Below are 273,188 nucleotides of genomic sequence, written 5' to 3' on the forward strand. Positions count from 1 at the left end.
AGCGGACGAAAAAAGCGATAGTGCGCTACAAGGTAGAAAAAAAATTTAACGTAGAGACCTACCATGTTGTACTTGACAGTCTATGATCTGCTTTGCGAGTGCAAAAGGCTGCCAAAACTGAACTCTGCGAAAGGTTCGGATTCTTAAAATTGCTGACAGAAGTTGGGAGCGAGGCCTCTCTGGCACAGCAGGCTGATAAGTTTGTAGAAACTGTGGGGTCTGATGTGGGGATTCTCACACCGTACTCTTGGGACAAAGGAATGACAACACAGTAGTGCAAACAATCACAAGGGCATTTATTGCACCTTTCATACATCAATCCCTGCTAGCCGAGTTGCTATCCACAAAACATGCCGATGGGCGCGCGACAAATCTAGAAGTCCGACTCACCGCGTCCTCGCGAGCGAATATGTTCGCTCCATGTTGGATCCCAAAGCCTGGTCGTTCGCGTGTATAGTCACGCGAATCGTGGCGCGTTCGAAGGAGGCCACGCGAGGCGGTCTCGCCGAAGCATCCGGTCGGCGTGCATGCGGGAGACGTCCCCCGCCGTGCGCCGACCCGCCGGGAAAGAGGGCCGCTGCACGTGCGGCACGGCACGTCCGTTCCGCTGGCTGTCTCGAACCCAAGAGAGCAAGCGCCTTCCTTTCGGCGCCCAAGTAACCTCGCGGCGTTAGCAGCGCAGCACTCGCGCCATCTCTCGGACTGCGCCTGTACCATTCCGACCGCCGCATGTGCGGCGAAGCCGCACTACAGGAGACGCGCTATGCGGGAAAAACATCAGGGGAGGCGCGAGGGTCGCGCATCCCCACAAAACCTACAAAAATGATTTGGAGCCAGCATTTTCCGCTGAAATTACCCAGTTTGCGAACTTTCTGCACAACTATGCCTGCCAGGACATGAGTCTCCTGGGAATAATGAAGTTGCTGCACGAAAGAAACCTTATAGTTGTGTTTTCGAACCTTTCTATTGCTTTGCGAATGTACTTAAGCATAGCAGTGGCAAACTGTGAGACCGAACGATCGTTTTCCAAGTTATCGCTGATTAAAAATCGCCTTCGTTCGAGCCTCCTTGACGACAAGGTGATCTCGCGTGCTGTCATGTCCATTGAAAGTGACCTCCTCCGCGATCTATCCTTCGAACAGACTATATCTGATTTCGCCAAAGCAAAGGCGAGGAGGATGCCATTTTAAAAGAGGACTGTTTGCACTATACTTGAATAGTTCCAATAAGTTGGTTGTGTCGCCTCCCAGCCTCCACGTTGCCAATGAAACCCTGAGCAGTGTAATTCAAGATATGGAAATCTTCATTGTTCGTCTCTTGTTTGTTCTTCTTGTGATATTTAGCGTGCTTATAAAGAAGTGCATTGTTGTTTTTTGATAGTGACACGTTTGTTTGGTGTCGTCCTTGCTTGTCTTGCCTTTAACGAAAAATATTTTCAAATAATATTTTGTAATTACAGTTGGTAATTTTCATCTGTATTCTAGTGCATTTTATGGTGTTTGTATTGCCTTAAGTATTGTATATATCCATTGCATATCTATAGTGTAACGTGTAAAACGATTACTGCAGTTTGATGCTTGAATTTTAATAGAGAATGTTTTGGATACAACCATGCGTCTCCCCACGGGATTAAACTTAGTGATGCAAACAAAGCCCAGCTTCAGAAGGATCGACATCCCAGATTAGCCCACGTCGCGTTCAACGCGACGTGGGCTAATCCCCTTTAGGATATGACGAACACGATCAGATTCCGTCATGGTGGCGCCAACGCAGCGACCAATGGCGAGGACGTCCTCGATATAAGAGATGTACGTTTCCCCGGAAAGTTGCATGCGTCCATCAAGCTTTTTCTTGGCGACCTCAGAGCGGACGTTGGGGGCGCCAAAAATCTGCCGAAGCTGGTGTTTGAATGCCGCCAGCCAGTCAAGGTGCTCTCGTGGTTAAGAAACCAAGTCCTGGCAACGTCAGTGAGGTAGAATGCGACGCTGCGAAGCTTAATTGTGCATATCATCCCACCGGTTAGACTCACTCACGCGGTCATAATTCCCAGGTAGCACAAAAGAGATACGTAACGTTTTCGTTGCGTTTATCCAATACGATAAAAACGTGTTAAAGAAGACACGAATGAGAGAACTTCGGCGGGAAAACGTCGTATATCTCTGCTAATGTCCAGCTTAATTACTTTCTTGAGACGATCTAGAACAGGTCTGCAAGACGTATTCGAAGAGCTGGTCTAGAAATAGGATTGGGAAAGACAAGTAATCCCTTTGCCAAAACTATTCGTAACCAATTTCTAAACGTTTTTAGGACGTTATCAAAAGGCTGGTCTAGAAGCGGTCTTGACAGCTTTACGATCATCTGAAGCTAATTTTCGCGGGTGACGGGCGCGATCAGACATCGTTGTTCAAAACACGCGTTTAGTTTCGCCTCACGCGACTGGCCTATGCCGCGCAGACGTCGTCAGCCGCACCCGTTGGCACGGCCTAGGCCAATCGCGTGAGGTGAAACTGATCGGGCGTTTCAAACAACGATCTCCAATCGCGCCCCAGATGAGTGGAAGCGTCGGTGTTGACTGTAAGAGCCATGGCGCAGTGCCAAGCACTGTTCCCCGCATGGCCAGCGCATCCTCTACCAAGTCGCACGAAAATGAGCCTGTTAGGAATAATAAGTCCTTAATACCACCTTTAGTAAGCTACGATGCTTACAACCACAATGGGAATGACATCCTGCAAAGAACAAATGGCCACGTCTTGGCAGGTGGCCAGACCAAGCCCTTCATGCCAAGAGTGCATGAAATGAGAACATTGTGACAAAGCGAAAACACTTTATTAAAATGTAATGCTTATGCAAGGTTCGAACAAACTGTGTGAGAAATGCAAATAGAAGTAAAAGTACATCAACAATGACAAAAGTCGCAGAAAGTATTCGTAATGAACTCGAAAGTGAACATTCACTAGCACATAAACAAGATTGCAAGTACACATACAAAAATGAACAGAAAAACCTGGAGTGTACTAAAGTGCCTAATTTATCATAGTGAAGTGCACGTGCTATTAGATGGACTAGAGTTGTGCAGAAGTGACATCGGAGCGAATGGAAGAAGTAGACTGAAAAATACAAGAGTATGAATCGGATGGTAACTGCCTCCAAGCAATGTTACCAATCAGCTAGAAGTTTGAAAAGAGCACAAAAATAAATACCACCGCATACCATCATAAAACAATCCTGTGACAGAAATAAAAAAATGGGAACAATGCAAAATTGGAAATATTGGCTTTAGGATATATCAAAGAAGGTAATGGCGAGAAAAAATAACCATACAACAAGAAAGCAATAAAGTGAAATTAGTACAGAATACTTAAACGGGGGATTCAGTGTAACAAGTGAACACTACTGTAGTACAGCGAACGATGAGACAGTAATGCTGCATCTTGCCACTCCAGAACGTGAGAAATGAATATGCAAGCCTCATATTAGAAACTTACATAAACATGGAAATAAACTGGAATTCACTGGAAGCTGCATTTGTGTAACAAAGAAAGCAATGGTCATAATAAATAGTAAGTGTTTTGTCTAAAAAGCCCTTTACAAGAGGCAAAGTTGTACCTCTCTGGCAAAAACAAAGTTGCAACGAATAATTTGCAAACCAGCAAATACATTAATTAGCACACTGACATGTCACACTTTGCCACATCTCCAGTCTCCTAAAGTAAAAAAAAGCACTCTGAATGAGAAAAACGTTTAACACATGTAGCCCAGAGCAAATTCTTTGCCAGTTCACTCACACTTTCACATCCAAAAACATTTGCCACAAAGTCCAGGCAGAGTTCCACTGATGTTTACCAATTCACCCCCACTTTCACGTCCAAAAATATTTGGCACACAGTCCAGGCAGAGCTTCATAGATAAACAGCTTGAGAGCACCCTACTGATTATTGTGCAGTCCCGCTGCTGGAAATAGAACTGCCGCACATGCTGGTAGTGGTTTCAGTGTAGACACACTTGCTGCCCTGGACAGGTATTCTCAGATATCTCCACTGGTGCTCCATTTTGGCGAAGTAGACACATTGATGCACTACGCTGGTAATTGAAATGTTTTGAATGCACAAGTATTGGCTTCACCAGAAAGACTTGCCCACATACCACCACTGGCATATATGTATATGAACTTGCTCTTCACTCAGTAGCATTGAACTTAATGTGTTCCCTATGTGGGAGCCATGTGTAGAACCTGTGTCACACGACCACTCTCGATCGCGATCAAGCCCGAGCCGTATCGAAATTATCGCTGCGACTGGCTCACTCTCGTAGCTTGCGCAGAGGAACCAATCACTACCGAGAAATTCGATTTGTAACGGACTGGATAGCGGCTAAATTAGAGCCCCGTGTGAAACCGGTATCAAATAATGCACAGACGTACGCTAGAAAAATGTGTTGCACAAGGACAAAGAACTGCGACATGCCCTGCTGTGCGAAGCGCGCGAACAGAACACATGTGTGTGTGTATATATATATATATATATATATATATATATATATATATATATATATATATATATATATATATATATATATATATATATATATATAACGAGAAGAAAGGGGGTTAACCGAGGGGCCCGATATTTATTAGTCATATCATAAAAAGCCAACAAACACTGACAGCAAGTCAGTGTCAGTGTTTGTTGGCTTGTTATGATATGACTATATATGTATATATATATATACATATATATATATATATATATATATATATATATATATATTGTGAGACGAGGTTTAGGCAGCCAGTCTCTTCTTTATTCTCCCGAGACAGAGCCCCACCACCAGGCCCCAAAACGGTTATGATGAGTATGTACAGGTGAGTATAAGAAGCGTATGAATAATGCTCGCACTAATTTCCCCGCACGCGCAAGCGGCCAGCCAGGCCGCGACTTAGCCAGGAGGGGAACGCCGAACGAATCGTTTTAGGCGCGAAACGTGAACGATCTCCGAACCACGACAACGATGGTCGGAAGAAACGTCTACGGGAGTAACGCGATAGTTCACGGGGGATGTTTGTTCGTTAATAATATAGAGTCCAAGAAAGCGGGACTCAAACTTCTCGCACAAACCGGGTGCACGAATGGGCGTCCAAAGAAGCACTTCCTCTCCGGGACGAAAGGAGACGTCGCGACGAGAGATGTCGTAACGTTGCTTGCGATCTATAGCTGACTGACTTCTGTGTTGAAACGAGCACGTTGACGGCATTCCTCAAGTCTCGAGACGAACTGTTCGGGTGTACTGTCTGAGGTGTTAGTTGGAGCATTGAAGAAAGCGGCGCCGATGGTGAATGTCGGTGAACGGCCGAAAACTAGGTAGAAAGGTGAGTATCCCGTAGTTCGTTGGATAGCGGTGTTGTGAGCAAAAGTCACGAAAGGTAAAAGTTTGTCCCAATTGTCGTGGTTTGGCCCGATATACATCGATATCATATCTATTAGTGTGCGATGAAATCGCTCGGTTAAGCCATTTGTTTGTGGGTGATATGCGGATGTCGTCTTATGAACTGTGCCACAAGCTCCGAGTACTTCTGCGAGCATTGTTGACATGAAAGTCTTGCCGCGGTCGCTTAACAGTACACGAGGGGCACCATGGCGCAGCACAATGGCATCTAGAAAGAAGGTGGCGACGTCGGAGGCTGAACTAGAGCGTAGAGGAGCGGTCTCTGCGTAACGTGTGAGCTGGTCAACAGCTGTCACGACCCATCGATGACCCGCTGGCGTTATGGGCAGAGGGCCGACTAGGTCTATCCCAACGATGGCAAACGGTGTCTCGGGACATGGGATGGGCTGTAAAAGCCCAGCAGGAGGCGAAGTCGGTCGTTTCCGCCGTTGACACTGAACGCAAGAAGCGACGTACTTGGCCACAAAGGTAGACATGCCTGGCCAAAAGAAACGGCTCCTAACGCGGTGGTATGTTTTGTGGAATCCCAAATGGCCAGCAGATGGGTCGTCGTGCAAGGCTTCAAGGACTTGTGTGCGCATCGAGCGTGGAAGAATAGGTACCCAGCTGTGTCCGTCGGAGTTGTATATGTAGCGGTACAGCACATCGTTGTCAAGCTTAAATAGTCGCAGTTGTCGACGTAATCTGGCATTTGGTGCAGGTGTTGTTCCGCACAGGCGTTGGATGATGCTGTCGCAGTAGGGGTCAGAACGTTGACACGAGGCGAGGTGAGTGAGGCGATTGGGAAATAACGTGCCAGTAGCCGAGAGAGGTAATAACGGTAATAACGGGAGTGACGACTTAGTCTCATCATCAAGGGGCGAGCAATGGAGAGATGTACTCGAAGCTAATAATGGCAGCGGGCAGCGAGAGAGAGCGTCGGCATCTTGATGCTTTTTCCCAGACTTGTAGACAACGTCAAAGTCGTACTCTTGTAAGCGTACCACCCAGCGACCAAGTCGTCCGGACAAATTTTTGATTGACGACAACCAGCATAAGGCGTTGTGGTCGGTTAAGACCGTGAAATGGCGTCCGTAAAGATATGGTCGAAATTTTTGGATCGCCCAAACTACTGCGAGACATTCCTGTTCTGTGATCGAGTAATTCGTTTCGGCAGGTGTTAGTGGGCGACTGGCATAGGCAACAACTCTCTCTCGTGAGGTGGTATCACGCTGTAAAAGTACAGCACCGATCCCATGGCCACTAGCGTCGGTGTGCAAGCAAGTTGGTGCGTTTTCATCGAAGCGACAGAGGACAGGGTCGCTGGTTAATGCCTGCTTGAGAGCTTGGAAAGAAAGTTCGCATTCATCTGTCCAAGGGAAAGCAGTGCCCGACGTGAGCAACTTGTGTAGCGGCGACGCCATGGCTGCAAAATGAATGATGAAGCGGCGGAAGTAGGATGCCAGGCCTAAGAAACTTCTTAATTGCTTTTGATTTTCAGGGCGAGGGAAGCGATGCACGGCAGCAACCTTTTCGGGATCTGGTCGAACGCCATCTTTGCTGATAAGATGGCCCAATACTTTGATGTTCTTTCTGGCAAAATGGCATTTCTTTGTGTTGAGTTGGAGTCCAGCGTTGGAAATGCAAGTGAAAACTTCGTCCAAGCGCTCAAGGTGCTGACTAAAAGTTGTAGAAAAAATAACGATGTCATCTAAATAGCACAGACAGGTCTTCCACTTAAGACCACGTAAAACTGTGTCGATCATGCGTTCAAATGTTGCAGGGGCATTACATAAACCGAATGGCATGACGTTGAACTCGTAAAGTCCGTCTGGCGTTGCAAAGGCTGTCTTGTCCTTGTCCGCTTCGTGCATGGGGATTTGCCAGTATCCGGATCGGAGGTCTAGACTAGAGAAATATTCTGCACCCTGGAGGGAGTCAATGGCATCGTCAATTCTTGGCATCGGATATACGTCTTTGCGCGTGATCTTATTAAGGGCTCGATAATCGACGCAGAATCGTACGGAGCCGTCTTTCTTGCGAACCAGCACGACAGGAGACGACCAGGAACTGGAGGATGGCCGAATGATGTCTTTTTTGAGCATGTCATCAACGTTATCCCCAATGATTTTCCGTTCTGCGGAAGACACGCGATACGGGCGGTGGCGTACAACCGAACTGCCTTCGGTTTCGATGCGATGTACTGCGACGGAAGTGCGCCCCAGAAGCTTGGAGTGGACGTCAAATAAGGCTCTGTGTTTGTGCAGGAGTGCCAGAAGGTCTTCTTTCTGCGCAGTGGTCAAATCGGGATTTATCGCGGCCGTTAAAGCAGCGGCAGCAGTGTGATAATCAGTTGTGGTAGACAAAGGTGGTGATTCGGTGTGAAGCGGTACCAGCGAAAGAGGTTCGGTGTCAGTAAAACATGTCACAGTAGAGCCCTGGGAGAGCACAACTAGCGAAGAAGTAGGGTTATGAACAGCGACTGAGGCTCTACCGTCCTGAAACCGTACTAGGCTAGGAGTAAGGCTAAGCCCACCAGCAATGCAGTAACCACTCGGTGCAAGGAACACATCACTATTAATAATAGTGTCGGAAGTCAGCGTCAGAATATGCTCATTGCCCGCGGGAATGAAACAGTCGGTAGACGTGACAAAACGCAGGCTGTGATCAATGACAGAGGACGAAGATTCAGTGTCTGTCATATGAATAGTTCGCTGACGGCAAGAGATTAAAGCTGAGGCGGAGGACAGGAAGTCCCATCCCAAAATCATCGCGTAAGTGCACGAAGACAGCACGACGAACTGAATGTGGTGGAGGATGCCATCAATGAAAACGCGCGCAGTGCAAACACTGGAGGGCTGAACAAGAACTGCATTAGCACAGAAAAGGGGAGGGCCATTATACGGTGTCTTCACTTTTCGCAATCGAGAACACAAGTCAGCACTAATAACGGAAAGCGATGCACCTGTGTCAACCAAGGCTTCGATTCGGACACCTTCAACAAACACCAAAAGTACATTTGACGGGCGCTCCGGAGGCGTTTCACGTTGTCCAAAAGATGCAGCTTTCCCTCCTGAAGCTGCACCATTTAGTTTTCCGGGCGGTGATCGGAGGACGAAGTAGCCGGTCGTAGAGGGGAAGAAGAGCGCCGCATCGGTGATAGAGAGCGACGACGCGGGAAACGCGATGAACTGGCAGTGTTGAAGTCCTGTGGAGATGGGGAGCGTGGTGGATAATAAACGTAGTCAGAACGCCGACGTCGTGGTACAGGGCCAGAAAACTGATCCCTTTCAAAGCCGTCATAGCCACGTCTTTCATCTTGCTGACGGCGTCGGCAAAACCTGGAAATGTGGCCACGGATGCCGCAGTAGTAACAAACCGGTCGAGGTGGGCTCCATGCGTTATAAGACGGAACAGGCGATGGTCTTGCAGTGATAGGATTCAGGGACATGTGCGGTGCAGGTGCCTGTTGTTGTGGCTGCTGGGGGGGTGGCGCTATAGAGGCAACCTGAGCGTACGTTGGCGTACGGATAGGGTGCGGGCTCGTGATTTGCGGACAGGTCATGGCAGCTAGCTCTTCCCTCACGATATGGCGTAGGCCGCCACCAGGAGGCGTCAGATGGACCTCAGGAGGGTTTGACGAAGCTTGGGCGTGCAGTTCCTCACGGATGATGGAGCGAATCAAAGCACGTAGCTCGCTGTCGTTGGACGCCTTGAAAACAGATGTGTCAGGGTGTAAGCGGAGCATATGAAGGTCATCGAGACGCTGACACGTACTGATGATGTCGGCGACGGTAGTGGGATTCAGCACTACAAGAGCATTGAATGCCGCAGTCCCAATACCCTTGAGCAGGTGGCGTACGCGGTCACTCTCTGCCATCGAGGTGTTCACGCGGCGGCAGAGGGTGAGGACGTCCTCTATGTACGAAGTGTAGGACTCGTCTGAGTGCTGTACACGCTCAGCAAGCTTCTTCTTAGCGATATCGGAGCGGACAGACGAGTTCGCGAAAATCTGGCGTAGCTGGTGTTTAAAGATGCTCCAGTTGACCAAATCGAGCTCATGATTGTAAAACCATGTTTTCGCAACTCCGGTTAGGTAGAAGGCGACGTGAGCAAGTTTTGCTGATTTGTTCCAGTGGTTAAAGTCACTCACGCGCTCGTATAGCTCCAACCAGTCTTCAACGTCGTCACCTGGAAGCCCAGCAAATACCGGTATGACTCTCCAAGAAGGGGTTCCCGCAGGAGTCGGCAAGGTGGATGTCGTGGTACTGGTCTGCTGGTCTTGCGACATGGTCGAGTGCAGTTGGTAGAGGCGGCGACCCGAGCTGAGCTCCAGGGATGTAGCGTAGGTGAAGCTGGAGAGAGACCGGGAGCGAGAGGGCGAAGGGACCGGACAGCACACTCCACCACTTGTGAGACGAGGTTTAGGCAGCCAGTCTCTTCTTTATTCTCCCGAGACAGAGCCCCACCACCAGGCCCCAAAACGGTGATGATGAGTATGTACAGGTGAGAATATGAAGCATATGAATAATGCTCACAATATATATATATATATATATATATATATATATATATATGTACAACTGCGAGAGCGCTTCGCGAACTCCATGCGCACACATGGCACCCGCACGAACTCGGCAGGCCGCCGTAAAGCACGAAGGGCGCACAGCGTACATTCCGACACATGTCCCAAACTGCAAACAGTTTGGGACAATCGTACCACCTAAGGCACACAAGTTATTCTATACCAAGGGCATACTCGACTCACGCATGCAGTATCCACAAGCGTGTTATGCAGCGTACATGCTGTATCCATTCGCCAAATAGTAAAATTGATAACAAGCACAAAGCTACAAGGGACTCAATACATTACTACCATTTGAGGCATCAAATAAAATCGAATTTGGCCGTTTCATATATTGGACACAACATATGGACACGTGTGGTACCCGGTAATACCATGAAATACCCATCACGTGGGTAAAGGGGCGAAAACACAATCGAGAACCTGAAGCGCAAACGATAAAAGCACGGTATGGTGCACGCAAAATTCTGTCAGTGCGCTGTAGCGCGAAGGAAGAAAATAGAGCAAGCACTTGACCTCACCTTTTGAGATACCGCACTATAGTACTGAATAACTAAAAAAAAAAGGCTGTTTGAACCAGTTCCCTTGTCTGCAACACTCTTGCTAAACGGGAGACTAAAATCCCACGATGAAGGCTTTTTTGCGGAGATCGGCAAGGTGCGCACGGACAGAAATTTTGCCGCCTTTCTTCGCATTCTGCAAAATGCTTTCTTGTTAGGATCACGCATAGTGGCCGATCCCGACGCTAGGGACACACAGGCACGATTTCGTCCCTCTAACTTTCGTCCTTATACTGCCCTTAACGCCTTAATTACAGCGTCAGTGAAAAGGCGCCTCACATAACATGACAATGAACTTGAAGAGCTGATTAGTGCCCTCCCCTCCGCGCCCTCCCATTGAAAACACTACTGATTTCCAAATTAAACTACACAAACAGATCGCACAACCCAAACTCATCACAGAATGTCGTTTTCTTGACAGCAAAGCACTGCAACACTTACATGGCAAAGCGCAGCGGCAGCACATTCAGAACAGTCGCAAACAGACCATAGTGCCATGCGAGTGCGATAACGCAACTATGCCCGGCTTCACGAATAACGTGGCTGCCTTGGTCACATAACAATTGAAAACATTACTGATTTCCAAATTAAAACCACACAAACATATCGCACAACCCAAACTGATCACAGAATATCGTTTTCTTGACAGCAAAACACTGCAACACTTACATAGCAAAGGGCAGCAGCAGCACATTCAGAACAGCCGCAAACACACCACAGCGCAATGCGAGTGCGGGGACGCGACGACGCCATAACGACGCGACTATGCCCGGCTCGCCCGGCATCACGAATCACGTGGCCACCTTGGTCACATGATTTGACGACGGTATCGCCACCTTGCGCAAGGTTGGATCGCGTTGATGGGTTGTTGAATATTGTAGAAGCCGCTAAAGAGGCTGACGCGCCGTGGCGTGGCGGTGGGGCCTTGAGTCGTTTTCAAAACGTATTCACCCCTCGTTTTTAAGCTATCTTGTTTGGAGCGTCTTTGATGCGTCGATTTTGGTCAAAAATCCGTTTCAGACGTTGAATCGCTTAATACGACGTTTTCAAGACTTTGTGTGCTACTTGTGTTGTCCAGCCTAAAGCCCCTCCATACACGTTTCCGCCGACCAGGTTAAGTACCGTCAACCTGCCCTCCTCCTCCACGCTCCTCTCTCACTCACCCCCTTAGCTTCCGGCGTCAAGCGGAACTTACGTTGCTGCAGCTTCCTGTTCCGAGTGGAAGTAACGCTTTGTTTTTTAGCGTTGTTTACTTTCGCGCCGCTGGAGAGGCTTTAATTGCACGAGCTGCGGTTGAAACTGTGAATGCGATTCCATCCAAGAACCACCGCCTACTGTAACCAGCGACCTGCTCGTGTTCGCTGCTTAGCGTCAACCTGCGGGTTGTGGCACGAGCGACAACGTACAGTGGAATGTAGTGCCTGGGCGCTTGGAGACCACTGCCGTTTTTCGTGCATTTGGACAACAGCGACCGCGAACTACTACTTCAGCGGAATACAACAGCTTGTCTTCTTTGCATTCTTCTTATGGTGACTGCCACAGCTCTGCTAAGCACGCGCGGGCGTATCACTATCGTCTAACAGCAGTCAACGCGGAAATTTCCACAGCGCAACTCCAGGAAGCGGAAACGCCGGAACCGGAAATTTTTAAACCGGAAATGCCGGAACCGGAAATACCGGAACCGGATTTGATGTGAGGGGAAAAGGCGGCGCACAACAAAGGTTGTCGCTGCTTAAGAAAGCGGCGGTGGCGCGTGAATGCAGGGGCTTTAGTCCAGCCAGTCATCAACGTCACTCACATCAACGTCGTCACAGTTCATAACGCATGAACTGCCGATTGACGGAAGTATCCGATTTCTTGACATTAGGTTTTTATTTTTCACTGACCATGTACGCTGGAAGTACGAGCCTCGCGCGAACAAGCCACTGCTCCCATATCAGTCGGCGCACTCTAAGTTGGTTAAGAGGGTAATCGCAAAGACATGCTTGTCAAACGCATTATGTAAGTCATGCCCGGAGCTGATGACCGAAAGCATCAAGGATCAGATCCTCCGTCTTCGAATGGCAGGTTACCCTACACATGTACTTAGTAGCGTTGCTGATCTTCTCAAGTCAAAGCTATCAAATAATTCCACCAGCATGCCTTGTGTAGATAAGACGAACGTTGCTGTCATCCCATATATCCACGGCTTATCGCACCGTTTAAAGAAAATAGGCCAACGTGCGAATGTTAGGGTTGTGTTTTCAGCTGCTATAAAATTGCAATGCCTGTGCAGACTAACCAGACCAGGCCTCTCTGATAAGCGCACGTGCAAAAAGAAACACCAGGAACCGTTTGTTGAATGTGTGGAAGAAGTTGTTTACAACCTTCCTTTAAAGTGTGGGAAGAACTACGTCGGGCAAAGCGGAAGGTGCCTCAACGAGCGTTTAAAGGAACACCGGTATAATGTAGCAGAAAAGCGGGGCGGGTTCCTTGACGCCCACTGCAGGCATTGCAGCTACACTGTTGCCGGGGTGGATGATGGTGACCACTCGACGCGTGCTCCAGCATACAGAGACTGCTCCATTGTGGGAAAAGTCCGAGGCAGGATAACTCGCGAAATTACAGAACCAGAAATGATTGATAGGCTTGGCGATAACTGTGTCTAAACCATCAATTGCCCTTTCCCGCAAAGAGTTATCGTATCTGCGCAATAGTGTGTAAAGGTTTTTTTTTGTAAACAGCGCAAGTGTGATGTACGCGAAAAAGTTGTATATATGTATGGGTCCCTTGCTCGAAATAAAGGTTGTTGCAAGTTAGCGCCTGTATGTGTCACGTCTCACTTTCGTCCTTGTCTTTTTAACGCTCTATAAGCCTCACGATGTCTTACCAACAAGCCCAAATTACTGCTTTACTCCAGGGAAACTCGAAGGCGTAGAAGAGCAAGGGATAGAGAGCAGCCTCCACCACTTGCGAGTAGCTGTTAAGCTTCGACGGTTTATTTAGTTTAGCAGGTCGCGCGCTGAAGACGACGCCGCTGGCCATGATGATGAATATATACAAATGAAGATGAAGGGGTAATATAATGCTCACAACATTATATATATATATATATATATATATATATATATATATATATATATATATATATATATATATATATATATATATATATATATATATATTGGAATATAAATATAAATATTGGAAACCTTGCCATTGGAATCTGAACCTGGCAACGTTTAACGTTAGAACGTTATCTAGTGAGGCGAGTCTAGCAGTGTTATTGGAGGAATTAGAGGGTAGTAAATGGGATATAATAGGGCTCAGTGTGGTTAGGAGGACGAAAGAAGCATATACAGTGCTAAAAAGCGGGCACGTACTGTGCTACCGGGGCTTAGCTGAGAGACGAGAACTAGGAGTCGGATTCCTGATTAATAAGGAAATAGCTGGTAACATACAGGAATTCTATAGCATTAACGAGAGGGTAGCAGGTCTTGTTGTGAAGCTTAATAAGAGGTACAAATTGAAGGTGGTACAAGTCTATGCCCCTACATGCAGTCATGATGACCAGGAAGTCGAAAGCTTTTATGAAGACGTGGAATTGGCGATGGGTGAAGTCAAAACAAAATACACTATACTGATGGGCGACTTCAATGCCAGGGTAGGTAAGAAGCAGGCTGGAGACAAGTCAATGGGGGAATATGGCATAGGCTCTAGGAATAGCAGAGGAGAGTTATTAGTAGAGTTTGCAGAACAGAATAATATGCGGATAATGAATACCTTTTTCCGCAAGCGGGTTAGTCGAAAGTGGATGTGGAGGAGCCCGAATGGTGAGACTAGAAATGAAATCGACTTCATACTCTGCGCGAACCCTGGCATCATACAAGATGTAGACGTGCTCGGCAAGGTACGGTGCAGTGACCATAGGATGGTAAGAACTCGAATTAGCCTAGACTTGAGGAGGCAACGGAAGAAACTGGTACACAAGAAGCCAATCAATGAGTTAGCGGTAAGAGGAAAACTAGAGGAATTCCGCATCAAGCTACAGAACAGGTATTCGGCTTTAACTCAGGAAGAGGACCTTAGTGTTGAAGCAATGAACGACAATCTCGTAGGCATCATTAAGGAGTGCGCAATAGAAGTCGGTGGTAACGCCGTTAGACAGGAAACCAGTAAGCTATCGCAGGAGACAAAAGATCTGATCAAGAAACGCCAATGTGTGAAAGCCTCTAACCCTACAGCTAGAATAGAACTGGCAGAACTTTCTAAGTTAATCAACAAGCGTAAGACAGCGGACATCAGGAACTATAATATGGATAGAATTGAACAGGCTCTCAGGAACGGAGGAAGCCTAAAAACAGTGAAGAAGAAACTAGGAATAGGAAAAAATCAGATGTGTGCGTTGAGAGACAAAGCCGGCAATATCGTTACTAATATGGATGAGATAGTTCAAGTGGCTGAGGAGTTCTACAGAGATTTATATAGTACCAGTGGCACCCACGACGATCGTGGAAGCGAAAATAGCCTAGAGGAATTCGAAATCCCGCAGGTAACGCCAGAAGAAGTAAAGAAAGCCTTAGGAGCTATGCAAAGGTGGAAGGCAGCTGGGGAGCATCAGGTAACAGCAGATTTGTTGAAGGATGGTGGTCAGATTGTTCTAGAGAAACTGGCCACCCTGTATACGCAATGCCTCATAACCTCGAGCGTACCGGAATCTTGGAAGAACGCTAACATAATCCTAATCCATAAGAAAGGGGACGCCAAAGACTTGAAAAATTATAGACCGATCAGCTTACTGTGCGTCGCCTACAAAGTATTTACTAAGGTAATAGCAAATAGAATCAGGAACGCCTTAGACTTCTGTCAACCAAAGGACCAGGCAGGATTCCGTAAAGGCTACTCAACAATAGACCATATTCACACTATCAATCAGGTGATAGAAAAATGTTCAGAATATAACCAACCCTTATATATAGCTTTCATTGATTACGAGAAAGCGTTTGATTCAGTCGAAACCTCAGCAGTCATGGAGGCATTACGGAATCAGGGTGTAGATGAGCCATATGTAAAAATACTGGAAGATATCTATAGCGGCTCGACAGCCACCGTAGTCCTCCACAAAGAAAGCAACAAAATCCGAATAAAGAAAGGCGTCAGACAGGGAGATACGATCTCTCCAATGCTATTCACTGCATGTTTACAGGAGGTATTCAGAGACCTGGAGTGGGAAGAATGGGGGATAAAAGTTGATGGAGAATACCTTAGCAACTTGCGATTCGCTGATGATATTGCCTTGCTTAGTAACTCAGGAGACCAATTGCAATTCATGCTCACTGACCTGGAAAGGCAAAGCAGAAGGGTGGGTCTGAAAATTAATCTGCAGAAAACTAATGTTTAACAGTCTCGGAAGAGAACAGCAGTTTACGATAGGTAGCGAGGCACTGGAAGTGGTAAGGGAATACATCTACTTAGGGCAGGTATTGACCACGGATCCGGATCATGAGACTGAAATAACCAGAAGAATAAGAATGGGCTGGGGTGCGTTTTGCAGGCATTCTCAAATCATGAACAGCAGGTTGCCACTATCCCTCAAAAGGAAAGTGTATAACAGCTGTGTGTTACCAGTACTCACATATGGGGCAGAAACCTGGAGGCTTACGAAAAGGGTTCTGCTGAAATTGAGGACGACGCAACGAGCTATGGAAAGAAGAATGATCGGTGTAACGTTAAGGGATAAGAAAAGAGCACATTGGGTGAGGCAACAAACGCGGGTAAATGACATCTTAGTTGAAATAAAGAAAAAGAAATGGACATGGGCCGGACATGTAATGAGGAGGGGAGATAACCGATGGTCATTAAGGGTTACGGACTGGATTCCAAGGGAAGGGAAGCGTAGCAGAGGGCGGCAGAAAGTTAGGTGGGCGGATGACATTAAGACGTTTGCAGGGACAACATGGCCACAATTAGTACATGACCGGGGTAGTTGGAGAAGTATGGGAGAGGCCTTTGCCCTGCAGTGGGCGTAACTAGGCTGATGATATATATATATATATATATATATATATATATGAAGAGAGAGAGGGGTGACTTGCCCCCACCCACTCGAATATAGTTGGCACGCCACTGCGCGTATAATCTCTTTTGCCCCATCTCTGCACGCGTGAGGCGCGTGGCCGCGAGCTTTCGTGCGCCAGCACGCGTACCTGGTTTTGCCTTTAGAAGAACGCCAGCAACACCTCAGGCATGGCAAAACAGCGCGTCTCCTGTGCACTTGCACGCGACAGCGCCCAAGTCTCCCGTCTAATGCGAAGTCACGGCGCGGCTCCTAGCCATCAGGGGCGCGCGAAAGTGTGTTGGGTGTGGAGATGTCATTCACTGTTGAAGAGGCTCCAGTTAACTCCGCCTGCTAATTGTGTGAAAGTGCTTTAGTTCTTTTTTTTTTAATTTTCCGAGCGCAAATTCATTCCAATTAACTAGTTTGTTTTGTGTGCTTCGTTGAAGATTGCTACACTTCTGGTGGTACCTATGACTGGAAGTCTCCAGTGCGCAAGAGAGCAGGGACCCAACCCTCAGCAAATGGAACCCGGAGAACAGACTCAAGTACACAGGGTGTCTACCAAGTTGACATTTCCCAATACCCAGAGTTTTCCAGGTTTACCCTGAGCGCCTTTGCAAAATTCCCAGAATGACATAACGTTTTATGTCAGAACCGGCTCACAGGACAGGCTGATGTTGCCCGATGCTGTCACTCTAGTAAGCATGCTAAAAAAATTTTTTTAAGTACGACTTAATCCAGCTTGAATAGTGAGGAGTAGCATTTACTTTATTTAAAAAGAAATCTGAAGGGAGGGGTTATTAAAATGCACAGCGAATAAAATATCTTTGAAAAAAATCGCGAGACTTATTGCAAATAGAGTTGAACATTATTAAATACGAATAAAAAGAGATGTATAGAGAGCCAAATATTTTCGAATATTCCCTTCAATCACGAATTATGATCGACTGTCGATGCATGTGCAAAACATAGACGTTGCTTGAGACTCCACTGAAAGCAAAGGAATAACTCTGAGGATATTATCATGAGTCATTATAATTGCACAGTAACCAAATATTTGAATATTGCAAAGCCAGTCATGCTACATTTCTTCATAAGGATTATGTGCCCTGCTCGAATTACATGCGCAAGTTATTCATTGGCTTCAAGCATGTGGACGGTGTGACTGAAGGGGATGTTAGCTATTTCTATCAACTGATAGCCAGCTCATTGGTATGAGGCCCGAACTTTGTCAAGAGTGAGATTCTCTTGCAGCATCTGGTGGGTCAACTTCGACTGCCCTGACATATTCTCAGCCCGCGCACAACGCCTCAGTGTTGCGTTTCACTGCTTTAAAGAGTTTATCTTGGTTTGGATGAGGGACAACTGCATCTCAGCATCGGCCAACAATGTTTTTTGGTCATGCTCCTTGAAAGCGGCGGCGGCAGGCTTCCTTTCCCGTTAATTCCTCAATGCGTAGGTCCCTTCTGTTCTCGTCCTTCCACCGCGCGTTCGTCCCATGGACCACTTGAAGCATCCTCTTGGTCAGTTTTACAGTCAGCGTCCGATTTTTCGGACTAGGGGCCCTGAAAACATGTAACACAGCGGACCAAAGCAGGATGCATTTGCGACGATTCACTTCAGTGATATTATCGCCTCGGCCCTATGTTGAAAGCGATCTGTGACGGGGACAGTCCGCTGCCTGATAAGTTTTCGACGCTTATAGTTTGCTTTGGAGTGAGAGGCAGCTGCTGCCACGCTTCCTCACTCCCAACATTTTGACAGCGAATTTCCACGGTCATCAAATGAGATGTGTTCATGTTTGCTTCTGCATGTGACAACCATGTTTGTTAATTTAGTTAGTATTGAACGGTACGAGTGCGCACTAGAATCGAGTTAATATGGTATTTGTGTTTTGCGTGACTGTAGCTTCGACGTATGGTATCGGCATGCATAGCAGGGCATTTTGGTTTGTGGCCTTGCCCTTTACGGCTCCGGTGCCAGCCCTGTTTCAAATTGGAACTCCATTAGCTCAGTACTTTTGCTAGCTTTGGTCACGAATATAGGTCGATAGCAATTACGAGTAACATTTCTGAAAAAAAAAAAGGTTGACCTATATTTGAATAAGTACGGTAGTCAGCCCTTGGAAAGTGCACTTAGTATTGTATTATTATGTATGTATTGCCACCATTGAAACAAGTTATGTACGAGGCCTGCACTTACAGCGGGAGTCGACTTTCCTGCTTTCCTAAGAACACTCGGCACAACGTAGCGGTGCTGCTGCGAAGCCTGCGTGCAGCCTCTGAAATGCATGGCTTGCCAGTGCAAGTGAGCACCGAGAAAAGCACAATGAGGCAACCTGGCTCCTCTCACGCTTCTCTCGACATGCTGTGTCATCTAATGGCAAGTCCGCGAGTGGCCTCCAAGACACAGCGTGGCACGCCAATGCTTTGGAATGCTGAGAATTGCTCCCTTGCTTGCCATACACTCAGTGGCGCATACTCGGTGACCCTAGTCATCGAGAGGTTCATTGAAGAGCGGCACACACCCAGCGCATTCACAGTGCAGCTTACTAAAGTGGTGGTGTGAAAGATGTTCACTGAAAAGCAGCACAGACCCAATGCATTTGTGGCACAGCAGCCTGCAAGAACGTGGGATTGCTGCCCTTAAGGAAACCTTGTGACGTGGGTTCATTTGCACCCAGTATCAGGGAAATTTAAAGGATATCTTTCATCATTGCAGAACGGCACATTCGCAGTGGCACATACCTAGTCACCCAAGTTCACATGAAAGAGTGGCACACATCTGCTGGCACATAACCAGTGACCCAAGTGTGCGTCGGAGCTTCTCCGAACTGTGGTACCTAGTCCCGCGCCTACAATGACCCATGTCGGCATGAAAAAGCTTCATCGAAGAGCAGCACATCTGTACACATTGCCATGTACTCAGTGACCCAAGTTGGTCTTGCGGTAGGTTATGAACTCTGTTCCCTCGGCACAACAGCCTGATGCTCTCTGTACCCATTCGACCATGGACTACCCAGTGACCCAGGTAGGCTGGTAAATGGTTAGAGACAAACAAAGACATATAGTTAGCCCCTGGAAATTGTGTGAAGTACCCTAATAATGCCAACGCACTTAGAGTACATCAGGAATCGAACCCACACTTTCTGCATGGGAGGCAGAGATGGCACCATTACAAGAAAGTCCAACTCAAGATGGCAGCTTTCTGACGGACGTTTTGGCACACTGTAAAGCGCGTTCAAGTGCACCTACAACACTTCATTTCCGGATCTCGGCCAGCTAGGATATTTTTGTGTTATCACAGTGGGTAAATCACATACAAAACTCAATTTTCTCACAAATGCGGAACTTATGGTTACCACTAAAAGCACCTTTCTTTTCAAAACTGTGGGAGATCGCTATGTTGACCAAGGAGGTTAGCATTGACCCTGACGTGTAGCGCTCGCATCTTTAACAGGGCATGGTGACTCCCTGCACACACCTGTAGTGCAAGACGAGCTCAGTGCAGTGGCGGTACCATTTACGTTCCTGCCGCCAAAGGAGACACCGCTGCTTATGTGAGAAGCCCTCGGCGCCCCATCGGCTGTCAATGCCAGAGTTGTAGCAGACGATCCGCATTCTCAGGTGGAAGTGGGTGAATGGTTTCAAGAAATGTTGATTTATTGCATTTGTGCACTTAGATTTAAAGGTACGCAAATAACAATGCATATATGTGCTATTAAAAATAAGCTTCTATCAACCACTCCAGATGACTTAATGTTGGAAGCGAACCAGATCGCTTGCCTGAGTGACATCATTCACACCACGTAACCTAGGAATGGGCGGATGAAAATGCAGAGGAGCAGCACTGCTGCAATGGGCAGTGATGCACATTTTCAAAGCTTTGTAATAAATGACATGGTTTATGCAAAGTGCTTAAATCTGTCTCTTAGTGCTCAGAAAGACCTTCCCTACCAGCTCGGCACGTTTGTACACAATCGTCAAAATCATTCCAGGGTCCCTTTAATGTGAGCATAGTGTATTTACTAAGGCCTGAAGTTTTTCTTTGGCACAACAGCCACCACAGAAGAAAGATCACTACCCACTAAATCTGTGGACGATATCACAAACGATGTACAGAATCACAATGAAAACGCTTGCTGCACACTACACAAACACACACATACATTCGTAGAAGATTCAGATTTTTTTTTTGCTTCTACTCCCGAAGTTGCTCCCATCTTCACTGGAGCTTGCTTCATCTCTATCTTCAAAGATGGTCGTACTTGGAGCCATCAAAGCTATTAGATATTCCAGCAATCTTAAACGTTTAGCGACGGTGGAATTCTCTACAGAACACCCTTGGCCTGCTCACATCTCGTGTGACCAAGAATGCTCATTATCACAATGTTGTGGTCTTTAGTTCTAAAAAGTTACTATACAAGTTACGTTGACAGTGTCCTGTACTTCCGTATAAGATATGGGAAATGTAATTAAATGTCTTTAAATACCGCACAGCACAGAGATAAAAAAATACCATGTGAGAGTAAACGAGTGTGTGGCTCTGCTAACCTGCAGGGCTTGTTAAGAATGGCGAGCCGCTAAGCAAGATTGCCACCTTGCCACCCGATTACGACAAGGGGTGCAAGACGCGCACCTCTCCCTCTCCGTCGCTGCAGCTGGGAGGCGTTCAAAGAAGCGGCCTTTGCGTTGGAATCCGCCGCCTTCCTCCAGCCCCTTCGACATTGTGACGGAACTAGTTCGGTGCGTGAACAATGATTCCGGAGTTCCCCAACGCGGAGCTGATTTGACACGCATAGACAAGCTGCCGCGGGAACGACGTATTTTTGTGCTTCTCACGGTTCGGAGTGGCACGGAACAACGAGCGACCCTCGAGCGCAACGATAGTTCCCGGAACGGCACCCGCCAACGCCGTCGTCGGGCATCAGAGCGCGGTTGCCTTTGTGTACGTAAACTGTTCTGCAGAGCAGCGGCGCGTTGGTGATGAGTAAACGAACAGTCGCCGCGTCGTAGGACCGGCGGATCGAGTGTATAAAAACTGTGGTTGTGCGAATGCTGAGGACACTTCTCTCATGCAGTCCTGTTGGACTAATACTCTTTTTCTCAAGCAGTCATGTTAGACTGATTCAATTTCTGTAAATAAACCCTTTTCCTCGTTCTCGATGAGAAGCAGTTCTTCACTTCATCAACGATCTCAGCGTAAATAAGTTGGACGACGGCATGGGCCAGCTACCTCCGAATTCATGCCGTACTCCAATCTTGGCAAAGGACCACGGACGATGGGATTGAGCCCCCAATCCTGACAACTGGTGGCAGCGGTGGGATGGACTTTGCGACATGGTGCTGTATCTGCGGTGAGTGCTTGGTTTTTGCTTTGACTCTCTAGGCTTCATTTTGTGGTTGTTCTGTTTAGAACAGTAGGGAAGCTAGATTGTTGTGTGTTAGCTAGGTTGTGTTTTCCTAGCTAGATTTAGAGAGCAGAATCGAGGCAGTAAAGCAGCAGTCATGGAGTTAAGGACACTGCTGAGAGACGAGTTGTTGATTGTTGGTGAGGAACTGGGCCTAGATGTACGCAAGGAAATGCTCAAATCGGAATTATTGGAGCTAATTTCCAATCAGGCCAGTGAGCAAGATATTGAAATGGGATTGGAACTTCTCAAAAAGAGAGAGAAACGGGAAAAAGAAAGAGAAGAACGAGACAGAGAAAAACGAGAGAGAGAGGAACGGTATAGAGAGAGAGAGGAACGCGATAAAGATCGCGAGATAAGAAAAATGCAACTTGAACTTGAAAACAGACGTTTGGAGTTGTCTCAAGGAAGTGAAGGAGCTCTGGGTCGATCAAGTGAGGCAGAATCGTACCGCATGGACAGGCTATTAAAGCCATTTGAGGTCGGGACCGACATAGGCTTGTTCCTAAGCAATTTTGAAAGGACTTGCGAAAAGATGAACTTCGGTCCGAGTACATGGCCACAGCGGTTGCTGTCTATGTTGCCGTGTGAGGCGGCGGAAGTAATCGCCAGATTGAGTGTGCAGGATGCATATGATTGTGCGAAAGTTAAGGCTAGTCTCCTGAAGAAATACCGCCTTTCAGCCGAAGCTTTTCGGCAAAGGTTTAGGAGCACAGGCAAGAAAGATAGCGAGGGCTATCCGGAGTTTGCATATAGCTTAAAGGCCAACCTAGTCGAGTGGCTTAAAAGCGTGGAAGCGTACGACAGCAGAGACATGATCATTGAATGCATGTGTCTAGAGCAGTTTTACAAAACCATCCCCCAAGCTGTGAAACTGTGGGTGCAAGACAGAGGTAATGTAAACACTGTGGAAAGGGCGGCTGAATTAGCCGAAGAGTACGCAACCCGTAGAAAATTGAACGCCGAGGAGGGAAACTGGGACGGTCGAAATGGACCGCGGAAACCATTTCCGTTCAAAAAGGGTGCGCAAACTAGACGATCCGAGCCTGTAGACATGGCGGAAAAGCCCGCAGAAAAGAGCGAGGAGAAACTTAACGGAGAAACCGCACAAAAAGAACAGAAAAGAAAATTCGAATCTGTTAGACCAATTCGCTGTTACAAATGCCACAAACTGGGACATATAGCTGTAAACTGCGAGAAGTCTAGCGTAGTTTTTTCCTACGTGGAGGAAAAGGATGAGAATATGGAACTTTTAAGTCCATATCTCCACGACCTGCAAGTTAATGGAAAACCATGCCGAGTGCTAAGAGACAGTGCCGCCACGCTGGACATTGTCCATCCGTCTTACGTGATGGTAGATGACTTCACCGGAGAAGTAGCATGGATAAAGCAGGTTGTAGAAGAACACAGCGTGTGTCTGCCCATGGCCAAAGTCAAAATCAGTGGACCATTCGGGGAGCTAGAGACTGAGGCTGCAGTATCCCTACATCTTTTCGAATCGTTCGAATCAGTTACTGCGTGACAGAGGGCTCAAACTGGGAGAGGGCATAGTACAGGCATTGACCCGAGGCCAAGCTCGTAAGATCGCGGCGCTTTCGGCTGAAAATGCTCAAGCTCCTCCAGCGGAAGCAGAAAAGGGCATAACTTCAATACCCGAATCCGAGCTAGGCCCGAGGGACAAAAGAACAGTTGAGGAGAGCCTGCCAGCTGACCAGCTCAATGAGAGCGTAGCACTAGAGTGTCAGAGTTCTAGCCTGCAGGAAGAGCAAGCAGACGCGCTCACAAGCGAGACAGGGTCGTTATTATCACCGGCCTCAAAGAACTTTGATCAACTCTTACGCGTGGATAGAGAGTCACTGGCAGCTGAGCAAAAGAATGATGAGAGCTTAGCAAAATTACATGACACAGCTAAAGAAGGCATTGCTAGACGCAACGTAACGATACATGAGAGAGGAGGATTGTTGTATCGGCATTACAGAGATCGAAAGGGTAGGATTTTAGATCAGTTAGTCATACTTACTAAGTATAGGCAGGACCTTTTGAGTCTTTGTCATGGAAATGGGTGGTCCGGCCACCTAGACATAAACAAATCAAAGGAAAGATTGCTTATGGAATACTACTGGCCTGGCTGTTTCAAGGATGTAGAAAACTTTGTAAGATCATGCGACGCCTGCCAGCGTTCTGGTAAACCAGGAGAGACATGGAAAGCTCCACTGAAGGTAGTCCCCTTAATAACAGAGCCTTTCAGACGACTTGTAATAGACACGGTAGGGCCTCTTCCAAAAACAAAATCAGGCTACAGGTACTTGTTTACCATGCTGTGTCCGGCTACCAAGTTTCCAGAAGCAATCCCTTTGAAAGAGCTCAGCTCCACCGAAGTAGTAGACGCGCTTTTGACAGTGTTTGCACGAGTTGGGTTTCCAGCCGAAATTCAGGCAGATCAAGGGTCAGTATTCACGAGCGCACTGACTTCCACATTCTTGCAAAAGTGCGGGGTAAAGTTAATACACAGTTCTGTCTATCACCCTCAGTCAAACAGTGTAGAGAGGTGGCATTCGGTGCTTAAGCGAGTTTTGCGTGCGCTATGTTACGAGCACAAGGAGGACTGGGAGAACTGTCTGCTGGCAACTTTGTTTGCTTTGCGAACGGTTCCACATGAGGCGACAGGGTTCTCACCAGCAGAACTAGTGTATAAGAGGACACTCCGTTCTCCACTGAGAATGTTAAGAGAGATGTGGGAAGAAAGAGGGGAGATTCCGACAGTGGTTGAATACATGCTAAATTTACTGGAACGCCTAAGCGCAAGCCAAGAACTAGTCGGAAAGAACATGGCAATGGCTCAAAAGAACGCCAAAGTCTATTACGACAAGAATGCGAGGCTTCGTACGTTTGAAGCCGGCTTAACGATGAAAGCGGAAAAGTGTAGGTTTGGTTGTTCGCAGGTTACTTATCTGGGCCATGTTGTCGGTCAGGACATGAGACGGCCGGCTGAGCTGAAAATAGCTACGATTGGAGAATTTTCTCAGCCGCGCCCGAAAACGGACCTTCGTTCATTTTTGGGACTTGTGGGGTACTATCAACGGTACATTCCGAATTACTCGCAATTGGCAAGTCCATTAACAGACGCCCTCCGAAAGGGAGCACCGAGTAACGTACACTGGGATAAGGACAAGGAGAACGCTTTCCAAAGTTTGAAAACGCTATTGGTTTCTCGCCCTGTGCTTCGCGCGCCAGACTACACAAAGGAATTCATAGTTAAATGCGACGCAAGCGACAGAGGTATGGGCGTGGTACTTAGTCAGGTCGGCGACGATAACGAGGAGCATCCTATCCTCTACGCCAGCCGTAAACTAAATGTAAGAGAGGAAGCCTACAGCGCTTCAGAGAAGGAATGCGCTTGTTTGGTTTGGGCTGCCCAGAAGTTGTCGTGTTACTTGTACGGAGCGAAGTTCATCTTCGAGACCGACCACTGTCCTCTGATGTGGCTCAATCAAATGTCACACAAAAACGGCCGCTTGCTCCGATGGAGCCTCACTCTCCAAGAGTACAACTTCTCCGTTAGATATAAGAAGGGAAAGTTGCATAGCAATGCGGATGGTTTGAGCAGGCTAATTTGAATTCTGCGTTTGGGGGTCCCGCCTAAATTTTAGGGTTACTAGTGTTAATTTTATTAAGCGAAGAAGATCCCCTCTCATTTGGCAGGATTCCCTCCATGATTGCTGAATGTGTCAGCAGGAATTTGCTTCAGAAATTGGCATAGCGAAATGCAGCATTTTTTGTTTGCTTCTGCACTTATGTTGTTGTTTTTTTTTTTTTTGAAGCCTAGCGAGTCTAAAGTGATAGCCAATGCACGCCATCTCGGCGCAGAGCCGTGTTGTGGGGTTCATTTTGCAGTTGCCTGTCCTTGTTGGATGTTTTGGGGCGGTGACATCAATGCACAAGTGGTCGCTGCGAGCCAAGACATCAATCCCCCCCTGACCAGCAGCCGTTCTCTTCCTGCCTAGCGGTTGTCAGCGCTAGACAGTCGAGATTTTTCGGGCCATGGAGGCGCTGTTAAGAATGGCGAGCCGCTAAGCAAGATTGCCACCTTGCCACCCGATTACGACAAGGGGTGCAAGACGCGCACCTCTCCCTCTCCGTCACTGCAGCTGGGAGGCGTTCAAAGAAGCGGCCTTTGCGTTGGAATCCGCCGCCTTCCTCCAGCCCCTTCGACATTGTGACGGAACTAGTTCGGTGCGTGAACAATGATTCCGGAGTTCCCCAACGCGGAGCTGATTTGACACGCATGGACAAGCTGCCGCGGGAACGACGTATTTTTGTGCTTCTCATGGTTCGGAGTGGCACGGAACAACGAGCGACCCTCGAGCGGCAACGATAGTTCCCGGAACGGCACCCGCCAACGCCGTCGTCGGGCATCAGAGCGCGGTTGCCTTTGTGTACGTAAACTGTTCTGCAGAGCAGCGGCGCGTTGGTGATGAGTAAACGAACAGTCGCCGCGTCGTAGGACCGGCGGATCGAGTGTATAAAAACTGTGGTTGTGCGAATGCTGAGGACACTTCTCTCATGCAGTCCTGTTGGACTAATACTCTTTTTCTCAAGCAGTCATGTTAGACTGATTTAATTTCTGTAAATAAACCCTTTTCCTCGTTCTCGATGAGAAGCAGTTCTTCACTTCATCAACGATCTCAGCGTAAATAAGTTGGACGACGGCATGGGCCAGCTACCTCCGAATTCATGCCGTACTCCAATCTTGGCAAAGGACCACGGACGATGGGATTGAGCCCCCAATCCTGACAGGCTTCATGCTTTGACAGATTAGCATGTGGCCTAGCACCATCTAGCAACTACAGCCACACAAGTAAAATGTACTGTATGGCTTGGCACAGAACAACCACCATATGATGTCGCACGACCCAGGCAGGAGCAGCCTGTGACAGTATGCACAATAATATATACAATGCGTTTCAATGACGACTGTATATAAATGCACAATAATATATACAATGTGTTTCAATGACGACTGTATATAACCGTCTCGAGTTACTAACAGGATGAGATTGCAGTGAAACGATAATTATTTTTGCTGGCCTTAATGCAATGCATTGGAAGATGGCAGAAATTGTGTGACAACTGTCAATACACTATGTAAGTGATGGAAGTATGCAAATAACTTTTAATTAACAATTAACCCTGTAATGCCCCCACAGTTCCACATGAAGAAAAACTGGAATTGTTGGCATTTATTTCTGGCCATCGAGAGTAGACCATTTGTAGAAAAACAATCAAGAAATGTTTTCCAAGATACAACTTAATTACTGTACTAATCAATTAGCAAATGGTTTGTTACACTATTCGCAGCTGAAACTTCACTCCAGCACATTAATTAAAAAGGCAACTATGAGCCTTGGATTAGGTTTCCCACACTACCATCAGCATTTTCAGGCCTCAAACTCAGCGCAGCATATATGATATGTACTACATTAGGCATTACAGGGTAAAGCACTACATAACGTAATTGCAGAACTGAATCCAGCCGGTGCTCGAGACATACAAAATTGAAGTATATCTGTCTCTATAATCAGTGACAAAATAAGTTGGCATTCGAGGCAGCTCTGCGACACTATGCTCAAGGAAAGTTTTGTCATAAAATCATTACTAGAACAAAAATCCACATAGCGGCAAGCCTGAGGATGGTCATCACAGCGGCGCCACCACTGACGAACTGAGATTTGAAGCAATTTTTGGAGCAGCAAAATGTTAATCTTGGGGCAGTTTGGAGCACCCAAATACAGATTTCTGAGTGATTTGGAGAAAATAATTGCCAACTTCTGGACACATCCTAGGCAATTTAAAGCACTTAAAATTGACAAGCGTTATTCCAGAAAGTATATGCTTGCCGTAAAACAATGCTGCCCTGCCTCTAAATAAAAAGAAAAAAAAAAGGGCTTAGACTTGAGTATCTGCTTACTTAGAATAAAGACAGCAAACCTGTTGACAAAGTGTGCTGAAATTAGTTTAATTAAAATTGAGTGAAGCTGCAGAGACATTGCCTTTTTACACCTTCTGAATTTTTGGACAGCTGCCAGGCAGGCCATGTTTTCAGCAAGGCTAGAGCTAGCATCAGTGAAAAACACCTGGCCAGACTCAACGCCATCAATTTTGTCTGAGCCAAGCCAGCCTTGACAAGCCCCTCATGATGCTCACGCATTGCTTCAGACGACACCAGGCACTTTTCAATGGTCTGCTTTTAGTCATAAAGGTGAAGCCTCTGCTCGGCAACTGGCTGATTTACAACTTGCACCGACCGATTATTTTGACACCAGCTATTCAGACAAGCTTGATTACTCGAACTACTTTGAGGCACCATCACTGGCCTGTAAATGAAATGTACACGTATGACAGAAATTCAGGATGCCTTAAGGCACGACGTTCAGTAATTGGGACTCCGCCTGCGCGACTGCGTGCTACTATGACAGCCGAGTTGTCTGGTAACAGCAATATTTTGGCTTTGATGTATCACTGCAATCGCTGCTGCATGGTTGTCGGCCATCTTGCTGACATCTTCTCGAAACCAAAACTACCGGCACCAACTGCACCCAAACTGTAGGTTAAGCAAACTGCAGCGAACCATTTGTTTAGGCAGTGCCAACTCCACCCTTGATGCTTGCGCCGACATGGACAATGACTGTTGCTAAAGAAACCCGTTGTCGTTCAGCTATGACAGCGCAGTCAAAATCTGTGCCACAATTTTGTAGCGGTGCGTTCTGCCAGATTCCATAATTCTAGTGCACTTCGTTACAAAAATGTGTTTATCAGGATGGCACAGGAAATCTCACTTGCTGCAATTTGGCACATTTGAAGCATAATTCATCACTTGAGTAAAAACAGCACTATCCTCAGGATTCCTGCTTCGAGCTCCGACAGGTTTCAATTTTTCAATTCCAATATGTGCCTGAAAATAATTATTAATTAACTTAGTTAAATAACTGCATTATAGCCTGTTCACATTCCACCTTTGACGCCGGCCACTGTCGTACATCTTAGCCCTAATCCCTCCATTCTGTTTTAAATCCCTTCTGCTTGGCACTTCCGAGGCAGTTGCCACTGAAACAGCCGGTACACATACATTTTGACAAAAATGCCCCAAGTTGCTTGCACTCACTGTCCAAAAAGCAAAGCCAGTTATCTGCAAGTTTGGCTGCACGTCCTTTGCTGTTCACGCTCACACTTAGGCAACAAGTCAACATTTAAAAAAGAAGTGTTCACAAGAGGAGGAGCATCGGCGAACAGTGAAACTGCTACAGAGACTCATTCACAGTCCACAAACACCACTTCCACTGAAAACATATCATACAGGTACACACAGGTGTTTTCACAACAAGAAAGCTGCGAGAAAAAAAAAAGGAAAATCACACACAGCTTTGGCACTTGACACGGCTTGACAACATCACACACACAATAATGCGTTCCGCACTTCGGCTACAAAAATGCACAGGGTTCTGGTAGCTTCCATAGTAAAGAGCACCAGGGATCTCTGCCGGCTTCTACAGAGCCCTGCCAGGATATGTGCGCTTCTTATCCCGTCTTCTTGTGCCGGGACTCTTTCTTCGCGAAGCCATCACTTGCTCTTGCCTTGTCAACATCTTTGGTCACCAGCACGTCGCTGACCTTGAGGTAGGAGCAGATGTGCTCCAAGACTCGGCTGTTGAGTTGGTCGAGCTGCAGCCGGCGCCGAGCCGAGCCAGTCAGGTCGGGTGGCAACTCGTGGCACACTAGTTCCTCGCACACGATGCCAGCAAGCTGCCAGAACTGCACGTCCATGATAAGCACATTAACACCAACGTCAGCTAGGGCTGTCGCTACAGCAAATGTCTTGGAGAGGGCAGAAAAAAGAATAAAAACATTTCCTCTAACTGAGAACTCGGTGAATGATCGTTTCTACATGATACCGTGAGAGCCTGTCAGATAACGTGTTTAAGTGCTTCCTTAGTTGCACTAGCAGCTTCCGTGGCTATTTACCTTGCTGGCACTTCTTTCGAAAACCAGCCCAAGCACAAACCCTAGGTGGTTGCACTGAATATTTTGCAGCAGCTCTGGTACATTTCGCAGCTGCTTTACGGTTTTGGCGCAACAGGTTGGTGAACTGTTGGTGAACTGTTGGTGACTGTTGGAACTGTTGGTGAACTGTGAATCGCACTAAGAACTTCTGTCAAAGTGCCCGTACCTTGGCATGAACGCGCCTGGCAGCGCTCTTGATACGCTTCTCCGCATCGATTCGAGTCAGAGACCCCATGCGCTGGACTGCTCCCAGAAGCTGCGGGTGCCACGGTGCAACCAGTTCATAGCCCAGCGCACCACGCGTCAACTCTGAGCCGAGGGCAAATCCAGCCGCACACTGCACCAGACCTGCATTGCGCTGTACCTGCAACAGGTGATCACAGTTTGCATGCACAAGTTCACTTACAGCAGATGTACTGTATATAGCACCAATGGATGAGCACAGGGTTTCCTAAAGTACATTGACCAGAGGCCGGAGGCCATAAAAAAAACTGATCACAACATGAAAATAAAAAGAAAAGACTAACCATCACAAAGTTTCCTCATCATCATCATCCTGGTTACGCCCACTGCAGGGCAAAGGCCTGTCCCATGCTTGTCCAACTACCCCGGTCATGTAGTAATTATGGCCATGTCGCCCCTGCAAACTTCTTAATCTCATCCGCCCACCTAACTTTCTACCGCACCCTGCTACGCTTCCATTCCCTTAGAATCCAGTCCGTAACCCTTAATGACCATCGGTTATCTTCCCTCCTCATTACATGTCCTGCCATTCCCATTTCTTTTTCTTTATTTCAACTAAGATGTCATTAACTCACGTTTGTTCCCTCACCCAAACTGCTCTTTTCTTATCTCTTAACGTTACAACCATCATTCTTCTTTCCATAGCTCGTTGCGTTGTCCTCAATTTAAGTAGAACCCTTTTTGTAAGACTCCAGGTTTCTGTGCCGTAGGTGAGTACTGGTAAGACACAGCTATTATACACTTTTCTCTTGAGGGATAATGGCAACCTGCTGTTCATGATCTGAGAATGCCTGCCAAACGCACCCCAGCCCATTCTTAATCTTCTGATTATTTCCTTCTCACAAAGTTTACAGTAATATTCCTAGAAGAAAGTTGTGGTGCCACGATCTACGCGAGTTTCTTCAAATGCACTGCAAAACCATACGAATACAGCTGACTTCCATTAATACATTCCTGGCGGGACCGGAATAAAAAAAATGATCGAATTTTCCGGCAGGTTGAATTAAACAAGATACAGAAAAGATGAAAAAACACACCACTGATTCATTTGGCAGTATTTGCCCAATTCTAACCTGCGACCCAAATTTAAACACATGCCTCCTTTCTATATGTCTAAAGTAGAAATCTAACATAGTGATAACAAAAGTAGAGATTAAACATGTACCCGCTGTTATGGCATGTAAAATAGGCAAGTGTCTACTACACATTGCACTATGGCGGCCAGTTTCCTAAAGTCAGCTTCACCAAAATGGAGCCATGTTATACGGTAAAGCACAAAAGTGCTGGAAAGGCGATTCTGGTTTCGTATCCACTGCACCTCGAAATCAATTTTCGGTACAATTTTACAACTATACGGGCACTCCAGGCGAGTTTCTGTTGTTGCTGTCAGCGTGAGGTTCCGTATAAATTCCAAGTGCAATAAGATAGTGGCCGCTTCCCGTATGCTGTAGGTGCGAGGGAAAGCACGCGAGGCTGAGCTTGATGTGATGGCATCATCGCATGTTCTGCACAAGAGAGGAAGGTGGGTAAAGGGCATGTAGACTTTCTGCATGCGCAAAGGTGGGAGCGAAATGTGCACATGCCAGGAGGGGGGGGAGGGGGGCCGTAGCACATGTCTCAGCTTGTACTCCGGCTGAAACTTGTCCTATCTTGGAGAAAATCTGCGTTGGGTTCGAAGGCTGATGAGATAGCTGATGGCGTCGTGCACGCTGTATTCTTGCGCGCCTAGTTCGTGTTGAAGTGAGAGGCAGCACAAAGGGAAATCTGCTCGCCACTGCTGCCACTCTTCATGATGCTAGCATTCCAACAGTGAGTCTCCAAGATCATTAAGTGAGATGTGTTCATGTTTGCCTGTGCGTGCATGACACTGTACTTGTTAACTTAGTTAGTAAGCGAATGTTTGCAGCAGTCGATGCTTTCCTTCGTATAGCTGTCTAAAAATTTGTGATCGCAATGAATACTTTACCTTTCGGGTGACACTGCAATATTTTCTTTTAAAAAAATCGGTCTGCATTAAAATCGGGTAAACACTGTATGGCAGATTGTGCATTATGGTCACTGAAAAGCTTCCTGGGGCAGGACGAAAATAGGAGTTTTCGAAGGGAGATGACGCATGTTCAACACAATCACTGACCCCTAAGCTCCAATGAGACAGATACTGCCACTAAAGAGCTCCAACCAGCCGCAATGTCTCCACAATTCTTGCAAACAGTCAGCTTCATGCAAGGCCATAGTCGCTATCACCCCTCACTAGCTGCAGTGGTCCGCTGCATGTTTCACATCCCAAAACTCAGATGAGCGAGTTGAGGGACTCCAGGTTCACTATCCTGTAAGGAGTGGTATGTTCATCTGACACTGGCGTCGTCGCTGCACTGTTTGCCTCTGCAAAAGGCCCAACCTTCCATGCCGTTGCCGGTACCGACGAAGTACCGACGGTACCTCGCTTCGACGCAAACTCAGCGATGAGAACACAGTGCGGTGTGCCTAGATGCGTAGATTTTTGTCTCCCTTGCAGATCACTTTCAAGATAGGGGATGCGCAGCCGCGCCGTAGCAGCCGCCGGTGCAGAACGCCTCTACTGTTAGCGCGAGTACAAGCTTTGGGAACTCCGAACACTCAGGACGTGGCCCGATTTCCATCCGTCTCCGTACACGTGATCACTTTCCCTTTAATTCCGGCATCGTAATGAACTCGGCATGTCTTTGCAGTCGGCACTTTCATGCTGACAGAGCAAATGCAGAAAATGAAGACAGACGGAGTGCACTAACCTAAGCTATGCCTAAGCCAAAGGAAGCATTGCCTAAGCACACATACTATAGCAAATGGAGAAAGCTATGGCAGCTAGGCTCAAAACACGTACGAGATGGCAATTGTTGAAATGCTGATGGCGATATGGTAACGCAGATTTAGGGTCATACTCGATTCTAACGTGCACGCAATTCTTCGACCCGTTAAATCGAAAAAAAAAGTGCGCGTTAGATTCGAGTAAACACGGTATTGTGCCATCTCGACACACGATGTGGTTTCCCATTTTCTGTCATTGGAGAATGCTTCATGACGAAAAATTGAGCAAGCTGATATTGTTCAGTACCTTTTCTGCTCTTCAAGGTTCATAGGGAAAGTGAAGAGACATGCATGTACTATACCAATGATTCTGACTTCGGAACAGTGAACACTAATGCCACAATTCTACCTGGTAGCCCTCTCGCCCAAAACTGTGCCAACAGCAACGATCACCAACCAGACTCCTAACTCGTTGCCACGATGACTTGTTCTTCCCGCATTCGACGACTTTGAACCACGTCAGCGTGTAGCTCTCCTCCAGCGACTCGGCCAGTGTGTCCACCAGCAGTCCAGCAATCGCACTGGTGGACCAGAACTCCAGGCTGTGCACATTTTGGCTTTCAGCCAGCCAATCACACAATGTCTCCACATCTGCACTTGTGAATATGCCTGCACAAGCAGATGCATGGTTTAGAACGATGACACGCTGAACTCACAATTAAACACATATAAGAAAGCGTGATTTCAGAAACATTTTTATGCTGAATGAATATTAAAAAAAAAAGTGTTCCAGCAAGCTTGACGTGCTGGCTTTTCTACACAACAAGCAATCACTTTTATGTTTTCAAACAGGAGAAGCACTGAAAGCACAACTTTCATGCAACGGATTTAGGGTCTATTCCCTCTCCAGGCAAAAATCAATGGTGTTACAATTATTATAATGCAAATTTTTCCATGGGTTGACCCCTATGTCAAGCCTAAACAATTAGGGGAAATTAAAGTTTTTGCTTTCTGGTACAAAGTAGCTTTTTTTTTTCTTTTTCAAATGCAGTTTGAAGAATCATAGCAGGATGTTTGGTTCTGCCCTTTTGTGCATAATAGGGGTGGACCCAGGGCAGGCTCAGGGGTTAGCCTCATCAAAGGATACATAGTAAAAGGGGGAGGGAGGGGCCTGCCGCATGCTCTGAATATGCAAGCAGTGTTAAACTGAAACTGTTCTTACACACACTTGTTTGCTTGCAAGGTACTGAACGTTACCTTAGTCTTTTGGTAAGAGTCAATAAAAGAAGTTATAGAAGATAAAGGTAAAAGAAGAGAACAAAGAAGACAGTCTGGTAGAGTAGAGGAAGAAGAAAAGAGTATCCATGAGACGATGTTGCAAGAACAGTGGAAAAACAAGAAAATCCACCTCCATTCTGCCCTGTGAAAGTGGATGTACAGCAAAGCTGCTGTAGACGTTAGACAAGTAACACCACCCCACTGACATTAAGTGAAGCTACACAGGCACCACCACCACAAGCGACATATGTTATGCATGCACGCACGTGTATAGAAGTGCGGCATACATTTTCATTCTTCTAGACCATCCACCAAGCGCAGGTGCCTGATTGAACTAAAGTGACGTTTAAAATTAAATTGGATCAAAAAATGCATGAAGTATAATTTACACACAAGCTGCAGACATGATAGCTTCAGATTGTTATTCAAACATACAAGAAAACATAAATCTGTTATGCAGAAACAAAGTCAAAGCCCTTTTCCAGCTGCCATTTGAGGTCTGTCTGAGTGGCCATGGCAGCTAGTTGGCGGTACCGTTAGCACAGCATACATCCTCATTCTTGCAGGCCCTTCACCTAGTGCAAGTGCATTATTTAACTAATTAGAATTTCTCAAGATAAAATACATCAGAAATCTGTAAGGTACAACTTGAAGACAACCTACAGACATGATAGCACCAGTATATAATTTGTAATTTGAATAAATGAGAAAACATAATTCTGTTACATGGAAATTAAACACAAACCCCTTTTACAGTTGCCTTTTTTTTGGGTGAGCACACCACAAAAGATCCTAATGAACTAGAGGCTAACAGTTTCAATGTAAAAAGGCTGCCCAAGGTGAATACAACAAATAAACGGAAGACATGTTCAGGAATATGTACAGTTAAACCTGGATGCAACGAACCTCTACATAAGGAATTCCTGGATTTACTCAATTTTTTTCATTCCCCAACACCACCCCCATAAAAGCCCATGTATATGTGACCTCCATGTAATGAAGGTATTGTGATAACTGACCTTGTTGTAACGAATTTTCAATGCTAATCGTTTATTATTGTGAGCAGTAGCTCTACTGTACATTTCTGTAAATAATGCATAACTTTTGTGATTGATAAATAAGGCAAGCCGCTGATCACGAGAGGAACACATGCGATTTTGGCAAGCCAGAGCAATCAATCGAGTGTGCCGCAATGATGATGATGAAAGTCACCAGCTCCCTTAGCGCGACTTTGTGACAATCGAATCAGCCTCTACATTTTTCGTTTATGGATTGGGACACCGGGTGTCACTACCATGCTGGCCTGTTTTAGTTTTTTTTTTTAGGCTTATGCATGTTGGCGTGGCACAGTGGCATTTGTGCGAACGTGAGAGCTGAATCGATGGTAGTGTTAACTTCAGCAGTGTATCGCAAATTTCTCACAGTGTTTGCTTCAAAAATGAGTTTGGCAAGAAGTGCAAAGTTTTGTCTTTTGATTGTGAATGCAATTGTGAATGCAGTTGCCAAGGGCACGAAGGATGTCGCTGCCCGGTTCAACATCTCAGCCAGTACCCTGTCAACTATCCTAAATGCAAAAGAAAGCATTCGCAGCGCAGTGGAGTCGGATATAAGTTCGCAGAAAAGAAGATGAAGTTATTGACTTAAGCCGACGTGGACAAAGCCGTTTACATGGCTTTTGGACACACGGGCACCAAACATGCCCTTAAGTGGCACAATCTTGCAGCAGAAAGTGAAGAATTTTGCATGCATACTGGGCCACGACTTCAGAAATAGCAACGGCTGGTTGCAAGGATTTAAGAGGCGAAACAGAACCATCAGGATAATCATTAGCGGCAACTCTGCCTCTGCCGACAGCGATGCTTCTGCATCGTGGGTTGCCAAGAAGCTGCCTGGCATTTTTAGCCGCTACAAGGTGGCTGATATCTACAACACTGATGAGACGGCTCTGTTTTATCAGATGTTGCTAAATCGCACGCTGGCACTTAAAGGAAAAGACTGCCGCAGTGGCAAGCAAAGCAAACTCTGCACGAGTTTTGCTTTGCGCCAACAACAGCGATGGTGGTGACAAATGAATCCCGTTATCAGGAAAAGTGCCCAGCCCAGATGCTTCAAAGGAAACAAATAAGTGAATGCCAGTTAAATAAGTTGTCAATTCTAAAGTGTGGATGTTGTGGGCGATTTTTTCCAACTCGCTGAAAGAGTTCAGGCAAAACATCAAGTGACGAGGCTGCCAAATGTGCTTGCTGCTCAACAATTGCTCCGCGTACCACGTTGACGACCTTCAGCTGACAGACATCGAGTTCATATATTTTCCTCCCAATTGCACATCCCTGATACAGCCACTGGATAAAGGAATCATCAACATCTGCAAATGCTGCTACCACTGTCAGGTTATAGACAAGATCCTTCTCGACATCTGTTTTGAACGGTAGACGAAGACAAACATATTTAGAACATCATGATACATTCCCACCACGTACATTTTCTCAGCGCTAACGTTCGCAATCGAGAACACAAAAAATGACCCAATAGAGTTGGACTTATTTTTTACCAGTTCATATGTTCCCAGAACTCACGACCTTCTGGCACCAACGTTCAGTAAGTCGCCAAACTGCGATCGTATTATACATTTTCCAGCCGCTAGATCCCATGTAAACAAGAAAATGCGTGAGGCATGCACAATTGACAACAGTATATAGCTGCCTGCTATGGCAGTTTCACCGCAATACTCGCCCGTCCATCTCGCGTGAAAGCGCCAGCGCCCACCCAGTTTCTCATTTCGGTATCAGCAAATCTCCAGGGCCATTGCATGTGGCATTCACAGCTACCACCGCCAATCCTACTGCGACACGCATCTTCGCTTATCTGTTTCACAGTGCATGGTGCCGTTGGAAGCATAGCACACGCTTTCAATAGGCAATAACCGAAACATGACATTCCCTGCTGCAGACTGCGATCGTGTGTTTTCCAGCTGCTAGATCCCATGTGAACAAGGCACGAGGCGAGTGCGATCGAGAACAGTCTATAGCCGTACATCTCACGTGAAAATTACGGCGCGCAGTTTCTTATTTCGGTACCAGCAAATCTCCGGCTGGGTCATCACATGCCGCATTCACAGCTGTCGCTGTCAAACATATTGCAACAAGCGTCTTCACTTATCTGTTTTACAGTGCGTGGTACGCAGTCCGTTGTGCCATTGGTAGCATACTGCACGGTTTTAGTAGGGGATAATCCAAACGTGCTGCTGTTCCCTGCTGCAGGCAGCACAATAAGGGCATCGCATTTCACTTTGTTGGCATCTGGTGTCGCCCACCAGCTCGATTTCATTTCGATATCTCATTGGCCTCTTAAAACACCACGCAATAGAAACACAACGAAATGAATCCCTGGCTGCCAGAGCACCACCATCTCAATGCACATCGGCGTCTCATGTCGTAGCAATCCGCACGACGTTTTGCATTACATAGATTTGAACAATAGTTGAGTCTGTCAATTTTTTTTAGTTCGTTCGGATGGTAAGTCTTTCTGGTTATTACATGTTCTTTCTCACGGTTTTTTCCAAAACGTATGGACAAAGTTCTACTGTATATGAAGCGATCGAGATACTTGCTACGTGGTGGCAGGAAATTGGAACCTAGATGCTTTCAAGTTGCTTCACCAAGGCTCAAATAAAGGTAGTTCAAGCTGAAATCTGTGACGACGAAAAGGAGTCTGAAACCCCACCTGATGTCACCGAAGCATGGGATGCGCTGCGTGTGAATGGTGTTGTGCCCGATGACATCGAACTTGGCATATTTTTGTATGCTGATAATGGTGCCGTATGCACTGACATAATGTCAGATGTGGCGCTTGTTGAAATCATGCAAGATAGCGGTGACGAGGAAGGTACATAAGAGGCAGATCTGCTGTTTGCCGTACCTGCCACAAGAGAGGTGATGGAGACGGTGTATGTCTTGCATCATTCTGTTGGAGCGCAGGATGATGAAGCCGCATTGCATAATTTAGCTTCATTGGAGCGCCGCTTGACGTGATCAATCATGCAGAAGAAACAATCTAAAATCATGCAGTTTTTTTTCTCCTGAATAAAGTTTGAGAGGTGAGCTCACATGAAGCAATATTCATATCATTTTGTTTTTGCATGATACTGACCAGTTTTCATGTAAAATTACATGTAACGAAAACCTGTATTTATCAAATATTACATTACATCCAGGTTTAACTGTACTAAGAAATTGGTGCAATGACAGAAGAGAGAAGGAAGGAGCCCAGCAACACTTAAGACACTTACCGTATTTACTTACCGTATTTACACGATTGTAAGTCGACCCCTTTTTTTAAATTTGAAAGTCTGAAGTTGGGGGGTCGACTTACAATCGAAACCAAAACATGGTCCCGCCAAAAAAAGCGATACCAACAAGAGCTACAACGTAGTTACAATTTTATGTTTTCTCTATGGCCCTACCCCTATCTTTTTGCTATCCCGCGTGTTTGTTCGCTTTTCGGAACGGTTTTTCAACATTTTTGAGAGTCTTACAGTGCATGCAACACTCATGGGGGGGGAGGGAGTGTCGATAGTTGATGGAAGCGCCGCTGTTCCCATTTGCGGCGACACCCTCAGAACGGTGGCGCTTGCGGGGGGTATCGGTAGTTCATGGAAGAGCAGACGCCGCTCGCGGGTTTTTCTTTCTCTGTTTAAAGGCATTGGAATTGGTTTGACCAACTTTTTGAGGCGTTCCACTTGACTGCCGGCTACGTGCTGCTTCTATGCTTCCCCAGTCGTCATGAGTGCTGCAGGCCCACTAATCGTTCGGCACTCGTTAACAGCAGCGTTCAAGGGAGCTGCCATCCTTTACGCCGAAGAAACAAATCACTGCGCAGCGGGCCGCAATTTCGATGTTTCTAAATGGGTGGTGCGAGAGTGGCGACTGCAGCGAAGCGATATTTTCACCCTGTGACGGCAAGTGACAAATTTCCCACGTGCCGAAGTCTGGATGTTTTCCGGAGCTGTAGGCTAAGCTTGCGACGTGCGTCGCTGAAATGCGTGATCGGTCCCTGCCATTGAAGTGCGACGTGGTCATGAAACAAGCCCGGACCTTCGCCTTAATTTTAAGGTTCTGCTCCGCTGTGAGTATGAGTGGCTGGCGGCAGAAGACTGCGAAATCACGCCAACCGGACCTGTTAAAAGAGCCTCCGTTATGGCTGCGTGTGGTTGGGTGCATTTGGCGTGGGCGGCTGTTCTGCAAGATGTCCTGGTGCGGTCGTTTGCTAAATTTGAAATTTTGCTGGACCACGACGCGCTGTGCGACCGCAGCAACGATGACGATGGCAGCACTAGTGAAGACGAGTAGTCGAGTGACCATGTCAGCTACTAATAAATTTTCGTTATCGAATGCGCCCTCGGGTATGCTCTTATTTTTTTTTTTTCCGGTCAAGCGATATGGGGGGGTCGACTTACATTCGAGTCGACTTACAATCGTGTAAACACGGTAATTCTAACGTGCCCTCGCTTGTAACGCACCTTTTTTCCGTGACCTAAAAAGAAAGGGTCCTTCACAGTACCCCACACCTTATGCTTTCATACGGAAATGCAACTTTCTCTCATTTGGAAAGACAAAGATTTGCTCCCAATGCACTAAAGTTGCGATAAATTAAAAAGTTTGCAGTTTTGACTGAAACGCGAAACATAGATTGCGAGAGCAAATTAGTAGACAGCTCTTCGAAAAGTAAGGGTAGTAGTTTTATCGGTCGTATAAACTTTGAAACATTCACTTGCTAACTAAAGTAACAAGCATGGTGTCACGCACGCACAAGCAAACACAATCATGTCTCCCTCAATGACCGCGGAAACTATCTATCAAAATGTGGAGTGCAGACGCAGGAGTTAGTGAATTGACCTTTGTGTAGCCGCTCGCTTCAACACGAACGAACGACTAGAACACAGCGCGGTGCACCTCGATGCATAGACTCTTGTCTCCATTGCAGATCGCTTTTGAGATAGGCTGCACAACACACAGTAGCCGCTGAAGTAGAACGTCTGTCGTGTTTGCGCCAGTCACGCACACTAGTTTCAGGAACACCTAATGCCCGTGATACAGACTGATTTCCATCCATTTCCGCATACGTTGAACTCAGCGTGTCTTTGCAGGAGGCACTTCGGTGCCAATAGAGCAAACGCTGAAAACGGGAAGACCTACTACAGCACACGGAGGAAGCTACGGCAGCTAGGCTCGAAGCGCGTATGAGGCGGCCATTTTAGAATGCCGATGGCGATATGGTAACGCACATTTAAGGTCATGCTGAATTCTAACACGCATCCAATTTTCGGACCTGTTTTATTGGGAACAAAGTGCATTAGATTCAAGTAAATATGGTAGGCACAGCAGAACTCTAGCTCAGGCCACGGTGGTGCTACAGTTGATGCAGTCCTTGGTACGACTGTGGCTAAAATTCGTGGGCCTGTTCAGGGACACAGCTGTCATCAGGAGTGCTCACGACTTCCCTTCATCGGGCAGTGAAGACATTGCCGCAGAACATGGGTTCCTTCCGATGCCATCTCATGCAATCACAAGCTTTTATGCAGTCCGGAGTTTTGTCAGAGCACATGCCAACATCATCAGAATGGCCCACATGACAGAATGCAAAAGCTGCATCAAATCACTGCTTTCCGGCAAGTGCAAGTAAGCCAAATTACACTTTTGCAGTTAGAACTTACTCTATGTATCACTAAAACACGTTTTATGGTTATTAGTAAATTTCACGTCTAGAAGCTTGACACACTTCAAATTATTGCACGTTTTGTCTATTTAGGGCTGAAGGGTCTAGTATACACTATTTTAAAGAATGCTCAGTAATTTCCTTGGCTTGCCTGCAACATTTGCTCCTAAAGCCCTTAGTAGCCATAGCTTTGAGAAGCAAAGTGCTTTCCACTAAGCCGCCAAAAACCGACCCAACCACTACGTGGCTCCCCTAGGGATGTGGCCCAGCACCTTTGAGCTTCAGTTTTCGGATGCTGTTGTTCTGAGCAAGGCCGGCAGCAACCATGTGTGACCAGTGAGACAACTTGGGGAGCTTCAGGTCCAGCTCTTGCAGGCATTTGGTTGAGGCCAGGTAGGAGCCCAGCTCTTGCGCCGCCTCGGGTTCCACGCACAGCGTCGTGTTGTGCAGGTGGAGAGAGGTGACGTGCTGGCTCGAGTCGTTGGCCAGGGCCCAGCATGCGTCGTGCAGGGATTTGTTGTCCACGCAGTTGAGCCGAAGCTGTCTGACAGCTGGAGGTGCCTTTCCTGCACCAATCACCATTGGCGCTAGGTACTGGGCCGACGAAGTGCAGCTGCGCAAATGAGATTTCATGGTATACTGCCAGAAGTTCAAGCAGTGATTGCGACAGCTAGGGCAATATGGGAATGTGCATTGTGCACGAAAAAAAATATTTTGCACTTGAGACTGCTCTGTTCTCGCTCAAATTTTGCAGCGAGATGGATTTTACAGTTGCAATAATTACAGATGCTATACGGCATTGTTACTCTGTTCACGTCAAGAAAAATAAACTGTATTCGCCTTCATCTACGCCCCTCGGATGCACCGTTGCATTATTATTATAAGCCAATTTCGAAGGCCACGCTTTGCCGTGCTGCAAACGCTAACACTGACCAGACTTGTAAAGTTACAGAAAAAAAAGTTACTGATTACAATTACTTAGTTCAGAAGTGTAATTTACTGCAATTACTAGTTACTGCCCCACAAAAGTAACTGAGCAATTTCTAAAAAGTAGGAGTGCGCGAACACTCGAATATCACCTAATCGAATACGTAGTAAACGTCGTCTTTTACTGTTTCATTTACATAAGAACAGGCTCCTCGCCTGCTTTTTGCATTGTTGCACGAGTTTTACATGACGTTGCAGGAGGCTGTGTTGTCACAGCTGCTACAGCAAGCGAACAATGTTATGTAACTGTACAGTTAATTACCATTAAAAGCAAGGGTTAACACTTGTGTAGCAAGGATGCAAAGTCCACAATACATACAAGTTTTATTGGTTTCTGTGCAGAAAAAAGAACCAAAAAATTATCCATCAGAGAGAAGATACAACTTAACGTGCACCAAGTATTCAAAAATAAATTGACGACGCTGTTTATTCAAACCACGGAGCTAAATATGCTATTGCAGAAAATTCATTACGATTGACTGCACCTTTGGCATGTCAAATTTATTAAGAATGTGAGGTAAGATAACCTTTCAAGATGTATTGGGAAATTTACGCGTCACAGGAAAACTGACAGGAAAAGAACACAACTAAACAGTAGTGCGTTCAGTGCTATGTTGAAGCTTCAGGTACCTTGATGTATTATCATTTGCCTTTGCTGGGGTTGCAATTATGTAAACTCCTTCATACGCACAATTTTTGTATGCTACTAAATTATTTTAAAATTGTGATGACCCGAAAAGGCAATTTTGTCTCGTGGGGATTGAACATCTCATACTATTGGCAACTCACAAAGGTGTGTAGCAAGTACTAGACCTACAGCATATGAAGTAAACGTGAAAATGCACTTCATTTGATATTCAACGTGCATAGAAATGGCAGAATAGAATCTGCAGTACAAGCTTTCATTCTCCCTTTGTGTGTCGATACAACCATGAAGGAATAATTTTTGTATTTTGCTTCGCATGCTAGTTGGTTGCAGTGAAAAGGGGGGGGGGGGGGGGTAGAGTTGGCAGTGCGACTGCGATTTCCAATGCATGCAATGGAAAGTGCATTCCCGGAGCGTAAAAAATTGCACCATGTAAAACAAACTTTTGTGTGGAGGAGACGGCTGAAGCTGAAAATTTGAAACTGGAGAAATGCACTTTCAGACGAGACCAAGATAGTGGTACTTGGTTCTGCCATTGTGCAGATAAAGTGGCTTTAAAAATGTCATTTTTTTGCAATTTCCACAAAGCTCTTCATCACCATGGCTGATGCAACAAATTTTTTGAGCACTTCTACTTGGTTTTTTAAGACATTTCGGAATCGGACAGAAAAAGAATTAGAGAAACTGAAAATGTTATTTTCGAGAAATGCTCTTCTTTCTGGCCATTTTTCACAATGCAAAAGCCGCGTCCCCCCCTTTAGGGAAACTAAAGGCAAACATTTAGTCAAGCTGAAGTGACTGATTAATGCTCAAGGACGCTTAACGCACCAATATTATTGGGAACAAAGTTTTAGTAATAGAGAAATAGTGGTAAATGCAGGACGCAATTTGCAACTCACCAGGGACATTCAAGAACTAGCCCTATGACGAAGGCACTCCTTATTTTATTTGCTAGTACTCAACTTGTCGTAATAAAAAGATAATTCAGGGTGTCTACCAAGTTGACATTTTCAAATTCCCCGAGTTTTCCAGGTTTTCCCATGAGTGCCTTTGAAAAATTCCCTGAGTGACACAGAACTTTGTTTCATGTCAAGACAGGCTAACACCATGTCGCCCAATGCTGTCACTCCTTAGTAAGCATGTTAAAAAATCATTTTAAAAATTGATTTATTCCAGTCTGAATAGTAAGGAGTAGTGTTTATCTTATTCAAAATAGAAAACTGAAGGGAAGGGTTAGTAAAATACACAGTAAATAATATATCTCTGAAAAAAAAAGGGTAACAACCATTGCAAATCAAGTCAAACATCCTCAAATACGAATAAAAAGGAGATGCATTTAGAAGCAAACATTTTCGAAAATGAGCTATTTCTATCATATGATAGCAAGCTCATTGGTATTACACCCAAACCTTCTCACAAGTGAGACTCTCTCAGCAGCTGGAAAGTCAACCTCAACTGCCCTGACGTACTCTCAGCAAGCACACAATGTCTCAGTGTTGCATTTCACTGCTTTAAAGAGTTTGGTTTAAATGAGGGTCACCTGCATTTTGGCATCAGCCAACACTGCTTTTTGAGCTCAAGCTCCTTCAAAGAAAGGCGGCACAGTTCCTTTCCCAATCATTCCTCAATGCAACAGTCCTTTCTGTTCTTGTCCTCCTTCCACCATGCGTTCGTCCCACGGACCATTTGAAACTTCCTCTTGGTCAGTTTTACAGTCAACATCTGATTTTTCAGACTCTCTAGGGGCCCCGAAAACGTCCGAAAAACCATGTAGAAATGCTCTAAAAATGTTAGATCAGCCACAGTGGCAAAACATTTTCACGAAGTACAGGAAAGAACAGCGTTTTTCAAGCCACATATCTCCTGAACGGCACAAAGGAGCGCCACCATCTTGGTTTCACCGGAAAGTGCATTTCTCAATTTTCAAGTCTGCTGCTTCAGTGATATCCTCCATACAGAAACAAGTGCACAAAAGGCAAATGATTGAAGGTCGTTCTGGAGTCTTCGATTGTCTGCAACCGCCATAACTCCACTGCGGTTCGCCCTTGGTCCAGCGCTCACTCCATAGGCGCATCGTCTGCTCTCTGCACCTCGACCACTGTTATCTCAACAAGTGTCGAAATGGGCACAATGCAGACTTTGCCAAAGCGTGGCCGACCCCTCCGTTACTGGATGTCTCAAGCATACGGCTAATCATTCCGAGCATCGGCGACGCAGACTTCACGAACAAGTACTTCATGTATGGTATCATCGGACTTCGCTTCCAAGTTTACTTCCAAACACATCGTGCGAACAATCCTAGGACCCGTGGCTAAGCATTTCGTACATCGGCCTCTCGGACTCCGCCATCAAGCTCATCGGGCAACGATGTCAGGCATTTATCTCATTCATGTGTTACTTCTTTACTTATATTTATTGCTTGCGATATTTTGCCCTAGAGTGCAGGTTGGACGTTCATTTCTTTTTCTTGATTACTTTAATACATTCACACCTAAAGTGTGAGTCTGATGTGAAGGTGCTAAGAATTAAAAGTGAAAAATTATCGGGGGGTTGAAGAATGTCATTTAGCCATGCTCACAATATTTTAAAAAGACGAAATTAAATTATGGGGTTTAACATGTCAGAACCATGATCTCATGATGAGGCACGCCGTAGCGGGGGACTCCGGAATAATTTAGACCACCTGAGTTTGTTTAATGTGCACCTAAATCTACTTTACATGGGCACTTTCGTATTTCACCTCCATCGAAACGCGGCAATATGGTAACTGATCCAAACATTGTAATTGTACTCTATTTTAACGCCAGATGTTTTTCAAGCTTTTCGCCGCTTAAACTTGACCTACGCGTTACACTCCAATAATGGCAAAATTCACAATTTGAAAACAACTATCCTAAATTGCTCAGTTTACAGCGTTGCGTTCGCAACCTGTACCTTTGCGTCTTGATCTAATCCTTCCACAAGCGGACTGAAAAGACGAACTTGTTTTTATTGCGAAAGCAATTATACGGACACTCCAGGCACATTTAAGACTTCACCGTCACCACGAGGTTCCACATAAAACTCAAGGGCGATAAGACCGCCACAGCGCCACATGCTGTACGTGCGAGGGAAAGCGTGCACAAGTGAGCCGGCAATCACTGCTCAATCTTGCGCATGCAACAGAGAAAAGTAGAGAAGTGCACCGTCTCCTGTCGCGAGCAAGGTTCAGGTGCATTCTACACCGGGCGGACCGGGCAGGTGGGCGCTTGCAGCTGCTTGGATCACCTGGAGTACAGTCCACGCGCAGCGTCCGTGCGCAGGTCTGAGGATTGCAGACTACAGTCCTGGTGCATCTTGATAACTTGAAATCTAAGCTACAACATTGAAAGTCATTTTCTCAAAACTGTTTTTCTTGCCTCCTGCTCAGCTTGTTCCGCTGATTTTTTCACGACTGCTAGGTCCATTTCAATCTTTTTTTTTTTTACTATGTTCTTTGCGGTGCAGTTCAGGGCATGACATTCTTGCTTTTCCCATGAAACTTTTTCTGAATTAATGATTCAACTAGTTGTTCAGAGTTTAGATGCCTTGTACAGTTAACTCCACTGCAGTTGTCTAAACACCCCCCCACTCCCCCCCCCCCCCCAAATTTAAGTTGACCCACAACCAAATTTCAAGTTGGCCCAACCCCAAATTTCAAGTTGACCCAACCCTAAATATCAAGCAAGCCCTTCCCCGAATATTAAGCTGGCCCTCCCTCAAACTTCAAGTTGGCCCACCCCTAAATTTAAGGTGACCTACCTCTACTATAGACTTTCCTATGCATTTTCTATGGAGCCCTATGTATGCCTATAGGTATGCATGAATGTCATCAAATGGGTATTCTTTCTGATCATTTCTCTCTTTATATTGGTTTCAATTGTTGCTTATAGCTTATAAAGGGGCAAATCATCTGCATTTACACATTATAATAATTTAATGCATTAACTTTGCAAATTACGCATTTTTATGCAGATGCAAGGCGTCGCACTTTAATACTTGATGGATAGATTTTGCTGGGGTATTGGCCAAAGAATGCTTAGGTTGCCTCTTATTCTTTGCACTGGGGCCTTAAAACGTAAAGTAATCTTATTTAGATACATTTGTCTTTTTTTTTTTTGACATTCGATAGTTTGCACTCATTAACGTTCCCTGTGGAGTTCAAATTATTGGCTGTCGACTGTAGTGCAGTACCACTTACGGCGCGGATATCGACGACTCCGGCGAGTTCTGTTATAAGCAGTCTACACTGTAAATGGCACTAGCTGTCCGAAAGAGCTCGGAAAGTGGCGAAATACAAATCTGCAATCATCGATAGCCCGCTATCGATGAAATAAAATGCGGACAGGAAAGCCTAAAAAAGGAGACCATTCATGTCGCTGAAAATTGGAGGCAGTGGACACGTGGTACCACAAACTACTCAAAAGGACATCAGTCAGCCCAGTGTAGTGGTTGAAGGTCATGCAGTGACCGCGTTAGCAAGAGCTGCCAGGCTGGCCCATCCAATCGTGCACTTCTCATGGAAACGCAGGAGAACCCGCTCTCCCCTTTCGTCCCGTTGAGCAGTGAAAGGACTCGGCTTTTGGAAGCAATCGCAGTACTTTTGAACGCATCAGTGCTGCCGGGTACCACAACACTACCACAACAGTGCCACATCATGTTTTGGTGAGGTGAACAGTCTTTTCTTTTATGCTTGGAGATGCACTGCATCTGGCATAAGTTTTGAACATTAATTATTTGTTGCATTCTCAGGGAATAGAGGCTAAACAGTGCAATCAGGTATCCCACAAAGAAATAAAAATGGGAGAGAAGCTTTTCGTCAGTGCTCCTTTAACAAGGCAATGTTAACAAGGACAAGCAGGCTGGTTCATTCCTTGTTTCGTAGTGCATAGCAGATTCAGTAACACTTCTTGTTCTTTTTTGGTTGTTAGTTTTTTTGTGCTGAAACCATCGTGCAATCGAAGCCAAGCCGCTTACTGCAGGTAAGAGATCGAGGTCAGCAGCAACTTGTGCTCACCTCCTGACCTTCACCTTGTGGGACATGCCTGTCTCTTCAAGAGCCTGGCAGTACGGCTCTAGGTTGGTGACGCGCAGCGAGGCAATGTGCAGCTCCTTGAGTGACGCACAGTCGCGAGCTGCTTCTAGCAGCAGGCGGACCTCGCGCAGCGTCAGGTTGCAGTCGACGTCCAAGCAACGCAGCGACCTGGTGCGTTTGAGAGCGTCGACCAGGGCATCCACATGCCACGACATGCGCACCTTTTCTCCCTGGATGAACAAAGTTATCCTTATGTAGCACTGAACACTTCGGGTCTGACAGCTATGTCAGATGCTGCTGCCATGTGGCCAGGAATTGAGATCATCATCATCAGCCTATGTTGCGTCCACAGCAGGACGAAGCCCACTCCCAGCTATGACCAACTACCCCTGCCCTTCACCAGCCGACAGACTTTGAGCATGCCATATTGCTTGCCGTATGTTCTACATCTTCCTTCTATCGTCATCGTCACCCATCATGCACCTCTTTCTTCCCTCTTTCTTTCCCTCTTCCCCTTCCCCCAATGCCGAGTAGCTGGCTAGAGGAATATACCTCAGGCCAACCTCTCAGCATTTCGTATCATTAAACTTCTCTCTCTCCACCTTCACCCGCAAATTACCTAGTTTCATAAGACCTAATTCACCGCAGTCCTTACCTGCACTACACTCCCCTTGGCACCCAATGTATTACTATACACAAAACTAGAAGTTATATGCCCTATGCATTATGTGATTATGTGACCTTCCCTACTCAACCGGAATATCAGCTACCCATGTTTGCTGCCTAAACCTTAAAGGGACCCTGAAACGGTTTTGACGATTTTCTACAAACGTACGGAGTCGTTAGAGTAGGTCCTTCTGATCATTAATTGACACATCTAAGCGCTCCGTGTAAAGCATGTAATTTATTATAAGGTTTTAAAAATGCACATCGCTGCCGATTGCCGCACGCTGCTCGGCGGAATTTTAAGCCGCCCCTACCCATATGACGGCAATCACCCATATGACGTCAGTGGGGCGAGCTATCCGATTGGCTGACCAGGGCGCGTGATCGATAATTTTTCCAGCTTTATGGTAAACAAATGATCTTTGTAATAGTTGGAATGTTAGTTCATTTGTTTTTATAAAAAGAAAGTAACATAAAGAGAATGCACAAGAACAATTTTTCAGTACACTTAAGTACTTCCGGCGCACAGCAAGTGTCGTCTGCTTGTGTTGCACGTACTCCATTTTGACGAGAGCTCCGCGGTCAGAGTCGGTCTCAGTCTTTTCGCGAGCACTATGATTCGACTTTGTTGCCTTGTGGACTGCGAACCTAGCGACTGGCAATATGTCAAGCTGCGACATCGTGTCTCTCTGCAAGGCAGCATACGAGCGAACTGGCTGCTGCGCATCGGACTGCCGCTATCCGATCAGCGCCAGGATTTGTGCGTTTGTGGCCGTCACTTTACAGCGGAAGATTACTAACGCAATTGCGTCTCGCGAGTCCAGTATTAGGGCAAACACAAGCGCAAGGGGACAGGGTCTGGCCGCTTGACTGTGCGGGATGAGCCATGAGATGAGCACAAAGGCAAATGTGAATGGTCTGTGCGGTGCAGCCACCTGGTGGCACAGAGCTCAACCATACACAGTAGCAGCAACGAAGTGCATTCTTCTTTGCTGCTGGTGTGTATTTTTTGCAGGAGTGTAATCATCAACATGTTGTTCTTATATATGTTTAAAATGTTTTACACTTGGTTAGAGCAATATTAGCACTTTGTTTGACTGGTTAAGCGCTGTGCCAACAAGTGTCTGGACCGTGCAGACCGATCAGGCTGCTCACGTACGTCTACGCTGAAGTTCCTTCATCAGCTTGAGTTTATGCCTCCAGTCATTTGCCGAAATGACCAGCTTGCCTGTGGTTACCGGAATACCGGACACCTTCGGCGCTACGACAGAATGCTCGCAACGCACGCTGCTTCAATAGCTCTCGGTCGACGGCCAAGCGGCTAGCGGAGAGGTCTCGCGCGGGAGGAGGCGTGCTCCAAAACAACCGGAAGTGGACGATGTGACGTCGCATCGTGACGCAGGACCAGTGAAGGCGGAGCTTAGTGCCGCTCGCTCGGCGAGCGAGTTGAGAAGGAAAGGCATGGCTAGGGAGAAGGGCAACTTCTAATCGCTTGTAATTCCATTAATACGTAACGCTTCACTTAAATTGTGGTGCGAATGTTCTACTTAAGCTGTACCCTATGCGCCTCCAAAATTTGTCCGAACCGTTTCAGGGGCCCTTTAAAGGAGTACTGCCACAAAAATTTCCCATCTTGGTTTTTCCACTGCAATAAGTAGCTAATGGCCCAGCAATCACGACACGAAACATCATTTGCTCCATTCGGAGTCTTGTTTGTAGTGATCAGTCCAAGTTTCGGTTTCAGAGGGCAACGAGATGGCCAAAGAAGGAATGTAAACACAGCTGGGCACGTGATCGTACAAAACTGTGACATACGCATGCCAGCACGCTCGCTAGCGCGTGAGCTTCGTGTTGCTAGTTCGTCTGCTACGTCTGCACATGCTTTGCGATGCCCTCACCGTCATCATCGTCCTCGTCTTCATCCTCCAGCGGCGACTATTTCTCGCAGGCGGGAGTTGCCACCATATTAGACAGGACCAACCATATTTGATTGGATCCACCGCAAAGCAGCGACTCGGAAAATGCGGCCAGCAACAGCTATCAATATGCATACGCACTGCTACAAGTAGTACAAACCATTCACTGAGGGCACTTTGGGAATGAAGCATATTCCGGAGCAGGACGCAAGGTGGGTAAAAGTTGGCACAGCATCAGTCTTGGGGGTACGTAGTCTTGGTGGAAGATCATCGGACTGCTCTAAGCTCGGCGGGTTTTGTTCATACCAGGCAAGCTGAAAATGAGCAAAGCTGGCTGCTCTTCAACGGGGTCCATTCTAAGCGTCCAGCGGCGCGCACAAACTCGGACTACTTCTGCCACTCATCGACGCCAACGGTAGCGAACGAGCAAGCCAGGCAAGCTGGCGATCGCTAGGAAATGGCACAAGCCTAGCTCATTGGTCGTCGGGTCCGATGCCGACGGCACATCCGTTCCGTCCACAGCTCGTAATAAAGCACCTATATTCATCAACACAATCAATGTCTGCACATTTATGTCGCTTATAAATGACAATACAATTAGTTTTCCCGACGCCGTTGGTAGCGATGAGAACACATTAGCCAGGCGGGCCGCTTTGCAGAGACGATTGCTGCGGCGGCTGAGCTAGCCGCTTACGTGTCAAAATCACGCCAATGATTGACTATTTCGTGCAACGTTTTATGACATGCACACTTTTGAGGTCACTTTACACTGAGTTATTTCGTGTGAGAAACAAATTTCAGCCGATTTTAAGCGCTTCCGCCAGCGGCGAAAATAAGAGCATCCGGGCTATCGGAGCAGCAAGAAAATTGCTCGCAGGGTCCGCCCAGACGGCAGCGCAAACTCATGACGCAGTGTTTTCTCGCTTGTTTACATTCCTTCCTTAATGTCGATGTTGCAAGATGCCGCGTTTTACGGTTGGCTGTGCGCAAGCGCACTTTAAAATTGATTTTAAATATTCTCCAAGTTATATTCGCCGTTTACATTTTGCAGACGATGTGTGAGGATACCTGCCAACCTGGCAAGATCAAAAATCGGGAGACATTTTATTCACGCCAATAGGGTGGGGGGGGGGTGCATTTACTGTTTCGACTTCTGGTGGAACAGGGGGGGGGGGGGGGAAGTGTTCATGCAAACTTTCAGGAAGTGTTCGGCGAGTCTTTTTGCAGGGACCTTGCAGTAGCAGACTTTGCTCACTTCAAAATTTTGTCAGAGTAGCTTTGCTCAAAACATGGTCCAGACTGATGGCCCTTCACTAGCAGCAGGTGTTGGAGGGTTGTGGTGCACGTCGATTAGTGGAATTCAGTCCTAGTTTTTGGCGCCGTGCTAAATATACTCTCACACACTGCGTGGCTATGCGGTATGACGAGTAAATCCAGCATCACCTTTTCAACTCGGTGAAACATGTTTTCCATCAGTGTTTTTCATTTTTCCAACCATAGACCACTGCACATCCCACCTTTCTTCATTCAGAATGTGCTCTTGAAGGCTGTGCACCTTTAGAGTGGCAAACTCAGCTTCGAGAGCTTCTAAAGTGTCTTCAGGAGATTTATTGGAATCTCAGGGCAGCAGCTGAGGGAAACTGAATAAAGAAACAAAGACTCCAAAGCGATGCCTGTGAAATAAATTTCAAGTTGGTCACCTCCGCATTCTCCAGAGTCGCGTTTCAGAGTTGCGTCCACATCCATAACGCTTCGCCTCGGCGCATTTCGGAAACATTTTCCGAAGAAAAGGCCCAACGTGGTCGCTGACACTAAGGGGTAGGTTGTGTTCGGCGAGGAATCCTGTACACAGGCACTCCACACGTATGACATTGTCATCGCAGTTGTTCCAGAGAAAGTTCACTGTGTTGTCTTGCTGCTCAGGGGTACGAACATAGCTTTGATGCTTCGCCGTAGAAATGTGCAGTTTGAAGTTGCCTTTGCCACCGTGAGGCACGCTGACGTCGCATCCACACATACAAAATGCAGAAGGTTCTCCTTTTCCTGATGCCAAAAAGCACGGAAATTCAGAAGTATAAGATAGCAAAAAATTCTGCAAATACCTTTTCTTGGGCTCTGACAGCGCCATGGCATCAAGCACACGAAGATTGTAACTTTACACGGTGCACCTCATACACACGGCCTAGGCAACACTAATCATACACACAAGCAGCAATGCCTTGCAAGCAGCAGCAACAAGATGCACCATGGAGGAAGGCCCGCATGAAATGCAAGAGCTACATTGGCGCTGGCTTTGGTCGGCTTACTAGGCACCGTAGTCGGCTGCTTAGTGGATGATACCGATGGCGCTAGTTCAGCCATTGTTGGTGATGGTATTGATGGTTGGTATGGTGGGTATTGATGATGGTGATGGTTGGTATTGGCTGACAATTACGATGAGGCTGCAGATTCGGCGGTGCCGGTTTCACAAAATCCATTATTGCGTGAACAGAGACAACTTTTTGGGAGTTATAAGAGAGTTATCGTATGATCGGAAAGTTTAGTAAAAAATCGGGAGTCCCCCGGGCAAATCGGGAGGGTTGGCAGGTATGTGTGTGTGCCCACATAAATCGACCTTCGCACGTTAACTCGACTTCGAATTTTTGCGTCAGTACACCTTTAATGTTATGCATGTCACTTTAGTTCAATCACTTGTTCTGCAGACCTTGGCTTCATTTCAATTTTATTTGTTACCCTCCAAGTTCATGCTGAACAGACTAGTACAGGCAGAACTGAGATGCCAGTTTTGCAAATCCAATGCCCAGTGAGGTTTCATGTTGTAATCACAGCACCAGCTCAGAAAACTGAATGATCAATTATCCTGACACAACAATGCAAAAGCCCTTGACTTGCGTAAGGTAACCCTAGGTCTATGGTCCGAGGGTTACAATTTGTTCTCAATATTTCAGGGCGTGTCCATAAATTTCATCACAGAATTTCGAGTGCCGACTTGACAATACAGTCGAACCCACTCGTAACGATATTCAAGTGCCAAGAAAATTCCATTGTTATAACCGATAATTGTTATAAATGGGTTGCACAGAAAAATCAGAGAGGACAGACATCGCAACACTTAAATTAGACAGAAAGTAGTACTGTCCAACCCACTTGTAACATTACTGTTTTTAACCATACTACTTGGATGTGACAAGGTGCAGCCGTGGCATCATGAACATTTGTGAGTATTTTATGGTAAAATAAACTGCTTACTACATTGTCCCTATGCCGCGTAATTGATTATTACAATTGAATGTGCGACTACTGGATACCTGCACCGAAAGGAAAAGGAACACAATATCCTAGAAAAGAGAAAAAGAAAAGTCACAGGCCTGCGCAGTACACCCAGCACAGTCACAGCGTAAGCTGGAGGAGCACCTCCATAGAAGCGCCATTTTTGGCAGCACGCAGTTGAGGGTTCGTACCTTCCAAGAAGGAGCTATAACGTGTACCGAAGAGTAAACACAGGTATTGAGACTATGCGACGCACATGTCAGATCCCTTGACCCATGGCATGATATGATGCTGTTGATGATGATGATGACGATCTATTTGCATCCCCTTTGAAATGAGGCAGTCACAAATAGTAACCTAGACTGCTTGAGTTGACCAGGTCCAGCTATCCTCCTGAGACCCCGCTATGGGGATTTGTCCAATATATTGGACATTCAGATATGAGACATTACTCCTGTGACAAGGCTTTAATTCTCATAAAACCGCACTGTATAGCCTATTGGACACCTGCTTACGCCATCTATGCAGCATTGATGAAAATACATCGTTAAAATTCCCACCGAAATAGTTCCACAATGGCGGCATTAAGCGGCGCGGCGTTTTACGCCAGCTGCCGGGGAAGTAAGCACTGTTCCTCGTATTTCTACTTGCTTTTAGGGCATATCTTTGATTTTATATTAAAGTTAATACAACAGCGTACGCGCAGAATACAAAATTTTAACTGTTCGCGCACTTACTTTTTTTTACGGTTCCTTTGATTTCGCGTGTCCATTACGTTGGACGCTAGGACTCAACCCGGTTATTTTGACCGCGCTTTTGCGATGGCTTTGTTATGAACAGCACGCGAGTACTGTTGGCGTTTAGCGGCTTGTGGACAAAATCGTGTCTCTTTTTTTCTTCGGGGGACGGGCCTCGCGTGTCTGATGAATTAGGCCGATAACGTTTCTTTATTCAATCCATCGCTTGGACCCGCAAGACACCTACTGTCGCAGGTGGTCTCGTAAGGGAAAACATATCAATATCCCTCTACCAGATATTGTTCGCATGCACAACGTCAACATGGGCGGTGTTGACAAGGCAGACCGAATGATAAGTTACTACAGGATAACAGCAGGCGTCAACAAGTGGACAGTCAGAGCCATCTTTCACCTCTTCGACATTGCCCTCAACAACTCCTGGGTGCGAACACGCGGGACATACGCTCCCTAAAGAAACAGCGGAAAGAAATACTCAAATATATGCAGTTCCACCAATCTGTTGCTGAGACTCTCGTGGCTGAAGGGAAGCAGGATGAAACGGAGAGTGAGAACGAAGCCGCGTGCCATCCGCCATCAAAGCAGGCTCGACTGTCTCCTCGAGAACCCCAAGAAAAGAGCACTACCCACTACTCAATACTGGCAGACACTGCAAACGCTGCCCGTTGCAGACTACAGGAATGCGACATGAAAACAAAGTCCTTTTACACCAAATGTCGGCTCTTCTTCTGCATCACCAAGGACAAACAGGTGTTTTGAAATTGCCCATGGGAAGTTAACACAAGAGCAAAATTTTTTTTCAGCAGAGGAATGCTCTTTTTATATACTTTATTGACTACTTTGCCTTTTGAGTTATTAAAATATTTTTGCACACGAGTTTTGCGTAATATCTGTGGTACGTCATTACGTGCGTGCTGGGTGAAGAAAGACCGGGTAGCATCCCAGTGTCCAATATATTGGACATCGCGCTGAGCTGAAATTATCACGGCTATTGAAAAAACATTTAACACTTTTCACCTTCATAAACATACTGATTTATTATGAAAGTTTGGGAAAAATCTGTGCACCCAAATGCATCCCGGGTCTCAGGAGGCTATACATGCTACAAGCAACTGCTACATGTCGGGACACATGGGGGAATAAAACGCAACTGCAAAGCAAAATTTGCACGTATTGACACTACGCAGCGTGCATGTGAAGTTGTGACAAGTGTCACGATACAATGCTAATGATGATGATGATGATTTATTGGCATCCGCTTTGAAACGGCATGGTGACAAACAGTAACCTAGCCGGCTTGATTTGTTCAGGTACGCTATACATGTTTTTCATTCCAGCACTTTTGTATGTGTCTCCCTAACCTTCCTTATTTCCTCAAACCTTCTCTATCTACCTTGAACTCCTACCCAGCATTCTTGTATACGTCTCCTTAATCTTCTTTTTCTTCCTCAAACATTCTCTATCTACCCTGCTGCATGGCATGCCACTTGGCGTAATATGCAACAGCAATGCAAAGTGCACATACATTGACGCTACGCAGCGTGCATCTCGCATCTTGTGGCATGTGGCACAATTTTATGTTAATGATGATTATTTATTGGCATCCCTTTCAAAGGGGGTGCTGACACAGTCAGCAAGCCAGGTTGATTTAATAAGGTATACTGCACATGTTTTTCGCTCCAGCATTTTCGTATGCATCACCTTAATATTCTTTTGCTTCCTCAAACCTTCCCTGTCTACCTTGAACCGCTGCGTATAAACTGCCACGTGGCATACTACCTGGTGTTATAATTTGCAACTACAATGCAAAATGTGTACGTACCGACGCTATGCAGCATGCATTTCGCATCACGTAACAGCTGGCACAGTGTGATGCCAATACTGATAATAATGACGTTTTATTGGCATCCCCTTTGAAACGGGGTGGTGACGAACAGTTACTTAGCCTGCTTAATTTAACCAGGTATTCCATACATGTGTTTAATTCTAGTATTTTTTGTACATCTCCTTAATATTCTTTTTCTTCCCCAAGACGTCTCTATCTTGTACCACTACCTGTGCAGCTGCTAAATGGCGTGCCACCTGGTGTAATGTCATGCAACTGCAATGCGAAGCAGGCATGTATCGACGCTATGTGGCGCTCATCTCACATTGCATGTCTCCTTGCATGTTAGGCCACATGTGCAGGGCGTTTTTCTGCTACAAGCTAGCAAGCGCTGGCGTGGCTCAGTGGCAGAGCAGCTGACTCCCTCCCGTGAAGCGGGCAGGGTTCTATCCTGGCGGGAACCAGATATTTTTTTTTCGCATTGCCGGCGATAGCTGTAACGGACACCGGCGGCGGCAGACACCATCGCCAACCAAAATGGTTATTAGAATGAGCCCCTAACAGCTTACACTGTAAAACATTAAAGCCACCGCACCCATTTGTGTGCTGCACATCCACACCTCTGTCACACTACCAACCTCGTGCACCTCTCTCCTGTTCCTCTTCCATCTTTCCAAAGCACGAGTCCATAGCGCCAATGCGTGCTGGCAAAGGCTGCTGCCTGTGCTGTCAACTCGTGTTCCAGAGGGCTCGAACGGAGACGTGAGAGAGGCACGCGACCCTGGCAATGCAGCAAATGTGCACGGCATGTGCAGCACACAGATGGATGTAGCAACTTGACTTTTTTTTCTTTTCTCATGTTCTTTTTCCTTTCGGCACAGACACCCAGTAGGCACACATTCAATTGTTGCAGTCAATTACACCGCGTAGCAACACTGTGGTACAAGTGGTTTAGTTCATGAAGCGAAGGTGGTTTTTTGGTTTCCCATCCGAGTGCACTGCGCAGATAATTTTTGGCCATATTTTCTGGTTAAGGAGCGCTTCAGAATTAAGTAATCAGTCATTGTGAGCTACAGTTATTGCCTAAAAGCCTTCCCACGGCAGTCTGGAAATAGGCGTTTACAACGGGAAATGATATGTGCTCAACCCATTCACTGACCCTAAGCTCTGCCAAGACAGACACTGCCACTAAAGAGGTCATTATTGGAATCACTACAGGGATCAAGTGCATGTGCGCCGACTGGTCAAGCTTTATTTATCCAGTGAAGGCCACTTCTAGGACTGAAATAACTAAATTTTAGTCCCACAGAAATGTGTAGACGCCAGCCGGGACATTCACTCAAGAACGAATTAACCGAAACATTGAATTAACAGTAGTAAAATTATTAGAAATATACTGTAGCTTAAAAATAATAAGGAAGGTGCCTCAGAATGATTAAAACATCGAAGAAAATTCTTAGAATGTCGCCATCACTTGTGGCTCTTCGCATAAGATGGAACGTTTTGACCCAACAAATATGTCCAAGTCAGCAACACTGGGACTGATTTGTGTGACAGTTACCTGCTCATTACGTTCCCAGACGTCCCACATGCAGTCAGTGAAACAGACCCCTTTCAAGGTCTTGTTCCTAGCAAGCAACTTGACAAGGGACTCTCCATCAGGCTGGCTCATGCGGAAGCCTTCAAGGACAAGTTCCGTGATGCTGGAGTTGCCAGCCATCGTCCTGAAGACTGAGCTTGCGTCATGGATGCGCCTTGCACACAGCACGCTGAGCTCGCACAGGGACGTGGAATCAGCCAGCAGCTGCTTGAACGCTTCCTCATTCTCGTGCACGGTGAACCAGCTGTCTACGGCAAGGCTGCACACGCTCGTGTTGGCGGCCAGACCGTCCAGGATTACTGCAGCAATGCTGGCCGAGCCCCCTGCTGCACCTTCTCCCTGCAGGCACCAAAACTAATGCTAAAAGCACTTTGCTTTGTTTTCCTTAGCTTTGGCTACACATCCATCACTGAACTTCTGTTCGTTCTATCTAAGCCCGCTAACCCTCAGCCAGAGAAACCATGGCTCTAGTCTGAAGTTTCTGTGCAAGTCAACTGGAGAGCATTAAATAGTCAACATAACAAATATAATTAAATTTTAATCTGGCTATGGCACCCTGCAAAAACATCACTTTTCAATAACACCTGTTAGAGAGGGAATTATTTTAAAGGGGTGCTCACAGAAATTCCGACTCGAAATAACTGATAGATTACAATGCTTCGAGCTCATAGGTATCATCTGTAGAGTATCAATAACAATAATAATATATGGGATTTTACGTGCCAAAACCACTTTCTGATTATGAGGCACGCCGTAGTGGAGGACTCCGGAAATTTGGACCACCTGGGGTTCTTTAACGTGCACTTAAATCTAAGTACACGGGTGTTTTCGCATTTCGCCCCCATCGAAATGCGGCCGCCGTGGCCGGGATATCAATAACAAATGCAGCTTAAAGCATATTTTAATATTAAAGTTTGTGGGAGCGACGAATCGGAGAGTGCGGCCCCTACTGACGTAGTCATCAGCATAGATCATATTTGTAAAAAATGGCTGTGGCTTAGCTAAGGTTAAGCCCAGGATGCGAAGCATACAAGCCTTTATTTTAACGCGACAGCGTTAAGTAGCTCGTGTCGCAGTAAAGCCGGTGTCGTCGGCGTCGGCTCAGGCGTGCGGCGTTTGCTCAGGCGCACATTTCGTTGTCGCGCCGAACGCTGCGTTGCTCGACGCTCACCGCGTCCGATGCGGGGGGCGACGGCGCGAGTTGGAGCGCCGTTTCTCCGCTGTCGTGACGTCACGGTGTCACGTGGTACAGAAGGCGACACCGCCGCGCCTGAGGAGCTGGGTTGAGCTCTCGTAATATGCTTCGCATAAAAATTTGAAGTCACGAGTTCCAACAAATGATTTCGGTTAATAGCAATGTCATTGGCTAGTTTCCCCATTCTGAAGGCTTTTCAGCGCTGTTTGCACTGAGTGTCTTGCATTGACCACATCTGAAGCATCTAGCAAACCACTTCTTGTTTACGGATTACCAGGTTACTAGTGCCATGGCCTGACATACTCTCGGCACGCGCACAATGCCTCAGTGTTGCAATTCACTGCTTTAAATAGTTTATTTTCGTTTGGATGGAGGACACCTGCATCGCGGTGCAAGCTAACTCTTTGTTTTTTGAGCCTATGCTCCTTGAAAGACCCCAACGGCACCCAACGGCAAGAAGTTTAATAGCGAATATCGAAGCAGCTAGGCCTAGCGTTGCCGCACAGGTGGCTACAGCTGCCAGCGGATCTACGTACGAGAGCGCTGGCTCAAGGTGGCGAAGCAATCAAAATGGCCATGGTGGAGGCTTTGATTAATGCCGTTTTAGACCTGTGGTCAAGGAAAAAAGTCCGAAACATTGCACAGCGAAGGGTTCTTGCGTTCAAAATTTCAGACGTTCTTATACATGGACTCTAAGGGGTATGTACGTGGTGGTGCCACGAAGCTGTCTGAATTACCGGCCGTCCTGAAAGTCGGCCGTTGACTGTTCAGTAGCAACTCCTCCAGCCGACAATACAACGTCAAAGACCATTCGTTGAGATTCCTCCCTGTTGCTTGAGCCAGCATTAGCGCAACTTTCGTTCCATTTCAACAAAATTACAGCTAATTTTCCCTGATAGAAGCACAAATTCCCAGAATTTTTCTTGAGTGTTTCCACAATGAATATCCCTGGGAATTCTCAGTTTTCCCAGTAGGTAGACACCCTGCTCAGTGTAGCCAGAAGTCTATGTATATTTGCTTGTGAGCAAAAACATTATACTTGTTTCTATCACCATCAGGCAAGCTTTCCATCAGCACCACAACCTCAAAACACATTGCCGATGGTTTGTGGTTTAACCAGGGTGTCTACCAAGTTGACATTTCCAAATTCCCTGAGTTTTCCAGGTTTTCCCTGAGTGCTTTTGCAAAATTCCCTGAGTGATGCAGAACTATGTTTTATGTCAAGTCGCACTGAAATCATATCGCCCTATGCTGTCACTCTCTAGTAAGCATATGAAAAAAATTTTAAAGAAAACCGACTTAATCCAATTTGAATACTAAGGAGTAGTGTTTATGTTATTCAAAAAAAGAATATAAGGGAGGGGTTATTAAAATGCACAGCAAATAAAATGTCTTAGAAAAAATTTTCAAATCGAGTTGGACATTCTCTAGTACAAATAAAAAGGAGATGCATACAGAAGGGAATATTTTCGAATATGAGCTATTTCTATCAACTGATAGCATGCTCAGTGTCATGCAACTGTGCTGACATACTCTCAGCTCGTGCAAGACGCCTCAGTGTTGTGCTTCACTGCTTTAAAGAGTTTATTTTGGTTTGGATGAGGGACACCTGCATCTCAGCATCAGCAAACAATTTGTTTTTTGAGCGCAGGCTCCTTCAAAGAAGCGGTCGCATACTTAATTCCCCGTTAATTCCTCAGTGCGTCGATCCTCTCTGTTCTCGTCCTCCTTTCGCCGCGCGTTCGCCCCACGGACCATTTGAAGAATACTCTTGGTCAATTTACAGTCAACGTCCAATTTTTCGGACCCCCTAGGGGCCGCGAAAACTTCCGAAAAATCAGGCAGTCCGAAAAAATAAATTCATGTCTTTTACTGCCCTTAAGGGCTAAAATCGACACATGTACGTCTGGATAAGCTCTGAATGCCTGTCAGTGCGCTTATTAGGCATATCGGTGCTCCTACTGTGACAGGTGAGGGCGGGTGCACACGTGTAAAATTAAGGTCCCGCGACAATTGCCCCTTCCTACGCTTGTTACGCTTCACCGCGTTACACGACTGTAATGAGGCGAAGCAGAGTTTCGGGAAAGAGCATTATGCAATGCGCCGTGCTTTCCGAGCTTCGAAGACAAAATTATTGCTGTCAGCGGAGAAATGAAGAAACACGGCACCGAACGACAAGAAGCTTAACAGCGAACGTCGAAGCAGCTAGGCCTAGCGTTGCCGCAGTGGTGGCTACGGCTGCCAGCGGATCTGCGTGCGAGAGCACCGGTTCAAGGCGGCGAGGTAATCAAAATAGCAGCGGTGGTGGTTTTCATTAATGCCGTCTCGGACCTGCGATGACGCAAAACGTTTAGAAAATCGGACGGCGAAGAGTTCTTGCGTCTGAAATTTCAGACGTTACGATACATTGACTCTTTGGGGTACGTGGTGGTGCCGCGAAGCCGTCCGAGTTATCGGGAATCCGGAAAGTCGGTTGTCGACTGTACACTGGCGACTCCTCCAGCCGACGATGATTCGTCACGAGTCCTGTCTGTTTCTCGAGCCAGCATTCCCGCGACTTTTGACCCTCTAAAAAAATTACAGCTAATTTTCCCTGATAGAAGCACAAATTCCCTGAGTTTTCCCTGAGTTTTTCCAGACTACTCAAAATCCCTGAGAATTCCCGGTTTTCCCGGTTGGTAGACACCCTGTTAACGGGATGCTGTTTGCAAGGTTTCCTTCACAGATGCACAGACGCACAGAGCGTCGTGGAAGTCACAAATATGGCATCACAACCATGGAGGCAGTTTCTCACCGTTCCAGTGACGTGGATGTCGACGACCTTGAGCATCTTGAGTGTTCGAGTGGCGGCCAGTCCGTCCCTGAGGATCTCCAGTGATGGCCACACGTCGCCAATGAGCTGCAGGGAATCCAGCGTCAGCTCACGAAGCTGGCTTGCCAGCAGACGGCAGACGACAAAGATGGCGCAGGCTGTGATCCTGGTGCGCAGGTCACACTGGCTCAGCCGCAGGCACGTCAGCGACTCGTTTGAGCGCAAGGCTTCACAGAAGAGGAGCAGGAAGGTACTTTGGCGAGCTGTTGGAAGCACAAGCTGCAACAAAAAGGAATCAAGAGCTGGTAGCCCCTACGTAGCAATCCACCTATTGACAGCTATTAACAATGCTAATTAATGCAAAACTTCCGTTTATTCAACTTCAAGATACCGAGGGGGTGAGGTTGGCCACTGCGGTAGCTCAATTGGCAAAGGCACCACATGCTGCATTCATACACATTCATTTCCTTTGCCCTTACTATGCCTACTTTCAATTAAGGAAACAGTTAATTTTCCCTGTGGTTTCCTTGCCTTCACTGTCCGTTTTGTTTTTCAAATTATGGGTTTTTACGTGCCAAAACCACTTTCGCTGTCTGTTTCCTTGACCCACTTGTAGTTAAGAAAAATCAAGCATCTCGAATCCACTTTTCTCACCTGAACTTATCTAAAATGCACCACAGGCACTAATGTGACCATATAAGAAAAGAAAACATAGCAATAATAATGTTTTCGTGATACAAGCGCACAAGTTCTCACATTCAGCGGCAATACTGCTTAATGAAACAAGCTCTTACCATGTTATGCAGTGGTGTTAACTCTGACAGTTCCTTGCGACTACACAATACAAATCCACATTTGTCAAGCAGTATATTTAGTTTTGAATCATGTGCACAATTCAGGGAAATTATAAGATTGGGATCTGCTCACAAATAGGTAGATAAATGTTTCATGTTCTACTTGAATGTTCTGAACATCTTGGCAACTGATCACGTCTGTCATTTAACGTTCTTTTTTTTTGCTCTTTTTTGGGGAGAGTTGGCAGATACACTCTAATGAAATTCCTGAAAGGGAGTAAAAAACTAAATGTGGCCAAGAAAAAAAATTACCGCAGGCTTTCCGTGAAGAGTGCCCGCTTTACATTAATATGCTACTGTTAATTCGAAATTTTTTTTTTTCGTTGTGAACAGGCAACTAACATTTCAGTTTATGAGCTAACATTTACTACCTTACTTAATCAATGAGGTTCCAATGCAAAGGTTATGGAATATGACGAGAAATGACCGATAACAGCACATATAGCAACTTAGGTCTTGTGTGGTCCTTTTCTTCGACAAAAAAAAACCACATACACACACACAAGGAAAAACCTGCGAAATCATTTCTAAATATCTTTGTGAAAATGCATCCCCGCACCAGTAATAAAAGCAGTCTCAGATGGAAACATCGTCATCTTGTACATTGTATACATTACAAACATGTAAACCTGGGGCGCGGTCTTGCAACAGTTCGAGAAGGAACCGTTACAAAATCACGCTACCTCACGTTTGATAAGGACCGAAAATGCGCGCCAAAAAGTGCTAATGATTGAGAAGAAAGTGCGGATGCACGTTTCCAATGTTTGAAAAGCTTTGGATAAAGTTTTATGAAACAACCTTTGTGCACAGGCGTTATCATGGTCACACTGGGTTCTTTCTTTATTTCATTGATTTACCTTTTACACAGGCTTTCCTTTTCATTAAAATTAAGTCTTCAAGATTCTTAGGTAACTTTAAATGCTGTTATTCATTAGGTAAATTTATAAAGTTAGCTAATTAGACGTTTTCGTGCACACTGAATGGGAAATATTTGCAGCAGCCACCATAAACAGCACCCACCAAGGTACAGTGAACGCCGTTCGCCTAGTAACTTCTGGTAATTTTCAATTCTTAGCAACCTTCAGTTATGATGGCAGAATACTGCAGAATAAATGTGAAGTTACATACTGGTCATTGCATGTCGGCCAGTATTTTACATCGCTTGCAAAAAAAAAAAAAGCTCTAAAATACTTTTTCGAACAATAAAGGGATAAAAATGTTCACTGGCTTTCCGATCTGCTTCATAAACCTATATTCTGAATAAGCTAGATTATTTGAGCTCATGGAGAAAGGAAAAATTGGAGGAGAGGCTCTATCCCTTCCATGTGCTGGGACAAAAGTTTAGAGGAAGTCGCAGGGTACTTTTCAACTGTAGTGGCCGTGCTGTCTGGGCACAACGGCAGTTTCGTTATGGTGACGTTAAAGCCCCTGCATCTATGCGCCACCGCCGGCCGGGTTAAGTACCGCCAACCTACCCTCCTCCTCCACGCTCCTCTCCTTCTCACCCCCTTAACTTCCGGCGTCAAGCGGAACTTACGTAGCTTCAGCTTCCTGTTCCAAGTGGAAGTGACACTACGTTTTTTAGCGTTGTTTACTTTCGCATCGATAGAGAGCTGCGGTTGAAACTGTTAATGCGATTTCATCCAAGAACCACCGCCTATCGTAATCGGCGATCTGGTCGTGTTCGCTGCTTTGCGTCAACCTGCGACGGCTTGTGCCACGAGAGACAACGTACAGTGGAATGTAGTGCCTGGGTGCTTGGAGACCGCTTCCGTTTTTTGTGCATTTGGAAAGCAGCGACTGCAAACTACTACTTCAGCGGAATACAACAGCTTGTCCCCTTTGAATTCTTCTTGTTTTGAAGCATAAATCCCCTCCAGCCAGCACGTATGGCTGGAAGGGATTTTAGCGAAGGAGTTCACGACGCCCATTTGTACGGCAGACGCATAGAGTTTATGCTGTTGATTCTGAGTTTAAACTTGTCTCGTACGGCAGATCGAAGGTAACGAACGTCTCAAGTGCGTGCACTACGTCAAGAACTGCAATGACGTGAAGCTATGAAATACAACAAGTTCAAATTTGCATTGAGGGCATTCAGTGACATGGTGAAAACAAGTGTGCTTTTCTTGTGTGATATGAGCGGAGGTGTGCAGTGAATTGGTGCGTGCGCGCGTGTTGTAACGCGTGCAAAGGTGTACGGCGAATTGTGTGGATGACGCAAGCAGATGCGCACTGCGAATTGTGTTAGTGTGTTAGTGAAAGGCGAGTCATTCCAGGTCGTTATTGCCGAGAGGCGCCGGGGCGGGTGATTTCCAACATGCCGGACACATGTAGCAGCCGATGATGCAGCCCCAACCCATGGCTCTCCGCACTTTGTCAGCGAAAGAGGATGACACGCAAAGCGTGCGGGCGCAGCGCACTCAAACAAGCGTGTAGATGCACACGAATGACGCTTGGCGGAATGGCTAGTGCGAGCAACTCGGATTTGCATTGGTTGCTTATGGTGGATCCACACGACGGATGAAATCCGTCTTTTTCGCGACGGACGGCGCATCACGTGGCTACGCGTCACGGATTTGTGCCGTCCGCACATCGTCCGCCACCCCCACGGACGGAAAATGCTGAGCTATTTTTCGCATCCGGATTTTGGGGGTCGAATGCTGCGGATTTAGCCTAGCATGCTCTACAGTCTGGCAACAAGCGCGGCTTTGGTATATTTCTGAAACAGCTTCATCGCTGCTAACACCATTCGTGTTCATTTCGGACAAAACAACAGCCATTGCGGCCAACCGTCGTTTCCTTTCGATCTCCATTTTCATTCAAAGTGAAAAATACCTATGACAAAGTGTTTGTTACACCGATGGCGCCATCTAGAGTGAGTAGAAACAAGGAATCATGTTAACTTACGCCACTGAGATCCGCACGGGCCGCCGCAACATCTTCGAGGCCATGTTCAGCCAATACAGCCACTCTAAGCCTACACGCCGAGAATCTGAGTATCGCTTTCGGAAACGGTGCCCACTCATCACGAATATATTGCTGTCGAAGCTTCTGGACACAAATTTAAACCAAATACAATCCTCAGTTTGAAAGTTACAGGGCACACAGTGGACAACGACGACTTGACAGGTTCGAGGCGGACGGCAGCTGCTTTGGGCGTAGCCGCCATCTTTATTTTTCCGGTGCGGTCGCCTACTCAGTCCATCCGTCGTCTGGATGCGCTTCACAGCCGGACGGGCGGCGGAATAAGCGTCCGCGGCACAGATTTGCGCAGAGCCGTCCGTCGTGTGGATACACCATTAGCACGGGCATCTCACCATCGTCTGCAATCGGAGCGGAAATTCTCACAGCGCAACTCCAGGAAGCGGAAACGCCAGAACCAGAAATGCCGGAACTGGATTTGGTGTGAGGGGAAAAGGCGGCGCACAACAAAGGTTGTCGCTACTTAAGAAAGCGGCGGTGGTGCGTAGATGCAGGGCTTTAGGTGACGTGTGTCCTGCGTGTGCTGCCCCATAGGTCTCGTATTGTGGCAAAGGCACTGTGTGTGCAGGATAGCGTTTGTCTCCGTGTTTTGTTCCACTGTGTTATACAGACCGTGCCCTTCCCACTGTTGTTGTGGCCAGGTGTGACTGGAAGACGTAATAAGCGTGAAATGCGCACACAACTAATGCCTATACCATGTACCACGCCACGGATGTAGGACGATCTGAGAATACATTCCAGATTGCTGTTATACTGTTATAACAAGACAGAATTGTATACAACAACACATCTCCATGTCACCATAGTATATGCGACGTGCCGGCACACCTTGAAAGACCCGTCACCAGGTCTGGCAATTTTGAGCCTACAAGCACAGTGCATACAATGCGCACCAACGATCGTGTCTGCTAAGTATTACACCCCTACACGCCGCAGAAATAGCTCAAAGTTCAAAGCAAGCGCCGTTCATGCCCCGAGCGCCGCGCTCCCGGCTGGACAGCAGACATTGATTGCGCAAGTGCGCCTACATACATGCCAGTGCTGTGACGCCACTCTCAGTGACACATGACCTCGTGAATCATTCAAGGCAACATCAGTCATTTGTATAATCTGTTGCTTCAACAGACCCCTTAAAGTTTAGAGAAACAATAAAACGTACAAAGCGAATGTCAGTACATTTTTGTTTTGCTTTGTACAGTAGCAAGAGATGTACAGGGGTGGTCAGAAGTTCCTAGGACACCCCGCCCGACCGAGGAACGGCACCTCACCTCTAGCGTGGCGCCGCCATTGCAAAGCTGCCTTGGCATGTGCTGGCTTCGAGCACATGCCACGAGGGGGGTGCATCCCTCCCCCTTTCCTACTCTCCTTGATAACAAACCGAGAAAAAGGATAGTGCGGTATGTGCCCTCACTGTTCGCACTTCGAATTCCACGGCTGAGCAGCACGTGGCGTAGGAGGCGAAAGTGTTCCAGAAAGTGATGCGCCATGCTTGCGGCCATATTTAGTTAGTTAGTTAGTTAATTCGGGTTTAATGGCGCAAAGGCGACTAAGGCCATGCTGCGCCAATCACAGGACAGTATAAAATCTAATGTTAAGGTAGTTATAGCTGTATTATCTTAAAGTCGATGTAGATAATCGGTTTCACCTAAAAATTGGAACAGGTTAGTGAATGGCACTAGTGGGTCATCGCCCAATATTAAGGCAGGGTGCAGAGGTATATGTAAGTGATACAGATTTTTGAAATGTTTCTGTCTCTGTGTTTCAGTGTGTGGGCATGATATAATGATGTGTGTTACTGTGAGCGTTTCGTGACATTTCTCGCATGTTGGTGGACTTTCGTTTCGAAGTAAAAAGTTGTGTGTTAGATGCGTGTGTCCAATTCGAAGTCGACATAACATTACCTCATAGAATCGTTCTTGGTGAGTGGATGATTTCCACTCGCGAAGCAGGGGTTTAGTTATATGTAACTTGTTATTTATGCATGAGTTCCAGTCTTGCTGCCATTTTGATGCAAGGGCCTTACGAACCGCTCTGATGCTGTCTTTGTATGGAAGTGTTATGTGTGTGATGCTTTTGTGCGCTGCCATGGATGTGCTTCTATCTGCAGCTTCGCTCCCTGCTATCCCAACATGGCTTGGGACCCAGTAGAATCGTATGGTTCCTTCGTATTTCTTGTTAAATACTTTGTTTAAGATATCGCCAAGCAGGGGCTCAGACGCGGAGTTTAAGTTAAGGGCTCTTAGGGCACTTAACGAGTCAGTATAAATGATACCATTCTTCTGCTTGTCGGAAGTAATTTTCTTAACTGCCATCCATATCGCATAAACTTCGGCAGTAAAGACTGAAGAAAAATTATTTATGCGAATGCTATTTTCCCAATTTTTTGTTACGATCCCGACACCTACGTATTCGTGTGTTTTAGAGCCGTCAGTGTAAAATTCTGTGTAATTTTTGTATTTTTCTTGGATAGCTCGGAACTCTTGTATTATATGGTCTTGTGGAATGTCTTTTTTCTTTGTATGTGTTAACGTCCAGTCACACAGCTGTGTAAAATTGCACCACGGGGGCAATCTTGCTGGCTTTTCGGCAACCTGCAGGGCTTCAGGAGGAACATCATAGGTCTGACAATATTGTTCATGTCTTAAGATGAGTAGCCGAATCATGTTTGGTTTATTTGTGTAGTGTATTCGTGATTGGCACTGTGTTACGATGTTGTAGCATATATGTTGTGATGACCGAATTCTTAGTACATAGCAAAATGTAAGTTGTGCTCTGCGGTGCTGTAATGAAGGCTCATTAGCGTCAACGTATAAACTTTGTACAGGCGATGTCCTGTAGGCACCGCTCGCCAGTCATAGGCCAAGATTGTGAACAGGATCAAGTCGCTTAATGTAAGACTGCCTAGCTGCTCCATAAACTACACTACCGTAGTCGAGGATGCTACGTACAAGGGACCGGTATATACGTAATAGACATGTTCGGTCAGATCCCCAGTGTTTACGTGATAAGACCTTAAGGATACTTAGCGCTTTATTTGCTTTAATTTTAGTTGCGTTAATGTGGGACAGGAAGTTCAGTTTAGTGTCAAACGTTACGCCTAGAAATTTATAGTGTTCTTTGACGGGCAGCGTTGTACCATGTAAAGTGAGACCCGGAGTGCAGTGTAACCCTCGCTTCTGCGAAAAGAGAACTGTAACAGTTTTGTGTGTTGAGAACCGGAAACCATTTTTATCAGCCCATTGTATAAGATTATTTATTGTTATTTGTAGTTGTCGTTCGCAGGTGGGTAGGTTTGAGGCGCGGCAAGCTATTTGCAAATTGTCGACATATATTGAGTGCATAACTGATGGTGGGATGACTTTATTTACAGAGTTCATTTTGACTATGAAGAGCGTCGTGCTAAGAATGCAACCTTGTGGAACGCCATTTTCTTGTGTGAATGTACGCGAGAGTATTGTGCCAAGACGTGCTTGAAATGTTCGATTTGACATGAAATCGCATAGAGAATTTAGCATCCTTCCGCGAATTCCCATGTCAGCCAGGTCTCTCAGAATTCCATATCGCCATGTGGTATCATACGCCTTTTCAAAATCAAAGAAAACAGCAAGGCAGTATTGCTTGTGAAGAAACGCATCACGTATTTCATGCTCTAGTCGCACGAGATGGTCAGTGGTGGAGCAGCCCTTTTTGTATCCGCACTGGTGTTTGTCTATTAGGTTTCTTGTTTCTAGGATGAATGTGAGTCTTATGTTAATAATGCTCTCATAAGATTTGGCTAGACAACTTGTTAGTGCAATGGGTCTATAGCTGCTAGGGCATGTAGCGGGTTTACCAGGTTTTAGAAAAGGAACTACTACCGCTTCTTTCCAATCTGTGGGCATTACCCCAGACTCCCATATCTTATTGAAAAATTTAAGAAGTGCCCCTACCGATGCTTGGGATAGGTGTGCCAGCATCGTGTAGTGCACACGGTCAAGACCTGTTGCCGTTTTTTTACCAGCGGAGAGAACTCTGTTCAATTCATGTATTGTGAGGGGTTTATTGTACATTTCAACTGAAGCCCCATTGGTAGGCAGCCTCTCTTTCTCAGCCGATTCTTTATATTTTAAAAATGTACTTGAATAGTTTGCTGAGCTGGATATGTTATGAAAGTGTTCACCTAACAAGTTGGCCTGGTCCTGCAGTGTTGTTTGTGTGCCTGGACATGTAAGTAGTGGTATAGTGTATGATGAGTACTCTCCTCTAAATTTCCGCACCTGGTCCCACATTCGTTTTGATGTGACTGTACTATTGATTGAAGATATGTATTTTTGCCATGATAATTTTTCTGCACTTCTTCAAATATATCGCGCTTTGGCTTTGGCCTGTTTGAAATTTAGAAGATTGTTATAAGTGGGGTACCTTCGTAGGATTCCCCAGGCCTTATTTTGTTCTTTTTTGGCTTTAGTACATTCGCTTGTCCACCAAGGATTTAGCTTTTTGCGCACAATACCGGAAGACTGCGGTATCGCCTTTTCTGCCGCTGTGATTATGACTTCAGTGATTTTTTTATTAAGTTCATCAATACTGAGCTCTAACGAAAAGACATTTTCCAGTTTCGCGTTCTGCATAAATACCTGCCAGTCCGCGAGCTGTAATTTCCATCGGCGTGGTCTAGTTACTAGGGTTTGTGGTGATGATAGGTGTTTGATGAGTGCGGGTAAATGGTCGCTACCATATGATGTGTCGAGAGCTTCCCATTTAAAATCAGTGAAAAGAGAGGGTGAACAAAAAGCTAAATCTAAACAACTAAAAGTGCGGGAAGTCGGTGAGAAATAAGTTGGCGCACCTGAGTTAAGACAGATATCGTTTGACAGAATAAAATCTTCAACGAGTTGCCCTCTTTGGTCAGTTTTGACACTGCCCCAAAGAGTACAGTGAGCGTTAAAATCTCCTACCAAGACAAATGGCTCCGGTAACTGATCTGTTAGATTTTCTAAGTCTTCGATAGTAAAATGTGTGTGGGGTGGAATATATAGTGAGCAAATGGTGATTGTTTTGTAGGATAGAATGGTGACAGCTATGGCCTCTAAAGATGTATTTAATGGGACATTTCGGGTAAGAGTGCCGCCCTGCACGGCTATAGCCACTCCACCTGACAACCGGTGGGAACAATCGCGGTCCTTTCGGACAACGGTGAAGCCTTTAAGGAATTGAGTGTGTTTAGGGCCTAAGTTTGTTTTCTGTAGGCAAAATGCGACTGGCGAAAAGTTATGTTATGTCTTTTATGTCACCTAAATTGCGAATCAGTCCTCTACAATTCCAATGCACAATAAAAGCCATAGTGGCAGAAATGAGAATGGTAATTTACATATATGTGCTAAGTAACTGTAGGTGACATTTGTTAGTGGGAATATGCTATTGGAAGTACGGTAACCGTTCAGGTTACCGGTCCCTTTGTTCGCGTAGTTATTGTGAGTTTGTCTTTCTTAGTGCGCTCCAGGGAGCGCTGATGTTTTGGCGTCGATGACGCCGGAGTTTTGGTGTCGACATCCATAACCTTCTCCGAGGCGCTGGATGATCGAGAACCGGGCGCTGAGACGCGCGTCTCAGGCCTGGGAGTTCGATTTAGCCTGGGACCCTGTGGGACCGGGGTCTGCAGGCCCGTCTGTGATGATGATGATGGAGCAGCACTGGCTGCTGCCACCAAGGGGACGGATGGAGTTACTACTGGGCCACTGACTGCGGTCCCTGTAGACTCCTGTGACCACTGCGGTGCTGTCCCCTGCCGCACCGCACTGGCGTAGGTTGTTAGAGGTAGGTGTGCTAGTTTCTTTCTTGCTTTATAAAAGGAAATCTTCTCTTTCACTGTGATTGCAATTATCTCTTTCTTCCAGCAGGGGCAAGATCTTGAATATGCTGGATGCTCTCCTTTGCAGTTTGTACAGTGTGGAGCAGCATTGCAGTTCTCTGACTGATGGTTATTGGCGCTACACTTTGCACATGTTGATTTACCTCTGCATGACTGCGATGCACGTCCGAACCTCTGGCACTTGAAACACCGCCTCGGATTTGGGATATATGGTCTTACGTTGATCTTCAGATAGCCTGCTTCAAGTGTAGTAGGTACAATACTGGTACCAAAGGTAAGTATAACGTGTTTGGTCGGGATTTGCTCGTTATTTCTTCCGAGAGTTATTCTTTGAACCTTGATTACATTCTGTTCTTGGAAACCTTCCAGGAGTTCTTCATCACTCAGGTTTAAGAAATCTTCTTCTGATATTACGCCCCTGCTTGTGTTAAGCGAACGGTGTGCTGAGATTGTGACTTTGATGTCTCCCACACAGGTGAGATCAGCGAGCTTTTCAACTTGATCTTTGGTTTTGAGTTCAAGGAGGAGGTCCCCACTTGACATCTTTGAAGCTTTGTATTGTTTTCCGATTTTTTCTATTTATACGTTTCTGCGTTGGTTTTCAAAGTGAAATCGAAGATTGCTTCGGTGCGCCCTCTTTTGTAAGGACGATCTGCAAGGGAGGGGAATGCATTTGCCATGTATTCTTAGAATATTCAGCGGCGATGGTAGCCACCCACCACCGAGCCCAACAAGGGGACGTTACGAGGTTATGAACATACCTGTAGACGTCAGCTATACAACGCCGCTATAACCTAATATATGTACCCAAGGCTGGGTAGATACACACGGTTAACCCTTGCCGCCAGGAAATACGGAAGTAATTAGAAGTGAAGACAGGCAAGATGGAAAAGTGGGAGAGAAAGACGAAGATTGGAGAGGAGGACAGGAAAAGGCGACTGCCGATTTCCCCCGGGTGGGTCAGTCCGGGGGTGCCGTCTATGTGAAGCAGAGGCCAAAGGGGTGTGTTGCCTCCGCCAGGGGGCCTTAAAGGACCAGACACCCAGCATTGGCTCAACCCCTAGGATCCCCCTTTCCCCAGACACAGCTAAGCCGCGCACGGCTACACGCGGTGGGTCCAACCCTCGTGTGCTCGGGTCCGTGGTGTCGCAACCCACCAAACGCCTGCTGACGCAGACGCCCCTGCGGGGACATATTTAGTCAGACACCGTCTATACTTGTCCATAGTTTTTGGCTTCCTGGAGAGCAATATCGTGCATTTAACTTCCCATGGTCACTGCTGTGGTTCTCTCAGCCATCTGTGCAAGGAAATACGCTGGATACGAACATAGTAAGAGCCCGAAATGTGCTCATGTTGTCGAAGAGTTCTTGTTCGCTGCGATGTCGCCAGTGCGCTATCCGAAGCTGCGTGTTACTAAGTGCATTTACAGCCACTTAAAATGCAAGGCTAATAAAGACGCTCATAGGCTCGAGCAGCTAGCACTTATGGTACACTTTTGCAAACTGTTCGGTGCGCTCCTCTGCAGTACCTTCGATCTATCAATGCTATGTTTTCTGCGCTGATGGTCATCCGTCCGTGCTCACAAAACAGAGGACTCACGTGCTATAATGTTAGAAAATAAATGCCTTACATATATGCGTTTCACAAAGTGCCGTCAAATGTCCAATTAGTGTGTTGAGGCCTTGCACGATGGTCTTGAAACTGCATGTTACCTAGATTTTATTTTGCCCGCTGGTCATGTGACGCACAGATAGATTCACAATCTATCTGCGCCATTCTTCTATAATCCAACTTGCATGCTCCTGGCTGCACCCACTCAAGTGCCATTTGCACCAACTGCCCAAAAGTGTGGTATTATCTGCATTTTCACGGCAATGCAATGTTTTCAGTAGTACGGTTATGCAACTACAGTCAACGACCGATTTTTCGAATGTGCCCAATAATTCGGACGCCTTTGCAGCACCGCCACGGTACCCCATAGAGTCAATGTATAAAGAAGCCTGAAATTTCGGACACGAAAACCCTTTGCCGTCCGATTTTACTAACTTTTCAGGTCCGAAACGGCATTGATGGAAGCCACCACCATTTTGATATCTCGCCGCCTTGACCGGCGCTTTTGCAAGCAGGTCCGCTGGCAGCCGTAGGCACCACCGCAGCAACGCTAGGCCTACCTACTTCTACGTTTGCCACCAAGTTTCTTGCTGTTCAATGCGGCGTTTTTCACCAAAACAATTCGTCGCTGTTAGCAATAGCACCAACTCTGCCTTTGTAACCCTCGCCAATGGCTTCGAAGCTCGGAAAACATAACGCGTGGCATTATGCGGGTTCCCCGAAAGTCAGCTTCAATGTAGCCGTGTTAAGCGGTGAAGCACACGCACTGTGTTGCAGTGAAGCATACCAAGAGTGGGAAGAGGCAACTGTCACGGGACAGTACGTATTCCTTAATTATACATGCGTGCACCCGCCATATCCTGTCCCAGTATGAGCATCGATACGCCTAATAAATGTAACGGCCGGCTTTAACGGCTATTTCAGACTTGCCTGCGGCAATTTGAGCTAACGGGGCCAGTAAAAGGTAGTGCTTTGAAAAGTCGTTCGGGTATTGGCGACAAAAGTTATGGTTTTATGCCACAAAGGCCACACACACAAGGGAAGGCGACAAACTGCCTTGCAATGTAAGCGAGTGTATGGGATGGAAGAACGTTGTTCTCGACTGCCATCCCCCTCTTTAGGACACACTGTATGGAGGCATCTCGTCTCGCATTGCTATTAGGCATAATACACATTGTCTTCTGTAGCCAAGCATATCATAAGCACATCTGTTATTTGGAATGCATGTAAGACGTTCGCCATCATTTTTTGTCTTGTACCTGACGGTGCAAATTGTTCTAGCTCATTTGTACATTTATATCTATTTTGCACCCAGTTGCATATCTCTGTTTTTGCTGGGCTCCAAAATTTGATTTAATTGTTTAGAAAATTAAGTTTCTTGCCTACTCAAATAAACATGTCTGCAACATACCGTGCATGGTATACTGTCCATGGGAAGGGAAGATTAATTGGCCGTTGTTAGCACTGCGTCTTGCTTCACTCTTGAGCAGCACTTACTGATTACACATTAATAACAAGCTTTGCCAAATGACTACAGGTTACTGCTGTACTACTCCAAATGTTTCAAATACATCCATTTTTCTGCTATGAAACTGCTCCAAAGTGCTGGTGTGGCTGATCCTAAACCACTCTAGAACGACATTTTTACTGCTCCAAAAATTTCTCCAAATCCTAATATGGTTGGACCACCACTGTTCATGCTTTTTATTAGTGGCACGAGCATCGAGTGACAATCTTGTTTCTTGCGCAGCACTCGCAGTTCCCCTCCCGAGACGACCAGGGACAAGATTCAAGATACATTAGAAAAAGTATTACAGTACAAAATGCATGGGTTTTCTTATAGATATGACATCACAGCATAAGTTTAGCCACAAGTTGAGTTGCTGAAGTGTCTGGAGTAATTATAATTAATTAGAAATCACTGTTTACGACACACCAAACCACAGAACCGTAGACTTGAGACCTCCCACATGAGCATGACTTTGGCAAAATTCCTGGAAACCCAGAAGTAGAAAGCGGAAGAAAGCAGAAGCAATGACATCAGACACAAGAAGGTGGCATGATATTTAGCCAGCTTTATTAATGGAAAACATTTGACTGGCATGAACTGAACGTCTGCCTAGCAGAGCGGATGTGACGTCGCTCCCTCCTCGCGTCTCCCAACGCTCACCTGCTAGCTTGCTCACTCGGTTGCAACAGCTGCATGCGTGCACTCGTTACATGCTCGACATCAGCACCAAAGAGAGCACTGAAGGTGCGCTTCATGTGCTGCTCTTTAGGGGGCTATGCCCAAACAGGTGGCACGCACTGCGCTTCTCCCTCGCCCTCCCTCACTCTTTGCCCGCATATTGTGCCAGGGGAAAGACGTTCACTCACTTAACCTAAAGAACACCAACACTGAGGTGCGAGTGCCACTTAGAGATGCCCAAGTCGAAAATTAGGGTCGCCTCCCATTATCTTATATTTAACTAGTCGATCCTTTAAAATTTTTGTAAAAATATATTTAACATTCTGCTTCTACAGTTACAAGAATCTCAAATGCAACAAACTTAGTGCAATCGAATCTGTGAAAGGATTTGCGCATTTTACATGTACTTGAGTACGCAAATCTGTGTTGAAATCAAGCTACACTCACGGACAACTTTTCTTGGCTATGAAGCGAAGGCTACGGAAACTAAGCCCGCTTCTTTCACCGCTGCTGGAAGTAGTCCTGCAGTTTTGTTTGCGCTTTCTTACGTGAGAAATAGACAACAACATCCTTTTTGTTTTTTGTTTTGACAGCACCTAATTTGAAACGATACGTAATATTCACCAGTGAGCTATTGGTAGTTTATTTATTTTTAGTTTGCTCCTTCGAGTTTCCGCACACCCGAAACCGTCGCACGTTTTGCATGTTTACCAAATGGAAAATGGCGCCCATGTCTTCTGGTGAGTGTTTGCCACTTGTAGTACCGCCAATCAACTCCCTGAGAGGTCGTCGATCAACTTCAGCAACAAAAGAGTGTTGAAGCACACACACACATACATACACACAAAAAGTGTTTGCAGCGCCTGCGCGGAAGCCAAGCGAATCCATCCGGACATCGCAACCTTCGGCATGTACAAAGAAGTGAGCAAGCGAGCTGACTGCTGCACCAGCTCTACCAACGCCAGTGTCGATTGTGCGTCCAAGCCCCAACCGACGTCATATGGCTGCTTTGAAGCTCTTACGCAGGCTGCGAGGCTCGCTGTTCGGAACTTGGTACATATTGGATGTGAATAAACATTGATTCACGCCGAATTAACTGTATCTGCCTTCACTAAAGAGGTTGTGCGAGGTTTGCGAAACCGAAACCGGTGCCAAGCGCGCATGGACTACATTGCGTACGAATACAGTCATGTAGAGAAGCTCCGCCCCTGTAGCTTTCCAATTCATAGCCAAGAAAAGTTGTCCGCGGGTAAAGCTTCCTCTTAGCCGTACACTCTCACGATAACTCGCACCCACACTCGCACTGTCCCAAGCGCTCCCAAATGTACTCCTTTTGTGTTTTCAGTGCACTCCCTGCCCTTCCAGGTGCAACTCATGCAGTAGCTAACATGGTTTACCTGTTGTGCCATCCGTGGAGAGGTCATTCAGACACATAAATCTTGCAAAATAAATTTCTGACAGCAGGTGGAGCTAATCTCTCGGTACACTGTCATTTTTTCTCGGCAGAAAAGCCACAGCGAACTTCTGTGGTAGGTTTAAGTGCACTTTGTCAGACGAAGACATTTATTAACAGTCGAAGTCTGAATCCCAAGAAACTGACGAAAAGCAGAATAGTGTAAGAAATAAATGGGGCTGAGATGCAGCCATGAAAAAGAAACCCAGCAGTCAAAAAGTTCATGTGGCCATAGGAAAGTGCATGTCACGGCAACAAAAAAAAAATCCTGACTCCCAATTGTTACAGGCCACTGCCTCGGTACTCATGGCCATTCACTCCTAGTGAGGAAGCACACAGATGAAGACATGTACTATCGCAGACAAAAGTTTGTGGGCTACAGATGTAACAAAAAGTGAAAACCAACTATGGTTTCAATCTAACAGCAAAGTTGAGAAATCCAGGTTGTACTACCTCTTTTGAGCATCTCCGAGGGTGCAAGTACCCATTTTAGCCTACTGAAGTTATAAGGGGGCAATATTCAATTTTTATCAAAACTGTGGTTTGTAAACATTTTTTTCTGACAGAACAAATCCCCTGCAGGGCAGCAGCTGATCTGTAAGTGACATAATATTTGCTATAACATCATCATTGCTCAAATTGGTTATATTTGGTACACCTTACTAAAAAAAGCAGATTTACAGAGCATGTCTTTGAGCTTGTTTCTATGTCCTGTGTCGTGTTGTTAAAATCTGGCTTTTTCTACTCTGCTGGGATAATTTTTCTTGGTGATAGTAGAAGGATAAAAGAATCTGTACTGGTGAGGTCTGGCAGTTACAACCATAGGACTGAAGTTATAGGAGATACGAAGGCACTGAGGAAGCCCCCGGTCATAACATCTCTAAATAAGCTCTTTAGAGACAAGCAAAGAAACAGAAATAGTTTAACTGCTGCCCGCCATGCTCTACCCAAAGCAGCCAGTCAACTCATCCTTCCAATGCAGGTACTAAAACATAACATTATGGCTCGCACACTCTTCTATTCTCTAGCATTAAATATTATATAATTCAACATCGAACAAGATTTGTCAGCCAGAACATGGCTGTTGTGATTGAATGAGCTAGGAAGGAAATGGTGCTGCTTGTCACTGCTTAGCAAGTTGAATGCATCGAGGAGCAACACTCGCTGTCGCTAATCCAGCTGGTAATAACAAGGCCACTGAATTTCCCCTACCTCTACGCTCCTGACACAGCGGTGCTTAGCCAGAAGACAGTGCAACATGATGGCTCCGTATTCGATGGAATCCTTGTCACAGTTCTTGCTCGTAACTGTGGCATCCTCCAGGTGACCGATGGCAATTCTCCCCGGTGCAACCTCGGTGACTTCGAATCCGATGAACCAGAGCATCTCATTCACCACGTCCAGGTGCTCAAAGAGACAACAAGCCCTCGTCAGGGTCTCGGTGCATTGCAGCGGAAGCTGGAATCTGGTCCTGCTGAAGGGTGAGCGCAGCAGCAGCAGCTCTCGCTCGAGAGCGGCAGGATCCGGAAGGTTGGGCTCCATTCGCTTGACCCGCAGGACATAGCTCGAGAGCGGGGTTTCAACGGGACAGGACGCCATCCTGCGGCAAGAGAATTCACAACGAAGTTGCAAATACGAATGGCAGAATGGGCTCCACTAGCATGCCTTTCCTGTTAACCCTTTACGAGCCTAGGCCCCAGTGTGTGCGCACGACAGCTCATCAATCCATGCATCCTCATTCTCCTGTTTGTTGTGGTTGTTGCTCATCTTTACTGCCCTGTACCCTTGTCCTTTTTGTGCCCATATTTTGCTGTGTGAAAAATAAATCTCAAGTTGGAAGCCACCATTGTGTCTGTCTCTGTCTTGCCCCATTTTTAAGATCATGTACCAACTGGCCCTACAACAAACTCTCCTGAACCACGCAGCTGCTTATTTAAAAGGCTAACTGGGGTCAAAGAGTGGTGAAATGAAAAGGGATTTCAAACTACTGGGCATTTCGAAAGACGTCAAAATCGTAAGACGACAGATGAAGCCAAGGAAAGCCCAGTGATTTAAACTAGTTTTTCTTTCTGCTAAGCTGTAAAATTCTAGACAATTTGCAATAGACTTCATATTATGCATATAAACTTTATTATATTTACTACTTTCTTAACTGGGAGATCACCATGTATGTCAAACAGACATTCCGTGTTCAGCTCCCACTGGCAGCAACAGTTGCCTTCCCTGCTGCCTTAATTTTCCCTTTCTTCTGAGAATACTTAAGCTATCCCAAACTGATTAGTTACCTATTAAATGTGCAATTACATTTTCCCAGAAACGCAAATTCCCATTAGCCTTCCTTCGCTTCGTGTGGTAGTTAATAAGAATCAGGCCCTCTGTTTCTCAGATTCTTCTTGTGTGAAGATATCAGTGTTACAAATTAAAAGCCAAACAGTGTACCAAATCATATAGTATTCTAGTAGCTTAAGCAGGACATGGACACAAGAAGACAAACGCACTAGCCTTTTCTTGTGTCCATGTTCCTGCTTGTGAAACTAGAATACATCACGATCTCGTACCAGCAAGGTCCTACGGCGACCAGGGCATTGGAGCAAAATCTTTTTCATTCTGGTTTTAGTTTCGTTCCACTTAAAAAAGTTCCAGTTCTGCTTCGGAACAAAAAAAGAATGATCCGTAATGTTTCATAATAATTTTGGTTCACATGCAAAAATCTTTCAAACTAAAGTAACGATAAAAACATTGTATTTATTTTTCTCAATGAGTGAATTATGAGATCATGCTTAGTGCTTGAGTCAAGGCACGGAGTATTATCTCCGAAGCAGCACATCATCGAGTGTACTTGATGAAATGCGTGACTGCTGTTGCGATAAAATGAATTTCAATTAACAAAACAAAATGATAAAACTTTGGTAATAAATCTTCGTACCCTTGGATAACAAAACGATAAGCTCTTCAGGGTGCAAGCGCTGAGTTTTGCTGCGGTGCCAATCTGCTGGTGCACCATGCGGCAGGATTGGATAAGCGGAGTGCTCGACCAGCTATCGCTCACACTATCCCTGCTTGAGATACGCGCTTATGTGGACCCTTGAGATACGCACTAACACTGATGTTGCCTGACGTCAGCTGTTTTGGAGTGCAAGCTTTCGTCTTGAACCAAAAACCAATCAGAAATATTTCGGTTTTACTCCAATAGTAAATAATGTTTTGGTTGTATTTTTGTTCTGGTCAAAAATATCGTGTTTTTTTTTTTTTCATTCCGCTCTGACATACTGACAGTAACTCTCATCCACTTAAAGGCACCCTGAAACGCTTTTGACGATTTTCTAAAAACATATTGAGTCGTTAGAGTAGGTCCATCTGATCATTAATTGACACGTCTAAGTGCTCCGCGTAAAGCGTGTAATTTATTATAAGGTTTTAAATATGCACATTGCTGCCGATCGCAGCACACTGCTCGGCGGAATTTTAAGCCGCCCCTACCCATATGACCTAAATCACCCATACGACGTCAGTGGGGCGAGCTATCTGATTGGCTGACAAGGGCGCGATCACGCGCCCTTGTCATTGCAAGCTTGTCATTGCAAGTTTCTGGCGGAGTGCTAGGGGTCCAAATCCTAGAGACAATTTCATGTCAGTAATGCTGTGCCAAGGTGAGTACTGGGAAGTTATGAAGCAGGCTGCCCGGTTCTGAATGGCTTCGAGCGACTGAATCAAGTAAACCTGGTGAGGGTTCCATATGGCTGAGGCATACTCCATTTTAGCGTGGGTGTATGTTTCGTATGCTAGTTGCCTGATGGATGGAGGGGACATAACCAGCGATCTTCGGATGAAACCAAATGTTCTGGAAGTGTTAGCACAAAGTTTCATGATATGGTCCACCCAAGTTAACTTGTTCATCATTTCGACTCCCGGGTACCTGTATGAGTTTGTTACTGATAGTGCCGTAGAGTTCAGCAAGTACAGAAAAAGGGTAGTGGAACGTTTACGTGAGATGTGCATGCATTAAAATTTCGAAATATTGACCTGCGTAAGCCAGTCAGAACACCATTTCTGGATTTTGTTTAGGTCGTCTTGTGATGATTGCTGGTCGGTATTATTGGAGATGCGGCGATAAATGACACAATCGTCCGCAAAAAGACGGACGGATGACAAAATCCCAGATGGCAGGTCGTTGATGAAAATTAGGAAGAGAAACGGAGCAAGAACGGAACCCTAGGGAACTCCAGAGATAAGTTCAGTAGTTTCAGATGCATAACTGGCGATGACAGTGAACTGTGAGCGGTTAGTTAAAAAGCAGCGAATCCAGGATAAGATAAGAGGGTCAAGTGATAAGCATGCAAGTTTACACGATAGACATTGGTGGGGACCGCGGTCAAATGCTTTTGAAAAATCTTAGATGACGTCTGTTTGGAATGAAGAATCTAAATTAAGGTGAAGATCCGTTGTAAATTGAAAAAGTTGGGTTTCGCACAAGAAGCCTGCCCTGAAACCATGCTGTTTGGGAAAGAAGAAAGAATTGTGATCGAGGCGATTCGCAATATGGGAGTAGAGTATATGTTCGAAGAGCTTGCATGAAATGGGACGATAATTAGAGGGGTCAGCACGGTCGTCACTCTTAAAAATTGGCACAAACTTGCTTGATTTCCAGTCGTCCGGAATTTGACTGGTATTGAGGGACTGGACGAAGATGAGTTACAGGATTTGGTCTGTGAAATTTTTCATGCCTTTAAGTATTTTAGCAGGAATGTTATCACGATTGGGTGAAGTGGATGGCTTAAGGTTATCGATGTGCTTTGAAATTCCCTCAGATATGATGGTTACGGGTGGCATTGGAATAAAATTTAGGCTCGGTAAAGTAATGCTCTTATCCGCTTGCTCGTGGGTGAAAACTGAAGTGAAGTAGGAATTCATTGAATTCTGATTGCTCGTAAAGAGGGACGTCCGTGCCATCTTGTCTTTTTTAAGGCTATGTCAGAACTGTTCTTGTTGGGCATGAGCAAATTCCAAAATTTCTTGGGGTTAACACGTAATATTTCTAGAAGATTATGACTGTAGAATTTTCTTTTGGATAACCGCAATAATCTAGTGTACTCGCAAAGGATGCCGAAGTATTTTTCCCATTTTACAGGTGATCCGGAGTTCTTGGCATTACGGAAGGGGCGCTTCTTTTTTCGTGATAGCTTACGCAGTGAGTTAGAATACCATGGCTTTGTGGCATCCCCACGGATGCAGATGAGTGGGACGTAGACGTCTATGAGTGATAAGACATTGTGTTAGAAAGACACCAATTTTCGTTCACAGATCTCATAGCCATGGATGCACAAAAGGTGTTGAAGAAGTGTTCGAGGTCAGAGTTTATGCTTGCAAAGTCAGCTTTACTGTAATCACGGATGTGTTTAATGGATGGCTGACGGGGGGAGACTTCAATAATCAGGTTAAAGAACAAAAGATTGCAATCACTCAGCCCACTGTAACATGAAAAAGATTGAATTAGCTCAGGACTAGAAACAAGAATGAGGTCAAGAATATTTGAGCCTCATGTTTGCTTATTCACTGCTTTGAAAAGGTTTGAAGTGAGGACCATTTCAAAGAAATCTTTAGATTGGTGAGATGATGCAGCAAGAGCCTCCCAGTCGATGCCCAGGTAGTTAAAATCACCGCACAGTATCAGATTGGCATGAGGAAATCGGGATTGCAAGTCTTGAACTACAGAGTGAAGGCGTGTAATAAAAGAAAGATCTGTGTGAGGTGCTCGATAACATAAAATTAGTATATTGGTACAAGAGGGAAGGCGAATTTTCAGACATTATTTCACTGTGGCTGTTTATCTCAAGTCAAGCGGATGAAAAAGTTGAATTCACAAGAGCAAGAATGCCGCCTCCCCGGCGACCTACTCGATCTTGCCTGTAGATATGAAAGGACCGGTTGCTGTGGAGCAATTCTGAATCGTGAATATCAGGTGTTAGCCGAGATTCAGTAAATAAAGCGATGTCAGTGCTATGGTCTTCGAGGGCGGCCTCAACTATTTCTTTTTTGGCAGGTAGCTTCTTATATTTGTCAGTAGGAGAGAAATTTTGTTAGTTTTAGCTGTGCGCAGGCATTCTGACAGCCAGACCTGCGGCAGGGAAGTGTCGCACGGCACTTGCATTAACCGCTATGAATGCAGTTCTACAACGGAATCTGTTTCGGCGTTGTAGGTGAATAGTTTTCTGCCGATAACCTACTTGTCAAAGCGGATCTTAAATGAGGCGTTAGTTTGTTGCCTTTCAGTGTTGTCAGTGCTTTAACGTCTGAATCAAGCTGGGCCAAGTCGGTGTTTGTTTCGGATGCAGCTACTTTTTCTGGGTTTGTTTCGATAGTTTTTTCGAGTATTTCGACGCGCGCTGAAAGACGATGCACCGAGTCTTCAATGTTCGTTTGAGCGGACCGGATCAAGGCAAGCTCAGTAAGTACGGTGCTCTGAGCAGATTCAATACGAGATATGGCTTGGTAACTTGTTTCCCGAGACGGCGGAGCATCGTTTCCGTTTGGGCCTGGGTCTAAATTGTGTAGAATGCCACAAGCATTCCAGTGAATTATTTGTGTAGCCATTTTATTTAAGAAAGATGTTTTCTATGTTCGGAGTTGCACTTTGTAGGTAGCAGGACCACCTTTCGGCCCTGTTATGGGATTTTTGCTTTTCCTGGCATGCTCTAGAGAGCCACACCTTTCCCTTGGTATCAATGATACTGAGGTGCCTGAGCTAGCGTCGATCACCTTGTCTTGACGTGCTGGATATCCGCTGTTTCTGCAGATGTGTTGGGGGTCTGAGCGTCTGCCGCCTAGGCAAGAGCCATCAGGCCTGGCAACTCAGAGGCTTGCTGACCTGTCTTCATGGAGTGTAGGGCACCTTTTGCTACACATTACATCCACCATGAGGTGCAACTGCTGACACACTAGGCGTGGCATGGGCGGGCACGAAAAGCTTCTGCGGCACCGCCTACTGTCGTGCCAAATTGCTGTAACGTGTGAGTGGAAATTATGACCTACAATTGTATGCTTTCTGGAATTTCAAGTTTTTCATACTTCAATGGTTATTTCTTTTACTTTTTTTTCCACGTGGGACACGACCGAGAGCATGCCTGCCCTGTGGTTTCCTTCCCAGTTGAGACAGTGGAGTGTTTCTTCGCAATTGTCGAAAGCATTGTCTTTCCCAGCACATTTTGCACAATTCGGCCGACCTCGGAAACTGGGACCCACGTCCAAACTTTTGGCACTTAAAGCAGTGCCTCGGGTTTGGTATATGGCTCATACTCTGATCTCTACATATCCCATTTGAACTGTTTCTGGAAGTGCGCTGCTGCCGAAAGTGAGTATCAGATGTTCGGTGGGTATATCCTAGTCATTGCATTTGATCCTAATTCTTTGAACATCAATGACGTTTTCTTCTCTCCATCAGTCCAGGAGTTCAGAATCACTAATATTCATTAAGTGAACTTCTGAGACAACACATTTGGCAGTTTTCATGACACAGTGTGCAATGACTGTCACTAGGATGTCACCAAAACTCGCAAGACTGCTTAGTTTTTTCTGCTGGGCTTTGCTGCATACTTCTAGAAGTAAGTCTCCATTTGCCATCTCAGTACAGTAGCTTTGTAGCCTATGTCAGCGGTCTCTTTCAGGCATTTTGCAACAACAAAAGGAGTGATTAATCTGGCCTTAGCCTAACATATTTTGCAGAGGATGACATGTAGATAATAAGGCTGTTGTAGATTTTGTCAAAAAGTGACAGGTTTCATCAGTCCGGCCGCTTTTTAGAGGTCTATCTGAGGCAGGGGGAAGTGCCATTAGCCGCAAGAATGAACTACAGGGGCACTGTGGGTGCGTCTTGCATGATGTCAGGGCACGGGCTTGCACCTGTCGTCTGCTGCAGTTCGGGCGGTGCCCAGCCGCCTTTCTGCAGTTTGTTCGCTCTCATTCCCTCTGCTTGTATACTTGTGGCGGCCACCTCAAATATATTTTTTAGACTTGTATGTTTGCGAAAATTTATTCAAAGAGCTTATTTCTTAGATGGCAATACAGTTCTCATAGGCAACGCTACAGTGCCAGCTGAAGGAGCCCACTGCATGTTGTTCATGCAAAAATAGACAACTGCAAAAACATAGCATATAAGAATACAGTTATGCGGCCATACTTGCCGCAGTGCAACAAGTATGTCACAAACGCCGCCTATATATGACTTCTACAACAGCTACCTTGATCTTAATCCACTATAACAGGTTTGTCACAATGAGTTCATGGTGCAATATCGAATTTTTGCATTTCTTCACAGAAACGCTCACCAGTAACACGACAACTTAACACTGCAGTTTAGATTCTACTAGCACCACTTGCTTCTTTAAAGGGACACTAAAGGCAAATAATAAGTGGTGAGTAAAACCGTCGGTGAGTAAAACGGCACCCAACAGATGGCAGCACTGAGCCAAGAGGATTCATCGCTGCAGATGCTTTTTGGTCAAGTGGCGTAGACTGTTTGGGCATCCCGCGACATAACATGAAAGTTGAATTCTCTGCTACTTGCAGTTTGTGCGAGCCAGCAAAACTAGAGCAGCACTACACGATAACGAAACTGCTGAAAAACGAAAGCGTGGGTGGTGCAGAGTCGAGCAAACACAAAACCTTTCAACCACCCGCGTCATTGACAAGGGTAATTTTAATAAGTTCTTTGTTTCTAAAAATGAGATAGCACTGGAGAAGTAACATTTTCATTTGTCTTATAATACAATACAATGATTCTTTATGCCAAAAAGAAATGATGTTTCTTGCAATGCCCGGTTGTGTACTAGTGACATAATTTAACTGAAGAGTGCTTTCGTCATCAGGCAAGTGCTTGAATGTGCCGGGGAGTCTCTAATCACGTCCTCCATTTACCTCAGTTTCTTCATTATTAGCGCCCTGGTCGTGATGATATTGATGCCTTAGAGATTCTCAAGCACTGATCTATCAGTTTAGCTTGACTTAATATTTGCCTTTAGTGTACCTTTAACACACTTCTCAAAACTCAAGATTAGGCAGTTCCTAACATGTTTAAGTGGCAGTAATTAACAGCTGTTTACAGAATACGAAAAGGGATGTACCAATACATATATATGCCCTTTTTCATGCTACACGTTCAACTCACGTAAGAAATTTACTGGTGTTTGTTGCTTGAGAAATATACATGACGAATCTGTTTGGCGAACTGACACAGGCTGCTCGGTCTAAATTCTTTAAGTGAGATAAGCCTTTTGGATCATATGGCTGCAGCCAGAAAGAAACCAAAGTGTCATTCATTAGTAATATGGGACATATTGAAGATATCATTCGCTGGTGAAGGGTAAAAAATTAAGTCAAATATGTAAGGCTTGTGGTGTCTTCCTTATGAAGGTTTGCGAGGTTCTCTTTTATGTACTGACGAAGCGAATAGTTCTCGGTTTGTATAATTAAACAACACTGGATCGAGACATGGCGAGGCAGAAGGTGCTTGAATTTTTCTTTTCTAGGCACCCTAGCTGCACTGTAGTACCTCGAGTATACTTTAGGCACCACAATTGTCACTGTAAAAAACTGCTTCATGGTCTTAATTTGCAGTTGTAGTGAACTGATGGGTTTTGCAGACAATGCATGCCTCGCCATAATGACAGTCGATTGCTACCGTTGCGTGAGAGGTGTGCCATACTGTCAATAAAGGCTACTGAGGGCCACCATGAAACATTTCATCCCTTGCAATTCATTGGCTATTGATCTTATCAACAAAACTTTTCTTTCAGGTGATTGCTACTATGGTATTTGTGAATTAATTATGTAAATACTCTAGATGACGTGCCGTCGTTTTAGCAGCCAGGAGCAATTCGGTTTATGGGGGCCTGTTTCAGAGAGTGGTGAAAGTAGCAACAAACTTTTTCATACGAAATGCGCACCAAAATTTTTCTTTTATGCATTAATAAAGTGGCCATATTTGACTAGAACAACTAACCATAGTAATAAGAATCATGATAATAGCTTCACTGGGCAGTCGTTCTAAAGAATAACATGTTGACACCAAATACCAAGATTTTTCTTCCATGTAAAATGCAATGTCTCTCATAGCTAAGGAAATGTTTAGTGTTTAGCAAACCATCATACACAACTTCACGTGTTAAATTTGCAGACATTCTTTTTACACAAAATTTATGGACAGACACAGCGCATATATGCATTGCAAAACCAGTAGACCCCTTCAACGCTACATAGCTTGCAATATCCAAGCTGCAGATTTTCTCGACTCATGCGCTTTTGAAGAAGGAACTGTGGTTCAGGTATGACAGCAGAAATAAGCCGACATATCCTTCAGTAAGTATGGTTTGAGCCACCCATACCCCAAGCATACATGAAGGGAATGAGTGCGCACAGTAGCCGAGCAAGCCGGAGCGAGAAGCGTCCTGACCATGACGTCACTCGCGAGAGGGCGCCACTCCAAGTTCTTGTCGCTAATAGCAATAGCATGTCTTTATTCAGAAACACTGCCAACCAGCCACCGAGCTCAACGCGAGACATGACAGGAGTTTCTGCAACGGAAGCCCTGTCACGCCAGCTGTATATCGCTGCTATCCTAATACAGCATAACCAAGACTGCTTCACCACACATGGTTAACCCTTGCAACCCGGAAACTCAAGGTGATAAGAATTCAATAGAAGTGAAAGACGAAATAGTGAAGAGGGGGACAGGAAAAGGCTACTACCGATTTTCTCCAGGTGGGTCAGTCTGGAGGTGCCGTCTATGCGAAACAGAGGCAAATGAGGTGCATCTCCTCCCCAAAGACGCCTTAAAGGTACAAACACCCAGTATTGACTCAAACCCCAGGATCCCCTTTTCCCCAGACAAGGCTAAATGCGGGGAGGGTCCAACCACCATGTGCTCATGTCCATGATGTCATAACATACCAAACATCTGCTGATGCCCCTGTGGCACCTCACAGTTATTAAAGTGCAACCCACAAGAGAGTTTTGTACTCCCCTCTGGAATGAAATCACAGAATAGAGATAGGAAAGCCTGGAAATCAGACCACAATGGTAATAGATGCTGTGGCTATGGAAGAATGAAGAGCAATCAGTAAGCCTTCCATAGCCCTGTCGCATAAAGAGCTATCATTCTGGGGGTGTGTGGGGAGTAGTGCCCCCATCCACTTCGTTTTAGCAGTTTTTTGATCCCGTCAAACAAAGGCGTGACATTTAAGTGCACTTGGGTGATTGTGAAACCATGAAATTGCATGCGGCCTTACGTATATTTTTATGTGCTGCTATCAAAAAATAAAAATTGGGCGCAACTCAGTGCTTGTCTATGTTCCTAGTTTGTATTCTTCGCCTGGTTCTGTGCTGTGTAGCAAGAAAGAAACCACACGAACACAAATCCTGTGCAGTAGGCACAGCGACAACTCATACACATGGGCACTAAAGAATACATCAGATTGTCCCTCTAAATGTATGATGTGCCTGGTCACCACGCTCCCAGAAAATGGTTCCCTGATGGGTCCCACAGCCATAGAGAGGTGGTAAACCAGTGGCTTAATCAAAAGCAACAACAAATGGACCGTGGCTATGAACAGCATTCGGGGATATGTGAAAAGGAATCAGGAGGCAGATATCCGACTTTGCCTAGCATCCCGTCCATAGCTTGGCGCATACACGACCACCTCTGTCACATTTTCAATACGCAGTAGCTTCTGCATGTAATAGTTTGCTATGTGGGGCACCGATACACTCTTGACCTGCAAAGAACTATAGACAAGGATTCCTGTTCGGAAACGGCATGCACGACGCTTGTCAATATTTAAGCGCGAAGTAAACTGTGTTCGTCGTTTCTTCTTGCTCTCTGAAAACTCTTTACGTATAATGAAAGACGACAATAACGGCCACGACAACACATAAGAGCCAGAGGGTACTGATAATCTAGCCCATCATATTATCCGCATAGGGGAGCATATATACTAGCTTCATTTCTGGTCACTCCCGCAAGTAACTGTGCAGGGGCAATAAAAAGCAGCGCCAGAGAAACTTCTTACGAAAAATGTGGCAAATGCCACTTAATATTACCAGCATGTTTTGCGTCAGGTGGCCGTAAAGTTATACGCAAAATATGCGATTTCCAAAACTACTGCTCAGTAGATCGCACAGTGCTAAAACGCTCCTACTGGCGCAGTTGCGTGAAGTTACTCTATCTTACAGTTTTTTTCAAGAACTGTCACAAAAGAAATATGTTCGCAGCCGTCAATACATTGACAGCTAACACCGTGCTCGGCGAAGTTTTCCACAACAACGTGTTTTAAATAAGTGCGTGCCTCCGAACGCGACAAGTAGACATGACAGCACAAAATGTCATGAGCAATGACAAGACCGCGGAGGCATTTCATTCCGAAACAACTGAGGTTGTTCAGTGACGGTCTGTCTTATGTCTTTAAGCGAGAGTGCTACTAGCCCGCGCCTTCGGCTTACCTCTAGAGTTGCTGCTGTGGTCAGATGAAGTATATGCAGGATGGAAAGACCAACAAAGCTGCACTAAAACGCTCACGCAGCAGAAAAACACAAGCACGGCAACAAAGCGCGCAGTGCACCTCAAACATGCCGCTAAAAACGCTGCGAGTGCGACGACTCAAAAGACGTTCATTTGAGGGATCGCAAGCCGTTTGAGCGCAGGTGCGAGAACCGGCGCGAAAGTCTGGGGGTTTTTGACTCTGCCTAGGTACTACGGAGGAGGTTTGTTAGCGCGTGTTGTAGGCGTTTGTCCCTAGAGTTTGTTTACGCTCCGACGCTGGCTGCCGGCGTGGTGAGATAGGTGAAGCAGCGGCCACTGGCGCCCGATTTGGCGACCGCTGTGTCGTTGTTGTTGTTGTTGTAGCCTGTGGCACGTGTGGCTCCTACCCACGATGGGGGATTGGCCAAGAAATGGATGGATTATTCCAAAATAATTTATAGCATAAATTTCCTATTATCTATGGGAATAGCATTGAATAGGGTTGAATAACCGGCTAAAATAAAATCAGGAAGGTGCTGTTGAGTGAGAAATAATTAATTTAAAAGTAATAATAAAAATAGAATTTAGCAGGGCATTCGTTTAGATTCTGTAAGGAATGTTTGGACAGCGAAGCATGCATCCCTGTGGCTGAAACCCAAAGTGGACGCTCCGAACGAAAGAATTGCAGGTTCTGTCAAGTCCAGGCCAATTCTTCTAAATGGCATCTCCAACAATCTTTTTCTTAACGCAGCAAAGCGGCGACAAGATAGAAGATAGTGCTGTATCGTCTCCGCTGTGTCGGTCGCCAAATCGCGAAAAAAAAAAAGAAATGGGCATGGGCAGGTCATGTAATGAGGAGGGAAGATAACCGATGGTCATTAAGGGTTACGGACTGGATTCCAAGGGAAGGGAAGCGTAGCAGGGGGCGGCAGAAAGTTAGGTGGGCGGATGAGATTAAGAAGTTTGCAGGGACGGCATGGCCAGTACATGACCGGGGTTGTTGGAGAAATATGGGAGAGGCCTTTGCCCTGCAGTGGGCGTAACCAGGCTGATGATGATGATGATGTCGGACAGACTGTCTCGCACCTGCTGCGCTCATGCTGAGTCAGTCGTGGCGGATCATAGCTTTCTCGCGCGCCTTACGGCGATGTACCTACCTATGTTTCTGTGGGAACAGTAGCGACCGTAGTAGAGCCCGGGCCGCATAGATTGAAAACCTAGAATGCAGAGCGCCTTAGCAATAGCGGGGTGAACCCTGGGGCTCTATTCTGGACACGCATGGCGGCTGCACGGCCGCCATTAGCCGCCATGTTTACTCTCTGATTGGCTGTCGAAAGGTCACGTGTTTTGAAATTTGTGCCGGGAAGCGGAAGTATTGCAAAATGCAATTTTGCGTTTTCATCAAGATGACGAAACGTGACGTGGAGCTGCAAATGTTATGGACTAATACATTTTTTTGGTCCTTGGCAGATATATTGTGATGTTAGCGCTTCAAAAAGAATGTGAGCGGTAGCGTGCAGAAGCCAGTGCAATGCATCTGCAATTGCGCGAATATGTGGTGGCGATTCAAGATATGCGCCATGCCAGCTTGCTGATTGGCTGAAGGGATATCTCATGAGGAGCGTCACAGGAAGGGCTGTTTCGTAAACGTCATTTTGACGATGCGTGACGTTGCGCAGGGCCGCCATTGCTGAGATTTTCCGCCATAATTTTTGCTGCGACGAGCCGCGCGAATTATGCTAATGGGCAGCCATATGCAATGGCAGCCGAGAGGAATGCGTATCGCCACATTTTCCCCGTCGTTTGGCGCCACGAAAATATTTTGTTCATAACGCGTGCTCATAGTATTTGCATCGCTCTCGGGTGGTGTTGGCATTTGTGTTTGGGGCCATTGTTTTTTAAAAGAACGCGTTTATACGAAATAATATTGGTTGAATATAGCAAACTTTCAGCAATGTTGTCCACTTTTCACTGCTGCATTTCTATTGTAATCGAGATTAATGCCTTTTCGCACAATCAGACGTTATGACAACGGCCTCTTTCTAATTTATAAAAAGAAATGTACGCAAGGTGGCGCCTTGAAGTTTCCTCCCGCGGTGCGAGTAACTAGCGAAATGAACAAGAGATGGCAGCGCCGGCGCTTGCGTCGCGCTAGTGGTTATCTCTGGCGCCCGCAACGCTATCGGTGATATTCGGCCGTTTCTGAGCCAGCCGAGTCGGGCTGAGTCACTTGCGTTTCACGAAATAGCGATAACGTGGCCTAGAACGTGCGCGCATCACCACTGGTAGGTCGCGTATGTTGTCTCAAGCAAGGAAACAAGGGCATTGGCGCCAACATGCGATGACTCATTGCATTTTCCGGGGACACGCATCCTAGCTATTGAAGCAGACGACGGCTTGTACGCAGCAGACGACGGAAGCGCGAAGCGTTTTCGACGGAACAATCATACGCTTTGAGATAGCTGCTTTATTTTTACTGCGGAGGAAAACTGTTTTGCTTTACCGATAACGCTACATTCAGTGCCTTCATTTCAGTTTCTTAGGCGAAACGTCAAGTTGGCGTCACGCTACGTAAGCAAAACTGGGCCACCGGCGCCATTTTGTTTGCGTCGCGCCTACGTCACGCACCGAAGAAAATGGCGGAATGTCCAGAATAGCGCCCCAAGTGGCTAAAAGGCCGCCGGTGGCGATGACTGACTCGGTAGCAGCGCCACAGGTGCGAGAAAGTCTGTCTGACGTACCTTCAGAGACAAAGTTCTGACTGCATGATGTTGCAGAAGTCGCGGGGCGCGGTACTGCTGAACTTAGCGTCACAAGTTAACTGGCGGCTGAACGTAATTATATTTATCCAATCGTGTTTTTTTTTTTTACTAATTGTGATAACGTGTCATTATTTCGCATTATGGTGGCGCCTCTGCAGGACACCAAAGCGGCAACCGGTACACCAAAGCTGGAAGCAGAGCGGCCTGTGGGTTTGGGTCCGTGGAGGCCGAAGCGTGCCAGGGGGTGTTCGCATAAAAGATTGGCTCTCTGCGACAGCGGGCAGCCGATATTATGCAACCCTGGCACGCGCAGGCCTCGGCGAGCACCAACTCACGGACCAGTTCGGGTTGGCCTCCCACTCTCTCGATCATGGGTGACCACACTATCCCTGGAGATCCTGCGCCGCCTCCTTTATATAACAGGTGCTCTCCTGAACGACGCCTCCGTTTGTCGGTTACATGTGCCCTCCTGAAGCAGTGCTTGTAAAAAATCCAATCAATCGTCGCGACGAAGAAAACGACCCGCTACTTGTACAACACCAGTCAGAACCTTGCCCCTCCAGACACAGTGCATGATCACCATAAATTAATGGCTTCGAGCTCCACCACTGGAAAAGCTGGCGCCACCGTCGGCGTAACGTGCTATGAGGGATCACGTGGACATAGCGGCTGCTTCGGGAGCGCCGAAGCGAGCTGAAAACGAGAGTTGAAATTCCCTCGTACGTCGGGGTCCTCATTTAGTGGCGAGATTTTCGCGTTTGGAGTGTCTCCTTTACAACGCTTGAAAGTACTACAATAGGTAATGGCTGCCTTTGAAGGCGCACAACATGGTAGGCTACTGCTCGGTGCCGCAGTGGCGGACGTACGCAACGGAGCCCGGTGTCAGCCACGTAGCCGCCGGACAAGAAGCTACGTGAAGCTTGGCTCGCGAAACATAAAACTGGCAAACAGTCATCGGCTACAACTCGGGTACGCAGCCAGCACAGACGCGAGGAAGATTTCTGCTACGGCGCCGGGTCTGCGATATGTTCGGAAAACGCGCACTGATCGAGACGCTCGCCCGAGTCCGCTGCCCGGCTATGACGGTTTGGTCGGTTTGGTCTATGAATCTGTCGACGCCATAGATACTGGCAATTAAGTTCACTGGAGTGAAGAGGGAGCGGCAAGAAGCACATTAAAGTAAAGCATGGCATATGGTCATGTACGTTTGTGTTACGAATTAATGCACTGGATTACAAAAAAGAAGCAGCGGGAAATCGCATGATGAGAACACCGATAAACATACAGTGCGACGCAACTCGAGAAATAATATTGAAACGACCAAGAATTTAGAAGAAAATAATGGCTGTGGCTTAGGTAAGGTTAAGCCCAGGATGCGAAGCATACTAGCCTTTATTTTAGTTGTTGAACCACTGTTTAGCCTGGTGAACTGCTGTTGCTTGGCTATATTTGGTTCGGCTAGACGAAGAAACAACTCATGCATTACTTCTTCGCCTTCAAGAGTGGAACGCGACAGCGTTCCCGTCGACCCGCCAAGGGGTGCAAGACAATGGGCTACAGGGCAGCGACTACGCGCCCCGCATTGGACGCGGTGAGCGTCGAGCAAAGCAGCGTTCGGCGCGGCAACGAAATGTGCGCCTGAGCAAGAGACGCACGCCTTAGAAACAGCGCGTTTCTAAGGCAACACCGCATTCACTAGAGGCGCTTTTGTACCGCTTTGAAGCGTTGTACTCGTGGCTCAGTGGTAGCGTCTCCGTCCCACACTCCGGAAACCCTGGTTCGATTCCCACCCAGCCCGTCTTGCAAGAGTTGAGCCAAAGCCACTTCTCCTCTGTCGTGACGTCACGGTGTCACGTGATTTCATGGTCACCGCCGCGCCTGAGGAGCTGGGTTGAGCCCTCGTAATATGCTTCGCATAAAAAAAAGATTGAATCGTAGCGACGGCACATCACCGTCCCCTTAAGGCACATTCACACCGGCGACTTGAGGAGGTCGCGCGACCAAGTTGGTCGCTTTGCGACCAGTCGCAAATGGTCGCAAACGGTCGCCTTTCTCGAAAAGCGACCATTTTGGGCGAGTCGCTCTCTGCGCGAGTTTTCAGTCGCGCGACCGTGGTCGCAAAACTGATAAACCAATCAACGGCGCACCGGAAGTGATCTTTCGTGTGTCTACATCCGGCCTCCTCCGGCGTCGCATTCAAATTCCGCGTAGATTCCGAGAGTTCTCGCTGAGAACGATAATTTCCGGGATTGCGACTTGCGAGTCGCGCTCAGCCGGGCTTGCCGGTGTGAACATCAGTCGCCTTCAGTCGCTTTTTGATTGCGAGTCGCAAATGGTCGCGCGACCTCCTCAAGTCGCCGGTGTGAATGTGCCCTTAAAGTATCTACAATGAAACTATTTTTGAACAGTAGCGCCCACGCAACAATGGTTGCTTGTATACTGTCAAATGCTCATATTCTGCGTCCTAAAGCTCATGGCACGGAGCAAAAACGCGCACGCGGTGAAAGCGAAACAGTGCGCGGACAAGCATGCAGACGCGCAGTCGGTCGCTGCGAAGCTGTGCGATCGCTGCATTGAGGCTTCATTCTATTATGCTCCATTTAGTTATACAAACAGTATAAGAACATATTTCGCATGGTAATTGCTCTCAGCGTTTGCCTATCTTTCACGCAAGAATTAGCCGTTTCGGGAGACTCCATCGCGGCGACCGCGCGCAGTGGCGTTCACTGTACGTATTTGGTAAAGAGATAGCGTCTGTAAACGATTCTGTGCTAAAATTTTGGAGAAGGCATGATGGCGGCGCCGAGGTGGCGTGTTCGTTCTCCGGCTCGCACGGACCGCGCGTTGTTCAACGTTGCTTATGTGATTGTGCTTGTGTGTTGGTTGTAGGTTCTGTGTTACTTGGGGGAAAGCCGCGAGTAGTGGTGGTGCGGCAGTGCGGCTTTCGCCTCGGCGAGCTCTGGAAGTACAGGATCTGCGTTGTGTGACCCGTGCTTCCTTGACAATTGAAATATCGAAGTGGCCTAGCGCCTCGGCAACGAAGTTCTGCGAACCGCGATGTGGCGTCGCCGTGTCCGACTTTGCTTAACGGATATCGAGGGATGTGCTGCTTGTTACAAGCCATGTAAATGCGACTGCCCACTGTTCAGTGCTGAATGTGTGTTAGGTGTGCTGTGCTTGAAACGAGTGGTGCAGCCGTGCAGCGGGGGGGGGGGGGGGGGAGGGGGGGAGGGGGGAGGAGCAGAGTGGCTTAGGGTCTTAATTTGCACGTTCACAGATATGTGCTCTTGTTTTGGTCTCATTAGCGGCCGTCGCGGGATTGTGGTGTGCTCCTTGCCTAGTATGAAGTTTACGATGCTAACACACATCATGTGCACGTTTTTCCTTGCTACATGTCATTTGCCTGACGACCGAGTTGAAAACGAGACATGTGTCTGTGTTCTTTGCGTTTGTGTGTTGTATATTACTTTCTTTTTTGGAAGTTCTGGCAGTCTTATTACGCAAGGAGTACGAACGTAAACATATAAACATATTTCTGTGTGTCTGAAATTTTGAATTACCAATAATACCCTTTACGACTGATAAGTGGGATACACGGCCTGTGTGAATCAGCTACCGTTTGTTGCGACACTCTTCCGTGTGTTAGACTGATGTATGGTGCGCGTTTATTTCTGTACTGTTGTAAAAACCATTTCTTTATACTGCTTCTTCGCCGCAGTACATTTTAGTTACGCGGTGAAGGATGCTAAAAGTGGGAGGGGGCAGCCATCACCCAGCATACTATGTCCACTCAGGTGACCTGAGAGGCGGCGGTTGTCCGAGTGTATAATTAAAGAACTCTTTTTATGCCCAGTGACAGTGGACCCTTTCGACTTTAGTATACTTCACCGCAGTACATTGCTTAGGCTTCACCGCAGAACATAGGTGTATTGCAAAAAGGTAATAAAAAGCTCAATTACGCAACGTTTCTTTCGTAGGATGCTACGCCGCACTACAGGGGGGTAAATAAACATCGTGCAGAAAAGCATACTAAGAGTGGAAAGGGCACATAAGTTTACTCAGTATTTTCAATTGTGACATAATTTGCGAGTGCATCTGTGCTCTTGGTAAGCTTCATTGACGATTCTTTGTACAGTCTCGTCCACTCTTAGGGTGAACACGGCTCACCGTGGCCGCGTAGAGTTACTGTATATGCTACCTGCGGTAGCATATACAGTAACTCTATGGCCGCGCTCCGCGGGGCGCCAGTGCGTCCGGCGCGGCGGCGCATCGAAGCGAAGCGGCTCAGGCGCGCACAGACCCAGGGGGACGTGCTTCGCGTCGTCTGCTACAGCGCTGGAGCGCGCCGCATCTTGCTTTGCTGTAAAGTAAACTTCGCTAGACCCAGGTGACTGAGTGACCGAGGCGGCACTGCGGGAAGGCGTACTCCACTAACTAGAGCATTTTCCAGCTGGTTCCGTCTACAGCTTGTGAACAGCCTGTTTAATCAACATACATAAACAGAAACAAGCATCTCACCACATAAATCATTTAGCATGTTTTTATGCGAAGCATATTACGAGAGCTCAACCCAGCTCCTCAGGCGCGGCGGTGTCGCCATGAAACCACGTGACACCGTGACGTCACGACAGAGGAGAAGTGGCTTTGGCTCAACTCTTGCAAGACGGGCTGGGTGGGAATCGAACCAGGTTCTCCGGAGTGTGGGACGGAGACGCTACCACTGAGCCACGAGTACGATGCTTCAAAGCGGTACAAAAGCGCCTCTAGTGAATGCGGTGTTGCCTTAGAAACGAGCTGTTTCTAAGGCGTGCGTCTCTTGCTCAGGCGCACATTTCGTTGCCGCGCCGAACGCTGCTTTGCTCGACGCTCACCGCGTCCAATGCGGGGCGCGTAGTCGCTGCCCTGTAGCCCATTGTCTTACACCCCTTGGCGGGTCGACGGGAACGCTGTCGCGTTCCACTCTTGAAGGCGAAGCAGTAATGCATGAGTTGTTTCTTCGTCTAGCCGAACCAAATATAGCCAAGCAACAGCAGTTCACCAGGCTAAACAGTGGTTCAACAACTAAAATAAAGGCTAGTATGCTTCGCATCCTGGGCTTAACCTTACCTAAGCCACAGCCATTTTTTTATAAGTGATGAGGGTAAAAATACAGTCATTTTTTTTTTCGCGTTCTTAATTAGGCTGGAGCCTAGAGGCGACACTTGGTAGTCGTGTCAGGGACGTCACCCAGCCTGAGGCTGTTAATTTCTCGAACGGTGGAGGTCGGGTTTGCAGCAGCCGCCGCAACAATGGTCACTCTTTGCCGGGCTTTACGGGGAGCATCCGCAATTCTTCCATCCTTCTTGTAAGCCTGGACGATTCTATTTACAGTTTTCAGTGGCCGATATAACGCGTTGAGAATAGTCTTGTAGGCACAGATCTACAATGCGTCGTCTTTCTTTTTCCAGTACCCGCGACATGGGTAGTTTCCTAAGCGCACAGGGGAGATGAAATTATCCTGCACTTTTACAGCGTTTTTATCGCCGAAGTGCCATGGCAACCAGCAACTGAACAAAATGCAATTCATCATGCAAGTCGACGGAAATGCGTTTAATGAAAACAAGCGTCTTTCGATTTGGCGAGTCATCCCAGAATCTGTAACTCCTGAGTGGCCAGTCACCCAGTTGAGTAGTCGTTGGCTGCACCGCATCATCATATTAAGCTGGGATGGGGTAGCATGACCTACGCAAAAAAAAAATGGGGGGGGGGGGGGGGGCTCAGCGGTTGATCGGGCTGACGCCCATGGTCAGTTAAAAAGTAGACTGGCTTTAACACAGCAATCTCGCTTGGGCCGGGCTTAGCGTTTACAAACGGCGAGTCCGTTTGCCGACCACCGGCATGCTGTGGGCAGACGACACCATGCCGGCCTCATGACCGTCGGTTTAAATGTCGTGGCCGCCTACGTCCAACGCACGGCCCGGCCATTCCCCACGACGGCACAGCATCACTTGTCCATGGCAAGGGTTCCTGTGCCGTATTCATATTTGGGTTTTACCCACTCAGCCCAGCCCTCCCCCGCCTACCCCCCCCCCCCCCCCAAAAAAAAGAAGAAAGAAATAAATTCCTCCTGATCTCCAAATTTATTTGATGCCCACTTCTACGGCGTAACTCCATGTGTCGCTTCGGGACGTATACCGCACAATTAGCAAATTATTATATGCTAGTGAGAATATGCATATGGCCCATTCTGAGGAAGTACTGAAATGAAATAGAAGCGAACAACGACTTAATTACCCGGCAAGACGCAATTTAAACTAGAAAACAGACATGTAGATTATAGATTTTCCACTTTAATTACCTGTCCGAAACGGACGGAAACAGCATTCGCATGCGGCGTGCACTGATTCCAAGGAGAAAAAAAAACAACACAAAAAAACGTCGGCGCCATATGTTTTACTTCACCTAATCAATGTAATCAAATAATTGACCGACGATTCCTCAAGATGAGAATGCGACATCTCGCATCAGGTAGCCGTCAGAGGACCGGCACCGCTTCGGTGATTTTACACAAGCTGTGACAGCAAAAATTAATTTAGTTTTTTTTATAGGATGCAGAAAGATGAAAAGGGGGAGTAAAATCGCCGCCAAATCAGTTGCTATGCCGGGGAGAGCACTTTCTTACATCGCGTAAAGCACTCCATGCTATCCTACCAGCGGCATTTACGTCAATGAGAGAGTGCGAAGCAGCGGATATCACTTCTTAGTTGTTGTCGAAGGAATAGTATTGCCCTCCTTAATGGTAAAATCCATGGCAAAGATGATGATGCGTGATTGAACAATCGCTCTCTAACTTTCTGCGAAATTTATAGCGGGTTTCGGTCGTATTCTTAAGTCAATTAAGCACATCCGTTCTAGCATCAATACATGCGCGAAACGGCGCGCTAGGCTCATCACATGATGACTCCATCCAAGAGCGCGCCTAATAGGTTTCTCGGTATGCACTACACCAAGTGCTGTGATAGTCAAATAAGAGGGCCCCAGCCTAATAAAGAGCGCGAAAAAATTTTTACCCTCATCACATATGAAAAACATGCTAAGTGACTTATGTGGTGAGAAGCTTGCTTCTGTTTATATATATCGATTAAGCAGGCAGTTCACAAGCCGTAGGCGGAACCAGCTGGAAAATGCTAAAGTTAGTGAAGTGCGCCCTCCCGCAATGCCGCCTCGGGCACTCAGTCACCTGGGTCTAGCGAAGTGTACAGCAAAGCAAGCGGCGGTGCGCTCCAGCGCTGTAGCAGACGACGCGAGGCACCTCCCCTGGGTCCGTGTGCGCCTGCGCCGCTTCGCTTCGATGCGCCGCCGCTCCGGACGCACTGGCGCCCCGCGGAGCGCGGCCACGGTGAGCCGTGTTCACCCTGGACGAGCCTGTACATTACAAATTCATTTTGCAGGGAAGCTTACTAAGGCACATTTGCTATTTTGTAACGCATTATTCACCTTCAATGCAGGAGCACAATGCGGATTCATGCCTATGCTTCTGGCTGGACTGCACATGCTCTTTGAGAATTAATTCGATCGTTGTTCATAAGTGCACTAGTACTTTAAACTGGAGGGCTGAAGTTGATATGGAAGCACAATTTTTATTAAGGGGAGAAGATGTTGCCAAAATGGTTGCAGCACAGCTTTTTTTTGTTCCAGGCACCTTTTCTACTAGAAGCTTCCTTGCAGTGTTTCGAGCCAGCACAAAGTGTATATAAAACTCGGACACCGATTGGGAACATCACCTATGCTCTCTGCAGTAAGCTTGACAGGATAAGTTCATGCCTATCTATAGAAAAAAATGTAGCATGACCAGACAAAATAAAAGGGGGTGGGCTGCAGCAATACTAAGTGTTAAATGGTGCCTTATCCTTTCCGTTGAGTTTTCTGTTTTGTGCGTTTTATTATGGATCCTCCACAGTAACCACTCGAGTGCCGAACTTGAGCTTGTTGGTTTCAGGTCTCATAGTTGTTACTAACAGAACAGTGTGACAAACGAACAAGGGCTTCCAAAAGGACTTCTTGGGCAAGTTGGTGCTTAGATACTTTGTGGCGCAAAAAAAAATTTATTGAAAAGGGACAAAACTGTCTCCTTCCTTCTTTCCCGTTTCAAGAAATGTATTTTGCGTCACAAAGTATACCTAGAGAACAAGGGCTTGGAGGCATCCAGTCACCTTGCTTGTCTCATGGTGTCGCTTCGTGAGCACCATGAGCCTCCAGACCAACTAGGAAGGGAGGTTTGTTGCAATCGCTTCTGAACTGCATTGCCACCAAACCAAGAGTGCTCTCAATGACAACTTTTGGACAGTAGAATGCTTGCACCCAGCAAAGTCTAAGGAAGCATTCAGGATGTGCCAAGTGGGCCTTTTGAAGCTGGCAGCATTGCTGAAGGGGCTTTGCCTATCTGCCCTCTTTATGGATGCACAAGGATGATTTCCTATTTGAGAAGGATTGTTTCAGAGGTGTTAGATGGCAACAGTGTTGGGTGTTTAGTAGCAGAGAAGCTTGTTTTTGCCCACTGTCAATAATCTGTTCCTTCTCCAGTGCCCCTGTGAAGTGCCTACTTTTTGGACACAATGTGCTCGCCAGGCATGCATGCATTTTAGCTTGTAATGACATCTATTACCCCTTGCCTCAAGCTGGTGCTTGCTGATTTCAACCAAGAAGGCCGTGGGGAGTATGGCGATGCACACTCAAAGCACTGCTAATACCAGTGAAACCAGATTAATGGAGCTGCCGTTTTTTTTTTGTCTACTCCATCTTCATCAGTTACAATGAGCAGTTCTTTGTCCAAACAGAAGGCATATGTAGTTGGTCATGCGTAGCCTGCGCACTAAGACTTGTTGGCATGTTACAAGAGACCTGTCTGAGAACCTTAGCACAGTGTCTATGTGCAAAAGCCTTCTGATGTGTTGATGACTTCCTTCTCTTTATCACACTTTGCCTGACGAAGCCAGCAACTTGGTCCATTAGATGTTCAACAGGCTTCCCACTAGCTTTCCCAGCATCTCCTTTACCAGGGGTGCTGCTCATAGATATGTTTTCTTGACCTTGCATTTCACTTCAACCATGGCCACACCTGCTGAACCTATAGTATGCGATCAGAAAAGTGCTATACATCACGTTGCTCCAAACTCGTGACGTGCTAGAAGGCCTTGAGGAACACCCTCATTAATTTCTGCCCTCATCATACTATATGAAGCTTCGCATGACAAGTGCGACAATTAACACCCGCTGGTTTTTCAGTGCTATTCCTGTCCAGCTTGCTGAAAGCTATCCTGGGCGTTTCAAAAGCAAGACTGCTACCGGACAAGAAGTGTATAAAGCAAGGGTAGCTATAACCATATATGTCACACAAAACGAAGAAGGCCACCGAGTGTACAGGCGGTTTAATTAATATCCAACAAGCTTGGTTCTCTCTTTGCAATTGAGTAAACCCAACTTGCCCAAAAGACATGGCCGCTGACAAACTATGTGCCAGATGCTGTGTCCCCTGCAAAGCTGAAGATGTGTACAAGATCCTGACACCCGCAGTGGCTTCTACACTGGGCAAACAGGCTACTATAAGAACGACTGCCTCTACTAATATGCTAATAACATGAAAACGGGCAGAAATTTGGCTATTCATAGGGCCCAACTGCGGTTGAAAGCCGCTCTTCCACCAGATGTGTGTTGTTCACAGGAACTGGAGCTATACAAATGCAGATAAAAATGATGTTTGAAAGTAGTAGAGTTAACCTATACTCTGCAGAAACAGTGCTACTTGCAGCGCTGGTACCTTATAGCTACACTTCATAGCTGCCCCATCATGCAAAGGCAATATTCTTGAATTATTAACTTCTATTTATATTTATGGTGGCTATATATTGCAAGTACATATCATCCACATTGTGTGCAATATGGTTAAATGATGTCAACTATGATAGCCATTCCTAATCTGAGATGCAACAAAAGAACTAATATAGGCAACAAATTTTAATTCAAAAAGACAACCAGTGCACAGGATATGTGACAGACTTCCTTTTATTGAACAAAAGTCACGTGTCACATGTCACCAGCAGTGGGTCGCAAACTTCCAAGCTTGGGTGACAGAGGCAAAACTTAGCGAAATGCTACACTCATACTCAAATGTAAAACGGCCTATGACACAAAAAACGACATCATGTTGTACTGAATGAAAGGGCAAGACTCCATCCAAGAACACACTATGGCACCACATAATTAACATGGTGTAAAAGATGTTAACATGCCCTCTCATTAAAAAAAAAATAAACACTGAAAAAAGGCAATGTGCAGAGTCTGAAAGCAAGAAAAAACAACCCAAAAAGAGGTTTCGCTAAGTCTTTTAATGATTAAAATTGTCAAACTGTCTTGTGACTTAATGAATCTGCACAGCTGAAAAGGATGGAAAGAAAGCCCAATAGCAGGGCCACAGAAAATGTCATCAAATAAATAAACCTTGCTTACCAAGGATACCTCTGGTTTAGTTGTCTGACTCTGCACAATAATTGTGTATGAGCTTTTCTTGTTTAGAATGGTTTAGCAGATAGTGGAAAAAATGGCCATGAGAGCACCAGGTGTATGCATAGTCGATCCACAAAAAGCCACTGTTACTTTTTTTTTCTCTACTACTATTCACGTATATTTAAGTGCCTTAATAGCACTGCTAACATCCTACTGGAAAACACAAGATTGGGCAAGTTGTGGCATAAAGAAAATTGGAGTTTCACTCGTACTGCGAAAGTGATGCAATAGATGGTGAAATATGCGCAGGAGGCTTGCTTCATTCAGTGTTTGCTGAAGTGAACACTTGCCAATGCAAGTCAGTAATCTCCTCTAAAGAAGTAAAATAAGTACAAGTCGTATTTATTTGTGGGAGTTGTGCCTCCCAGTGTGGAAGTGGAAAGACTAGTTTTCTTCCTCCTCTTTCACATCCAGACTCGGTCACTGGTCTCCACCAAAATAACCCTTTAGCTTCTTACTGCTGAATTCATTTGGTTTTCTCAAATCTATATTTGAGCTACCCACTGCTAGGTCTCGCGCTCTGCCCCATCAACCAGCCCCATCCAGTAAATCTGAGAATCCAAGCACTAGGAGATTAATGAAGCAGATGCACCCAATCACTGTCATTACATGTAATAAGAAAATTTAACATAGGACTGCCTTCATAAGTGGGGAAAGTGATGAGAAAGAACTTGAAGGTGTGGACGCCAGCTCTATATACAGTACGCAGACACAGAACAGGTGTTAGCCAATCATGGCACCTGTTGGCTAGATTGAACTCTCCAGGATGAGTATTCGCCACGACTGTACCTTCAGCAGAGTGGCTGAAATGTAGAATTGTGAACTGCCAATCTTTTGATCATATGTTTGAATCCACACATCACAATGAGAACTTTATCTGCAATATTCTAGCAATAAATTCGGGAATTAGAGCGACAACACCAGTAGACATCAGAACCAGGGGAGTTGACCCATAGCAGCTATTGGTGTAAAAAAGACTGGCTTAAGAAGAATTGAGATGTGCACGCAACATGCCTTTGTTCCAGTAGTGGTCCACTACTTTGGTGCTACAGTTAATGATCTCAAGGAGCAAGAATTTAGCCCAGAAAGAATATTACGCTTAACAGCTGTATCTAGTTATATCATTTTGCCTATGCCGTTTCACATAACTCGGTCCACACTGCTAGCAAGGGAAGCGTAGCAGAGGGTGGCAGAAAGTTAGGGGGGCGGATGAGATTAAATTTGCAGGGACAGCATGGCCACAATTAGTACATGACCGGGGTAGTTGGAGAAGTATGGGAGAGGCCTTTGCCCAGCAGCGTAGCAACAGGGGGGGCCGGGGGCCCCGGGTGCAAGGGGCCAGTGGGGGGGGGGGGGGGGGGGGGGGAGGTGTCATATACGTCTGAAGACATCCCTCTTTCCGCCGGCTACACCCGGGGTGGGGAGGGGGGTGCCAGAAGACCTATGGGCCCCGGGTGCCAGACGACCTAGCTACGCCACTGCCTTTGCCCTGCAGTGGGCGTAACCAGACTGATGATGATGATGTCCACACTTGCCTAAAGCACATGAGTGGCATGCTGAAAAAATATTGAGCTTTTGATATTGCTTTGGAGAAAGTTAATCTGTTTCGGCCTAACAGTATGTATACATACTGCGCATACCTGCATTCGGTATGCCTTATCACCAACTGTTAAGTCACCTTCTTACCTCTCACCAGCGAATCACTCCTGCAACCAAGTGTGCTGGTCCGGGTTTTACCTGCATTTCCACCTGTGCAGTTGGTAAAAGTCTGGCTGTTTACTGTAACTTCATATTTAAACATTCGGTTGCAAAAGAGGCTTTCGCAACACTAATGCCTGGGCAGGCTTCACAAAAGGCCACCAGTACCTCCTCATTGCAGACTGTGCTCAACATCCTTCTTGGTTGGACTGTGACTAAGAACCCATATATCTTTCCTCCGAAGCGGCTGGCATTGATTGTTTGATGCAGAAAGAGGCTATTGTGGCACATGTCAACTTTAGGTCAGAAACCAATCTGGCACAGGTGGAAATCGTCTTGTCTTTCCCAGATGCTGGTTCAGCCTCGTGAGGCACAATCCTTCAGTCAATTTGCACACTGTCAATGTGAGTGAGACTAATCAAAGGTTGTCTATGGTGTCAGGTTTCTTGCCTGGTTTCGGTAGTGGCATCATGACCAAGTATTACAGTATTTGGTTCATCCTGTTATAGCCAAGAATGTGTTACGGCTTAATGAGACGCGCAGTGGTCCATCCACTGGTCCCTGGCAAGTTTCTTAGCATGACATCTTGCCTGCTCATTCTTGTGCAGAACATTGATCAGGGTTAGTTGCGTGCAGCTGCAATTTAATTATGCAGCTTGGCTTGCTCACCCCTAAGTTGCAGCAGGTGCTTGCCAGGGCTGGATGTTGCCCCAGTAAGCTCTAGTTCGCATGTCGCTCTTTGCAGTGTGTAAAGGATGCGTGTTGCTAGCGATTCTTCAACACCTTCACATTCTGCAGACTCAAGTGCATCACAGAAATGGTCCCAGCCTGAAACCGTGATTTTGTGAATGTGGCACGTTTTCACCCCTACATCAAGTATTATATCACATAATGGTCGCTGCCTCTTGGGGCAGAGTCGCAATGACACTCTGGATGAAGGCCCCAGTTGACCATGCTAGGTAAGTGTACTGCCCTTCTGGTTTGAATGGAGGGTATGGCAGTTGGGATAGTTGGTGTCATTTGTTAACTCGAGGTCTATGGTGTCTCTATGGTGAATAACCATATGGTCTATGGTGTCTCTATGGCGAATAACCAAGTTCGCAAGTACTCCGCTCTGACACAACAAGTCACGGAATACCTTTGGCAACATCAACTGAGGCAGCTCCGGATAGAAGCTTCTAAGGAGCGGCACATTCCATCGAACCGCACAAGCAGCAAGGTCCACATTCCCGAAGGAGTTGCCTTGCCAGAAGAGGTGCGTCAAGTCCTAGAACGAGGTCCTAAGTTCGCCATGGAAGCAAAGAGCACGAAACCGGAGCTACTTTCTCTCGTACGGCAGACCTCCAGATGTGCACCAGAAGACGAAGGCGTGAGGATGAACTCTGAAGGCGTGGACGTCCTGAACAAATGTAAGCTTCAAAGTTCCAAGTTACCAGTGAAACACGTTGTTACGTACCTAGTTAAAAATGCACTGTCTGTCCTACCTGCTGATAAAGAAGGAGGCTTTGTATTATTGTCACATGGTAGCTACAACGAAAAAGCTAATGAAGCACTAGCAGCCGTGTTCAATCAACACAAGGAAATTTCACTGGCGAAAGTCAAGAGCAGAGCTGTAGCGATGTGCCGGGACATGAACCTAGATAAACTATTGAAATCAATAAGAAAAAGCAAGAATGACAGTCTAGATGTGTTTTTTAGCGCGAAAACTCACAAAAAAGATGTCCCGTTCAGAGTAATAGTATCGGAGAAAGGCACATGGCAGAAATGTATTGCAGTCTATTTATTAGACAAGCTTAACCTGCTCGAGATTAAGGATCCGTTCATCACGAGAAATTCCGAGGAAGTGATAGCCTTTGTAGAGGCCAACTGTAACGCGGGACTAAAGGCCTTCTCAGCAGATGTTAAGGACCTGTATTATTCTTTGCCGCAGAATGAATTGTTAAGTTGTGTTCAATCATGTATAGATGAATTTGGGGCAGTAAGATTTAGCACGAAGGCGGGCACAACCGTTGAATATTTTTTAGAACTTTTAGACTTGTACATGAAGTCAACATTTGTGCAAAGAAATGACATTGCGTACCTTCAAAAACAAGGGATCTGTATAGGATCCTGCTTAGCGCCTGTTTTAAGCAACCTGTACTTAGCCAAGCTAGACAGAGACCTGTGGTCACGCATCAATGATACAAAAGTTGTTAAAATATTTCGATTTGTTGATGATTTTTTGGTGTTTGTGAATGTTCAGCAAGACAACTTTGACACAGAGTGTTCGGCTATTAGTGATATTATACGCGAGTGCCTTTGTCCTCTAGAAGTAACGTTCGAAGTGCCTATAGAACGAAAGATCAAATTTCTGGATATTAAATTTACCTTCGGTGATGAACTAACTTGCTGGTGTTACAGTCCCCGGACAAACAAACCGTTGTTGTCATATCATTCAGCCCATTCTAAACTGGTAAAAAGAGGAATTGCAAAAATGTGTTTCACTAACGCACTTACTAAATCATGCCATCATTGCACTGACGAAGCCTTCACACAACAAGCCATGCGGCTGCATGAAGCAGGTTATCCAAATCATGTACTGACATCAGTTGCAGAGGGAATACTTCGGCAAGTGCAGCAATCAGGGACTGCTGAACGAGCAGAAAGAGATAGGAACCGAGAGAAAAAAAAGACCAACAGTGATACCGTACATCCACTGGTTGTCGCACAACCTAAAGAAAATTGCTCGCCGAGGAAACACTGATGTGGTTTTTTCTGCACCCAACAAGCTAATCAGCCTGTGCAGGAAAACAAGACCAGAAAAGAAAGAAAGTGCCCCTAGCTGCCAAGTTAAACACAGGAAGAAGTTCAGAGAATGTAAGACTTCAATTGTATATCGCATACCCTTATCGTGTGGGAAGTATTACGTCGGACAGTCGGGCAGATGCATAAACGATAGACTGCGCGAACACAAAAATAAAGTCGACAAACTTGTATCAGATGGCTTTCTCTCCCTTCATTGTAAGCAACATAACTGCTCCCCTATCTTCGAATCAACAACCATTACCGGTAGAAACAAGTGCGAACTCACTAGAACTATAATAGAAGCCGAGCAGATTGATGCCCTAGGAGATACATGTATTAGCAAACCATCATTGGCTCTCTCTGAAAAAGAACTGAAATTTCTGCGCATGGCCTAACGTATCACAAAAATGTATCGCTATGATTGTTAATCTGTTCACGTGGATGTGACTCATGTTCTTTGAGTGTATAAGTACGACCTGGTTTTCGACAATAAACAGTGTTGGAAGTTAGCGCTGTGTGTGTCCCTTTGTGTCTTCTCTTGTCCCGTCTTTGAATCGCGCTACCATACTCCCCTTGAAAACTGTCAAAGCATTTGGCAACATTAATAAGCTTCACCTCACTATATATACAGTATTGCAGTAGGACCATTCAGCGTGTGAAAATAAAAATACCGGCAAATAGAGAGTTCGATCGGCACCTGAGATTACAGTAAAGCGGGCGGGGCTGTATATTCAGGGTAAGAAATGTGTTGCGGTGAAGTTATCTCAGACGTCGCACCGAACCCTGCGTTCCGTTGCCAAAACTAAAGACGCGAAAAACGGGCAGAGATGCAGCTGAACATCACAGGGCACAGTATTAAGCCCCACCTCACTGTGCTTACCGCGCCCTTAGTACCAATAATATTAAACATCTACTTTGCATTTCGTGGAATTCTGGCAGATCATGTGATGTTACTAAAGCTCCGTTATGTTTACAGCACTACGTGATAATTGTCGTAAAGCCCACGATAAAAGTAAATCACATGAAGTGACGGATAACGCACTAGCGCTGAACACGATTGAAAACGCACGCTGCCCTATTACAAGGACGCCTGAACAGTTGCGAGCAAACACCACCTTAAGCATTATATTACTTACGCAAGTTGTGGCGAAAAACATGTGCAATACCTCTGCCTACGAGTCCCTCAAGTAAAGGAGCATGTGCGATGTGATGACGCTGTCGAAAAGGGGCGAACACGGCGACGCTGCTGCACAGCGCCGGTTCGCAAATTGCATTGCCGAGGCGCTAAACCACTTGAATATTTCAATCGTCAGCACCACTGAATTCTTCAGAGATACGGATCTCACGCCACCGAGTTCACCGAGACTTAAAGCCGACACGCCACACCACTACTACTGCACGACTTTTAGCCAACAAATACTGAACCCACTGCAAGACACATGACCAGCGGTCGGCGTGGGCCGGAGATTCAACGCGCGCCACGGCATCGCGTTTCGCAGAACTTCGTTGCCGAGGCGCTAGAAGCACGGGTCACACAACGCAGATTCTGTACTGCCAGAGCTCACCGAGGCGAAAGTCGCACTGCCGCACCACCACCTCTGCGGCTTTCCGTTAAGTGACACAGAACCTACAACCAACACACAAGCAACGCAAGCACCGTTGAACAACGCGCGGTCCGCGCGGGCCGGAGAACGATCACACGAACACGCCACGGCGTCGCTCGGCGCCACCATCATGCCTCAGAAATCCCTAAACGATTTTGTCCCTAGGTACCTAGGATCAGGTCACGTGAGGGATATTTGTAAACGCACGCCGGCATTCTGCACGTTCTGTGGCTAAGCGCCACAAAATGCCACAAATGAGTAGTAAGTAAGCAAGAGCGTGTAGACGCTAGCAAATGCATCGTTCTGTATTCTATGGTGCAGCCACAATCGTCGAGCTGCTGGATGTCGGTGCGGAAGGAGACGGTTATTGAATGATTGAACAGCCAGTTGTGCCAGAGTAGGGCTTGTGCGAAAGCGCTATGGAGAGCGGTAGTGAACTGACGCTTACCGATGTTCTGCCGGACGATTTACGTCCTCTTGTCGTGGCCGAGGACTTCGCGTACGACGATGGCGGCTCTGATGACGAGGATGAAAACAGCGACTACGCGGAAGATGCCTGTAACGCCACTTCACCGGACCAATGCGGCCCTTCAGGCACTGCCGAAGAGGAGTCGCTTGTTGGTGCGTGAAAGCGTTGCAGACAGTGAGTTACGAGGAACGCCGTAGTGGAGGGCTCTGCATTAATTTTGGCCAACTCAGGCCAACGTATTTTTTTATTGATTGATTTCATTGCGCAATCTTATTTTTTTGTGTGTTTTCTCAGTGGCACGGCGCAGTCATCGGTGATATCCGGCGCGTGGCGTCCGATTAGCGTCGGAGCCGTTGAGAAACCGCTGAAGTAATAGATTATGAAATCGTCAGTTTCGCCCGGAGGTGAAGCATTGAGTTTTAACGTTTCGCTCGAGCTCTTCGCACAGTGTACGCTGGGGCTGCACGGAGCGACGCAGCACGCAATACAACTGTCAGCGTCACAATTACAATTAACATAGTGATGTCCTATGGTTATGTTATGCACATCCGCTGCCAGTACATAGATATCCTCGGCATGTGTCGGATACGTCCTGCGGACGGCCCTCACATGACCGTTGGCCGCATTTTCCGTGTCCTGCGGTCATCCCTTGCATGTCCGTGAGTGAAATCATGGGCACATACTGCGTACATTTTACGGACGTGTCAGGGCCTTTTGCACAGTGTTCGCCATTACGTCTATTTACGGTCGCAGGACACGCTGTGTGACAGATGCAGCTGGCAGAGCGCCCACGAATGAAGAGCACATACGGTCGAGCGTCTCTAAATGAACGCGTCTACAACGAAATAACCTCTGTAACGAAGGGAATAATGCTTCCCGGCCGTATTATGAGCGGTACGTTGCACGACCTTTATAATAAAGTGACCTGTATAGCGAACGATTTCGGAGGTCCCAGTCCCTTCGTTATCAAGGCGTTTGACTGTATATAAGGCAGCGAACTCGCCCTTCTTCTAGGCCTTCTGCAGAGTGCAAGTGACTTACTGAACAAACATAAGTTTTCCGAGTAAATTACTCCAGAAAATTGGCAAACTAGGATGTACACATGAGCTGCATACATGATAGCTTCGTATTGTAATTTGAACATGTGAGAAGACAATTCTCTTACAGGGAAACTCAGTCATTGCCTCTTGTAGGACAAATATTCAGCTGTATGCCAAAAAATTATGAAGATCCCACACGCTGTGGGAGTGATGTAAGCAAGGCTTTCTGTACTGTTTGCTTTCATTGACAATATTTGGCAGCGATTTTGACAGCAGACAATGGCCATGATGGGGTGTTAATTGTTACCTTGTGTGCACCGCTTGCATTTCTCTATGTGCTACACAGAGCACATAGTGAGACATGTTTGCTTGAGGCGCTGTGTGCCATTGTCCATAGCCTGTGAGAATGTTAGCACTGTCATTCCCTCGCATAGCTCGTCACACCATGGCTGAGAGAGAGAAATCTTTTTATTGAGCCTCAGAAAAAATAGCTGCCATGCCCCGTGCCCTGGCAGACCAGTGCCCACTGGCTACCAGGTCTTTCGTAATGCAGGATGGCCTCACAGTTTTGCAAGGTTGGACCATCGTGGCTGAAGTGTTGATTTGTTGGACCGCCACTTGGCATAATGTCGTCTTGATGCCACGGTGCTTTAATTCAATGCCCTGTGTTAGTTGTCGGCATGGGCAAACCTGCTCATTATTTTTCAGAAATAGCAGAACTCTGCCGTACTATAATTTGAATTATTATTATTATTATTATTCTTTTACTGTTTGTCCACTACTGTTGCCATGCCTAGTAGTAGCGTTTCTTTTATTGAAGAGATCCCAAATGAAGCATGCTTTCTGACAGGGCCTTTCTCTTCTCCTGTGATCCTCCCATCTATGCAAGCTGCCACAAGCAAAGCGCATTTACCTATTCACCCTTTCTGTCATGGCACTGGCTTTGTTATTCTCTTGTGTCCTCTTTCTACCACTCTATCTCCCCTCTGCGCTATTGTGCATAAGTACAAAGGTATGTGCTGCAGCTTCTGCAGTGCTTTTGCTGGGGTGTCACATGTAATTAAAGGCTTTCGGAGAGCATTGTGTTAATGGCCAGGGAATTCCAGAGGGTATTGTGGCAACGGCCAGGGAGCTCCAGAGGGCATTGTTGTGAGAACCTCGGAGTTTGCTGGAAAGGTCTGATTCACGCCTCTCCCATGCCCCTGCCATGTACATACATTACACACGTTTTCAACCACCCTCCAACACGGTGTGCAAGACAGCAATAGCAGCAGCAGCAGTGGAAACGTTGAAGGAAGAGGCAAAGAAAGCTTCGCTTCAGAAAAGTCCTTGTGCAATATCCTTAGGACATCCATAGTAGGATGTATGAAACATGTGCATGTGTGATAGTCTTTGGATTTAACTCTTTGGTCTGCTTTTACTAGTGTAAACGCCAGGGTGTGGTATGCATCCACTTGGCTTCATAACTGTTGCAGCAAAACACGCTGCGCATCTTGGGAGATCACCTAAAGCCTCTTTCAAAAGGTGCGAATTTGCTTGCATTTTCACAGTTGTGGTAAATTGGCCATGGGACCCTTCGTTCATGCGATTTTTCAATGTTTGGAGTGCTAAATTCTGCAAAAACGCACACTGGCAAGGACAGGGAACCAATCATAATGTGGATCTTGCAGACATGTCACTGCCTGCCTACTTCATTTTTGTTTTGATAAAGTAAGGCAGTCAAACATGAAAAAATGTTCACGAATACAGTTTTCAAGTTTTACTTTGTTTTCACTAAAGCCAACTGATGTCAAGAGTAATTCAGTCCTCTGCTAGGTGCTCGCATATGCAAAAATAGCAGCTGCTACACTTGGTGCATGTGAAACTGCAATGTGCATTTCGCATTTGCGAAAATCATTGCTTTGAGAAATGCAGTGTAATATCGCACCGTAATAAACAGTTCTTAGTAAATATTGTTTGCACATCACTTGAAACAAGGACGAGGAAATGACAGACATAAGTGCAAACTGTGAACTGGCCTTAATTGTAGGGAGTCGAGTAGTTTTATACCATAATTTCTGGTCTGTAAGTCGAATTTTTTTTTTCTGTATTTGTTGCCGGTGCGTCTTATACACCAGTGCGACTTATGCAAGTTTATTTTTTTTTTCGGAAAAAACTGCCATTAAACTCGGATTGGATGCTATGGTCATGTGAAGCACGCTGAGTTTACCTCTGGCAGTTGCTACGGGTTGTGTGCGTGCTGTAGAGGTGCCGGGTTCTCCTCATGTTCCAGTTGCCGAGCGCTGTGTGACAAGGACGATACAGTAACCCAAGTGACGGCAGGTCGACCGCGAGTCGACGGACTCCAAAGTCGTCGCATCTGCAGATGGCTTTCAAGATATGGCATGTGCCGATGGAAAAACTATGCAGTTGCTACCTTAATGCAAGCACCCGCCCCCCTTCCTCCCCTCAATCCCTCTCTGCCTTCCCACTTTCCTCCCTTGTGCACGATTTGGCTCACCGTTGCATGCTTTCACTCGCACATACCGCACACAGCATGCGGAGACAATGTTATCACCCTTGGACTTCATATGGAATATTGTGGCGACCACGACAGCAGAAATGTGCCTGGAGTGTCCATATCATTGCTTGCGTGTGACTCACGTTCACGAAGTGAAAAGTCACTTTATATTTTTAAATCGCGTACTGAATGAACAGGTGCGTCGTATACACCGGCACAACTTATATACATTTTCTTTCCGGAAAAACTGCCGTTTTGAGGGGGGTGTGACTTATACAAAGGTGCAAATATAAACTGCAAAATATGGTACATACAGAAGTGTGGCAAAAAGAAGTTCGACCATTAAAACCAGTTGAGAGTTCGCGCTTGTGTCTGTTGTTTCCTAGTCCTCATTTCAAGTGGTGTGCAAATGACATTTATCATTTCCTAGGTATACTGGATTGGGCGCGAAATAAGCACCAACTGCCTTCTTTACTCTATCCCTTTTCATGAGATGTATTTCGCGCCACAATCAAGTATACCTAGAAAAGCTAAGCACCAACTTGCCCAAAAAGTCCTTTTGGAACGTTTATCATAAATTCTTACCAGCTAGCCCAAACCAGTAGCCTTCTAAGATATGAAACAAGCTTAACCCTCCAAGCGCTGGTGACTGCTGTATATTTGCTATCACAATAAGATGCATCGCTAGACAATAATGCACATGTGGCAAGGATGCATGTTGAAGAACCCCTCAGGTTCTTTAATGTGCATACATATCACAGTAACCCGCCGTGGTTGCTTAGTGGCTCTGGTGTTGGGCTGCTAAGCACGAGGTTGCGGGACCGAATGCCGGCCACGGCGGCCGCATCTCGATGGGGGTGAAATGCAAAGATACCCGCATACTTAGATCTAGGTGCACAGTAAAGAACCCCAGGTACTCCAAATTTTCGGGGAGTCCTCTTTACAGCATGCCTCATATTGTGGTTTTGGCACAAAAAACCCCATAATTTTTAAAAATCACAGTACACAAACATGTTTGCACTATGCCCCCTATTGGGGTACAACTGTTGTGGCCTACAGAGGTTTTGAGTCATCCTTAGTGATAGAATAAGCACTAGTCAGCGCATCATTGTAACAATTCCTTGTAAATTGTAGCTTAGGTGCTTTGCTGACACAGTCATGGGTGCTTGAGTGCGGGAATGAGCAGTATGGTCGACACAAGAGGCAAGCAAGATAATGCTAGTGATGTTTTTTTGTGGAGACGCTGCTGGGACAGCTCTGCTTGTGTTCTTTACCAGCAGCCTACCTTTCTGCTTTTCCTAGGGTCGAGCCTTGCTGAGATGCCAATTGATCTGGAAAACTGCTTGGCCCTTAATCGTGCCTACCGGGCATTGCTGGAGAGTGCCATCGGCGAGTTGGCAGAAAGGCTTGAGAAGAACAGGTACAGTTTGGGCACCAGTCTGGTCATAGTGGAGAGCTGTATGCTTAGTTGTGTGTGTCAGCCACAACATAGTGCATAACGTCTTAATAGATGCTTTGCACCGACGCCATCGTATCCACTGTGTTTGGGCACTAGCATGAGGAAAATGTGTGTCTGTGACTGCATGTGAAACAGTCACTAAAGCTCTTCTGAGCCTCTATATGTTTCCGATATGTACATTGCATGGCTGAAGAAATTGAAAAAAAAAAGCCACTATATCATTGTTTGACAAAACTCCCTAAAGTATATTGGGCAGTGGCATACATATGGATAATTAACAAGTATATCGCAAACTGTACTTTCAGCCAATACGACTACATGAATTCCCAAAATAAGCATAAAATTAAAAAAAATACTAAACTTCTGGTGCTGTAAAAAAGGCATCACAAATTTTTTCCTGAAGGTTTTTAATAAAAGAGTTATAATAGAAGAATAGTTTAAACTATGATTATTTAGAGTTGAAGAAAGAGTGTATTTCAATACCCATAATTAGTGTGCAGCCGAGGGACATACCAGAATTCATGATGTGATATGTAGTTCGGTGGATTTCTATGGAATACCCTTGTCGCACAGCAAATGTACTGTCATTTACAATGAATTACATTCACTCATAATGCTATTGTTTTGCTGTCACATGGTAAAACGTAATGACATTAGTTGAACACAGCATTTCCAAGCTAATGAGTTCGCCCCATCTTAGAGCGTAATTACAGAAAGCTACTCTCAATCTAGTGACCAGGTGGCTGTCTTCTGCTGTGGCAGTCATGTTTGTTTACACTGGAGCATTGGTCACGCCACTTCAACTGATTAAACGTAAATACACAAGTGTAATTTGCTGTGGCATGCCCCGTCAATGTGGATATTAGGAGCCTACATGCACGCCAGAGCACTGATTACATGCAACTGCCGTTCTTGTTCGTTTTCAACAGAGGTAGCAGACGTGCCTGTTATAGTGCCTAGAATATACTTGCTAGTGTGGTGTAAGAGTTTGGAGGACAATCTTATCGCTGGCAATCAGTTGTAAGGTTTAGATGTTGTTGAAGGGAGGGACTTCACATTGCTGGCTACCAGTTGTACGGGTTGTAGTCTGGCATGAAATAAGTGTTAGCTGGCCCATGCCATCGTCCAACTCACTCACGCTTGTGACGTGGTTGTAGGGAGGAACTTGCTCTCATCGAGAACTAGGAGTACGGGATTTATTTACAATATTTGCATTAAAACATGACATACGTTTCAACAGCCTAGCGTGACTCCCAAATGGAGCATGCAAGACGAAGCACACAGCACACGAGCTCCAAGCACCAAGCACATCACTTGTCGAGCACACAGCTGCTTAAACACACTCTGTCCTCCCTAGATCGCTAGGTGAGGGAAAACTGCTGTCCAACCTTCGCCCAATCGGACCGTCCACAGTTGTTGGAGGCATAGTTGACCCGCCTTTGAGGGGAGGGCTCACACTCACGTATGCACTTTGGATTCCCAGAACCCACCGTGTTGAGCGGGTCCTCGTAGCCAGGTTGTCACGCTTGATCCCAGCTGGCGCCTCTTAATTCCAGAGCTGACTTCTCAGGTAGCCGTCACGAGTGTCAGCAGACTGTGACGAATCCAGGGGCCCGACGTGAACTGTACCGCAAAACACCTTTTTCCGAGAAGCTATCTTGCTGCAAATAGACCATGAAGGTGACAGCAAACCAGGTAACAATACACGGTCTGCCAAACGTGGCTTGACTTGCAGGCGCCGTCGACTCGACGAAGGAGGTGCATGGTTGATTAACTTTGCTGGGGTCTCCAGTTCTCCGATGCAAGTGCATGGTCGGTTAACGTCGCTGGCATCGCCAGTTCTCTGAAGGAGGTGCATGGTCAGTTAACCTAGCTGACGTTGCCGGTTCTCTGAAGGACGCCACCCTCGCAGAATGATCGAAACTACTGCAGCGAGCCGAGAAAGGTTCGCAGGTCAGTACTGCTGCAGGCCGATCGTAACACTGGCGAGCAGCGGGTTCTTCCAACAGGAGAAGGTAACCATGCTAGTGCTGCCTTCTAACTTTGGCCATCAGGGGCGCTTTGTGTTGTTGTGTGGTATACAGGGCATCGTGAATACAGGGCCTAAGTGTGAAGGGCAGATCACGTGGGAAGTGAGAAACTGGCAATTGACCATTGATAACTGTCTGATGACAGAAGGAATTCACGATAAGTTGAGAGAAATGGTCATTGACAAAGAAGGGTATAGCAGCATAGGGAGTGACCATAAACGCATCATTTTGAAGATGGGATATGTAGTTGGGAAAGAGAGAAAGGAGTGCAATATGGCCAGTCCAAATTTGAACTCTCAACAAATAACAAATATAGTTACAAGAGCCAAGGAAGAACTTTGCAAATGGCCTAGTAAAGAGTGAGAATATAGTGAGCTCCTAAGTGTAATAACTACGGAAATACGGAAAGATAAACAACATGTTCGTTGGAAAGGAAAAAAGAAACCGAAAAGCTGGTGGAACAGGGAGGTACGAGAAGCGATCGCCCAACAGCAAAAAGCATCCCAGGAGCACAGGCAGGCGGTGAAGTGGCCAGTAAATGGGAAATATACCGGGAGAAAAAGTTTACGGTTTAAATACTGGTGCAAGCAAAGATAAAAGGTGAAAGTGAACGTTGGTTGTCAGAAATACGTGAAAAAAAGTAGGCGGCACGTAGAATATTTTGGAAGCATGTAAAATTATTATGCAGGAAGTCAACAACAATATAACAACATATCCTAGACAAAGATGGAAACAAACTAGAAGGGGAAGCGGCATTAAATTACATCCGAAAAGTAACGGCCGTATCTTTCCAAGGCAACGACGTGGTTGTATTTGAAGAGAAAAAGAGTATGGACGAGAACCAGATGGAAAAGGAGCTGGTGCTGACAAATTTCAACTGGAAGAAAGCCGAAGAGAAAATTCCTAGGCACACCGCCACAGGGCTAGACGAGGTTCCCGTTAGGCTGGTTAATGAACTAGGACCAAAAAGTAAAGAAGCCCTGCTGAAAGCAGTGGAAAAAACCAGACATTTGGCGACAAAGTAGAATGAACTAAATTTATAAACGTAAGGGGGAGAAAGATAGAATTCTCTAGTATAGACCGTTGACCATTACATCGGTAATATACAGGCTAGCAATGCAGGCAACCAAATTAAAGCAGAAGCATGGGCAGAGAATAGTGGCATTGTTGGAGAACTTGAGAATGGCTTCAGAATAGGTAGGTGTTTGGATGATAACTTATTTGTGCTTACTCAGTGTATTGAAATATCCAGAGTAGAAAGGAGACCGTTATATCTGGCCTTATTAAACATTACAGGAGCGTATGACAATGTAGACCTCAACATCTTGTGGGATATTCTCGGAAGGGAAGTCTTGGGTGACGATTGTATACAGCTTTTGAGAGAGATTTACCTAGAAAATACCATTTGCGTTAAATGGAAAGAGAGGAGGAGCAAGGAGAAAGTTGATATCAACAAGGATCTGAGACAGGGGTGCCCTTTATCCCCACTGCTGTTTATGATGTACATGTTGAGGACAGAAATAGCGCTAGAGGAAAGTATCTCATACAAACAGACGGGTACATTAGTTCAGCAACAGCTTCCAGGTTTGTTTTATGCAGATGACATTGTGTTGCTAGCTAACAAGCAAAGTGATATACAACGTCTGGCTAATATCTGTGGACAGGAAGGCAAGAATTTAGGTAGGAAATTTAGCATTAAAAAAACCAAGTGTTACGGTAATCAGTAAAAACAGAGAACAGACGGTGTCAATTCAGCGCCGGGAAATACATTGGTATATGGATAAATGAAGGTAGTAGATATATGGAAACACGGGAAAAGATAACAGCAACGGGGAAGAGAAATCAAAGAGAAATCAACAAGAGAAAGGAGATCAACTTCCTCAGGGCTTAGATTCTGGGATATGTCTACTACGTTGCTGCAGTGCTCTGGATGCTTGACTCTAGGACTATCAGTGGAGCTATGTGCTGTAGGGGTTACATTAGTTTTCTTAGGTGGATCTGCAGCTACAATACCTCTTGCTGGTATTTGTCTAGTAATTTTTTTTTCCCGAGTTTTGATGAATTGTCCAAGTTCTCTTTGTTCCGGTTCAGATAAATTTATGCTGTTGAGTTGATTAGTAATTATCGTAAGTTCCTTGCAGTGTTCTTTGAGAATATCAATTAAAGAGGACAATGCATTTTCTAGGATCGCATTCCACTTCAATAATAACCTAGAGGGTGAGGAGCTTAGGGCACATCTAACCTTAACTCTGAGACCTTTTGGGATTTTCCTCTGTTTAATGCAGCTAGTATAAGCTTTTAGGTGAAATTTGTAATTTGTTTGTTGGCCGGCGAGTTTGCGGGACTGGAGGAAAGGGCGAGATTTGTTGTTGCGTGTGTTATCCGTAGTGCGTGGTAGTCATTTCTACCAGATGACCTGTTTTCAGAAAAAGTGATTTCAGCCATACAAAAGAATTTACAGCCAGTAAAACTCAAGCCTTCGGTAGTTAAGCAACGTGCGGTTGACCTCTTGTCAAGACATAATCTTGATAGGGTTGTCTGTAATGTCAAGAAAGCTAAATCCCTCACCTTAGAACTGTTTTTCTCGGTCAAGACCCATAAGCAAGAAATTCCTTTTCGTGCTATAGTGTCAGAGAAAGGGACGTGGCAGGTCTGTGTCACTACTTCCCTACAGAACTGCTTAGCTTCACTAGTTTTTTCAGACCCCTTTTGCTTACGTAATTCTCAGGCACTAGTTCAGTACTTGAGAGAGCAAAATCCTGGTGATTGTACAGCTTTTAGTATGGATATCGAAGACCTGTGTTATTCTTTGCTGCATGACGGGTTGCTGAATTCCGTAAATGAGTGCATTAAAGAACAAGTGCAAGAGTCGGCTTTTATTGACAGATGCAGTGTTTCCACAGGAGCTTTTCTAGAAATTCTTTTAATATACTTGAAGTCGACGCTGATTGGGTGGGGAGATGGCGTTTTTCTGCAGAAATCGGGCATTTGTATTGGCTCAGAGGTTGCCCCCTATTCTTAGCAATATTTACCTGAGTAAGGTTGACAACTGCTTAGAGAAAGCCTTAGGTGATAGCGTTATCAAGATATTTCGTTACGGTGATGATTACCTGATTTTCTGCAATAGGGAAGAATTAGATCCCGCTGCTACCTCAGTAAGTGAGCAATTTAAACTTTATGGAGGAGGATCAAAGTTTACCAAGGAATTTCCTCAGCAACACGTAATTCAGTTTCTTGACATTTCCTTGGTCTTCGAACAAAATCATGTTTGTTGGCAGTACTCCCCAAGATCTTCGAAGCCATTGCTAAACTTTCAATCCAAGCATTCCAAAGTAGTAAAAAACGGAATTGCCATGTCGTGCCTTAAGTCTTCCCTTACCAGATCCTGCATGCACAAAATGAGCGCCAGTTTTAATGCGCAGGTCTGGCCCCTATTAGTAGCAGGTTATCCTAGTGTAGCAGTGGCCACTGTGGCTGAGCGCTTAAAGGAGTCGGTTTCGAGAGGGACGGACGTGATTACAGAAAGCAGTAATAGCAAAAAAAGAGTAGTGGCTATTCCGTATATTCATTCAGTGTCGCACAGGCTTAAAACAGTTGCAAGTAGATATGATGTTAATGTTGCTTTCACTGCTCCCAATAAGCTAGGTAAGATATGCGCTGCTGTACAGGGGAAAAAAAAAGCGGGTAAAAGGCAAAAAACGAATTGATATTTGTTCAGTGAAACACAATAAGAACAACAGGTTTACTGACTGTCGTATGGGTGTGGTTTATGATATTCCTCTTAGCTGTGGCCAGTTCTACGTAGGGCAAACGGGACGGTGTATCAATCAGAGGCTAATGGAACATAAAAGATCGTTAACCGGTGGATCGCCTTCTAATCTTTCACTACATTGCCGAGATTGTAACTGCACGCCAGAGTTAGATGAATGCGCGATATTGTACAGGCATAATAATGAAGATACGCATCTTATGGTAGAGGCATGGCATATCTATAATGGTGGAAGTGCGTGCGTGAGTCAGCCTTCGATTACTTTACATAAGGAAGAGATTAAGTGCCTTAACAGTTATCTCTCACGTAGATTGGCACGTGTACCTGACTGACACGTGGTGTTACCATTCCTGAGCATGCGCAGATGAGTTTTGTGTCTTCTTTCTTTTTTCACCTCAGTGCTCCCTTCAGTTGATAGTCGATGTTGACCACTTCTCTACTCTTGTGTCCTGTCTGCACGCCTCACTTCTTTTTTTGCATAATGAATCCTTACCAACTAGCTCAGCTTTCTGTCATTCTATTCTGGAAAGATTTTTTTTTATCGTGTCAATGTGGGGTAACCAAGAAAGATGTTTGTGAAAATGGACTCTCAGAATATTATTGTTGTCGATTGCTGAATCTCACTGTCCTGGAAGTAAATTGGTCTGTATGGAATGTTTGTTAACCCTGTAGGTTTGAAAAGCAGGTACTTCGTTTGAGTGATGTTTCCCTGAAGTTTGTTTGTGTTTACCCACATATTTAAGTTACTCATCCACATGTTAGCTTATTTATACATTTCACATATGCTTGAACCTGAGAAAAATATGTTTGCGTCATCAGCATACAATATTATTTTCTTATGTCCCTCAGTATTTACAATATCATTAATGAACAGCAGGAATAAAACAGGTACGTATGTGCCACATTGCATACCATATTGTACTATGAGATATTTGTACCACGTTTTTCCCTAAATACACACCTACATCATGGCTGTCTAGTGCTTGTCGTCATCCTGTCAATAGACAAGCCAAGCCAACTCATTGAAAACAAAAACAGCGCCACTTTTCTATTTACAACAAATGAAGGCCATTTGCTTATTGTAAGTTGTAAAAATCTTATAACAGAAAAAAGTGTACTACATTTCAATTATAATAAAAAGGCCAGCAACCGCGTAGAATAATTGTTGTACTGACACAAATATTGCACGAAATTTCATTTGTTCTTACTTTAGGGCAAAACCAGCAAAATAAAAGACAAATACAATTGCTGAGTGACTTCAATATGGCCCAATTTTTTAGAGTGCAGTTCCTAGGCGCCCGCTCCTACGGCGAGTGTCGGCAACGAAACCAGGCGAATGAGCACAGTGAAAAATGAAAGAGTGAATGCGGAGCGGGAGATAAAAAATGCTAGCTGCAAACGGCGGAGACGAATGAAAGGGGCCCCTTCAGTGACATGCCTGCGGGAAACTGATGTCATGTGGACCTGTGCGACTGCTCATTGCACACTCATATGTCGTCTCAGCTGGTTTGCCCATTTCGTATTATCATCTGCTCATGCCAGCTGTCGCTCATACTTGTTTAGTCTTGTTCACGCTTGTTTCGATTGTCATGGTTTTCGATTGTTTTTTATTCTGATTGCATGTGCGACATGAATTGTGTAGTAGAAGCCACGTAGCACCAGCGCTTACACTTAAACCTTTGACGAGTCGCATAAAAGTCAACGCACTTGACCCACAGGTCAGATTTTCAATGATTGGCAACTCTGCTACATGTCTCTCTCAAATTATTTGCCTCAATTTATCGTGAAATGAAAACACGTATAGTATTGTGCTCAAATTTCGCATTATGGAGTATCGTAATCGTCGGGGAATTTTTGACGCATTGTTTATACAATCGAACCCAATTATAATTATATGTCGGCTATAACTATCTTAACAATATGTCAATTATAAAAATGAGAAGCTGCTGCACTGTCAACTTTTTTATGTTTTTCATGGTGAAATAACCTGCTTACTACAATACCCCGATGTCGCATTATCGTTTATAACGATGAGGTCTGGCTTCTGGGTGTCCGAGCCAAGAGGTAGTGAAATGCGAAATCCTGGAAAAGAAAAAAAAGTAGAAAAATGAAAAATTCGAGCTGCTGCACGATGGGCCGCTGCTTCAACAGCTGCCACACGTTCATTTTCCAGCCATCTCCACGCGCCGCTCTCCCGTCACCCTTCCACCCCTCCGAACACGAATGGGCTGTGCCCATAGCTTTAAGCTGCCCCACCCTCCGAAACACGAATGGACTGGGCCAACTGCGCTGCTCGCAGATTGCTTACATGTTGCTTGCTGGCTTTTCATTCAGCGCACTTCTGCTAACAGCTTATTCGCTTGCAATCATCTTTGTTGGTTGCGTTGAAATCGTTCCAGGCTACACGGTTTCTCAGCCTCATTTGACCAACAGTTGGTTTGACTCGCCGCCGAAGTGAGAGATGGCTGATGCGCCCGCTGATCATCGGCAATGAACGATGTTGCCTGTGAATAGAAAGCATACGGCTATAGATATCGAAGCTAAGTGCTTCTAACCAATGAGGCGATCGTCACAAACATGCTTGCACTGGATAGCAACAGCGACGATGGCAGGGATGACGCGGTAGGGCAAGCTGCCTCAACATTGTCCTCACAGGAAGCCCGGCAGATGATTCAGTTCCTCCGGGGTTTCCTTTTCACGAGAAACCCTCCGCTGCACTACGTGGAGCACTTAGATGCCTTGGAGAAGGATTTCGGCAAGCATTGCATAAAGCATGCAAAGCTGACGGACATAGAGTTTGCTCATGCAAGCCAATGAAAACTACGTGGCGAGATGCTTGTGGCAATCTTGCCTCAGTGTTTCTTCTGGATTTCTCATGCTGACAGGCTGCCGCAGCAGCCTTCTCACAATTTTGAAAAGTCCCTTTTAGGGTCACCAAAGCGATGCCTTGGCGGTGCTCGTATATTGCTTGCCACCCGTGACCCCTCTTTGCAGTTGTTATAGCAGTGCCATTCTTTAACGCTGACAGCCATGGCTTGTTACACGCAATCGGAGCGCCCAGGAAGCAGTTATATGAGTGAACACAATCAGCAGCTGGGCGGAGGAAAGTGGTGGAGAGGGGCACTGGCCTCCCTGCCTATATAGTTTCTCATATCAGGTCTGTCATCCCCCTATTTAGATTTTTTCATGCCAACCTGGTTATAAAGATTATCTGTTGTAACAATGGAATTTTCATGGAACTTGAATATTGTTATAAATGCATTCGACTGTATGGGTGTACAGTAGAACTCACTTATAACAATATTCAAGTGTCACGAAAATTCCATTGTTACAACTGATAATTGTTATAGCCAGGTTGCATGACAAAAAAGATCAAAATGGGGGATGGTGGAGCTGTTACGAGAAAACTATAATGGCGGGGAGGTCAGTTCTCCTCCCCACTACCTTCCTGCATCTGGCTTCTGATTATGTTGACTTGTCTAACTGTTTAACTCTGCTTCATGCACACTCCAATTGCATGTTGTTAACAAGCCACGGCTTTCGGCATTCAAGAATGGCACTGCTGTAACTGCAAAGAAGGGTCACGGTTGGCAAATGACATATGAGCTCTGCCAAGGCATTGCTTTGGTGGCCCCAAAAGGCGCCTTTTAAAAAATGCGGGAAGGTTGTCACAGCAGCATCTCAGCTTGAGAAATCCAGAAGAAACACTGGGACGAGATTGCCTCAAGCATCTCGCCACGTGCTTCTCACTGGCTTGCATGAGAAAACTGCATGTCTGTCAGCTTTGCATGCTTTACGCGAAGCTTGCCGCTATCCTTCTCCGAGGCATCCAGGTGCTCCACATAGTAAAGCGGAAGTTCCTTTGCAAAAACAAGCCCATGAGGGTCTGAATCTTCTCTCCGCCCTGCGGGTTTCCGCAGAACTACTACGTCAAACACTTGCCTTTGTTTCGTGTGTTGTCGACAAATTCGACTTCGCCCTGCCATCTGCTAGCCGCCTGGTTAGCTCAGATGGTAGAGCGGCTGCCCCGGAAAGGCGGTGGTCCCGGGTTCGAGTCCCGAACCAGGACGAATTTTTCTTCAACTCTGAGGCTTTTCTTTCGAGGAACCCATGTGGGTTTCCTTTGTAGCAATTGCTATGAATGGGTGGATGTCTGACTTTCCCTTAATTAATTAATTTCCACAGAACTACTACGTCAGCCAAATGTTCCTTGCGTCGTGTTTCACAACATGAACTGATAGAACGAATGTATAATGGAAACCGAGTCTTCAATAGACGTTACATGATTATTGCATTAATAAACTTCAAAAACGTTTCTGCTTGTCTGCAGCACAGATCATCGTTGCTGCGACTGTATAGAACAGAATGCCTTTTCACAGCATCCCTACAGAACAAAGTCTGCATATCATTAAGAAACAGCAAACACGTTGAAAAATCAGTAATTTTTAGTATTTTTCAACAAATGTTTTTTGCCTTACACTGCAGTGTTTTTTCGAATTCCAAGGTTAGCAAGTCTGGAAAAGTGTTATCAGTTGGGCACCCTAGTGGCATGTCTTCACGATGTGTTGCCTGATCTTGGATGCCAGGGTGTTATTATTTAGTGCAGTCGTATCGGTCAGTGCCACTGCCATGTGTGGATCGCTTTCTTTTATTCTATTGATGCAATATCTGGTTCTGATGTTTAAACTAAATTGGTCAATGGCCAAATGGCCACGGGTTAAATGCATGAAAAGTGGTGAAGGTTTTTCTTTCAAGAAAACTGGAGGGTCTTTGCTGGTTTGTCTGATAGTGCAGGAATAATGTTTGGCCCAGAGTTTCATGGTAGCATTGTCTAAGCAGTTTTGTTGAATTTGCTTGAAAAGTGTTATATGAACCTTTTAAAGATTGTATTGATATTATTTAGCTGTATGCATGTACATATACCAGTGTTAAGCAAATAAGTTTTGAGCTTGTCATCAGCACCAAGGTTGTCACTGAAATGCATGCTTGTGTGTAAAATGCAGGCAGCTGCAGAGGGAGCTTCCAGCACAGCTTTCTCAGCGTTCGCAGCGACCCCCAAAGCCACGAGTTCGTAAAAACTGGTACCACTCACTGGTGTTTCACCACCCATACTTCAGGGACATCAATGGCATGCGGGCTCCCATGAATGAGGACGAACGTGTTAAGCGGGCCAATAAGGAGATGGACCCGTACCTGGCCCCATCTATGCCTTGGACCACTGACGAGAATCGCATGCTGGTAGGTGCTCACTTGCAGTATCTGTGGAAGACTGGTTGTAAGTATGATATGGTGCTGCCTGAACTCACATCACAGTAATGGCATTAAGCATTTAATTCTTCTAGCAGGAATAGTGCTGAGGACGAAAATAAAAGTTAAAGGCACATCAAAAACAAGACAATACACTCTTTTAGCTGATTAGCGATTTACTTTTATGACAGGCAAACTTAACTTGCTTGAAAAATTTGCCAAACCCTTTTTTAAAAATGCACAGGGCGATTGGTTACACATCATTAGCTTGCACTACATTAAAAGTACTGTTTGATTTTCCAAGCTGTCAAATATCTCTCTGTGATTTACGGCTGTGTTGTGTTTGTGCAAACGCAGCGTTCCCTTCTCTACCTAAGTATTGACTCATGGGAGCGGTTGTCTTGATTACACTTGGTCTGAAGAGTGTTGCCTAATCCATTCAGCAATCATTGCCAGTTATCAGACTTTAATAAAGTTAATAGTATAACCTTTTTGTAATATAACTTTCAGTGAAGATTGACTGCTTCAGCTGCCAGGCCTTTCAATAGCGTTTATTTCCAGCATGCCTATGATCTTGAATCATGTGTAGTCTGCACTTATGGGTAGTCCACACTGTGTGAAATTTCAACTTCTGAACATGTACAGCCACAGGCTGTAGTCCAGAGTATACAGTCGAACCCACTTATAACAACATTCAAGTGTCATGAAAATTCCGTCATTTTAACCGATAATTGCTGTAACCGAATTGCATGAAAAAATCAAAATAGGGGGATGGCAGAGCTGATGTGAGAAAACTATAATGGCTGGGAGGCCATAGCCCCTCCCCACCACCTTTCTCCATCCGGCTACTGATTGTGTTCACTTGTCTAACTGCTTTCTGGCCGCTCCGATCGCGTGTAACAAGCCATGGCTGTTCGCGTTAAAGAATGGCACTGCTGTAACAACTGCAAAGAGGGGTCGCAGGCGGCAAGCAATATGCGAGCTCTGCCAAGGCATCACTCCAGTGGGTCCAACAGGGGCCTTTTAAAAAAATGCGAGATCTCCGCAGCAGCCTGTCGTCTTGAGAAATCCGGAAGAAACGCCGAGGCGAGACCGCCTCAAGCATGTCGCCACATTCTTCTCACTGGCTTGAACAAGAAAACCTGATGTCCGTTAACCTTGCATGCTTTACGTGAAGCTTGCCGACATCCACCTCCAGGGCATCCAGGTGCTCCACATAATGGAGCAGAAAGTTCCTTGCAGAAACGAAGCTCCGAGGGGCCTGAATCATATGCCAGACCTCGTGTAAAGACAACGTTGAGGCAGCCTGCCCTACCGCATCATCGCTGCCGTCATCTCCATCGTTGCCGATGCAAGCATATTCGCGACGATGGCCTCATCAGTTAGAAGCACTTTGTTTTCAAATCTGTAGCCGTGCGCTTTCTTTTCCCCGGCAACGTCATCCATTGCCACTGATAGTGGACAAATCAGCTATCTTCTGTTTCGGCGGCGAGTCAAACGAGGCTGAGGTACCATGTGGCCAGGAACGATTTCAACGCAACCAACAAAGACGAATGCAAGCAATTAAACTGTTTGCAGAACTGTGCTGGATGAGGAGCCAGTGAGCAATCTGGGTGCACCGCAGTTGGCATGGTCCATTCGTTTTTCGGAAGGTGGCACGACGTAGAGCTATGGGCGCAGCTTATTTATATTCGTAAGGGTGGAATGGTGACAGGAGAGAGGCACGTAGAGAAGGCTGTAAAATGAGTGTGTGGCGGCTGTTGGGGCATCAGGCCACCATGCAGTGGCTCGAATTTCTCGTTTTGTTTTCTTTTCTTTTCAATGATTTACCCGCCGTGGTTGCTCAGTGGCTATGGTGTTGGGCTGCTGAGCACGAGGTTGCGGGATCGAATCCCGGCCACGGCGGCCGCATTTCGATGGGGGCGAAATGCGAAAACACCCGTGTACTTATATTTAGGTGCACGTTAAAGAACCCCAGATGGTCGAAATTTCTGGAGTCCTCCACTACGGCGTGCCTCATAATCAGAAAGTGGTTTTGGCATGTAAAACCCTATAATTTAATTTTTTTTCAATGATTTTGCATTTCACTACCTTTCGGCATAAACAACCAGCAGTTAGACTTCATCATGATAACCGATAGTGTGGCGTCGGGGCATTCTAGTAAGCGTGCTATTTCGCCATGGAAAACATACAAAAGTTGACGGTGCAGCAGCTTCTCATTGTTTTAATCAATATATTTTGTTAAAACCGGTATCGTTATAAGTGGGTTCAACTGTATAGTTACGGCTCCAGTTGCTCTTTAGGTGTTGGGGGTATAGTATACTGCAGAAGAACTGACCACTGTAGGTTTGGGCTTCGAGCCAGAGGGCCGTGTCAGCCATTGCCTCGCCTAATCGAGCACGGTAAGAAAGTGTAGTATTGCCCTAAGTTAACAGAAACAGGAATATTTGTCTCTGGCGACACGCAACACTGCACAACATCCAGTGGGAAGCAGCAATGCTCCCATGCCAGGAGTCAAAATACCAAAAATTGACCGCCCTTACACTATTGTGAAGAGGAATGCAATCGAAGCTCGGAATCCATAGCTCTTCGTTGTAACACCTCGGCTTAGCGCTCCCTCAGAGTGAGGTCAGTACGTTGACGATGAGCCCTTTCTTGAACGAGTTCGTGACAGCGTTCATGAAACGCTGCCTGTTCTTGAGTCAGACACACTACACGCGGCCCACTCCGGCTGCTGTTCCTTCAACGCAGCTTGCTCTTCGACAGAACAAACCAAACGCTGTTTCCTCATTTGACTGCTTGGCCTAGACTGGCAGGAAATGGCGGGTGCAAGGTGAGCCCAGAGAAGGGAGGGGACGCCTGTGATTGGCTCGCGCCTTGCGTTGCGTCTGCTTCTTAATTAATATAAATCACCACTTTAAAGGGCGTGTGTGCATGATGAACCGACAGTGGCGAAATCGGTTGGCGTAGTGGTCTCACAACCTGGAGGTCGGTGGTTCGAATCCGCAGCCCAACAGGCACTTTTTATTTTCTCGTGGCTTGCGTTTTTTCATATAGCAACGCCGACACGAGTGAGGCAATACAAGCGTCACTTGAAAAAGGGGTGCTGCTAGCACGTCGCTGAGAGAGAATGGCTCTCCAGGGCTATGCTGCATACTTTCACAATGATCAATAGGCCTGCTTGTGAGGGCTAGGGCAATCTCCATCGGCATGGGCCTCTTATAAATGCGTCTCAGCGTAATACGACCATGCTCTAGCACTAGGCACAGCTCCTCAGCTTAGCTCTTGGAAAAAAGAAACACAAGGTATGCATTCACCGTAGGCATGAGATACCGCAGATCAATTGGGAGCTGGCAGATGAAAGGAAAAATGTGTATGTACTTTGTGCTTTGCCGTAGAGGTCTCCCCTGTGCTCGCTCTGCTGATCGCGTCGGTTGCGCCACTGCAACAAACCAGTCTGTGGAAAAGGCCACACCAGATGATTGTTGTAAGTGGAAAGGGAGACGTTGGAGGGGACAACAGAATACTAGGCAGATGCCATCCACCTTGCATCAACTAAATAGTTCAAAATTCTCTTTGGCTTGCGCCTAATTTTCATCATATTTGAGTCACTGGCAGTTGTCATGGCATAAAAGCAGTGATCACTCGCAGAATGTATAACCAGATTTTACTGTATGGCTAAAATGTTGTGGTATGGCTGAATGCAAAAGAGGGAGTACAAGACAGATTTTCCAGAGTTGAGTCTTTAACATTGGGGGGCCTTTTGCCCACCTCTGGCCAGGGTGGGGCAGCAGGGCTGCTCCTATTTTTTAACCTGGGGAAGCAACTGGCAGGCACCCTGCTGTGCCAGCAGTAGAATACAGGGTGCATGTCACATCTAGCCACTGAGGACAGCATTATTTGCATCAGTTACATCATTGCGTCATTTGTATCATATATGGTGCATAACTGACACCCCATATCCATTCTTCCCGACGGTTGTGCCTCCCCCAGGTTGATGCAGTGAAGACTAACCTGCTGCAGCAGAGCCTCGAGTCCCTGATGGACCGCAAGGAGGCCCTGGCCCAGAGGCTCCTGCTGACCGAGGACTCCGAGCAGAGTGCAGAGCTTACGGAGCGCATAGACCAGCTGGACAAGCAGGTGGGAACTAGAGCTTGTTTGTGGGAGCCATCACGAAAAGATGAGCTTTAAACATGAAGGCCACCACCCAGTATTTTGTTTGCACACGGTCAAGACATTGGACATGGTGTCAGTCAAAAGGGAGCAGATTGACTGGTGTAGGCAGAGATGTTGGCTGCACTCCTACAGCCATCTATTCTGCTTTGGAATAGAAGGGTGAAAACAAAATCGATATGCCTACATTAGACTTCCATAGCCTTCTCTCAGTGCCGCAGCAGCAGCTAGCTGGTTTTCCCAAAGTATTATCTGTTGTCTTCTTTTCATTGCCAATCGAAAGTAATCTTGTACCCTTGTTCTGAGAGTCCATTACAGCATGTCATATGATATCGTAATCTTCCATATCGTAATCTCCCCTGCATGAATGCAGGGGAGTTTGGCATCTCACAAGTCTACCAACCACCGCTAGTGACCCTCAGGGCAGTGTCCGTCGTCACCTCACGTGATCTAATGCACTGCTGTGCGCATGTTCAGGCTGCAAAAAATGGAGCACTGAGCACTGCACACACAAGAAAACACAGTATTACCCCCAAGTTAAAGAAAAAGTTCGCCTCCAGCAACACCCAGCACTGCACAACTGCCTGGTCCTATTGCAGCACAGGAATCAAAGGGGCTCCCGGGCCAACGGTGGGGGGAAGGCATCGCTAGCAAGTCGCTGTGGGAGGATGTCTCCCTGTGACGTGCAGCTAGGGAAAAGTGTTCCTGTGGCTATGCATCGTGCCCTCACGATAACCAATGAGCCCACTCACGAAAGCTAGGGTAACCTCCTTTGGCTTGGGTCTCCGATAAATGTGACTCAGTGTAGCATGTTTACGCGCTAGCACTACACACCATGCTTTGGCTTAGCGTACTGAAAAGGGGCAATGCAGTGTATGCGCTTTTTGTCGGGGCAAGACACTGCACATGAACTCAAGTCTGAACGATGCCCAAACAAAGGCGTCGGCGGACGAGAGGAAAAAATATGTGGATCCCACACACTGTGGGAATCGATGCAAGCAAAGATTTCTGTGCTGTTTGCTTTGATTGACGACAATTAGTGGTGGTGTTTGTTGCACATGCTGCCATCTAGTGAAAGCGGGGACACACAGTTCCCCGTGACTGCGCATGGTCGGTGATCTGGCAGTGCATGTTCTTCTTCTTGAGATAGAACATATCTGAGGGACCATTAAACGCGTGCGTATGTGACTCCTCGTCTGGCCCTCTTGCTCTTCCTTCCTGGCTACAATGTGGTGTCAAAAGAACAGGTTCTACCAGGGCACATCGGCTCCTAGTCCTCCTCCATAGAAAGGACGATGCCAGTAATAAAACGCTGGTGAGCTGCTCATTATACGCACATCTCGGTACTCAAGCAACGTGACCTCTTAACGTTCGAGGCCATGGCATCATTCGTAATTAAACCGCTGGATGCCTTCAACTTTTCGTCGCTGAGCGAGTGGCCAAGATTTGAACATTTCCGAACCTCTTCAGGGTTGTGCGTTGTGGGGAAGCACGACACTCATTTGTCCCCTGATAAGTTGTTTACCCGCATAGCTCCTGTCTCCTGTAATCGGGCTTCACCGCGTGGCTCAGTGCCAGCGGCAGTCCGACTGGTTGAAGCGCATTGCGAGAGATGGCGTGAGTGTGGCTCTGCTAAAGCCACCTAACGGCAGGGTTGGGCGTAAAAAGGAGAAGGCTTCTTCCTCTTTGGCTCGGCGTCGGCAAGCGGTGCAGACGTTCTGCGCGTGCACCGATCCATGCTTCTGCGAGACTGTCTCGTGAGGCCTACTCCGGAATAGATGAACACGATCATTCGAATGTGCCACCGTTCACATGACCGTTTGCGCGAACGACCAGGCGTTGGTGTCCAGCATGGGGTGAACATATTCGCTCATTATCCAGTCGCAGTGAGTCGGACTTCTGCGATTTGTCGTGCGTCCATCGGTATGTTTTGTGGATAGCAACTCGGCTAGCAAGCTTTGATCTATGAAAAGTGCAATAAATGCCCTTGTGATTGTTTGCCCTACTCTGTTGTCCTTCCTTTGTCCCAAGATCATGGGTGAGAACGCCACATCTGACGCCCATTGTGGGGCCTCTTGGGCCATCGGACGATATTTTAAAGTTTTGCTTTCTTCTAGACATTTGTTTGAACTGAAGCATAAGGCTAGCGTGGATTTTGATCGCTAGCGTCCGTGGCGTGGTTTCTTGAGCAAGGTGACGGTGACTGTAGTGTGTTTGAACTTTTCAACATGCTAAGCCTTTTCGCAAATGATTTTTTTAAATGACATTCGTCGGTACGAGAGCCACGTGGTCTACATCCTGGTAGAGCAAGGCTTAGCGCCCGCGAAGCTTGGGCAAGCCTGAAGCGAGTGAGCACGGAAGCCTCGTAGGTGGTCCGAATTTCCTTTGTAAATAGCTTCTTTTATCTCTTTGACTCTGATAAATTCGCGGCTCTGGGAGCCGGGTGGCTGCGGGCCATGGGTGCTGCTACGGGCTGACTGGTATTGCGGCCTGGCACCGAGCGCTCCGACATTGTCTGGGATGGTGGGCGCCGTCAACTCGGATGCTGTGTGCACCGAGCGAGATAGGACCACCTAACAGAGCTGACGTCTCCTCGCAGCTGCCTGTATTGCGCCCATTTCAGGTGTTGTTTTGTGGATGCCGGTTGTTGTCAGGGTAGCGATGCTTTAGGCTGCTTACGACAGGCAGCTTTACGAAGCTGCCTGTCGCACGTGAAGGGACACAATCTGGTGGACTGTGGCGTTGAGGTGTTGCGCTTTGCTTCCCTCATTCTAGTTAGCCTCGCACGAATTGAAATTACTCCTTCGACTCAAGGAAGGGAAGCTTCGTTCACGTGAACTTAGTGTCTGAATAGCCGCCCGATCTTTTGCTAGCCGAGTTGAACATCGTACCATGTGGGCGATGCGCATGCAGAATTCCTCTCCCTTGCTCTATAGTGTTTGCCGAGTGCGGTGAGTGTACACAGCGTGTGACATGTTTCGCCCTAATATGTAATAATTTAAGGTTGGAGGGATGTGGGGATGCGCGTCTCTCATGCGTGCCCTGATATGTTGTTTTCCCACATAACTCCTGTCTCCTGCAATTAGGCTTCGCCGCGTGGCTCGGTGCCAGCGGCAGTCCGTCTGGTTGAAGTGCATTGCGAGAGATGGCGCAAGTGTGGCTCTGCTAATGCCACCTAGTGGCGGGGTTACTTGGACGCAAAAAGGAGAAGGTTCTTCCTCTTTGGCTCGGGATCGGCAAGCGACGCGGACATTCTGCGCATGCTCCCATCCATGCTTCTGCAAGACCGTCTGATGAGGCCTACTCCGGAATGGACAAACACGATCGTGCGAACGCGCCACCATTCACGTGACCGTATGCGCAAACGACCAGGCGTTGGTGTCCAGCATGGGGCAAACATATTCGCTTGTTATCCGGTCATGGTGAGTTGGGCTTCTAGATTTGTCGCGCGCCCATCGGCATGTTTTGTGGATAGCAACTCGGCTAGCAGGCATTGATCTATGAAAGGTGCAATAAATACCCTTGTGATTGTTTGCAATACAGTGTTGTCGTTCCTTTGTCTCAAGAGCACGGAGGAGAATCCCACAAGTGCAATGTTGATTCCACATATTCGCCACAGGAGATGAGCTTCCGCTAGCCATGCTGCTCACCTTTTTATCGTAGAAGCTTCAACATACCTTTGCAATTCGCAGACATGCAATAACAGGGACCTGTATCTCCTCATTCCTCACTGCACAAACTGAAGGCTACAGATCACAGTTTCTTACCTCGCATGCTTTATTTGTTGCGTGCCATCTGCCACATGTACCAGATGACATGCGCTGCTGATAACTGTTGTACTAAGCCCAGTGCCACTTTTGCGTTGTGATGGGGACAAGGGGTGAACTACGCTCTAGGCGGGTTGGTGATGTATGTCTTTCTCTATGGATCGGTCGGCACATTTACTCCTCTAGCCACTGTAATCCTGTGGTTGCTTTTCGGATGCGTCTCATTAGGCCTACAGTCACCGAAATCGCAGAACGGTCTCACAAATTGGACACGCTGCGTGCTCATAACTAACGTTTCAGGTGAGTTTAGGGAAAACAAAACCCCATTCGAATCGTTCCTGGCAATCAGTGCAAGTGAGAAAGTAGCCATCTTGAGAATTCACGCTGAAGCGGGAGCCATGGGTGCCTCCATGTTGGACAACGCTATTACTTAGCGTGCATAAACATAACAAATCTGTGCTCACGTCTTGCTTCAATGTGTACGATCTGCTCTGCACCATCTGCACATGCGTGAGGCGCACGGGTGCGAGCTTTCGCCTCCTGGCACATGTATGTAAAGTTTGGCGTTAAGTATGATGAAGCTGAAGAAAAGCGACAATCGGTCATAAGTAAACATCCTGTAATGTATGTATCTGGATCACAGTTGCTGTTCTTTAAGTGGTGCAGCCGCTCATATTGACTCGTCTCAGAGTTGAACAACGTGGCTCATATGCGCAGATATGCATGATTTGAAATTATTTCATGTCAGCAATGCACCTTTTCCCTAATATTTGATATCTGTTGCTGTAGATGGGGTTGTAAACGAGTTGCACCCATTTGGTAATTCCGACGCAGAAAGCTGCGCTCGAAGACTTCTTGATTATGCGAAATGTCAAAATAATACAAAAAGCGAGGTCTAAGTGCAGAAATTGGTGACCACAAACTCTAAGCCAGCTGCGTTGGCAGACGGAACTTGGCATGACTTTGTCGGCCGCACTGATAGCAGAACAGTGCACTCAGGCCTGCTCACCCAATGGTCAGTGAGTGCTACCAGGAACAGCATGCTGTCGCAGAGAAGGCATTAATAATAGCATTCGTGATCCACTAAATGCACAACTGATGCGCACTCGACAATGGGCGCAGGTACACAAATCAACCGGCGAAAGCACCGGAACTCTTCCAAAATGTTTCCAGTGGCGTGCAGCATAGCGCGGCACAGGAAAATTAAACATATGGATTCCCATAGCTTTGCAGCACTCTGTGAAGACCTGGTTGGTGACGTAGATAGCGTTGTCCGTGACCACCTCTGCTGGGAAGGCAAAGCTGGTGAATGTTTGAAGAATGCACTCCAAGGCTGATTTGCCTCGTCCCAGAAAAGGCTGTTAGGGTAAGCCTGGACATCGACCTGTCAAGTGTCAGAAGCGTTCAAGCGGGCACCCCCATGTTGACATGATTGCCCTCGTCTCCGAAACAGTGTCACCCCTTTTATTCCCCAAGCTGACACAAAGGGATGGACGAAGAGAAGACAAACCGAAGGTCAGGAGCTCGGCGGCAGAACCTGACGAAAGCACTAATACTTTCACAGGCTCCCCAAGAAGACATCAATGACCACAAGACCGTGTGAGGGTACCAGGCTGATGCCAGGGGGCGTAGAGTCGCAGGCACGAGACGGTAGGCAACTGTGTAGAGTAGCAGGCACGGGATGGTAGGCAACGGTGTGTAGCAGGGAGGGAGAACATGGAAGGCATGTGTGCGCGGTTGGCATGCGCGGAGCTCGCAACAACGAACTGAGTGAGTGAAGTTATCAGCGGAGCAAGCCGCTTGCGGTGCAGTGGGACGGAACGCAGATGGCGTGTGTGTCTGTACACCAAGGATTTCCCAAAATAAAGAATGTACTTGACAAGTGGGGACTCGTCCGACCAGACCTAACATGGAGGACCAAGAATCGTCTAGCGCCACCCAGCCAGTTTCGCAGCCTCTCCTCGATCATCCAAGGACTGTTGGCTTCGACCTCCGGGACCACAATGGAAAGGGAGAGACTCGCGCTGATATAGCCCAAATTCTGTGCACCACGCCGCTCAACGACAAGGTTGGGCCTGACGAGACAACTGGCATGGCTAGGCCCGACGAGACAACGGACGTGGGGCCAAGGTTTCAGTGGCTACCAGGACTGACACTCGCAGCAAGAATTTCTGGAGAAGTACTCAGAGTACTGCGATGTTGCGGGGATCCCCCCTGACCCCATTTGTAGTTGCTTCCAGCAATGTTGGAGGAGTCAGCCAAACGACGGTGGTACTTCTCAGATGCGCACCCCAACTGGCAGTTCTTTGCATTTGAATTTCCTGCTGAGTTTACCACCATTGACTACAAGCTTAAACTAAAAGCAGAGCTAGATAGCACACTCAGCATCCAGCAGAAAACCTCAAGCAGTTTATTCACGTCATTGCCGAATACTATGACCATATAGCGGAACCTGTTTCAGATGCTGAAAAGATGGAACGCATGCGGATACAAGTGCATCCAACATTCTAAGACCTAACAGCCAGCATGAGCTTCGCAAACCTGCAAGAAATGGCGAAGGCAGCCGGCCCTATCATGGAACGCGGTTGGCATTGCCTGGGCCACGCACCACCGCCACCGCCGCGCATTGCACAAGCAGCAGCTGATTTGGCCTTCATCTATTCATCTCCGCACACCACTGCAACGCCCAACTATACCCTCCCTGCCCAACAACGAGAGTGACAGCTGTAGCCTGCGGCAGTTCCGGCTTCTGAGTGTCCGTGGTCAACGACGCTTCACCCTGAAGCACCGATCAATTTAAACAGGCATCGAATCGGCCATGTGCGTCAGATGCTGAACACTGATCCCTGTCAGTCTGTAAGACAGGGTTGCAATGCGAGAAGCAAGGCCAAGAGCTTGATAAATATGTGGCTACCTCTTTACAGGTACTTATTGCAGATGAACAGGATGTATGCCACAATACCATTGAGAGTGGCAAGTGTAGTCTAGAAAACCTTCGGGAGGAGCAGAAGCAGAAACCTAATAACATCTTTGCAGACCCATAACCATATATTAACCACTCTGCCAGGTTGTACGTCCCTTGTGGTTCACAAAATAGACACGGGCAGCCACCCACCAGTTAGATGCAAGCTGCGCCCGGTTAACAGCCAAAAAAGAGAAATTCTTTATGGGTGTATTCAAGATTTGCTGGACCAAGACCTCATTGAGCCCTGCTCCAGTTCCTAGGTCAGTGCCCCTGTATTCATCACCATCATCAGCCTGGTTATGCCCACTGCAGGGCAAAGGTCTCCCCCATACTTCTCCAACTACCCCGGTCATGTACTCATTGTGGCCATGTTGTCCCTGCAAACTTCTTAATCTCATCTGCCCACCTAACTTTGTGCCGCCCCCTGCTATGCTTCCCTTCTCTTGGAATCCAGTCCGTAACCCTTAATGACCATCTGTTATCTTCCCTTCTCATTACATGTCCTGCCCATGGCCATTTTTTTTTCTTGATTTCAACTAAGATGTCATTAACTCGCGTTTGTTCCCCCACCCAATCTGCTCTTTTCTTATCCCTTAACGTTACACGTATCATTCTTCTTTCCATAGCTCGTTGCATTGTCCTCAATTTAAGCAGAACCCTTTTTGTAAGCCTCCAGGTTTCTGCCCCGTACGTGAGTACTGGTAAGACACAGCTGTTATACACTTTTCCTTGAGGGATAATGGCAACCTGCTGTTCATGATCTGAGAATGCCTGCCAAACGCACTCCAGCCCATTATTCTTCTGATTGTTTCAGTCTCATGATCCGGATCCGTGGTCACTACCTGCCCTAAGTAGATGTATTCCCTTACCACTTCCAGTGCTTCGCTACCTATCGTAAACTGCTGTTCTCTTCCGAGACTGTTAAACAATACTTTAGTTTTCTGCAGATTAATTTTCAGACCTACCCTTCTGCTTTGCCTCTCCAAGTCAGTGAGCATGCATTGCAATTGGTCTCTTGAGTTACTAAGCAAGGCAACATCATCAGCGAATCGCACGTTGCTAAGGTATTCTCCATCAACTTTTATGCCCAATTCTTCCCACTCCAGGCCTCTGCATACCTCCTGTAAACATGCTGTGAATAGCATTGGAGAGATAGTATCTCCCTGTCTGACGCCTTTCTTTATAGGGATTTTGTTGCTTTCTTTGTGGAGGACTACGGTGGCTGTGGAGCTGCTATAGATATCTTTCAGTATTTTTACATATGGCTCGTTTACACCCTAATTCCGTAATGCCTCCATGACTGCTGAGGTTTCGACTGAATCAAACGCTTTCTCGTAATCAATGAAAGCTATAAATAAGGCTTGGTTATATTCCGCACATTTCTCTATCACCTTATTGATAATGTGAATATGGTCTATTGTTGAGTAGCCTTTACAGAATCCTACCTGGTCCTTTGGTTGACAGAAGTCTAAGGTGTTCCTGATTCTATTTGCAATTACCTTAGTAAATACTTTGTAGGCAACGGACAGTAAGCTGATTGGTCTATAATTTTTCAAGTCTTTGGCATCCCCTTTCTTATGGATTAGAGGATTATGTTAGTGTTCTTCCAGGATTCCAGTACGCTCGAAGTCATGAGGCATTGCGTATACAGGGTGGCCAGTTTTTCTAGAACAATCTGCCCACGAACCTTCAACAAATCTGCTGTTACCTGATCCTCCCCAGCTGCCTTCCCCCTTTGCATAGCTCCCAAGGCTTTCTTTACTTCTTTTGGCGTTACTTGTGGGATTTCAAATTCCTCTAGGCTATCCTCTCTTCCATTATCGTTGTGGGTGCCACTGGTACTGTATAAATCTATACAACTCCTCAGCCACTTGAACTATCTCATCCACATTAGTAATGATATTGCCGGCTTTGTCTCTTAACGCATTCATCTGATTCTTGCCAATTCCTAGTTTATTTTTCACTGCTTTTAGGCTTCCTCCGTTCCTGAGAGCATGTTTGATTCTATCCATATTATACTTCCTTATGTCACCTGTTTTATGCTTGTTAATTAACTTCGAAAGTTCTGCCAGTTCTGTTTTAGCTGTATGGTTAGAGGTTTTCATACATTGGCGTTTCTTGATCAGATCTTTCGTCTCCTGCGGCATCTTACTGGTATGCTGTCCAACGGAGTTACCAACAACTTCTATTGCACACTCCTTGATGATGCTCATAAGATTGTTGTTCATCGCTTCAGCACTAAGGTCCTCGTCCTGAGTTAAAGCCGAATACCTGTTATACCTGAATACCGAATATCTGTTCTGTAGCTGGATCCGGAATTCCTTTATTTTCCCTCTTACCGCTAACTCATTGATCGGCTTCTTATGTACTAGTTTCTTCCGTTCCCTCCTCAAGTCTAGGCTAATTCGAGTTCTCACTATCCTATGGTCACTGCAGGGCACCTTGCCGAGCACATCCACATCTTGTACGATTCCAGAATTAGCACAGAGTATAAAGTCTATTTCATTTCTAGTCTCACCGTTCGGGCTCCTCCACATCCACTTTCAGCTATCCCGCTTCCGGAAGAAGGTATTCATTATCCGCATATTATTCTGTTCTGCAAACGCTACTAATAACTCTCCCCTGCTATTCCTAGAGTATGCCATATTCCCCCACTGATTTGTCTCCAGCCTGCTTCTTGCCTATCCTGCTATTGAAGTCGCCTATCAGTATAGTGTATTTTGTTTTGACTTTACCCATCGCCGATTCCACGTCTTCATTGAAGCTTTCGACTTCGTGGTCATGATGACTGGATGTAGAGGGTGTAGACCTGTACGACCTTCAATTGGTACCTCTTATTAAGTTTCACAACAAGATCTGCCACCCTCTTGTTAATGCTATAGGATTCCTGTTTGTGACCAGCTATATTCTTATTTATCAGGAATCCAACTTCCAGTTCTCGTCTCTGCGCTAAGCCCCGGTAGCACAGGACGACCCCACTTTTCAGCACTGTATATGCTTCTTCCATCCTCCGAACTTCACTGAGCCCTATTATATCCCATTTACTGCCCTCTAATTCCTCCAGTAGCACTGCCAGACTCGCCTTACTAGATAACGTTCTAACGGTAAACGTTGCCAGGTTCAGATGCCAGGTTCAGCCCCTGTATTAGCAAAGAAGAAAACTGGAGGATATCACCTTGCGGTTGACTACAAACCCTTAAATGCAATCACAACTGTGCCGGTATATCCGATGCCCCACAGAGACTGGGTACTGGCTCAGCTAGGCCGCGCTAGATGGTTCACGAGCCTCGACCTTGCTCAGGGCTTCTTTCAAGTGTCAGTTGCTCCTGAAGATGTACCGTAGACTGCATTCCTGTGCCATAGAAGAGTGTTTCAATTTAAGAGAATGGCCATATGGGGTAGCTGGTGGGCCGTCAACATTTCAGTCTCTCATGGACAAAGTGTTAGAAGGCATAAAACACAACTACTGCATGGCATTTCTTGATGATGTGCTCATTTATTCAGAAACTTTTGAGGACCACCTACAACATATTGATGAGGTATTGCAAAGAATTGGCTCTGCAGGTCTGACAATCAGTCCCAGCAAAGTTACATGCTGTGAACAGGCATTAAAGTTCCTTGGACATGTAATCTCTCCAGGCAAATGTCAACCTGACCCGGACAAGGTGCTAGCAGTTCCAGAGTTCCCATGCCCTAAAACAGTCAAGGAGCTCCAAATGTTTTTGGGCCTTGTGGGATACTACAAAGATTTTATCCCCTTGGTTTTCTGACAAAGCCAGACCCCTGACAGCTCTCTTCAAAAAAGGACTCCATTGAGTTTGGAGTGTTTAGCAACAGACAGCATTCGTGACTCTGAGGCTAACACTGGCAGGAGAGGTGGCTGGAGTATTGCCTAACCTAAACAGGCCCTTTGTGATTGAAACAGATGCCAGTGGCACTGGCATATTGGCAGTGTTGTTTGCAGGAGGTCGAAGGTGAACTCAGGCTTGTGTCATTTATAAGCAGGGACGCTCAGCACTGCTGAAAAGAACTATACTGTCCAAGACTGGTAATGCCTCGCTGTGGTGGGGGCTGTCGATAGATTCCAACCGTATGCAGAATTCGCATCATTTGATGTGCATTGTGACCGTGCACCATTGGCTTGGATGTTTACAACTGAGCAGACATCGTGCAGAGTACGACATTGGGTGTTGAGATTACAAGGGTTCAAGTGTACCATAAGGCATCGTAAAGGACGGGCCAACATCCCAGTGGATGCACTAAGCAGGTGCCCCATCCCAGCTTCTGAATCTGCTCAGCTTTGTTTGGCGGAGGACTGCCTTCCAATCGAAGTGCAAGGGCCACAACAAAGCATTCGTTTTGAACTAGCAACCCCTATTGACGTGACTGATGTGTCCCCACTCGCTGACACTACAAAGTTCCAGTTGGAACAATGCAAGGATCCACTGATGCTACAACTGCTGCAATACATAAAGTCTGGCCTGCCACCTGGTGACACTAAAGAGTCCAAGAGGGTACAGGACCTAGCTGATGACAGCGAAATCTCGAAACAGTGGTATCCTTATGTACATGGTCGGTTAATGTAAAGTTGCCTGGCTACCCCAACACTTACGAGACATGGCACTGAAAATGGAGCATGACCACCCTCTAAGTGGGCATTTAGGCTTTTTCTAAATTTGGAAACGTGTGAAGAGCCGGTTCACATGGCTCGGTATCCGCTCCGATATCTCCTGTTACATCCGCAGCTGCGAGCAGTGCCAGGCTTTCAAACCTCACCGGCAAAAACCAAAAAGACTGATGGACAGTTCATGGGCCACCCACCCAATGCAGCAGCTAAGTGTGGACCTTATTGGGCCACTGCCCACAACCCCTCAGCCCCACAAGTACATCCTGGTGGGGCTGGACAAGTTCACGAAGTTTGTGGAGCTTTTCCCATTACGTGCGCCTACCTCTAAATTGATCATCGATAAAATGATCAATGTTTTTTGCTGGCATGGTGTGCCTAGCTCCCTCTCTAGCGACAATGCAGACCGTTCCTAAGCAAACTGTGCAAAGGCGTTCTCTAGCACTGGGAAATCAAGGAGAGCCACACAGTCCCATACAGACCAGCAGGACAGACTGTGGAACGCCATAACGCAACGGTTAAACAATGCCCAGTGGGCTACTGCACTTCCCACAGGGACTGGGACAAAAGGCTGCCCGAAGTGGCGTTTGCAATGCTCACGTCTTAAAGTGTAGTTACTGGCCTTACGCCTGCCTTCTTGTGCTATCGGTGGGAACTACGGAACCTGTGGAGCCATCACAATCGGGCAGCTGGCACCATGGTGCCCTCTTCTGCACCATATGCCCTAGCTGCTGAACTGGATATGTACCTTCGAGATGCCTGGGCCTTTGCACAGGACTACCAAACTTTGGCAAAAGCCAGCCAGGCAAAGTACTACAACAAAAGGCGCACTCCAGCTACCTTCCAGGTTGGAGACTTGGTTCTCTGGGATGCGCACCCACTAAGTAAGGCAGCCATTGGATTCACTACCAAGTTTGCCCATCGACGCACAGGGCCAGTTAGAATGAGTGCACACATTGGACGCAATACCTACAGACTCGTTTACCCGGCTACAGGAAAACAGAAAGGCCTCACTAATGCAAACCAGCTGAGCCCTTATCATGTGCCTTGGAAGCCCTCTTCACCGGATAAAGGGGGGGGGGGGATCTGTGAGGGTACTGGGCCGACATCAGGTGGTGTAGAGTCGCAGGCACGAGATGGTAGGCAACTATGTGAAGTAGCAGGCACGGGATGGCAGGAAACAGTGTATGGCGGGGAGGGAGAACATGGAAGGCATGTGTGCACGGTTACCATGAGGGGAGCGTGCGACAATGAACTGAGTGAGTGAAGTAATCGGCAGAGCAAACCGCATGCGGTGCGGCAGGACGGAACGCAGACTGCTTGTGTGTGCGTGCACCGAGGATTTCCCAAAATGAAGAACCTGCTTGACAACCGCAAGGGGTTATTTAAGGCCATGCTGGCGCCGTGTTAATCAGAACCGCTCGAGACTCAGATAAGTGTCACATCCATGTAACAATGAAGTGAATGCAATTTTTTCTATTTCTTTCCATCATCACGATGCCTGACTTCGTCGTCGTTTCCTGGTTCTTGCTGTGAAGACCTACCTCACCTGGTCAAGATCGTATCAAGGCTCATCAGGCATGGCCTCATTATGTCACAAGCACCAATCTGTCCTGGTGATGTACTCTGGATTAACTTCACGATGCCATGCAGAAGCCAGCCATGTGGCTTACTTATCTGGCAGACTGGACATGAAAGAGCATAGCGTCGTACATCTTGCAGACAAGCATATCTTGACTCTTGCGTGTCATCTGTTCATGTGGAGCCAGAAGAACTTGTAGAATAGCGCATTTAAATTTACATTTCTGGCAATTTTATTAGCTTAATCTTTAGCATTGTAGGTCCCCTCAATAGGTCTGGCCATTTTGAGCTGACAAGCGCAAAGCATACATTGCACGATAATGACCATGTCTGCAAAGTATTACATTGCTACGTGCTGCAGAAAGATCTGAAATTTCAAACCGAATGCCGTTTTTTCTTCTCCTCGCGGCCACGATGTTCCAGGCCGGATGATGATGTACACATGCTAGTGCGCCTACATACACGTTTGCACTGTGATGTCGCTTGTGCCGACATGTGACTTCAAGAATTATTCAAGGCAACATCTGTTATTTGTGTAATGTGTTGCTTGAATAGACAAATTAAAGCTTAGGGAAATAATAAAACACAAACTGAATGTCTGCATGTTTTTGTTTTACTTTGAACTACAGCAAGAAATTCCATTTTGTCTGCTTGTTCCCATGTCATGCAGTTGCACGTGCAGACACCGAAACTGTGTCATTTTCTACCATGTTCTAGTGTGGGATCATGGTCTGTGATCCGCTTGTGTCTGCCTCAGTATTCGTGTAGCAATGGCTTATACTGCTGGTCAGGTGTCCTCATGCACAGCACGCAAAATCGTGCGCTGTGTGAAACGAGACATTCACAGCAGCTTGCGTGCGATGCCCTCAGTGGAAGTGCGTTGTGCTGCAAAAAAGCGAAGAGAAAAAAAAGGAAAGCGAGGCCCGTGACGTGTGCGTCACGTGGTCCTCGAGGTCCGGTATGGGGGAGAACACAGTGAAGGAATTTCGCTTGCGGAGGCTAGACGGGGCAAGTAGAAAGAGTGTCTTGCTTGGCAGTGGTGCTCGCCTCCTGAAATCATGGGTTTGCAGCATTGAAATATTTCTATCTCGGCTATTAATGAGCCGATTTGAAAAATTTTGCGGCAGAACACTCCCCAGAGGACACATAACGTCCAGCATATGACCAACATTTGCTATGGGGTTTCGTGAAAGGCCCTTTAATATTGAAGATGAAGATGAAATGGATAGTGGTGCATACAAGACTAGTCACGTTTGTTTTCGCTGTACCGGTTGAACCTACTTATAACAACACTGGCTTTAAAGGGATGCTGTAAAATTGTGACTATTTCGTAAAAACATACCGAGTCGTTATGGTAGGTCCTTCTGATGCATTTAAGTGCATTTAAGTGCAGTTATGCATTTAAGCGCTCCACATAAAGCGTGTAATTTATTATAAATTCTTATATATTTGCATTGCTACTGATTGTGGGCCTCTTTTTCATGCCCCCCTTCATGCCATGCCCACTCACCTCTCTGTGCGTGTGCGCATTGCCTTAAAAAAATATTTTAAAAATACAGGTGCTGCTTTGACCACACCCTTCTTTGTGTATCTCTCGTCCTGCACTACAAGCCTTTGTCGCACCCCTCTCCAGTCTCTCTTCCACACCTTTCGCCAGCGCCCTAGGGTTGAAAAACCATAGAGAAGCGACTAAAGCGTGCCGCGTGGGGCGCATGACAAAGGTGGGAGTGGCAAAGTGGCATTTTTTGTTTCTTCCTTTTCCTGTATTTCGCATTTCTTTTCTTTGCGGTGCAGACACTCAGTAACCAGATTTATTTGTCATTGCCAATTATGTGGCATGGAAACATTTTAGTAAGCAGTTTATCTTACCAAAGAATGCACAGTAATGCTATAAGTGGTTTCTTTCAGTCTGTGCTTCTTTCTGTCAAAATAAAATGTTTGAACGTTTGTCCCCTCAGCTTTTTCCATGCATCCCAGTTATAGCAATGAAATTTTCTTGGCACTAGAATATTGTTATAAGTGTATTCGACTGTATACTGCTGTACAACTATTTCTCAAATGTAGTATGGGTGTTCTGATTGATATCTTACAGTGTAATGCACTAGGATAATAAACAAAATGGTGTAGCTTTTTTCTTTTTTGTTAACTTATCCATTCCCAGTAAGTTATTTAGTGGAAACCTGATACAATCAAATCTGCCACTAGCAAAGAATCTCTGTGCAGCTGGTGTCTTTAATATAACCGAGAACTGAACCATGCTGCGTTTAGGCTTAAGGGCCAATTGGCCAAGCCATGTACAGGCCAGGTTTGAAGTCACGGGGCCACGCTTGGGCAGGCCAGCGCGTGGAACTTGCAGGTTCTGGCCGAGCCCAGGCCAGACAATCATTTCCCACTGAGCACATCCTCACTGCTGGTAAAGTGTTACCTGGTCAGCTTTGCACAGTGGCCGTATGTACCCAAGTTATTGTGACAGCACTGGTTCATAAGTCGTTTGTCACCCTTTGATGTATCATTGTTAATAAAGCTTGCTGCGTTTTATTGCGATATTAATTATATGGACACTCCAGTTACATTTCTGCGGCCGGCGTCACTGTGCAGTTGGCATGGGTGATAAAATCGTCCCAGCATGCCGTATGCTGTGTGTGCAAGGGACAGCGTACGAGGGTGAGCCAGCGATCATGGCTCAATCTTGCGCATGCAACGGCAGAATGTGGGGAGGGCACCGCCTTCTGTTGTGTGCAAAGCTTCTGGGGGAGGGGAGGGAGGGGAGGTGCATTCTACTCTGGGCAGCTCGGGCACCCGCACACGCCGGGGCCGGGCCGTTGTATCTTGAAAGCCATCTGCAATGGGTAGGGAGTCCATGCTGTGCTGCATTTTCAAGGCGTAGTTCGCGTTCTTGCGAGTGGCTGCACAAAGGCCAATTCGCTTGCTTCTGCTGCCACATTTCCTCACTGTAGCATTTTGACAGCTGGTTTCTGTGGTCATTGAGTGAGATGTGTACATGTTGGCTTGTGCGCGCATGACACCCTGCTTGTTAATTTAGTTATACTCGCGGACAGCTTTCTTTGGCTGTGAAGGAAAAAGCTACGGAGGCAAAGCGCGCACAAGTGAGAGCGCTTCTGAAAATAGTACCGCATTTTCATCCACATTAGTTTAGGCTGGGTAAGAGAAAACATAGACATCTTGTTAGGAACAGTTAAATAAGACAGTACACACCGCTGAGTTAAAGGTTTACTTATTTTGCGGCTTTTCTGTTCCACATCTAGGGAAACGCAAAACCGTTGCAAGTGGAAGCTGCGTTGATTCAGCGTCTGTTCCGAGCAACCGAAAGCATTGTCAAATGCTGCCAAACTACTTGGCGGGCTAACACATGTGCAGCAGCTGCACGAGTTGTCTGCGAGTATAGTATGCCTATGTTTACAAGTACAGCTAATAAAACTACCATCCTTACTTCGTATAGCAGTCGTAATCGATGCTTTGCCTTTCAGGCAAAAGTGCAACTTTTTTTTTTGCCATTGTGATTCTGGAGCCTTCTTTGTGCTTTGTCAGAGAGCTGTCAAACTCTGCTACAGTGCATCTTACCATGGCAGTTGCTTGCTTAGTGTGCATTGTGCTAAGCCAATCTATTTAAAACTGAGTTATGACCTGGGACAGAGTGAAAGCAGGTGCCTTTTTCAGCCGTTGAACATCAAATAAAGATAGAATGAAGCTTGAATGCACTAAGAAAGAAAATGAAACTTTTTCTTTTTCCCAGTAAGAGCATAACTCAATGTGCTAGCTGTGGCTCATGCAACCCAGCCGACTTTGTCACTTGATGTTAATGGTGGTGCCGCACAGTCTGTTCGACTGCAGTGCAATATGCCTATACAGATATATTCTTGGATTGAATGTCCTTTGTCATTCCTGAGCTGCTGCTTCTCTAGCTCCCTCATATGCCCCACCATTCTTTTCACTTCACTGCAATATAAACACTGAGTCCTAGGTATAGAAGCAGCAACACCTCCAGAAGGCTTCCTCTAACACAAGCGGCAGAGACACAGGACATTCGACATTTCAGTTGACTCTCTTTTAAGGGAAAGGCCCTGGAAGCCTCTCTTATCAGAAGCTCGTCTTAGTAGGTGTGGACTGCTTCTGTGAGAAACTTTGCAGATTCCCAAAGTGTCCAGCTGCTCAGGAGATTAAATTTAATGGAATTAATGTCAAGGGGAAGCCACTCTGATATCATGGTCAGAATGACAAGCTTTCATTGTGCACAGAAAAGTAATGGCCAAAAGAGGCAGCCAAGTTAGCTTAATCTGCTGACTGCAGGTGGCTGAGACACGCAACCTGAGCCTGGAGGAGCTGCTGGAGCAGTCGTCACGGCCCATCGACTGGCTACGCATTGCAGCTGTGGACATGCGCTCACACCGGACGGCATTTGGTTGTGAGATGAGGTGGCGCCACCTGCTTGATGTGCGCCTAAACCAGGGCCCCTGGACCGACGCGGAAAACGAGCGCCTGCGAGCCCTGGCCACTAAGTGGGGAGAGCGCAATTGGGACCAGGTGAGTCTTCACATTTTGAAAGTATTGTTTCAATGCCAGAGCAATGATTGTGTCACCACTTGCAAGCATGTTGCTCTGATTTCCGGAATACTGGAAGCGCTGCCGCTGCAACCATCGAGTCACACTACATCGCTTTGCTGTGACATGGCATTGCCTCCTCTATTTTTTCAATACCAGCAGAATTGCTCGCTCCCCAATGGGAGTTATTGGTGCACCTTAGTTCATTGAGTTGCCGCGTTGCGATGCTACCCAAATTGTATGACTGCTTCTGTCATGTGTGCGCCTCAGCCCGCACCGCTGCCGCTCTGGTGGCGAAGCAGCAGATGCTCCGTCCCCGCATCTGTCAGTTTTCCTCCAATTTTCTCCCCCACGACTGTAAAGCAGGCGTTAACTCCAGCAGACGGGGGAGAGTATGAAAGGACCACACGAAAGGGTGGTGAATGGTTGGATCTGCTGCATCTGGCTGGCATTGAAAAAAATAGAGCCAATAAGTTTGTTCATGGTGCACGGTGAGAGCATGCGCGTTGATTTTATCCTACAATATAGCAAGTATTTTTTTCATTCGTAATACTGTATTTACTCAAATGTAGGCCATCCCTGATTCTAAGCCAACCCCCGAATGTCTGAAGTTGGGGGGGGGGGTTTCTGAGGACACTGTTCACAAATGAAAACAGCATTTATTAAATGTGGACATGCCGAGCTCACTCTGCTTATCATCATAGCTAGCCGTGTCGCTGTCTTTCTTATCGCTGTCATCTCCTCATTGCGGCACATACAAAAAGCATCTCCTGTTGCCCCCTCCAACAACGGATGTTTTTCTCATCGATGCTGAAGTCCCGTTCGGCTTGAATGTTTGACGATGCCTCTGCGGCTAGCACAACTTTTTGTTTGAAAAAGGCGCTACAGTTGAACCCACTTATAACAATATTAAAGTGCCACGAAAATTCCATTGTTTTAACCGATAATTGTTGGAACCGGGTTGCATGAAACAATCAAAATGGGGGATGGCAGAGCTGAAATGAGAAAGCTATATAGGCAGGGAGGCCAGTGCCACTCCCCACCACCTTCCTACGCACGGCTACTGATTGTGTTCACTCATTCAACTACTTCCTGAGTGCTTCGATCGCGTGTAAAAAGCCGCGGCTGTTGGTGTTAAAGAATGGCACTGCTATAACAATTGCAAAGTGGTGTCACAAGTGGCAAGCGATATGCGAGCACCGCTGAGGCGTCGCTTTGGTGACCCCAAAAGGGGCCTTTTAAAAATGTCAAGAACACTGCCGCGACAGCCTGTCAGCTTGAGAAATCCAGAAGAAACGCTGAGGAGAGATCGCCACAAGCATCTTGCCACGTACTTTATGTCTTGCACAAGAAAAGCCTATATCCCTCAGCCATGCATGTTTTATGCGAAGCTTGCCGACATCCTTCTCCAAGGCATCCAAGCACTCCACCAAGTGCAGCGGAAGGTTCCTCGTAAAAACGAGTCCCGGGAGGGACTGAATCATCTGCAGGGCCTCCTGTAAGGACAACGTACGGACAGCCCGCCCTTCCGCGTCATCGCTGCCGTCGTTGCCATTGCTATCCAAAGCAACCACATTCGTGACGATCATCTCATTGGTTAGAAGCACTGAATTTCCAAATCTATAGCCGTGCGCTTCCTTTTCACCAGCAACGGCGTGCCTTGCCGATGATCAGCGGGCGGATCAACCATCTTCCGTTTCGATGGTGAGTCAAGCGAAGTTGTGAAACGGGGGAAAGGGGGCAAGGAACAACTTCGACACAAGCAACAAAAACGAACATAAGAGCGATTAAGCCGATTGCAGAAGTGTGCTGAATGAGAAGCCAGTGCACAACATGCGAGCAATCTGCTTGCGGTGCGGTTGATGCGGTCCACTTGTGTTTCGGAGAGTGGGGCGGCGTAGAGCTATGGGGCACAGCCCATTTGTGTTTGCAGGGGTAGTAGGGCGATGGGAGAGAGCCGTGCGGAGATGGCTGGAAAATGAGTGCACGACGGCTGTTGGAGCAGCGGCCCATCGTGCAGCAACTCGAATTTCTTGTTTTGTTTTTTCTTTTCAAGGATTTCGCATTTCACTACCTTTCAGCTCGGACACCCAGCAGCCAGACTTCATAGTTATAAATGATAATGCGGCATCAGGGCATTGTAGTAAAGGGGCTATTTCACCATGGAAAACATACAAAAGCCAACGGTGCAGCAGCTTCTCATTGTTATAAGCGATATATTGTTAAAACTGGTATCGTTATAAGTGGGTTCGACTATATAGTGGCATTGTATGTTTGGTGCCATTGCGATAATGCCACACTGCACGGCAATACGACACAAGTCAAAATGGCAACGTCACTTGTGTACTTCAGTTGGCTACTGGTATGGCTAGTAACGGCTGTGAAACTGACTTTTCTAGATGGCGCTATCTATGCACCATATTGTTACTATGGGATGCGTTTATTTAAAGATGAATTGATGAGAAGGGGCCATGCCGACACCGACCCGCTGCAAAGACAAGCGCACTTCGTTCTCCTCTTCGTGCGTTCTTCCTGTAGCTTTAGCGTAACACTCTATTCACAGATGAAGCCCGCTGGGCAAGTAACTGTTACGTCCACTCGGAGTCACGAGGATGACAGCGTCTTCCTCATGACTCCGAAGTGCAACAAGGTGTGTCTTCTTAGACCGGTAGCCATTAGAAACGAGATGAGCAATCGAATAGGTCACATCACTTAGGCAATTGGTGATGACGAAAGGGCTAGTGTAACGAGCCATAAACGTCTGGCACAGGCCGTGCTTGTGAAGTGATGTCCAAAGCCATACTGTGTCCCCTTTGTCATACAACACATTCTTATAGTGTGAATCGTAGCTGATCTTGGAGCGGTCCTGGGATGCCAACATACTGAGCTGAGCTGTGGGGTGTGCTTCCTCAGCGTGGTAGAGAGTCTGGGCAATAGAAGAGCCCGCATGAAGAGTAAAAGGTAGAATGGTGTCAAGGAAGCTGCGGGCTGTTCTGACATAAAGAAGATAGAAAGGACAGTAGCCGGTAGTTTCATGCTTTGCAGTGTTGTAGGCATATGTGATAAAAGGCAAGATATTGTTACGCGAAGGACGAGCCAGTAAGATGAGCAACTATTTACAGGTTATATTTACAACAGCTGTTCCAGCTCTGACTGGTTGGATTCTTAGCACGAGCCCACTTCATTCCTCCTCCTCTTTTCTCGAGTGATGGCGCCCACAGACCTCGTTTAAACAATCAAATACCACACGCTTTTTGCATAATCCCCCGGCGGCAGAAGTGACGTCCCGGAGCATCTCAATGTCATCACTGGGAGGGTGATACTGCTTCAGTCGTGTAATATGCATAATAGCACAGGACTGGGAAGCACATGGGGCATCGGGGCAATCTCGTAGGTGACGGGAGTCATGGCACGAAGCGCTCGGTATGGGCCTGTGTAACGAGACAGCAGTTTCTCTGACAGGTTGACCTGACGCGACGAAGATCATAGAAGCACCAAAGAACCAGGCAGGAAGCGCATGTCTCATTGTTGCCGTTTGTACAAACACCTTTGACACTCTTGGAATTTCAGAAGGCGGTCACAGGCAATTTCCCTTGCTTGGGCACAGCGGGCAATGGCGTCAAGTGCATATTCACCGGTCGGTGCTGCGTGAACAGGGAGGGTTGTGTCGAGGGGCAGACAGAAGGCCAAACAGAAGGAAAAATGGGGAATAACTGGCTGTGTTGTGGCACGAGGAATTACCGCATTTTCGCGATTCTAAGCACCCCCCTCCATTTTCGCGAAAGAGTTTGGAAAAAAGTTTGCATGTGAATCTAAGCACTCCCCTATTTGTTAGGAAGAGCACGTAGCCAAGGCCGCCAAATGCGCTTTCTCACTCTGAAATCATTGCTCGGCGGACCTGCAGGCACGCGGTCGATGCTTCTGTTGGACGTGTTTCGCAGCTACAGTGGAAGATCGTGGCCATTTGACCCCGGAGGTAAAGACAAAACTTCGAAACATCAATAGCGACTTGGTTGTGATTCCGGGTGGCATGACACCAGTGCTGCAACCCCTCGACGTTTCAGTCAACAAGCCCTTCAAAGCCAATCTCCGACAGGAGTACGAAGAGTGGGTGCGAAACCGAACATAAGAAGGCACCGACGGGAAAGCTGCAGAAAGCGTCCCCATCAACCATTTCAAAGTGGATTTTGGACGCGTGGAAGAGGGTCCAAGTGGACGTTGTGGTCAAATCATTTAAGAAGTGCTCAATCAGTAACAACTTCGATGGAACAGAAGACGACCTGCTATGGGATACCGAGAGCAGCGGTTCAAGCAGTGCGACGAACTCTAGTGGCAGTGATAGTCACTGAGCATCCTACAAAAATGGTGCGTTCACTGTTCGTACCAATTTTTCTTTTGAATGTTTGCAAAATAAAATGTTATTTCTCGCAGTGATGTCGCAGCAAAAAGAGGGCGGGGGGGTCATTCTAGATTTTTCGAATCTGAGCACCCCCCTCACTTTGGGCATCGCGATCGTGAAAAAGAAGGGGGTGCTTAGAATCGAGTAAATACGGTATAAGCAAATGTGACAAATGGTAGAGCGAGGTCCCAGTCAGTGTGGTCTGAAGAGACATATTTCGCGAGCATGTCTGTGAGAGTGCGATTGAAATGCTCCTTGAGGCCGTTTGTTTGCTGATGGTATGACGTGGATAGCTTGTGCCTCGTGGCACAGGACTGGAGGATGCCCGCAATACTTTTTGACAAGGATGTCCGGCCATGGTCTGTGAGAAGTTGTCGTGGAGCTCCATGTAATAAAACCACGTTGCGTAGAAGAAAATCGGCGACATCTGGGGCGCAGCTTGTAGGCGACATCCGGGGCCACAGCCCAAAGGTAGAAAGAGGAAAAGGGCCAAGTAAGTCCAAACCAACCCGAAAGAATGGTTCCGCGGGAATGTCGAGTGGTTGAAGGTACACAACGGGAAGCGTCGATGGTGTCTTGCATCGCTGGCATTTCTCACACGCAGCTACGTATCTTCGAACGGAGCGAGTAACCCCTGGCCAAAAGAAGCGTTGGTAGATCCGGTCATAGGTATGTGACGCACCCAGGTGGACCAGCAGTGGGGAGGTCCTGAAGTTTATGGAAAACAGCCGAGCCAAGGTGTTTAGGGATCACAAGGAGTAGTGCAGGGCCGTCGGGCTGAATGTTGTGGCTGTAGAGTACGCCATCTTGAAGACGAGGGCTATGCGGGAAAAACATATCAGGGGACGCGCGAGATTGCATTGGCAAGCATGATGGTAAGGTTCCAGTGGTGGCTTTGGCTAACGTGCTCATACGTGCTGAGCCAGTCGTCGATGTCAACGTTATTTTGGGCGGAGAAAGTCTCAGGTTCACGGAGACTAGAAACCGTAACATACATTGGGGTTGACGCTGCAGGTCAACGCAGAATACTTTGGACACATAGAAAGCAGGTGCACAATTAATTTGGGGATGTGTTAAAATTGGGCATATACTGCCAAACGAATCAGCGGTGTGTTTTGCCCTTTTTTTGCATCTTGTTTAATTCGACCTCCCCCTCCCCCACCCTGAGATAATTTAATCAATTTTGTTAGTCTTGTCTGTGTCAAATTAACGGAAGTTAACTGTATTGAAGTTCATTATATTGAGCTTTGACTGTATCCCTATTTAATTTTATCTGCCATATTCCTAGAATTTAAGTCTTCACTTCAATTGGTAAACCAACTAGTTAGTCATTTGCTATGGTCTATTAGTGACGCCCTGTGTGTGCAGGTGGCACAGGAGCTGAAGACTGGCCGCAGTGCGTTTCAATGTGCAACACACTACTCGACCCGGCTCGTCACACGCCACAACATGGGCGCATTTTCAGAGGAAGAAAACCACCGACTGCAGCAGCTCATCGCCGTGTGCACTGAGGGAGACGACATCTCCTGGTCACAGGTGTGTCTCTTTGAATGCATGAGTGTGCCTTGGCCTAAAAATGCCCTGCAGCCTCTACAGATGTAGTTTCTAGGTCATGTATGCATTGTGGCTCAAGCAGCAAATTGGCAAAAGTTTCAAACCATGCCTTTTTAAAGTACATAATTCACAAGGCACTTAGGTCTAGTGGCATAGCTGGTGGGATGTCTCAAAGTTCGAACTATCTCTCCAAATTTTGTTAAATGCAGTGAGAAGGAGAAACGTTTTTCAAGCAGGCAGTAAACTTCCCCCTAAAATGAGGTCCTTACTAAGGTGTGGGACTTGGTTATAAACTCATTTCAGGTGGACTGCTCATGGGGTTTGGCAAGAGAGCAATTGCTGCTGTCACCGGAGAGCAAGTATATGACCCTGATACCTGAGAGGCAAATTTCCTGCTTTGAGCACTCTCCTATGGTTGCACTGTGGCCTGACTTTTATGAGAGGGTGCCTTTAGTCCCTTAAGTCCCTATAGGTCCTTACTGGACCTATACAAATCAATCAATTTGATACACAGTTTTCTACTTGTTAAACATATTCGTTGGAATTTTACTGCTATAAATGCAAAGCCACATCTGAATTGACAACTGAACTTGAACTATTGGTCAGCTTTGACAATTTTTGGCAGGTTGGCGAGTCTGGAAAAGTAAAGCTGTGACTGGTGGTATCATTGAAACTAGCCTCCAGTGCTCTTAACACTTCTCAGGAAAAAAGATATGCAAAATAGAGCTTTGGTCGACTCAGCAACACAGATTTTAAGTGATGGCAGCACTGAAGACACAGAAGTTTCTTTCGGGCTAGCTGATTTTCCTATCCAACGTCTAGGCTGTTTTAACAATGTCTCAAACAATGGTAGAGGCTCATGAGTGTTTGCTATTTTGATAATCATGTTTGTCTAATGTCAAATGCAACTTTATTTTTCCCACCGTGGGTTGGTTTTATTCATCAGCATTTCAACACCGTATGTACAATTTAGTATGAACAATTGTTCCTGTTGAGTAGGATTTTCACTCGCACAAGAGCATGCATTCAATTTCAGATGCTCCTTCATTCTAATATTTTACATTTTGAACAGCGGCTCTTCAAGTACCATTATTCATTACTGTAAAATAGTGCGCAACACTCCACATTACTGTACAGCACTGTACAGGAACTGAACAAAGCATGTGTATGACTCCAGCGCCACTTGAATGCACACTAGACTAGCTTGCCTGTACAGAAAAGCTGGTTCAGTGCAATAATAAAGTACTAGGATGCATGCTCCCTGATCTGATGACTATTGCTTTCGAGCTTAAAGTGTGCTGTAAAAAGTTCACCAGCTGCATACGGCAATCATTAAAAACAAATGCTTTCTGCACAATAGGAACTTACCTGTTTTCCATATTTGCGAAGCTACTGCTTTCTTGCATAGCATGTTCATTGCTGTGGATTGCATTGATGCCAACAAATTTGCATAATTTTTTTTCGTGGTTTGACTAAAATTTGGGAAGTATGAGTCAGGCGCATATTTTGTACATTTTGAGATATTTTTTTTTGCTCCGGGTACTTATATAAAAATAGCAAATTATTACTTTTATTCATGTTTTTTGAGGTGCTTTTTGAAGGTTAACATAAGAATTAGGGGTGTGCGAATAGTCTAAGTTTTCGTATATTACTCGAATATTACATTCCTAATATTTGTATTCGCTTTGAAAACTGTGTATTCAAATATTTTGGATATTCAAAAGGTTTTGAATATTATAAGGTATTTGATTATGCGATTATGTGAAACTTACTGGATAAGCCCACAATCTAATTTTTTTTTTTCCTGGACAGCGAACGACCTCAGCGACTGCACTTGAGTGTGCACACTGTACTTGCTTTCGTTGCTGTATGTTGGCCACCATGGTGTATGTGAGGCCTGCAGGATACACCTGTGTAGGGTGCAACAGAAAAGGGAAAGACCGCAGAGGAGGAGGCCTTGGGGCGCTAGTAAAGGGACAGGGCTGGGAAAGGGTAAGGGAGAGCTGCAGTAAGCACATGTGGCTCAGGGCTCCATAGGGAATGTAGAGACAGTGCTGGGACTGGTGTATCTGAAAACGGGGAATGAGTCGAAAGAGGAGAATGGAAAACATTTCAAATGTATGAGAGATGAAATGGCAGATAATCATCCTAGGGGACATAAATGCACATTTGGAATACTTTGACGGGGCGACAGATGCAACAGGGCAGATTTTAGTAGATTTTTGTGAGGCCTATGATTTTGTAATAGTTGTTAGATACGGGACCTTTTCCTGAGCCCCCTTCGAGTTCACCAGACCACATCGAATCGCGCCACAGCTAATTAAGGAGCGCAGAAGCACATCTACCCCGTTCCTGAGGCACGGCACATGCAAATGAGTTGGCGTCGTGCGCCGCAGATGGAGCTATTCACTGCTTGACTCTTCCCGAAAGTGTAGCGGGAGCCTGGCACGGTTCCAGGTAAGGCAGGTCCCGAGCAAAGCTGCTTTGCAGCACTGAAACGTCGCCCCCTTCCGACTATTGTGACGGCACTTGCAAGCCAGCAAGGCAATACCGCAGGGAGATGTAAGCCCTCGGACAATTGGGGCCCAAGGAGCGACCCTCTCCGCCGGGTGTGACACAATCGCATGGGCGCCTACCATTGGCCGAAAATGGCGACACCTGAGCGGGCTCGCCAATTGGCCGAAAATGGCGTCACCTGAGCGGGCTCGCCGATTGGCCAATTGTGACGTGACTTCGAGACACCGAAGGGCTTAAAAGCCAGAGACCGGGAGCAGCAAGAGAGGATTCCTTCATCTTTTTCGAGCTTCTTCTTGCCACGGGCCGCAGCGTCCGAGTAGCTGCGGGTCCATAATGACTCTATGACTGTTAATTTTTTGGTCCTTTCACTGCAAATAATGTAAATAAACCTCCAGTTTTCATCGCAAAGTCCTCCTCAAACTCTAACAACTGGTGGCAGCGCTAGGGGTGAACCATCGTCCAAGGAAGATCCAGCATAGTTAATACCGAAATTAAATGCGACGGGAAGATAACATGGGAAAGAAATAACTCCCTCTCGACAATCGACCACTGCCTAATGTCCCACAAGCTGTATGAACGGTTGGGAGGTATGGAAATTGATGAGGAAGGTACAAAAAGCCTGGGGAATGATCATAAACGAATCAAAATCGGTTTTGGGAGGACAGTACCACTGATAGAAACTGCAGAATGGAAAGGTATGAGTGAACTGAATGACAGGCAGCTACAAGAAGTGGCGAAAAACATTGAAAACATGGTATCCAAGTAACCACAAAGGGCATGGACATACGACTAGTTAATAGGTATATTTAAACGAGCGCTAGAGAAGGGACAGATTAGGAAACTAGGAAGTAAGCAGGGAAAACATAAACCGAAAAACTGGTGGGACCGAGAAGTTAAGGAGGCCACAGAGCAACGCAAAGATGCGTGCAGAAAACACAGAGCAGCAAAGAAAAGGGGAGCCCCACCAGAAGAGGTGGAGACAAAATGGGAGAATTACCTTGCAATGAAAAGAGAAGCATCGGCATTAATTCAAGCCAAGACAGCAAAAGTTGGGGTACAGTGGTTGTTAGAGACAAGAAAAAAAAAAGAGAGAAATGCCTCTAAGAAGTTTTGGGAACACATAAGGCAACAGAGTAAGACAGAGGTGGTTCAGCACTCACTGACTACACCAGAAGGAACAAAGGTAGAGGGAGAGGAAGCTCAGGAATATATTAGGTTAACAATAGAGGCAGCATTTGCAGAGCCACAGGGTAGCGAAATGGAGAACAGTGACAACAGCAGGACAGAATTAGAGGAGGAGAACAGAGGGATGACAAGTAAGGAATGGGACAGAATTGAACACTAGGTCCCCATGGGAACAGCGACAGGACATGATGACATACCTATGAAATTGCAAAGTCCTCCTCAAACTCCAACAACTGGCCAGAAAAGTAAATTCAAATTATGACAACTTATCGAACAAATAGTTGTAGGGGAAGATGTTCCACAGGACTGGAAATCAAGCAGAATGATATTAGTTTACAAAGGTAAGGGAAGCAAGGACAACATTAAATCCTACAGGCCAATAACTGTCACATCAGTCATATACAGAGTAGCAATGCAGATGGTGAAAATGAGAATGGAGGAATGGGCAGAATGTGAAGAGATCTTGGGAGAGCTGCAGAATGGATTTCGAAGGAACAGAAGGCTAGATGATAATTTATTTGTTATAACACAGTGCATAGAGATAGCGGCAGCCAGGCAGAAACCACTATGGATAGCTTTTTTAGACATTAGAGGAGCATATGATAATGTAAACCGAGAAAAGTTATGGAGCCAGTTGAACGAATATGATCTAGATAGAAAGTTGGTTGGATTCCTAAAACAAGTTTATACGGATAATGAGGTAGAGATAACATGGGAGGGGGAAACTACAAAGCCAGCTAAAATAAGAAGTGGTCTCAGGCAGGGCTGTCCATTGTTGCCCCTGCTTTTTATGATATACATGAGCCAAATGGAAAAGAGGCTTGAACAGAGCACAGTAGGAACCGACATAAGCTATATGCTGGAAGGCCAGAAGGTAACTCAAGTACTAGCCAGACTGATGTATGCAGATGATATTGTGCTGCTTGCTGACACCCGAGTAGGACTGCAGGAGCTAATGAGGATATGTGGAGAGGAGGGAGAAAAATTGGGACTGCAATTCAGTAGAGAGAAGTCTGGGATAATAGTATATAATGAAGAAAGGGGGGAACCATTGGAAATACAAGGCACTAAGATTGATCATGTTGAAACATACAAGTATTTGGGCATATGGCTAAACGAGGGCAAAAAATACTTGGATGAACATGAAAAAATTATGATTGAAAAAGTGAAAAGGAACTCAGCTGTAATGAAACACAAGGCACTGTGGAACTATAGTAGGTATGAGGTGGTTAGAGGGGTATGGAAAGGGGTTATGGTACCTGGCCTCACATTCGGAAATTCAGTAGTGTGCATGAAATTGGAAGTTCAGGCATGCATGGAAACAAGACAGAGAAGTGTAGGCAGGTTAACCTTAGGAGCTCACGGGAACGCCCCTAATGAGGGAGTGCAGGGGTACATGGGATGGACGTCATTCGAAGGTAGAGAGGCAATGAGTAATCTAAAATATGAACAGAGACTCGCAGCACTGGGGGAAGAAAGGTGGGCGGGAAAAGTGTACAAATATCTATACATGAAAAGTTTGAACACAAAGTGGACACTCAGAACTACAGCCGAGGGAGGGGGTCTAACGTAGTTCTAGTGTGGGAAAGGAGGTGAAGGAGACGGAAAGAAAAAGGTGGGAAGAAAGAATGCTCAGAAAGCCAACGCTAGCTATGTATAAGACACAAAAACAGGAGATAAAGAGAGTCGTGGGGCAGCTCACTATTATTCGAAGCTAGGACGGGGGTTTTGAGAACGAAAACATACAGGGCAAAATTTGAAGACGTGGACCTTTTACGCACAGCTTGCGGAGCCGAAACTGAGACCACAGAGCATATAGTGCTGAGATGCACAGACCTTTGCCCAACTCTGGCTGAGGGAACAGGGACAGATATGGAAGGGGCATTAGGTTTTCCCGGGGAACGAGGGCAAATAGGCGAGAAAAGAGTGGCAGTGATGAAGGGGAGGCTAGAGGATTAGTGGAGGAAGTCAAGGGAGAGATAATACCATAAATCGGGGAGCTAATGTTTTCTGTATTATTTTAAATATTTATTTTGGGGGGAGGAGCGGAGTGAAAACTAGTTTAAGGAGAAGGGGATATAAAAAAAAAAATAGGAGGGGGAGCAAAAGGCTAGGTGGCGCCAGCTGCCGCCCGTTACAAAGGGTGTAGCCGTCATCCATCCATCCATCCATCCATCCATCCATAGTAAGGCTCATCGACATTCGCATAGCTGCATGGTGGCGGCATAGGCTTCTTTGTGTGTTGCGTCCATAGAGTGTGGGGGTTCCACTCTGCGTGCGGCTAGGGCTGAAGGCGAGCTCCGGATCTAGCCCCACGCAGTCGCTCCGTGGTACTCCCAACCCGTAGCGCGGGAATCGTGGCTATGCCGGGTTCGGACGAATAAGGCAACCAGCGGTGTCAACGGTAACGTTTATTGCTATTTGCAATATCAAACACTCGCAGAGGGACGTCCTCTCAGTAAAAGTAGTAAAAGGCTTGCCTCGTTGTCTGGGTGGGTCAGACAAACGAGGTCACTCACGGGATGCGGCAGGTGCACTGCAGGCGGTCCAAGGCGTCGGCGTCCCAAGAGAGCGAGTCTCTCCCGGTAGCGCGCTTTTATGCCTTTTACCTTTTTGCGAGGGGAAGTCCTCCTCGCCCGCCGGATACGTTTCCCTTTCCCGTGAGCCGCGTAGTGGATGAGGGGTACGCGCGTCATCAGAGCGACGGAGAAGGGGGAGGGCGCGTAGTGCCTCTCTCCCGTCTACGCCGGCGCGACCCGTCGGCCACTTGCGAATGGGACGACGCGGGTACGCAGGAGGAAATGGAGGCGGGTGCTCCCCACAAGAGGAAGGAAAATATTTGGAGGGAGCGTCACGTGACAATTTTGAAGCCTAGTCATAAAAATTTAAAGGAAGGGGATGATGAGAAATAGACCATCACGTGATAGGTAAGCAGGAACTTTAGTCGGTTCACTTTGGTTGCGTCTGCTGCGGGGGCTTTGGAATACATGCACATCGTCGGTGTGGCAAACGCATGCAGAGGTTGAGTGAAGGAATTCAAGTGTGTGAAGCTGTCGAATCTGTGTTAAGAATGTACTTGACAAGGTAAAGCACCAAACCACCACGCAGGTGACTGCTTAAGCAAGCAGCAGACAGGTGCCAATGCAGTAGCGAACAAAGGTGTCAGCATTATGCCCAACAACCCGCAACGACCACCTCAAGGATGGCTGGTCGCATTTTGGGGTGGTTTCAAGTAAACGAGGAAACCTTTCGCTCTGCAAACGTGTGAAGGCAACCAAGCTGCTCTTCTGACAGCGATTCGGCACATTTGGGGGCACATTCTGGGAAACAATATGATAGCTTTTGCCCATGCAAACAGATGCAGGTGCCCAAGCGAGCGTCCGTGGTCTGCAGCGACTGCTTTTTCGTGTGAAAAAAAATTCATCCCATCTTGTGCCCAACAATGGACTGGTGAGCCAGGGACACCGACCATATTTGAGGCCGTGCCAGCTCACTTTTGGGGTAGACTGTACCAGTCTATGCTGTTGTTCTGCTCAATGCCTTCTGCCTCTCAACAGACTGGTGAGAACTCAATAGGCACACCTCAGCAGCGTAAAAATGTTGCACCACAAGATATTACAAAATAGTGCACGCAAATCTCAAGGAAAGGCGACGACTTCGACGTTTAGAGTGCAGGGTAATGCTATTTATTTATTTCACAATGAAAGATGCACAGCAGGACCTTTTACTAAGCAAACACACAACAAATAACCATCCTGCAGAAGATCTTGTCTCATGCTACATATGTGCTAGACAGCAGAACAAAAATTAGCCAGAAAATACGCACTGGAGTTTCATGTACACGACGGCTGATTTCACGAAACAATAGACCATGCTCGAACATACTCTGAACGGGTTTCAAGTGAGAGCACCAACTAACTGCGGTGGTAAGCGCAAGTGATGCTTTGAAAATTATGTCGCCATAGGTTTGGCTCCCCAGTCTTTCTCCATGTTTCAAGGCAACGCATTTGAAGCGAAGAACTATGCCCATGGTAGCAGATACCCACGCGTTGTACTTTCTATGTGCCTCCGTGCCTTTGATGGCAGACGCCACTAAGCCACTAATCGTTACCTTGACCAAACAAACATGAATGGTCTGGCAACAATGTGGGCCCATTCCTACCCAGAAGGCACTATGCACAAGGCCCCGGTGTGTGGAGGAGTGGCTTCAGAGGAGGTTGGTTTGCCGAGGCTAGCAGGATCACGTGATGCTTCCTCCTCATTTTTCCTTACTTCATGGCTGTGCCAAATGGGCGTGATCATATGACACGCGATCGTTTGACTTTCTTTGTGACTAGTCTATGATACGAAGACCTTATTTTTTGCACTTTTGCCGACGCATGCCATTGCAGAAGAAGGGGATTATGGCAAGCCATCCGCAAAACGGAGGAATAATCTGGAGACTACGCTGAAACGAAGAGAAAAAAAGTGATAATTTGGAAATACTTCATGAAGACACCATCAACGGCACAGTGCAAGACATGCAGCACAAATCTTCAAACACCAACAGGCACAACAACTACGCTTGCCAACCATCTGAAGCAGCATCCTGCCACTGTTAAAGAGTACCGGAAGATTGCTGCAGGTGCGCCTGGGAAAGATCAGTCAATGATAAATGACTGTGTGCCGCCCGCATTGAGCCAGTGTCAGAAAAGAAGACTCAAGCTCTACATAATAAGGTGGCTGCCATGGTAGCGCTTGATTTACAGCCTTACAATGTTGTTGAAGACTGCAAGTTCAAAGAACTTGCGGCTGAGGTTGTTTCGAACTATTGCTTACCGTAACGCACTGCACTTTCACGCACGCTTGTTCCGTGCTTGTATGACGACATACGGAAAAAGGTGAAGGCTGAGCTCAGCAGTGCTTTTGGAGGAGGAACAACAGTTGTTGCCTTTACAAGCGACATGTGGACATCACACGCCAACAAAAGCTATGGGAGCTTCACTTACCACCTTTTGACACCAATTTTTCAAATGAAACGATACACACTCAATGCTCGTCACATGGCTGCCAGTCACAGTACTGGGAACATAGCAGAATTTCTTGATGAGATGTGCACTGAATGAGAGATAACCAATGACTGCCAAAAGTACATCATGACAGACAATGGACATAACATCCATGCCGCAGTCAGGAGGCTTTGAGCGTTTGTGCCTCGCTCACACCCTGCAGCTTGCTATCAGTGACGCAATATCCCGTATTCCGTCTATTGATTATTTGTGCAAGAAGGCTAGGCACATTGTTTGGTCATTATAAGCGGAGTTCATTGGCACAAATGCGGCTAGAGGAATACCAAAAAAGAATACAAAAGAGTCTGCTTTGTCTGGTGCAAGATGTGGAAACCAGATAGAACAGCCAATACTTGATGCTGTCCTGCCTCTTAGACTTGAAGGAAGCAGTCACTGTTGAGCTAGCCATATCGAACAACAGCATTGAGCCACATCGAACAACAGCATTAAGCCATACCAAACAACAGCATTGATGGCCTAAGCGCACTAGAATGGAAGGAGGCTTCTGAATACGTCAAAGTACTGAAGCCATTCTATCATACTACTGTGACTGCTAATGCAGATACATGTGCGTCACTTTTGGCTCAACTTCAGTGGCATAACTGAATTCCCTAGAGAACAAGCTAGTTCCATCAAAGCAAGCAGAAGACAAGGAAGCATGCTTCGCCATTTTTCGGACCCATGTTTCAAATCCACAATATTCAAAACCAACAAACAGAAGATGATGTGTGTGATGTGTTAAAAGATCTGGTGCTTCAAGATCTGGCTTTATGTCCTACTGGGGATACGACTAACCCAGAAGCTATAAAGCAAGAACCAAAACAGTCTGCACAGCCCTCCTGTGATGTTTGGAATGCTTTTGATTATCTTGCAAGTAGCCAAGCGGGAAATAGAAAACTTTCTTCATTAGAATAGGAAATGGCTGCATATTCCGAGAAGGCATTACGAAGAAAAGACAGTGGCAGACTGTGGACTTCTTCAGGTACCCCAGTCTAGCTGAGCTTTGCCTTAAATACCTGGCAATACCAGCCACTTTGGTCCCAAGTGAAAGAGCGTTTTCTGTGGCAGGGGATGTTGTGTCTGCTGAAAGGGAGCACCTGCTTCCTAACCACTTAGAACAACTCATCTTTCTACATGACAACTTTTAATGTTTGTTGCCACTTGTACTAAACTGCAAAATTTTGTGTGCAACACTTTTGTGATTTGAGAAGCTAGTCTCGGTAGTCTGTCATAACAGTAACTGTTTTGCAGATATTGATATATTTGTGCAATCACACATTTTGTTCTAATAATAAATTGTTTTCAACATAAATATATGGTGAAACAATAGTTTATTAGTGAAAAAAGCTTTTGTCTTTGATAATTCGATATTCAATTCGATATTCGAAGTTTGATATTCGTATTTGATTCGTATTTTAAAAATTTGATATTTGCACACCTCTAATAAGAATTTTCAAAAGTGTTCTGAGGAATTGTTACTACTCGACATCCATTTAAAACACCACTGATTGGGCTATAATATTATGTATCATGGTACCCGTGGCGACTATTACATTGTGAAATAGAACGTTAGAACATGAAATCACTGAAAATGGGCATTTTGCTAACAGTTAGGCAAGAGTTAACTGCCATGACAAATTTCTAAAAAAAGTTTTAAAGTGCTGAATTGTTTTTAGACCTGCAAATATTGCACCAGTCTTTTCTAAAATATATGATACCAGGAATGCCTATTGTATTTTTACTGGTTGTTACGAATGATGACAGGCCGGCACGTTCATAGCAAACATTCCCTTCATTACTGCGCTCTGCGACTTTTCTTCATGCTGTCCGTGTGTTGTTCCACCACGTACACCGCTCACAACAGACACTGTGCGCCACCTGGTTCTTCCCCTGGAAGCTACAGTCAAACGCATGCGCGGCCTCCGAGCACCGCACCTGGCCTTACCTCACCTGGAGCTCTCGATCTGCTTTCGCCACCACTCTCTGCTCACATGGTCTTGTTGAAAAAAATAGCAAAAGTCATTTTGTATTATATATTTATCAAAATTATAAGAAACTGCACATGGTCACATGTTAAAAAACTGCAGAAAGTTCACGACAAGGTAACTCGTTATTCGCACCAAAAAACGCTCATTGTGATGATGCATTGCCTTCTCATTGGCAGATAAGGGGTTAAGAAAATACACGTGGCATTTGCACACGGCCTTTTAATAACCACTGTTTATATACAAGACACAAATGGTATTTTGCATTTGCATGTAGCGCACTACTTTTCAGATATAGTGTGACCACTTACTTTATTGTCAGCAATCGTGGCAGTGCCCATCCAAGGGGTTGCTCTCACAGTGAACCACACGCAGTGAGATTCCTAAGGAACTCGTAATGCTTGTAAGTCTTGAATGTGGATTTAGGCTACTGCTTTCTGTTATCCTGCATAAAGCACTAAAACTAAATGATAAATCTTGCTTTTGAGATTGTACATCAATTCTGAAAGCTGATAAGCCTGAAATTACAGTTTGCTTTGGAGTGAATGCAATTGGCCGTTCCTGCTTTGAAAGTACAGTAGGAGAGACGTGCATTAGAACAAGAGGTAATGTTGTTGCTCTGTGTGTTTTTGTAGCTTTGGCTTTTAGTTGCAGTAGCACTATAAGCACCAGCACAACTCTCTGTTCCAAAAGTATTGCTTCCCTGTTCTGGCATGCAGAAAGGTCGCTGAGATCCCAAACTTTCTGTTGTATGCCCACAAAGCCAAGTGCATGTCAGCAAACCTGCTTTGGGTAACGCACATGAAAACTTGTGTTCTTTCCATTGTTGCAATTTTCTGTATTGCATTACTCGCCATCCGCCACGTTTGATTATGTTCAACTGCTCTTGGGCCCAGCTTTGTCAGTGGCATCTTTTCTCTGTTGGGCAAACCTTCATCATGGATATTTCCCCACACATTTTTTTTCTTTTTTTTTTGCAGGTGTCGCACTTTATGGGCAGCCGGTCCAAGAAACAGGTGATGAACCGCTACAATCGGTCCCTGCACCCTAGCATGCAACATGGGCGCTGGACAGCACAGGAAGATGTCATGCTGCTCATTGCTGTGAAACTCTATGGAGATTGCAGCTGGACAAAGGCAAGTTACACTGGAACGGTAATGCTGCATCCTTTGCTGTGTGTCACCAGGGGTTTGCTGCAGCTTGGTATGCACTGTCTCTCAGTTGCACAGCAATGCTGTGCTCTCTAACTTCTTCCAGGTGGCTCCATGTGAAATTACCATTGCTCAGTGTTTGTCCTGCCAGAGATGCTATTTTACAGGTAAAGGTACAGAAGCAGAAAACTCGTTTCCTGCAGTAGGCAACACATTTTTTGGGCTTCAATTTTTTGGATTCAGTTGTTAGGACATTCCTGCATTCACTGCAAGGCCAGTGTGTTTTGAACAAGGTCTGCATGTGTCGTTCTGCAAATGTAGCTGTTTTAATGCGATAGCGTTATGATAGTCATGATGACCAGGAAGTCGAAAGCTACTATGAAGACGTGGCATCGGTGATGGGTAAAGTCAAAACAAAATACACTATACTGATGGGCGACTTCAATGCCAGGGTAGGCAAGAAGCAGGCTGGAGACAAGTCAGTGGGGGTATATGGCATAGGCTCTAGGAATAGCAGGGGAGAGTTATTAGTAGAGTTTACAGAGCAGAATAATATGCGGATAATGAATATCTTCTTCCGTAAGCAGGAAAGCCGAAAGTGGACGAGGAGGAGCCCGAATGGTGAGACTAGAAATGAAATAGACCTTGTACGGTGCGCTTAACCCTAGCGTCATACAAGATGTGGACGTGCTCGGCAAGGTGCGCATCAGTGACCATAGGATGGTAAGAACTCGAATTAGCCTAGACTTGAGGAGAGAACGGAAGAAACTGGTACATAAGAAGCCGATCAATGAGTTAGCGGTAATAGGGAAAATAAAGGAATTCCGGATCAAGCTACAGAACAGGTATTCGGCTTTAACTCAGGAAGAGGACCTTAGTGCTGAAGCAGTGAACGACAATCTTATGGGCATCATCAAGGAGCGTGCAATAGAAGTCGGTGGTAACTCCGTTAGACAGGATACCAGTACGCTATCGCAGGAGACGAAAGATCTGATCAAGAAACGCCAATGTATGAAAGCTTCTAACCCTACAGCTACAATAGAACTGGCAGAACTTTTGAAGTTAATCAACAAGCATAAGACAGCTGACATAATGAAGTATCATATGGATAGAATCGAAGATGCTCCCAGGAACGGAAGAAGCCTAAAAGCAGTGAAAAAGAAACTAGGAATAGCCAAAAATCAGATGTAAACATTAAGAGACAAAGCCAGCAATATCATTACCAATATGGATGAGATAGTTCAAATGGCTTAGGAGTCCTATAGAGATTTATACAGCACCAGTGGCACCAACGACGGTAATGGTAGAGAGAATAGTCTAGAGGAATTTGAAATCCCGCAAGTAACACCAGAAGAAGTACAGAAAGCCTTGGGAGCTATGCAAAGGGGGAAGGCAGCTGGGGAGGACCAGGTAACAGCAGATTTGTTGAAGGATGGTGGACAGATTGTTCTAGAGAAACTGGCCACCCTGTATACGCAATGCCTCATGACCTCGAGCGTACCAGAATCTTGGAAGAACACTAACATAATCCTAATCCGTAAGAAACGAGACGCCAAAGACTTGAAAAATTATAGACCGATCAGCTTACTGTCTGTTGCCTACAAAGTATTTAATGAGGTAATCGCAAATAGAATCAGGAACACCTTAGACTTCTGTCAACCAAAGGTCCAGGCAGGATTCCGTAAAGGCTGCTCAACAATAGACTATATTCACCTTATCAATCAGGTGATATAAAAATGTGCGGAACATAAGCAACCTTTATATATAGCTTTCATTGATTACGAGAAAGCATTTGATTTTGTCGAAACCTCGGCAGTCATGGAGACATTACGGAATCAAGGTGTAGACGAGCCGTATGTAAAAATACTGAAAGATATCTACAGCGGTTTTACAGCCACCGTAGTCTTCCATAAAGAAAGCAACAAAATCCCAATAAAGAAAGGCGTCAGGCAGGGAGATACGATCTCTCCAATGCTATTCACAGCGAGTTTACAGGAGGTATTCAGAAACGTGGATTGGGAAGGATTGGGGATAAAAGTTAATGGAGAAAACCTTAGTAACTTGCGATTCGCTGATGATATTGCCTTGCTTAGTAACTCTGGGGACCAATTGCAATGCATGCTCACTGACCTGGACAGGCAAAGCAGAAGGGTGGGTCTAGAAATTAACCTGCGGGAAACTATAGTAATGTTTAAAAGTCATGAAAGAGAACAGCAGTTTACAATAGGTAGTGAGGCACTGGAAGTGGTAAGGGAATACATCTACTTGGGGCAGGTAGTGACCGCGGATCCAGATCATGACACTGAAATAATCAAAAAAATAAGAATGGGCTGGGTTGCATTTGCAGGCATTCGCAGATCATGAATAGCAGGTTGCCCTTATCCCTCAAGAGAAAATTGTATGAGGTCTGTTAGAAAAGTATTCGACCCTTTTTTCTTTTCTTTTTTTGCGAACACCTGATAGATATGAAACAAGCACGCTTGCATCAGCCACCCTTGAACCTTCATGTGCATGCGTGAATTTTTTCTCGCCAGTCAATAGCGTCAGTCGCTGGGACGCAGCGTTTGAGTGAGTTAGTGTGCAGTGGTCTCGTCGGTTTTTAATGCAAGGAAAATGGTGGAGCGACTGGAGCAGTGCTAGTGCATCAAATTTTGCCAGAAACTTGGCGACAGCCAAGTGGAAACCATTCAGAAGATTCAGACGGTTTTCGGTGACGATGCTATGAGCAGCACCCAGATTAAGGAGTGGTACAACCGGTTTAAAGACGGCCGCACATCAGTGGAGAGCGAGCCACGCTCCGGTCAGCTATCAACATGCTGAAATGACCAGGTCATTGCTAAAGTGAACGCTGTGGTGATGTGGGACCATCGTGTGACTATCTGAGAAATTGTGGAAGAGGTGGGCATCAGCAGTTTTTCTGCACATTCCATTATGACCGAAGATTTGGCTATGAAGAGAGTTGCGGCAAAATTCCTGCCAAAGCTGCTCATGGTGGAGCAAAAGCAACTGCGTGCAGAAGTCTCACAGGACATGATGGATTCCACATACACTGACCCCGACTTCATGAACACCATAATCACTGGTGACGAGTCTTCGATGTACGGGTACGACCCGGAAACCAAATCCCAGTTGTCACAGTGGAAGCATTCCATGTTACCAAAACCAAAGAAGGCCCGCCAAGTGCGCAGCAACGTCAAAGTGATGCTGACTGCTTTCGTTGACTCCCACGGTGTGGTACACCATGAGTACATACCACAAGGTCAAACAATCACCAAAGAGCACTACAGGGATGTCCTCCATCGCCTATGTGATGCTGTGCAGCGCAAGAGACTGAAGTTGTGATCAACAGGAAATTGACACATCCATCACGACAATGCACCTGCACATTCCTCGCACTTCATTCAGACTTTTTTGGTGAAGAACCAGACTCCTGTAGTTCAACAGGCTCCTTACTGCCTTGATATGGCCCCCTGCGACATCTGGCTTTTTCCCAAAATCAAGAGGCCATTGTAAGGAAAGTGATTTCAGCCAAGAGAAGACATTAAGGCTGCAACGACAGCAGAGCTAAACTCCATTCTGAAAAAGGCCTTCTTGTAATGCTTGTGCGGTGACCAATGTTGCCCACTGAGCCTGGTGGGCCAATCAAGATTATGCCCGAGGGGGCGTGTTTTCATTTCACATCCATGTTTTCATTTCCCATTTCATGATTTGTGCATTCACAGATGAGCCTTAGCGAAAGCCCACAGTATTGTTTAGGGAATTTATATACAAGAATAATTGTAGAAACTATGCAAAGTTCTTCCTAAAGAGTAAGCGCAACCTTAGGAGCTTCTATTACAACATGTTGGAATGGAGAAATGGTTTGGTCCGGCATCCATTGAATCACTTCTGAAGTTTGTTGCATTTAAAAGACTAAGCTTAAATATGCAATCCAACAGGATATGGTTTTTCATATAGGTCATCACTTATTTTCTTTTTCAAGAATAGTCAGGAAATTAAAATATTACATGGAAAATGAAGTGTCACGTTTGCAATATAGCAGTAAAAAACAATGTCATAATTCTGGAAACTGAAATTAAATCAACAAAATTGATTCCTTATACAGGCAAACACTTCTAGCACGGAGTGACCATTGTAGTGAAGGCATAATTCTCTCCCGGTTCCTTTGTGAGTGGTGCAGTGCGCGCAATCTTTACAACGAAGTGACTTGTACAGAGAATAATTTTTGGGCCCCACACACTTTGTTATAAAGGTGGTCAACTGTACACTATCTTTAATTGTACCAATAACTTGTGAATTGGACTTTTCTAAAAGTTACTTGAACAATGTAATGATTTTAGGTGAGCTGTAAACAAATAGTATTGTATTTCTCTGCTTTGGACTAAATTTAACAGGTGTAGATTTTCAGACTTGCAAGATATATCCATTTTTTGTGCATGGTTCAGGAGTTGTACAGATTGTGCTCAAAATTTATTTATTTTTTTACCACATCTGGGCAGTTGTATTTGAATGTATTTGTGTGTATGTGAATTTGCATGTATTTGAACACGAATATGTATTTGAATTTGAACATGCATTTGAATGGTGCTGATTTGACAACTGTAACAGCGCTAACACATGCAACCACAAAGGAACAAGGACGAGACACAAGTGCTGTGACACGCGTTGTGTGAGCTTGTCATCAGCAGTCTGTCTTCTGCTGCAACCTGCTGTGGCACTAGTTTGTTTTGATGGCAGAAAGGAAAGCTGCCTGCCCGCAAAAAAGTAATGAATAAGACACAGCACTTGTGTCTCATCTTTGTTCCTTTATGGTTGCATGTGTTCGCGCTGTTACATTTGTCAAATCAAGTATGCACCAACTCGCCGAGTAGGAAGGTTTATTGAATGGTGTTGTAAAGCTCGATGTTTGAGTGTACTTTCCCAGTGGCTGACCAGCATGGCCATGCCTGCAGGTGGCAAGCATGCTGCCTGGCCGCACAGGTGGCCAGTGCAGGGATCGCTACAAGGATAATTTTGCCCAAAGATTTGTCTCGGGGCCCTATACTCCGGACGAGGACTACAGCCTGTTGGAGCTGGTGCAGAAGCATGGACCTGGCCACTGGTCCAAGGTGAGCAGGCTAGGGAGTACAGCAGGAATGGCAAACGATTACCCCTGACTTCACTACACCTTCATGTCCATTTCTTGTCATCAGCAGTCTGTCTTTGGCTGCAACCTTCTGTGGCACTAGTTCGTTTTGATTGCAGAAAGGAAAGCTGCCTACCCACAAGAAAGTACCTACTAACTCAGGTACAAACTCCTGTGTTAAGCATCTGCAGCTGCTGCTTTAGTGTGCTGTGCTGAAGTGGTTTCAAGTCAATGATGACTGCCACATGCTGTGTGGATCAACAGGTAGCCTGCAGCACTTTTTAGAAGAAATAGTTTCTTTTTTAAAGTAAATGCAAGCGGCGTAACTAAATTCTAATTGCCTTTAAAGCATGACAGCTGAAAGAAAAAGTTTCGAAATGAATACAATAATAAAAAAAGAGGAGCGCATGCTTCAATACACAAATAGTCATATGCACTAGAAGAACCTCTATATATTTCATGCAGAAAGCACGCTATGTGCACTAAACTGTTGCCCTGCCCTGGTTGCTCTACATAGCAAAGGCAGTTGACTTCTTGAGGTAAACAGCTGAATTCGTGGCTTGTTCTTAACTTATTTCCTGGCCTGTCCTTTTTTTCTAAATGGTGCAGGTTGATTGTAGGCAATGTGCAAGGTGTATATATTTCAGTTTTCAGACACTGCTTATGTCCACTTTGAATGGTTTGCAGTGTAGTTGGGCACAACGTGCTTTGTTTGGCTTGCGGTAGCTTCTTCTTCACTGGGCATCTTCGATTTTCGGAGCTCTGGCAGCCAGCTAGTTCTGCCCTGATAGGAAGTCATGTGGGTTGTGATTCCAAGACAATCCAAAGGTGCCCAACGTTTGCAAAATCGAAAACCAGTACTGCTGGCCACAACTGCAAGGCTATCCATAAATCTGCATTGTCGAAGTGGTCTGAGACTGAGCAAAGTCCGTTGACACAGTCATTTGTTATGAACGAAGTGAATTCTACAAAAGCAATGCCAAATTCAATGTGAACTGGGTGGCTGGGACTGCCATCATATTTTACTTAAATTATGGAACCAACTAAATGACAGTAATGTTATGGATCATTTAGCATTCTGTGCATGCACATTTAAATTCTGTTATTATGCTAAACACACATAACTAAAGCTGTTTAGTGGTGCTAACAGTAAAACAACGTTATCAGCAGACTGATCTCCACACCGTCCTACCATTACAGCATCAAAACTTGCCAGATGCCAAAAAGAACAGTTCACTTTAATATTGCATGAAAGCGAGGCAATGGGTGGCAACCCATTTTTCATGACTGCCATGTTTGTTGTAAATTTGGTACATTGTGTGCATGTGTCATGCCTGAGAAATCAAGCAAAATCCACTGTCGGGATTGAAATTTCGCTGGCTGTTATGCTTTGTTTATATTATTAGTTCTCTGAATAAAAAAGTCACAGATGCACCCAAAATGCAAATAATTTTTATTGATAGTACTGTTGGACAATTAACTAAGTTTCATATTTTTATCGACCGTATAAGTTACTGTAAACATTTGCTTACTAATTATACAAACTACCATGGTGGCACGTGCATTCAGGCAAACATGAACAGACCTCACTGGATCGTCGTGAGCACTTGCTACCAGAATGCCGGTGTGATGAAGAGCGCAGGCCGAGGGGCGTGGACGTACCGTCTGCCTCTCGTTTCAGCATATCTCTGAACTTTGACATTACGCAACCTCCAGTACTAAATATGTTAGAAGACATTGCATTACCTTCACAATACGACGCGCAGTCTGCACCAGCTCAAAGATTTCATTGAGACAAACACTAAAAATTTTAAAAAAAGAAGCCTGGCATTTGAAGTGTTTTCTCTCCAAAGTTTCGTTTGAACTAGTTCCTAGAGTATGTGCTCTAGAGAAGAGGAACCCCATTGGCAGCTGAAACAAATCGAATAGTCGCCATTCGAAAATGGCGATATTTTTTCTGACTTTTTATTGTGATAGCAATTATATAGACACTCCAAGCAAATTTTTGCTGTCGTCATCGCTATGAGCAGGTTTCGTATATATTTAGGTACATGTATGCTATATATGCCACGCCTTGCTATGTGACATGCAGTATATGCAAGTCATATTGCTCCATTTGAAAAATATTTGGTATTCGACTTGCTTCTGGTACTCTCTGATTTGTATTCAATTTGGTCTTAAAAGAGAGAGAGAGAGATTGAAGGAAAGACAGAGAGTTTAGTTGGTCTCGAGAACTGCTACTAACTCACCCTTATTGGTGGCCGCCATCCTTTGTTTCATTGCTTCTCTACAGAGTGCATGGCTCTTTCACAGGTGGCGCAGGAGATGCCTTGGCGGACAGCCAACTCAGCACTGATGCGTTACCGACGGCTGACTGAGATCCTCGGCAACAAGCAACCAACCGTGGCTGATCTGATGGAGCGCTTCCTGCCAGCACCTGCAGCTCCCGTGAACGCAGCGCGACGCGCCCGCCTCACGGGCCTTGACAAGCGCCTGGACCTGTACCGGCGCGTCTGCCGCCAGCTCACCACCCAAAGGCTGAAGCGTGCTGCCCTGCTGCTGGTCAAGGTAACCACAGCACTTTTGACCATTGCCACACATAGACTGACCAAGATGGAGCATTCTTGCGACTGTCTGAAAGGAGCTGTTTGTGATCACTTACTGATAAAATACTGCTCACAGTGTCCTTGGGGTCTTAAAATGCAAGCCAGAAACCACATATAGTACTGTTGACCACCTGCTCCAGTTTCCTCAGCTTCCAGTTGCTGGCATCACAGTGCTGCTGTCACTGCTTCTGAAGCCACTAGTCACAACTGGCTACAACTGGCTGGCAGTTTTAGCCAAGGGTTTTGTCTGGCTATGTATAAGAGGACAAAAAAACATGCCATTCGCATCTCCATAAAGGCCTGCAGAGGCTAGGTATGAGTGAAAGCATCAAGGGGACAGCGTGGAGCAATATTTTGCTGTTTTTAGTGTCTGCAGTCTACTCAGGAAAATGTGCCCTCTGGCCAGTGGGTGAGCAGGGAATGCAGTAGAACCTCATTCATACGTTTAGGGAAAAAATGCAAGAAAGAACACACTAACCAGGAAAACTTATGATCCAAAATGACTAAACAATTTGAGACCCAAATGTACTGGACATCTACATAATGGAAAGTGTTGTGCAAATCATTGCAGCACGAGACACCAACATGTGCTAAGCTGGTGGAGCCCAAACAGCCCAAAACATGCATTGTTGTTTTTGAGATTTCTGCAAGCTTACGTTTGCACCCCTCGAATTCGACCTTGGTCGGCAGCTTCTTCGAGCTGGGCATCTTGGCAGAAAGTTTTGGCATGCCCACTCGCTGGAATCATTGCAGCATTAGTCAAGCTGGTGGAGTCCAAGCGACCCGAGACACATTTTGTTATTTTCTTATTGCGTAGTGTTTTAAGATAGCCGCATGAAACTGAAACAAAATTGAGCTGGTTGGTGACACTGAAATACAATGCCACCAAAGCGAAACGTGGAGCTCATTTCGTGCCGCCTGCAGCAGGAAATAATGGTGCATTTGGGTTATCGCGTATTAACAGCTTGCAGTACACTTCCAACACCACTACGCCACACGCATGGTGAGACAGATAAGTGAAGATGCATATCTAGATTTGCTGGTACCGGAATAGGAAACTGAGTGCCCGTCGGCGTTTTCACACGAGATGGGCAGGTGAGCATTGCGGGAAATGCTGCTGTGGCGGGCGACTACTGTTCTCGTTGCAAGGCTGGCGCCCTATTCTTGTTTACATGGGATATAACGGCTGGAAAAGTTATCATCTGATCGCACTTTTGTGATATTATGTACGTTGGTGTCGAAAGATTGTGTTTTCTAGGAACATATGAACCGGTAACTAAAAGCAGAAGAACCCATTTCACAATGACTATCAATGGTAATGCATTAGCGTTGAATCAGTATTGCCACACCGTGCATTGCCACCACCAAAATTAGTTATGTACGAGATGTCTACTGCAGCGAGACTCGTCTTTCGTGCTTCCATAAGAGAACTCAGAGCCATCTAGTACCACCGTCATAAAGCCTAGGGTGGCATCCAAAATACATGGCACACCGGTGCATTCGAATGCTGAGAAACGCATCTTGCAGCTTTCGAGCTTCTCTCTCGCGCTTCTTTCTGGACATGCTGCACCATCTAGTGCCTCTGCCAAGAAATTCACATGGGGCCTCCAACGTGAGAAGCGTCGCGCACCAGTTCCTATGAATGTTGATAATTGGTTCCCTGCTTGCCACACACTCAGTGGCACATAATCAGTGGTCCAAGTTGGCAAGACTTTCGTTCATAGGCCAGCTCGGTAAAGTTTTCGCAAAAAAAGCATTTGTAATGGTGCGACTATCGCCTTGAGAGCCGGTGGAGAAGTTGGCTCACATGCATGTAGTGTGAGATTAGAACACGCTGGCGCTCTCAACCTGAGTGGCTATGGTAGCAGCCTCTCCAGAGATCTGGTGGCACCATTGCTGGCTGACCTAAATAAACAGTGGCTACAGCAGCTACCTCTTCAAGCTGCCTCCGACACATCTACTGAAAAGCAGCACCTACCTTGTGCATTTGTGGCACAGCCTGCTAATGCTTCAGGTTGCTGTCGTTGATGAACCTTTGTGTCTTTAGTTCACTTCCTCTCAACATCGAAGAAATTCAGGGAGCTTTTTCGTCTTTGTAGAGCAGCACATTCTGGAGATGCACATGCCTGGTTACTTAATTTGCATCAAAGGCGTTCATTGAAGAGTAGTAGCACACACCTCCTGGCGCAAACTCGGTGAGCCAAGTTAGCATCAAAGAGTTTCTTCGAACAGCACTGTCCCGCATCTACTGTAACCCATGTGAGCGTGAAAGAGCTTTGTAGAAAAAGGGGTGTCACAGTAGTGCCCAACCAAGACACCCTGCCTGTGCGTCAAGCACGTGCCGGCCAACTTTATTTTCATCGTCTTTCACAGCGAGCACCAAAGCGCAGGCCAAGAGCGCCAGCCTTAGCATCCCAATGTTGCAGTGTCGCTGTGTGCTACAGGGCCTCTCCGCCCAGACAGAACGGCAAAATGGCGAATTAGTATGAATGTGTTACAAAAGTGTCCATGGTCAGTCTATGTCAGTGTGAAGGGCATAGAGCCATTGCTACAGAGCTCAGCCGGGCGGCACTGGGCGTTAAGTAATGAGTGAGGGACTCGAGGGACAGACGCTGTTGGGAGAAATGTACCAACTTGACAAGATGATGGTTGGCACATGTGTCTTGAGGACAGAGAAACTGCAAACCTTGTGAGGCGTATGATGTGTCGCCGGTGCTTCTGCGAGCATTGTCGGTGGTGCATCACTTACCGCATCCTTGCATGGCATTCAGGGTATGCACATGAGCAATTCAGTTAAACCGCTTAATGTGCCACAACACGTGCATAGCAGGTGAACATGGCGCATCCTGTTCGGAGGCGAAAACCATAGAGTTTCACACTATAACACCTAGAGGGAAATCTGGCACCACCGTCTATGGGAGTTTCTTAAGGGGTGCCGTGCCATCATAGGAATGACGGTATATGTGTCTGTGAGGCTTGTGTTGGCTGGTATTGTAGGCGGCTTCGTCTAAGACGTGGATATGGCTATGCAAATAACGTGTTATTCAAATAAAATCTTCATAAAATGTTTTTATTCACGCATATTACATCTTCCAGTGATGTTTACTCACCTACAATGCATGATGAAGAAAAGAAAAGCAAGAACAGACGACAAACTGTTCCAGTGCGAGCACGAATCTTGTCGTCTGTCCTCCAACTTTAGCAGCCCGCTGATACTTTTTACGTTTCATATTATTGTACATGCAATAACAAGCTCATAGTTCACACAAGTTTTTGTGTAATAATGAAGCTAAAACAGCTTTTTACATGCTGTTTTAGTGGAAAATTAATCATTATGACAGACGGAACGTTGCTTGCCTGGCCCTCCGAGAACGATGCCAATCCGAAGTCACAATATACCAGCATTCCCGTGCATACCACAGTGCAGCAGCGCCAGATTTCTCTCTAGGTAATGTAGTGAGAAACTATGGCGAAAACAATCCAGCACAGCTGGCAACAGGGTGCATCATGAGTGAGCTGTGGGCTGGCCAGGCAGAGTGGGGCTAGGGATCGTAGGAATGTCTAGTCATTCGATGACGATTGACGCAGGATGCAGCGTAGCTCACACTCTGGAGATATGGCTTATTTGATGTCGGGAGTCAAGAAGAATGTGGCTTGTGTATGCGGTGACAACAGCTGGCATGGTCAGTGACAGCGGAGTCGGCCAGGAGCGGAGCTAGGGCACCGACTCAGTGACCGGCTCAGCAGACAGCTGGCAGACAGCGTCGACGCCTTCGATGGAGGGTTGGTCGGGGGCCGAGTGGCAGGTGCTATGTTGTTAGAGACAGGCCCGATGGCGTGCGGTGCGGGAGCCGGCATTGGGTCAGCAATGTCACCACTGTTACGTGCCATCATTGGTAGCGAGAAAAAGTGATGATGTAACCGGTATCAATGTTGTGCCAATGCCTTTGACGCGAACATTGTGCTGCATACTTGCATGAAAGATACCTTTAGTGAAATCTTGAGGCCAGGGGCTGTGCAGAAACGCACTTGTTGGTCGACGAGACGGTATCGTGGCAGGTCGAGGGAAGAAGGTTGTGCTGATGACGATGGCATACAGGCGCAGTAAGAGACGCACTTTGTGCTGGCCATGAGGGGGTTGGCATTGATGAGTCCCGTACCGTGCAGTCAACCTGTGGAAGAGGGCAGTACAGAGGGCCATAGAAGTTTAGGACAAACTGTCGCTTGTCATAGGAGCACAGCCCAAGCGTTGGAACGCTGAGGCAGATTTGGAGATCAAGTGGCAAGACGTCGAGGAGTACCTCGTACTTGAACTCCTGGATCATTATGTTGTTCACCTTCAGAGCCGCCTCATACTGCATGAACAATGTCCCGATCTAGCGGGACCAGAACAGCAGTAGTCGTGGGCTGAACTGGGGTTCCAGCCACTTAGCCATGGTAGCATGTCACTCTGTGAAAGGCACATTCTTCAGGGTCATCACTGTAGGGAGTCATGACGGCGGCCCAAGAGCTGTGCCATCATCCCTTCATTTCTTTCAGTAGAAGGGTGAAGGTGTCGACCGATGCGTTGGCTGCGGCGATCAAGACAACTAGCGTAGCAGGCTTCTAGAACAACCCTGTGTGTGCCATGTTTGCGCATCAAGCACACGCCGCAACTATATTTTCATCTTTCGCAGCCAGCACCAAGACACCGGCCAAGAGCGCCAACCTTAGCATCTCCCCACGTTGCGGCACCAGTGGTCCAATGGTTGATTTTGAACCCTGTTACCTCAGCACAGCTCCTGTGCACTAATCATTTGACCACGGGCTGCCTAGTGACCCAGGTAGGTGGGAAAATGGTTAGATACAAACACAGATAGATATAGATGGACAGATGGAAGGATGGACAGACTTCGCTGGCCCCTGAAATTTGCTTGAAGTAGGGGCATGAACTGAGATTTTAGAATCTTCAACAGATAGCAAATCACGCCGAAGCTGCCAATAGAAAGCTTTGGCATGTCCGGTATTCGGCTAAAGGCAAGCTGACCTGGCGTTTTACCGGATGAGTGGAGGCACAAACATGAATGACCTGCGCAGTGCAACCACCTGGTGGCGCAGAGCTCAATCAGACAAACCGAGATCTAATATTGCAGTAACCATGTGTATTCTACGTCGATACGTACTGGCATAAATTTTTGGCACTGGCGTAATTGTATTGCTGCCGAAAATTTACACCAGCAGTAAAGTAAAATATTGGTTGCTGTCTGTCTATCAATCTATGTTTCTAGCTGTTCTCTTGCCGACTTGGGTCACTGGGTAGTCCAGTCTTGTCGGCACATGAGAGAGTGACAATGAGGCGTTATTCCAGCACCGGAGCTCAAACTCGACTGATCTTTTACTTCTTCGGTTCCCTGCCAATTCAGCTCCTGCGCCGCTCGTGGCATTGCCTGACCTCGTCTTCTTTCTTGGGGCGATGGCGTCAGTGTCGCTGGCTCTACAGTCTAATGGGTAGAATATCGGGTTCCTCTAATGAGCTCAAAACCACCTGCCAAACCAACTTCAGGCACTGGGTATGTGTGACTGGTGTGTGTGCCCCTCTTCAGTGAGCCTCTTTCATGCCAACTTTGGTCTATGGGTATGTGCCATTTAGTTTGTTCCACTGGTATGGGTCGGTCTTCAGTGGACCTTTTGCACCAGCTATGGTTGCTGCTTATGTGCCACTGGGTATGTGCTGCTCATCAATGAACCTCTTTGACGGAAACTTGGGTCACTGGGTATGTGGGGTGCTTCATCGACAAAAAAATCCTTTAAAACTTATCTGGTGCTGGGCGGAACCGAATCTAGGTCATATATGCGTAGACAATCTTGTTTTAATATATATTCACGCACACGCCAGGTCCGGACTTTGCGGATGCTTTGCTAGATGGCTCAGCGTGTCCAGAGCGAGGAGCCAGGCGGCATACACGCCTGATGCGAGATATGTTTCAGCGGTGGCAATACAGTGTGTCACTGCATTGCTTCAATGCTAATCACATTAATGTTGATAATCATTGTGAGATGGATGGTGCACAATTATGTTTTTCTTTACAGCGAAGTTTGCAGCCTCTAGCTCGTCGCTTGTGTCCGTTGCTCAGGCTTTCTCGTTGCTTGCTCACCCAAAAAAGCGACGGCTAGAAAAGGGGTTTGTGTTTGAGTTTCCGGGTAACAGAATTATGTTTTCTCGTATTTTCTAATTACAATCTGATGCTATCATGCCAGCAGGTTGTGTGTAAGTTGTACTTTATGAATTTTCTGATGCATTTTACCTTGAAAAATTCAATTATAGTCGAACCCGGCTATATCGAACTCGCAAAAAAATGCCTATCAGTTCGATATAGAGCATAATTCGATATAAGCCTGCTAAATAATTTGATGTCATAAAAGCACATACCATTTATTAAATCACTTTATTGGTGAAACTAGCTTAGTTTCGCACGAAGTCGTCCTGAATTTTCTTCTGCTTGGCCAATTTCGCTGCCTGCGACGCACACACTTTTCCACATTGTCTAAAGGGTCGGAGCAGCTGAGGCCGTAACCTTCCGCATTCGCGCAGAAGCACCGACTAGTGCGAGCACACCAATAACTTCGGAGGATGTGGGCCAAGGACCGTCGTTGCTTTCCTCATTGTGCCAACTGTCACTTGTGCTCGGTATGATGTCGGCAATGTAGTCTTCGTTTTCAGGCTCTCCTGTGGTCGCGACACCATCATTTGCGCTGACAAACTCGTCTACCGTTGATTTGTCAACAGCTTCCGGAAATTCTGACAGCTCGCTCTGAACTTGGGCAACATCGGCAATGGCTTCATCGCATTAATCAGAATTTAGTCGTCACTGCGCACGGGAATGTCGGCACAGCTGAAGCAATTTCAGATGAACCACTCGCACATGGCCGTGTGTACGCGTCGGGCGCCACGGACACCGGGTCGCGCGTTGGGCCGCTTTAGCCGTAATTTCCCCCTTCAAGATCGCGCTGAGAGTGCTCCTCAGAATCTTGCATGCTGCAGAGACATCCTACTTGTCACCGCATTCGACCCGATTTATGATTTCAAGCTTCACGACGAAAGGTGAATTCTGCCGCTTCATCACGGCAACACTGCGGGAAAAGGCCCACAAGGCGCACACGCAATGAACCAGAAAAGCAGCGAGACAACTCGCACTTCCGCCATCTTGTATGACGAGCGCACAAGAGCCTCTGATTGGCTGTCTGAGCAAGCGCTGCGGGTGGGCCAGGATCATTTTTTGCAAAGGGTGTCGACGGCTCGTCCGAGGCAGGGCAGTCATGGTAGGGAGAGCGGTTGGATGGAGCCGCGCCGCTGGGTTTTCCCGCCACCGCGAGGTAAAGCCAACTTCTGGAGGCACTTTCTGCCGCTTTACGTTCGATATATCGGGAGTCGCTGCTTTTTTTGTTCGATGTAAGCATAATTTTTGTTATGTATACTCATTGTAACTATACCGTGTCCAGAAATTGTTCGATATATAGAATAATTTGATGTAAACGGGTTCGATATAGTCGGGTTTGACTGTAGTTCAATAACACACTTGTGCTAGGTGGAGTGCCTACAGGAATGAGGATGTATGCTGTGCTAACGGTACTGCTCTTAGCGGCCACAGCCACTCAGACAGACCTCTTAATGGCAGCCGGAAATGGGATTTGCCTTTCGGTTTCCATGTAGCAGATTTTTTTTCTCGTATATTCGAATTGCAATATATTTGCTATCACATGTGCAGTTGGGTCTAAGTCGTACTTTACACATTTTCTGATGCAATTTATTTTTGAACATTAGTTCAAAAAGGCACTTGCGCTTTGCGGACGGCTTTGAAAAATGAGGATTATGCTGTGCTTGCGCACACGTGCGTGCGTGACGTACGTCGCTTTTGGCGGCGGTGCTTGTGTAACATTGTCCAACATCAGTTGGGGTGGTGGTACTTGTTTAACATCTGCACCAGCTTCGCCGTACATTCAATTTCACGGGGTGGAATGGAGGTGGATTTTTTTAGTTGCGGAGTGCATACTGCCATTTCTGCCCCCTACCTCCCCCCAAGGAGGTAGGGGGGGAGGTAGGGGACAGCAAGCTGCCCCCTCCCTCCCCCCCCCCCCCCCTGGTGAAAGGTAATCCAAGAAAGTTTGCAGGAGGGCTTTTGCTCGGTCGTGAAATAAATTTCAAGGGCTGTTGGCACCGAATTCGGCGGCCAGCAAGCTAGGCCTATTCACCCTTTTCGCTGCGATTCCATAGGCACTGCCATCTTTGATCACGTAATGACGTGTCCATTGCTTGCCTCAACTGCCTCTGTTGCCTCTGTGTTTACAATGGGTGTGTATGATACCGATGCAGCTTGGAAAACCTCTGTTTTGGCAGATATCGTAGACAGTGACTAGATGGATGACATGAAGCTTTGGCCACAGCTTCAAAGAACATGCAAAAGCGCTTTTGGAGCTGATTAATGTTGAATTCCAATGGCGGAGTCGGAGCAGCCGACGGACTCCGCGAGCGAGCACTCAACTCTGGCGTAGAGCAACGCCTCCATATCCGCCAGTGGAACACAACCTGCGCCGCCGGAGCAAGGCGGAAGTGGAAGTTCTATCACCGAGTTACCCAGGATACCTTGCGTGTTGTCATTTCCTTCCGCTGTTTGCTCCCAGCACTGCCGCACTGGTCACTTGTCTCTTCAGCACCGTTTACCTGTTGTTTTTTTAAAAGTGAGCAATGGATATCTCGCCAAACGTGCAGCAGCTTTTGCTTCCTCGCGAGTCATGACCGGTGGCGCCTCCTAGCAGACAAACGTGGTAAAGGAAATATGTCACGCAGAGTTCCGGTCCACTCCGCCGATTTTGGCAGAGCATCTTTTTCTGCTCCACGGACTGACTCCCGCTCTGAATCCACTCCGACTCTCTCATTGGAACACCTTACACCTGCCCTCACTCTGCCATTGGAACAAACTTGCTCCGAAACGAGCAGAAAAACTTGCTCCGACTCCACCATTGGAATTCAACATAAGCTACGTCCAAATGGCGCAAGCAGTGCATGTGGTGCTTGTTCTAAAAGCAGGGCTAAATATATATTCTAAGGTATTCGAACTTTCCGTTTGTGGATTGAATCAGGATTAGTGTGTTTTGCTCTTCGTTTTTTAGTTGGCAAATATTTTGAAGCTGCGGCTTGTCACATTTCTGACTCAGTAAATTTCCTTGGTGCGGTTGCTTCCTGATTATTTTCTGCCTAATCGCCCGCGGGTGTACTCAGTTCTGATAGATTTGTTCTTGCTGCACACAAGGCTTGAAACGTAGCTGTTTTGTGCGTTGTAATACCTTGTAGCGAAGATTAGGAGAGTGCGAATATTGAAAGTTTTGAATACGAATCGAATGCGAATAAGGCAAAAAACCGTCTTCAAATATTGAAACGAATATAGAATATTTGTGTAGTATTAAAAAGTGGCAAAACGAGGTAACAATACCTTTATTACCTTTTTGAAAATAGTATTGCACTTTACAAGGCTGCTTCAGGTTAAAGAGGCACTCATTGTAGGGAATGCACTCACGTAATGTCAGGTAACGCTCTTAGTCAGGTAATGCACTTGTTACAGATTAACGTGATGGAAAATTAACTGCTCAACATGTTCAAAAAGTAAGTGCTCTCTATGCTCTGTGACAACATTTCCACTGGCAGAGAAGACTCTTTCACTAGGAACTGAGGTGGCGGGGATGGCCAAGTACTTCTGGGTGAGTGCACTTAAAAGTGGGTACTTGAAGCTGCCAATGGATGGCCACCACTCACAAGGATCCTTGCCCCTTTCAAAAAGAGGCTTTTCCGCATAGTCTGTAACTTCCCTCTCAGGGGCAGATGCCAAATGTGTCTTCTCCTTTTTCATCACTAGATCGTCAAAAGCATTCCATACATTGGATATCAGATCCCTACATGAAGTCGACGTTGGCACGGCAGTGTCACCTCTGGGTTCCACGTCAGCTGCTTGGAGCTCCCTTGTCACAAGGTCTTTCAGCCAGATCATCTGACTAGATGCCTGATGAACTGCGGCCTTAAAGCGCGGATCAAGAAACATGGCCAGGCTTGCACATGGCCAATTTGGCCATGTTGAACATGGCCAAATTTGCACTCCGCAAAAAGAGTCTTGATACATTTTGCAATATTGTTAGCAAACCCTGAGTTGCCTTTGCAACCTTCGAGGCAATGCAGCATTCCAAAAATAATTGGAATTTAACATGACAAAGAGGGGTACTTTTCAGCACTTAATATCACAGTTGCGTCAGATAAAAGCTTCAGTGCCTCGACAAACTCCACTGCATTTCTCCACTCTGCAGAGTTAAACGTATCTATGATCATGTTCGGAGTGGTAAGCTCAAGTGTGATGGACTCTTTAAGCTCAAGGAGCCTCGAGAGCATGAGGTACTGACTGTTCCATCTTGTGTCAACATCCTGCACAACATGGAGCACCTCTTTGTTCAACTGCCTCTGCAGATTGTTCAGTCTTTTCTGTGCACTGGGGCTATGCTTGTAGTGCCATGCGCAAAGCAGGCTCGCTGGAGCCTTGGCAGTCTCCTGGCAGCCGCTCAGATATTGCGGCCGTTGTCCATCACGATGTACTTCACGCAGTCGATTGGTATCTCCCAGTTGGTGCATAGCTGCTCCAATGAGGCAGCTATGTTCACAGCCGTATGACTCTCCAGCATATGTCGCTTGTTCAAAATGAACTTTTTCATCTCGAACTTCACCGTAAGAAAATGACACGTGAGGCTTAGAAAGCCTTTGTTGGCGCGTGACGTACAGATATCGTTTGTAAAAGCGAGAGTGCTTGTTCCTTCTTCAAGTGCTTTTCGCAGCTCGTCTCGTACCTTTGTTCTTGTGTCGTCGTACAGGCGCAGGAGGAGCACACGCGACAGTTTTGTTCGAGATGGCAGACTGTAGCATGGTGCAGCTGCTTTCATCAGTGCTTTGAACCCCTGGTTTTCAACAAAGCTGTAAGGGAGAAGATTTAAGGCGACCATTTCTGCCACTTTCTGGTTAAGTGCGTTTTCTTTCTTCTGAGACAATGGCTGCTGTCTCTGCTGTAAAATATCATCCAGCATTGGTCGATTCTTCAACAGCGTGTTTGCAGCGGCATCTTTTTTGTACTCTTCCATCAACATAGGGTGCAGTTTCATGTGATATTGAAGAGTAGTAGTCATTCCTGCCGGCGTTTGAAAAATGCGTTCGCATGACTTGCACTGACCTGTCGACGGTGAGTCTTGTGTAGTACCACCAAAGAAGACTTCTTCTGGCTTTCTTTTCTTGCTAGCTCGGTGGCTCATCAGCTGCAGTTGATGCCATTCTTGGAGAAAACACTTGAGCGAGCGCTGTATCAGCGCAGAAATAGTTGCAAATAGTATAGCGACGAATTTAGCGTGGTTTGCGTTTGCCTCCCAGAGCAGCAGCGCAGCACGTAGCAAAGAGCTGGCAACCACCTTCGAAAAGCGGGAACATAAGGCGGGAGTTGTCGATGGTGATGCAATGTTCTCCTCGGACATATATAGAAGTACCTCACATGGAGCTCCGGCTTTTTCCACTCACAGCGACCGTCAGCCTATAGATTTCGTGGAAGTAACCATCGCCACTACTGCGGGAAGTCATCAGGACCACGAAGAGATCAACATCTCGGCAAGTGCTTCCACATCCATCCATAAAACGCCACATTTCGTGCCCGGTTCGCCGACCGCCGCGTTAACCCTAACGCCGGTTCGGCAGCCCGGCATCTCTACCAACTCATCAGGCAACTATGGAAATAGAAGTGGAGGGGACTGAAATCGCCCCGGAAGAACTAAACGAGGCAGGATGGCTCGCCGCCCATAAGACCCTACAGCGAAGCAAACCAAGCCTTAACGAGTCCAAAGCCATACCACGTACAAGAACTAATTCGGTAGCGCAGACGCCGTCGTCCCGTCCGCGTCGGCAAGTGCCGAAGCCCCCACCGCTGCCGGAAGAGGACTTCAAAGTGGTTCTCCGACCGCGTGACGGATTCAATACAGCCGGCTGGAGCTCCGCGCTCATCACCGACAACATCATGAGAACGGCCGCTCTGGAAGCGGCAGCGCAACTAGAAGACACGATCCGAATCAACACCAGCCAAAATATCATTATTGTCAGCACACCAAGAGAAGACAACGCCGTCAAGTACAGCCAAATCAAGGAGCTCAAATTACAAGAGAAGAGATTCAGCATGACTACTTACATTACGGCGCCTGAAAACTCGGCCAAAGGAATCATCCATGGGATTCCGGACTACGACACACAAGAAGACATTATTAGAAGTTTGGCGCGTAATACCCCCCGGGTCCTGCACGCCAGGCGCATGGGCAAGACGTCCTCAGTTATCATCGTTTTTCAAGGTGAAGAAGTACCACACTACGTCAACTACCGAAATACTACGTACCGGTGCCTTCTGTACAAGAAGAAGATCGAAGTGTGCGGAATCTGCCGAAAAGTCGGCCACCGGGACGATGTGTGCCCCACCCCGAACGAAAAATGTTGTATCCGGTGCGGCAAGCAAAACCCGCCAACGGACCATGACTGCGAACTAGTGTGCGCTATCTGCAACGGCAACCATCTCTCCGGCTCAAAGCAATGCAGGAAACGTTTCCAAATCCCCTACATCATCCGACAACGACAGTGGCAGAAACTATCGGTGGAAGAACAGAACATCCCTAACGAGCGCAGGCAAAGTAGATCGCGAGAACGCCGATCGACGCAGAACAGCCAAGAAACCAGTGCAAGCTTTTTTCCCGGAGGATCGAGCAGCAGGAGCCGATCTCGGTCTTACCCGAGACTAAGCTCAACTCCAAGTGCCACCGACTCCGACGGGACGTCGCGGAACCGGTCGAGTTCCGGGAGACGAACGACCCCGACTAACAGCGGTCCACAGGTGAGCTGGGCTAACACGGTCTCTTCTCCCAATGCTCAGTATCCTAAGATGCAGGCTCTCGAGGCAGAACTCCAACAAATGAGGCAGTTAATAGAACAACAGAGAACCGAAATCACTAAGCAGCGTGCAGAAATCACCCGATTACAACAAAAACAACAGGAGCGCAGTCAGACGCCGCGCCCTACCCCACCAACTAATCCCTCACTCAACACCACAGCACCACCACATAAACGTAAGGCAGAAGATCATACAGACAACTCTTCAGACATATCACCAAGATTCGAGAAACTAGAACATATGATTACTGAACTTGCCAACCAGATGCTTCAGCAACATCAGGAGAATGGTGCCCACTTGCAACAAATAAGCGCACGTCTAGACGCTCTGGAAACCAGAAGCACCAACCTAGAGTCTCGGGTAGCCGCGACCGAAGCCAAAGTACTTCGCTGGGAGTCGAGATTTACATCCACGGCCTCCGGCTCCCTTAAGGGCGTGGCATCCAAACCCTATGACCGTCCACCCCTATCCGAAATCTCTAAACCGATCGCTGAACCCCCTCCACCTCAAAATGGCTCACACTCCTAACTACAAGATCTGGCAGTGGAACTGCCGTGGGTTTCGCCGCAAACGGGGAAACCTTCAGCAGTTCCTTCGGGGTAAGGCGGCCCCTGATATCATTGCCCTTCAGGAGACGGGAGGCCACGCAAAATTGGCAGGGTACAAATCCTATAATGCTTCTGGGTCGGATTCCACCACCGCTATTCTAGTTCACAGAAATCTAACAGTCATTAAACATGATATTGAAGAAGTCGACATAGACCACGTCTTTATTGAACTCATTCCTAAACGTAAGGAGGATGAAAGCATATTCATTCTTAATGTCTATAGTAGCCCAAAGTGCCGACGTCACAAGTTCGGAACTCTATTCAGGAAGGTTCTCAGAATCTCCCAACAAAAGGCCATATTATTATTAGGTGACTTTAACGCTCCCCACACTGCATGGGGATACCGCACAGAGGTAGTCAAAGGTCGTAATCTTTGGCTAGAAGCCCAACAACAGGGACTGACTCTGATCACAGACCCCCAGACACCCACCCGTATCGGGAATAGTGTCAGTGTTGACACCACTCCCGACCTAACTTTCATCAAAAACATAGGCAACTATGATTGGACTAATACCGGGGAAAGCCTCGGTAGCGATCATTATATCATAGAAATCCACATTCAGGCGGGTCCACCCCGCAAGAAAGGCAAACGAGTTTCGCTCACGGAATGGGACCGCTTCCGCCAGATTCGGGAGACAACCGCCACCGAGCATATAAACGATCTCGAGGCCTGGATCGGGGATCTCAGAGATTGCGTGAAACGCGCCACGAGGGAAATCCCTGAAGACGATGGTCTGGTCGAGGTGGATAGCCGCCTCCTACACTTGTGGGAAGCCAAAAATAGCATGCAAACCCGCTGGAAAAAGAATAAACTAAATCGTACACTCCGCTTGCGCATCGCGCAAATTAACATAGAAATCGAGGAATACGCTAACCAATTAACCAAAAACCAATGGGAAAAGGTATGCGACAGCATGCAGGGACAACTCGGTCTAGCCAAAACGTGGAATCTCCTCCGATACCTTATGGACCCGGATAAGAGTAAATCCGAGCAGAGGAAATGCCTCAATAAGATCACTCACCAATACCAGGGCACGAACGACGAGCTCCTCACAGAGCTCAAAACCCGGTACATAGGCACAAATGCACAAATCCCCCAGAAGCCATACACTGGTCCGGAGAATCTTAACCTAGACGCACCCATCCTAGAGGCTGAAGTACGAGCCGTCTTGCTGAAACTCCGAACTAAATCTGCACCAGGCCCCGATGGAATAACAAATAAGACCCTCCGAAATCTAGACGACGTATCTATCACTGCCCTAACAGAGTACTTCAACCGCTGTTGGGAAACAGGTTCTATCCCCTCGCAGTGGAAGCATGCACAAATAATATTCATACCTAAACATGGTAAGCGACTACAGCTCGAGAACTTGCGCCCCATCTCTCTGACCTCATGCGTAGGAAAACTCATGGAGCACGTTATACTTAACCGCCTCCACAATTTTGCGGAGGACAACAACTTATTCCCGAACTCCATAATTGGCTTTCGTCCAAAACTTTCCACGCAAGACATCATGCTTCAGCTTAAACATCAAGTTCTGGACCACATACCCAAGAATGGTACCCGGGCTGTCCTGGGCCTTGATCTTATAAAGGCCTTTGACAACGTAGCGCATCAGGCTATACTAGAGAATCTGCAGCACCTAGGTGTGGGCCAGAAGACATACAACTACATCAAAGACTTCCTCAACCACCGCACAGCGGAACTAAGAATAGGAGAACTACAATCGGACAAGATCCCTCTTGGAAGTCGTGGCACCCCGCAGGGATCAGTTTTATCCCCGTTCCTCTTTAATTTAGCGATGATCAGATTACCGGAACAACTTAATCAGATTCCAGGTCTACACCACAGTCTGTATGCAGACGACATTACCCTGTGGGTGGTTAAAGGTAGCGATGGAGATGTAGAAACCACGCTGCAACAAGCTGTAGACACGGTCGAAAAGTACGTTACCGACAAAGGCCTCGCCTGCTCCCCACAAAAATCAGAACTCTTCCTACTCAGAGCCCCTACAAACCGCAAATCCGACACTGCGCCATCCCCGGAAATCACTGTGCGAGCCGGAGGAGGCGCGATCCCGGTGGTGACCACCATCCGTGTACTAGGCCTCTTCATGCAAGCTCACGGGCGCAACGGCAACACAATTCACAAACTGGAAGCATGCGTTCAGCAAACGATGCGACTCATTTCAAGAATTGCCAACCGACACTCTGGCATGAAAGAAGCCAACCTCATAAGGTTGGTACAAGCCTTCGTTCTCAGCCGCATCACCTACATCACCCCGTACCTCTGCCTCAAAGCGGCTGAGAGAGAGAAAATAGAGGGGATTATCCGGAGAGCCTATAAACAGGCTCTTGGGCTACCTATAAGAACGGCCAACGCTAAATTGCTAGCCCTAGGTGTGCACAACACCCTCGATGAACTAGTAGAAGCGCACCTTATATCTCAATACGAAAGGCTAGCTCAGAGTGCCGCCGGGCGAAACATCCTCCAGAATCTCGGCATCAACTACGAGTCGATGCAAAGCATTAAAGTAGACATTTCTCACGATCAGAGGCGCCATCTCAAAATTAATCCACTCCCTAAAAACATGCACCCCGAATTCCACAAGGAAAGGAGGGCCGAGCGGTCCAAAGCCCTACATCAGAAATTCCACGCCTTCAAAGACGTAGTCTATGTCGACGCAGCAGAATACATAGAACGCAACTGTATGTCCCTTGCAGTGGTGGACTCCTCAGGTCAAATACGCGCTGGTGGTTCAATTCGCACCAGAAGCTCCGAAACAGCGGAAGAGGCGGCTATCGCTCTGGCAATAGCCTCCACACATTGTCATTACATTATTAGCGATTCCAGAGCAGCAGTACGCAATTTTGCGAAAGGTCGGGTCTCGGCTCCCGTAAAACACATAATAGACACAAACCAACACCCACGACCAATCCACATCATTTGGGCACCAGCACACTCCTCCCTACCCGGCAACGATGCCGCCCACACCACCGCTCGAGGACTCGCCAACCGAGCACCCGGACGGCTCACGCTAGGATCAGGGAGGGATCGCATGGTCAGTTACCAGGAAATAACTCAGCACTACAGGTTAGCCAGGACAGTGTACCCGTCAGCACACAAATCGCTTAACAAGCGACAAGAAGTAGCTTGGAGACGACTTCAGACGAACACCTACCCCAACCCCGTAGCCTATCACTACTACTACCCGGACCAATACCCTAATACATGTAAGCATTGTCAGCAAAAAGCGGATCTATTCCATATTATGTGGTCGTGCCCAGCCGAAAATCATACAAATCACGAAATAAGTAATACTGAGCAGTGGGAGGCCGTGTTGCTCAGCTCCGACCCTGACCTGCAGGCCAAGGTCATCGAGAGAGCTGAAGAAGCCGCCCGGGCCCAGGGGCTCGTGGCTGCCTAACAACAAGGTCATCCGTCAATACCTTGTTTTCAAATAAAGTCTTTACTCACTCACTCCCCTTTTCTTTTTAATTTCCAAACATCTAAAAATTGTCCAGGTAACATTTCCGAGAGACATATGTTATTGCGTATACATACTAAGTCCGAAAGTACATTATATATCGATATGAAAGAGCCCTGGAATAAAGCTTGGTGAAAAAGAAACCGAAACTGATCATGTCTCACAGGCGGGATGCAGATAGACTGAAACAGAGCATACAGATAATGAGCGGATCATGCGAAGTTCTCAGTGAGTAAACATGCTCTTAGGAGGATGCGGAGCAAGCATATAATTTCTTAATTGCTCAATTATGCGCAGTCTGTCCGAATATTGGCCGTTTCTACCGTTATTCGGTCGTCCTAGAATATTCTGGAATTTCTGAATATGCATTTCTCGAATCGAATATGCTTTGAATAAGGAAAATATTCGATTCGTATTTGAAATTTCGAATATTCGCACTCCTCTAGCAAAGATGTATTATCTCTAGTAACTCGCTTACTCTTGTGGACCATCACCAAACATTCAGCTTCAACCATTCGTGCACTATCAGTGTAGTCCGTCACCCATTGTGCGTATATGGTGCACATATATTCAAGTGTGTACCCGTTCACTCATTGAAACGTTGGCGATAGAGTAGGTGTAAGTTTTGTGCCAGTTGGGGTAGATATATGTTGATAATGTTCGCGAAACTGACTATGACAGGATACGGAGCTGCTCCCTTTGTCATTGTTTAATGAGTAGTACTCACTCGTGCCGATGTTCAGGTGCTGAAGCACTTTCTTTGAAGGTTAGCGATGTAACTCTAGCAGATGAGCAAATTTCTGTATCCTCGAGGAAAGCCGTACATCTTGAAGTGCCAGTAACACGTATGGACAGTTGCAGCAGTGGTCCGCAAACTTGGCCACACAGATTCATTCCATTCCTTAACATGCCAGTCACTATATTTGCAACCAACTAGTGCACACTTCTTCAATCCACATGAGTCATTCCAGCATGATTGAAGTACTAAGAATGATGGCAAACTCATGTTTTGTTTCTTTACGTTCCATCCGTTTTATTAGTCTGCACTGGGCTGCTCGTCGTCCGCACAACAGCACGCTCGTGTTCTCGTTAATGGCGTGCGCAATGAAGGGGTTGATAAACGCGTCGATTTTGCTGCAGAACTGAAGGACTCTACACTCTGCTAGAAGATTCACGATTTATCTATCACCTGCACAGTACAGGTCCGATGCTTTTGTGCTGAAAACATCAAAAGGAGGCACGCGCTTGCGCGGCCTTGGAACCGCCAGATTCTTTGTCCTTTTTTCCCACGAGAGCTTTGACAGGAGTTTAGAACACAGGCTCTTTCCTTAAGTGTGTCACCCCTGAAGAAAGCAGAATACAGTGAAACCTCATTAAACCGTAGTCGGCCGGAGCTCAGAAAAAGTACGTACTGAACGGTAGTACTGTTTGAGCGAAATAGCATAAGATCGTCCACTTATCTGTCAAAAACGGAACTCGGAGAGAGTGCGATGAAAGGGGAAAAAACACGCAGTATTTATTCACTTGGCGCGACGTAAGTGTTATTTTCGTTTGATGCCGCGGCGGCCTAGTACGACGACAGCGGCCTCAAACTTACTGAAGCTGCATGCCAGCTTCTCAGCCAGCCCCCCTCCTCTCGGCAAACACTTGCACAGCAGATTCCTCTTTGGCGTTACGTATTCTCTGTGCACGTGCGCAGTAGTGCTGCATAAATCCCGGGGCACCTTTTTCATTGCCGGGTGCCGGAGTTCCGAAAACTTTTCGTTTGGAATAGTTACGTTATCGCGCCCCTGTCTCGTTGCGACGATTGCATTCACAAGGCTTACGTAACGCGCAGCTTCTGCCACTGTTGGGCATGAATAGCCCGTGCTGTCGCTTTTCGTGTCGCCCTCATCACTGTCGCTAGTCGACACTTCGGCTACAACAGGCAACAATTGTGAAAAGTCGAACATCGTAGCCGACATCTCTTCGCGGTCGCAGCAGGGCTGCTGAGCAACTTCGCATTCAAAATGCCACACACTGTAGTCAACAGCAGATCCATGTGGCGGGCCAGCGCCGACTTCTTCGTGTCACGTTCGATAGCACGGACGATGTCTAATTTTTCTTCTATGCTGCGCACCTGGCGTCTTTTTTATCCGAGCTTCGTCATGACGCGAGTCCTTGCTTGCACGACGCCGCAACGCTCTCTGGCACGGCGTCGAAATGATGTTGATGCGACTTCACGTGCAAACGCACAGGGCGCTTGGAGGCCGTTGTACCGATCTCTGAGGCTTGTTGTTCTGCCGGGCTACCTGATGGAGACGACGCACCGCCGTGTTTGCGCGACGAAAAGTGCAAACGCTACGTTTTAACCGATGCGTACGCAATAAGCTGGTGTGGTTTATACGGATACGAAATACATTATGTTCAATGGCCGCTGAGTCGGGGAATTGACTTTACTTCTTTTGGACCGAAACTACTGTCTAAGCGGGTGCGGTTTAACGAGGTTTTACTGTACCAAGGTCAGCGTACGCCTTTGCCCATATGAACCAGTGGGTGCCCAGTAGCTGTCGGAATCGAATTTACAACCTCCTGTATTTAAGGCAGGCGCTCTACAAATAGGCTTCCACTGCCGTTGACGTCGGGGAGCACATAATGGAGAAGCGCTCGCAGAAACAGTCTGTGATGACCTGTCTGTGGAGCGCTCCTTTTGCACCGGAAACATCAAAGTGAAGCACTCGCTTGCGCAGCATCGAGCATGAGGCTCGGCTGCCTGAGACGTTGCATGGGTTTCTACACCGAACAATTAAAAAAAAATCATATAGCGGATAGAATCAAATTTTTTGAGTGTTCACTATATGGTTCGGTGATATTCGAGCATTCACACATCCCTACAAAACCTTGTTGGAATGCCTAGTGCTTGTACAGCGGAGCTCTGTGATGTAGTATTTTGTGAGGCTTGATTAGATGTTGGAACAAATGTGGCAGTTTGAAATGCATTGGGCTGGCACAGTTGAACCTCAGTATAACGAATATGGATAGAATGAAAGAACAGGTTCAACGAAGTAGTAAATTTAAGATGTATCTTCCAATGTCAGCATGTAACCTAAATTTGCTTTTAACTAAGGTATATCTGTGTTGAATGCAACTTCATTATAACAAGGTTCGACTGCAGTTTTAATAGTAATATTCAGTGAGGGCATCACAGATGCACTCCAACAACAGAATCATCCATTAGGCAGGGTTTGGGTATGGGCTAGTAGGTATTCCATTGTTTCAAACGTCATTTATAGCACGTAAATATACAGGGATGCTCGTGCGTTGATGACACGCGGATGCTGATGCGCTGAAGTAATGATGCGGACCATCAGCGCTTGTCTTCATCGTTCTTTTGGTCCCTGTCTATGTACGCGCTGTAAATGATGTTTGAAACATCCTTTAAGAACAGGTCTTTTGTGCCAGGTGCTTCAGAGCATGAAAGAAAGGTCTTTGTGGCATCATCTGCAAATGCTAGTGTATTTGGATGGGGTTCTGTCTGTCGATCCCTCATGCGAACATTGATCCCTCATGCTAGTGTATGCTTGTGTAATTTGTGAGACAGCAGTATGCTCTTGGCAGGGTCGGGACGAGAGCCTGGATCGAGAGACGTGCCTGAAGCTGTACCAGAAGATGCTGCGGCAGCACCAGACAGGCCGCACACAGAGCAACCCGCTGGTGCAGTGCCATGCACTGAACAAGGCCATTGCCCAGTACGCACAGCCTCTGCATCGACCCATGCTGCCCAGCCTGGCTGCATACGAGCACCAGGAGTGGCAAGCTGTGGCCAATGGTATGCATATACCTTATCTACTCGTGTAATGAACCCAACCCCCACTTTTGTCATTGTCAACTTTGTTTTGTTTTTTCTTTCTTCCTTTCTTTCTTTCCTTCTTTTTCTTTTTCTTCCCCCTGGCCTTCCTTCTCTTGCCTTTCTTGCTCGATCTTCGAGGCCAGTGCTCATCATGTTTGCTTTGTCTTGGCTCATTTCACCGGCACCGTCTACTATCACAAGTTCTTCACATTGTGCCATGATACAGCAAACACAATTTGAAGCGAACAATATTAAGCACCAGCAATAGGAACATGGGTGACGTGGGGACACAATTTGTTGACCGCATGCTTTGATTGATGCTGATACATGCTGCTTTGTTACCACAAACACTCTTGCTTATAGTACCATGCAAGCACAGCACCAGCAGAATAAAATGCACTTGGTCATCACTGTCACTTGGCATTTTGTTAAGACTTTTTGTTGTTGTTGTTGTTGATTGGGTACTGCGTCATGTGATTGCCCCTCATGCTAATTACACGGTCGGTTTCAAATGGATCGTCGTAGAGCATGCCATAGAGCATGGGAACTGTGCTGTTGGATAGCATTTCAGCGTCGACCCAGTGCATGTGCAGTACTGGAGAAAACAAGGGAACAAGGTTAGAGTTACAACGAAGAATCACCATGCATTTCAAGGACCAAAGCAAGGCAAGTTTCATCGTGTGAAGGAAGAAGTTGTCAGCTATGTGAAGAGGTTCCACAGTGAAGGCTGTGCAGTGTCCCCTGAGCTGATTCAGAACCATGCATAGGCCACTGCAAGAAATCACAGCATGCCCTCAAGTGATTTTAAGGCCAGTATCAGTTGCACAACCTGGTTCATGCACCAGAACAGGCTGTGTCTCAGAAGGTGCACGACATTATGCCAACAATTACTGGCCGACTGTGAGGAAAAAATCTGTGATTTTAATTGCATTCTCATTCAGATCTGAGAAGACAAGGTCCTGCTTTCGCAAATTGGCAGCACAGAAAAAGCTTATCTGAGCTTTGACATGTGAAGAAGCCACTCTGTGGAGATGTGCACATTGTGTTGGCGAACAGCAGATGCACATGGTGTTGGCGATAACAGCGGATGGCAGGAAGCGGCCACCATTCGTCGTATTCAAGGGCACTCTTCCCGTTGTTATCCACACTCATGCCCATGAGAAAGGGTAGATGTCGGTGGAACCAATGGCCGACTTGCTCAAGACAGTCTGGAGACAGTGACTGGGGACTCTTCTGCTATCACTGCTCGTTGTAGACAGTTTCTGCAGCCATCTCGAGGAGGGCATCCATCTCCAAATGAACGCGACGTGTGCAGACCTTGCCGCAATTCCAGCTGACCTGGTGCCAGTGCCACAGTCCCTTGATGTGTCAATCAACAAGCCCTTCAAGGACAGTGCAGCGGCTCTCCACATTGTGGTTGGCAGAGGGGAACCAAAACGTGACTCTGGCAGGCAGGATAGAGAGGCCGACCATCGACATGCCTTGCCTGTGGATTCTGGAAGCCTAGAGCACTATTCCATGGTGACACGGTTGTCTGCAGATTCAAGAAGATGGACATCTTGGATGGCCTGGACGGCACTGAAGACAATGCATTGTGGGCCAACGACAACCAAGAAGTGGCCAGCAACATCAATGACAGAGCTTGAAAAACGACAGCACCCAGTTTTCAAAGACGTGTACACGAGGAGAGAAATTGCATAACCACACATGCTGGGAGTGTGTACGGTTGTGCAATACATACTTGTTTATGTATGGCGCATGCGTGCTTTGGTTTCCTTTTGACCCACGTGTTTAATCATTGAACTCTGTTCTAAGTCTCAGTGTTATGCAGTTTCTCTCCACCTGTGTCAGCGTATTCTAAGGCTGGGTTTTGTCATTCTTCGAGCTATGTGCCAACAGGCCCAGAATTATGGTATCTTCGACTGGTCACCTGTATGCCCCGAAGCAGAGTCGGGTAGATCGGTCGTTTCCCGAGCTCAGAGGAAGGGGACAAGCGCGCAAGCTGAACGTGCAACTCGCTCTCCGAGGAGGAAATTGCTGATGCGAAACCACGTGACTACTGCCAACGTCCGATGTTTCGCCTATCCAAAGCTCCCGGTGCCGCCCGAAAAACCGGCGGACGTGCCGGCGGGACGAACGTTCGTCGAGACGCCAAGATCGCAAGTCAGCCTGTAGAGTCTGTGGAGGAGTACGTTTACCTAGGTCAACTAATCACAGGGAACCATGACCATAAGAAGGAAATTCACAGAAGAATAAAAATGGGTTGGATCGCATACGGCAGACATCGTGAGCTCCTGACTGGGAGCTTACCATTATCATTGAAAAGGTAAGTATACAATCAGTGCATTTTACTAGTGCTGACATACAGCGCTAAGACTTGGAGGCTGACAAAGAATCTTGAGAACAAGTTAAGGACCACGCAAAGAGTGATGGAACGAAGTATGCTAGGCATAACTTTAAGAGACAGAAAGAGAGCGGTTTGGATCACAGAGCAAATGGGTATACAGTGGAATCTCGATGATACGATCACGGCTGATACGAATTTCTGGATGATACGAATTTTTTTGTGGTCCCGGCCGAGCCCCATTACTTTGCAACGTGTTAGAGAACGGTTGTTATGAATCAATTTTCGACCCGCGTCGGTTGATACGAAAATTACTGAAGACTGGAAATTTGAAAGTGTGCTTGGCGAGAGCCAGACGCTGCTGCCATCTGCGCTCCAATTCATTCGCTTTGGTGTTCGGCGATATCGCCTGTCGCTGCTGCCGCTTTCGTTCTGCTTCCCTGCCTTTGGTACCCGGCGATCTAATCAGTCGCTGTTGGCGTTTCTTTTCTGCCTCCCTTGCTTTCGCATCTGGTGACATGTTCATTCGTGGCATGCGCATTCGCTCCTTGTTCTTCTGGCGTTTGGTGTTGGGGGAATCCGGCGTCCGCTGGCACTTCCCCGAACCGCATGGCGTGCAACACGGGCCTCACACTCGACTGCAGCTAAACGGCTGGTGAAGGAGCGGCGGTGCCACCGCCGACGCGCGCGCGCCCGTTCTACCGCTACTGTGTGACGTCACGGTTGCTATGCGCAGCTGCGCCCCTGACCGGCGCGCCGGTTGCTAAGGAGGGGAGGAGGTTACGGCGCTGCGCGGAGGAGAGACCACAGTTGGCACGATTCCAGCGCACGGATGGACGCGACCGCGAGCATGAGCCCCACCGATGGCAGTGAAAGAGAACAGCGCGCAGTTACGCGATTTCTCCCTCTCTCTTTTGGTGCGGAGGCGCGGACGCGGCGCCGGACAGCGCGGAGGCCGCGACTGGGCGCGAAGAGTTTGAAGCGGTGGCACTTGTGTTGCTTTTGTGCTTTTCTTCATTTTCCGCGTGCCATTGGACGGAGTGGCTGCTGTGCTTCGGGCCACGTTCTTTGTGTTAGACGTGGGCGACGGCGAAGGACCCACCACCGGCGGCTGAAACGCTGCATGCGCGCTAAGTTCTGAGGCGTGCGCGAACGAAATCAGCAACGACACGTGCACGCGTTTTTATGGATTTTAACAAAGTCTGCTAATTGACCTGACAAAGAAAACGAGGCAGAGGACATTAGAGAATTTTCTACAAGAAATAAATCCTTTTTACGTACGTGTGTCTGAGGGAGTTCACCTCTGACTCTTTGATTTAGCTAGTTTTAATTGATTCGATGATACGAATTTCGGCTAATACGAATATTTTTCGTGACCCCGTGAGATTCGTATCATCGAGATTCCACTGTAGATGATATTCTAATAGACATTAAGAGAAAAAAATGGCGCTGGGCAGGTCATTTAATGCGCAGACTAGATAACCGTTGGACCATTAGGGTGACAGAATAGATACCAAGAGAAGGGAAGTGCAGTAGAGGGCGGCAGAAGACTAGATGGTGCGATAAAATTAGGAAATTTGTGTGTGCTAGTTGGAATCGGTTGGTGCAGGACAGGGATAATTGGAGATCGCAGGGAGAGGCCTTTGTCCTGCAGTGTACACGAATAGGCTGATGATGGAGAGGATGAAATTTGCCGCGCCAGCTGCCTCCTCCATTCAGAAGCAAACGCACAAAAAGCAAATGATTCAAGGCTGTTCCAAGGCCTCCGATTGGCCATGCCCATCACATGGTTGATTGGAGCTCCTCCATTGATCTCATTGGCGGTGCGCGTCTTCTGCTACCATGCCGCCGCGCAGGCCATGCCTCTCGGTGCGCTATGTTCGTTTGTATGTGCGGTGTATATTTAGTGTATAGTATAGTGGATAAAGGCTATGATGATTGGAAAGCATCACACGTCTGCCAAAAAAACACAGATGTGAACTCTGGCAGAATGGAGGTTGAAGCAGCATTGACTCTACTCAGGAGGTCCCTTAGCAAACATGGTTTGCGATATACAAACATTGTTTGTGATCATGACAGTAGAACCTTTGTAGCACTCTGTCAGGACAAGACATGGATTTATTCCATTTACAAAGAAGGACTGCATTAATCATGTCAAGAAAAGGATGGGGACGGCTTTGCGTGCTCTGATCACAAAAGGCAAGAAAGGGCAACCTCTTGGAGGGAAAGGTGGCCTCACTCGAGATTTAATAAAGAAACTGACAAATTACTACGGCATGGCTCTGCGTCACAACGACAATGTTCAAGACATGCAAAAGGCCGTGATGGCAACATATTATCATATAACATCTACTGCTGAAGACCCTTATCGTGACCTTTGTCTGCAGGGGCCCCAAAATTGGTGCCAACATCAGGCTGCAGAAGCAGAGGCGAAGCCTCAACCTCCTCGCAAGTACCGGCTTGGAAAGCGTGTTGCCGATGCATTGCTGGCCGTGTACCAATGCCTTTCTGACATGCAGCTCCTCAACTGTTGCCTAGGGGAAAAAAAAAAATGCTGCTGAAAGCCTTCATTCGGTCATATGGTCTCTGCTGCCAAAAGATAAAAATGCATCATTGGTTGCGACAGAGACAGCTATTCATGAAGCAGTCTGTAAATACAATGCTGGGGCCCGCCGTGCGTATGCTGAGTATTGTGCAACACTTGGACTGCAACCGGGACAACATGCTCTTCGCAGAGCAGCGGAAAAGGATCTCCTGTGGAAAAAAAAGTCAAGCAAGGCACATGAAACCAAAGGCAGGGCACTCAAGAGGCCGCGCACTGAAAAAGACACAAAAAACTACAACCCCGGTGCCCTTTGATAATGTAAAATCTAAGGTACAACTTTGAAAGCCTTTTTCTCAATATGACTTTTCTTGCTTTCTGCTTAGCTTGTACCACTGATTTCTTCGTGACCACTAGGTCTATTTTAGTTCCATTTTTTTCCCTGTATTCCTGGATGTACTGTCCAGGGCATGACACTTTTGCTTTTGCAGTTTGACTTTACTACAATTAACAATTTGACTACTTGCTCACAGCCTAAACGCCTGTGCTACAGTCACCTCATAAAAAATGAGAACTAAAAAAAATTGCATTGCAAGTGAAACAATCTAAGAATGTCACAACCTCAACCATTAATCTTAGAATCGTTGAGGTCATATTTCATATTCATTAGAATGGTTGGTCATATTTTTAAGTGATTCAGGCTTGGAACAAGGCCAGAAGGAGAAAAATATTAATACATAAAAAAGTTTTAAAGATATCTTTATGAAATTAATACAGTAATATCACAGAAACGTTGCTGATAAGTCTGCCAATTTTCTTAAAAATCCACGAAGAAATAAGAAAGTTGTTATTGAACGCCACATCCCCCCCTAATTAACTGGCTTCAACGTCACAGGCATTTTTGCGAAGAGAAGAAAATAAATTTATTACTTTGGCCTGTGTGGCCATCTCGGCAGGTCTGTAGTGACTTTAAGCAGATACTGAGAGTCTACCCTCCTTCTAAAGTTGTGGGGCACGCATTGTAGCCTCAACACTGTAGACAATTTACCTGCCGGACTTTCTGTGGATGATGGCAATGACTGGGAAGACTGAATGCAATCAGGCTGTAGTCGTCTGTTAGCTATATCTATTGCGGTGAAGTTCCGAGGAATTCCTGCGAAAGTCAAGAGACTTAAGTTGCTGCACTTGACTGTAGTTTAAAACACAGTTTTATTCAACAAACCTTACCGTCAAAGCATGTTTCTTGCGTAATATGGCTGCTTGCTGGGACGGAGACAAAGAACAGGCTCTTACCACTAACGATGCAAGATGAATAAAACAATAAAATTTACATGTGTGCTCAACATTTATAAAGAAACATGTAAAGGCGCGAGACCTTATCTGTTCTTGTACACAAGCATTTTGGTGCTGGCAGAAAGAAACTGCCTATCTTCTGTTAAGAAGACACACCATGGCGGACATACGACTTGTGTATGCCACAATCCATTCGAGCTTGAGGCAGAGCATTGCAGATTGATACGAACTAGGGGCTAGAAAGCCTCACAGGACTCTGCACAGTTGTTGCTGCCAGTAAATTATGTAAAGATGATTGGTTAATAAAAGTTTGTAGTCTTCATGAGCTTCCCACCTCACAATTTTATTGTGTTTTTTATTCTAGCGCGATGCGGAGTGTGTGAAGGTGGCATGTCCAGGCATGCGGCGCCGAATCCGCTGGCTGCAAGTGGCCGGGTGACGCAAGATTGCACAAAACTCTTTTAGCCAGCATATCTAACAACAGGCATGCCTAAAGGCCAACCTGTTGGTTGGCCTTTAGGCATGCGACTAATGCGCTGGTCAAGCTGTTGACGTATTCGTGACACAATTAGCGTGTGTATATGCATGGTGCTTCACAGAGCACACGATGCTCATATATGTGTAGTATGCATTCACAATCATGAAAGAGCGCGAATAAAATAAAAGGAGGAAGATAATCGTTGTGGCATTACAATTTTTTTACAGTAATTGAGCTTGCTCATTGCAGGGGAGGTTTGACCAAGCATACGGTCGTTTCAACGCCATAGTCTGGTGCTAGATACTGCGCCAAGCAAACTACAGGGTCCATTATAAAAGTAATGCTCGTGATTTTATTATGGCGCAACTATCCATGGCAGCGCGGTAAAACCGGTCAGGAAATGTGGCAAGGGTTCTGCCCTGCCAATGCAGCCGGTCGCCAGTTCACTCCGAGCAGTGTTAGCGGATAACACGGTGCAATGGAGCGTTCGCTCAAACAGTGATACACTATCAAGTTTTGCGTAAAGCTTGGAAAGAATGCAACCAGAACATTCCAGATACTTCAAGAGGCCTTCAAGGACGACTGAATTTCAAGTTCACAGTCCGGGAGGGGGCACAAGGGGTTCAAGGAGGGCTGGGGGGAGGTCGCCAATGAACCCCATTCTGGATGCCCAACAATGACCAGAACCGATGAAAACGTGAATCGTGCACGTGAAGTTTTGCGTTCCGACCATCGATTGAGCATCGAGCAAATTGCTGACATCCTACACATGTCCACATTTGCGGTACATGGGATAGTGACTGAGAATCTGCAAATGCACAAGGTCTGCATGAAGCTTGTGGCGAAAGTGTTGTCGAAAGATCAGAAAGAACTTCGAGTTTTGCGTTGCCAAGAATTGTTGGATTTGATTCAAAATTAGCCGGACTTTCTTGTCGTAACCGGAGACGAATTCTGGATGTTCAAGTACGACGCAGAATCGAAAAGGCAGAGCAGCGAGTGGCACACAAAAGCATCTCACCGCTTCAAGAAAGTGCGAATGAGCAAGTCTCTCAACAAAACGATGCTCATTGTCTTCTTTGACGTTCGAGGAATCTTCCATATTGAGTTTGTACCGCAGGGAGGAACTGTCAACTCAGTCTTTTACCTGGAGATGCTCACGAGATTGAAATGCTGGGTCGCGCGCTTGAGGGCTGACATCAAAGACACGGTCAAGCTCCACCATGACAATGCCCCTAGCCATACGTCCTTCCCATTACCAACATCCTGGCTTGGAGCAACACCCCGGTGTTCCCCCGTCCCCCTTACGTTCCCGTCTTGGCCTTGTGCGGCTTTTTTTTGTTTCCCCGACTGAAGAGAGCGCTGAAAGGAAAGCATTGGGAGACTGTGGAATACATTCAAAAGCATGTAAAGCGTTCCTGAGAGACATTCCCGTCGAGGACTTTCAGGGTGCTTTCCAGGCGTGGCAGAGATGTCTCTGCAAGTTTATTGATGCAGGGGGAAAGTATTTTCCAGAATTTTAGCCATTTGTACAGGTCCGGTCAATAAATCTATTTTTCCTAGAAAATGCGCATTACTTTTATAATGGACCCTGTACTTTCATTCTACATGTCTACTTTAGTTATTTGCACACATTGTCGGTGGTGCATGCCAAATGCGGGCCTCAAGACACTTTGCATGCCAGTATTATACTCAAGTGAATTTTGCAGAGTTGGGTGCGGTGGTTGCACAATACTCGGCTCATTATTTGTTTGCATCTCAATTTAGCGCTACCATGCAACCGTGTCGCACATGTTCTCGGCAACCCAGACACAGTGAGAAGAAAGTTGTTTGAAGAAAAATTTAAGGAACTGACAGGTGCTGCTCACTGAAAACTTAGGCTTCAAGTTGGACAGCTCCACATGTGGGATCCTGGACAAATTTTGGATCAAACACCATTTTTTACCCATTTGACCCACCGGCATCATCAGAGAGATGGGGCAAATAACTCGAGAGATATGGGGAGAGATTCGTTGATGGCCAACTTTTTGTTTGTTTGGCACACCGGCAACAAGCAGTAGGTGGGACCATGACAGGCAAGAGGGAGGAGAGATGAAAGATGGAGGGAGTAGGGGCCTCTAAGCATCGTAATGGAAAACTTTGGGGGGCAACAGGGGGCTCGAGCCCCCCCTGCCACTCCGGTCCAGAGTCCCTGCACAAGTGGCTCTTTTTTCATCTGTATGTCCCATTATATGTCATGTTAAAACACTGACGCTAGCACTTCTTGAAAATGATTTCATTTAATAGATATTTAACTGAATGCACTATTAAAACATGCTCTTTTAGAAAACTGGAATTATCTCTCCGTGAAGTCATATTTGACACTACTAGCACATGCTGTGGCTCTTCCTTCCTGGCAGTGCTACATGATCTGCATGGCTTACCGAGGCCATCTGTGGATCCTGACATTGAGGAAGTGGGCACCCTGCCCACCTTTGAAGAGTTCTTCTGCAAGGAGGTGCTTGGCGTGCCAGACGGATTCCAGCCCAACAAAGAAAGCCTCGTGCTGCCCCTGCTGCCCCCCAATGAGGTACGGTTGTTGAGCCCTCGTTGCTTGCTTGAAATGATAGGTAGCAGAAGAAAGACTGAATGAGAAGAAATGCTTTTTGAATTTACACGTCAAGGAACAAGCCACTAGGTTTTGTTGCCCATGATTATCAATTGAGCTGCAGTTAGTCTGGCAATAACTTCCCAAACTTCCTGTGCAAGAACAAATGTTGGATTATATGTTCATGACTGCACTGCATGACTGCAGGCTGTTTAGAAAATATCACTTGGCTCCTTTACTGTCTCCTTTTAGGTTGTGCGGTTAGCATTTTCAAGACACAAATCAAGACAAGATTTGCAATGTCTAGGTTTGGACACACAGAGAAAGCTATCACTTTGTCCAATAATTTTGAAGAGAATAGATGGTAGGGTGTGCAGAGAAGCAGAACACAGTGAAGCTTGTTGATCTTTAAAAAAGAGCAAAAATAAGACAGAACCCTCACATTTAAAGGTGCTTCCCTCTCGTATAGCTTCTTATTTGCAAGTTTTTGCCAGTATTGAATGGCAGGCAAATATTCCCACATGCTAAACCTCCACTAAAACGAAGTGATTTTGGCAGCAAGTGGACCTTGTTGTGAGTGGTATTTTGTGAAAAGTTAGGAGATGTTAAAGGAATCGTAATTTATGACGTGCACTCCAACACTACAAAGCTTGCGAAACTTAACACAGTAGACTTCTATTAATTTGACACCAATTAATTCTGTGTTTTGGTTAACCCAATCCTGACCGAAGGTCCTGGCCAAAATTAGCCTTTGCCAAATAATTCAAACTTGGCTGGTCATCATGATTGTGCCCGACTGCAATGGTGATTCCAATAGTGGCAGCATCCCTAATGGTGAAATTTGGGGTACAGTCAATGCATCAAACACACGTCCTCTTCTGTCGAAAATGTTTAGTTTCGGCTTACCCAAAGATGTTAGAGTGAAAATGGTAATTAACAATTCATTATTACAGTAATTATTTGTTTTAACACACACCTTCCTTTCCAAGAAAATTCATCCGCAAATCGCTTGAGTGTTGCAGTCCGATATGAATCCAAAACTACATTTTCAACAGCCTACCATCAGAACCAGTCTAGCTAATGTTACCTCTTTTGCCATCGTAAGATAGCGACCATGGATGGTGGCACAACCGATGTAGACCACATGCCATTTGCGATTGTTGCAGAGTTGTTTGATAAATGCTTAATATCAAATAACCATAGTTGACCAGAGCTTGGAAAAAGTACGTACTGAACGGTAGTACCGCTTAACCAAAATAGCATGAGATCGGCCACTTACCTGTCAAAAACGAAACTCGGAGAGAGCGCAATGAAAGGGGAAAAAATGCAGTATTTATTCACTTCGCGTGACAAAAGTGTTATTATCATTTGATGCCGCGGCGACCTAGCAGCGACGACAGCTGCCTCAAACTTACTGAAACTGTGAGCCAGCTTTACAGCCAGCCCCTCGGCAAACACTCGCATGGCAGATTCCTTGTTGGCGTTATGTATTCTCCGTACACGCATGCAGTAGTGCTGCAGAAGTAGCGGGGCGCCTTTTCCATTGCTGGGTACTGTTCTCGTCGCAACGATTGCATTGATGAGGCTGGTGTAATGCGCAGCTTCTGCCACTGTCAGGCCTGAATAACCTGTGCTGTCGCTTTCTGTGTTGTCCTCATCACTGTTGCTAGTCGACACTTCGGCAACGACAGAGGCAACGATCACGAAAAGTCGAACCTCGTAGCCGACATCTTTTCACGGTCGCAGCAGCGCTGCCAAGCAACTTCTTCGCATTTCTAACGCCACACATCATAGTCAACAGCAGATCCCTGTCGCGTGCCAGCGTCGACTTCTTCGTGTCACATTCGATAGCACGAACGATGTCTAATTTTTCTGCTATGCTGACCACCCGGCGTCTTTTTTATCCAAGCTTCGGTATGACGCGAATCCTTGGTTGTACAACGCCACAACGCTCTTTGGCACGGCACTGAAATGATGTTGATGTTGATGTGGCTTCATGCGCGAACGCACAGGGCTCTTGGAGGCTGTTGTTGCTATCTCTGAGGTTTGTTGTTCTGCCGGGCCGACGTGTTTGCGTGACGACACACTGCTGTGTTTGCGCGGCGAAAAGTGGAAACACTACGTGTTAACCGATACATACGCAATAAGCTGGTACTGTTTATGTGGATTCAAAACACATTACGTTCAATGGCAGCCGAGTCGGGGATTTGTCTTTACTACTTTTAAAACGAAACTACTGTTTAAGCGGGTACGATTTAACGAGGTGTTACTGTATTGACCGTACGAAGGACAATATGTTGTGTGTCTTCTTAGAATGCAATAAACTGCTGTCTGAGAGTGATGACAATGGACATTAAGTACAGTCGAACCTCAGTGTAATGAACATGGATATACGAATTGTCTGATGCAAAGTAAATTAAATATTTGGTTCGCCATGCTTTATTTCAATGAAACCGAAAGTACAAGATCCTGTGCAATACAGTACAACCTTGTCGATGCAATCCCATTTCGTATAATTTCCCAGCGCCAACATTCATGACCGCGAACATAAAAATTGGCCCAATACAGTTACGCTTCCTTTTTTTGCAGGTTAATGTGTTCTCGTAAAAAAAGCAATCTTTTGGCAGCAACTTTCAGTACATCTCCAAACTGCAGTTCTTTGATACATTTATGCAGCTGCTATATACCATATGAACGAAAAAAAGTGCCAGCAGTGGTGGAGCAGCTGCACCAATTGTGCCAAAATGTGCCGAGAGGGAAACCTGTGCACCATCCTGCGCTAAAACAGCATTCTAGCGGAAAATTGTGCTGAGCCTGTGCTAAATCATGCATAAAAGCAAAGCCCTGCTTCCGTTAATGCTTCGCAGCTAGCAAAACTGAAATGAAAACCAATAATGCACTGTCATCATCATCATCATAGAAGGAAGCAGAGGCCCATCCATGGAGAAACTCTACGGGCCCGTCGGAGTCATCCGCTTCATCATTCGCACATTTTTTTTCTGACGGACACATAATGTTGTACTACTGTACCGCCTTGCTGGCACTTTACTTCAGTGTTCATCGAACCCACTTGGTAACATGGAGTCTGCCAAAGGAGGATGTCACATTCTAGGATTAAAGATATACATAAGCCTTTTCAATGTTTTCTCGGTGGTAACGGGACTTTGCAAAAGAGCTGCTGCGATCAGAATAGCACATGGCGCATAGTTAAGAATGGTAGTAGCAAACGAGGGCAAACCTAGTACACGGCGAGAGCCATCACTTCGATGAGTGTCACCATGTTCGTTGCCGCAAAATTTTCACACTGAGTTTAGGTCGCAGTGCCGCCGATGCAAGCACAAAACCCTATTTGCATCACGCATGTGCACAGTGGTGCTGACACAATTTTTTTTTCTATACCCGCAAAGCCTTTGCGGCCCTTATTTGAAAACTCCCTAATGTGCATGGCATGAAATCGATGTAGATTCCTCGTTGGCGTTGCTTAGTTCTTGCACGGTCGAGGTAGCACTGCACCACAAGTTTGTGTCTGGGCGTGATTATATTTTTTTAATAGTTTTTGTTTACTAGTTGTAACAATGTGTCATTATTTAGTATTACGGGTGGTGCCTCCAGAACACCAAAGCTAGAACCCAAGCTGGTGCTTGGGCAGGGGCTCGCCGACGCCAAAGCGTGCCGGGGGGGGGGGGGGGGGTGTAAAGATAGGCTATTCGCGATAGCCCTGGCACGCTCTGGCAGCCCCAGTCCACAAACTGCCTTACTTCCAGCTTTGACCCTCCACTGCCCCTTGGGGGCCGTAGAAATCCTGCGCCGCCTGCTTTATTATAATCTCAGGTGCTCTCCTGGAGCAACTGAGATAAGTGCTGGTTACACGTGCCCTCCTGGAGCAGTACTGGTAAAATAATTTGGAGGACCCTTAAGCTTCGCCTTTCAGAGTGGAATGCGATAGCATTCAAAGATCCCTAACTGCTTCTCACACTTCCTGGCAACTTCGGCTTATGTAAGCGTAATGTTTACCTGGAAACGCTGTCAGTGAATGCTATGCATGAAGGCGACCTTTCTGGTAGAAATGTGGCCTCCTGCGTGGGCTGTGATGCGGTGGAGGCAAGTGCCATGTGAAGGTGTTGCGAAGAACCTGGCACACCGTTTTATGGCTTTTGAGATTTGCACGCAACGGCGCATGCTCTATGAATGGTAGAAACGTTAGAAAAGGGGTTTATGTTTTGAGTTTCTGCGTAACAGAATTATGTTTTCTCATAGAGAGAAATCTTGATATAACGATCTTCAGGGGACCGCTGTTCGTTATTCCAAAAGATTGTTGTTATAGTTAATGCCCCAAAATTAACCATTCTGCCCATCAACTCATCATTACATAAGTTGTCACATATGAGCTATCCACAAAATCGTCGCTGTTTGCTCTCGGCACGTACTGTTGCTATTTTCCATAGATTCTACCGCCACGCACCACCAAAGAACCGTATAATAAGTGACGCACGCTATACAGATGCTGACGCCGAGAAAATTACCACTGAAAGCATAACTCCATGTGACCTCCAAAGCGCAGTGTTTCTTGCTTTTTGCTTGTTTTTCACATTTCTTGCCGTAGACACAGCAACTGTCTCCGGAATATGTAAGAAGCGTAAGAGCGTAAATGACACCACATGGAAAGTGCAAAGTGTGACCATGTGGTATCCCCGCAAGTACTCGGGTTACATTTTACCTCACACGTAGCTAGTACGGCTGCAGAAAGAAGTGCAAAAGAAAGGGGCATGCACAGAAAGAAGGAAATGGCTTGCCTTCATTGCTAGGCAACACTTTTCTGGGTGGAACATGTGCTTCCAAAGCCTGATGCATTGTCACTTCCGCTCGCCTGCATTTTTTTTCTCGGATGTGTGGGGTTCTCACCCGTGCTCTTGGGACAAAGCAACAACAACACAGTAGTGCAAACAATCACAAGGGCATCTATTGCACCTTTCATAGATCAGTGCCTGCTAGCCGAGTGGCTATCCACAAAATATGCCGATGGGCGCGCGACAAATATAGGAAGTCCGACTCATCGCGACCGGATAACGAGCGAATATGTTCGCCCCATGCTGGACCGCAACGCCTGGTCGTTCGCGCTTACGGTCACGCGAACGGTGGCGAGTTCAAAGGAGGCCACGCGAGACGGTCTCGCAGAAGCATGGGTCGGTGCATGTGCGGGACGTCCGCGGCGTTCGCCGACGCGCCGCCAAAGAGGAAGCGCGTTCTCTCCTGCGCCCCCAAGTAACCCTGCGGTGAGGCGGCGTTAGCAGCGCAACACTCGCACCATCTCTCGTACTGCGCTTCAACCACATCGACCGCCGCGGGCACCAGGCCATGCGGCGAAGCCGCACTGCAGGAGACGAAAGCTGTGCGGGAAAACAACATATCAGGGGACGCATGAGAGTCGCGCATCCCCACATCCCTCAAACCTTAAATCACTACATATTCCAGCGAAACATATACCACGGTCTAACATCAACGCATGCTTCGCGAACAAGGTAGTACATGCAACAGTGGCCGCGCCGAGGAAATGTCCACACGCTGTCCATAGCATGTGAGCCAATATTGTCCTTGTGTACACTGCTGGTCACAGCAGCAGCTTTGTAGACTCGACGGCACGATTCCAGGCCAGTACTCCGGAAACGGCGACGCCGTAGTTGGCACGAGCAAGTGTCGCTCGCACCCTGCTGGCAAGAGCCGTCGTAGCTGTCGGTGACCGCCGGCTCTTTTCTCCACCGCTGAGGGTTGTGAGCTGGATACAGGAGGCCGCCGAAGTCGCTGCGCCGTACCAGCCACAGCATCAACCAGGGGTGACTGCAATCACGCTGCGTAAACTCAACACACTCGGCAAACACTAAAGTAGTGCAAGGGAGAGGAATTCTGCATGCGGATTGCCCAGGTGGTACGACGTTCAGCTCGGCTAGCAAAAGATCGGGCAGCTACTCAGATGCTAAGTTCATGTGAACGAAGCTCGCTTTCTTGAGTCGAACGAGTAATCTCAATTCGTGCGAGGCTAACCAGAATGAGGGAAGCAAAGTGCAACACTCAACGCCACGGTCCGCTAGGTTGTGTCCCTCCTGGTACAGGTGGCGCAAAGCAAGTGTCCTATTTCGCCCTTGCGGCATCGTATTCCAGCGTCCCTCACCTGTTCGATTTCATTTCGGTCTCCCATCGCTGTTTTAAAACACTAGCCAAAGATTCTTGCTTAGCTGGAATGTTAAATCTTCCCGCCAACATAAGCCATCCGAAGAGGCTGCTGACCCAGGCCGACTTTGAGGAGCGCACATGTAAGCTTGCATACGCTGGAAAAACAATAGTGCGTATCTCGGGGCCCCACCGGCTCTACACATGTTGGCATTTCGTGCTGTGTGCTCTTTGGAGAACTTTAGGACACTTAGACAGCAGGCCTTTCACAGAGGAGAATATATTTGGGCTCGTGCGCCTGCTACGAAATCATCAGCATCATGAGCCTATTTTATGTCCACTGCAGGACAAAGGCCTCTCCCTCTAATCTCCAATTACCCCTGTGCTGCGCCAACCGATTGCAACCTTCACCTGCGAATTTAATTTCATCACCCCACCTAGTCTCTTACCGTCCTCGACTGTGTTTCCCTTCTCTTGGCACCCATTCTGTAACCCTAATGGTCCACCGGTTATCTTACCTACACATTACATGACCTGCTCAGCTCCATTTCTTTCTCTTAGTGTCAATTAGAATATTGGCTACACTCGTTTGCTATCTGATCCACACCACTTTCTTCCTGTCATTTAATGTTATGCCTATCATTCTTCGTTCAATCACTCTTTGTGCGGTCCTTATCTTCTTTTCGAGCTTCTTTTTCAGTCCTCAAGTTTTTGCCTCATATGTTAGCATCGGTAGAATGCTCTGATTGTACACCTTTCATTTTAGTGATAATCGTAAGGTTCCAGTCAGGAGCTGACAATGTCTGCTGTATGTGCTCCAACCCAATTTTATTCGTCTGTAAATTTCCTTCTCACAATCAGGGTCCCCTGTGAGTAATTGACCTAGGTAAACATACTCCTTCGCAGACTCTAGAGGCTGACTGGCGATTCTGAACTCTTGTTCCCTTGCCCGGCTATTCATCATTATCTTTGTCTTCTGCTTACTAATCTTTAACCCCACTCTTATACTCTCTCTGTTAAAGTACTCCATTATTTGTTGTAACTCGTCCCCAGTGTTGCTCAACAGGACAGTGTCATCTACGAAGCGAAGGTTGCTGAGATATTCACCGTTGATCCTTGCTCCTAAGCCTTCCCAGTTTAATAGCTTGAATACTTCTTCCAAGCACGCAGTGAATAGCATTGGAGAGATTGTGCCTCCCTGTCTGACCCCTTTCTTTATAGGTATCTTCCTGCTTGTGTAGAATTAAGGTAGCTGTGGAACCTCTGCAGATATTTTCCAAGGTATTTACGTAAACGTTCTGTACTCCTTGATTAAGTAATGCCTCTATGACTGCTGGAATATCTACTGAATCAAATGCTTTTTCGTAATCTATGAATACTATATAGAGAGGCTTATTCTACTCTGCGGATTTTTCGATAACCTGATGAATGACATGGATGTGATCCATTGTACAGTATCCCTTCCTGAAGCCAGCCTGTACTCTTGGTTGAGTAAAGCCCAGTGTTGCTTTTATTCTCTTGGAGATTATTTTGGTAAATATTTTATATAATACTGGGAGTAAGCTAATCGGCCTATAATTTTTCAGTTCTTTAACATCTCCTTTTTTGTGGATTAGTATAATGTTTGCATTTTTCCAGTTTTCTGGGACCCTTGCAGTCGATAGACATTTCGAATAAAGAGCCGCCAGTTTTTCAAGCATGATGTCTCCTACACTTTTGATTAAATTGACGGTTATGCCATCTTCTTCGACCGCATTTCCCCGTTTCATGTCTTGCAAGGCCCTTCTAACTTCATTGCTAGTTATAGAAGTATCTGTAAACTGTTCATTACTACTCCGAATGGAGGTATTTTGGCTGCTCTGGGTATTGTACAGGTCAGTATATAATTATTCCGTTGCTTTTAATATCTCTTAGAAATTGCTGATGATATTACCCTGCTTATCTTTCAGTTCATACATCTTGGCTTGTCCTATGCCAAGTTTTCTTCTCACTGATTTCATGCTGTGTCCATTTATTATTGCTTCCTCAGTCTCTTACGTTATAATTTCGAATATCCTTTACCTTCTTTTTATTGATCAGTTTTGACAATTCTGCAAGTTCTATCTGATCTCTTGAGTTGGACTGTTTCATTGTTTGTCGTTTTTTTGTTAGGTCCTTCGTTGCTTGGGAGAGCTTACCTACTGGCTGCCTTGGTGTGTTGCCTCCCACTTCAATTGCTGCTTCTGAAGCCAGCCTAGTTACAAGAAACCACTCAAAGACGCTTACGTAGTACCTTACTACAGCTGATAATTGTTTCGTCTTACTTAGGTCCTTGGTTTCATCGACAATAAGTGCAAAGCATTTGGAGCTTTTCATCTCTTCCTTTATACTTGTTAATGTGATGTGGCTGAGAATTTCGAGGATCTTGTCTTATATCGAATGATGAACGTACTTCGCATTCGCCGCTCCACCATTCAGTTTCTTGCCGACAGTATTGTCATATTTGCCGAACAAATTCAAGAGCTCAATAGAGTTTCCCTTGTTTTCACTTGTGGCACTTTCATCGTGGCCCCTCTGAGTGATTCCCTGAATGGAAATAAATTGCAAAATATCTGCCACTTTTGCTATATAGAGGCAACTTTTCTGCACCTCCCTGGAGTATGTGTTGCTGAAATGTGTTGCAACTGACTTGCTCTGTCCACCCAACTTTTTTTTTTCTAGGACTTTTTTCTAGTTACTGTATCCACTGTTGGCAAATGCAGATTTCTCATGGGCACTATTGGAAAACATTTTGCAAGGGTAACAGAAAGCTGCATCAGCCTGTGCATTGCACTCCATCCAAGGAAATGTGCGGTACCAGTCTGAGTGGAAGCTTCTGTGCAATTTGCTGTACTTCTTAGATGGAAATGGGTTCGGTATTGGCTGTGTGAGTGACTCTGTCTTAAGTTTCCAAATGTCCAACTGGCCTGCATGGTCGACATCCACATCTGAGGCGTTGAATTCAGTCGCTGAATCAGGTTAATGCCTTGCTGCACACGATGCAGAAAGCTCGTCACACTCACTGTTCATTTGCACTGATGAGGACGGACGAGCATCATCAGAGGTGATGTTGTACACAGTCTCTTCAAGCGGAATCAAAACAGAGCGCTCAGAAAGATATTCTTGTTCATGGAGCGTCTCAGAATCTCCCATTGTTGAAGCAGAAAGCTCGGTGGGGATGCATTTTTGCTTGGCCCCTTTGCTTGCAGTCGAAAAAAAGTTGGCAATGGACCTTTTCTGTGACATCCTGAGGCAACCCAAAGGGTCTGTGGCAGCAAGACAGGCTGGCGTTTCCTCCCACGACACGAACACTGCTTGCAAGCAAACAAACTGGCTGAAGTGGTTGGTGCCACCACTACCGGGAACTAGGCAGCTATAAGGGGTCAGTGCAATGAGCGGAACGGCTGCGCCGCGTCGCGAATGGTGCGCCCATGGGCGATCCTGTGGCACTGTCATCGCTCACTACTGAAGCTCCCGTTACGTCTCAATACGGCGAAGAGCATTTCTTAGAAGTTTACAGGAGGCAAGAAAAAAACCCTCTAGCTGAAAATGACAAGCTGAACTAATGGATGAAAGGGGCAGGCGGAAATTTGGGATGGGGGCACCCCCTTTCCTCTGGCGGCGCCCCAGTATCTGTCCTTGATGCGTGGGCACCCTACCCGTTGGATCTGTCGTACCGCATATGCTGTGACCATAATTGACATTATGGCAAGCACTGGCCAACAACAGTACTGCCACGGCAGCTGGAAAAGGGGTTTATATTTGAGTTTTTGTGTAACAGAATTGTGTTCTCTTGTAAATTCAGATTACAATCCGAAGCTATCATGTCTACAGCTTGTGTGTAAGTTGTACTTTATGCATTTTCTGATGCAATTTACTTTTGAACAACAATTTGGTTCAATAAAACACTTGCGCTTGGCGGACGGCCTAGAAGGATAAAGATGTATGCTGCACTTCCACACACATGCATACGTGCATGACGTATATCGCTGGTGGTGGTACTTGTCTGACGTACGTACCAGCTTTGCTGTACATCCACTTTTGCAGGGTGGAATAGAGGCAGTTGTTTTTTTTTCTTTTATTCAAATTTCATCTCAAGCGCAGCCATGTAGGATTTCCATGGGCCGCAAGGCCATCTTCTTATTTCCATGTTTACAAATGTGCACCCCATTGACAATAAATTGCAGTAAATGGCAATAATAGATATAACGGAGTAATTGCAGCTCCCCCTTCAGTTTGTTATAACGAGGTTCGAGTGTAAATTTTCTACCTAAAATATTGTGATAGTCATGTCCACCGAGACTCTTTGCATTTGCCTATCGCTGGCCCATCAGGCAGCCTGATGTGCTTCGTGCATTGTTCAAAGAATCAAAGCAGATGCAAAAGATAGGATCAGCGACGCGCATAGTGGAATAGGACTGATACTCTGGCTAGTTAGGTGAGATACACTTTTTTACGCACAAGCATAACTGGCCAGCTCTAGAAATCTCCATTGTTTGTCAGAAGCCACGAACCAAGCAAACGAAAAAGGTGCCTGGAGGTGAAGAAAATTGTGCGCCGGGGACAGTACAAAGAAGCGCTCTCAGCGCGCAGCAAGGTACCGCCACCTAAAGGAATGTGTAGGTGACATTGAGTGAAGTGGAGGAGGAAGGTAGGCAGATGTGCGCTAGGTTGACTTCGTCTGGTAGTTACTACTGGTTCTCTTTGCGATGCAGTAGTGGGTTCTCGCGCGCTGTATGCTGTGTGTACATGTGAAAGTGCGCGACGGTGAACTGACGATGGTGGCTAAATCTCGCATGCACAAGGGGAGGAAGCACACTGTATTCCCTTGCGGGCATTGCACCATGGCATCAGTTGCTATTTCATCTATTCCTGCGAAGACAAAAAATAATAATAGTAAAGTTTCAATTTTTCGAATATATCTCGATTAGCACTGCTTAGTAGTTCTTTTGATCAGCTACCAACTCAGTTAGCAATTTCAGTTGTACTGTATAGTGTTCATATAGTGCAGCTGCCCACTTCTTTAATAATATCATGCAAGCGCCAACCAGAGAATGCATCAACGCCTTGCAGCAGCGCAGACATGTCGCTGTGAATAGAACAGCCTAACAGACCATGTGCTGTGATTGCTTGCATGCATTTTTTTAAAAATTCGAGTCCCACTGCATTTTTCTTGCTAAAAAATCCAGTGCACATTCAATTTCTACTTTGTTCAGGAGCTCTAACATGATTTCCACATTAGTTTTCTACTTTGAATCCAGAAAAAGAGGGTGGCCATTCGATTCAGGCATGTTTTAGGATCGAGGCATCACTCTTGCCTCTTGTTTAATTTGACTTTTATATATATTTATTTTTATTATATATTTATTTATAACGTTTATATATTTCTATGTATATTTAGATAGGAGCTCACTAAGTAATGCATCCTCATAACACAGAAACTTGTTGTGTGCAAATGCCAGTATAAAATTATGTTAACAGTTGGCTCAGCTTGGCATCTCTATGTTCAACTTAGCTAGAATTTTAAGAATAATTCTGTTTGGAGTTGTAAGTGATTGGCTTGAATTTTAGTCTCATATCCATATTGAAGATTTGCAAAGTAATACTAACTCTATTTTGCTGTAGAAAGCTAATTTGTGGGAAAGCTATTCTTGTGGGACTTTCGTCCAACCTTTGAAGTAATGTGAAATGGTTCATTTCTGCATGAGATTATCTGGCTGAGCCAGGTATGCCTATTGCAGGTGCAAAGAAGCATTGAGAAAGCTGTTGTCCACCTTCCTTTTGTTGCAGACCACAGTGGCTACCTTTGGGCGACTTTCAGATCGCTTTGCCAATGGCGACCTCGCTGATTCCTTGCCAATGCTGCAGGATAGTGCCTCGTTTCCTGAGCTCTCGGCAGCTCTTGATGCAGACAGCATTGAGGACATCCGTTGCACTGAGTGCACGTCCAGGAGCCTTCTGGAAGATGACCTCTCGTCTGTCGGCAGCAGGGCTTTGCAGCAGTCATGCCGTCGGTGTGAGGAGCTGCAAGCCACCCGAAGGAACTATGAGGTGCTACAGGCACGCTTCATTTCATACTTTTTCTGGCCTGCGCTGATGGACACTTTGAATGTTCCCGACACAGTGGAGCTCCCGTCAGACAAGCCCAAGAAACGTAGCAAGGGCTACCGCAAGAAGGGCAAGCTGAAAAAGCCATGGGTGAAGGAGAAGTGGAAGGAGCGCAAGCAACTGGCTGCAGCAGCAGCTTTATCTAGCGCCATGTCGGAGCATAATGATGGCACTGCAGATGCTCCAAGGGAGGGTAGCACTGTGTCGTCCTCTTGTGCACCCCACTCTGCCATGGATGCATAAGCTCACTGGCATGCACCTGGTGCTCCAGCCTGTTTCATGCCCACAGTTCGGGCCTCTTTGTATTTCAGGCACAGAAATGTTGCCATGCGATTTCAAGTAATAAATTGCGATTGTAGTATTACAGACTTTCATGAAACCTGCCGTGGTTGCTTAGTGGCTGTGGTGTTGGGCTGCTAAGTGCAAGGTCACGGTATCGAATCCCGGCCACAGCAGCCGCATTCCAATTGGGGTGAAATGTGAAAACACCTGTGTACATAGATTTAGGTGCGCGTTAAAGAACCCCAGGTGCTGCAAATTTCCGAAGTCCCCCAATACGGTGTGCCCCATATTCAGATCGTGGTTTTGGCACGTAAAACCCCATAACGTAATTTTTTAATTTATACTTTCATGAATCTAGGTGGACCAACCTCTGTATCAGCAGTGTTGTCTCTCCTTTCTCTTTCCTTTTGGAGTCTGTGCAGCGTTGAATTTTATGATGAAAAAATTTTAAATCTTTATTCTTTTAATCATGGCACTCAAAACTCGTAAATTATTTATTCGTTTTCAATATTGCTACTCTAGCACGGGAATATGGCAGTTGAGAACACAGTATATCTTCATATATATCAGTGCAAAGCAATGCAGTAAAAAAAAAAAACCTGCCAAGTACATGATTTGCTTATTAACAAACATTTGCAAATTAGCAAAGTAACTGGAAGCCAATGTATTTTGTCCCCAATTTCGGCAATAGTGCAAAAGTCTTCCTGAAAATTTGCCTTAAGTGGGTACCTCTTGTGAACTTAGCGGCTACAATTCTTAAATTGCAATACATGCCGTGAATTAAAGAATGACAAAATATGTGTTAGTTTTTGTTAATTAGTTGATTGTGCATTTAGATTTATCGTGCAAGTAATGTTAGCCTCTGAGTAATACAGCTCTGTGACTGAAGTTAGGTTATCTGCCACAAGCGATCTTTAAAGGGAAGCTGAAGAGTCTGTCGAATTCAATAAGACGTTCATATACGGATGCGGGAACCTTATAAACCATGTAGGTCAAATTTGGTTTCTTTTTTTTCAAATAGGAGCGACGTAATCGTCGGTTGAAATTGCGCTGTAGCTCCGCCCCCCGTCGAATGCCGCGCGCTGCTGCTGACGCTGACGATGCGAGCGGAGACCGGAAACCGCGGTGTTGTGACGTCAACTTTAGTGTTTTGCTCCTTCGCAGCCTGCGAAGGGGCAGGGGCTTTAGCGCGACCGTGCCTGATCGTGCTTGTTTCTGCGTGCGTGTCGTCATAATCTGCTTCGATCGACCCTGCATTTCTTTGTTGGTGCATCTGTGTGTATGTAGAGTGGTGGTCAACGTGCGCAGCATCAACTGATGTGGTGGGCCGATCATGCCGTCTTTCTGTGCAGCCTACGGTTGCACGAACACCAGCGGCCGCGACGATGTTGTCTTCCATTGCTTCCCACAAGACAAGACGCTTTTAAGGAAGTGGGAGGCTGCTGTAAAGCGAAAGAATTTCAAGCCCTCAAGAACAACACTGCTGTGCTCCAACCACTTCCGTGACGACGATTATCACCATTAATTTCCACTAGCAGGCTTTCTAAACGCAGCGCGAAAAGATCGGAGCAACGAAAACAAAGACGGCACGAGTGCGGACTGACTGATGATAACTGGTGTTGGAAGGCCTTATGAATGCACGAACTCGCCCAAACCTGGATTTTGATTTACTGCGAGCTCCTTCATGTTAGCACGCTGAACGGAAGGTGCATGTTTATTTCCCGCCCTCGACGCAGATTTCGTCGCAAAGCGCCGCGAATTTTCTATTTGCACGTGTGTTGTAAAACAGCCTGCACGCAGCTACCATAACGCAGTGCAAATGTAGAGTTTGCATGTGCTGGAAAGCCGGCGCACGCCAGGACGCTACGCTCCCCCCGTCTCTCGCGCACAGCGAGAAACCGACCGTCTCACGTAGCCGACGGAATTCGCCGCCTTTACGACTTTGGTTACGAGTAGTGTGCGGATGGCACACAAATGAAGGTCACTACACGTACTGCATGAACCGGGAAGCTTTTCACGTGTTTGAACCGTCTTGGTAGGTTGCCGACAACTTTGGACAGCGCACAAATGCCGACGATCGCATCCCCGCTTACGTTCCACGAGGAGGCATGCAGGAACACAACACTGCAGTTGCTTGACCGGACACGAGCTCACTAGATAGGCGAAAGATCGGCGAGATCACTAGATCGCTTTGCAAAAAACATACTCACCAAAGAGCATTTCCAACACGAGGAGATCCCAAGACTTTCGTTCGCTTTCGCTTTCGTTCTCGTCGAAAGCACTGCTCGCACCAGCATCGTTTGCTTCTTCGAGAGGCCGGCTCTTTGCAATCGGCTCGTACATGTAGGGAGCAACGCCGAACTCTTCAGAAAAATGTAGTCTCTCTAAATTTTCTATTACTTCTTAATTTTCCATTACGGCACCAAACTACCTGGCACCGCGCTTCATGTGGAGCGGCAGCGGTCGGTCGCTAAAGTTGACGTCACGGGTCGCCCGACCAATCACAGGCGGAAACAAGACGCGCGAGCTGGGCGTGTCCGCTGCTGCACTTTTCGTCGAAATAAAATATATTTGCGCTTTCTTTCACTCAATTTCGATACGATATTCGAATTCGGAGGGTCGAAAACCATTATGTACACATGTTCACTCATTTTTTTCTGGAAAACCTTTCAGCTTCCCTTTAAGTATTCTGAGTGATATAGAAAAAAAAAACTGCCTGTATTACAGCCACCAAGGTGAATCATAATGTTTACTGTGCTTTTTAAAAAGAACGGCATAATCCAGATGGCAGGGAAAAAATACCTAGTTGAGCAATTAAAAGTAAGAAGGACAGGTACAGCAATCATCCCAGAACTAAAATTAATAGAACCATTCAAACATGTAGTTAGAAACAACAAAACGTGGCATATTTATTTATTTATTTAAGAATGTCCTTACAGGCCTCGTATTAGGCATAGGGTAAGGGGGGCGTTACAGTAGGACTAAACGAGTATATAGGGCTTATAACAAAACATAATAGACATACATTATTAATAGATAGTGGATTATTGTATACACATCTTATACAAGCATTAAAGCATTGTACAAAATGACAGGATCCGGAATGTACATATTAGAAAAAGACAAACAATACAGTTCCTTCAATAAACAATGAAAAAAAGAGTACATGACTGGAAAAAGAAGAAAAAGCATCATGCACTTTATTGAAGTTAGGAGGTAGAATATGAATTGATGAGCTGGCAGAATTTATCGGGATTAGGTTTGGAGACGAAATCAGGAAGAGTGTCCCACAATAGAATGGCACAAGGAAGCGCCGACCAGTTGAATGCATGTGTGTTCCCGTAGATGCGTGTGAAGCTGAGGTGATTGTATAATCTGCACGATGTGAAAGGTGCGACTTCAAGCCGTAAAGATTTCCTATCCGCATCAACGTGCTTGTGAATTAATGATATGAGTGCAAAATCACGTCGAGTACTTAGTGGCTGAAGTGAAATATCAAGTTTTATTTGTGAGATGCTTGAATTGTAGGTGTAGTTACGCGCGATAAACCTGGCGACACTATTTTGAATTGATTCTAATAAGCTGATTAGGTTGTTATGATGGGGTGACCAGATTGGAGAGGCAAATTCGAGCTGGGGGCGAACAAACGTCTGATAAGCTAGCTTACGGATGGTAGAGGGCGAATTATGTAGATTTCGGCGTAAGTACCCCAATGATTTTGAAGCATTAGCACATATAGTAGTAATGTGATGGGCCCAGGAAAGGTTTGGTGCGAGATTAATGCCTAAGTATTTGTAAGAAGTAGCTGTAGAAATTGGCTTATTATTTATGTTATATTGGAAAGAAGCGATTGAGTGTTTACGAGTGAAAGACATTACTTTGCATTTAGGGGAATTAAGAGTCATTAACGAAGTGTTACACCAATCCAATATGAGATGAAGGTCGTTTTCAATAATGAGGTGGTCATCGGGGCTGGTTATAGGGCGGTAGATAATGCAGTCATGTGCGAATATTCGCACTCGGGATGTTAACCCTTTACTGCGCAATTTTTTGTTTCCTCAAAATATTATTCATGGAGTTGTAGGGAAGCATAATAGTACCTGTGCTCCCATGGAAACTTACATCAGCGAATGTCTGTGGTTTCAATTTGCAGAATAAGGGTATGTTGCATATCTGCAACAATGTGCAAATAAAGAAGAAGTTGAAAGTAAATAATAGATTTAGCGCGATTCATACTCAGATGCTTATTTGCATGAGACAATCATTGGTGTACCTATGATTTAGTGTGCAACAAAAAGAAGCACTTGTACATGCTTGTGGAACACAGGTGGTTCCCACACTTCGTGCAGTACGTCATGCAGATTCCCGTCCAGCCAGGAAACAATGCAGTGTTTTCGGGTTATTGTCAAAATGTAGAAAATCGAAGCACAGACGTAAAGCTGTGCCCGTGACGACGTGACACGGCAACGTGCGGAGGCACAGCGTACTTTTGAAAAGAAAAAAGGAAATTTGACCAGAGAACATCTTGTCCACATATTGAATCGAAACGCACTTACACTCGTGGCTGTCGTGACTAATTGAATAGTCACTGCCTTCACTATAAGGAGGAATTGCTGGGCCATACCAGCGTTTCGGAGCCATTTCACTATTCCGAAGAAAATAAACCATGTACACGTTGTTGCATTTGTGCAACATAGCAACGCTTTGTCGCCAGGAACAAACTATTCCGAAATTACAATGTCTTTTTGAACCTACAGAGTTAGAAGGATGTGGAGCATAGCGTAACAATACTTTTTCGAGCTTTGTCTTATGGAGAAATACATATACAATTTGTAAAACTTACCTATATCACTGCTCGTGGGCGCGCGCAGCCTCCGCCACGTTTGTTTTGGTAAAAGATGCAAAGAATTAGCACAGATTGCAGCACAAGGTGCCGCGTTTTACAGACCAATGTCACGGATGTGCAACAACGTGTACAGGAAGCTCCAAACTGACTTTGCTTCGGTTTTTATCGCCGTTCATCAGAATGTTGCGTAAATGCAACAAGGTGCAGTAAAGGGTTAAGTTATTAGGAAGATCGTTAATGTATATTAAGAATAGTAACGGCGCAAGAACGCTACCTTGTGACACGCCAGAAGTGACATAGGAAAGGGGCGAAGAAAGATTGTTAACGATTGTAAATTGTCGGCGATTAGAAAGAAAGTTCCGGAGCCAAGTTAGTGTCATTGAGTCCAATCTTAGTGCGTTTAACTTTGAAATTAGGCGGCAATGGGCTACGCGATCCAGTGCCTTGGAAAAGTCAAGGAATATGCTATCAATCTGTACATTATGGTCTATGTCTAAATGCAGGTCAGTCGTGAATTCTAAAACCTGTGTTTCACATGACAAACCCTTCCTGAACCCGTGCTGATTAGTGAAAAAAAAGTAGTTAGATTCCAGATGGTTGTATATATGAGAAGCAATTATATGCTCGAGCATTTTACATCATATACACGTGAACGAAATTGGCCAGTAGTTATCTGGTGAGTATCTGTCACCGTCTTTGAATATGGGAACTACTTTCGCAGTCTTCCAATCTGACGGGAGCGCTCCTGAAGTTAGCGACTGTTTGAGAATGTGATATACTAGTATTTTGCTAGAAGTCGTAACGGTGTTCTTTAGTATTTTGGAAATAATCTCATCGATGCCATAAGAATTAGATAACTTAAGATTGCTGGTAAGAGATACATAAGAGATATATAAGAGGTTGATATAAGAGATATGTTCACATAACAGGAACTAAGGTATCAAATCAAGAATTGGATGGAAACCCGTCTGGTCGGGAACATTGACAACGATTAAAAACGAACACCGACCACGAAAGTTTATAAAAGTAAGATGTTTCGAAACCGAAATGCATTTTGAAACATCTTACTTCTGTAAACTTTCGTGGTCGGTGTCCGTCTTTAGTTGTTGTCACCTGAACTAAGGTATTAAAAAAAATAAGCATGAAACAATCTACGGAACACCCTGGCTGTGATTCTTGCGATCATATATGCTATCTATTTATTTGTGCTATTTGTGAGTCTGTGCTCTTATTTCGAGTTCATATACGTTAATTATGAATGCAGAATTTGGTCTCTACTTTGGAGCTTATTATAACTACGTATTATTGGCGTGCTGTGTAGCTTCGCAATGCACAAAACTTCATAATATTCATACTGCAATGCGAAAGAATGAATTTGAAACGCTCAACATTTCAGAGTGTTTGCAGACTGTAACAAAGATGTTCAAACAATTGCTGCTCTATATAACACAATATTATGCTTCACCAGTCACTTAAGAGGATTTTATTCATATCCCAATGCTCTGACCCAAAACAAGCAAGAAGTTTGTGAAGAGGCACATCAATAGCCATGAACAATAAATGCAAGATATTACGGAGTTTTAGAACAGGGACAACCAAGCTGAAGTTGCACCAAACAGTGACCACATTGTGTTTCTGGTTTACCAAGAACTAAACCCATTCAGACCGAACTCCTTGTTTCAGAATTGTGTCAGTGTTGAACACTTGCAATGCCTTATGGTTTCTGCAATAACTTTTAAAAGCAGTGCTTGATAAATAAAATCATTAATAATTACAATTTACTATGTGCACTTGCTACAGGTTTAGCACTAAAGGCGAAAGGTGAGAACTTGTTGATTCATATTTAATGCAGTGATGGTAACATTAACCTGATAGACTCAGGAAAAGTGATAGGACAAACGGTGATAGCATTAGTCCTAACACAGCCTTGTGTTCATCCTGTCACCTTCAGGCAGATCAAGGGTCAATTCAGGCAGATCAAGGGTCAGTATTCACGAGCGCACTGACTTCCACATTCTTGCAAAAGTGCGGGGTAAAGTTAATACACAGTTCTGTCTATCACCCTCAGTCAAACAGTGTAGAGAGGTGGCATTTGGTGCTTAAGCGAGTTTTGCGTGCGCTCTGTTACGAACATAAGGAGGACTGGGAGAACTGTCTGCCGGCAACTTTGTTTGCTTTGCGAACGGTTCCACATGAAGCGACAGGGTTCTCACCAGCAGAACTAGTGTATGGGAGGACACTCCGTTCTCCACTAAGAATGTTAAGAGAGATGTGGGAGGAAAGAGGAGAGAGTCCAACAGTGGTTGAATACGTGCTAAATTTACTGGAATGGCTAAGCGCAACCCAAGAACTAGTCGGAAAGAACATGGCAATAGCTCAAAAGAACGCCAAAATTCTATTATGACAAGAATGCGAGGCTTCGTACGTTTAATGCCGGAGACCAGGTAATGATCCTCAAACCTTCAAGAAAGAACAAGCTTGAAGTTCACTGGGACGGGCCCGTTAAAGTGTTGCACAAACTTTCAGATACTAACTATGCTCTGAAAATGCCCGGTCGCAGGAAGGAGGTGAGGATATATCACTGCAATTTGATGAAGCCGTATATAGAGTGGAGCGGAGTCGTTAACTATACCATCAAAGAGCAGGATGGCACTAGTACCAAGTTTAAAGAGTATAGGGCGACCTCCAACTCTGAAATCGGCCTAGAAGAAGTAGTAGAACACTTGGTAAGCTAGCACGCTCTAAGACCCGAGCAGCTAGATGAGCTAAAAGAGGTGTTAGGGGAATATCTCGACAGATTCAGCGATCGGCCGGGTAGAACCGAGCTAACAACGCATGAAATAGAGCTGACATCAACCGAACCAGTAAGATCAAAGCCTTACAGGGTGTCTCCAAGACAGAGAGATTATGGAGGCAGAGATACAACGCATGCTAGAGTTGGGAGTTATTGAGTCCGCTGAGAGTGACTACACGTCACCGCTAATACTGGTAGAAACCCCTAACAAGGACCCTCGTCCGTGTGTTGACTACAGGAAGTTAAATGCCATCACTAGGGATCAGCTGTACCCAATAACCAACATTGAGGATCGAATTGAAAGAGTTAGCACTGCTGAATACATTTCAACTATAGATCTCGTGCAGGGGTACTGGCAAGTTCCCCTTTCAGAAAGTGCCAGCCGCTATGCCGCATTCATCTCACCTGTAGGCACTTTTTGCCCTCTCGCACTCAGCTTCGGGCTGAAGAACGCGCCGTTTAGCTTCTCTAAGTTAATAGATATTGTCCTAAAAGACTTGCAGGAGTTCGCCTTGCCCTATCTTGATGATGTAGCAATTTTTTCGGATGGCTGGGAACAACACGTATCGCACCTCAAACAGGTGTTCTCACGGTTGAGGGAAGCCGGCTTAACGATGAAAGCGGAAAAGTGTAGGTTTGGTTGTTCACAGGTTACTTATATAGGCCATGTTGTCGGCCAGGGCATGAGACGGCCGGCCGAGCTGAAAATAGCTACGATTGGAGAATTTTCTCAGCCGCGCACGAAAACAGACCTTCGTTCATTTTTGGGACTTGTGGGGTAATATCAACAGCACATTCCGAATTACTCGCAAATGGCAAGTCCATTAACGGACGCCCTCCGAAAGGGAGCACCGAGTAACGTACACTGGGATAAGGACAAAGAGAATGCTTTCCAAAGTTTGAAAACGCTATTGGTTTCTCGCCCTGTGCTTCACGCGCCAGACTACACAAAGTAATTCATAGTTCAATGCGACGCAAGCGACAGAGGTATGGGCGTGGTACTTAGCCAGGTCGGCGACGATAACGAGGAGCATCCTATCCTCTATGCCAGCCATAAACTAAATGTAAGAGAGGAAGCCTATAGCGCTTCAGAGAAGGAATGTGCTTGTTTAGTTTGGGCCGCCCAGAAGTTATCGTGTTACTTGTACGGAGCGAAGTTCATCTTCGAGACCGACCACTGTCCTTTGACGTGGCTCAATCAAATATCACACAAAAATGGTCGCTTGCTCCGATGGAGCCTCACTCTCCAAGAGTACAACTTCTCCGTTAGGTATAAGAAGGGAAAGTGCATAGCAATGTGAATGGATTGAGCAGGCTAATTTGAATGCTGCGTTTGCGGGTCCTGCCTAAATTTTAGGGTTACTAGTGTTAATTTTATTAAGCGAAGAAGATCCCCTCTCATTTAGCAGGATTCCCTCCATGATTGCTGAATTTGTCAGCAGGAATTTGCTTCAGAAATTGGCATAGCGAAATGCATCATTCTTTTTTTTGTTTCTGCACTTATGCACTTTTTTTTAAGCCTAGCGGGTCTAAAGTGAGGGCCAATGCACGTCATCTCGGCGCAGAGCCGTGTTGTGGGGTTCATTTTGCAGTTGCCTGTCCTTGTTGGATGTTTTGTGGCGGTGACATCAATACACAAGTGGTCGCTGCGCGCCAAGACATCAACCCCTCCCTGACCACCAGCCGTTCTCTTCCTGCCTAGCGGTTGTCAGCGCTAGACAGCCGAGATTTTTCGGGCCATGGAGGCGCTGTTAATGGCGAGCTGCAATGCAGGATTGCCACCCAATTACGACTGGGGAACAAGACGCGCATCCCCCACTCTCCGTCGCTTCAGCTAGGATGCGTTCGATAAAGCGGGCTTTGTGCTGAAACCGCCGCCATCTTCTAGCCCCATCGCCGTTGTAAGGGAATGAGTTGGCGGGCGAACTATTAGAGAGTTTTAGTGTTGGGGACGCAAGCGGCTTGCGTACGCAGGAACTAGGGGCGATGGTACTGCGCATGCGCAGAGTCAGACGTAGGTGTCTGCGCATGCGCAGTAGCGTGGCCCCTAGCTCTTGCGTACGCAAGCCGCTTGCGTCCCCTACACTAAAACTCTCTATTGTGCCCCAAACTCCCCAGCGCGGACCTGATCTGCTACGCGTGCGCGAGCTGCCGCGGGAAAGCCGTTTTTTGTTGCTTCCCACGCGCCGACCGGGACGCAGGACAACGAGCTACGCAGAATGGCTCCGAGCTACCCGGAACGGCTCCCCTCTGACGTCGGTTCCGGACATTCGCCTGTGGGTGCCTTTGTGTGTGTAAACGGTCCTGCGGGGCGGGGGCGAGTTTACAATGAGTAAACGAACGTTCGCGTCACCTTGTATTGCGGGAGGACCGAGTGTTTAAAAACTGCTGTGGTGTGAATGCTCGAGACACTTTTCTTAAAGGGATACGGACACAAAAATTGGTGGGTGGTTTTCTGTGTCAGAACAAAAGTTGAACTGTTAAAAATGACAAATACAAGCTGCTTAAAAAAAAAGAACGAGAAACACCTTTCTTTTGCGATTTTCTGTTGCGCCTTGCCTCCAAGCGGCCGCCGGGAGAAGCTGAAACTTGACGTCATGATACCCCCGCGTGCCCGCGCGCGCGCGGCCAAGGTCATCCACAGCCGGCGCAGTCTTTCCGGAGTGTCAGTGCTTTGCAGTGTTTGTTTATCGCCGTCGGCTATGTTCGCACGTGGTCTGTCTGAAACATTATCCCCGTCAGCGCTCCATGCAGGTGGTGCATCTTACAAGCGTGTTCGCACGGTAGTCGATCGGTATTGAAGCATTCATCGTGACGGAAGAAAATGCCCAGACATTACTGCACCCACGGCTTTTATAACAGCATTATCGGTCGTGACACGCCGTCGCGCACATTTCCCAGAGACAAGAAGGAGCGTGAACTTTGCATACGTGCCTGTCAGCCACCACACCCAGCATGGAGACTTCTAAAAAATGGCTTCATTTGCGCGGACCACTTCGTCGACGATACTTATGCGACCAGTCCGGCTGTGCTCAAAAGCCTTGGCATGCCGCTCAAAAGGCTCTTGTTGCGGCAGACAATTCAAAGAGCGGGTGCTTAGTGATGCATTCGTAACTGTTAGCTGTGTTCGCCAACTTTTGTTGTTCTGGCAACAGACCCTCTCTCTTCCTGTATGCATGTAGCCGCAGCGGTGACAGCAGGAGTGCCTGATGAAAGAAGGGAAATTACCCTTTCATTGGCTGTGCAAGAACAGATATTCTCGGCTTGTGACAGAAATTGTTTACCCTGCGGATGCATGTGTTTATCACAAAACAATATAGTCATGTTGTGTACACTCTCGCTGCGTCTAATATTGAACGACAGCATACGAGCGCTCTTTTAATTGATCAAATATACAAAACACAGCCAGTGAATGAACGCCGGACAACAGCATACATGTGTAGTAATCTAAAATGCGCAGCACATTTATCTACATTGCCGTTTCACACGTTGCTTTTCAACCTCAAGCAAAAAATTACGGATTTCCATAGGTCTCTGCATAATCATGCGTCGGGTTTCATGACTTGGTTGTTCGCGCAGCATTTCCCTATTAAATGTCACAGCAAAAGACTTTCCTTTGTCTATGGCCACAGAATCGATGTAGCTAAGTGATCTGGTCGACGGGTCCCTAGCGCAGCCGCCCATTTCAACGAGTTCAACCAGTAAACGGCTTCTAATGGCGTGAATGTGAATGTAGCAGTAAACACAGGGCTATGAAACGGCTGGAGAATTCTACACATGCCGTGCCTCGTCGCGTAAAAACGAAGTGTGCAGCGATCGAAAGCCGACAGCGTAGGTAAGCACAAAGCGACGAGCTACGCAACCTACGATTCAACCGTAATAGCTCCCTTTCTGCCTCAACGCGGGTCATGAAACTAGGCATTTTGCATCCTACATAACATAACTTTACAAACTGCTGCTGCAGCACTTCAAGTTCACTAGAAAAAGCAATTACCATGTTGCTGGCCCGGACTGCCTGACCGGCACGTTCAAGGCCGCCTGCTCTTCGCCGCTTGACGCGGAAGGCTCGCAACCGTAAGCGGTTATATTTCTTGTTAAGTAGGAACGGTCCTCGTCTGCAGACGTGTACTCATCACTGGTAGAGACACCAGAACCCTAACCCATGCTCGCGATTGCGGCGGCGGCGCGCCTCGAATGACCATGGTCGGCCGGCTGGCTATCCGACGGGGGTTTCGTGACGTCACGCCTTCCGACTCGCTTGGGCCGGGCGGCGTTGCGCGCGCTCACAAAAACGCCAAAAATAAGGCCATCCGCTGAAAATTGAGCGAAGTGACTACTTGTTTTCGGTGTACTGGCACACCGAGGACTCATTTTCTGTATTATCGTAAAATGTTCAGATTTTGTGTCCGTATCCCTTTAAGCAGTCATGTTGGACTGACACTCTTTTTCTTAAGCAGTCATGTTCGACTGACACTCTTTTTCTTAAGCAGTCATGTTAGACTGAAGCACTTTTCTCAAGCAGTCATGTTAGACTGATATAAATATTGTAAATAAACCCATATTCCTCGTTCTCGATGAGAAGCAGTTCTTCCCTTCATCAACGTCCTCAGCGTGGATAAGTTGGACTACGGCATGGGCCAGCTACATTCGAATTCATGCCGGACTCCTATCTTGATCCTATCCTATCTTGACAACGGATCACGAGCGATGAGATTGAGCCCCCAATCCTGACAACTGGCTGACAGCGGTGAGATGGACTTTGTGACATGGTGCTGTATCTGCGGTGAGTGCTTGGTTCTTGCTTTGACTCTCTAGGCTTCATTTTGTGGTTGTTCTGTTTAGAACTGTAGGGAAGCTAGATTGTTGAGTGTTAGCTAGGTTGTGTTTTCCTAGCTAGATTTAGAGAGCAGAATCAAGGCAGTAAAGCAGCAATCATGGAGTTAAGGACACTGCTGAGAGACGAGTTGTTGATTGTTGGTGAGGAACTGGGCCTAGATGTACGCAAGGAAATGCTAAAATCGGAATTATTGCATATAATTTCCGAACAGGCCAGTGAAGAAGAAATCGAACTGGGGTTTGAACTTCTGAAAAAGAGAGAAGAACGAGAGAGAAAAGAAAGGGAGGAACGCGATAAAGATCGCGAGTTAAGAAGAATGCAACTTGAACTTGAAAGCAAACGTTTGGAGTTGTCTCAAGGAAGTGAAGGCGCTCTGGGACGATCAAGTGAGGCAGAATCGTACCGCATGGACAGGCTATTAAAGCCATTTGAGGTCGGGACCGACATAGGCTTGTTCCTAAGCAATTTTGAAAGGACTTGCGAGAAGATTAACTTCGGCCCGAGTACATGGCCACAGCGGTTGCTGTCTATGTTGCCGTGTGAGGCGGCGGAAGTAATCGCCAGACGGAGTGCACAGGATGCATATGATTATGCAAAAGTTAAGGCTAGTCTCTTGAAGAAATACCGCCTTTCAGCCGAATCTTTTCGGCAAAGGTTTAGGAGCACAGGCAAGAAAGAAAGCGAGGGATATCCGGAGTTTGCATATGGCTTAAAGGCCAACCTAGTCGAGTGGCTTAAAAGCGCAGAAGCGTACGGCAGCAGAGACATGATCATTGAATGCATGTGTCTAGAGCAGTTTTACAAAACCATCCCCCAAGCTGTGAAACTATGGGTGCAAGACAGAGGGAATGTAAACACTGTGGAAAGGGCGGCTGAATTAGCCGAAGAGTACGCAACCCGTAGAAAGTTGAACGCCGAGGAAGGAAACTGGGACGGTCGAAATGGACCGCGGAAACCATTTCCGTTCAAAAAGGGTGCGCAGACTAGACGATCGGAGCCTGTAGATATGGCGGAAAAGCCCGCAGAAAAACGGAGGGAAGGCTTACACATGCTTTGCCGCTTTTATGAATGGTTAAAGGGCCCCTGAAACGGTTCGGACAAATTTTGTAGACGCGTAGGGTACAGCTTAAGTAGAACATTCGCACCACAATTTAAGTGAAGCGTTACGTATTAATGGAGCTACAAGCGATTAGAAGTTACCCTCCTCCCCAGCCATGCTTTTCCTCCTCAACTCGTTCGCCGAGCGAGCGGAGCTAAGCTCCGCCTTCACTGGTCCTGCGTCACGATGCGACGTCACATCGTCCACTTCCGGTTTTGGAGCCCGTCCCCGCCCGCGCGACACCTCTCCGCTAGCCGCTTGGCTGTCGACCCCAAGCGAGAGCTATCGAAGCAGCGTGCGTTGCGAGCGTTCTGTCGTAGCGCCGAACGTGTCTGGTATCCCGTTAACCACAGGCAAGCTGGTCATTTCGGCAAATGACTGGAGGCATAAGCTCAAGCTGATGAAGGAACTTTGGCGTAGACGTACATGAGCGGCCTGATTGGTCTGCACGGTCCAGACACTTGTTGGCGCAGCGCTTAACCAGCCAAACAAAGCGCTAATATTGACTATAAATGACTATAATATAATAATATTGACTATAAATGACTATAAATGATAATGGTAATGCGATACACAAACACTGCCGTAAGGGAGTTGTTAGAAAGCGCTCGTCCGTGTCTCTTCTTCCTGTGTCGTCTGTTTGGCGCTGTAGTACTTCAGCATATGGGTAGGGGCGGCTTAAAATTCCGCCGAGCAGTGCGCTGCGGTCGGCAGCGATGTGCATTTTTAAAACGTTATAATAAATTACACGCTTTACGCAGAGCACTTAGACGTGCCAATTAATGATCAGAAGGACCCACTCTAACGACTCAGTACGTTTGTAGAAAATCGTCAAAAGCGTTTCAGGGTCCCTTTAAAGCTTTGGAAATAAGATGTGCACGGTCATTGCGATATTTTGACAAATAGGTCACATCTGTAAAAGATGGATTGCAGCCACATTCATTGCAGTGCAGTGATAATTGACTCTCTCTAGCTCGTTTTTGAACTTTGTTCGAGTGTTTGCGCATGCAGTCATTGATGCACCGTCCCGTTTGACCGATATAGAAACGCTTGCATGAAAGAGGAATCTGATAAACCACACAGTCACAACAGCCAACAACAAACTTCTGCCTGTGCTGCTTTTTACAACTTCTTTTGTTTTTCTCGGTCACCCGATTGACTTGATGGCACAGGCTCCCTAACTTATTTCTGGCAGTTAACAGCAACCTAACGCCTGCCCTGCTGCCAACCTTTTTGAGATTATGCGCAACCATGTGCACATGTGGGATAATCACAACCATTTGCCGTGAGTGATTGTCATTTGCCCTGAGCGATTCTCAGGTTGAGCAGCTGCCGATTGCATTCTTTTAAGGCTTGTTGCGAGGCTTTTAGCAATGCTAGTTAAAGAGACCCTGAAACGCTTTTGACGGTTTTCTACAAACGTACTGAGTCGTTAGAGTAGGTCCTTCTTACCATTAATTGACACGTCTAAGTGCTCTGCGTAAAGCGTGTAATTTATCATAACGTTTTAAAAATGCACATCACTGCCGATCGCAGCGCACTGCTCGGCGGAATTTTAAGCCGCTCCTACCCATATGACCGAAATTACCGATATGACGTCAGTGGGGCGAGCTATCAGATTGGCTGACCAGGGCGCGTGATCGATAATTTTTCCAACTTTATGGTAAACAAATGATCTTCGTAATAGTTGGAATGTTAGTCAATTTGTTTTTATAAAAAGAAATTAGCATAAAGAGAATGCACAAGAACAATGTTTCAGTGCACTTAAGCACTTCCGGCACACAGCAAGTGTCGTCTGCTTGTGTTACAACGTACTCCATTTTGACGAGAGCTCCGCGGTCAGAGTTGGTCTCAGTCTTTTCGCGAGCACTATGATTCGACTTTGTTGCCTTGTGGACTGCAAACGTAGCGACTGGCAATATGTCAAGCTGCGACATCGTGTCCCTCTGCAAGGCAGCGTACGAGCGAACTGGCTGCGGCGCATCGGACTGCCGCTATATCCGATCCGCGCCAGGATTTGCGCGTTTGTGGCCGTCACTTTACACCGGAAGATTACTAACGCAATAGCGTTTCGCGAGTCCCGTATTAGGGCAAACGCAAACGCAAGGGGACAGGGTCTGGCCGCTTGACTGTGCCGTAACGGGATGAGCCGAGATGAGCAGAAGGGCAAATGTGAATGGTCTGCACGGTGCAGCCACCTGGTGGCATAGAGCTCAACCATACAGAGTAGCAGCAACGAAGCGTATTCTTTGCTGCTGGTGTGTATTTTTCGCAGGAGTGTAATCATCAACACGTTGTTTTTATAAATGTTTAAAATGTTTTACACTTGGTTAGAGCAATATTAGCGCTTTGTTTGGCTGGTTAAGCGCTGCGCCAACAAGTGTCTGGACCGTGCAGACCAGGCTGCTCATGTACGTCTACGCCAAAGTTCCTTCATCAGCTTGAGCTTATGCCTCCAGTCATTTGCCGAAATGACCAGCTTGCCTGTGGTTAACGGGATACCAGACACGTTCGGCGCTACGACAGAACGCTCGCAACGCACGCTGCTTCGATAGCTCTCGCTTGGGGTCGACAGCCAAGCGGCTAGCGGAGAGGTGTCGCGCGGGCGGGGACGGGCTCCAAAACCGGAAGTGGACGATGTGACGTCGCATCGTGACGCAGGACCAGTGAAGGCGGAGCTTAGCTCCGCTCGCTCGGCGAACGAGTTAAGGAGGAAAAGCATGGCTGGGGAGGAGGGTAACTTCTAATCGCTTGTAGCTCCATTAATACGTAACGCTTCACTTAAATTGTGGTGCGAATGTTCTACTTAAGCTGTACCCTACCCGTCTACAAAATTTGTCCGAACCGTTTCAGGGGCCCTTTAAAAGCGGTAACAGGAAACCTGCAAGCTTCAGCCTGGCTACTTGCAATTCGAAGCTTGCATCTGCTTGGTGGTCACTAGACCTGGTGAGGGCCGCCTTCATTCAAGACATTGAAATACTGCACTTAACTATCTGACTGTGCGGAGGAAAAGGGAGGAAGGCTCTTATGAGACCAAGGAGCATAACCCCAACATAATTGCTTGAGAACGATAGCTCCAAGTCTAAGAAATGCAGCTTGTTGTCTGACGGATGCTCCGTGGTCAATTAAAAAAAAATCTTAAACTATGTGGAACACGTCAAATATTATAGCAGCAGCAGGCTGCGTGCAGGAGTATTAGTATTGTAAAAAATTAAAAAGTCGTCAACATATCGCATTACTTTTACAGTGCTCGTCTGGCTGAGCTTAGTTCTAAGATTGCGGTCATAGCTGGCCAATAAAATGTCGCTAAGAACTGGGGCTGTACATAAACCAATGCACACACCTTTGTTTTGTATAAAAATCTTATCTTTCATGGAGATGAAAGTGGAAAGCATGTGAAACCTTAAGAGCTCTAAAAACCTGTCAACATTAATACCACATGCATTCTGAAACTTAAGTACACTGTATTTTTCAATACAATGGCCAACTTCAATGCATACATCTTCTTGAGGCAAAGAGTGATATAAGTTCTTGATGTCCAAAAAAAAAAAGGCTCAGACAGCCTTTGGACATTCCTCAAGGAGAAATGTGAAGACAATATCTGGCATCTTAACACGTGACCTATCTGTCAAAATACCGCGATGACCGCACGTCTTATTTCCAAAGCTTTCCACATTCATAATAGCGGCGAAACATTTCTCTTCTTCTGAAGGAGATTGCCTTCCTATCGCATTGATTGCAATTTATTGCCCCTGCGCCTGCTGAATTCTGTTGATTCTGTGCTTTGAGATAGGGGTAGAGTATATATACGCTGACTGAAAGAATAAAGACAGTTGGTTATTAGTCAGCGCTGTGGTCTGTGTCCCTCTCTTCGTCCTGTTGTTTCGCGCTGTTTACTGTTCTTAATCATGAACCAACCAGCCCAAATGCATACTCTTCTGTGGTATGGGCTATTAAACCCACTGTAACATGCCACCTCCTTGTGAAATTGCCAGCAGTTTAGCTGGAAGAGTCTTGCATGTGTGGCGATTTTATTCATGCAACACTAAGAGCGTGAGCAAGTTTTGTCGGGTGTGGCTGTTAGCATCCACTCCCACATGGTGTTCCTATAACCAACTCTAGAAGAAAAGCTCCCCAAATTGTCCATGCATTGAAACAGGTAGCCGCGTGGGCACTTCCATGATAAAATGATGTTTGAATTAAAAATTGGGAGAGCTGATTGTATAGAGGTGAGACAATACAGATTCATCGTATTTAACAAAGCCGTGTTTATCACTTATAGTATGGGTAAAGTTGAGTTCTTAGTATGAGAACAGCAAACGGAGACACGACGAGGTGTGATTCAGGCGTAACACACGGTTGGACATGATCCAGAGAGAGAGGAGAGAGAATAAAACATTTATTGAGTCTTTTAATGCGAAGGTCGGCGAGTTGGATCCTTAGTCCGGGATCCCGTTGGCATGGGCCATGGTCCTTGCCTGTTTCACGAGGGCCTCTTGGGTCTTCGGATCCGAGCTGGACGGAGCTGCCACCCTCCCTTCTCGGTTGCATTGTGTCCTGTGTCCTGTGTTGTCCTGTGTGTCCGGCTGTCCTGTGTTGTTTGGATGGATTGTGTTGACATTCCCATACCATGCGATACAGGGTGGTTGTTTGATTGTCGCAAAACCTGCACTGTGGTGTGTGTGTGTGTGTGTGTGTGTGTGTGTGTGTGTGTGTGTGTGTGTGTGTGTGTGTGTGTGTGTGTGTGTGTGTGTGTGTGTGTGTGTGTGTGTGTGTGTGTGTGTGTGTGTGTGTGTTTTGCCGAGTTTGGGTCCCGGGGACAGAAGTTTGCATCTTTTGAGTATTTGGTGTTGAAGAATTTTGGTGTATGTGAGAAGTGGGTCCATATGCATAGCAGAGGGAGGGTGCGATATGACGGTGTTGGAGGTCCGGAAATGTAATTCTCGGGCCGAGGCGTGAGCAAGCTCTTTCCCTCTAACTCCGTTGTGGCCGGGTATCCATATCAGTTCTTTCCACTGTCCCTCTGAGCGTTGGGAGAGTAGCTGTGTGAAAATTCTGTGCGCAATGGGGTCAATCTGGCCTTTACAGAAGTTGCAGAAGGCTGCTTGTGAGTCTGCAAGGACGAAAGTAGATCTGGGGTTTCATAGGGTGTGATAGCGCCGACAGGCGTCGTTCAGTGTTTGTTATCAGGAGCTAATAAGCAACCGCCAGCGTGCATAAGAAGCATGCGCTGTTCCGAATAAACCATTCTCTTTTCCGGAGCCCGCTGGTCTTCTTGCTCATCACGCTGCGCGCCTGGGCGCGTCCCCGCCCGCACGTAGTACACAACACATGGCGACGAGGATGGGATCGACGCAAGTGGCTTCCCGGGACCGTGGCGGATGCTGACAACAAGCGCGGCAGGCAACCAGGCCAGGGCGGCGGAACCTCGAGGAAACGGCAACATCGAAGAATCGATTGCTTTGACGAGAAGGCCGAAAGTTTTGACTCGTACGTGAAACGGTTCGAGTTGTATGTGGAAGCAAATGAGGTAGCCGACAGCAAGAAATTAGCCGTATTCTTGACGGTCGTGGGACCGTCAAGAATACGGGGGTTTACGGGGTGACGCCGGGGTTTTGACCTTTGAAGGGGCTTGCAAAATTGCTCTGAACCGCGAAATGGCATCGAAGCAGTCGCAACAAATTAAGTCTGAGGAAGCAGCTCGTCAGACGGACCTGACAGTGGAAAGCAGGCAAATAGGCAAGCTCTCAGGCCAACAACGCCCCGTCAGAGAGAACCGCAGGCTAGGAATCGCGACAGAACCAATAGAATGTTTCCGATGCGGAAACAACCACTCGGAAAGAACATGTCGATACCGCAGGTACAAGTGCCACAACTGTGGCACGCAAGGTCATCTCAGGACGATGTGCAGGCGGGGAACCGAACCACGCAAAGAACTAAATTGGATGGATGACTCCACGGAAGAATCGGATAATGATTTGCAGATTTGTAGTATCACCAGCAACAAGTCCGCGTATTATGTTACCGTTGAGGTAGAGGGCCACAACGTGACCATGCAAATAGACACGGGCGCCTGCAGTGACGGTGATGCCAAAGGCAATCTATCAGCAGAACTGGGCGCACCTGCCCATGGAGGCGGTGGCTGATCCGTTAAGAACGTACACCGGCGAGCTTGTCCCAGTCCTTGGTTCGGTCGACGTGCAAGCAAAATACAACAAGCAGACTTGCGTCCTTTCCCTGATAATAGTCGATGATGCAGGAAAGCAGTGGTCATGCCTATTGGGAAGAAACTGGCTGAGTCGGCTAAAGGTAAATTGGAACGAAGTCGCTGCCATAAGGTCAGTAGACATTGTCACTGAGCTGAAACAGAAATTTGCGCCTGTTTTTTCGAAGCAGTTAGGGCCAATTTCCGGGTCCAAAGCGCAAATACTAATAAAACCGGACACCAAACCCGTGTTCTGCAGAGCACGTAAGGTACCTTTCGCTCTTGTTGAACCAGTGGGAAATAAGCTGCATACTTGGGATGAAGCCGGCGTCGTGAAGCGGGTAACACGGAGCGATTGGGCAACACCCTTGGTCGCTGTGCCAAAGGACGGAGGGGCAGAAGTCCGGTTGTGTGGTGACTATATATATAAGCTCACTGTGAACCCCATGCTGAAAACAGAGCATTACCCGCTTCCGCTACCAGAAGATTTGTTCGCAGCTTTAGAGGGCTTGAGTGCTTTTTGCGTTTTTGCGATCTAGCCTCTGGATACCAGCAAGTAGAGCTATATGAAGACTCCAAGACACTCTTGACGATAAACACGTATAAAGGGCTCTTCCAATACCAGCGTCTGCCCTTTGGCATTGCAAGCGCTCCGGCAGTATTCCAGTCGCTTATGGAATGAATTCTCAGTGGTATTCCTCATGTAGGATGCTACATTGATGATGTAATCATTGGGGGTTCCACCACGTCGGACTGTCGCGAGCGGCTAGAACAAGTACTCCAGCGGTTTCAGGCCCACAGTGTAACTCTTCAAGAGGAAAAATGCAAGTTTTTTCAAAGGGAAGTTCGGTACCTGGGCCACCGGATATCTGCAGCCGGAATCCAGCCTATGGGCATCCCAGTCTACTCGTCAACGCAGAAGCTGCTGGAAATGGGTGCCCACAACACGGTGGAAGAGTTGGTGGAAGCACACCTATCCCACCAGAGAGTAAGGCTGAGCCGGACAGAGCATGGTCGGGCCGTCCTACGCAAGATAGGATGGCAAATTGAACAGCAACCGAAAACGGAGCCGCTCCCCACAACGTGGAGAGACATTAAGACCAAGCCCCTCCCCCGGAACATGCAGCCGGGGAGGAACAACGAGAGACGCTCTGCGCGGGCCAAAGCACTGGCTCGACAGCTAGAAGAGGACCCCGAGGTCCTCTACGCGGACGCCTCGCTTCCCAAGCACGGAACCAGAGCAACGGCGGTTGTCACCACCATCGATAAACTGGTCACAGGCGCGTCGATACGGACGACGAATACAGCCGAAGCAGAAGAAGTGGCCGTGGCCCTCGCACTCGCACAACCGGGAGTGAGGACCGTGGTCACAGACTCCCAGACCGCCTACGCAAGCTACCGCAAGGGGAACATCTCTCTCGCGGCACTAGCGATCCTCACCAAATGCAAATCACCGGGACGGGCCGTTGAGCTCGTGTGGGTCCCGGCTCACTCGCAAGTGGAAGGCAACGCACTCGCCGACCTCTATGCCCGAGAACTGTCAATCTGGGCCGAGGACGAGCCAGAGCTACCGCACCCCGTGACAAGCTACAAAGAAATCATGCAAATGTACAGAAACGGCAGATGTAGGCTTCCCCGTCCGCATCCGCAAATCAGCCGAATGCAGCAAGCAATCGTGCGACGCACGCAAGCGGGGTCGCTAGCGCATCCCGTGCTCTTGCACAAGATGTTTCCAACAGAGCATGACACTTCATGCCCTTTTTGCAGACGGTCAAAAGGAACCCTAGCACACATCCTTGCAGAGTGCACTAAGCTCAAGAACCCCCCACCATCCCTACTCCCCACCCTCCTCAGCCCCAACTCCCCCGAGCGATGGGAGACCTTGTTGTCCAGCCCCGACCTACCGACCCAGCTCGCGCTGGCGGCTAGGGGCCAGGAACTGCTGGACACATATGGGACCTGAGAAAAAGGTTCCACCCCATCTGGTGCCAGCGCGCACCAACCGTCACTAAGGGCTCAGTACAAAAGTTGATTCTCTCTCTTTTGGGATGAAAAGTTAAAGTAATTACGGCTGCGCCAGAACCCTCAAACGCAACGAAATTGAAATCATTCTTGGGCATGGTCACCTTTTATTCAAAGTTCCTGTCTAACTTGGCGACCGTAGCAGCACCGCTGTACGCTCTTTTAAAGGCCTGCGGTGGCACTGGTCCAAAGAATGCGCTGCTGCTTTCGACAAAACAAAGAAGCTGCTCACGTCGAGCCCAGTACTCTGCTACTACAACCCAAAGCGACCGCTTGTACTCAGTTTAACTTAATTTGTGGGGGAAGGAATGTGATAGCGCCGACAGGCGTCGTTCACTGTTTGTTATCAGACGCGGATAAGCAACCGCCAGCGTGTATAAGAAGCACGCGCTGTTCCGAATAAAGCATTCTCTGTTCCGTAGCCTGCTGGTTTTCTTGCTCGTCACGCTGCGCGCCTGGGCGCGTCCCCGCACGCACGTAGTACACAACATAGGGCAAGAGCAATTCCTGCCTCTTCCATGACGATTGCGTCTGTGTGTTGGTAAAATACACAATCAATCTGTTTTCCTTGGTGAATGGCGAAAATGGTAGCCGTGTATTTGCCGTAGACTGTCCAGCCGCATCAACAAAGAAGGCGCCTCTCGGTGTCTGAGTATTTGTTACGAGCCCTGGCCCAGGCCTGGCATCGGTGTTCGTGAAACTTTGGGTGCATGTTGCATGTTAGTGGTTTGATGATGACATGCCGTCTCCATATGGGTGGGATACATTGTTTCCCTCTCGTCTGGATGGGGGCTTCAATGCCAAGTTCCAATAGTGTTTTTCGTCCCGTTTTAGTGATGGCCAGGGGTATAGCTTAATTTGTGTGGTGGACTTGGAATAATTCAGATGCTGTGTTATGGAGCCCCATTTGAAGGACGTGTTCCGTGAGTGCCGACGGAGGAAGGTTCAGAGCCTTCTTGAGGGTAACACGTATGATTCTGTCTATTTGGTGCTTGTCTGCTTTCAGGATCCTCAGGTGAGGAAACCCATAGGTTATGCGACTGATGACAAATGCCTGGATGAGTCACAGTATGTGCTGTTCTTTCATCCCTCATTGCAGGTTGTCCGCACCCGGCTAATCATGCGTGAGATTTGAAAACAGGACATTTTTAGTTTTTGGATCAAATCAGTTGTTGCCCCGAGTGTTGAAGTGGACCCCAAAAATTCGGATGGTTCCTACCTCTGGAATCGTGGTTCCGTCGAGTTGTACGTTGAGGGGTGCATTATTGGGCACGTTATTTCAGTATAGGAGGAGTTCGGATTTGGTGGGGGAGCATTCCAGACCAATCTTGCGCCCGATCTGTTCTATGATGATCGCAGCTCATTGGAGGGCATCTTCTATCTGGCGCAGGTTGCTGGAGCAGGTACAGATCGTGATGTCATCTGCATAGATGGCATGGCGTACTCCCGAAATTTGATTGAGGGCCTCGGAGAGGCACTTTAAGGTGGTATTGAAGAGGCGTGGGGAGAGGACCGCCCCTTGGGGCATGCCAAAATCACCAGTGGTGATGGGTTGAAATTTAAGGCCCCTATGTGGATAATAATCTGTCTGTCTTTAAGGAAGTACCACACGTGTGTGTATAGTTTGGGACCGCAGTTCAGTTCGCAAAGATTTTCTGAGACATGATCCAGAGCCTCGCTGGACACAGTGGCATCTAGTTGAAGCAGCTGCAAATGCACTCTTTCATGCACAGTAAGTTTTACAAATAAGCATTGTATATTTCTCAAGAAATACCAAACTTTGCGCATGAATGAACTTTGTGCAAGATTCTTACGTGCGTGCTAGTTGCAAATGCTTATTTTTGCATTATATATTTAGAGTATTTTTATCCTTATATAAAATTTTAGCCAATCTGGAGAATTGCACTGGCGACAATGAGGACTATTCAGGTGGCAGCACCTCTGTAGTGCCACTTGTTTGCCCAGCTTTACAAGTTAGTGTACTAACTCTGTGCATTCCCATGCTTCTGCACAAATTTGCTTAGAATATACATTAGGGCTTGTTTGGCTTGATTAGTTGACTTGTCCAATTGGAGCAGACTGCACTTTGTGTTCTTCGTTAGCAAATGAAAAGCAGCTAACTTCACACCCACCGAGGGTGCACGGACATACGAAGGCACCATCCTCCAAGAGTGCTCTGCTGATGTGTTATGAGGGATGACACGACGCGCTTCTCATAGTTTGGATGCCAGCGCTGAAATGAATCACTGCATGTGCGCCCTCCAGGAAATTTCTGTAAGTGCCTTCAAAACACGGAAGTTGGCAAGTACCGACCCAATAAAAACACTTTGTCCATAGGATATTCGAATCGTGCTCATATGTCCATGCACCATTTCAGGTACAAATAGGACGTACTTGGACATCCAGTTCCGAACAACCTGCTACAGACGTCCCAAAGATATCGCACATGGATCTCTTTTTATATTCTACCATGGATGTCCTTGGGTTATCCCACATGAACGTTTTTTGACATGTGAATATTTGTCCTCCAATACGAGTTTCCTCGTAACAGAACGTTTCCTTACACGTTCGAATTACAGACCAAAGCTGTCATTTCTGCAGTTCATGTACACATGTACGTCATACTTCAAGAATTTCCTGACGCAATCTACTTCGAAAACTTCAGTTCAATAAGCTACTTGCGCTTGGCAGAAGGCCTAGAAGAAAGGAGTATGCGGCCCTTACGCACGTGCGTGCACAAAATGTGTTTTGGAAGCGTAGGTGCTCTGCCCGTTGCATCTGCCACACAGCGTGCACTGCAAGTGTAATTGACATTATGGAAAACATTGCAAAAAGCCCCGGCATATATCCGTAAAATGTATGCCACATGTCACGGAAGGTGTGGCCAAACGTTCATGAGAGGAACGTCTGCAAGACGTATTCGACGCCCCAGTGAACTATTGGTCCCATAGATGTCCATAGAACATAATGTTTTAGACATCGCACGCATCTTGTAGATATCTATATTTCTCAAAACGACATTACAAATACGTACTAAGGATAACCTAAGTCCTAACCAGATCACATTGCTGTAACGTTGAAAGGATGTTGCAGCTGGGCATAAGTGACCACTAATAGATGTTTTTTTAGGTATGCAGGAAGTTCATGGAACATTGAGTGGATCTTTCCTGTTCACGTTATAATGAGCCGCATACCTGCAAGTGCCACAGCAGATTTACTATCGAATACAAATGAAATGCGAACAGCAGAGCGGACGGCTGAAGCATAAGTGAAGACACAGGTGTGCGGTGTCGGCCAGCCATCATCGTACTCAGGCATGCATGCGCATATGGTTTCAATGCGGGATGCCGGGTTGCTTGTCCAACTGATTTCGTCACCTGTATTTTGTTTGAAAGTTGCATTCTCACCTCATCATTGCAGTGCCATTCCTATCTGCAATTACTGTTAAGGTGGCTAGCATTGTTGTTGCTCCACCAGTGCAATACATTTTTGGTGCTATTAAAGTATAAATCCCATGCAAGCGATCTTGCACGCGACAGCGACAAGCGACGCGATGGAGATGGCTGTCGCGTTCGCTCGTCGCCTACAAGTTGCACCCCATGCGAGCGATGACTTCGAGCGACGTCTCCCCAGTGTTGCCGGTATGAGGGCAGCAATATAGGCGCCGAAACTAGCGTGGCGCGTGCTTTATTAACTTAAATTGATGTATTTTACTGTAAAAAGCAGCATAAAATATTTCTGAAAGTCTTACAGTAGGTTCTTATCCTTGCACCTATAAAAATTCAATCGTTTGCTCGTTCCGTGCGACAATCGGAAGTACTGGAGTTATGTACATCCACTCCCGGCTTTGCGCTATTGGTTAGTCGCTCATAGCACTTCCGGGCGACGAGCGACGAATTCTAGATTTGCAAAACCGAGCGATCGCGCGACAAGACCGAGCGATCTGTTCAAGCGACGGCCCGATCCATCGCGCGAACCCGTCGCTCGTCGCTGTCGCGCACAAAATAGCGCTAATGGGGTTTAGCCTTAAAATTATGATTAGACACTGGCAGCCTTTATGGCGTTAACAAAAGCAATGCAACAGAGCATGTTTTACATAAGCCTGTAGGCAAACTCTGTATATGACTCACTTCTGCCTTTCTAATTTTCCCGAAACTTCCTATGGAACGCCTCCGCTGACAGCCTGTACTTTTTTAGCAGACTCGATTTCACTTGGTCGAAATCCTCTGCCTCCTCTCTCTTCAAGCGAGCGACTACGTCGGCCGCCTCCCCGGGTAACAAAGTGAGCAAGCGCTGTGGTCACGTTTCCCGAGAGAACCCCTGCTTCTCGCACGTTCGCTCAAAGTTAACCAGGAACAAACCAATGTCCTCTCCAAGCTGAAACGGCCGCATCAGGTCAGTCATTTTGAACGATACTCGTTGTCCTGCACCGTGTGCCTGACTTCCATTACGAGCGCGTTCCATCTCTACCTAGAGACGCTTCATTTCCAAAGCGTGTTGACGGTCGCGCTCCTCATTCTCTTTTTGCTCTTTACGTTCGCGCTCCTGTCTTTTTGCCGTCTCCCTCTCCTCAGTGGTCTCAAGGCATTCCGACACCTCGTCATTCTCAGCTTCTAACTCAAGAATAGCCCTTAGCAGTTCTGGTTTTCTGAGTTTGTCTGAGACATCCAGATTCAACTCCCTTACAAGCTCCAGCAATTTCGGTTTGCGCAACGACTTCAAATCCATGGCTGCTCTGAATGCTGCTTTCTCTACTGCCTACTATTGTCTTGCCGCAAACTAACCCGGCAGAAACAACAACCACAATTACCAGCTCTGTTTCTGACACTAACAAAAGCCTGGCAAAACTCAGAAGAAAGTCCCGCACTCGCCAAACTTCGGAGCCAAGAATTCAGCGCAGTCGTTCCGCTGCAGGCAACCAGTCATCACACAGGGCTCGTTGCACTGCTCCCGGATGGTCGTTATGCTGCTCAGCATAGTCGACCGTATATCTTCGCTGCTGGCCTCCGTTGTCGCGATCTCACCGCTGGCAACCAGTTGTTGCAAATGGGTCGCAAGCCCCAAGGGTAGCGTTGGCCTGGCGGCCTGGGGCACAGCTGGAAGCATCCTAAGGTCCTGGCAAAGGATGAGTCGACTGCTAACAGAACAACTTGTTTATTCTAGCATCGCAAAAGAGCGGCCGGTCAGGTCGACCGAAGTGGAGAAATGGGAGACCACGTTAGTCGACTGAATAAATGTAAGCTTCTCTCTTGGCGTCCGGGGGCAGCTGCTTTTATACTCTCGGAATCGAGGGCAAGAAGGAACGGCTCGGAAGAGGCGCACGTGACGGCGGCGCACGGACACGTTGTGACAAGTGACAAGTATCCGCCGGGCCGGCGCCGGTCAGACCTCCTCGCTTCACAGTTGGGGAGCTCCTCTCCCCGGCTGCCACGCTTTGACAAGCGTGGCACACGCACACACACACACACACACACACACGCACGCACGCACGCACGCACGCGCGCACACACACACACACACACACACACACGCACGCACACACGAAGACACGTGGCATTGAAGCATGTCTGGACGCGCTTGGCAGGAGGCGTTGGGGCAGCGCTGAACTGGCCAAAATGTCCGCCGCTGTGAACGAAGCGTCGGCGTCCGTTGCATCCGCGCCGGCTATACCGCACGTCGGAGGCGAAACGTAACACCTGGTAGAATGAGGAGTGGAGACTGGCAAGAAGGAAACAAAACAAGGCATGTGGCGTACTGCGTCGCATGATGAATTTAATCTTGATGAATTTAAACTAATAAAATCACATGGAAGGCGGACGCGACGGCGCAAGAAGGGCAAGCTGGGAGAGATTTTTCTGGCATAAAATATTAAACGCAGGGGTCCAAAGCATGGAATGACGGAAGGCTAAAGAGGCAGGAAACCTCTCCAATACCCCTGATCGATGAACAAGCAAACAGCTTGGAAGAGCAGGCCAACTAACGCCCTGGGTGAACACTTAGAGTGTATGTCTAGTTCGATCTAACATTACGAATAATTTCTTAAACATAAAAAATAGCTGACTGCAAGGTACTCGAGCATAAGCACAGACGGAATTATCCTTTTAACCTTCTTTTTGGTATTACCGCGTTAAGAGGCTCTTTAAACGTGTATAGGCTGTTTCACATGGCGCGATTTTCAGTCAGCGACACAGCAAATTCCGTCGCTCAGCGACCGCCGCGACTGGATTCCAACAAGTTGGTCGCGCCATCGCTGAGTCGCAGCAATCGGCGCGATGTGCGGGGGGCAATGTGTGACGAAACAAAGGGCCGTCAAAATAGGCGCTTTCCTGTTCTACCACGCGTTGGTAGCTCTGTGAAGCAATGTCGCGCGCCAGTTTTAGCTAGGCTTTAATTTGGCGTACTCGCCAACGTTTGCGACTTAGGAGCCTCATGAACATTCTTCTTTTCTTCCGCTTACACAATTCGTTTAATAGGAGAAGCTGCACGCTATCCAGGTCGGGAGGAGGACGCCGCTTTCATCATAACGCAAGTATCCACGTGATCGCCACCGTCATCAACCATCGCTACAAATTGCGCGAGCTGCTTATACATGCACACTCAATAGTAACTTGTTCTTCTGCGAAAGCAAATACACATCCAGGAAAAAAAAGTCGCTTTCATAGTAACAACGAAACTAGAGTGTGCTAAACGAAACCACCCCACCGACGCCGCACAAGCCGCATGCTCATACTTGCGGTGTTGTGCAGCGCCTCACTCACCGTATCTGCAAGGTGTCGTAAAGACTCAATGCGGTTAAACGTTCAAAAATGGTGTACACATTCTATTATCAAATAATAATAGGAAAATTCAAATATTTGATTAGTTTCCATGTTGTTTTTATTTAACGATAGAGGCATGGATACTTTGTGAGAAGGAGGCAATCTGGCGCATCGCTGCGACGGAAATCGCGCTCCCGCAAACGCATGTGAAAGCTCAGCGAAAATCGCTCTGCGACGTGCGCGGCACAATGATTTGTTTATTTTTTCGCCCCAATCGCGCCATGTGAAAGTCTTATAAGAGTGATGCACCTGGAGCCTCAGTCATGTATGAGATGATCAAAAATCTCCACACAGACACGCAGAAACCGATCCTATTACCCTTGAATAAAATTTGGGCTGCTGGGTACTTTCCAGCTGCATGGGAAAAAAACTGGCTGTGGCTTAACTAAGGTTAAGCCCAGGATGCGAAGCATACTAGGCTTTATTTTAACGCGACAGCGTTAAGGAGCTCGTGTCGCAGAAAAGCCGGTGTCGTCGGCGTCGGCTCAGGCGTGCGGCGCTTGCTCAGGCGCACATTTCGTTGTCACGCCGAACGCTGCGTTGCTCGACGCTCACCGCGTCCGATGCGGGGCGCGTAGTCGCTGCGCCGTAGCAAAGCCACCTAGAAACAGTCTCTGTAGCACGCCGCAACCTTCGCTTCTCATTCCAACGAGCAGCTCTGTCTCCAGGAGGCATCTCACCTTGTGAGTGTCTAGCAGAGGCAAGCGCGGCTGCTTATATACCGCCGCGACGCCGCGAGCGACGGCGCGAGTTGGAGCCCCGTTTCTCCTCTGTCGTGACGTCACGGTTTCACGTGGTATTGAAGGCGACACCGCCGTGCCTGAGGAGCTGGGTTGAGCTCTAGTAATATGCTTCGCATAAAAATTGGAGGACGCTTAAGCTTTGCCTTCAAGAGTGGAACGCGACAGCGTTCCCGTCGACCCGTCAAGGGATGTAAGACAATGGGCTACGGCGCAGCGATCACTTACGAGGCGCCCCGCATCGGACGCGGTGAGCGTCGAGCAACGGAGCGTTCGGCGCGGCAACGAAACGTGCGCCTGAGCAAGCGGAACGAACCAAAGAACTCGGTGTCTCGGAGCCCTGGGGAAACGATGCACGCCAGCCAAACGTCGTGATCGGCACGGGGAGAGAGATAGACAGATAGTGATCTGAAGAATGGAAGGACGCTTGATTCTGCAACCAGTGAGGGAGCAAGGAGAAACGTCGTCAGGGGAGAGGAGTACGGGTCGCGACGCACCTCGCACCTGTCCACCTGTCCCCGCGCAACCCCAATGTGCGCGTGGCGCGCCACTTGTCGGGGCAGCGCCGTACATTGAGAGGAGGGGGTCTTATGTGTTTGCCACAAGATGGCTCTGCGTGTGCAGAAAGCGCTGAAGAAATGTAGCAGAAACGCACTTCGCTACTCGTGTAACTGCGACTTCTGTAAGTTACATGTTCATAATTACCGATACACACCGCAGTATAACTTTCTACGGCTCGTTTCTAAGGCAACACCGCATTCACTAGAGGCGCTTTTGCACCGCTTTGAAGCATCGAACTCGTGGCTGAGTGGATTCTACTTCCGGCTACCGTTCGGTACGGACGTCGAATGTCGCGCTCCGTAGGGGCGGTGTTTGCGGCTATGCCAAGCCGCGGAAACAGGATGCCTGCGTCCGTTGAACAGGGATACCATGTTGTTTTGCCACCACTGCCTACAGGTTCGTGTGTTTTAAACACAGTTTTTCTTCATGGTGACGTGAAAGCGAGGCCATTCCGTGTCGAAGATTTTCGCGACACGCTGGCTCATCTGAAATTGCTCCCCGAGGTGGTCGCCTTGGGGGCTTTCCAGATGAACCACGTCTGGGCGGTGACGTTCGAGAGTGCAGAGGCGACAAAGAAAATGCTGAAGTATACGGAAGTTCAAGTCAAGGAACGACGATGTTTGGTTGTGGATCCACACAACCGAGATGTCCGGGTTAAACTCCACTGGTTGCTGCACAATGTGCACGACGAAGACGTACACGCGGCGTTTGCTCCATACGGGAAAGTCAACGACGTCCAGAAAGAGCAATGGCGTGTACCAGGCATCACGGACAAAGGGTCGTCTATGCGTACAGTGACCCTCAAGCTGAAGCCAGGTGTGACACGTGATGATCTACCGCATCAGCTACGAGTAGCAGGCATAATGGCGCTAGTGGTCGTGCCAGGTCGTGCTCCACTGTGTCTTCGGTGCAACCGTACGGGGCACATCAGGCGCGAGTGCCGCGTGCCACGTTGCTCTGTGTGTCAACGCTTCGGCCACGAAGAAAGTCAGTGCGTGCGCACGTATGCAAACATTGCGGGACCATCGAGAAGTGAGGAAGTCGTCAACGAGCACCTCATGGACGAAGTCGACGCAGAGGAAAGTGCTAGTGCGTCGAGACCATCTCTGGCGCCACTTTCAAAGAAAGACCCAGCCATAAATTCTACGAAACGAGATGTAGAGCAGGTTGCGAGTGAAGCCATACCGACATCTGGAAAGACAACATCAGCTAAGGACGCTGAAACAAGTAATGACGCAAGTACAAGCAAGCAACCCTCCGTAGCAACGAGTGAGGACGATTCAAGCGTAATGGACACTACGGAAACCAGCAAAGCAGCTGCAGCGGCCAAAAGAACGCACGAAGAAAGTACCGGCGAAGAGCAGAATGCGAGCACTCAAAGTGTGGGCGAACCACCTGTGAAGACAGCAACTGGTCGGAGGCCAACCTTTAGACCAACGCCAACCATACCGCCGGACAGAAAGGCGGCGGCGACGCAGCGGACTTAACTGGTCGTGCGTTCGCGTGTTTTTGCCCGTGCCGGGAGGGGGGGGGGAGGGTAGGGGGTGGTGGAAAATGCTGCTACTTCTGATCTGCCAATGGAAGACCAGTCAACAGTGCAGGCTGAACGCAGACTCGCCACGGTAATGTGAGTGATCCTTCGTCACTGACGAGACGGCAAATTTATTGGTATCTATCGGGCTTGATCTCTTCACCGTAGAAATGGCGATACGCATTGAAACACCCTTACGCGTAGGCACGATTAACGTGCGGGGACTTACGGCAAAGAAGAAGCAGTACCAGCTTAATCGCCTGTTCATCGAAAATAATCTGGACATTATTGCTGTACAAGAGACAAAAATAGAAACTGAGGAAGGGACCGAACGCCTAGTCCAAACGTTCATGTCTAGATATTATGTGTGCGTTTCTCATGCTGTTGGTAGAGCAGGGGGCTGTGTGCTCTTTCTACGCAATAATATTGGTATAAATGTGGAAAATGTATTTAGTGATGATTCCGGGCGTATTATAATGTGCGATTTTATGTTTTGCAATATCAAGTTCCGCGCTATCTGTGTTTACGCGCCGAATAGAATAGCCGAGCGCAAGGTTTTTTTTGAAAGCGTGGAATGCCACTTGAGGTGTGAGAGAACCATGGTCATGATGGGAGATTTCAACTGTGTCTGCAAAGTGGAAGACAGAGCCCGTAATCTGTCTCGTCTCGAAGGCAGTGCGCTCCTCTTGGCAACACTCGTTGAAGAACATAGTTTAGAGGACATAGGCGACGTTTTAGCCAATAATGATACACCTCGGTTCACTCATTTTCAAGGGGACAGCCATGCCAGACTAGATCGTGTCTATGTTTCTGGGGAAGCGTTGCCATTGTGCAGTGATTATGAAGTCAAACATGTTTTTTTTAGCGACCACAGTTTGGTCCGTTTTTCGCTTGGTCCAAAGAAGCCGTCAAGCTTCAACTGGGGTCTTTGGAAATTCAATGAAAAATTGCTGCAGGACGAAATATTTATTAAAAAAATTCAAGATAGCATTCAAGAGCTGTTATCGGGTGCTCACAGTGACTGCATGGAAAGGTGGGAGTGTTTTAAGCAAGAAACAAAGTTAATAGCCATAGAAAGGTCCAGCGTTTTACACCACCAAGAAAAAAGAAATGAAATAGAATTACAAAGTGAGCTCAACTTTTATTTAAACATGGAAAGCATCCGTCCTGGTTGTTTCGCTAAAAAAATACAGCGAACGAAAGCACAGTTGGAACTTGTCGATAAGGAAAAATATCGGGGCGCAATCATTCGCGCACGCGCAGAACATCTATGGTGCGGAGAACAACCTACAAAGCGCTCTTTTTCGGATGAAAAAAGTTATGCCTCACGAAAGGAGATAAATGCGATAACATACCGTAATGAAATAGTACGTGATAAGAAAACCATCCAACTTGCCTTTGTAGATTATTACAGCGAACTCTTAGGACATGAAACGCAATGCGAACAGGGGTTCGAAAATGATTTCTTACACCTTTTGCCAAGTCTAGATGATGAACAACGAAATAGATTAGAAATGCCAATAAGCATCAAGGAAATAGAGCAGGCTATAGATGATCTGAGCCCTGGGAAAACGCCAGGACCTGATGGACTGAGTGGATCATTCTATAAAGCTTTCAAAACAGATATAGCTGCAGCTCTTTATTACGTTATCACAGAAGCCTATGAAAAGCGGGTACTGCCACCGTCATTTCGCGAGAGTCATATTGTCCTGATACCCAAAACTACCGATCCCTCATCGCTCCTATCCGTGCGAGCCTATCGACCAATCAGCTTAACAAACTCAGACTATAAGATATACACTAAAGTTTTGGGCAGAAGGCTACAGAGTATAATAACACAATTGATAGGGCCACATCAAACATGTGGCATTAAGGGGAGGTCAATAACTACAAACGTACACGTAGCAAGAACAGTACTTGAGCACTGCGATGACTTTTCTGGTAGGGTGGCCATGTTACAATTGGACCTAGAAAAAGCGTTCGATAGAGTGACACACACAATTCTTTTCAATGTTTTGGAGCACGTGAATGTGGGAACAATCTTAACAGAAGGGATCAGAATGTGCTATGCAGGCGTTTCCACAAAGGTAATCGTTAATGGAACACTCTCTCCCAGCATTGCCGTCAGGTCTTCCGTAAGACAGGGATGTGGATTATCGCCTCTACTGTTTGCCCTATATCTCGAGCCACTGTGTCTAAAGATAATAAAAGAGAGCCATGTCCGGGGTTTTAGGGTCGGATACAGTGAGGTAAAACTGTTAGCATACGCGGATGACGTCGCTGTTTTTTGTGATGACAAGCAAAGTGTAAGCAATACCGTTAATGTTGTGACAAAGTATTGTAAAATGACGGGGAGTGCGATTAATTGGGGTAAGTCGATAGGGATATGGTATGGACAATGGGAAGACACGCCTTCACTTTTTGAAAAAATGCAGTGGACGAATAAGCCTACCAAGTATCTTGGGGTACCTCTGCAACACCACCAGGACACCAAAGATTATTGGCAAGGAGAGGTCGCAGAAATTAAGGCGAAAACGGCAAGGCTGGGTGGGAGAGAACTATCAATATTCACAAGAGCAACAGTGTGTAATGTATTTTTGGTGGCCAAAATTTGGTATGTTTTACAAGCATTGTGCGCATCAAGAGTCAGCATACAAAGAATACACCGGCAGTTTGCCATCTTCATTTGGGGTTCCGTATGGGAGCGCTCTAGTCGCACTAATTTGTTCAGAACAGTGAAAAGTGGAGGCCTAGGGTTGGTTCATCTCTTTTTAAGACAAGTCGTGTCGAGATTTTTGTTCCTACGTGATCAAAAAGATACATTCTTGTGCACAGTCCTTCAAAGACGTTTGAGCAACGCGTTGCCTCAATTCGTTGTGTCCTCCGATTGCACCACAGGACCTAGGCTCAGAGGCTTCCTGCGAGAAGTCGTATTAGCCTTTGACTTCCTACATACGCGCTTTTCATTGAATTACCTTGCATCTGTTAAACGGAAAAGACTGTACAAAGATTTACTTGATGTATCATTGCCTGTGCCTGTCTATCGTTCTATGTACCGCGTTGAATCCAGTGGAAGAAATGTGCTCAAGCGAGTGAAGCGGATGCCCATACGGTCATCCGCAAAAACCTTTTTCTTCCAATTACACAGTGGAACGCTCCCAGTGAAGCCATGGCTAAGAGAAAGGGGAATCTTTGTGCCATGGTCTGTAAACTGCTCAAGATGCAGGCAACCAGAGACGATTGAGCATATCTTTCTTGATTGTTCAGATGCAATGTTCTTGTGGGACATCCTACAAAGAACGTTGAAAAAGGAATTACCGATAACACCGTACGGCATCCGCTTCTTGCCAACTGAGAACACAGATATGCCATGTGGCATGTTTATGGCAATATGTTTACATAGCCTGTGGAAAACAAGAATGGATGAGCGCCATGAGAGGCTTGTTATTCATCCTGCGAGAGAGCATTTCATTGAAAGCGTGCTATATCTGCGTGAAGCTTATAGAACGAGAACAGAACCACCCGAATGGATGCATATATTGGATGAACTAGCGGTAATCAAGTGTTTTTAACTATTCGCAAGAGCCCAAGACGGTCATTGCTTTTACCATTATGAAGTGTATCTGTTTATGCCGTATGTGTACGTCGAAGACCGGCAATAAAGAAAAAAAAACTCGTGGCTGAGTGGTAACATCTCCGTCTCACACTCCGGAGACCCTGGTTCGATTCCCATCCAGCCCGTCTTGCAAGTTGCTTTTTACTTATGAAGTGCCTGCCGGGATTTATCGCTCACGGCCGCGGACGCCGATGACACCGGCTTTTCTGCGACACGAGCTCCTTAACGCTATCGCGTTAAAAGCTGTTTTGATACACTACATAATTAGGGTAACAAACCCTTCTCCTTAACAAGATACCATCCAATAGTGTTTACGAATTGCCTCTGTAAGCTTTGCGAAAAATGGTTAGTCGTCGTGTTCTACATTTTCTAGAATCTAGCAAACTGCTTGATCAGTGAAAGTGTGGTTTTAGGGAAGGCCGGTCGGCAATTGACCACCTCGTAGGCAGTAGGGAAAATGTTCGCGATGTATTGCTTCGTAAACAATTATTTCTTTCGGTGTTCCTCTACATGGAGAACGCATAGGATACTACCTGGCGTTACGGAATATTGAGAGACCTTTCCGAAATCGGAATCTCTAGAAACATGTTTAACTTAATTGAAAGCTACCTTTCTAAGTGGATATTCCGTGTTAGAATTGGAAAGACTTTGTCCAGGCAATTCGTAGAGGAAACAGGAGTACCGCAAGGTTGCGTACTTAGCTGCGCTCTCTTTATTGTTAAAATAAATTCTTTGCATTCCTATATTCACTGAGGCTATTTCACTCAGCATATGTTGATGACGTGCAGATGCGATTCAAGTCATGTAACTTCCCCGTCTATGAGCGACAAGTTCATCTAGGCCTAAACAAACTGTCGAAGTAGGATGATGAGAACGGATTTAAGCAACCCTCAAAGGCGCTCCTGTGCCCTGTTTACAAGTAAAATATGCCTGGTCCCAGAGCTTACTCTTGAACTACATGGAGAACGGGTTCCTCTAAACTCGGAACACAAATTCTTGAGTATCATGCTAGACTCAAAGCTTACCTTCATTTCCCATGTCAAGCACATTAAAGGTAAATGCCTAAAAACAGTGAATATCCTGAAGATACCGTCGTACACAACATGAAGTAGTGACAGGAAATGCCTCACGAATTTGCACAAGAGCCTTATAGCCTCGCGTTTGGACTACGGTGCTGTAGTTTATCAATCTGCTACACCTAGCGCCCTCAAGTTGCTGGATACTGCGCCCCATCTAGGTATCCGCCTCACGACCGGTGCCTTCAGAACAAGTCCCATACAGTGCCTCTACGTAGAATCAAATGAGCTGTCTCTTGATCTGCGGAGGACATACTCTAGTTTGCTGTACTTTCTTAACGGAAGTTCATACTGTGAGCACCCATTCTATTCTAAGATAAACGATACATCTAGTACACCTCTTCACACCGGCCATCTGTCAGAGAGTCCTTCTCACTGCGTGTAAAGAAATTGAGTGAATATGTCAGGGTTCCGTCCCCACACATCAAATAATGGCCTCTTTCGAAGCCATGGCCATGGCGAAGCCTCTTTCGCCATAGCTATGGCAGGAGATAAAGTGTGACATGTCATTTGTTGAAGTCAGCAAGCACGCTCTAGAGGTACACATTCTTTTGCACTTCCTTGAACTTCACTGAAAGTACTCGTGCCCACAATTTTACATAGGTGCATCGAAGTAACACTCCCGTGTTTCATATGCAGCTGCTGGTCCTTCATTTTTCAGAATCCAACGTCCTGCACCGGGAAACCATCATCTTCACTGCAGGACCTATGTAGTGATCACGGCTGTGAAACATATTAGAAAAACAAAGCTACCAAAATCCATTATATTCAAAGGCTGCTTAAGTGTAGTGAAAGCTTTAAAATCACTACACCAACATAGATATCCTATAATCAGTAGTATTTGCGCGCTGCTATGCGGAACCTATATAGCTAACGAACTCGTTGTAATATGCTGGGTGCCTGGCCACAGAGGCATCGAGCGAAATGTGGCAGTAGATGAATTAGCCTACGCCATACCAACGAAGGCTAACAGTCTATCGATATCAGTTCCTGCCACAGACCTGAAGCCATTTCTACACACAAAGCTCAGGAGCTATGGTTAACATTGTGGGATGCCGAAACATTGATAAAGTTCCACGTAATTAAACCCCACATAGGGAACTGGCCACCGCTATCAAAGTCACGACGATGTGATGTGCTCTTTTGTCGACCGAGAATAGGGCACACATATGGTACCCATTCTTTTCTGTTACCTGGTGCTGAATCTCCCGAATGTGGTAGACGTGGTGAGAGGCTGACCGTCTTCCATGTCCTGCTGGAGTGTCGCGAAGCAGGACCTGAATGGAAAAACACGTCCCTCCAGCATACCAACAGCGTATCCTACCTTTATCCAGCAATACTCCTCGGTAAGGAACCGTTATTCAAGATAAGATCAGTTTTTGAGTTTTTCCTATGAAATACGCGTACTACATGTTAGCAGCGCAAATAATTCGTAGCGCGACGTCTCTTGAGAAGCCACCGTTGCATAGAGCACACCTCCAGGCCCTTACCTTTGAAGGGCCCTAATGAGGCAGTAGTGCTACTGGGAGTGCCACATTTTAGTATATCACCTCTTCATAGCATAGGTTTTATTTTCGTCAAACGTATCATTGTACACCCTATGTATCACTTATCACTGTCACATTTTTACTTAAATGTATATCTTGTGCACCTTACAACGAATGTTTTAGGTCAGTTTACAGCCGTATCATATATACCCTGTGGCATTGACCATACGATCGACTAGATCATACCATTTTTTAATGCGCATTGGCCTTCCTTGGCCTTTCCGCCATAAAGTACCATTAATTATCACCATCGTCATTTACGGTTCGTCCTCTCCTTACAAAGTGAGCCTTTTAGACAGCATCCTTACCAAAATCGCTCGCACTTTGTCTTATGGAAGTCAGCTCCGTGATTCAGATCTTGAAAATAAAATGAGTCACTTTGAGACTCTGTTCGTTAAAAACGGAATATGTGTTTGATGTCATGAGTAAGCACTTCTCTAACTCTATATTCAAGGTTGATGTTATCACGGTACGTCCTTTGCTGAATTGTACAGTAATCGTTCTCCTTCTAGTTTACGCTCAATTTTGGAAAAGATCTCACGCCTGTTCTGTTAATCACTACTACAAAATGAGAGGAAAAATTTTAATGACACGACATGCTGAGAGGTCGGCCTGAAGTACATTCCTCCAGCCAGCTACTCTGCGGTGGGGGAGGGGAAGAGGAAAGGAAAGAAGGAAGAAAGAGGCGCACGATAGGTGACTATGACGAGAGATGGAGGATGTAAGAACGTAAGAACACGCAGCAAGCAATTTGGACTCCTCAAAGCCTACAGTCCAGGCCGTTCTTTTTAAAAAGTAAAGTAAGGCCTGGATGGCTTGAAACTCGATTTAACGTTTGGCTACGTGCATAAAATAATGTCGTCCGACAGCGACGGGCTGTCGATACGCGTGAATTCGTTGCTCAACTTTTGACGCACTTCCATGTATACTAAGGACAGTCACACAATGCATGACCTATATGACCTATATTCTCATTCACATTGCACAGCTCGCAGTCTGGCAACTCGGTGCGTCACGGAAGGTGCACGTACTCGCGCATAAACGCCATCCCCCGCCTAAGTCTCTGCAGGATACTGGCACAGCTGCGTTAAATTTGGGGCGGTAGCTTAAATTTCAAGGTAGGGCGCAATCTTTGGAGTCTTCTGTGGCAGTTATCTGTAATGTCCCAGTGATTTTCTGTCGCTTTTCGGACGATAATTGAAAGAAGGCAGTTGGCATCCGCTCGTGAAAAAGGAATCGCAAGCAGTGGCTCTGGTTCTTCGAGCGCATTCTTCGCCTCGTCATCGGCCATTTCGTTGCCGTGTACACCACAGTGAATGGAAACCCGTTGAAATGCAATGCGGAGGCCGTTCTCTCCGCCAGAGTGTAGAGCTGGGCAGTTTGAACAGCCAATGCTCTGTAAGAGCTTTCTTTCGTTAGGACTCTAAGTACCTGCAGTACCTACTTGGCGCCACTGAAGACATTTCACACTTGAGGAGGCTGTCGCGAAATATAGTGAGCTGCCTCTCTAAATGCCACTAGTTCCATGGATGTTGGTGTCGTCTTGTTATGCAGACTAAACCATCGAATAATTTGATGCGCAGGCACGACGAAAGCCGCACCTGACGCATAGGACGAGAACGATCCATCTGTATATACCTTCATTGATAAGGCGTATTCTTTTGATATATAGTCCAAGTATAATATCTCTGAGGCCTGCGATATGTATTCGCGATTTTTTTGGAATTCCGGAAATGAGGAGACGTTTTGGCATTGCATAGCTATGGGCGCATACGTGGAAAGTCAACAGGGGCAAAGTGTGATGATATGGCGGATTCTTGGCATTTGATGGCTGTCGAAAATGTGGAGCCCGGCCGCATTTCGGGAAGTGTCGATAAGGGGTGGCGTTGGTGACGGCAGAGCAGCCACAGGAATACTCGAACAGGTTCGAATTATAGAAAGGCAGGTACAGGGGTGACGCAAGCTTCGTCATTGTACTATAAGTTGAGGTGCAGCGTGGAACCCTATAAATGTTTTCAGCATCTGCGCCTGGGCACTTTCCAGCGTGCGCAAAATGACGGCCTCATCCTTGATAAAACTGGCAGGCTATGCCGAATTTGGCCAACGTAGAGGGCCTCTTGCAGCCAGAGTAGCGAATGGTCAGATGGGCCCCACTTCATAACGGCCAGAAAGCGAAAAACTTGAGCAAGTCTACTTAATTTCTTCTTTAACATTGCCACATGCTTCGACCATGGAACACCGCAGTCAGTGACAACGCTCAAGTATCTGTAGTGATTCACATATGGAAAGACATTGCCGTTTATAATCGGATACCGACACATAAACACCCGTGTGAGCGCTATCACAGCGCACTTATCTGTGGCCCGTTGCAGTCCTTGGTATTGCAGGCACTAAGAAGCTAAAGAAACAGCTCACTGCAGTTTACTACTAAAACAAAATTGACATTCTTCCGATGATATCACTGGCGTGCAACAAATAAAGGTGATCTTGAGGTCATAGATTTCTGACTTAACATAATGTGTGTGTATATATGCAGGCATACGCACATATGCGTATAGTTAGCTCTGTCTCTCACACACACACACACACACACACACACACACACACACACACACACACACACACACACACACACACACACACACACACACACACACACACACACACACACACACACACACACACACACACACACACACACACACACACACACACACACACACACATATATATATATATATATATATATATATATATATATAATGGTTTGCTGTGTGTTTTGGGTAGGAAAATTCTGCCCTTGTTCAGCTTGCTAACTGCAGCACATGCGTAAGTTATACCGATTCGTTGTATCTTTTGAAGTTATTTATTCTGAAGCAGGATGTACCGTTAGTCACTTTTAAACACTTGCACCATCTCACTGTACCTATACTGAAGCAGCTTGAATTTCAGTTATTTATTTATTTACATATTTATAATTTTATTTTATTGTTGCTTTGTTTTGTTTCTGTAGGGAAGTTCTACTTGCGAAACGGTTTACTTTGTTATCACGCCTAGGATTGCTAGCTAGGCTGCGACTGGCCAGCTACGTACACAAGACATAAGGCTTATGCGGGCTGGAACTTTCCACTGCACATCGTTCATAAATAAATTTTATATTATTATTATTATTATTATTATTATTATTATTATTATTATTATTATTATTATTATTATTATTATTATTATTCAATGAACCCCGCGCCATAGACGGAAACGGACACTTACAGTATGCCAAACGGGGCGACAACTAAATGTAGCACATCTGTGGCTGCGGAAGGACTCCGTGATCGCACTGGTCTAATTCTAGCCTTTTGTGGAAGGCATTCATTAGGGTAAAAAAAAAAAACTTTGCTTGTTCACCGGCTCAGTGAAATCAGCGTGAATGACTTTCCATGGCTAATGCGAACGCGACCACGCCAGCATCGCAACTGCTTGCGGAAGACAGCTGTGCCTTTGGCACGTTTAACACGACCACACCTTGGCCTCTATATCGGCCTCCAATCCAGACTACCACAACAGACTATTAAGGCAGCGTTTTATGGTAGTCATTCTTGGGTGATAAGCTTGAAGGAGAGTAATAGCTTTCTGTCTATAGCCCTTGTGGGAATCACTGCTTGTGTTCCGCACAATACGCAACGTTGGTGCATTGATAGCTTCGGAACACAACGTTTGTAGGTTTGAAAGTCTGTACCTCATCGTGGCCCACTGAACACTGTTTGCCGGCCCCTGCGAACGCCAGAGAATGTGGAATCTTCTATTGTCAGCTCTGGTATATTTCGTGCGCTTAATGGTGGTTTTCGTAGAACTTTCATCTTCAAAATATCACCTAGTGCCGTTAGGACGGGACCGTGCGTTATAAACAAAGGTAACCAAAGTGATTTTGGCAATTGTGGACCGGTATTTATTATGGCTGTGTTATCAAAGCTGTTCGAAAAAATTCTGGAAATTACATTTTCTAGTTTCATTAATGGATCCGATAAACTTATTTTGAGACAACTTTCTATCTTGACTTCCGCAAAATTAAATAGGCTGAATTGGCACTGTTGGAGCAAAATGTTATATCCTTACTGAATTTAAAGATAATTAAGGCGTTCGTTTTTGGCGATATTGTCAAATTTTCTAAGGCTTTACATTTAGTTAACCATGCAATATTATTGAAAAAAATTACCTTGCTGTAGCGATCGTGGATAAGTCTTAGCAGTTATTGAATCTTGTTTTATATGAAACAGGTCGCAACAGAGAAAAGTATGAGCAGCATTTATGTGGTCATGAAACCTGCGCTGTGCGGAGTACCGCAGGGAAGCATTCGAGGTTAAATATTTTTCAGTGTTTTTTATATGACGTAAATATTATTAGTAAGCCAAAACCGTTATATACACTGACGATACAAGCATATATTGCTCAACACCTGAAATTCACGAGAATATAAGAATACGTAACTTCAATATGAAAACGCTAGAGATGTAGTCGACAGAAGATTCATGCGCAATAAAGATAACAAAGAGAAGTCTCTTATATTCAAGCCAAAGAATAAAACAATCACATCTCATCAAGATTTACTAAATGCTAACATCATTGAAGTTGAACACTTCAAATGCCTGGGCATAACCTTTTCGGCAAAGATCAGCTGGTTTCGCCATGCAAGTCACATTCTACAAAAATTGGCTGAAGTGACAAGTGCAATAGGCTGGCTGCGATAGTGACTTTCAAAGTTAATGAAGCTTCTGCTCTATCACACGCTCTTCATTTCTCGTTTAACTTATTGCCCACATGTATGGGGCACAACGACGGTAACTAATGTTAATCAACTGTGTTTGGTTAAAAATGTATTGGGCATATCTTCAAAGCGCCTTTTGCTTATCCTACTTAAATTTTCTTTTGTAGTACATAGACAGTTGGGTACGCCAGATAAACAATTCGAAAGAAAATAACTCGGAAGAATATAACAGATTGGCACATCTTAGCAAACTTACAGATTAGATAAAAAATTACTGTCCGCGACATGGAGCAAATGGGGATGTACACACATCACGTTTCAACTCCCGAAAAGGGCGCCTATTATACACACTTTCTCCGCTTTTATAATATTATCACCTTAGAAATTTTGACATGTAAATTTTCATACGAAGATATCCGCACAGGTGACAGATGAGTGAATGAGTTAGTCAATAAACTTTTCTTGGGTCCTGCGAAACGTGATAAAACGCGCACCGGGCTAATCTCACGACGGGACCGACAGGTGTAGCCTGTCGGCCCGATGGCTGGCGCGCTGGAGAGCCAGGATTTGGTCTTTAACAACGGGACTTTGCAGGAGCGCGTCTGACACTTCGTTAGTGAACTTCGGGCCCAACGATTCGCACTCCCAGAGCATGTGAGACAAAGTATAGCAGCCTCACCACAAGCCACGCAAGAACAAGTCGGGTAAATGTCAGGATATATGCAGTTAAGGGACGCCTGATTTGGGTAGGAGTTAGTTTGCAGGATTCTGAGCGTGACCGCCTGCCGCCTGCTTAGCTTGTAACGAGGCGGTGGGAAAACCTTACTAAAAATTTAGCAATTTCATTGTGCGGGATGGGAGCGTCTCTGTGTCCGGGTCCGAACGTGTCCGAACGCAGCGCAGTCGGTAAAGGCACGAGCAGACCCGTGGGCAGACTCGTTGAGGTTCAGAGGAACCCCCTCAATCTCCCTGACGTGGGCAGGGTGACAGATGACATATGACATTGTTAGGTCATACAGTGAACGTTAACTGCGATTTGCAGATGACATTGTCCTGTTCAGCAACACTGGGGATGAACTGCAACACACGATTCAGGACCTTCACCGAGAAAGCGTAAAAGTAGGGTTAAATAAAAACATGTAAAAGACAAAAGGTAGTTTTCAATACCTTGACAAAAGAACAAGAATTCATAACTGCCAATCAGCCTGTATATTATTTGCAGGAGTACGTCTATCTAGGTCAATTACTCACAGGGGGGCCTGATCATGAGAATGAAAGTTGCAGAAGAATAAAAAAATGGGTTGAGTGCATACGGTAGGTGTAACCAAATCCTGACTTGAAGCTTACCACCATCGTTGAAAAAGAAGTATTACAATCATTGCCCCCTACCGGCGCTAGCGTATGGGGCAGAAACACTTAGGTTAACAAAAAAGCTCGAGGACAAGTTAATGACCGGAAAAGAGCGATGGAACGAAAAATGTTAGGCGTGGCTTTAAGTGACAGGAAAAGAGCGGTGTGTATCAGAGAGCAAACGGCGATAGCCGATATTTGAGTTAACATTAAGAAAAAAAAACATGGAGGTGGGCAGGTCATGTAATGCGTAGGTAGATGACAGGTGGACATTAAGAGTTACAGAACAGATGCAAAGGGAAGGGAAGCGCAATCGAGGATGGCAGAAAATTAGGTGAAGTGACGAAATTATAAAATTTTCAGGCCCACGTACGAAACAGCTAGCGCACGAGCGGGGTAATCGGAGATCGCTGGGACAGGACATCGTCCTGCCGTGAACATAGAGGTAGGCTGGTGATGATGAGAAAAAAACCCATAGCAGTCTTTTTACAGCGAAGCTTTCTTTGCCTCTTCTCCCGAGTTTCCGGGCGCTGTGGTGGTCATGCCGCGCGAGCCACCAGGTTTCCTGCAACACCACCAGATGGCGCTCGCCTCCGCACATTCCGCACGTTTTTGTTTAATTGTGTTTAACAACACAGAGAAACAAAAATAAAAAGCTGAGCATGGTGGCAACTACAATCACCCCGTTTCAAAGGGGACTCTCCTACCTTCCACCCATCCATCCACCCGCACATAACTAACAATAGTCATGTAAATAAATATGCGGTGGAAATTAGAAAAAAATGATTTTAAGATTGCTGGCTCAAAAGCAGAGAGGGGACATCAGGTTAAAAGTGTAGGAAGGCGTAGTTAAAGAAAATGGCGAATTTTAATAACTTACAACACACTTAAACAAAAATGAAAAGCTGAGCATGGTGGCAACTGCCATCACCCCGTTTCAATGGGGACGCTCCCACCTTTCCTCCATCCATACCTGCCGGCGCCACCGGGATGCATACTTTGTGCGTATGGCACGGGCTCTGCTTGCGCTTCTATGCGACAAACATGTAGATGCTGGGCTGTGGAGGCGCATGCTTGGCTGTGGTAGTGTAAAGTTGCAGTCGTTCATAGCCTGACAGCGTTTGAAGCTGGCGTCTCAACAGTGTGCTGGTCACATATGGAGAAATAGCACGTTAGCAGGCGCCAGAAAAATGGCTTCAAAGCGCGCACTCGGCGTCGAGGACACCCAGGCCCGCAAGAAGCGTCGCGCGGAATAAGAGAGTCTTCGCTGGGCAGCGAAACGTGGTGCGTACCGCGAATGTAAGCATTCAATGTATACGTACACTTTTATAATATTCATTGAATTACGTGCAGACTCATAATTCAATTTAAGTTTAGCACCTCTGCCATGATACGGTGTGGCATGTGACACAGCGATAATGCTCAACTCTCAGAGATTATGAACAATGACGCACATCAACGCCTCAAACAAACGCGTCTCCCTGTGTCTTCTCCGGACTACGCAGGCAAACAGCATTGGTACACGCAAGGTAACGTTTAACATCAACTCATCACTGTCGTATTAGACTAAACGCTGAAGAAATTACCCATTCGGCGCCAACATCATCGCTAATTATCGTCAATGAAAACAATCAGCATACAAAGCTTCGCTTACAGCGATTCCCACAGTGCTTTGGATCGGCAAGTTTTTTTTAGCTATTACGCAGTGTGTTTCTTTCACAAATGGATATTCTTCTTTCTAGATTTTTTGTAGTTGTACTTAGTGCTTTCTTCATCCAGCCTTGAGCTTGTTTTTCTGCTATGCAGTCTTGTGATTGAGATATCTTGTATCTAATTGTATCTTTGTGGGTTACTGCATTTCAATTTGTTTGGTTTCATTTTCTATTGCACAGATTTTAATAAATTGACACGAGAGATTTGTTACTTTTTATTAACTGCATGTTCTCATTTTCTAGTGTGCATACTTTATTGTAATTCGCTGTCTGCCAAGGGGCCCTTGTCTTTTTTTAACAAAGTGCAATTACAGCTCCGAAATTTACTGTGGGGCTGGTAATTAGTGAAGCAGTTATAGAAACAACGTGTTTTTTTTACAGTCATTTTTCATGTGTCTCAAAAGAATGACGTAAGTAAAAAGCGTAACGCAAATGAAAACTACTCCTGACATCCTATTACTAGCTGTTCCCTTGAAGCAAGTTCATATGTTACCTTTTTATAAGTTGTATTATAATTATGCAGCTTTTCGCTCTCTCGTGATTCTCACCATTTAAATCTTCTCGTCGAGATCATGGACATAAAGTCAATGTATCCACTTGTATACTATGACGTGCTCACAGTCATTATCCCCCCAAAACTCCTGTTGAATAAACTACTTGCCTCAATAGTAGATATACACGGTCAAAATCTTCTCAAGATTGCTGCGGTCAGCACGTGTGGTTGATTTAATGTCGTTGTAGTGTTGGTGTTTTTATGAGTAGCACCTAATAAAGCACTTGTCTTGTTTACTATAAATTCCTTATGTATTTTCTACGCTGATGCTCTGACTTTTATGGTTCCTGTGTTTTTGAAGATAAGCATTTTTAACGAGCGCAATCCTGTGATACCTGCAGGTTTGTGCTCGTCCCATGACACGTTTGCGAGCAGCTTAATCTCTACACCTCGGCCAGCATGGGCCGGATTGGGCGGAAATGCATGAAGTTTCATAGACATGACATTTGTCTACAGAGGAACTGTCACGCATTGTCGTATTTAATAAATACCATCGCCAGAAATAAATGACCATACTCTTCCGCGCACACATGCGGCTAGATCAAGGTTAATATTCATATAGTTTTGCGTCATTACAAATAACTATCAAGCGTTTGTTGTTGTTGCTGCAGCGATTTTGTGATGGCAGCGAATTGAATTGTGACATTTTAGGTTTTACGTTTTAGTGCGAGAACCACGATTTTATTGTGAGGCACACCGTAGTGCGAAACTCCGGATTAATTTCGATTACCAGGGTATCTTCAACGTGCCCCACAGCACTGCACACGGGCCTTTTCGCATTTCGCCCCCATCGATATGCGGCCACCACGGCTGGGATTTCATCCCGCGACCGCCTGCTTAACATCGCAACATCTTTAGCGGCGAGAAGTTGTACTGGGGCCCTCTCGCGAGTGACTTCACGGCCATGTCACCGCTAGCCCCAGCTCGCTCGGCTGCCGCGCGCGCTCGTTCTTAATTTGGATACTTCGGTTATTGGTGGCTCTTGCGCTTATTGAAGGATATGTCGGATTCTTTCTGCTGACATGCTTGAACCGCAGTTGCTTCTTCAAAACCGCGGGAGTCGTGAAAATTTGCGGCTTGGATATCGCAATCTATGTAGCGTTGAAGCGGTCTAGTGGTATCGCAATACATACATGCCCCGTGTCTGTTCATAAATTTTGCGTGAAGCGAATATCTGCAAATTCCACCCGTGAAATTGTGTGTGATGCCCGGCTAAGCACTTAACATTCCTTTAGTGCCTAGCTATAAGGGACATTGCATTTTACATGGAAGAAGAATCTTGCTATTTGATGTCGACGTTATCAATCCGTGTTTCAACACTGCCCAGCGAAGCTTTGAATACGATTCTTATTATTCTGGTTAGTTGTTCTAGTGAAATATGGGCACTTTATTAATGCGTAAAAGAAAGAGGTGGGCGAGTTTGGTATTGAAAAGTTTGCTACTATAGTTTCACCGTTCTCTGAAACAGGCACCTAGAAAACGCATTGCTCATGGCGGTTAACACGATGGCGGGCGCCCTAAACGCTTCAAGAATACCATAAAAGCAATCACACGAAAGAAAAGTTTCGTGATTAAGATCGAGAGCCAATCAATTGGCGCTATGTATATCGTATCATAGGGGCCTAGTGGCCCTCAGTAGCCTTTATCGACAATATGGCATACCCCTCACGCAGCGGAAGCAACCGACTGTCGTTATGGCGAAGTACGCATTGTTCGCTAAACCCACAAATTCACTACAACTTCGACTTCAACCCATGATGCAGTTTTTACAGTGCCAATTCCAATGCCTAAAGTATACTCGAGGCACTACAGTGCAGCAAAGGCTGCCTTGGAAATGAAAAGTCCAACACCTTCTGCATTTCCATGTCTCGAACCTGCGTCGTTTAATTATTGAAATTGAGAACTATTCGCTTCGTCAGTATATTAGAGCGAACATCGCATACCCGCCACATGAGGAAGACACCACAAGCCTCACATGAATTCACTTGATTTTTTACCTTCAACGCGGCTTCGGCTTCTTTCTGGCTGCAGCCAAATGGTCGAAAAGGCATATTTCACTCAAACATTTCGGCCGAGGAGTCTGTGTCAATTTGTCGAACACATTTGTCATGTCTGTTACTCAAGCAACAAGCGCCAGTAAATTGTTCAAGTGATTTGAACGAGTAGCCCGGAAAAGAGAATAAATGTTGGTATACACTCCTTCCCGTATGCTGCAAATAGCTGTAAGCCTCAATAAACTTTACTTCAATTTACCACAACTTAAGATTAACCGGTGAAGAACGGCCTAATTTTGAGAAGCAGTTAAATAAGGAAGTGGTGTTGGCAGAATCTAAACTGCAATGTTGCTCTTGCAGTTAATAAACAAGAACAACGACAACATGATGGGTACTCGTATTACTGCCAAGCACTACCGTGAAGAAATTAAAAAAAAAATCATTCTGATAGCGTGATTACTCGTCCTGAGCAAACACGTTTTAGCAGGTTAAAATCAATGTAAATGCTGTAGAAGTCATATATCGCCAGCGTTTCTGAGATGCTTGTTGTATCGCGGCAGGTATTATATCCTAACTGGATTTTTATCTGCTATGTTTTCGCGTTTATGCTTTGAATTTTTGCCTGAGCTACCGCTGCAAAGCGTAGATGCGCGCATGAAAAACCTGCAACGGGGGGGGGGGGGGGTGGAGGCCTGGGCTCCTTCAGCTGGAACTGTAGTGTTACCTTTGAGAAATATATTGTCGTCTAGGAAATAGGCTCTTTGGATAAATTTTCTCCAATGAAGACGGCGTAAAAATACATTTCAGACGACCGTAATAAGCCTATACGCATAGGGAAGAAGAGCAAAGAAACGGAAACTGCAGAAGGCACCCGGACGCCCCAACTGCAGGAGACGACAGGTGCGAGTCCGTGCCCTGACGTCACGCGAATGATGCTCGCAGCACCCCTGTAGGCCGTTCTAGGGGCTAATAGCCGCTAAGCCACTGTGACGTTTGACATGTCAGGGAAGTTTACTATGCACTATAAAAGAAAGTTTAACAAAGATCAAGCACCGCCACATTTAGGTGCACTCTGAACTATTAGTAATAAAATGTCATGCCTACGCAGAAAAATCTTGCTCTCGAGACATTTCTCCAGGGCGAAAACTCAATTCCTTAGAACATCTCTTCCGTCCTTCAATTGAGTAGCTCTTGTCTTCCACCTTTTTCTTGTCTTCTGTGCCATTTCAGTAACTTTACTTCGTGCGTACAAGGGATCCCAGTCGCTATCGGAGCTCGCCGACCTATTGGAAATACGGCATCTTTTAGGCTGCACGCATGGAAATGATTAATAGATTGTTAGTGCTGCTCTTTGTCAAATTTTCAACAGGAGAGTGTACTTGCCCTGGCCCAGTGAGCTTGCACGTTGGCGATGGCCAATTTGACCATTTCGACCAATTTTTTCGGGGACGCTTCACCAGCGTACACTTGCATGGACATATAAAAGGCTTTTCAGCAATATGTCTCGATATGAAGAGGCTCTTGCTGTGGATGTGGTTTTTTCTGCTTCTAAGACATATAAACAGGCGAAAATATCTTGAAAGTGTGAAATCAGGTGCACAAAATGTTTTTGTACAATAAAAATTTTTATTCCTGACATAGGTTCGACAAGCTCAAACTTGATTGCTGTAGTGCGGCATCGTAAAGAACCAGACAGTAACCGTTTTCTCGTTTTTTTTTCTGCTTTGCCGTCTCTTCTTTATCCGAGCTGGTGCTGTCGTCATGCCGAATAATTGAATTCATAAGCCTCCTTGACGCCATGCACTTCTGTACTTTGTCTTTGTTCTCTAAAAAACAATATATGAACAGAAATCACACTTATAAAGATCACGCTCATTGTATTGAAAGCGCATACGTGCTAGGCTCAGAATTCAGACGTTTAAATGCCCGGTGTCTTCACCGTCGACTAAATCATATCAAAAGGACGAATACACGGCGCTCTCATAGAAGTGCACTCACATTTTACTTACATGCACTCACATAAAATGAGGCAAAAAATATTTTTTGTAAGGTTCGCGCCGAGAACACTGTCTGCAAGCAAAATTGAAAAGTAGAGCATGCGCAACTTGGAATGTGGAAGCTTTTCTTGCCTCTTGTAGAGCTTTTTCGAATTTTAATAAAAGCTTTCAGGACAAAAGTTCATAACAAATAAGTTTTGTATAAGAACGTCAAACTTGGCTTTTCAGGTGCCTCAAGAAAGAGCGTTTTGCATTTTGTTTCAGTTTAGAAAATGTGCTTTGTATTGCTACGTGCTATTCGATGAAGATGATGTGAACACTTGGATGTAGTGGGACATACCTACAAGCGGTCTCTGCTAATCTGAGGACAACGACATGCTTGCTTGGAGTGTCCACTCCGCAAGTCGCGAAATGTTGAAGCCGACATCCACCACTTGCTGTGGGTTTGCCCTGCACTAAAACCGACGAGGCTCCGGCACCTCTCAGCAGCGGGACTCTCGCCGGATAATCTGAGCCATTACATTGCTTGGACGCAGGGACCGCATTATCGATCCCTCTTGGACTTCATTAAGTCAGCAAATCTTTTTTCATTCATTTAATCATCCTTATTCACCCCCATCCCATACCCTTGTATGCCCTGAGGCATTTATCCTCGCATTAAAAAAAATGTTGCCGGGCATCCATATTTGCCAGTGTGTGCTACTCCTTGTGAATACACCCTGTAAATAGGTTACCTACTATGCTTCCGCGTAATATTTATTTGGTGGAGGTGTGGGGTGCTGCTTCTGACGGAGCTTTGCAGTAGACGCCACCTCGAATCTTCCACCATGCCACCAGCTGATGACACGTCACCGGCAGCTACGCCTGTGGCCACTACCAAAGTTATGGCCTCTCACAGCCCCGCGGTGCCGGGAACTTTTCTGAGAAAAACAGTGTTGGTGTGATGAGTGACTCAGCAAGTAGAAGTGTGTCAGCAAACAGAATGTTTGGGATCGAACTATAATGCTGGCCAACGTCATATTTTACCTCGGCGGAACGTCTCGCGTCTTGTTTCGGGCCCACGAGGGCAATATAACTAGCTGGGATACGTTGAAGTAGCAGCTTCGCGACCTTTTAGGCAACCCGTTTGGTCGAAAGTTCGCCGCCATGAAACAACTGGCGGTGCATAGTAAGACGCCAACTGAGCCTTACTTGTACATACAAAACATACTGGCCTTGTGTCTACAAGCTGACCAGAAGATGTCCGAGGCTGACAAGACCATTCACATTTTGAAGGGTATCGCAGACGATGCGTTTAATCTTCTCGTATTCACCAACGTGACCACTGATGACAGTGCGATCAAAGAGTGCCGTTGTCTAGAGCAAGCGAAATGCCGGTGTATCTCGCCTGTGTTCAAGCATCTACGGAATAACGCTGGAACGTCGTCCTGCGAGGCAACTCATTGTCAGCCATCCCCAACCGATGACATGACGCGCATCGTCCGCCGAGAACTCGAGGCTGCACGTCCGACTTATTTAAACCCACAGTATCCGATACCTTGACACTGGCTGTTTCATTGCTGCAGGCCATTGTTCGCCAGGGATTGGCGAATTTGGCCTCTTCTCTACTGTCTGCGCCATCAGCACTCCTGACGCCACCCTAGCCTCGGCGAACAGGTCTCGTCACGGGGCCTTAGGCCCTTCAAAGTTTCGGATACCCGTCACAATGAAGAATAGCCGATGCTGTAGCTGAGCTGTCACATTGCTCGCTATTGCCGCAAGAACTGGTCCTCTCAGTCCCATAGCCCATTTCCTGCTTACTCTGCTCCCTTCCGTACTGCAAGCCTCTATCCGCCCCGCACCGGATCCTTTGCGCCTAATGTCCCTGAGCAAGGTAGCCGCTACGCCCAGGCACCTCCACCGCATCACCAGCCATCTCGTTCACCGACTCGCCACCACTCTCTTTCGCCGTCTTTTAGACGTCGCTTTTCGCTGGAAAAAATGACTGCGCAGCTTCTGTAGGTTAAACTACACTGTCGACCTTCACCAAGAATCCTCTGTTGCCCTAACGTGCCCACCGGAACACTCTTGAAGTCCAAGTCAACGGCGTCCCTGTCAGAGCTTTGGCCTATACTGGGGCGCACATTTCTCTCATGAGTGCCAGTTTTTGTCGCCGCATGAAGAAATTCCTTACGCCTCCCATGACCCGAGTCGTACGCATCGCTGACACTGCGACGGTTGCTGTTGTTGGGATGTGCTCAGCTCCGGTTACCGTTGATGGTCACCAGGTGGTAGTTATTTTTACGGTAGATACTTGCGCAATGCGCTCCCGACCTCATACTTAGATTGTCGGTGTCCTCCACCTTGACCTGCTTCGCCTTCGTTAAACCAGTGAACATCCTCATCCGTGCCGCTTACACCGCAGGTTTTGTTCCCGTACCTACTAAAACCGTGACGTGTGTTGAACTGACATGTTCGCCGGCTGTTCTAGATGGCGACTACTATGTGACGCCTCTTATTGACGTCCTGCTCACGCATGGTATCGCTGCCCCCCTACACAGCATTCACGCTAACACAACCTGCCTTCCACTTGGGAATTTTGGCTTCATCAAGCAAGTTCTGCAACAGCGTCTTTCCGTAGCTCACCTTTGACCTCTGAATACTTTCAGGTAGGAGCTTCTCCACTGTATGCTACATGTCTTCCGACAGGCATTCCGACGCCGACAACTTGTTGGCGTCGTCTTCCGTCTGAGTACACTGAAGCCCTAGACGTATTTTCGAATTGTACCGAGATATTTTTGACTTCGGTAATCGGCCTTTGGGCAAGACATACGTTGTCGCGCATCGTATACACACAGGAGATGCCAGCCTTGCTCACTGGTGCCCATATTGAGCGTCTGTGTCTGATTGGGGCATGATGCAGCGGGCAGTCAAGAAGTTGCTTGCGAAAGACATTACCGGGCCATCGTTTAGTCGCTAGGCACCCCATGTTGTTTAAGTTCAAAAAAGGGATGCATCGAGGATCTCTTGTTTGAACTATCGCCAGGTGAACAACGTTACAAAGAAAGGCACTAAGGCGTTACCCAGAATTGATGATGTCCTTGATTGTTTGTGTGGTGCCGCCTACTTCTCTCCTATCGACCTTCGATCTGGTTATAGGCAGATTGATGTGGACCCAGTCGACCAAGAGAAAACGGCGTTTGTAACTGCTGATTGGCTTTGCCCGTTCAAGGTCATGCCTTTCGATCTGTGTAATGCTCCAGCAACATACGAGCGAATGATGGTCTCTGTTTCATGGGTTCAAGTGATGTACATACTTGTGTTATTTAGACGACGTGATTCTGTTTTCACCTACATTTGATACACACCTCGAACGCCTTTCAGGGATTGTTGATGTATTCCGCCGTGCCGGACGTCTGTCGAATTCACCGAAGTGCCGTTTTCGCCGTCGCCGCATTACGATACTTTGCCATATTGGGGACGCCGCCGGCATGCAACCTGACGCGGAAAAGATTCGAATCGCGAAAGACTTCCCTGTGCCCAAGTCTGTCGGTTTTCGCCGGTTCTTGAAGAATTTTGCATCATTTGGAGCACCTCATAGACAAGTACCTGGCGGCCACGGACGATCCGGTGCCTCCCCAGTTTCCCGAGTACGAAGGGCGTGACGTACCATCTATGGACGAGGATTTCACCGTGGCTGAGGTCAAGCGAGTTCTCGCATCCCTCAACAGCAGATCTGCCCCTGGGCCCGACGGGATCACCAACAAAATGCTCAAGCATCTCGACGACGCCTCAATCGAGTTTCTTACGCGCAAGATGAATGATATCTGGTGCAGCGGCCTCATTCCCAAGAGCTGGAAAGCAGCCTACACAGTACTCATACCGAAGCCAGGTAAGGCGCCGAGCATCGACAATCTAAGGCCCATCTCCCTGACGTCGTGTGTTGGAAAGATGGCCGAGCACGCCATGCTTAACCGCCTCACTGACCATCTCGAGTCTAACGAATGCTATACACACAACATGATTGGCTTTCGGTCGGGGCTTTCGACTCAGGACGCCATGAGACTAATCAAGCACTAGATCATTGACTCTACCTCCGCCGACACTAAGGCAATTCTCGGCTTAGATCTGGAAAAGGCTTTTGACAACATATCGCACGCCTTTATTCTCAAGAGCCTGACAGAGTGTAACGTCGGCAAACGGGCGTACAATTTCGTGCGATCCTTCCTTTCCTCAAGGTCCACTAGACTCAAGATTGACGAGTTTTTGACCCACGAAATCCAGCTGGGGCCAAAAGGAACACCTCAGGGGGCGGTGATCTCCCCGACGCTGTTCAACATCTCCCTGATCAACCTGTCGAGGGCCTTGAACAAAATCCCCAACATTAACCACACGATCTACGCGGATGACATCACCATCTGGTGCTCCAGTGGATGTGAAGGGCAGGTCGAGGGTGCTTTGCAAGAGGCCATCGATGTGACGGAGCGGTATCTTATCCCCGCCGGGCTAAGGTGCTCGCCCGCTAAATCCGAGCTCTTGCTCTACAAGAAGAGGCCCAGAGGCGGTTCACAACGGTCCTGGAAGCCAGCATCAGAGAGCCACATTACATTATTCACCGGCAAGGGCTCCCCAGTACCGCGGGTAGACACTATCAGGGTCCTAGGAATGTTTATCGAGTCGAACGGGGCCAATGGAGCCGCCCTCAAACGCATTTGTTCGAAGACCGAAAGCGCCCTCTGCCTGATCCGAAGAATCGCCAACAGGTACCGCGGAATCAAGGAAGACAATCTGATCCGGATTATCCACGCCTTCGTGCTATGCCACCTCGCTTATTCAGGGGCTATGCACAACTGGCTCGTATCGGAGCGCAACAAGATCAATGCCCTAATCAGAAGAGTCTTCAAGCTTGCCCTCGGCCTTCCCATCCGAACGCACACAAAAGACCTCCTCAATCTGGGAATTCACAACACGTTCGAAGAAATCGTTGAAGCCCAAGAATTTTCCCAGTTTGTCAGACTCTCCGGTACCCCAGCGGGCCAAGCCATACTTGGCAAGCTGGGACGTAACCCCATGGGCGTCACTCTCGACGCTGTGAAGCTGCCCAGCGACGTCAGGTCCAAGATTTACATACACCGGATGCCACGAAATATGCATCCCACCTACAACGAACGACGAAGACGAGCCAGGGGTAAAGCTCTGCTCGCCAGTGCCCGCTTGAACAAGGACCGAACATGCTTCGTAGACGCTGCTTCGTACGTTCAAGAAGAGGCCTTCTCCTCAGTGGTCATCGACTGTGACTCTAAAATCCTTAGCTGCGCTAACGTCCGCACTTCTAATTCCAGCGTTGCAGAGCAAGTTGCTATTGCTCTTGCATTGACGGACAGTGTACATGACACGATTTATTCGGATTCCAAGGCCGCTGTCAGGGCCTTTCAGATGGGAATGGTGGCTCCCCAGGCCCTACGTATCATCCGAAGTGCCAAAGACATGAAACATCACTCTTTGGCCTGGTTCCCTGCGCACCTTGGAACCATTGAGGGTGCCTCGATCAACCCCAACGAGGAGGCGCACTCGGCTGCACGAGGTTTGACTGACCGTGCGCCGGGCAACGCGCCCTCTACTGGGCGACCCGAGCCTCTCTGCTCCTACAACGAAATCTGCAAATACAATTATCTCTCAAGAAGAGTCATACCTTCGCCGCACTCCTCGCTGTGCAGGGCCCAGGCAGTAACTCTCAGACTTCTGCAAACAAGCACTTACCCGAGCCCCGCGGCGCTGCACACAATGTACCCCGAACGGTTCCCAAGCCCGGACTGCCCTCTGTGTGGTGATTATGCGGACTTCGAACATGTCCTGTGGGGCTGCGCCTCTGCCGGTCCCCCTTTCACTCACGAGGAAATGATGAAGCTAATCAGGGCCCAGGATCCGACCTCTCAAATCCTGGCAGTCCAGAGGGCTCGCGACAGGGCCGTCAGGTTCCACCTGATGGTCCCCGAGTGGGCCTAGCCAGGTGGCGTGGAGTTTACTTACGTCTATAGTGGACAAAATAAAGTTGTTTCACTCATTCACTCACATCATTTGCGAAACCGCTCAAACATCTTCCTAAACAAGACGCTCCCTTTACCTGGGGTCTTGAAAAAACCGCGGCTTTCTTCGAGTTAATCACACTAATCACAAGACCTCATATTTTGGCCAACTTCGAACCATCAGCCCAAACTGAAGACTGCACTGACACGAGCGGCCACGGAATAGGCGCTGTCTTGGCCCAACGTCAACGAGGAGCGAACGGCGTCATTGCTATGCCAGCAGGCTGCTGTCGGCATCGGAGCGAAATTACTCAATTAAAAAACGTGAGTGCCTCACTATTGTATGCGTAGTTGTAAAATTTCGCCCTTATCTATTGGGCCGACCGTTCACAGTAGTTTCCCACCACCATGGCTTGTTATAGCTCGCCTCTTTGAAAGATCCTACAGACAGACTCGCTCGATGGGCACTGCGCCTGCAAGAGCACACCTAGATGGTGGGGGAGCTTGCACAAAGATGTCCATTGTTTGTCCCGCCACCCTGTGGCCGGCTGTAAATCTTCGTGCATTGAATCCCTCGATTTCGTCTTCACCGGGAGCCAGTTACTTAACATAGCCGACGAACAGCGTCATGATGCCTACTTAAGGGAAATAATCGAGCGCTTGCAATCCTCTCCCAGCGACGCTTCTGTGCGCATCTCTCTGAAGGATGGTACCTTATATCGGGGTAATGTGTACCCTGATGGTCCTGGTTTTTTCCTCGTTATACCAGCACACCGGAACTCCATAGTTCTTTGTAAGCTTCATGACGCCCCAACGGCTCGCCACCTTGCTGTTACTTGGACGCATTACCGCGCGCGCCGTCCCTTCTATTGACCTAGCCTAGTCCGCTCAGTGCGGCGTTATGTCAGCGCCTGCGAGCTGTGTCAACGGTGAAAGAAATTGTCTGTGTTTCCGGCTAGGTACCTTCAGCCCATTGACGTCGGTTTGGGCCATCTCTGACCCTTTCCTACATCTGCTACAGGAAACAAAAGGGCTACCGTCGCTATCCTTACGCGAGGCGCTACGCAATGACACGCGCGCTGGCCCCCCCGACCAGCGGTGCTACATACGTCGCGGACTTTCTCTTCCTTGACGTAATTATGGTGCACGGCGCCCCATTTCAAGTGCTCACTGACCGAGGTCGTACCTTCCTGTCGAAAGTCATCGACGATATCCTGCGCTGCTGCTCCACGCAGCGCAAATCACCGCGTCACACTATCCCCAGATTAACGGGCTCACCGAGTGCTTGAATCGCACCTTAATAGACATGCTTTCAAAGTAGGTGTAGGCTGAGCACCGTGATGGGCACTTTTAACTTCCATACGTAACGTTCGCATATAATTCCTCGAGCCGCATTCTCTCCCTTTCACCGTTTGTTCGGACTTGAGCCAGCTTTACCGTTGGACACATTTCTTCCTTCCTCTCAACTCCCACTAGTTAATATCCACGCGACTCCACTGCCTGAGCTGCTTACTCGCGGTAGATAGCGCATAGTAGATGTGCTGCTTCCCAAGACAATCAGAAGCGCCTTGACGACCAACAACACCGCGACAAACGTTTTGGTCCGTGTGCCGTCGTGCTACTTACGACCTTCACTCGACTTGTGGGCCTTTCTGACAGGCTCCTACCTCGCCACACGGGCCCGTACCGCGTCCTTCGAGAAGTGATTGACGTCACCTACGAGATTGTATCTTCTGCTCCATTGTCTACCGATGTCGACAACGTTACCACACTTAGGCACTACCACCTTTACTCTGCTGCGATCCTTAGTGGAGTTGGGGCGGCGCTTCTACCGCCGGGATTCATGCTACGAGCTATTCAAAGATGATTTGAACACTTGAATTTATGGGGATGTACCCATAAGCGGTAGTTGGTTGATATGAGGATGACCACGTACCTTGCTTGATGTTGGCTGGCTTCCATGTTGGCCAGTGCTTGCTACCCCTTGTATATACGCCGTG

The 273,188-nt window shown here is 46.6% G+C and overlaps 3 protein-coding genes across 7 annotated transcripts; 2 read left to right on the forward strand and 1 right to left on the reverse strand.

Moving 5' to 3' along the window:
- Nucleotides 1–27,238: 27,238 nt before the first annotated feature.
- On the reverse strand, nucleotides 27,239–89,434 carry LOC139057584 (uncharacterized). Its single transcript, XM_070536071.1, has 9 exons — nucleotides 89,245–89,434; nucleotides 77,968–78,355; nucleotides 61,798–62,094; nucleotides 57,770–58,147; nucleotides 47,759–48,006; nucleotides 41,363–41,703; nucleotides 33,556–33,767; nucleotides 30,238–30,435; nucleotides 27,239–29,822 (listed from the first exon to the last, which is right to left on the reverse strand). The coding sequence occupies exons 2-9, from the start codon at nucleotides 78,352–78,354 to the stop codon at nucleotides 29,589–29,591; spliced, it is 2,295 nt and encodes a 764-aa protein (XP_070392172.1). The 5' UTR covers nucleotide 78,355; nucleotides 89,245–89,434; the 3' UTR covers nucleotides 27,239–29,588.
- A 10,326-nt stretch (nucleotides 89,435–99,760) lies between these two features.
- LOC139057585 (snRNA-activating protein complex subunit 4-like) lies at nucleotides 99,761–215,208 on the forward strand. Of its 5 annotated transcripts, none has more exons than XM_070536074.1 (13): nucleotides 99,761–99,802; nucleotides 105,064–105,224; nucleotides 113,965–114,082; nucleotides 124,924–125,158; nucleotides 129,161–129,307; nucleotides 146,586–146,819; nucleotides 152,605–152,772; nucleotides 164,506–164,661; nucleotides 169,629–169,784; nucleotides 172,115–172,369; nucleotides 193,081–193,291; nucleotides 202,366–202,535; nucleotides 214,527–215,208. In XM_070536074.1, the coding sequence occupies exons 2-13, from the start codon at nucleotides 105,218–105,220 to the stop codon at nucleotides 215,085–215,087; spliced, it is 2,418 nt and encodes an 805-aa protein (XP_070392175.1). In that variant the 5' UTR covers nucleotides 99,761–99,802; nucleotides 105,064–105,217; the 3' UTR covers nucleotides 215,088–215,208. The 5 variants fall into 5 exon arrangements, with proteins under 5 accessions (XP_070392175.1, XP_070392174.1, XP_070392173.1 ...); XM_070536073.1 differs by lacking the exons at nucleotides 99,761–99,802; nucleotides 105,064–105,224 and adding exons at nucleotides 108,832–109,017; nucleotides 109,058–109,274; XM_070536072.1 differs by lacking the exons at nucleotides 99,761–99,802; nucleotides 105,064–105,224 and adding an exon at nucleotides 108,833–109,274.
- Nucleotides 215,209–245,335: 30,127 nt separating this feature from the next.
- On the forward strand, nucleotides 245,336–246,535 carry LOC139057758 (uncharacterized). Its single transcript, XM_070536511.1, has one exon. The coding sequence runs from the start codon at nucleotides 245,336–245,338 to the stop codon at nucleotides 246,533–246,535; it is 1,200 nt and encodes a 399-aa protein (XP_070392612.1).
- The last annotated feature ends 26,653 nt before the right edge of the window (nucleotides 246,536–273,188 follow it).

Source organism: Dermacentor albipictus, chromosome 3 (genome assembly GCF_038994185.2).
Source record: "Dermacentor albipictus isolate Rhodes 1998 colony chromosome 3, USDA_Dalb.pri_finalv2, whole genome shotgun sequence".
Lineage (NCBI taxonomy): Eukaryota > Metazoa > Arthropoda > Arachnida > Ixodida > Ixodidae > Dermacentor > Dermacentor albipictus.

Coding starts and splice junctions, on each gene's coding strand:
- LOC139057584 (XM_070536071.1), bottom strand. CDS start 78,354: ATGGCGTCCTGTCCCGTTGAAACCCCGCTCTCGAGCTATGTCCTGCGG. Junction 58,148..61,797: donor ACATCCACGTCACTGGAACG/GTGAGAAACTGC, acceptor TGGTGCCTGCAG/GGAGAAGGTGCAGCAGGGGG. Junction 48,007..57,769: donor TCTGGGAACGTAATGAGCAG/GTAACTGTCACA, acceptor TTGTTCATCCAG/GGAGAAAAGGTGCGCATGTC.
- LOC139057585 (XM_070536073.1), top strand. CDS start 109,073: ATGGAGAGCGGTAGTGAACTGACGCTTACCGATGTTCTGCCGGACGAT. Junction 125,159..129,160: donor CTGACGAGAATCGCATGCTG/GTAGGTGCTCAC, acceptor TGCCTCCCCCAG/GTTGATGCAGTGAAGACTAA. Junction 129,308..146,585: donor TAGACCAGCTGGACAAGCAG/GTGGGAACTAGA, acceptor TGCTGACTGCAG/GTGGCTGAGACACGCAACCT.
- LOC139057758 (XM_070536511.1), top strand. CDS start 245,336: ATGTCGCGCTCCGTAGGGGCGGTGTTTGCGGCTATGCCAAGCCGCGGA.